Genomic DNA, 241,394 nt, shown 5'->3' on the forward strand with positions numbered 1-241,394 from the left:
CTACAAAACTAATAAAAGCACAGGAACTCTGACTTCTCTTCTCCTCTTGCCACATCCCAGCAACTCAGGTTATTTCAGTAACATTTCAGCTGCTAATGCTCTCGCCACAATTAAATCTAGGTGCATAAGCACAAAGCTTACTTAAACTTTAGACACTAAACATAATAATTTTGGGAGAAAAAAAACTAATATAAATTCCCTCCTACATCATGTACTATCACTGTTTGGCTAAGCGCCTTCCTCCCACCAGCAATAGCAATGAAAAATAAGCAATCAAATATAAAAGATGTTCCAGTGAATGGACCTAAAAAAGAGAGCTGCTGAGAAAAGCAAATCAAGCAAGAAAGCTAAAAGTTCCTCAGCAACAATTATATTTAGAGCTCACTTGTCATAGTGACATGCAGAAAACTAAGCCAGACCCTCACCATAAAGGGCATCTGTAGCAGACCACACAACAATAAGGGATTCTTGAAGTTATGTAATGTACATGCAACAAAGACTCAAGAGAGAGACAACCAGCTTGTTTCGAAAGTGTTCTCCTTTGCTTGCTCCAGTGCTGGTCACCTGCCCATGACTTACGCTACTGCCGCTTAACTATTTCATGTGTGGATGCTGCAGTCAGTGAGGAAGGCCAGCTTGTGCCGCTGCCTCAGATTCATGCATGGAGAAGCCTAGCGACTGGTTCTTCCCGCAAACGTCTCATTCCATGGAAGTAAAAAGTGACCACTAGGGGGCAAACATGCTCTAATCTTGAGTGTCCCATCTCCTCCTCCCCCCCACCCACCCACCCCCACTCCCCCAGCATCAGTACAGCCCACGCTAGGAGAAGTCCTGTTCTTTGGCACAAGGGTTGATTTGCTAGAGAACTCCGACACACCAAACATGAGGGCCAGGACCCCCTTTCATTATATGTGTATATGGTGCCTCACTTGCATCTTGCCTGCAAATATCCTTTTTGGCACTGTCCCCAAATAAATGCTTGTGTGCTTTCTCTCTCTCCCTCTCACTTGTTATCAATGAACTCTGCTTTCTCTCATTATTACTGCGATGTGTCACACAACTCAAGAGTTATTGTCTCACCTGAAAACATGACATTACCGAGGAGCATTACCAGAAAGAATGTGGGATATTAATGGCTGTCAGCAGGGGTAGCCAACCTGCTGCCTTCTGGATGGTGCTAGACTACAGCTCCCATCAGCCCTTGGGCAAGCCAGTGGTCATGGATGAGGGGAGTTGTTGTCTAACAACATGAGAGTCAGTGTGGCATAGTGGGACTGGGACCTGGGAGACCCTTGGGCAGGGGCAAAACTAGGCATTATTTCACCCAGGTTAAAGATCCAGTTTGGCACCCCACCATGCGCATCTGCGCATGCACACCCTCAGGCTGGGAGCCTCAATGGTACCCCTCTGGAGGCTTCACCTGGGACAAAAAAAAACCCTGGCTAGCCCTGCTGTCGCTACAGCTCTGCCTTGGGTCTCTTTCTCTCTGCCACAGGGTTGTTGTGAGGATAAAATGGAGAGGGGAGAAACTTGTGTGATACCTTGGATGAAAGGTGAGGTATAAATATGGTAAACAAACAAACAAACATTAAGAGGCTACCCCAATGGCTACCTCTGGCCTATAGAAGTTGGTATTTTCCATGGGCCCCTGCAGGACAAACTGCCTCAACTTGGCATATCCTATGGCGTTGTTGTTGTTGTTGTTGTTGTTGTTGTTAATAATAATCAAATTTGTTAATCGCTTTATCTTGCCCAGGGCAACCAAAACAGCTTACAACCAAACAGACAGATAACCCCCCCCCCGAGATACATTAAAGCCAAGAGGAAAAAGAAAACATTCCACCTACATCTAAAAGTCCACAGATAGTTAAGTGCCAAAGGTTTGGTTATAAAGGAAAGTTTTTGCCTGATGCCTAAAGATATGTAATGAAGGTGCCAAGCAAGCCTACTTGGGGAGAGCTTTCCACAAGCCGGGGGGGGGGGGGAGGCACCACAGCAAAGGCCCATTCCCATGTTAGCACTCTCCAGGTGTCTCATCAAATGATGATCGCAGGGTCTGGGTCAGTTTATATGGGGAGAAGTGGTCCATGACGTATTGTGGTTCTGAGCCGCTTACGGCTTTATAGGTCAAAACCAGCACTTTGAAGAGGGCTCATAAACTAATTGGCAACCAATGCAGTCGGGCTTGGATTGGCGTTATATGCTCAAACCATCTTGCCCTGGTGAGCAACCTGGCTGCCAAATTCTACACGAGCTGACCTGCGCATGCCCCCAATATCCAGCAATATGTGGTCCGTGCAGTCAAGCCTAAGGAGGACAGTCACTAGTTAATTTTCAAAAAGAGCGGTGCTGAGGCTTAGGGCTGGCTAGAAGCTGCCCTGTCTTTCTTGGAAGCCTGAGTCCTCAATTGCAGAGATATCAAATTGTGAGCTCTGCTCTCTGGTTGCTAGGGAAATGCACTTGGGGCCTACTCACAGGCACTGTCCTTTATTATTATTATTTCTTTACATGCACCAGGCACTGAAAATAGCTTTTAGAATTGATTCCTCATTACACAAGTTAAACCCTACTCTTTATCCTCAACACACACACACACAACCCTCCCTCTCTTCAGTAGGGACCAGGGAGTCAGGAGGTCAGGAATTAAGTGCTCCCCACAAAGTGAACACTGGAAGCCAGATTGCTGGCAAACAAAGAGGTTCTCCAAGGCAAGTTAAAGACCTTCAGGTAGACAAGAGATATTATTTCCTGTCTCCCCCCCCCCAACAAAATGTCCCTAGACTCCCATCAGTCCTCATAACAGCAGCATGGCAGGGTAGAAATTCAACAGGTGCAGCTCCTCTCCTAGGAGTGAGCATGGACAATAAAAACCATAGAAAATCAATAGAATAGACCCAGCAAAACAGCAGCAAAACACATTGATTTTCTATGGTTTTTAATGCTTTTCTGATTTTATATCATGCTTTACAAGTTTTGTAAGTCACTCAGAGACTCTTCATATAGCAAGCGACTAATAAATCAGTGCCTGGTGCATGTAAAGAACAACAACAAAATTTACACATTGCCTTCCAGACTCCATCTCCCAACAACACACTGCGGAAGGCCCCTAGGTGCCCAAAGGGAAGCATCATAGCTCAATGGTAGAGCATCAGTTTTACATACATATGGTCCCTGGTTCCATCCCAGGCTGGACGAGAACGCTGCCTGAAACCCTGGACAGCAGCTGCCAGTCAGTGTAGGCGATATTGAGCTAGATGGACCAGTGGGCTGACTCATGATAAGGCAGCTTCCTGTGTTACACTGTACAGGGCAGGGGCAGTGAGCCTGTGGTCCAGCCGGCACAGCCAACAGTCAGGGGTGATGTAAGCCGAAGGATCCAAGCAGAGACAGCGCAGAGGAGACTGAGGGGAAATGTCCGCCCTCTGTGGAGAGGGAGAATCAGAGTAGTACGCTCTGAGGGGTTTGCCCTAACGAGAGAGCAGCCGCCACGCTGCCCTTCTCTGTGCGCGGCCTACAAAACGTTTGCCCGGGTCCACAGAGCAAAGCGAGGAGGGAGACTTGCTGAGTTGAAGGCGGCAGGCTAAATGCTGGCAAACCGGATTGTCTTCTGTCATCCATGGCTTCTCCCACACACACCCTTAGCCCATTCGCTATGCCAGCTCCTTCACACTGACCCCGATGAGTGAGGCTGGCGCTGTCAGAGTTAATTTGCTGCTGGCCCCTCTCAGATGTGCTAAGGAGTCCCCCCCCCTCCCTTTCAGCCCTTTTCGCTTTGCTTGTCATTTCTGTGTCCCAGCAGTTAGGCTTTTAAGACTCAGCCTCCATTTCAGGCTGTTTCGGCGAACGGGCTGCTGTGCATGAGGAATTCTTTGGCCGTAACCAGTCTGTCTCTTGGGAGGCCAGAGAGGGAAGGACTGTTGATGGAATTCCTATGGGAGAAAAGGCAGAGGCCAAAGGAATCGGTTCCCTAAAGGAGGACAACTGCTCCATGCCAAAACAGGAGACAAAAGGGTGAGGGTAAGTAATAATCAGAAGTTCTGTCAGGCACGAAGCAAAGCTCACTGGTTGAAACACGACATTCAAAACACAGGATGCCTGGGCCTCCTTTGGAGCAAACTAAGAACATATTCATCTGCTGAGAGGCTTCCCACAGTTCTTCCTACGCCATCCATTTCAAGTTACTGCCACTCTTGCCTCACAGACCCCCCCACCTCACACCAGTCCAAGCAGCAGTTCCCGCCCAACGCGATCGCATGAATAGGATGCAGAAATGCAAAGATAGGCCGCCCCCTCCACACAAATTGCACAAAGTCAATGGGACCCTTAGACAGTACAAGAGGGAATCAGGATGATTGATAGAAAGAACAATGCAATAGGCCCTACCCCTCAATTGTCCCAATAAAACTGGGCTGTGTGTTTTTGGGGGCCGCCATCTCAGCACCCAGAAAGTGCTTTTGGAGTAGCCACAATCTTGCGCAGATCATGCGACTCGCTCAGGAGTGCAGCCCTGGAAGATGTGTGGCCTGGTTTTTCACCTCAACATATTGGAGGGAATGCAATATATGACAACAAAAGCACATAAAACCGCTTATGAAATAGACTCATGTTATAACGTACGCAAAATAGACTCAAATCATAGCTTAAAAAACTAAATAGACTGACCCAAAATGATGGCAGTGGAGCGCATGCATGTGTGTGCGCTCTCTCTCTCTCTCTCTCTCTCTCTCTCTCTCTCTCTGCCTAAAATCAGCTGGTTGAAGGGCTGTGACCCTCCAGCTTCTGCCATCATCCCTCACTATTGGCTGTGCCTGATGGGTGTTGTAGTCCAGCAACACCTGGAGGTCCATAGGTTCCCTGTTGCTAACCTAAAACAAAGCATATTTTCTTTTCTGAATGGGCTTTTTATAGCCTTTATAGTAATGATAATAAAAAGGTGTGTGCTGATAGTGGCTGAATGAACTTCTTTTGGGAGGAATTATCTCTCCGTTTGAAGTGAGGGGTGGGCAGCTGGGGGAATAGCAGGACTACTATTAAACTACTTCTAATAGTTGCATAGAAGAGGGGATTTCAGCTGTTGTCAGGTAAGCAATGAACACCAGCTGAAATCCCCTTTCCCTGCCCTCCTCCTCACCTGGCCACCCCTGATTCAGAGGTCCCAGAATTTGTTTTGCTGCCTCTGGCACTTTGTGAGGGGACAGCCTTTGTCCTTGGCTGGCAAGCCTTCCCCCACCCGCCCTGTCCGTAACTATAGTGAGCGAGACTGATTGGATTGTTACTGGGGCAACACCTTCACCTGTTTCCATTACTACAGGTGGAGGCTGCGTGCTGAAGCACTGCATGCTGTGGCCCATCTGGAGGCATTTGGGTTCTCTTGTTTGTGCCTGAGAAACCAATTCCTTGATTATCTATATTGTCCTTGGCTTATGTGTGCATTTGGAAATTGCTTGGAATGTCCTCTTAGGTGTATTGGAGCTCACATGGTTTTGTTACGTGTGATTACTTGCATGGGATCTGAACTGAGGGGTATTTTTTTATTGTTATTAAAAAAATTGCATTGTTTGGGTTGAATAATAACTCAAAATGTTGAATGGTGGACCAATTGTATTGTGACCTGGATTAGCTTGTTTTTGTTTAATGAGACAATTTGCATGTGGTGGTTGGTGCCCCTTGTGGCTGCTGGGGCAGCAGGCAGGCTAGTTAAAAATAGGTGGATCCAGCTATAACAATAGGCAGAGCACTGCTAGAAGAAGGAAGGATCCTAAGGCTATCAATGGCTGCTGTTCATAATGGCTGTGTTCTGCTTCCACTGCTGGAGGCAGTGTGCCTCTAGATTCCAGCTGCTGGGAATTCGAAGTGGTGAAAAATGATACCGCATTAAGGTCCTGCTTTCAGGCTTCCCAAAGGCATGTAGCTGGCCACTGTGAGAACAGGATGCTGAACTATAGGGGCTGCTGGCCTGATCCAGCGGGCTATTCTTCTGCTCTTACGATGGAGCCAGTGTTCAGACTGCAATCCAATTGTACCTGTCCCAGTAAATATCCCAGAAACATTCTTCTGACGCTTTGTTTGACAATGACTGGAATAATTTAATCTAATTTATTGTATGGCAGGGACCTGACTTGATGGTTGGTCAATCCTTAATTCATTTCCCGAATGCTAAAAAAGAAAAATCAAGTGAGCTCTGCAACAGAAACAATATTAATTATCCATGGGTTTTCCCCTTTAGATTAATTGACTATTTTATCCAGGAGTGAGATAGCAATGAGAGGAAGAATGCTTAAAAAAAGAAGAAGAATTAATGTGTCAAAAGAGTGCCCAAAAGTAGGTCTGATTTTAACTAATGTTAGTTACAGGTAGGTAGCCATGTTGGTCTGCCATAGTTGAAACAAAATTTAAAAATTCCTTCCAGTAGCACCTGAAGGAATTTTTCTGGTATGAGAAAGCTCATACCAATAACAAACTTAGTTGGTCTCTAAGGTGCTACTGGAAGGAATTTATTTTTTATTTTGTTTTAACTAATGTTGTTATTCTTTTGTTTTAGCTGTCCTGAATCTTTCAACATTTAGCGTTGAGAGGGAGAAAAACTTTTCTCTATCCACATTTCCCAAAATATGTGTGTGCGTGTGGAATATGCCAAAAGTAGCATATTGCTGTAGAGAAGGGAATAGTCAGGCGAGCGCTTTCAGATACGTGTTTGGCACAGCAACTTGCAGGAAATTTGCTGAACATGTGTTTCAGCTGTGTGCACCATCTGACTATTTGCAAGTGACAAAGGAACATCTTCAAGGCCTTCCTTGCACGCATTCTCAAGAATGCATTTTAACAAAAGTAACTTGAAGAAACGCCATTTTCAGGCCAATTCCAATGCTAGAGCCATCGGCCTTGTTGGCCTCTAGAAATCCTTCCATGCGGAAAAACTCCAGTCATTGCATGGAGAATATTCATTCCTGCGCAAGGAGTGTGCAATAGGAGATATTCCAGGATAATTTGATGTGGGGAACAGTGCTCAAGTATGACCATGTAAGGCATGTTGTGTCGTGTGGCATTGTGGATAGTGTCCTCCCAGTAGCAATGATTTTGTACAGTCCAGTAGTGCTCAACCCTGGACTGTCTGGGAAATTAATAACTGAAGGTATTGTGGGAAATGGGGCAATTTAGGGCTTGTGAGATGGGCATTAACAGGGCTGACTCCAATAACACAGGAAATCTGCCTTCTACCAATTCTATCTAGTACAGTATTGTCAACACTGACTGCCAGAAGTTCTGCAGAAGAAGAGAAGAAGAAGAGTTTGGATTTGATATCCCACTTTATCACTACCCGAAGGTGTCTCAAAGCGGCTCACATTCTCCTTTCCCTTCCTCCCCCACAACAAACACTCTGTGAGGTGAGTGGGGCTGAGAGACTTCAAAGAAGTGTGACTAGCCCAAGGTCACCCAGCAGCTGCAAGTGGAAGAGCGGAGACGCAAACCCGGTTCCCCAGATTACGAGTCTATCGCTCCTAACCACTACACCACACTGGCTCAAGCAGAAGTCTTTGCAGGTTGTGGAGGGTTGGATGGCCTTGGCTAAGTGCAGTCTAGTGGACTCCATCCTCTGTTGGGCTGTCACACCAGCTGCAAGCTTACTTGGTGGCAGCAATCAATGGGTGTCTAGGAAGCTGCCATTGCAAATTTCCCATTAACACTCCAGGGCATTTGGGTAACTTTTTACAATGGTGACAACAACCCCAGGGTAGGTGTCAGTGCTGTTGGGCCCTACTGGGACACTGACATCCCTAGCAGCTGCCTGAAGGCCTGCGGCCACAGAAGACATGGCAACATGCACACCCACGTGCTCCTTCCTCTTCTTTTATCAAAGACTAACAGAATGTAGCTCAAGGAACTCCACTGTGGCTTCTCTCACTTACCCTTTGTGCTAGAATGCTTGTGCAACAGCCATTAAGGCAGCAACCATTTACACCTCCTCCAAAGCCATTAATACTTCATTAACACCACCCGTTTCTGTGGCTTCCTTCAAAGTGCATTAGAGTTTATTGAACAAATTTGAAGTACATTGTCTGGTTACTTTTTTTTAACTGTCAGCAGGTGCAGCTGCTGCTTTTTAGTTCACTCTGCTGTAAGGAATTTGTTGGTTAAAGAAAAGCAATGCTGGCACTTTTCCCTTCTAAAGTTGTAGAGAATTAGCAGAGGACAGGAGGAGAAGCTGAGTCGTTGCTCCATTGTGCCATATGGGCCTAATGGCAAATGTTCTGATGCTTAGTATGGGCACCCTAGCACCCTCTCCTATAGTTACTGATATCCCTATATTCCATAAATGTGTCTAATTTTTCAATTTTTTTAAAAAATACTATTATTCTTCAACAATTCCTACTTCTGGAGGCAAAGGCCCATGAGCACAAAATACATTACTGACTTAAAATCTGTGGCATGTTGGCATAGCCAAGTACCTTCTGGTTCTACCCTTACAACGTCTAAGAGGAACATAAGAGACTGCCTTATAGCAAGTCTGTACTGGCCTATCTAGCTCAGATTTGTCTGCTCGGCCTGGCAGTCTCTCTCTAGGGCTTCAGACAGCGGCCTTTTCTAGCGCTACCTATGGATGCTGGGGGCTGGACCCGGGGGGGGGGGCCTTCATTCTGCACATGCTCTGTCCATGAGATGTGGCTCTCTCTGTTTCAAAACTTGCCTTGATTTACAGAATATGCAAGGCCGTGGCATGAGTGGTGACGAGAGCGCATAGTGTGCAAGTTAGCATAGTGTGCAACTAAATAGGTGTGGGTGATGTTGCGCAGTTGTGATTGAAAGACCAAGCGGTATGGAAAGCAAGCATGACTAGGTATGTGATTTGGGGTGACATGGAACGGTGCTTGCTTAAGAATGTTTTTGAGATTTATGTGTATATAAATGTGGCATCCCACCCCCCACTCCCCGCACCGCATCCCAAGGAATGGTTTCTTTCATTGTGCTCTACTCTTAACTTAACTTATTCCAACATAATGGGATGCTATCCTCACCTTGCTTAACACCAGAAATGGGTGGCATAGCCAGGGTGCTCTTTCATTGCCTATTCCAACCATGCTTCAATTAAAGGCTAAGTTGAGTTAGATGTTAAGTCTTTGTACTTAACTGCATTGCTTAAGTGTCTGCAGTATCTTTGAGGATGGGGAGAGTTCATAAAACTTAGAGCTTCTGGTAGCCTTTTCACCCTGTTGTCCCAAGACTCCAATTGAGTGACTTTCCCCCAATCCGGAGAAATCAGGTAGATGTTGTGCCCTACTCAGAACAGCCAGATCTCCTTTTCTGATTTGCCTTGTGTTTGGGGCATTCTGCCACATGTCCCAGGTTCTCCCCCCTACCACTCATCATAGGCACTGGTCTGTAACAGAAACCAAACTTGGAAAGGTAAGTTCCAATCAAGCCTGCATTATACTGGGACAGGGGAGGCTAGAGGACAAACTGCTGACTTGGCACTTCAAGGGGTTAGAAGTGGTCTTGAGACTCAGAGACGGTGGGAAAGCAATGAGCTCTGCAGCTCAAGGTTACCTCTGGTATGCAGGCACGGACCATTGCTGACACGAGCACTAAGTGCTTGTTTGTTTTGGCTTATTATCATTCATATAAAGTCATAGGCAGGGATTTCAAGTGAGTGGGAACATCATAGCCACTACCTGCTCCACCACAGTTTCATAGCCATGTTTTTTTCAGGGAAGACCACGTGGCTACAGAGAGCCCAACTTTTCTTCTTCTTCTTGAAGAGGCTAGTGTAGGTGAGTAGACACTCTGATTAAATTCCACCACACACATCCTAGGGTTGAAAGATGTGGGTTTGGCTAGCAGAGATACCCCTTAGGGCACTTCCATAATTCCATTAAACTTCTTGCATTAGGAAGAATAGGAGCAAAGGAAGCTGTCTTACATCACAACAGAACATTGATCGGTTAATATAGAGAGCTTAGTATTGTTGACGCTGCGTGACAGCAGATTTTAGAGTTTCAGGCAGTGGCTCTCAGAGCAACCCCACCAAAGTCATAAGAAGAGCCCGCTGGATCAGGCCAGTGGCCCATCCAGTGTAGCATCATGTTCTCACAGTGGCCAACTGGATGCTTGCAGAAAGCTCACAAAAACAGGACCTGAACACAACAGCACCTCCTCACTTGTAGTTCCCAGCAACTGACATTCAGAGGCATACTATTTACAGGTAGGTAGCCGTGTTGGTCTGCCATAGTCAAAACAAAATAAAATAAAAAATTCCTTCCAGTAGCACCTTAGAGACCAACTAAGTTTGTTCTTGGTATGAGCTTTCGTGTGCATGCACACTATCTGAAGAAGTGTGCATGCAAACGAAAGCTCATACCAAGAACAAACTTAGTTGGTCTCTAAGGTGCTACTGAGAGGCATACTATGTATCTCATGGCTACTAGTCAATTCTGCCTGGAGATCCCAAGGGTTGAACCTGAGACCTTCTGCATGCTAGCCCACTGAGCTAAGACCCTTTCCATTATGGACATGGGGTCTATAATGCCCCTTGATGCAGGAATGAGTGAGAACTGGGGCAACAGGGGGTGGGGAGGGAGAAAACCTGTGGTGGTCCCAACCCTCCATGATATCCTTAGGAAGCACAACATTTGAATACTGAATTCCTTCACATTCTCCAAAGCTGCTGCACTTCCAGTACATTACACCAGTCAAGAGCATCCACACAAGACCTCAATTACATGTACCTAAAACTATAAACCTTTCTTCCATCATGGAACCCAAAGCAGCATGTATGCGGTTCCAGGTGGTCTCCCATCCAGACATTGACCAAACCCAGGGCTGCTTAGCTTCAGCAAGGCAGTGGCCTTGTGCGCATTGTAAGGCACCAGCTCCTCCCGTGGGGGACAACATTTGTTCTGTAGCAAGCCAAAGAGTATGTACACGCGCACCCTCCAATCCACACACCAGGAGGCCCCTACAACTCAAGCCTATTCCCATTGTGTTGTGATATCTTTGCCTGCCTGTCCCCAAGGCATGTGGGTGCACAGCAAGCAAGTCGCTTTCAATCGTTTCAGCCATTCCCCATCACACATTGAACATTTGGCTTTAGTACGTTGTAAATGGTTTTTACATCTGTGCTTTATAGAACCACTAAGTGGGAACACTTACTGGCACTGAGGCACCACCGGCTAAAGTGGTGCCACGGTCCTGGGGGTGTAAATGTGACCTTTGCAGCACACATCCCTCCATGGAAATGGAGCTCTTTAAGAACCCAGTAACTGCAGTGATATTGCTGGACTCTGCTTATGTACAAGGGCCAAGGGACGCTGGATGCTACTGAGTAGGTCAGGGCAAGATGTCCTATTTTGCCTGCCCTGGGCGCTCAGTGGCATTCATTTGAGATGCATGAGCTCTGCTCCGTGGAAGCATTCCAGACCTGGGCATGAAAGCTGTTGCTGAACATGCAAGATTATCCAGCTGCAGTTCCAGGCTCAATCTGTTTTGGCCACTGCAGTGCTATGGTGCTTCTTCTAGTCTCTCCCCCCACCCCACCCCCACAACCTGTTCTCAGCCAACAGAGCCAGGGTGTCTTACGCCAGCCTGTTCCCCACATGCTCCACCATGAACTGCAGGATGCAGCGGGTTAGAAGGTCCCATTACAGTGCAGTTCATCAAAATGTAGCTGCTAGGCAGGGTCCCACAGGCCACTGAACATCATATGCCACAGTCTGTGGCTGGCCTGTGCTTAGGTGGGTAGAGGGACTCCGAACTAATGTTTCTGACTTGCTCATCCCCATAAATTTCCCAGCCTGTTTCTGGGGAATAGAAAGTGCTGAGCATGAATGCAGCAGCCCATCCATCTCAGAGCCAACTCCTTGCCTAGCATGGCACAGGTAAGTGGGTTGTAGGGAGGGAGATGAAGGGAAGGGAGCCGAGCAGAGCAAGGAAAGGCATCCACATTCAGGTTTATGCCAAGGCCCCTGCAGAGCTCTTTATGGAATAGAAGCCCACAAAGCAGGGGTGGCAGGATGCTACAAAGCTCCAGCAAAACATTTTCCTCCATTTTCATTTCTGTGCGAAGATTTGCATGCAACGTCGTTTGAGTTTGAGGCACTGGACACAACCACCCATTTTTACACTGCGAGTACCTCACCCTGCAGCTTGTCTCGGGGAGACTGCAGTCTGCTGTGGCTGTGAGTGTGGGTGGCTACGCATGTTGAGCATAGAGACCCTGCACAAAGGAGGCCTTGAAGAAAGGAGAGTCAAGGGATGAACATGGCACTCTTACCTCTTTGGTCCTTGGACTAAAGGGCTGGTAGGCACAGTGAAGGCAGGTCCAATAGGCCAAATGGGGCACTGTCCCACCAGCCTTAGCCTTCCCTCAGCCAGCCCCCACCTGCCTGCCTTCTTACTTACAACCAGTCCAGGGGGTAGCCAGCTCCATCCTCTTGCTTGTCTCAGTGTTGCCATTGTAGAACTCAGCTGGGGAGAAATCTAGAATGGGTTGGCTCTCCCTTTCATTGGCTCTGGCTCCACCTGTTGTCTGTCTCCATGCTTTCCACCCTACCCGTCCCACTGGGCACCGGATGCTACTAGAAGTGGGATGCTAGTGCCATTTCTAGACCATTGGCCATTAAGTTCTGCAATGGCTTCTGCTGCAGCCGGGACCATTTACTCCTTAAGACTTCCATGCAGCATGCAGGACCACACACACACATACACCCAATCTGCCTAGCTGCCTCCCCCCACGCCACCCTGCAGGCTCAGATGGTGAGGGGCCCTGCATCGTTGCCTGGAGTTGGTGAAGTCCTGCTGCCGCACAGGCTGCAGAGATTCAGTCTTGTCAATAACAACAATAATGAAGATCTTCTCCTAATGAAAGAGCGAAGCAGATGGTGTCGCGTGTGGCTAGCCTGGCACAGGAAGTCAGTGGTGCGGGTGGGCGCTTTGCGCGGCAGGCAATGTGCCGAGACCAGACCACACTGCATGCACCTACTGGGAAGGGAGTTATTGGCATCTTGAAGAAAAAGAACAGGCAGCAAATGGTGGGGAGGGGGGCACCCCCCCTTTGCTGGAGTTGTCCTTCCCCGTTCTGGCATCGGAGGACACAAACTTTGTCGGGCTTTGCAGAGTTCTTCCACTGAGGTTTGTGTGGGCACAACAGCCCTAGCCCCAAGCAAAAGTGAATGGGAAATGGGGAGTACCACTGAACAGAAGCTGGGCAGTGCAAGGGGCCGAGCAACAGGAGCCCCCAGCACAAGTGAGCAATGGGGCTTAGCAGCTGGAGACAGATCCCACTTCTCTTGGAGCTGTCTTATCACAAAGGCAGGTCAGCCCCTCACAGCAGCCCTTTGAGGGGTGTGGGCAGAGCTAGCCTGTCAAATGGTAAGACTACCATTGTGGCTACGATGAATAGAGCCCTGCCACTGTCCGTGGTGCTGAATTGACAGACTCTGCCCCCAGAAGCTTACAAATTGATAGTTTGGCTGCAGCAGAGAAATCGGAGAGCGTGGGGAGGCAAAGATAACAAGAAATTGATGTCATGAAGTGCAGTTACATGTATTTATGTTTATTGCTGTTTGCTGTACCTGCAGACAACACCAACACACACACACACACACACACACACACACACACACTCCAGCTCTACAGTGTTCACAGGGTGGGAGTGAAGTGCCTTGCGAGAGGAATTTGAAGGAAAAGAGGGGAGGGGAGGGGAGGGGAGGGGAGGGGAGGGAAGGGAAGGGAAGGGAAGGGAAGGGAAGGGAAGGGATGTTGTCATCTAGGCTCTTTTTGGCACATTATTCCTTAAGGACGAAGCACCCTCTGCAATGAGTTGGGGGTTCAGCGGATTCCCACCTGAATGCAAATATGGGCTGGCAATAATGTGCGTGCATGCCTATCGACATCTCACAGCAGCAGTCAGCGCAGGTCCATTTTGCCAACCCTGTCAAGCGGCTGCTGTCAGCATCCACGCTAAAAGGACTGGTCAGTTGTCAGCATTAAGCTAAGGTGTAGGACTGCACAGGCGAGACTGACAAGAATTTGAAGGGTCTTTTCTCAGTAATCCCGACCAGGTGGTCTGTAGCCAGTGCTTGGCTGACCGCATCAGCCATTGCCTTTCCTTCTTCTCCTCGCCCCCGCCCTGATGGGGGGTCACCTTGGTTGGTTGCCGGCAGCCAGTGAGAAGCTGGCTCATGGCCAAGACTGGGAATGCTTCTCTGGCCTCCCCCCACCCTGCGTTGCTGCCTCCTTGCTTGCCTGTTCATTAGGAACACTGCCAGTGCACCCTCCCACAGCCTTATCCCTGGCTGCATGCTCTTTCTTGCTGCCTGTGATTGATGGGTGGAGGAGCTGCAGAAAGGACATCCCCCAACCCCCCACCCCACATAGCTCCATGAGAATCACACACAGAGTGAGGAAAGGCACACTGTTTGTGGACTGGGCTTCACCCCGGTCATGCAGTTGATGGCATGGTATGCTCTGTGCATGGGACCAGGCTGGGGATTTTATGGTGCAGTGGTGGCTAAGCATGAGGTTATAGCAGAGGTGTTGGGGAAGGGCATATGGAACACAGCAATGGGTTTAGTGGCAAAACCATAGCAACTGGTGACTACTAACAGTAGTGTCTCTGCACAGGACCAGGTTGGAAAAGAGTGTGGTCCTTTGTTATTTGAGCAGTATTGGGACTGTCTGATATCTATGCTGCTTTTGTACATGCCTGGGCTTGGCTTCACCCCAGAGGCACACTGCATTGTCTCTTGAGACAAATGGTTGCCAACAATACATACATGAAGTGCTTTTTTTCTATTAAAAAATAATGTTTGGGGGTACTCTCATTTTGACTCAAGAAAACCACCATTTTATAGTTCAAATTGGGAAAAATAAAAACAGTAAACGGACAAAGATTTGCAAAATGTTTAGGGGTATGCGTACCCCTGTGTCCCCTCAGGAAAAAAAGCATTGCACACATGCAGGCATAAATGGAAGGGTGCTGCGCTCCAGGTTTCAGATTGACCCTGCTCTTCTTGTGGAGCATTTCTTGCATGAGATGTATTACTTTGCAAAGCTAGAACAAGAGGTTGGTGGGAAGCTAAGCTCAGTGGCACAGTGCGTGAACACAGCGCACATAATATGCCCCAGGTTCAGAATCTGGCACGTCCAATCAAAAGACTGGTCTGGAGAAGCCCTCTGTCAGACACCTTGGAAAGCTGCTGCCAGTCCCTTCCCCAAATTGGTGCCTTCAAGAAGTTTGGGACTACAAGGCCCATCAGCCCCAGCCCAGCATAGTCAGTGGCCTGGGGTGAAAAGAATTGCAGTCCAACAACATCCAGAGGGCACCAGTTTGAAGAAGGTTGCTATAGGTGGTGTTGGCCAAGACAGGCCAAAGAAATTCCTTTTTCCCTGCAAACAGGAACGGCAGGTGCAGATTTTAATACTGCAGGACAGAAGAGCGCTGCAGAAGTTGTCCTCCTTTTGGAGCCAGCATGGGCGTTGTCAGTCGGGTGTGCTGTGATCCTGGAGATGATCTGGGGAAGCAGCCAGCTTAGTGTGAAAAGATGAAAGACAAACATTTGGATGTAGCTTGATCTTTCTGAGCTGAGGTCTGTGCTAGGTCTGCTGCTCCTCCAGTCCTAGTCCCCAGTCTCAGCAGCATGAGCCGTACGCACCTGGTCCGGGAGGGCCGTGCAGGGCTGCTGCGGCTATGCTTCATGCTAAACCCTTTGGCAGCTGCAATGCTGTAGAAAGCTTTGGTACAGTTAAGTGCTCTGGATATCTGCTCCCCCTTGTGCTGCAGAGGGAGGGGGCAATACCAGCCTCTCCTGCCTGCCCAGTTACTGACATCCTCCCCGCTTGTCTCGCCCCTGCCTATGGCCATGCAGCTTTCCCCAACCTAGGCTGGCATGCATGAGCAGCTGGTTGATTTTGCCTGCGCCAAATCGATGGCTAAGCTGCGGCAATCGTTTACAAACATCTATTGACAAAATATGAGCAAATCCATTAAAGCAGCGTCTCTGTAACAAGCGCCCACCTGATAATTTGATTCTCCCCTCCCTCCCTTCTCCCCAAAGCTGGAGTGACACAATCAATCCTGCCGTTTGCAGGCTGCCTCATTACAGCTAAGCCCAGTTTTGCTGTAGCCCCTGATGGCTCCAATCAACACACTCAGCGAGGGAGCTGGTACTGGCCTAAAGAAGGCCACATGCCAGCAGGAACCCTCTCGCGGGCTGGTTTATCCAGAGGCACGAAATCTGACTACCAAAACCTGCGTGTAAAACCTGTGTGCAGTGGTACACATGGATACATCAGAGTGCATGCATGCATGTGCATCCCACACCTGTGCTCCCAAGAGGCAACCCTAATCAAAGGTGTGGGGGGGCAGTAAAGTTCAATTAAAGCTCCACCTCTGTTTGTAGGCCACCATGCTTGGACTGAGTCTGACCTAGATGCTGTGCCTGTGAGAAAGATCCTGGCTTGGTGACTGTAATGACCCAACTTCCCCATACTATCCAGAACTAGGGGAGAAATCCTATAAAATCTTCAAAACCTGTGAAGCCATCTATAACTAGTGTTACCTATTGTCTAGTTGAAAGATTTACACCGATGTTATTGTCACGTTGTGGGAAGTAGACTCTGTTCCAAATTGAAGAGTTCTGTATAATTAGTTGTTGCAATTAGTTGGTGTTTATCAAATAGACATGTCTGGCAAAGGAACTCTGCCCCCCTCGGCTGCCCTCCCCTCCTCATCAACTGGTTATTTGTAGTCGTTAGCTGTTGTTATCAAGCAGAAAGAGCCTCTTTTAATTAATGAAATACCTAATCTCTTTTCTCCATCTGCATGCCTTGGGGAGTCCTGACGCAGCTTCCTAGGTGTGGCAGCCCATTTGGGGGCTTCCAGGAGGGAGCCTGATACTTGGAATATTTCTGAAAAACAATACCTAGCCCGTTCAGAGGGCTTAATGTGTAGTGTCACTGCAATCCTTACAGTTGTAAGGTAAGTCGGTGTCATTGAGTATGGCAGGGCTGAGGAACTTTTTTGGCCCAATGGGTCAGATCATTAATTCCACCCACTGCATGGATGGGCCACGCTGACTGGTGGAGGGTCCTGCTCCTGCCTCTCTCCACCTAGGGCAGGGCATGACAGCCTACAAAAGGACTGCTGCTGCCCAGCAGAGAGTACTGTTTACATTCTTTTAAACTGCTTTTTATTGTGTTTTTCATTTTTTAAAAATTGTAATTGTTTTTAACAGTTTTTATGTTTTATTGGGGGGGGGTGTTATTTGGCTATTTCTGTTTATATTTAGGTTCTGTATTTTGTGTTCTTATATTGTAATTTTATCTTGTTAACCACCCTGCAATCTGCGGGTATAGGGCAGTATATACATTTAATAAATAATAATAACTTTGACGGGTGGGCGGGATCACCCACCTGTGTAGTCATTTGACATCATAATGACACCATGTGACTGACAGGTGGGTTGCCCCACCCACCAATCAGTTGGCCTGAGGGAGTGGAGGGAGATAGCCATAAAGCAGGACTGAGCTCGTCATGCATCAGCTGATGTGTGGGAAGTTCGGTCTTGCTTGCTGCAGGATTTGGGTGTGCCAGCAAGCTCTTTGGAAGTCATCTAGTCCAGCCCCCTGCTCAATGCAAGAATCTTGCACATCCAGCATCCTTGAGAGAGAGCTGCCCGGCCTCTGCTTAATTACCTCTAGCAAAGAAGAGACCCCACCCCAGCCCCCAAGGCAGAGGCAACCAGAAACTTCTGCCTGTTTGACAGCTGCTGGAGCATAGAGGCAATGTTGCTCATTTCCCTTAGTAAACATGTTCTTAAACAAACAAGACGCAGCACCCGGTGTGAATCTCAATGTGCTCCCTCTTTTTGTTTCTGGCCACCTGAACGACTTGATGATTGCTGCTGTGATGCATGATGCAAGACTAGCATTAATGAATGACACCTTCTATAAATAAAGTTAACCTGGAGGCTTCTAAAAAGCTAGTGTATGTGTGTGTGTGCGTGCACACACACACACACACACACACACACACACACACACACCACCTGGTGGAGTAATGGTTTCTCGAACTTCTGAATTGCAAAAAAAGGGTGGTGGGTGTCCCTTTGAAGGACCATCTCTTTTCAGGCCAAGAAACACAAAAGTTCATAGTTAGCCATTACTGAAGCTCTGGGTTTGGGGATGTGAATGGTCAGGGGGGGGAGAGACTCTGCGTATGCCTTCAGGGGGTGGCTGTTTCCACCTGCCCCTTTCCCCACCTTCATAAGGGAGCTGCTGCTGGAGGAAATGTGAGGGGGCTTCCTGACCTCTTGCATCTAAAAGTTGGGCGGAGGTTGCCACCAGCTTTGGCTCCGCTTTGGAATGTGGATCTTCTGAACGGGCCCGTGGGTAACCTTGATGCTCACTTACATTTTCTGGTATATTTTAACTGAACTGTTCCTTATTCCACTGCCTCCCTTTCAGGGTACTGATATTATGATAGTTATTTGTGTACTGTGATTATTGTATTTGGCTGTTCATTTTCTGTGAGCCCGTGCGCGCGCAAATGCTATTTGCAGACCATGCGGCATATAAATAATCTGACTTCTATGATCAAGAGATGCGCTGAATCTGCCAAGGGCTGGTTGAGTGCACTGGTTTCAGGTGCCTTTTTGCCTCCTGCGTTGTTCCCAGTCCCCCCCTCCCCACCCACCCCTCTTTGGCTGCGGAAAGTAAAGGGGACAGAGATAGCACTAAGCCCTAGGCACCTGCTCTGGCATTTTGAAATGTTAAGATTTGCTTGTGAATGCCATGTTACACACCGTCTCTGGTATGTTATTGAAAGATGTCCTTTAAGACCCACTGAAGTAGGCAGGCATTGCCTTGTAATTACAGGGTTTATTCTAGCATGCTGGAGTAGAGAAAGACACTGCTCTGTTATTGTATGGCTGCTTCGGGGATAGCAGCTGCTATATTACTCTAGGTCTCTTCAGGGAAATGGATGCTGCCCTCTTTCAATAGGGCTTGCTCCAAAGTGCTGGAGTAGGCATGGCTCCATTATTGTTTGTGCTGCAGGTGAAGGGGCGGGAGGGGGTGATAATCTGTAATTATATGTGCGATCAGGGAGGGGTAGTGCCTGGCAATGCCTTCTCTTTGCAGTCTGCTCCGACAGCTACTAGAGGGGATGGAGGAGTGGGGGGCTTGCATGCTCTGCTACCATACAATAGCTTTTTGGGTGGGCAGCACCACGACCAGCATTGCTACTGCTAAGTGGGCAAATGGATGTGTTTGTGTGGAGTGGAAGGAACAGGGTGTAGGAGGAAGAGGATGGGTGTGAGGAAGATATAGCTGGAGTGATAGCTGGAATGACAAGAGTGGTCAGCCTTGAAGTGGGGCAAGGAGAAGTCTGGACATGATGCAAGAAGTGACTAGGAGCCGCCACCGCCACCGCCATTGCACCTTCACAACCAGACTGCCGGTTTGTAACTCATCAATACTAGATGGGCCAATGGTCTGACTCAGAATAGGGCCACTTCCCGTATTCATATGGCGCTGTGCCTTCCTGCTCCCTGCCTACTTGACCTGCATCTTTGCACATAGGCTGATTTGCAAAACACCATCCAAGTCTCTGGAGCTCTTTCCTCCAGCAGAAACAAAAAAAAACCCTGCCACCCTGCAGCCTCTTACAGAAATGCAGGACTCCCCCTGGCATAGGAACATAGAACACTGCATGGGGAAGGGCCATAGCTCAGTGGCAGTGCATCTGCTTGGCATGCAGAAAGTCCCATGTCCAATCCCTGGCATCTCCAGGTAGGGCTGGGAATGTCTACCTCCTCCTCCTCCTCCTCCTCCTCCTCCTCCTCCTCCTCCTCCTAATAACAATAATTCTATTATTTGCACACTGCCCATCTGACTGGGTTGCCCCAGCCACTCTGGGCAGCTTCCAACATATATAAAAACACAATAAAACTTCAACCATTAAAAACTCCCCTGAACAGGCCTGCCTTCAGATGTATTCTAAAAGATAGGTGGTGTAGTGGTTAAGAGTGGTAGTCTCGTAATCTGGGGAACCGGGTTTGCGTCTCTGCTCCTCCACATGCAGTTGCTGGGTGACCTTGGGCTAGTCACACTTCTTTGAAGTCTCTCAGCCCCACTCACCTCACAGAGTGTTTGTTGTGGGGGAGGAAGGGAAAGGAGAATGTTAGCCGCTTTGAGACTCCTTCGGGTAGTGATAAAGCGGGATATCAAATCCAAACTCTTCTTCTTCATCATCTCCTTGACATCTGATGGGAGGGCATTCCACAGAGTGGGTGCTACTACTGAAAAGGCCCTCCATCTGCTCCCCTGTAACTTCTCACAGTGAGAGATCCGCCACAAGGCCCTCGGAGCTGGACCTCAGTGTGCAGGCTGGACAATGGAGGTGGAGACGCTCCTTCAGGTATACAGGGCTGAGGCTGTTTAGGCTTTAAAGGTCAGCACCAACACCTGGAATTGTGCTTTAAAAAGGTAGCTTAAAGCACTACCTTGGAGAGCTCCTGCTGTCCAGGCCCGGCAATATTCAGCTGGATGTCCTCAGAATAAGACAGCTTCCCTAGGTTCCAATAGTGCTGCCTTGCACCAAGCCCATATAGCCCAATACTGATAACAGCAGCACCACCAGTCTTTTGAGCAGCAGCCCTTTCCCAGTCCTTCTTGGAGATGCCAGGGAACTGAACCCAAGACCTCTTGCACGCAAAGCACTAGCTCTGCCCCTGAGTTTGGATCCTACCTCATCATCCCATGACGAGCCGCGAGCTGCCGCCCCTGCCAAACTGATGGGCACAGCCAACAGAAGCAAGGAAGGGGCTGAAGGCTGCTCTGCAAACATTGTACTTTGTTGGGGAGTTAATAGCTCTGGATGGATGATGCTGGCTGCCTGGCAAGCAGGCTGCCTCCCTCCCCCCTCCACCCCATCTGGGACAGAACAGGTGGCAAGGCACACACAGAGCAGGGGAGGGGAGGGGAACGGGGCTGCAGCGCTGACGACTGTGCAGTGGTACCCATTCATCAGCCAAGCTATTTATAGGCAATATAACTCCACATGTGCTACCTGGCCCAGCACGGCAGCTGCAACAGAGAAGCAGCCATGAGAACGGGGGAGAGCGGGGAGCTGAGCAAAGCTAGCAGCCACCTCTCTCTCCCCCCCCCCTTTCTCCTGTGGCTTTCCACTATGCAGAACAATGAGTTGAAACCTCTTCTTACCCCACTGCCTCTCATTTCCTGCATTTGCTCCCAAGGAAATAAGGAGACTGGGCTTATCTGTGTGCTCCACTGAAAGTCTTCAGCTGAAGGGATTCCTTTTGGTGGCATTATCGGCATCGCCAGAGCTACCGCACAGTTGCATGTTGAGTTGGAGTCTTAGAGGGCTCTCTGGCCCTTGCCAGCAGGTTCCATGTAGGCGAGAAGGACAGAGCATGGCTTTACATGCTCCCAGTTCAATCCCCAGCAACTTGAGGGGTTGCCTGGAACCCTGGAGAGCTACTGCCAGTCAGAGTAGACAATACTCAGCTGGGTGGAGCAATGGTCTGACTCGGTATAAGGCAGCTTCCCCTGTTCCTGGCTGTAGGATTTATGAGCTTTCCCTTCTGCCCAGGTTTCTCTCAAATCCTTTAGTAATGCCAGTTACATGTAGGAAGGGAGCAATATTGCTGATTCTGTTTAATGTGCTGAATTTTTAAATTGCTCATTGCCTAGCCAGGCAGAACTGTGCATGTTGCAACACATTGCTCCCACCCGAAACGGCATCCCTGTGCCAAGTTCTTGGCCCTTTTCCTGAAACATTTGGCCACATGTACCCATGCAGTGATGTCATCATGCTGTGCATTCCCACATTTCACTGGCTGACTTATCGATCTTTTAAGTTGTTCCCCAGCCCCTTAAAAAGGAATTCCTTCCCTGAACCCAGCTGCAAAGAACAAACCCTGGACAGGACAGTTTTAATGTGGCGCTGGAAAGGTTTTTCATTTTCACCATAGAGGGGAAATGACAGTTCTGGGGGTATCTCAAGCACACCATATGCATTGCAAAACTTGGTAGTTTATTCCCTCCTGCTAAATATATTTATTTATGAACTTATAAGCTGCACTTTCATAAAAGATAATAACAGCAGCAAGGCAGAGTACAACATATAAACACAAAATCAACAGCGATATCCATAAAAAATGTCATTAAAAACATCAATAGATACTGGCCGGACTAAAAAGAAAATTCACATTGCAAAGGCCTGTCCAAACAAGAATCTGAAAGATGGGATGGATGATTCCTGCTGAAGTTCTACTGGCAGGGAGTTCCACAGGGCAGGGCCTGCCAACTAGACCTCAGGGGCATTGGGAACCACCAGAAGTGCCCCATCAGAGCATCTCAGTGATCAAGGTGGAGCATAAAGAATTTTGGGCCTGAGTAGTTTAGGGCTTTGTACCTTGAACCTGACCTGGAAGCAAACTGGCAACCAATGCAGCTCTTTCAGCAATGAGGTAACATGTTGCCAGTAATGTTCCTGTGAGTGGTCTGGCTGCTGCAACATGAAGCTTGAAGAGCAGCCCTACATAAAGCATGTTGCAAGAAGCAAGCCCTGAGGAAATAGATGAGACCTTGCTCCAAAACTCCTAATGACCACTCCCAACGGCTTCATATAGATGTTGAATACCACTGGGGACAAAATGGTGCATTGAGACAGTCTCTGGACACAACCGTGCAGGTAGGAATGGAGCCATGCAGCATGGGGCCATCAACACCCATCCTGCAGAGTCAATCCAGAAGGTATCAAAAGTCGATGAGAGATCAAGCAGGGTTGCACCTTCCATCCTTCTATCTATAAAGGTCATCCACCAGGGCAACCAAGGCTGACTCAGTCCTGAACCCAGACTGGAATGGATCCAGATGAACAGTCTCACCCAGGAATGTCTGTGCTTGTTCCACCACAACCCTCTCAATCACCTTCCCCAGAAATTAAGTGTTTCAACTGACCAATAGCTGTTCCAATTCATTGGGTCCAGGACTATCCCCCCCCTGTAGTGGTTGCACCACTGTCTCCTTTAAGATGGCAAGTCCTTCCACCCCACTAACGCAAGACATATTTACTTCTCCCTGGACCCACCTGATCAACCCCCCTCCTGGCTCGATTTCACCTGTCATAATGGGCAGGGATCAAGAGGGCATTTAGTTGGACGTGTCCTTGTGAGCACCCAGTCCATATCCTCAGGCCCCATAAACAGAATTTGTTCCCACAGCCACAAAGGCATAGCACTGGAGTGTGGCTAGAACAGTAGCATCTAAATTGCTGTGGAGTCAAGTGTCTCAACCCTCAAATTAACCACAAGCCTTTTTTTTAAAAAAAAGCAATGATGACACACTATAAAATGGGGATCTGGGGACTAGGGTGAGTGTGTACCCGTGGCTCCACTGCAGGCGCTTCCTCTGCTCCCCCCATCCCACTCACAACATCTCCCCCCCCAACTCCACAAACACACATTTTCTTAGTTCCTTCCAGGATAGCACTCTGTTCGGTCACTGCAGATGCTGCTGCTGGAGCTGTCAATAAAAGAGGCACATCCCTGCAAACGGCACAATTGTCTGCGACGTTAATTAACTTCAGAGTCAGTCCTTCGTCTCCAGAGACACAGGTGAAGAGCTGGGATTTAGGTCACCCGTGAGACGAGTTTGGTGGCCTCTGCTGCTTTTTCTTTTTCAAATGTGGCTGTTAGAGGGTTTCCCCCTAGAATTTAACATCGCAAGGCATCCTGATGCAGGACTGTAGTCAGTGGTAAGCTCTTCGCTGGCACCAGAATAAGCACAGACACAGAGAGAGAGGGAGGGAGAGGGAGAGGGAGAGGGAGAGGGAGAGGGAGAGAGAGAGAGAGAGAGAGAGAGAGAGAGAGAGACTGGGTTCAAGAAGCAAGGGCAGCCCTTGATGTGGTGAATAATAATAATAATAATAATTTTTTATTTATACCCCGCCCTTCCCCGCCAAACCGGGCTCAGGGCGCCTAACACCAATAAAACCACAACAAAAACAAGAAACAATTCATTAAAATACAGATTAAAATACAATTTAAAATTAAATCTAAACTGCAGCCTCATTTTTAAGTAGCCCACCAATCACACCAAAAAAAACGAAACATCAGGGTTAAACTGAAACCAACCCAAAGGCTAGGTGGAAGAGCTCTGTCTTGCAGGCCCTGCGGAAAGATTCCAAATCCCGCAGGGCCCTGGTCTCTTGTGACAGACTGTTCCACCAAGTCGGGGCCAGTACTGAGAAGGCCCTGGCCCTAGTTGAAGCCAACCTAGCATCCTTGTGGCTCGGGACCTCCAACAAATTATTATTTGAGGACCTTAAGGTCCTACCCGGGACATACCAGGAGAGGCGGTCCCTTAGGTATGAGGGTCCTAAGCCGCATAGGGCTTTAAAGGTCAAAACCAGCACCTTAAACCTGACCCTGTACTCCACCGGAAGCCAGTGCAGCTGGTAAAGCATTGGATGAATGTGGTCCCGCGGCAAAGACCCCGTGAGGAGCCTCCCCGCGGCATTCTGCACCCGCTGGAGTTTCTGGGTCAGCTTCAGGGGCAGCCCCGCGTAGAGCGAGTTACAATAATCAAGTCTGGAGGTGACCATCGCATGGATCACTGTGGCCAGATCCGGGCGAGAGAGGTAGGGGGCCAACTGCCTAATACGGCAGAGATGGAAAAATGCCACCTTTGCTGTGGCTGTAACCTGCGCCTCCATAGAAAGTGAGGCATCAAAGGTTATACCCAAAACTCCTGACAGAAGGTGCTGGCACTAATTGAACCCCCGCAATTGATGGGAGTTGGCCCCCCGACCCCATGTCGTGAGAGGAACATCAGAACTGGGACAGGCATGGCCCATAGGCGCTGAGCCACTAGTGGAAGGTGTCAGCAGTGCAGCCCTGCAAGGGGAGAGAGCCTGAGGGTAAGGGGGTGCGAAGCATTGGCACTGAGCTCAAGATGAAGCAGCTTAGCTTTGGGTGCTCTCACACTAGAATAGATAAAAAAATTACAAGCAGGGCTGCCATCTGCATTTGAAAAATACACCATTGGTACTGGGCACAGAAGTCAGGACCCAAAGAAGCTAAGCTTTTTATTTTTTAAAAAAAGCCAGTTTTTTTAGTACTGAAGGCTGTGAAATTAGGCTGGAAAGCCTAACAACATTTCAGAAGGGGGAGAGGAACATTTCCAGAAACCAAAGAACAGGACCTCAGTCTCTCTACAGCCCCTTGTCCTTCCCCCTTGATGTGCAGAAGCAGAATCAATGTTACAAAATGCCTGCAGATTGGCTTAACTTGCCTCATTTATTGAAGTCCCAGAACTCACATTCTCCCCCCCCCCCGCACCTTATTATTTTTTAAGATCAAAATATGCAAAGCCCAGGAGTGCGGGAATCAGAAAGGAGAAGAAAAATGACCCAACGGGGTGAATATTGAGCATAGTACCTGAATCTGCCTGTTGGTCATTGGCTGAAATGAGCACCTGGGGGAAGCCACGTCTGGGGCAGCTGAAGAGAAGAGGCCAGGAAAGGGCTGGGGGGTGGTCACTGGGGGTGCAAGCGTGTGATCCTAGCAGGGGTGATGGAAGAGGCACAGCAAGCCGGGATTGATGTGCTGAAGCAGAGCCGTTTCTGTATGTTTGGAGATGGCAAGACTGGAATAGTAAAAAGTGCTGCATTGAGAAGTGCATTGGCAAAGCTGCTTTAGGGAGGGGCTGGAGTGTGACAAGGTGTAGTAGCAGCAGCAGGTCATGGTGCAGATGGAGCCGTGTGTGGGCTGCAGCTGCCAGGGTCCTGCCCCCAGGAATGTTCAGCCTCCTGCCCTCCTGGATGCTTTTGCTTGGAGCTGGGAGTCTGCTCAAAAGCGGCCTCTTTCTCCATCTCTTCCCCACTCCCAGCCTTTCTCTTTTGCATACCACCCTGTTATCAATAGGGTTGCCCTCGGAAGGTGCCAGGCAGCGAGTACCACTTTGTGTTTGTCAAAAAATAAAGCTTCTACACAGCGCAGAGGGAAGCAGTTAAGGCTGCTGGGGAGCCAGGAGGGGGATAGTTGAGGTAGCTACCTCTGATGAAGGAGGCACCAAATGCTCTAGGTGTTGTTGGACTACAACTCCCATTAGTGCCAGGCAGCATGGCCAGTTGTCGAGGATGATGGGAGTCGTAGTCCCGTGACACCTGTGGGAGGCAGGCACACAGGGTCCCTTGTCCCTGCTGTAGGGGATACCGCCCTCCATTGATCTCACAAGTGACTGAGCCAGTGACTCCTGAATCTTTCCTCAAAGCATGCTGCCCGTGCACTCACCAGGTTATTTAGGCCTCTTTAAAGAGTGTGTTTAAGGGGAGAGCCATCACAAGGCAGTTTACATAAAATGTGTGGTACAATATAATCACAAAATGCTATATTGCGTTACAGTAAAGCAACCACTTCAAGCAGCAGTAAAAACCAACAACAAGCTTGCAAAATACTGCTGTAGATCAGCTAAAAATGCTTAAAAACCATTTCAAAGCAGCAACGTTCTGAAACATTTAAGAGAAAGCAACCTGAAAGAAACAGGTTTTTAAAACTTTTTTTAAAAGTCTGTATTGATGAGGCCATATGTACACTGATTGAGAGGGAGGGTTCCACAAATGTAAGGCCACCACTGAAAAGCACCTGTCTCTAGACCTTGCCCAGCTTATTGATCTGATGGGCAGGCTTACAAGCAGGACCTCTGAACTTGATCTTCAAGCACAGGTAGGTTCATACATGTGAAGGTGACCCTTTGGGTAAACTGGCCTTACAGCACTTTGAACCAGTCAGAAAATGCATTGGTAATCACAGACCAGCCAGCCTCATTCCTTTCTCTTGTGTGAGAAACTTACAGTCAGGGAACCGCCAGAAGGTCCTCAGAGCTAGACCTGTGTCTGGGCTGAATGACGGGGATGGAGACGCTTCTTCAGGTATACTGGGCCGAGACTGTTTAGGGCTTTAAAGGTCAGCACCAACACTTTGAATTGTGCTTGGAAACATACTGGGAGCCAGCGAAGATCCTTTAGGACCAGTGTTATATGGTCCTGGCAGCCACTCCCAGTCACCAGTCTGGCTGCCACATTCTGGATTAGTTGTAGCCACTGAGTCACCTTCAAAGGTAGCCCCGCCCACATAAGAGTGCAGATAGCCAGAGCATGTACCACTCTGGCGAGATGGTGTGTGGGTAGGCAGAGTCTCAGCCAGAGTACCAAATGGAGATGGTAGGCAGCTGCCCTAAACTTCCTGACAGTACAAGCTATTCAACACCAGAGCAGACCTGCTTTGGAAGATGGATTCTCTTTTGCTAGGTTTTCAAGCAGGGGCTGGGCAGCCACTTATCATCAGGGATGCTATAACAGTGGATCTCCCGCATCAGCCGGCAGAGTGGGACTGGACTTTGAAGTCTCTCCCAAGAGCAAGATTGGAGAGAATGTCCAGCAGGATTGAAATGTGCCAGGTGAGCGCTACGTATCAATAAAGCACCAAGACTCCAAAGTGAACAGATCCAACTGGGGAGAGATGGAGGGCAGCACACCCAACAAGTTCCCCTAGTAGGCATTGAGCCACTTATTGTGCCTGGGAGCTGTCTGTCATGGCAACAGCAGTTTCCCCGCTAAGCCCACCCCCTCTTTCGTATGCACGCCCCACCACTTCAAGATCGAGATCATCACCCTTGATGGGCACTTGCCTCGCCTCACTGTTAGGGGAGTGAAGCAAGCTGCACTCTGCCCCGGGGTGTGTACTTTTCCTGATGTTCATTTGAACTCAGAGCCTCTGGGCGCTCCTCTGATTTCCTGAGTGATTCAAGCCAGCTTTGTTAATCACTTTGCATTCAAGTTTAAGTGGGGTAGTATGCCATGTTCCCATGGCAACCTCCCCAAGCCATATGAGAGATGAGGAGCTGAGTGGTTTTGCAGAGAGTGTGTGAGAGAGAATTATGCCAAGCCTGCAACAAGGAAGTCTAGGGAGAGTGTGGGGAGGGCCAGGACAAAAGCATAACACTCTGTAGAGAGGTTGGGACCAGAATGCGCAGGGACTTCAGTTTCTTCTGTTCACATCTGGCATCTTCATTGAGCAGGGAGGGAGGGAAGAGCCTGCAATCCAAAACAGGAGTGGTGTGGTTAGGGATGCAGGAGAGGATATATTGTTTATTATATCCTATTCCAACTTGTGTTAACAAGTCCCAGAACTTAGCAGAGTTTTCATTCCCCTTTTAAACACACACAGCGGATAGCTTGCTCAGGTTTGCTAGAACCTCTATAATAATACTGTCCTGCTATTTTCCCCTTCTAATTCCCTCCTAAAATAAGACACGACATAGCCTTCTATAAAAGCATAAAGAGTTTACCTACAAGTATCATCTGTTCACAGTCAGATCCCAGAAGGCAGACTTTTAGCTTAGAAAATATAATATACATTAGGAGACTATTCCTTAAGGGCGATAGCTCCTTCTCCTCTCTTGGCTGGAGGCCAGGAGAGCATCTTACCTAAGCACATGTTGCTCTGTTGAAAGCGAGTTGAAAAGAGAGAGAAATGGTGGCTAGCCTGTGGTTTTGTTTTACCTGCACAGGTGAAGCCACACCCATCTCTAGTTACGCAGAGGAAGTCTGTTTCAGCCCAGGAGAAACAGGAAGTTCCGAATGGCTGACTCAGAGATCCCCTTTCATGTCCACTCTAGGGATGTTGTATTTGACTGCTCCCATGTTTCACATCCCACAAGTGGAGTACGGGGCAAAGTAGGTAATAGAGAACATGCGGGTCCCATATCAGGACCATGGACAGTGTATTGCATGACCCAGAGAGAAGAGAGTCTTCTCGGATCACTCCTAGCAGAGTAAGATTGTCTTCCATGAACATGGTTTTAACAGTGAGTCCCGTAAGTGACTGGAAGCCAATTCTGGATCCTCATGGCCTTCCACAGTGGGGGCATAGGTTTCCAGGCAGGAGTTGATCACGGTGAGGGCTTGCCAAACATGCCTTCCTCTTAGCTTGTTTCTCCTCTCCACTGAATGATTTCAGCCAGTTTACTTGGCTGTGAGTTTTAGGAGCAGTGTTTGCAGGCAGATGAAAAATTCAAAGCAACTTGCCATGCAGAGGTGGTAGGTTTGAAGGATGCCCTCCCTGAAATACTTAAGTGGAGCAATGATACTGAAGTTGGAATGAGCTCAGGAGTCAAGCCTGTGGTCAAAGACTCTTCCTGGCTCACTTCATTTTCACTCATGGGAAAAAAGAGGCAAGATTGTTTCCTTCAGTTGATGAGAGTACAGTGTACAGTTCCATGGAGAAACACAATGGCTTGTGAGTGACCAGAAAGCGTTAGCAAGAGTTATGGGTTGAACCCCCTGAAATTCCTTCTTTCTATTGACAGGGTTTGTTATCCAAGGCTAACAACCCTGGGAGAGTAAATCTAAGATAGCAAGCTCTATATCTTTGTAGAGTAAACAAGCCCCTCCCAAGTCAATTCTTTCTCTTTGCAAGCCCTCATGAAAGCAATTGTGTGTGTGTGTGTGTGTGTGTGTGTGCGCACACACACACACACACACACACACACACACACACACACACAAAACAATTCCACAGGGATCATAGACAGTATGCCTGGCATGGATATATTATCAAGCTGAATTTCTGGGATCTCTTTGTGTGTGTGTGCATATTTATTTCCAACCTTCCCACATCTACATGCCAGACAACTCACACACAGAATTTCAGACATATATTGTTTTTATTTTTAAAAAATTATAATGTAGAAACATTTACCTCCTGTTAGAACCCTGTTCAGTTCCTAAACGCCTTCCTAAAAAGACATCCGTGTTGTGCTCTTGCTGTGGTCAATCTAACCTCACACAATGGGGGTAACTCAAAGCAGGGTGCCCAAACTAGAATTTCATTGGTGGTGAGTGGATAAATAGGGGGAGACGATAACTCTGGGGTATTCAGAATTTTGACACCAAAACCATAGCATACAGATTTGGGCCTGGAAACTAACCAGCAGCCAGTGCAGTTGCCACAAAACTAGTTGCATATACTCCCTGTTCTCAAGAGCATGGGCCTCTGCTCACTTTTCCATGCCACCTTCAGCCTGAGTGGCATTCAAAAGCCAAGTGGCAGCCCTCCTGCCATAGCATCCCACATGTATGGAACTCTCAAATTGCTGCATCATCCATACATGACACCCCCATCTTCCTTTTCCACCTTTTCTTCCTTGTATGCAGGCCCCAAGTCTCCAATCCTTGGCTCAGCATTAGGTATGGCAAATCGCCATTTCCCTTAAGAAGGTAGGAGATTTATCCAAAGGACATTTCCCAGCTTGCGACCGTGAATCCATCAGCTGCCTTCGCTGGCCCACTCAATCTTTCATAACTCCCAGTTAAGGACGTGGCATGACAGGTGGATAAAGGATGAAATAAGAGGATGATAAGTGGGATTTACAGGGATCTCTGCGTGTGTGGCTGGGGCAAAGTTGCTTTTATGCATTGAGGAAATGTACTACACCCACAACATACTTTTCCATGGGCAGAATCACAGCAGGTGGGTTGACCTGGATTAAATATGGAACCAGGGCCTTCCTCATTTAGCCCTCTCCACAGGTTCTACTCACCTGTCCCAAATCTCAGTGGGGAGGCTCCAACCCCTCTTTCCCAGCCCTATAAGGAACATGGCCAAATACCCCCTGTCTAGGGGCCACCAGCCCTTTGGAATGCTGAGCCTGAAACCATTTCCTTTGACACAAACCCAAATGAGGCTTTTGTTTGTTTGTTTGTTTTTAGCAGGAAGAACAGGGCAGGCCTAGAGTTGAACACCTCATGCACTGCACAGGTGTCTTACCTCTGCCCTCCCTGCAGAAAGGGCAAATCCTTGGGCAGTGTGGAAACCAGGGAGTCTGACTGTTCTACCCAACTGCCTTTTCTGGCTCCCACTCAGATCATGACAACAGAGGCTCTTACTTGAGAGAAAGGAAGAGATATTTACCGAAGCTTGGGAGAGACACTTATCTACAATCCTGGAGAGCCACTCTCAGTCACTGTAGATAATACAGTGGTGCCCCGCTAGACGAATGCCTCGCTAGATGAAAAACTCGCTAGACGAAAGGCATTTGCTAGCGGAAGGCTGCCTCGCAAGACGAAAATGTCAATGGGCTTGCCTCGCAAGACGGAAAAAAAAATTTCCCCGTCAAAACCGCTATTCTCCGTTGGTGCTTCGCAAGACGAAAAATTCGCTATATGAAGACACTCGCAGAACGAATTATTTTCGTCTTGCGAGGCACCACTGTACTGAGCTGCTATGATGATGATGATTTATTAATTAAAATTTCTATACCACCCTTCACCCAAGGATCACAGGGTGGTTTTCAATGTAAAAACACAAAAATACATACATACCATAGTAACAAACAAAAATACCCCCCACATACACACAGTTTCATTGCCCTGACAGTTATATGAATGCAGCCCAAGGGAAGCAAATTTAAATTCCTAACTTTCAACATGGAGAGTTGCCATTGACAACTTCAATCTCCCCTGTTTTTGTGATGCTTCTTTGAAATCACATGGTCAGCAATAAATCCTGCATCAGTGAATTCCATAGGTTATGTGTTGTGTGAATAAGTTATTTTGTCTGAATTGATTACTGCCAGTCAATTTCATTGGATTACCCTAAGTTCAAGGGGGGGGGGGGGAGAGAGAGAGACAGAGAGAGACAGAGAGAGACAGAGAGAGAGAGATCTCCCTGTCCAGTAAAGTCGAGACCCCACCTTTGCGGTCCCATTCTTTTTATCCACTCTTCATATCCAGCTGCATGATGTGGTGTAGCCTTTGGCTGCCTCCGATGTTTCTCTTCCTTCCCTCAGGATCAGGCACAATCCTTCCCCCCCTTCCCTTTCAATGTGAAATCTTGTACAATCACTGATAGCATCTCCTGGCTTCCTCATACATGGGACATTGTGGCAGACAATGCCTCTGTGTTTCAATCTCCTCTCAGTCACGCTGATTGCACAGCCTCTTCTCTCTGGGTATGCTCTGTGTCTGCGCTGTCTGGCTTCTGTCAATGGATTGCATTCCGAGTCTGTTAAGCATTTATCCTGTGTTTCCAGAATGTCTGTCTAAAGGACCTTCAGGTATGTGGCACACTCACAGGGTTCCCCAACTCTTCTGTGAATTGTGTGTGAATAATCTTTCCTACTGTATTCCCTTCTTAGCAAAACAGCTTGGGTTTCACATTTCACAGGAGTGCACTTCCAGAACCCGGATCAATTTCCTCTGTAAGATCCAGTGCATGGCATTCTTAATTAAATCTCCATTTTATTAGACAGCTGGCCCTCTCTTTATTAACAGCTTGGCTCTATGCAGTTTTATTTAGAAGGAAGTCCTACTGAGGTCAGCAGGGCTGACTCCTCAGCAAGTCTGCATGGTGCAGCCTAAAGCAAGTGCGATGATATATCAAGACCTATAGAGATGAAGGGAAGGGTTTGAGTGTGGAAAGTGCCAATGACCACAGTGGAGGAAAAAACCAACAACCCTGAAAATGAATAGACTTGTTCAGGGATGGAGTTGCTCCACCAAATATGCACAGCACAGGTTGGGTGGTGGTGTTAGGCCTTGGTGCTCCACAGACCTGCAAAATAAGTGTGTATTGTATTTTTGTTCCCTTGGCCAGCTCGTATCTTGGTCCCATGCAGGTAAGACCAAATAGTATGGAATAATACACTAAAAACCAAGCAACACAAATTAGGAGACAGATGTTATTTACCCATTGCTATTCTGTATTACTTCAAACTGCAGGTGCAAGTCTGCTGTTTCTCCCACCCTGAATGCGGTGGCTCAAAGATGACTTGATCTTGCTGTGCACACACACCCCCCACCAACAAGTAATGACTGTTTTGGTGAGCTACAAGGGCTCACTCTCTCCCAAGCAGCACCAGCGCTGCCTGTACCTTTGAGATAGCATCCATTGCTCCCGCCAGATCCAATGGGGTTGGCCACATTGGGGTGTCACCAAGAGACACCACCCACAATTGAACATCAGGCAGTAGGGTGCTTTCTCACATGCCTGCCTGCTGGGCAAGTACAGTCTCAGCTGGTGATTATGGGCTTGATGAAGGGGGAGGAAGCTGGATTAAGCAGCCCTGAGTTAATCAGGAAGGGGGAGAGCTGAGTCTAACATAGCCTAAAACTAGTGGCTGAACTCCCTCCAGGAGAGAAAGCCATCCTTCAAGACAAGCCCTCAGCTCATAGACCTCCCCAGAGAAGACTGAAGGCAGGCACCCTCCCTATCCAGAGGGATCTGGTCTATTCCCTCCAGCGCTCCCACGGCCACACCTGGACTTCCGGCACAACAAGAGGCAGTGCTGGATCTCTCCCTGAGGAAACCCTGGGATCAGTGTTGCCCTGCCTCTGGCTGAGGTGGAAAGGGACACCCAGGCACCATCACTCACAGCTAGGGGAAAACCAGCCTCACCTCCCCAAATCCCAAAGAGGATTCTGAGATGCAGACTTTAAAAACCTCCAGCTGGTGGGCTTTAGAACCAGGTGCGAACTGGGAAGGAAACTGTGTGATGGAAGCAGGGCTAGAATTGACTCAAAAGCATTGGTGGACCTACATTTGGGGGCCCTGAAGCTTGAACTCTTAGGGGGGGTCCCTTTGCAATGAGGTCTGGGTAACCACAGTTATCTTCTTCAATGGGGTTGTTCCATGACAGATCACCACACCTTTACAACATCTATGCTACTGGCTCTCAAACTTTGGGATTGTTGAAATATATACAACAAAAAATTAATCAATTTGAGCCGTGTGACTCAAATTGGGCCTACTAGACCCAACATTTTTAAGTACAGTGATACCCTGGGTTGCGTATGTAATTGGTTCTGGGTTACAGTTCGTAACCCGAAAAGTACACAACCCGAACAAGCGTGTAAAAAACCCGGAAGTAGTGGTTTGCGCATGCGCAAATGCGCCTGCGCATGCGTGAACTGCACAGATCGCTTATGTGCATCCATGCGTCATGCGTGCTCCGGGTTGCACTTCCGGGTTACTGGAGTTCATAACCTGAAAAGTATGTAATCCGGAGCGTACGTAACCCGAGGTACGACTGTAATGTAGACTTAAGTCACTTCTGGGGCCCCTCCAGGATTAGGGGCCCAGAAGTTTAAGCTTCATTAGTTTCATAGTAGATCTGCCCCTGCTGAAATGGAGCTATCATCTAAAATTACCTGGCTGCTATGGACCTTTGACTCACCCAGGCTTCTATTCCAAGCACAGAGAATGATTTTATGGAGATCTGGGGCTTATGTACAAGGAACACAGGAAGCTGCCTTGTACACTGGTCTATTTTGCTCAGTATTGTCTACCTCAACAAGCAGTGGCTCTTCAGTGTAACCTAACCCTAACAAAAGAGGCTTTCTTTGAGCAAGCCTGGTCTTCCAACCACTCTTGCTATGGATCTGAAGAAGTGGGCAATGGAACCGAAGGGTCAAGGGGCGTATCCAAAAACTGCAGGTGGAACAGCTGTCTGGAGAAACCTTAAGCTGAAATCCTGAACCCACGTACTAGCAGGGAAGTCCCATTAAACACCGTGGGGCTTAGCCCTGAGTAAACATGACTCTGGTGGTTCTGTCTGGCTCCTAACGATCGCTTCCCCTGTGCACACTCCATCCCCAACTCCTTGTGGAACGAAAACAGCTGCTGCTGCAGAGTGGCATAATTAAATGCTGCCATTAATCCTGGCTCCGGGCTGGAGATTGCTGCTGTTCTTTTCTGCTAAGACAAGGTGGGGGAGCTCAAACATGTGGGGTGCATGACAACCATTGCTTTTGTTCGCAGAGCAAAACAAGCGCCTGCTTTCCCTCGGCTTGTAAGGCTCTTGCTGCAGACAAGTGTGTTTAATGGCACTCCATACTGCGGCAAGAGTGTCCAGCCTCTGTTGTTTTCCCCAGCAGAAAGCGCCATGGGGGCACTCATCCACACCACAGCAGAGTGCGTCTGCTTCAAAGGATGAGTTTGCCCCCCAACGGGAGCCAAGTGTCTTGCTAGCCCAGTATTTCCGTGGTCCTTGCTCAGGCTTTCCCATATTGAGATACCCAATTCTGGCGACAACTGGGGTGTCTTTTAAAACCTCCAATTTACAGAGCTGCCTGACCTTCTAGAGGCAGCTGCCTCGATTGTAGCAGAGAGCTGAAACCAATATGCTCCCTACAAAGAATGAATATCACAGGTTTGGTTGCAAAGGGTAGAGTTTTCTGTGGAGGCTAGCGCTACACATGCAGGGGCTGATGTAGGAAGGATGCTGTTGGAATGCTAAGTACCGCTTCGGATTGCAGGGGGCAGAATGCCAATCTGAATGCTCCCCAATTTGAAAAAAAAGCCTTTGCTGCAAGTAGGAAACTAGCATGTAAAGGAGGAAGTTTCTAGTCAAGGCTCAAGCCTGTTGTGCTGGTTTCTGTTTCAAGGGAAGACTGGAAAAATGGGGTCACTCACCTTCTGTCTACAGTGATCCAATTCATTCTTTTTCTTCTGCAGCATCTCACATCTGAATTTGGATAAATACCTCTTCGGGTTCTCTCCATCATTTCCTGTTGCATGTTTCTTGCATCCACGTAAGCCCCACTGCTAAGCTTCAGATCGTTCACCCAATTCATTCCACTGCATGCGTAAGCCAGGCCTCGGCGGACTGGAATTTGAAGAACAACTTTAAAACAACAAAAATAATTTGTCAGCTTTTACAGAAAATAAAAGGGGAAAAACTCACATGGCCTTCAGGACATATCGCTCCTCAGTCCCACTCTCCACACACTCTGGAAGTGCTCTTGCCTGTCTGGAATATGTAATGATGATGATGATGATGATGATGATGATGATGATGATTGATAATATATTACTTGTACCCTGCCCATCTGATTGGGTTGCCCCAGCCACTCTGGGCAGCTTGAATTGAATTACGCTAAGGGCACAGTCCCTCCTCAGAGTGGCTGCATCCCACAGTTTTGACCAACAGCAACTGCCTACTCTTGGCAAACAAGCCCCGTGACTCACCTGCCTTGAGCAGAAGTTGCGATGTTGCATGGCACAGATCAAATGCTCATGCTGAGGTTTGCTGTCATGCTGCCACAACCACAAGCTGCTTGTCACAAGTGGGAAGCCACTTTGAGGAAAGGAGGGGGGAAAGGTTGCTGTGCGAGCAAGGCCACAGTGTATTTGTTGGCCTTGTATGTTGTATGTTTTCCCTATCGCTTTTGGCACAAAGTGTTGAGCAGGGAGCCCATTTTTCTATCACCCAAACTCAGGTAAAGAGAACAAGGGGGAGCTAAGCCAGCTGCCTCTGAAGCCCATAATAAGATGTCTGCAAAACCAAAGAGGAGTTTCCAAGCACACGCTCGTTCGAAGTTAGAGTGGACCCTTCTCCCACAAGCAGGACACAAGTGCAACGGCATTCCCTAGCTCGTGATCACCAGTGTGTTCCTCAGGCACCTTCTGTCACTGAGCTATAGTTCCTCCTGTTCAAATGGTTGCTTCCAGAATGCAATACGCCCATTCCTTGCTTAGACTTAGGTCATCAAGGCTACAGTCCTAAACGCACCTTGTCAAGCTAAGTCACATGCACTTCTGAGAAAACATGGGAATAAAAACTGGGAGCAGGATGGGAGAATCATATACCTAACCATTCTCAAGACTGCTCAAGCATGATACTCTTGGTTTTAATCATATGGTCTGACTTGGCATGAGGCAGTTTCTTATGTTCCTTCATGGTCAGCCATGACAGTGCCAAGCAGTAAGTCAAATGTATTTTCTTTCTTTCTTTCTTTCTTTCTTTCTTTCTTTCTTTCTTTCTTTCTTTCTTTCTTTCTTTCTTTCTTATTGATATCCCACCTTTTCCTCCAGGGGGATGAAGGTAGCGAACTTGGTTCTCCCCCTCCTTATTTAATTCCCACAACAACCTTGTGAGGTACGTTAGGCAGAGAGACAGTGACAAGCCCAGGGCCACCCAGTGAGCTTCATGGCCAGGTGGGGATTTGAACCCTGGTCTCCCAGGCCCTAGTCTTACACTCCAAGCACTATGCCACTCTGGCTCTCAGTAGAAGGAACAGAAAGACAGGGGAGATGTATTGGTTACACAGTCGCTTTGTAAATAAAATCTGCATAACCCTTGGAGATTCCCTTACCATCGATCAGCTTTCAGATTCCTCACAATAGCTCATGTCCTCCCTGGTGCTAATCAAACACCTTTGTAGGTTACTTTCTCCAACCCGCGTAGCACATTCACAGAGAGGAGCCTTATGGATTTCCTCTCTCTTGCTTTGTCACTTGCAGTCGCATTGTTCTTCCCAAGCTGGGGACTCAGCATTGATTCTTCTTTGTATTTTTAGGCTGAGTAGTTAATGCTCTGTTGGTCCCACAAAAGGAGATGGAAGAACAGCCCAAAATGATCCTTTTTAAATAGGCACACTCTCTGTTATATTCAGATGATTGTTAACAAAGCCCTGACATTTTTTCAAAATGAAAAGCATTCTTGGGAAGCTGCAGTTTTGAGTGGAAGAGCAGCAGCAGGGAGGGGTGCTTAACCACTTCCTGTTAGCCATTTTTCCTTCCAAATTGCCCCACTAAACAGCTTTTCTTCCTATGGCAGAAAAAAAACAGCTTGGGGAGGGAGACGAGCAGAAAAACAGGTGGTGGGGAAAGGGTTAAGTGCCCCTTTCCCCCATTGCTCCTAACCTTAAAATTAATGCCTTCTGGTGTTGCTTTTCATTAAAACAAAAAACAAAAAAAACAGGGCTTTATTATTTGCATTTGCATGTAGTTTCTCTCTAAATTCCCTAATCCAAATGTATTTTATTGTATCTGCACAGTCAAATACCAGTCAGCTTGGTGCGTAGGAGGACTTGGGAGAATTCCTAGACTTATGAGTAAGTTTTGCTAAATTTAACTGTATAATCTTTGCTTGGCCACTATGGACTTTCAAAGGAAACTGGTTGAGCAGTTTGGGAAGCTTTCCATAAAAAGAAAGAACACTTGTCCCCCCCCCCCCCCCGGTATGTGGTTCTGAGTAAGAATCAACTCCTATCATTACAGCAGTGTCCACAGCCTCATTTCCTGTCTAATGATGTCACAGGTGTCTCTATTCTTGCATTTTATAGTTTGACTATGGGCAATTACACACAAACAGCTGCCCTGCAGTGCAAGCGCTAAACTCTGTCGCGTAAGACTGCAGTATAGCAGCTGCCTCGTGGTGGGGAGCCTTTCTTCTGATATAGCCCATGTCCCAGAAAGGCCCACAGTTGCCACCTGTATGCATACCTTTGTGTATCACTTGGGAAGAATGGCTTTCAACGCAGTGATTTAAAGTGGCCACACACGCAGTGTCTGCTCAACATGTGTAGCCATCCAAATGAATAACCAGAGCACACTTGGCAGGGCAGCAGGCCGTAATCTCCACTAAGAGCTCTGCACTGGGTCCTGCTGCATCTCCATCCCTTCCCAGCCCACAACATTGCACACACCATGCACTGGGATATGCACTGGCATGGCTCTGAACGACCCGCCTGCCTGCTCCTCCGGCTTCTGTGGTGTGAAAGTACAGATGAGTAATTGGTATCACTCTGGAAACAGCCATTGCCCTCTGACGCTTCCCTAATGACAATCCTGAGTGGCACTCCATTGTGTGCCAAAGAGGGCTTTTTGTGTCCACATTCGTGCTTGCAAGGGAGCTAAGTGGCACTCTCCACCATGCCAACAATTCATAATCCCATTGGGATTTCTCTTGACATTTGGTAATCCATCCTTGTCATTGCTCATGTGCTCAGACTCCTTGGCGTTCAGTACCCTGCTCCCACCTTCCTCTTTGGGAGTATCTAGGATACGGTAATGCTCTTGGGCATCCTACCCCAAAAGAAGAACCTCTTGCATCTCTCATGAATTTATCCCATCCTATCCCTTCCAAGCAGAGTTTTGTTTCCAGACATTCCCTCACTGCACCAGCATTCAGTCTCATGTGTCGGTGGAATTGCCCTTTCTGTGTGGGGTGGTGGTGGTGGTGGGGAACACTCTGTTACCGATGTAGCTAAACTTACAAGACTGCCCTCCATTCCAGAGCATAGCCCAGCCCAGCCCAGCTCCAGGACAGAGTTCCTACAGCCAGAAGCTGGTCCTGTATCTCTACATAAGGTCCTCCAACCAATAATATCTCCATATAATAACCGACCATCCTGGGGACCCCGCACCAACAATGAGCAACAACATGGCAGAAATCTTGCTAAATTAAACCTGCTCCAGTGGGGTGATCTGGCTGCTCTGAAACAGTCATCTATCAATCTCTCTCCACCAAGCAGGAGCAGAATGCCCCACGGGAATGACACAGATAGTACCTAACTGCGTCATTTCTCAATTTCATCAAACTCAGGTGAGGCAGTGGATGTGCTAGATCAGCGGCAATTGACTGAACAGGACCAACACACTGAAGCTCAATCTGGACAAGATGGGATACTGTGCAGAAGGTGAGGGATTGTCAGTCTGGCCAGGCAGTTTCAATGGTGGTTGCACTCCCCCTAAATTCACAGTTCATGGGTGCTCATTGATCCAGCCCTGGCACTAGAGGCACCAGCTATTTTTATTGTAAGCACCTAGTTGTTGTGCAGCATATAAAGATTGTAAGTAAAATAGATATAGGCCCTGCCTTTGTAGATAACAATCTCCTCTCCCAAGAGGACAGAATCTGTTGCAGGGTCTCCTAAGAGCTTTGCGGTGTCGTTTGAGAGAAGGCTGCATAGGATCAGACTACGCAGGGGTCTAAAGGACAAAAGCAGAATGTTACATTGGGCCTCAAAATGAACTGGCAGCCAGTGCAGATGTTTAAAAAATAGGCGTAATATGTTCTCTCTGACTTTCCCACTTAGCCTTGCATCCAGTCAGAGGCTGAAATGTTTTGTCTGGGCATATACCCCAGCCCTGTTCAGATATTCATCTGGAAGGGAGGTGGGGTAGGGTCTCGGTTGCTGGCCTCTCCCTTATGTGACTGCGCCTTGAAAAAGCCTCCCTGGTCTTTGCCAGCACAATCCTGACCCTGGCTATTTTAGGATCTGAGACTGCACAGGCAGAATGCACATGCGTAGGATCTCTGCTGAACATGAGAAAGGAGGCACTGGATTAGTGGGCAAAGAGGAATGCCTAAACAGGGCTTGCATCTTTTCTGCTTCACAAATAAGCTGCTTACTCTGCTGACTTGCTCTGCACTGATGTTGTCACAGTGACTTTTTGTTAGGGGCAGCGTTGCTGGTTTTCTCTGGCCAGTAGTGAAGAGAGTCTGATCGGCATCCCTCCCCCGTCTTCATCACCACAGCCTGCTCACTTTTTAGAGTTCTTCCTGGATGCATAGAGCCAGCCTGATCAGCCGTCTGCCTCCCAAACCGAGTCCCCTGCTGTGTCTCTGCCTGGCTGCACTCAGTGCTGGAGCCGTGCATATTCCTGCTGGCTCCCTGGTTATGTCGCACAGCTGGCACCTGTCCTCCTTCCCCATTCCATATGCCTGTCATGGTCTGAGATGAGCCTGTGACAAGTGGCTGTGTGTGCAAATGTTTCCCCGCCCACACTCCACAAACACACACAAACAGCCATGCCCTATCATGTGTAGCCTCTGTATTCCTGTATCCATCCTGGGAGCAGCTCATGCCCAAGAGAATTCAGTTCTGATTGGGCTCCTCTCCAGATCACGTCATCTCATCAGGCCAGAGATTTGACCCTGGTTCCTAAACCAGAACAGCTATTTTTACACACACACACACACACACACACACACACACACACACTGTAGGGAGAAACCTTCCCCACATTAATGAAAGCAACCCCACACAATGATATGAGGTGCTGAGATATTTCTACAAACATTAACCAAAGCAACAAACTGGTCCTCTCTATTTCTGTCCATAAATACTCAATGACATGTTCACTAGCTAGACCAAGCGAGGGTTTTCCACGCTTCTGCTTGTCCCCTGCCTAGAAAGCATGGGTCCAAGTAATTCTGCATTTGCCCCACTGCTTTCCCATGGAAAACATACTCTTTTCTGCTGAATTGGAACAAACAGCAATCCATGGAAAACCTGATTGCTGTTTGGTCCTATTCAGTGGTAAATCGTGGGTTTCCCGGGGGGAAAGCATTGAGGCAAACAGAGATTAGACAAAACATGCATCTCTTCACCAGCACAATGATGACCCTACAAATTCATTGGTCTGAGATTGCATGGACATAGTCTACATGTGGACAGTATGAACATGTGCTGGTTTTTCTGCTGAACTGCTCCTCTCTATTTCTTTCCATAGATACTCAATGATAAACGTTCACTGTCTGGACCAAATGAGACAAGACACCAGATTATGTCTTTTTAAAAAGCATCTAGAACAGGGTGGGGGAAATTGGATCAGGGCTCTGGTGTGGTGCTGGAATAAAGGAAGATTTAGCCCTTTCCTCCCCTATCATTGTCTCAATTTAAACCAGCCTCTTAACCTGCTAGATGACTGGAGGGGGAATGTACAGGTACCAAATGAATAGATATGTTTTGTCCTTCTCATGGGGTAAATAGCAAGTCAGGGGGTGGGTATGGAAGAGGGCCAATCCCAGATATGTTGGTGTCTGAAGTGGAGCACAGATGATGCTGTGCCCACACAAGGGCTATCTCTTCATACAGATATGCTGTACCATTCAGAAACCAACCCCAGTCTTTATCTATGACACAAACCTTTGTGCCACCTGAAGCAGGTCATTTCATCCTGCTCCATTGTAGAACTGGCCCTGAACAGTGCATTCTGAATGGGGAACATGGCTAACACCTCCTCCCCCAGCACTATTGTCCCAATCATATGAAGTTGGGGTCAATAGAATCACAGAATTGTAGAGTTGGAAGGGACCACGAGGATCATCTAGTCCAACCCCTGCAATGCAGGAATCATTTTGCCCAACAGGGGCTCAAACCCACAACTCTGAGATTAAGAGTCTCACGCTTTACCAGCTGAGCTAGTTGCTATGAACTTCTTTTGAAGGAAAAAATACAGCAATCGGGAGTCTCCTCACACCCAAAGGATTTCTTATCTGGTTACTAAGTCAGCATTTTGTTATTCAGGTGTGTCATTTTCACTTTATATTAATGAACAAGACAGTCAGGCATGGAGCATAGCTTCCTAAGATCACTAAGTAAATTCCGCTTCAGAAACAGCTAACCATTTTTTTTGCTACTTAGGACCCATTTGTAGAATAAACAAAGAGGAGTTTCAGGTCTTGCTGGACATAAGTGGAACAGACTCCCTCACAAGATGGTAGGGTCTCATTCATTGGAGGTTTTTGGGCAGAGGTTGGATGGCCATCTGTCATGAATGCTTTAGTTGAGATTCCTGTCTTGCAAGGAGCTGGACTTGGGGACCCTCAAGGTTCTATAATTGTATGTTCTCCCTTGGACCGTTCCCTATTGCTGGGGTTGCTAATCCACCACCAGTGTGTGCTATGACACTCTTGAGGACTTATCCTCAGGGGCATGAAGCCTTTGAGCCCCTCTCCTGCTCTCCACACATACACTTCCCCCTTTGTCATGAGATGGCAAGGGTGATTACCACCAGCCCCAGCCCCAAAACTACATAGAGCTGAAGAAAGAAGTCAGAAGAGCAATGCTCTTTCCACACTTCCTCTTTCATCTCAACGTGCTTTTCCCAGGCTCAGATCAGCACCTGGGCTAGCGGAAAAGGGCACAGTGGACTCCAACTCCCTATCAGTCCTAGCCAGCACGACTAGTGGCCAGGGATGGTAGGAGATGGAGTCCAACAAAATATGGAGGGTCACAGGTTCCCCATCCAAAATGTCATGTTTTGCTTACTTCTCTTCCTGTCCTGTCTCACAGTTTCGGCCTATTATCTTTATTCTCAACTCTTTTGCTTGTGTATCTTTTATTCCCTGCACTTTAAACATGTTACGTGTCTCTGTTTCCCTTCACTGACTTCCTCTATTGTTCCATTTTAAATTTAAACTTTTGACCTTTAAGCCTCCTCACGGTCTTGCTCCTTCTTCTTTATCTATCTTCATTGCTTTCTGCCTCTCCTCCTCCTTAGCTGCTCACTCTATCAAATACGCATCTCACTTTATGCCTCCCCACTTCTGCGGCTCAGGTTTTTCTTGGCCCCTTGTGCACTGAATTCTCTCACTTCAGATACTCAGCTGGCCTCTTTGCCTTGCTTTAGGATATTATTAAAACACTCGCCATGCTCTCTCTTGCCTATTTGTGTATTTCCTTCTTTTCTTATTGTTACGATTATTAATTGAATAGTTTTTAACTCTGTCTTGTTTCCTTTTGCTTTCATCCAGCAAAGTTCTTTCTTCCCCGCCTTGCAACTCCCCTCTCCTTTGGTCTCATGTATTTTAAATCCTGAGCCTCAGGGAAGAACCTCTGCTCAGGTACGGTTCTTAGTATATATTAGGCATTTTATAAATAATAAACAATGACGACGCTGTGTGAGCACTCGGAGAACTTCGATGCAAATGGCTGCAATGGTACAAAGTGGGGCTGGGGCAGAGGGGGTGACTTGTTCCAGGATCCCAAAGCCCATATGCACAGACCTCTTTGCTTGAACATGGGGTATTCTGCTAGGTGTGCAATGGAAATGAGGCTGTGTGCCCTCAGAAGTATCAAGATGCAAAGTCCCTAACCCAGTGCAGAGCTCTTTGGTGAGGGTCTTCCAGGTGGAGGCTCCTAGACACAGGGCTACCGACTTAGTGCTGTTACAGGCCTACACTGAGACAGAGGTCCCTGTTTTTCCCTGCTCCAAGGCTAGGCGTTTCCTCTGCACCCCCTTTTCCCTGGCAGGGACTTCTTTCCAAGCCTGTCAGAATTATTTTGTCTGATTGTACCTGCTGCAGAAAATCAACCTGATTACCTTCCTTGATGTAGATCTATCTGAACAGCTGGGGGCGGGGGGACTCCATTATCACCAGCCCAGCTCTCCCAGAGTGCATGTAGCTCCTGACAGGTGAGAAGCTGTGCGCTGCACAGTGCCTGCAATGGCTGGGAGCCAAAGCCCAGCAGTGCATACAGAGAGAGGGAGAGCGAGCTGCATGTGAGGGTTGGAGCCATCAAGGCACGCAAAGGCCAAAATGCTGCTGGAGAGGAGCCCGTCTTGGGAGAGCTTCCACTGGGCACACCGCATGCTGGCATGGACACCACGCAGCCTGCTTTTTGCTCACCATCTCTCTTCTTTTGGCCCCATAGACCATCAGAGGTTCCATGTGGATGGCTACATCTGAGCAAGGGTCCAACACATGCCTGGAGCACCACCTGGCTAACTCTTGACTATTTAGCATCGTTAAATGGTAATGAGCTGGTAGCAAAGCCCCACCATGACAGCCAGTAGTTAATTGTGCTACTTAATACCAAAGCAATGCCATTGAAAGAACCCCCAGCCTCTGAGTGAGTAGAGGAAGGCATCCTGTAGGGTTGGGGGTCTTCTAGTAGGCAGGGCACTTCCAGGGATGGTAGCTGAGTGTGATGTGCTCTATCATGCCTTTGGATGTGGGTCACCAGTGTGGCTGCCCCATGGATGCACATCTGCTTACAGAGGCTTTCCCTGGAGTTCCAGCCTTCCCAGTGTGGAAATTAAATTTTAAAGAAGACTTCATTAGCCAAGAGAATTCTTTTCATGAGCCTAATTGTGGTGCAGGGAGCAATAGGGTGCAGGTGGGGAGGGGAAAGCTGTGGCTCACTTGTGGTGCCCACAACAGTTCCTCCAGGTTGCAGATGCACCCATGGGTCCAAATGGGTTAAAGATGCCAGTTTTGGGGGTAGGAGTGTCCTGTCCCCCCACCTTCTTCCTACCACCAAGAGTCAGGGTTTGCCTTCTCTGGGTCATCTGAAGGGCTTCTGAAAGGTAAGTTGGGGTTTGTTTTGTTTTGTTTTTTGTTTCTGGGCCAGGAGAGCTTACTGTTTGAAGTGGAGCAGGGAGGTATGAGTATTTATCATAGAGCCACAGGCAGGCATTTAATCATGTTACAAGAGCAGACAGCAACACTTTATGGGGTAGGTGTTGCATAGCCAGTTGTCCCCCTGGGAAACAAGCTGCAGTTGGTCTTTATCCCAAGCATGACCTGGTTCTTATCCCAGCCAGAGACAAAAGCCTGGGAGGGAGGGAAGAGAGTGTGTTTGTGGTAGGCAGTGAGGGACAGGGACTGGGGTTAAGCTGGATGGAAATAGGCCAGCTTTGGACTCTGTTAAATGGAAGGGGAGAAAGAGAAGGGAGGAGGAGTGGGGCACAAAGGGGTACTAGCATCCAGCTGAAAGCACAAAGTGGGGGAGGTGGTACGGTTTGGGCTGGAACAACCCTTCCACCAGCCTCATTTGCACTCCTGAAATCCTTCCCTTCTGCTGCTCTGCATCTGTATGTTTCCCTCCACCTCTTCCCTGCCACCTCCTGCAAGATCAGGTGTGCTTGCTTCAGGGATGGAGTCTTTGTGTTGAACTGTAATGAGATTTCTGCTTGGCTGAGTGGAGAGACGATCCAAAGCAGACGTCTTGCACTGTCTCCCCAAGCCATGCTGCAAGCCTGCCCATTGTAACTCTCCCTCACAAGCGTTGGCCCAGCTTCTGTGAGATGAAAAACAATTCTTTCTGATACTGATGTAGGCTGGGGCCAGGAGCAAGCACCATGAGGCTGGCTACCCTAAAAATCTATCAGAAACACTAACATGTTTCGGCCGTGATGCTACACCATAGTTTACCATTACCTGCATGAACCTGCTCCTTCCTCGCACGGCACAGGCACAAGGGGGAATTGTCCATTTCCATTTTTCACTAACCACAGGTTCTTGTCTCATCCACATGCAAACTGCAGAAAGTTTTAACTGGTTTTATTGAACAAACCAGGATCATAAACCAACATTTGAAGGTGGCTTGTTTGAACCAATCACAGTGAAAACTAACTAGCTTGTCCTGGTTCACAGAAAACAGCACAATGGGTGGGATTCATCTAAGTTACTGTCACAGAGCATGCTGGTCAGTAAATCACACAAAGTTCAAAGTTGGAGTTAACTCTTTATTAGCAAAACCATGATCTTGGCAGACTTGGCTGAGCATCACACCTAATGAACACAACAGCTCATTCCCTGTGGGTCTTATTCCATGAAATCAGTTGCCGAGGCCTTCCCACAGCTGTCTGTGTTTCCTCCTCTCCAGGGCTTTTTCCAAGCAGTCAGAGACCGCGCCTTCATGCAGCCTATCATTGTTCTGCTCTTTTCAGTCCTCTTCTTGTTCTGGGAGACAGGGGGGAGGGGGAGCTTCCTACAGCAGGAGGGGGAGACATCTGTGACACTAGCCTGACTCATCTCTTCAACTCTTGGCCTCCCTCCTTCCACTCTCTTGCTTCAGCATCTGCCTCTGATTCTGGACTTCTCTCTGCCACCAACTCCCCAAACTCACTCTCCCAAACCCTGCTACCTCTTCAGCTTCTGACCCCTCCTCTTCCCAGTATTCTCCCTTTTCACCTTCTGACCATTCATCGCTGTCCCACCACCACTCCCAGGGCTCTGAACCTTCTTCCCTTGGGTGTTCCCCAGCTGGCTCCTCTCACCATTCCTCTGTGTCCAACCAGTCCATGACAATTACTGTGTGCACAGATGTCCAGTCATGCAATGGTGCTTCCCCTCCCCCCTCCCACACCCCCTAAATCTGTTCTGGGGGGGGGGGTTGGGGAAACACCAAGAACAGATTTAGGAGGTGCACAGTGGGAGCAAATTTCACTTTGTGAGTGGACTTCATTCTGTGCACCCATATCCCACTGAGCATTAATTACCCTGAATTCCACCCAATGTGGTTAGCTGAAAATGGAAGAACTTGCCTCTGATTTCTTCACATGAACCAGGATTCAGAAGCATATTGCCTCTGATACTGGAGGCAATATATATATATATATAGCCTTTGTGACTAGCAGCCGTTGATAACCTTATCCTTTGTGAATGTGTGTAATCCCTTTTAAACTATGAAATTCATTACCAAAAGATGTAGTGATACATGCCATCAGTATAACTTGTGGTGGCAAATTCCATGATTTAACTATGCATTATGTGAAAAGAGAGCCAGTGTGGTGTAGTGGTTAAGAGCGGTAGACTCGTTATCTGGGGAACCGGGTTCGCGTCTCCACTCCTCCACATGCAGCTGCTGGGTGACCTTGGGCTAGTCACACTTCTCTGAAGTCTCTCAGCCCCACTCACCTCACAGAGTGTTTGTTGTGGGGGAGGAAGGGAAAGGAGAATGTTAGCCGCTTTGAGACTCCTTCGGGTAGTGAAAAGCGGGATATCAAATCCAAACTCTTCTTCTTCTTCTCCCTTAATCAAATTTTGACAATATGCTCTGTCAGGGCCTGCATGTTGCAATGCACACACAAATTCCCATTGCTCAGATGTGGCTGCAAGAACGGGGGTGGGTGGGTGGGTGGGTGGAGGTCCTGGTGAACTCCTGCCTGTAATCAAGCATGACATGCAGACTCCTATGACTACTCAGCAAACTTAATGGCAGAATCAGGATCTGAACTCTGGTCTTCCTTGTTCAAGGTTTAACACTATCCACGCTGGCACAGTTTGTCCTTCACTGGAGGCTGAGCAGGGAAAGCAATGGTCAGGGATATATTAAGTCAATGTGACAGACAGCGGTATATCTCACCTCCATGTAGTGGATTGGACAGATGACCTGGGATCACTTGCAGCCTCACAATGCTTTGATTCTGCTGTGACTCAGTGCTTGTTAAACTAAAGGGCAATTTATATGGCCATGGTTATGGCTTAATTCAATCTGTGCAGCCACTGTTTTCTCCTAGCACGAATGGAACATGCGCATGGCAAACTGGTCATGTGCATCAGACCTCCATAAGCACAAACTGACAGCATGCCATCGATAAGCTGTGGGAGAAAATCCACATAGCTCATTGTGAGCACGCCAGCGATTTGTGCTTGTGCCAGGCCAATGCACATGACCAGTTTGCCACAAGCACATTCATTCAGCTTATGCAGGATTGGGGTGGCAGGGGAGGTGGTCTGCACAGTTTGCAAAACAAGCCCCCAAAGACTTGAGAAAATATGTGTAAAGATTGTTTCTCCCTGCAGAGTGTTCTGCTGAATTTTGTACAGTGATAAGCAACATGGATTCCCTCTGTCACAATATAATTTCTTTTCTGACAGCCCCCAGGGAGGCCCTTCCATCTGCATGCCTGCCCAATAGGCTTAGGGTGTTCTCACAACTGATGCTAAAAATGGCTTCCAGTCTGGAATATGTCATTTGTGAATGTTATTAATGTGGAATACGAGGGGAGAGAACCATTTTAAAAATGAAAGTACATTCTAGCCACTGTAGGCTTTATATTTGTGTTACGGGTGCTTAAACTAAGTGAAGTGAATAGCATCTGTAAAAGAAAAAGAAAAAGAAAATTAGCAAAGAGGATGGATTTTTGCAGATACCAAGGAAGAGATTGTAATCATCACTCTGTGTGAGCATGCATGCGATTTCAATTTAGAGATCTGCTCCAATGTGTTTGTGTACTTGTGCGCACATTTATCATTTTCACCCTTTCACTAATTTCCCTTCAACAGAAGCTAAACCGATTATTCATGAACTGTCAATCCAGCTACTGCATGATCTCCCCCCCCCCCCCGGCTGCTTCCTTCTTCTTTTGGGGTTGGGCAGAAGACATAGGTACATTTGCAAAAATTCATAGAATTGTAGAGATGGTACTGACATTAAACTGACCTGCCAGTAGTGGGTCTTATTTTTTCCACCTCCTTTTTGCCCACCTCACCAGTCTGCAGGGACCTCACCAAGAATATCATCAAAGAATATAGACAGAGGCTTTGAGATTATACCTGCAAGCTCCTTTAGCACCCTTGGATGCAGCTCATCGGGCCCTGGATATTTGAATTCATTTAAAGTAGCTAGATGTTCCCTTACCACCCCTTTTCCTGACTTTGGCTGCAGCTCCCTCTTTGCATTGTTTATGTATATACTTGAGTATAAGCCTAGTTTTTCAGCACATTTTTTGTGCTGAAAAAGCTGCCCTCGGCTTATACTTGAGTGAGGCGGGCGGTGGGGGCGGCGTGAAAGAAGCCCTTTCTCTCCGCTCGTGCCACCACCCGCTCTCCCCAGTCAACCATTCCTTAAGAAGCGTACAAGAACAGCGGTTCTTTACTCTCCCCAGGCACCTTGTTCCATTCCTGAACTGCTCGCATAAATGCAAACTTGGCAAAGGAGGAAGAGGAAGGAGCAGCCCAAAGGGCTGCTTTCGGGCTGCTCGTTCCTCCTCCTCCTCCACAGCGGCAAAGGTGAACCGGCTTATACTCGAGTCAATAAGCTTTCCCAGGTTTTTGTGGGAAAATTAGGTGCCTCGGTTTCTATTCGGGTCGGCTTATATTCAGGTATATACGGTATTCTGTTATCACCAAGTTGGTCACTGCTTTCCTTTTGGGTAAAAACAGAGACAAAGTAGGTGTTGAGCAGTTCTCTTTGTCCCCCAACAGCATTTCTCCATTTTCTCCATGCAGAGGACCGCTTGTTCTTGCTTTTGAACATAGCCAAAGAATCCTTTTAACTTTATTTTTAACCTCTCTTGCAAGCCTGAACTCATTCTCAGCTGTGGCCCACCTGACCTTCTTTCTGAAACTGTTGGCTACTCGTGTATACTCATCCTTCGCGATTTTCCCTTTCTTCCATTTCTTCTACATGCCCCTCTTACATCTGAGCTCATCTGTAAGCTCCTTAAGCAGCCACACCACTTTCTTTAGATGCCTCCCACTTTTGTTTCTTGTTGGAATTGTCTGTATTTGAGCCTTCAACAGTTCACCTTTAAGAAACTCCCATCCATCTTGGACTCCCTTCTCTTTTGAGTATTTCTGAATATAGGATCTCATCCAGTAGTTCCTTAAGCTTTTTGAAATCAGCCTCCTTAAAGTCCAAAGTATAAAGAGAAGATCCAACATCTTTGATTCAGGGAGGAGGCAGATCATAGGAATAGATTGCACTCTATATTACTAAACTGGCATCTGTCGGGGTTCGGGTGCTGGAGCTCCTCGTGCACAAACTTAAGCTGCCCATGCACGAGGTACCAGTAGCGGGGAAAAGCGGCCAGCGTTCCACGTGCTTATGAGCACGGGCGCCGGCCAAGTCTCACAATCTGAAGGAAGCTGAGTAAGGCGGAAAATGACTCCGAAGGTGTGTGAGTTCTTGAATGCCTTCTAACTAAAATAATGCCTCGAAAACTAATGATTGCCTCGAAAACCAAAGGACGCCCTGAATCTGAACCATATAAAGCAAACCAAGGACATTGCGTTGAAATTAAAATTCTTAAAACCTTTACCCCCTTTTCCCCAAATGACGACAGACACTGGATCTTTCTTTTTTGGCTTTGGCAAAACCCGCATAGGCTCGTCTTCTGGCCCTAAGCTAAGTTTCCCTGAGCTCTAAGTCCCTGCGCGCCAATTCTTCCGCGATACTAAATTAATCTAAATCTAAACCGAATATCTTCCGCAATTCTAACCCTAGGCTAAACCTAAGAAACCTAACTAAGGCTAAACCGAATATCTTCCGCGAACTAAACCTAACTAAAAGCAAAAACCCATCCAACCCAACCAGCCCGCTCCCAAAATCCCTTAAACTAAACTTAACCTGAACTGAAAGTAAAAGTTCCCAAAAGAATAAAACGTTAAGAACGATTGACTAACCCAAACTGAACGTGCCTAAGCGGGGAGCCTCAGCCTTTTATTAGGGAACAGATGTGACATCACGATTGACACTTCAACCAATAAAACCACTGTTGCTGCCCTCCAAAAAGGCGGGAAGCATATTTAACGTTCATTGATAACTTCAAATGTTGCCGGAACTACAAATAAAAGGCGGATTAATCTTATTGGTAAACCAACTATTCATTCTTACTTTCACTTTTGCTTTCACGCGTAAAGATACTAAAAGTAGTTCTCCAAAACCCATTAAAGCAAATGAAACAACCGCGGATCTTTTGACGGATCCACGCAGCGTATTCCGACAGGCATCCTTGGTGAATTTTACCTCATTTCTGCAATACCTCTGTATATTCAGTAGCAGAGGGATACAAAACTAAAATGAAGTGAAGGAAGCACTCTTACTAATAGGAGTGCAGTGCTGGCTGCAGACTTGAGTGCAAAATCTGAAGTGGGGAAACAGGGCCTAGAGAAAAGACACCAAAAAAATGCTAGGGGTTGCACAACAAAATCTTGTCTGGACTTTGCCACAAACACGGAACCTGCTAATTGTACCATTGGGACAAGGAAGTCAGTAGCACTGGGGTTGACTTATGTGCTTGGACACCCACATCCAGCCAGCTGGATGTCAGCAAAAGCCATCACCTGGAAATGCCTCCACATCCCAACCCACCCAAAAAGAACTGCAGGCATCGAGTCAGTGGTTCAAGCATTCACGAACATCCTTTAATTACTCACCAGGATGATTTGCAGCTGAAAGTGAGAACCAACTCCATAAAAAAGCAGAGCAACTGATGTGAAAATTCTATGTGGCTCATTCACATGAGCAAGTCCTCACTTGATGCTGCAGTAATGAAGAATAACCATATCTATGTGAACTGGCCCTTAATTTGCATTTTATGGCTTCATTCATCTAATGTTCACCTTCCTGCTATCATTGCAAGGAGCCCCTAACAACAAATAAAAGGGTGTTGCTTCTCGTTGCTCTTTACACTGCTCTCTGGATTCCTCTATACACAATCTCTGACCTCAGCCTTCCACTGCTCGCTCACATTTCGGATGCAACTGAGGCAGGTCCAATGTAGGATTTCCTCCAAAGAGGTCAAAATAGTTTTCAATGTCCCCACTCCACCTCCTTCACCCTTCAAGGTCACCAGCAGATTTTACAACAGTGCTGGGATTTGAACTCAGGTTATCTCTCCAGTACCATCCCTGTGCAAAGCCAAGGGCACTGCGCAAAGCATGAGACACTTAATCTCAGGGTTGTGGGGGTTGGGCAAAAAGTTCCCTGCATTACAAGAGGGTTGGGCTGGATGACCCTCGCGGTCCCTTCCAACTCTGACATTCTATAATGCCAACCCCAGCATCACACATACCAAGCAAGGTATACCAATCCTCTGCAGAAGTACCGGCAGTGGCGCAGTTAGGTACTTTTAAACTCTGGGCGCAATTGGTCTTTTTCAGATGTTGCGTTCCTTCAAGTCGCTTCAGAACGTGACCTACAACGTTTAGGGTCCCCCAGGAGTGAGGCTGTGGACCAGGGCAGGATTTAGCTTTGATGAAGCCCTAAGCTACTGAAGGTAATGGGGCTCTTTATATGTCCTTTATCAATAACAAATTTGTCACTGTTTTTGTGTTGAATATATGCTATACATTAATTTATGGACCTAATAGGTATCTAAAGCCATTTTGCACATAACAAATAGGAGCCTACACAACACAAAACACTGTTGCTCTGTGTAGGTTTTATTTTATTTGTTTTTTATCTTACATTTTGGAAATGTACATCCAGGGTTGTTGTTGTTTTTTTTTTTTTTTGCTTTACATTTTTGGGGGGGGCCCAAGAGAGTGGGACCCTAAGCTATAGCTGTTTAGTTTATACGTAAATCCGGCACTGCTGCGGACTTGTGGCCCCAAAGTCCGGCGCTGACGCTATCCCTAGTTAGCCCAAGTGAACTCAGCGAGACGGGCGGGCTTTTCCATCCCTGTAAATCGTGCCCCGGCCCGCCAGTCCCTGCCAGCGTGCGAGCTTGTCATAGGCGGCGTTTCCTTCCCCCATCGCGGGGAGGCCGGGAGGCTGCTCGGGATAATTGGCTTTGAATCTGTTTACCTCAGCACTCGACGTCTCTCTCGCTCTCTGCTCCCACTTCGCCGCGGCGTCTCGGAAGCCACCTGGAGCTGCGCCCGCGTCCCCTTCTTCGCGTCAGCGGAAGAGGCAGCGAGGGACGCAGGCACGGAGGTGGAGGAGGAGCAGCCGTCGGGCAAAGCCGCCACGGGCAAAGCCGAGCCGAGCGCTTTAATTAGCGGGCGCCCCCCGAAGAGGAGGTAACGGCCGGCCGGCAAGGCGGCGTCACGCAATTGGCGGCGCCGTGTATTTCCGTTATTACGATTGTTTCTACCGTATTAACCCGCCTTGCACCAGAACGCCCCAGGGCGGCCTACAGCAATAGAACGAATGCAAATTAAAACCCAACCCCGCTTGCTCGATCCCCACATATTCATGCTTTGCAGAGGGTGTTGAGCTGCTAGATGATCCTCGGGGTCCCTTACAACTCTACAATTTTATGATTTTAAAAGGGAATAGTTTATCAAGGGTGTTTCCCCCAGCCGTTTGGAACAAAGCAGGCGGTGGGGGAACCCCAGCAAACCACCATGTCAGTTAAATGAACAACGTTCTTACTTGTTGGTTCTATAAATTGCCTTTTTTATTTGCCGCCTACAAGAACAGGCGTTTCGCGTTAAGAGGCTCCTTGCGCCCCCTGCGAGCGCCACGTGCTTCATTAGGGCCTGGAGCGTAGAAGAGAGCGGGGGGAGCGCATCCTGCTGCCAGCGCCGGCCCTCCGCGCGCTCCTAGGTGACCTCCTTTTGAATACCTCGTGGAAACTGGGCCAGATTATATGCTCATCAAACCATCAGTCGCCGCAGGCAGCGAGGGGACAGGGTGGCTTTCTCTTCACCCAGTTTCCCACCAAGCACACAGAGCTTGCCTTGCACCCCCCGCGCACCCCTCAACAGTGTCACCAAGCCTCCAAAAAGCTCTTCCCTTTCCTGGCACTTTCTTACTCCTGCGACGGCATCAGTGCGGCCTGTGCGATTTAGACGGTGTCTTGGCGGGAGGCGGAGAAGAAATGGATGGAGAAATCGCGAAAGCCTATGGCTGGAGCCCATGGATTCCTCCCCCCCTCCCCCAATCCCGAAACGCTGGATCGGCGGCAGCGCCTGGATGGGCGACGGGGTGGCCAACCTGTTGCCGCCGTCGAAGAGCCGTAAAGAGAGCCGAGAGGGCCAATTTCACCCCTGGCACGTCATTTCCCGATGCAAGCCCTCTTCGGCCGCTTTTCTCCCAGCTCGGCGTATTTCTGGACTGGGGGGGGGGGGGCGGACCGCGGCCGGATGGGCGAGGGAGCGCGCACACACACACACACAGGCCCTTGCAGAGCCAGGCAGAGGCCCGGGCCAGGTAGATAATGTGCCCCCCCCTTTTTTACCCCGGGGATCTCCGAAGTCTTATAAATAAGTAAGTATATAAATAATTTTCACATTTTCATATACAATAGTGTTTTTTAAAAATACATAGGGGAAAGGATTATTTTTAAGTATTTACATTTAAATAATGGTGAGCGATTGTGAATATGCTGACCCAGGCCCCCTTTGGAATTGGAGGCCCGGGCCAAGTGGCCCATATGACACCCCCCCCCCCCCGTTTGGGCCTGCACACACTCTTTATTGTGCTAGTAGACAATGGATTGGGGGCATCTCTGCGTGCTCGTGAGGAAAATGCTGCTGCAGCTGCTTGGCCCTCGCACAAAACCCACGCGCTTCAAAGCGATGTGTTGCACGGCAGACTGCTGTGACCATGTTGCTGGAAGCCAAGGAGGCGTCCTTAATGGAGCCCCTCGCTGTGTGGCAGGTGCATGGCAGGAACAGGATGATCGGTTGCCTATCTGGGCGTAAGGAAGGGAATGAGACTGCGCCTGAAATTCTGTAAACACACTTACCTGGGAGTATGTGCCATAGAACACCACAACACACAAGTCAGCATCACTCTCTGGGTACCGGTAATACTTCACAAAACAGGAAGCTCCTTTCACCTGAAAGGGGGCGGGGAGAGGGAAAGATCAGTCAAAAGAGCATGAGACTTGATCTCAGGGTCATGGGTTTGAGCCCCAAATTGGGCAAAATATTCCTGCATTGCAGGGGTTGGACTAGATGATTCTTATGGTCCCAACTCTACAATTCTGTGAAACCCAAAGGAAAATGAGAAGAGTTTCCACTTCTCCCTTTGGGAACTTTCCCCCACATTGGTTCGTTGGGTCAGTTTCCGTTCATGAACCAAGAGTTTGCCCTGGAATGTGCCCACCTAACCTGCCTCACACACATTGCAGGGAAGGATGAGTTACAGACTAGCTTTCCAGAAGCTTGTCTGCTGTGCTGAATGTTAAGTCCAGAGCCGGAGCTGGTCAGCAATAAAACACTCGGTGTCCATGAAGTTAACCTCCTTATTCAAAGAAATCAAAACAGCTCAGTCCTAGTGATCACAGCAACTCTTCCCAGTAGGTCTTGCCCCAATGAGGCGGTTGCGAGGATTGAAGGACCCCTGCCTCCCACAGCTCTCCGAGTTTCCTCCTCCCCCAGGTCCTTCCTCAGCAACCTGAGGCTCCTTCGTCTTGTTTCTCTTTGCTCTGCCTTCTTCATTTCCCCTAATTCTAGGAGACAGAAGGGAGGGGAGCTGGTCACAGCAGGAGCAGGAGACTCCCTGGCTTCTTCAGCAGCCTGCCTCCACTCTACCTCTTGCCTTCCCTTCCTCTCCAGCTCTGCTTCTGCCTCTGCTTCTGGACCTCTCTCTGCCACAGCCTCTTCCTGCTCACTAACCCCTGTTGCCTTTTCAGCTTCTGACACCTTCCAGTCTGCTCCCACTTCACCCTCTGACCACTCTTCTTCATCCCACCACCAATCCCTGGCTCTCAGTTCCCCCCAAATGGGGGTTCCCTCACCACCATTCCTCTGCATCTGGCCAGTCCAAGACACATTCCCTGAGAAGCTTCCAAGGGACCCTAGGGAGGAAGAATCCACTATCCTTCCCCTCCCCTAGGAGCCAGAGGAGTACCCAAGCGAGATTTCCTGCAAGAGTTGGTTTTTGGAGACCCAGTTATCACCGGAGGTTATTCAGCAGTCCAGGCTGTGCTCAAAATGGATTCCTGTCTTTAGGAAGTCCCTGGACCTCACTTCCACAGATTGACTTGCCCATTAGTTTTCTCATAGACGGCTTCCCCCACCCTTTTTACCCTTTCATGGCTCCCCCAGCTCTTGGAAAGCCTGGACTGGCCACATGGGCTCACAGCTGTCAGAGCCAGCAAGAAATTTCAGGCCTGATTGATTTAATAAGGAAAAATCCCTACCATGTTGACGAGTGACACAGCATCGATCGCAATGGAGGGAAAGTGGCCCATCAATCACCAAGCTGCCTGCCTACTGTGGGCAGTGGGGGGGGGGGGGAGGACAGAAGGAGCCTCCTCCTCTTAAGGATGATGCTAAGAGAAGGAAACCAACAGCAGAAAAGGAAGCACACTGGTGTTACCGAAGATAAGCAAAGCTTGGCATAACGGGGGCAGTTCTGTGTGCTTCGACCCAGAACTGTCCCACTTGCTTAGAAAGAGGAGGAGTGGTATTTCCAATAAAACCAAAACAAGAGGGGTGTGCAGGTGAGGAAGTGGACTGTGGAAACTATTCTCCATATGTTTTTCACAGCCAAATGCCAGGTCCTGGAATGGCTGGGAGAAAAGTGCGGAGAGATGCCGGGGCAGAGAATGGAATCAGAGTCCGAGGCCACAGTCTGAGATGGACCAGGAGCTATGGGGTGAAGAGTAGGTCACAACTGAAGGCAGAGCCATTGGGGGGTGGGTGCCAAACTGGGTCTTTGACCCGGGGGAAATAAAACCTAGTTTCACCCCTGCTGAAGGTCAAATACAGGGTACAGCCAGGAACAAACCAAAGGCCAACCACAGGATACAGGCATTCTCCAATTGTGTGTGGGGAAAAGAGTGGGAGGACCTACTGGATCACCACCTCGTGTCTATGCTGGATCTTCCCATGCTGAGGGATGACAGGATCATCCACATGTCTGGAGGAGGAAACCTATATAGACTGTGAAACACAGACACACACACACCCCACATGCATGAAATAGGGCCATCAGCATATTACCTCACAGGTCATCAGTCAATGTGAAGCACACAGGTCAAGAGTTGAGCCCAGCAAATGCACAACAAAGTCTGGTGCGGTCTGCTAAAGTCTGTTTAATGGTGTGTGTATATAATCTTTTGATAAATAAAAGTAAAAAAATCTGAAAGTTTACATTCCTAAATATCACTGTTGTTTTCTGTTAACCCAAGTAAAAAGATAAACAATGAGACCTGAATTCTGCACCAGCTGAAGTTTCCGAACTGTCTTCAGAGGCAGCCCTACATATAACACATTGCAGTAATCTAGATAGGCCAGTTGCGCCTTTTAAAAATAAGTAGGCAGGCCAAGGATGGACCTGAACTCCCCCACTGTGAATACAGTGGAGTAGAGAACACCTGTAGGAGGCTCTTGTTGCTCAAACAAGGCTTTATTGGGACAGGAAACCCCCTTTATGTCCAGGGGTGTGTGTGTCCTATGATCAGCATGGGTGTGTGGGATCAGGCCAGGACCTGAGGATACAAAGCTGCGTAAGGAAATACTATCATTCAGTGGCTCACTACATGGAACAGCTGCATACAGATCCAAAAGTTCTTAGCTTGAGCCCCACCCAGAACTTCCTGACAGATGTGCACGTGCACACACACACTTTTTTCTGGCATGATGGAAGTCATGTAACATTTAATGTACCTCCACACACCTAGTTTGGTTCTTTCCTCAGGGCTCCCATAAATTCCTCAAACAATGCCAACCCCCATATTGCCAGCCAGTGGGGGCTGGTGTCCTTTGGGGCTGCCTGGGCAGAAGGAAGGGAGGTCAACAAAAGGCAGAGCCATAGACATGGGTTCTAGTTTTGCCCCCATCCTCCTCCCTGCTGAGCCCCTACAAGAGGCTGAAGTGGAGGAAGCTGACAGGTGGTGCACCACCTGAGCTGTTCATAAGGTGGGGTGGTACAGCTGGCTGAAGGCAGGCTGAGCTTGGTGGGGCAGTGCCCCCATTTGCCCAAATGGGCCAGCCTCCACTGCCTGCAGCTTTTGCTTGTGGGCTACATGGGCACCAATGCATGCGGTTCCCTTTATGCTGCCTCTCTTCTGCAAGATGTGCCCTGCTATGCTGCTTTAAGCTGCCTGGTGCAGATGGGGCTGTGATGGGAGAAGGGACCGCTTTCATGCAAAGCTTCTTGGTGCTCTGAACACAGCCTTGATGAGGAGCTTCCAAAGATGGCTGGTGTCTCTGAAAGGGCAGATCCCTCAACCCCTCAGGCCGTAACTGGGGCCTCCCATTCCCCTTAGCTAGCAAAGCCCAATCCCGTACTACAGCTTCCTCGCTCTGTGATTCTCAAAGATCAGTTGCTGCCCTACGCTTCATCGTCCTTTAAAGAAGTCCTTTGGCATCCTATCTCACATGGTGAACTGAGGGCAATTCTGGGCCCTTGCCAGCAGCTGGCTTGTTTACCAGCAAGACAACAGTAAATTAGTGTCCTCAACCAGCACTGTACACCGAGCCAACAGTGTGTGCAGAGGGCAAAACGACTGGGCCACATGGAACGGCTGCAGCGGCATTTGCTGCATATTTTGATAGCTGCTTTCCACCCCCAACGTTAAACGTATTTAATCTGCTCTTGCAAATGGCTAATTTTGAAAATCCTCTTATCAGCATTAGCTCCTCAGCACTGGTATTTATTTACTGTTCATTTTCATAATCTCCACCCCACCCCCTCTATGTTTGTATGACTGAGTGCTCTACTCAAATGGCTGGCTCCATTTCGGAGAATCCTGGTGGAGGAGAGAGGTGGGAGAGGAAGACGGGCTGGTCATGGACTGTGATGTCATCCCAGAGATGCAAAGAAAATGAGGACAATGGACATAAAAGAAGAGACCGGCTTCTTTTGTGCTGGATCAAGCAAGAAATACAATGTGTAATGGCAACCTTGAATGCACTTGGGTTTTTGGAAGGGTGGAAATGCAACATGTTCTTCATGAACAACTGCATTCCATTCTAAACTTTCCCGCCCTGTGAGTTTTCTGCTATAGAAATATAATGTGATTCAAGGACAAGAACACTGGCCTTCAGTCTATACATTTCTTCCAGCAGTGGGGTTTCGGTGTATGGCTTCAGTGGAAGAAAAGTGGAATGCCTTCAACCAGTTCTCCACGGCAATGGCATTCTTTCCTTCTGTCTTTAAAAAACCCCAATCGTTCCTTTCTTTTGAATGAGCTAATCTGGACCAAAGATTGCTACCAAGTTTGCAGTAGTACCATTTTTAAACCATCCTTTGACAATTGGGATGCTTGAAGGTACAGCACTGCTGTTTCCTCACATGTTTCTGGGAGCACTCTCACAAAGCACACTATTCTCAGATTTTGGTTCACTTCATCAGGAGAGTCCTAAAGGCTGCTTTCATGGAATACAGTAGGCAAGTCCACCTACACCACAGGGCAACACTCTTCATTCAGCCATTTTTTAACTACTTTAACCACTGCGTGGATAAAGATACTGATTGTTGTTGGGGGCAGTAGACAAATGTGGCACAATCCTATGCATGTTTAGGCAGAAGCAAGTCCCACTGTACTGAATGGGATTTACTCCCCTGTATGTGTTATAGAAGTCCTAGAATCAGAGTTGGAAGGGACCCCGAGGGTCATCGAGTCTAACCCCCTGCAATACAGGAATCCTGTCTACAGCCATCCCTGGGAGTGGACACAAACCACCTGTCTTCTGCTTAACAGCCAGATGCACTGACCCACTGCACCACCTGACAAACAAGACTGCAGCCCAAAGGGATCTTCCAAATGCTTCCTGTGTCTCTGTCCTAGCCAGTTCAGTCCATTCTGGTTGAGTCTTGGGTTCTGAGTGATTATAACAAGGTATTCGCCCATATGCATAGCTGTCAACCCTCCCTGCTGTTTCCCAATGCTATAATAAGGAAATTTCCTGCCAAAAAAGGGGAAAGGTTGACAGCTATGCCCATATGCAATCTGCTCTTGTATTTCCTTCCTGGGTAAGTAACCTGGCTTGCTGAAGTTCCTCTAGCCCCTATTCAACTGTTTCTGCTCAAAGAAGGAGAAGAAAACTACACATGGCCTCCTCGACTGGTAAGTGGCAGGTATACTTAGCTCTTCTCCCCGCTGTCTTGCTGGAGCCCTGCTATTCTGTCTGTGGAATTCAAATGAATGGAAGCACCCATTATTTATTAACTCTCACCCCATGTAGCTTCCTCTCCACTCCTGCCTTGGGTTAAAAAAAAAAAGGGAGAAGATACACCTTGTATTTCCTGCTCTATTCTCAGTCAGCTTGAAAGAATCAGCCAGTTCCCTGAGCAGCAGAGTGGAGTCTGAAATATTAACACATAATCCGGCAGATCACAAAGTGGTCAGTCAAGTCACAACCAGGCAAAGCAACAACAGCCAAGAGTCTGGGGTGTGGGGTGGGGAGAGAGACACTTCTAAAACATTCCTTGTTCCTTATCTTTCGCTTGCACGATCCCTATCCTAAAATATGCATTTCAGTCAATGAACAAATGCTGCTACTGCCTGCTTTGGGAGGCAGGAAGATGAGACCGGGGATCAGGAGGCACAAGCCTTACCAAAGCTCCCTAGCTAAGCCATTGGTAATGAGCAACGGTGTGAGAAACACTCTGGCTAGGCAAGTGGTTTAGGAAGGAGCACAAATGATTATTCCACTGCTGAATATTATCTCACATTTTCTGCCCCCATCCATGGTATAATTTTTTTGAATTTCAGCTGTGGGCCTAACAATGAGGCCAGGGGCTTCTGGAGGTGGATCTGGAGTCGCATTAAAAAGTAGCAGACTGGGAGTCAGATCTGACCCAAGAGGCACAATATAAAAGGGTTTTCTCCTGCACATGCTACATACGTACGTCATAGTGCAATTGCTGTTCATTTCAGTTAGGCTTGTGCAGGAGAACTTCCATAAGAATATAACAACCACCTTTTGGATCAGGCCAAAGGCCAGCTTCTTGTCCTCACAGAGGCCAATCTGGGAAACCCATAAGCAGAACCAGGGTGCAATGGGTCTCTCCCCATGTATTGTGACCATTGTTGATTTGTGTGTATGTGTTTTGTGGGTGGGTGGGGCTGCCGTTTGGATTTCCACTTCAGGAACTGTGTAAACTTCTGTTATTGACAAAATGCACAGACAGACAGACAGACAAACAGAAGCAATTCAAAAGCATTGTCTTTCATTATTACTCAAGGGTTTTAACAACCTCACGTAACAGAATGACTGTTTCCTCACCTTCCTGATGCCTTCAGTGCAAAACAGATTATTGCTTCAAAAAAAAAACCAAAACAAAAAAAACCCGTGTTCCTTCTTTGCAGCTACCATCAATTCTCTTACAAAAACACACAGCTCTTAGATGTGTCTATAATAAAGCCACGTAGAGGCTTATTTAACAAGGTCTTTGATAAAGATTCAAATAGCAGTAAGCAGAAGGATTGGAAACAGATGGTTACAGAGAAAGGAAAAGGGAGGGAAAGCACCATAAAATGCACTTCAGAGCCCCTGCTTATTAACAAGATTCTTTCCTGACTAATAAGGTATGTCTCATCCAAATGGTCAACTCATACAGAGCTTACTCAGCCAAGTGAACTGCAATCCAGTTCCCCCCAAGTCACGCATGCTGGCAGCCACAACAAGTCAAAACATGTTGTCATCCCACCAGCAAGTGAAATCAGATATCTGCAGGCCTGATCCTGCCCACGGCGTCCAACTGAATTCAATGGAATTTCCTCCCTGTGAAATGTGCACAGAAATTCAGCCTCCGTCTTTTATGAAACAAGAGTGTTTTGTTAAATTTAAATAATCTGCAGTGTGGCTTCACCTGCTGCAGACTCATTTCAGCTTTATAGCTAGGACAGATCCAGCCCTGTTTTGAACGTAACAGAAAGTAAGAATGTGAGCTAGGAAAACTCAAGGTGGAAAACCCAAGTGAATGGAAAGGGCAGATCCATAATAAATTTATCAGGGCTTAAGGCAGGGGAAAGGTATTGCTCCATCCACAGTTTGCCTAGAGTAGAGCACCTGAGTTGAAGTGATTTGGCTGCCCTATGCTGGAAGACAAAAACTTCTTACTCTACTTTTTACTAGGTGTCGCACATGACTATCTTCAATTGCAACACAATTGTAGATGACTCATCTTTTAAAGAATTTTCATATAATACCCTCATATTATCTATGTCAAAGTGTTATTGATCTTTAGCAGGAGGGGGGAACCTCAGGCCCAGGGGCTACAAGTCGCCTTCCAAGCCTTTATATTTGGCCCTCAAAACTTTCCAAGGCTTCTCACTCTCAATGCCACATCCATTGCCAGCCGAGCTCTCCGCTCTCCTTGAGTACTTTTGCCTGGTTGGAATGTGTCCTTGCACTGTGATAATGACTCTTGCTTACCTGGAGGGAAGACAGACAGATGCAGGTGGCTGGGAGTGTAGAAACCTCTCAGAGATTTTTTTGCAGTTGAAATGTAGCAATGAAAACGAGGTTCTTAAATTGCTCCAACGGGCAATTGGGTGGTGACCAGACATGATTAGAGAGGCTAAAAGCTGTTTAGAAACATTTATTTTAAATACATTATAGCAGAAGACCAGTGAAGAAAGTTCAGTTTATGAAAGATATAAGCATAATAGTATTGAGGAGAAATCAACAGCACAGTATACATGAATGAATCTTGGGGAAGGGAGAAATAAGAAACAGAAGAACATAGCTGTCAATCCAGAATGAAATTATAGGTAACAGGCTCCCATGGATGCATGTTACCAGACACCAGTGGTGTTTAGGATATGGGATCCAGCAAAATCAAAACAGAAACTGTCCAGGTAAAAATTAAAGAAAAATGTTTTAAAATAAAATAGTGAAGTCTGAACTGCACCGGGGGGGGGAGGGGAGGGAATATCAGAGCTGTACAAAAAGTATGTGGGAAAGTCATCAGAAAAACATTTTCTTGTGCGCTGATTGGTTCCTTTTAATTTCCCCGTTGTTTGCAACTAAAATTGGTTTTGTACTGGTAAATGACAGGTCACAGGACAAACATCAGCAGAAGCAGTCTTCCATTGCTTTAAGGGTTAACATGACTCCAAGCCTTTTTGAGGTTCAGGGAGACTCATGAAGGTCACCCAGCACTGGTAATCACATGGAGTAACACATCTTGTACCTTCTTCACACTGGTGCATTGCCTTAGCTCGACTAAGGCCTTGTGCACATTTCTGCTTCTCACACACTGCAGACAGAAAACAGTTCCACCCTCACGACAGGCATTCAGGCCTTTTCATCACAAACCAGAGTCAGTCTAGACCAAAGTTTTATTCTGTTCCATTCCATACCTTCTGGGGTAATCACCTTCACCATGAACACAGATATACCCCCCCCAAGCAGAGCTCATTAACATAGTGCTGTACCATTGCTGTGCCCCCCCATTTGCTTTTTGGCTTCAATTTCCTGATAAGTCCTGCTCCAAGGAAAAGTGAGAGCATACCTTTATTGTGAAGGATCATCGCTTAGTGCTAGAGTGTGTGGTCTGCTAGACCACTGGGTTCAATCCTCACCATCTCAAACGAGAAAAGGTTCACAACTAGCAGGTGGTGGAAGGATCTCTTCTGCAGCGAATTCTGCCTGTCAGATAAAACAACACTGGGCTATGTGGACCAGTGATATGATAGGTAAGACAGCTTCTTGTATTACCTTTGGTTCTCATCAATACATAATTCAGTGAGAGAGGTTTTAAGATTCACAGAACTCTTCCTCGGAGCTTAATGTCCATTACAAGAAAAAGCTCTGTGGAACTCAAAAGCTTGCTCAACTTCTAATACTCATTCTCTCTAACAATGTTTCATTTTTCATAACCTAAGCCCTTTGCAGTACAGGACATTACATACTGCTAAAGCACAACCTCCTTTGGCTGAATAAACCCACCTCAGAAACTCCAGGAAGATTATTATATACAATATTCATTTATACCCTGCCTTTTTCCCTGTTGGAATGCAAGATGCACTTGATAGTTTGCAGACCGCCCTCCACAACCAGGCCCAGGATAGAATCACAGAATGGTAGACTAGGGAGGACCCAACGGGTCACCTAGTATAACTCCCTGCAATGGACGGTGTCTGGTTCCAGCACTGCTTGATTTGCAAATAGAAACTCTCCCCTACTGCCATGCTGGCCTGGCCGGATGAGCTGAGTGTAATTTAATTGGGGAGAAGTTTCAGCAGGTGTTGTTGTGTGTCAGTGGTTCAGTCGTGTCCGACTCTTTGTGACCCATGGACCAGAGCACGACAGGCACCCCTATCCTCCACTGCCTCCCGCAGTTTGGCCAAACTCATGCTAGTCGCTTCGAGAACACTGTCCAACCATCTCGTCCTCTGTCGTCCCCTTCTCCTTGTGCCCGCCATCTTTTCCCAAACATCAGGGTCTTTTCCAGGGAGTCTTCTCTTCTCATGAGGTGGCCAAAGTACTGGAGCCTCAACTTCAGGATCTGTCCTTCCAGCGAGCACAGTCATTCCTTGCCTTTCCTTGATCAAGGGGATTCTTCCCTCGCCTCGCCTGCCCGCTCGCAAAGCTGCAGCAGAAGCCGGCGGCCTGTCTACCCGCATAATGCGTTGTTTATTAGCCCGCGCGCCCTTCTCCGCTTATAACTCCGTCGGGCCGCCTGCAGCAGCTCGGCTAATACAATGGCGTTTAATAACAATATTCCACTTCCTTAAACAGTGAGTGAGCGAGCGGGCAAACAGGTAGGCTGGCTGGCCGGCAGGCGCGGGACCGAGTTATTCATTATACATGAGCGCAGATACCTAGTTAAATATTTGATAGGAGTTTAGAAAAACCTCGGCGCTCCGCGGCCCCTTTCTGACCGCCGCCGCCCGAGGGGAGGTAACAGAGAGAAGTCAGGGGGGCTGAGGACTTTTCATGCGCGCACAAGATGCTGAAGTTTGAGCCCCGGCGAAGCCCTGAAGGCCGACATGCGCCTGGGACTTCTGGCTCTCGGTAGCTGCCGAGCGGCGTGCTGCACAGCCAACCTCCTTCCCTTGAATCCGGTGCTTTGCTGAGAATGAGGAGGCTTCGCGCCATCTGGGCAGCATTTCCAGTTAAGCGAAAGGGGCAATGACTGGCTGGGCCTTGGGACCCGGGTCGCCGTCCGCCCCACAGGCTGTGCCCCACACAGTTCTGGGGTCTCTGGGGCTGGCTACTCCTTCTCTCGGAATCGGCTCTCTCTCTGCCTGCGTGCTGCTGTGGGAATGATAATGGCCTCCTTCCTCAGGGATGAGCGCCACACTTTGCAAATGAGGAGTTCCACATGCATGATTAATAGAGGCTAAACTAGTCAAAGTAAGGCCAGGAGGAAGGGGCCGCGCAAGACGCGCTAATGAAGGGGCGACCTTCCAGGTTAAGGAATCAAAGGCAAATATTGCTGTAGACTTAAATCTCGCCCGTAGCCTATAGACTAAACCCAAACGGAGGCATATGTAAATACTCGGCCGCCGTTTCGAAATCAAAAGGCCCAGAGGTGTTCTGCGGGAAGTGGCGCCGGTTCAGTGGGACTGGAGGGAGATGTTATGTTCTGGGGGTAAGTGGACATTTCACCAATATACTCAAGACTCCCAATCAATTGGAGGGAGGGCCGTGGGCAGTGAGGGTACCTGGGAGTCTCCAGTATGAGGTAGGCATTCATCTTCATTTAAAAATCCCAGCACATATTTATGTATATATATATTTAATCTACCCTTCCTCCAAGGAGTTCAGGGTGACAGGTGTACATTGCTCTCTACCCACTCTCTTCAGTGGTTTCACATAGATGTCAGACTGGGTGTGGAACAGGATCCTGTCCCAGTTTCTCTACACAGCAGGTTGCTAGCGCTTACCAAGAAGAGAGGGGAAAGGCCTAGGGAGCTTGGCACTGTGTGGTCCGTAATGTTGGCATCACTCTGATGGTCTCGGAACCAAATGCTGCACTGCGTCAAACTCCTTGTGCCCCTCTCCTCCCCCTCTTGGTAAGCACTAGCAACCCACTGTGTGGAGATGCCGGGAGTGCCCCACTGGCCATTAGAATAATAGAATTCTAGTGTTGGAAGGAACCCTGAGGATCGTCTAGTCCAACCCCCTGCAATGCAGGAATGTGAAACTTGTCCCATAGGGGGATTGAACTAGCAACCTTGGTGTTATCAGCACCACATTCTATCCAACTGAGCTATTAGTGGTTGGGGGCTTCATTAGTGGTTGTTGCCTATCTCCCATTATGTCTGCATATTATGTCCCCAGAATATGATTTACCTGAGGCCTCCCTCTTATGTTCATTAATTTGGTCCCATGAATAAGTGTGACATTTACATTTAATACTGCCTGGCTACTCTATTAAAGCTACAAAATCAACCCAAATACCTGCCACTCTAATCTGCAGCACTGCATGGCATCCCAGCATCACATGTGGAGCTGCATTTGAGTTGCTGGCTGCATCTGATCAAGTCATTCTCTGTGAAGATATGCCTGTAGATGCATGCAGACCCAAGAGGGGAATTCAGCCTGGAAATCCAGGTTCCAGTTGGAGCAACAGTGGTTTCTGGAACCAACTCCAAAACCTACAACATTTTTGGCAAACTCTGTTTCCAATAATAATAATACTAATAATAATAATAATACTAATAATTTATTTATTTATACCCCACCAATCTGGCTGGGTTTCCCCAGGACACTCGGGTGGCTTCCAGCAAAATATTAAAATACAATAATTCATCAAATATTAAAAGCTTCCCTAAACAGGGCTGCCTTCAGATGTTTCTAAAAGTCAGATAATTGTTCATTTCTTTGACATCTGGTGGGAGGGCATTCCACAGGGCGGGTGCCACGACTGAGAAGGCCCTCTGCCTGGTTCCCTCCCTGTAACTTTGCTTCTCGCAGTGAGGGAACCGCCAGAAGGCCCTTGGCGCTGTACCTCAGTATCTGGGCTGAACGATGGGGGTGGAGAAGCTCCTTCAGGTATACTGGGCAGAGGCCGTTTAGGGAGGATCATGGGAGGAGGAGGATGGCCTTTGGCGATGCTTGCTAGGTCTTGCTTTGCAATCCAGGTGGCTTGATAATGTCACTGACTCCTTGTCATCTTCATAGTCTCAGAGTGTGAGCTGAGAGGACTTGTGCAAACTGAGGAATGTCCCTCAAGTACATGATGCTACTGCACGTCCCTGGCTGGAGTAGATTGCTGATTGCATTCTAGATTCCATATTGCATCCCACTCCAGAGAATGAATCCATTCTCAACTCCACAAAGCTTTTTACAGCAGAGCTACAAGTGGTGGCGCTCATCTCTTATGTAGATGAATAATCATTGCAGCATATATTTAAAAAAAAAAAAAAAACCATCAAAATCTGGGCCAAGAAAGCTGCATCCTGCAACCTGTATGTATTATGCAAATCAGCACAATTGCAAGGATTTGCTTTGGCAAGATTTATTTGGCCTTCTGTTTATCATAGAGAGAGTAAAGAGCTATGTGGGGCACTGCAGATGTGCTCGCTGATGGACTGAAAATCCTATTCAGATTTGTCAGATGATTGCTGAAACGATGACACAGGACTTCTTTTCTACACACGGTGCCTGGCTATGGCACTAGTTGGTGCCTGGCTGCAATAATGGACTGGACTTGGGTGAACATACTGAGGCTCAATCCAGAAAAAAGATGAAGGCATTTGGGTGCAGTTTGGAAGATTCAGGGCGTACAAAAGAAAGCACTTCTCTTCAAGACAGACAAAAGAAAGTAGATTGGTGGTTGCCAACTTGGATGGCTTTAAAAGAGGATTCGTCAAATTCATGGAGGATAAGGATATTCGTGGCTACTACTAGCCATGTTGGGCTGTGCTCTGCCTTCACCCTTGGAGGCAGTATGCTGACTATCTTAAGGTTGCCAGGTTTTTTTCCAATGAATCTGGGGACACTTTTCAACTTCAGTTGAATTCAGTGGAATTTTTTCAGGGGACTGATTTGTAAATCCGGGGACTGTCCCTGCCTGGGAAATGGGGATATACCTGGTACACAACATTGCTAGAGTGGACATAGAAAGGGAACTCTAGGCCAGCCAGTCGGAACTCGCTGTTTCCCCTGGGCTGGATGACTTCCTCTGTGTAACTGGAGATGGTGTGGTCTCACCTGGGCAGGTTAACACAAAACCACAGGGGCGAGACTCCATCTTCTATTTTTTTTTTTTTGGACCACACTCTCAAAGAAGCTGCTTTGCTAAAATGCTCTCACCACAAAGGAACTGTTTTCCCTTATGGAACAGTCTCCTGAGTAAATGTTACTTTTACTAAGTTTAAGTCTGCCGTCTGGAATCCAATTGTGAACAGATGATTTCCCGTGAGTAAATGTTTTATGCTTTTATAGAAGACTGTGTAGTGTCTTATTTTGAGAGGGATTAATGGGGAAAAATACCAGGACATTTATTACAGAGGTTTTAAACAAACCTGAGCAAGCTTTCCGCTGTGTGTGTGTTTAAAAAGGGGAATGAGAACTCTGCTAATTTCTGGGACTTGTAAACACAAGTTGGAATAGGATATCTTAAACAATATATCCTCTCCTGCATCCCAAAACATTCCCACAGCCTCAGGGTTCCGTCCTCTCCCCCATGGTTTTTAACATTTGTATGAAGCCGCTGGGAGAGATCATCAGGGGGTTTGGGCTGGGTGTTCATCAATATGCAGATGATACCCCGCTCTACCTCTCTCTCAAATCAGAACCAGTGAGGGCAGTGAAGGTCCTGTGTGAGTGTCTGGAGGCGGTTAGAGGATGGATGGCAGCTAACAGATTGAGGTTGAATCCTGACAAGACAGAAGTACTGTTCTTGGGGGACAGGAGGCGGGCTGGTGTGGAGGACTCCCTGGTCCTGAATTGGGTAACTGTGCCCCTGAAGGACCAGGTGCGCAGCTTGGGAGTCATTTTGGACTCACCGCTGTCCATGGAGGTGCAGGTCAATTCTGTGTCCAGGGCAGCTGTCTACCAGCTCCATCTGATACGCAGGCTGAGACCCTACCTGCCTGTGCACTGTCTCACCAGAGTGGTGCATGCTCTAGTTATTTCCCACTTGGACTACTGCAATGCACTCTACTTGGGGCTACCTTTGAAGATGACCCGGAAACTGCAATTAATCCAGAATGTGGCAGCTACACTGGTGACTGGGAGTGGCCGCTGAGACCATATAACACCGGTCCTGAAAGACCTACATTGGCTCCCTGTATGTTTCCAAGCACAATTCAAAGTGTTGGTGCTAACCTTTAAAGCCCTAAACAGCCTCAGCCCTGTTGGGAAAACGCCCTGGGGTGCCTTCAAGCCCCCAGATCTCTGAGCGTCCTCTGGTATGCGCAGCTCTGGAAAAGGCATCTCCTTTCTCTTCCATTGCACTTCTAGCGACATACATCATATTGATATATGCACACTAATCTTCTGGCATAATACAGCAAGAAGAGTGAGACATGATATAGCTAATTTACTATTTATTTACACACTATGTACAGACAAAATGGCGTCCGTTCTCTCCAGCTCCGAGAGAACAAACAGAAATAAATAAAAGTGAAAGTACAGTGTAATAGTACCCGCAGTGGAAGAGATAAGACTGTCTTCCTTTCCCAGAGTCATCCCAGATAGGCATGTGATTTACAACAATCTCATCTGCAGCATCAGAGGAGTGAAATTGCTAACACCCCCTGTGTATCTGAAGAAGCATCTCCATCCCCACCGTTCAGCCTGGTCCACTGAGGTCCAGTGCCGAGGGCCTTCTGGCAGTTCCTTCACTGCAAGAAGTGAGGTTACAGGGAACCAGGCAGAGGGGCTTCTTGGTAGTGGCTCCTGCCCTGTGGACAGTGGTGTAGCTAGCCTCTGCGCTGCTGGGGGCGGCGGCAGCGTAGAGGCACCCCCTGGGGGGAGGGGCACGATGCGTGTGTCGTGACGTCATCATGACGTCACGATGCACGTGTGTGCAGAAAGGGGGAATTTCCCCCTTTCTGAGGCTTTTTTTTGGCGGGGGTGGTGGCCAGCTAGGAGGGGGTGACAAGCGTGACACCCCCTCCTCACTGGTCGGCCCCCCCCCCCCGCCGAAAAAAAGCGGCGGAAAGGGCAAAAAGAAGCAGAGCAAGCACTTGAATGCGCTGCTCTGCTTCCTTTTCCCCGCCCCCCCCAGCGTTTTTTTTCGGCGGGGGGGGTGGCCAGCGAGGAAGGGATGACAGGTTTGGCACCCCCCCACTGGTCGCCCCCCCCCCGCCGAAAAAAAGCGGTGGAAAGGGCAAAAAGAAGCAGAGCAAGCGCTTGAATGCGCCTGCTCTGCTTCCTTTTCCCCGCCCCCCCAGCGGTTTTTTGGGGGCGGGGGGTGGTGGCCAGCGAGGAGGGGGTGACAAGTTTGACACCCCCCATCGCTGGTTGGCCCCCCCCCCCGCCGAAAAATAGCCGCTGGAAGGGGGAAAAGGCGACATGCCCTCCATTCGGGTCCGCCAGGCGGGGCGGGGTGGGAGGGGCCGGCCAAAGTGTCACCCCCCCTCCCCTTGACCTAGGGGCAGCCCGCCCCCCCTTGCGACGCCCCTGCCTGTGGAACGCCCTCCCATCAGATGTCAAGGAAATAAGCAACTATCTTACTTTTAGAAGACCTCTGAAGGCAGCCCTGTTTAGGGAAGTTTTTAATGTTTAATGCTGTATCATGTTTTTAATATTTGGTTGGGAGCCGCCCAGAGATGGGTGGGGTATAAATAAATTATTATTATTATTATTATTATTATTATTATTATTATTATTATTATTATTTTATTCCCAAATCAAAGTGCTGGTTTTGGCCTTCAAAGCCCTTCACAGTTTGGGACCACTGATGTATTTGAAGGAACACCTCTTCTCTCGTGTAGCTCCTTGAGACTGTCATCCGACAACCTTCTCTAAGTGCCCCTGCCAAGTGGGGTAAAAACCATGAGAGAAAGGGTCTTTTCAGTAGTGGCCCCTCAGTTGTGGAACACTCTCCCATGAGACTCCCATCTGACACCTTATTAATGTCCTTCAAAGTGCCATGCAAAGACTTCTTAATTTTCTCGGGCTTTGTAAATTATGTTTACAGTTTCATACTACTTTAAATCTCTGGATTTTTATTTTTCTTCTTGGAAGCATAGAATCATGGAGTTGGAAGGGATCCTGAAGGTCATCTAGTCCAACCCCCTGCAATGCAGGAATCTCAACACATGGTCCCCCATCCAATTTGAAACCATACCGGACTCAGTTTAGCTTTGTAAATGTGCTAGCAGTTTTAGTGCTTCACCCTTGTTTTAATTGAGTTCTGCAAATTCTCTCTTAGCGTTGCTCTAAGTTTTGAAGAATTTTAAAATAGCTATACAGTATTGTATTAGCTGTGTTTTGATGTAATTTTGTTTGTTTCAATCCCTGTAAGCCTCCCAGAGAACCTTTTTATAGGATGGTCTATAAATCGTTTGAATGAATAAGTGTTTCTTTCGTCATTGGTATTGGATTGCTGCTCTTAGGAAGAACTTGGAGCCCTGAAGCTCTAGTTTTGCCTCATAAAGGCTGATAGGATATGCTATAGTAGATAACGTCCCGCTTGGGCCAAGAAGGGATGACTACACCACAAAGCCCAGACAAGGAAAGGATGGTTGCTAGCCAAACAAAGAGAGGCCCCCGCTGAGTATCTCATCAGACCAAGACATCTCAGTCCATGCTCATTCTCATGCAAGTCGTTTAACAGGCGGTTAATCCCCGTCCAATCTCCCCGCCCGACACAATCCAATTTAATTTAGAGGAAAAATCACACAAAGGCTGTAACATCCAGCTTATCCCTTGAAATGCAATCGCTCTGTAGAAAAGAATTAATTTTTAATTCCATCTTAATTACTCGGAGTAATAATCCATTTACACAGACCAGTGCGGTCAGCCACATGCATTCCATCGCTCCGGAGAGCTGGAGTCATGTGACTAATGCCCTTGTCAGCTGACCAGCTGAACTAATCAATCAGAGGCGATTATTATGCCAGGTACCCTGAGAGAGTCTGGAGCCTTCGATTAGTCCCTTCGGATTGTGTGGCTGCCTCTTCCCCATTGCTCACATTTAATTAGTAATTATTTTGGCACTAAGCAGCCCTGTGAAACTGCCTTTGCTGTGATGACCCAAGCCTTAGCTTTGGACAAATAAACCTCCCTTTAATAGGAACCAGAATTGGGACAATACTATTTCTCCTCATCTATAGCATCTCTCTACATTGCTCTTTAAACTTGACCACCAGCCTGCCTTTGCCATTCTGTTTTTGGATCCTTCAACTGACCACCTCTGTGAATGTTCTCCCAGGTTCCCTCTCATTCTGCTCTCTTGCTTCTTTGACATGTCGTATTTTGGTTCCTCCATTTCTCTGCTGCTCGCAGGCAGGCTGGTAGCTGTGAATGTGATGCAGGCTGATGTTTAGGGTCTAAACCAGAACTTTCCAAACTTTTCATGTTAGTGACACACTTTTTAGACTTGCATCATTTTGTGAAACAGTGATTCAGTTTTACTAGCAAACCAAACTATCCCCCTTCCAGCCCCTGGAGGAGCGTGGGGAGCATTCACATGACACACCTACACACTACAGCCGACACACTAACGTGTCACAACACACAGTTTGGAAAGCTCTGGCCTAACTGAGCTGGAACTTGTTGCTATAGTTCACACCGGCAGGCCTTCGCTCTGGCAAGCAGCCCTTACCTAAATTAATTGTTGGTGGGCCAGGTTCTGACAGCCATAACTACATCACAAACAATCAGCCGTGGTGTTTTTAAAATATAGATGGAAATGCAGAAGGTGTCAGTGCAGCAACCAGTATGGAAGATGTAGGTTTGCCCATTTTTACTTTCTGCCAAGACTGCTACAAGCATCTCAACTGTGATCCAATCAGTGCAGACTGGAAGTCTCCAGCCCCAATACAGGGGGGTTGGTTTAGTTCTTCTGACCCCATTCTTCAATTAGTCTTGCCCCATGCTTTCCTGATTCCACTGTTTGCCAAGGGAGATAAACCACATACAAAATGTGTTCGCGCCTTGATCCCACATCCCCATGCATGCTGACAATAACAGTGAAGGGTACCTTGTTAAGGGAGCAAGGGGGCTTGTTCACTGCTCCCTTACCTGGCCTTGCCTGCTCGATTGCCCTGTTTGACACTCTTGGGTATAGTCCTTGGAGCCAAAGATGAAAAGCAGACCTACATAGGGTAAAAGATTAGAGGCGGACACAAATCTGTTTCTGTGACTGTAATTTATTTTCAAAGTTCTAAATGCTGAATTTTAAATTCCTCCGACGTGCCCTATGACATGATAGTGAAGGGTGGGTAATCAATTGAATCATCACTATCACCTGTGACTAGTCTTTCCAACAACACCCCTCCCTTCAAAGCAAGCTGAGGTGGGGAGGTGGGGTAGTTCAGGGCTGTGGTGGTGGGAGGAGATTTAACCCTTTCTTCACCCAGCTTTCCAGTTCCAAATTTTCCCCTAAAGCTACTTTTCTCATTGGGGCAAACGTAACCAATAGCTGAATGTGGCTTTGGATAGGGTGAATTAGATCAGGAAAGTACACTGTGCAGCATTCTCCATTTCTCCCAGGGGTGATAAGTTCAGTGGCAGTGTTACAGGGTTTACTTTCCTTTGGATGAGAGACAGAGCCCTGGAGAGTAGTGGTGTCTTTGTAATACTTCTGTTATTTACAGGAGTACAAGCTGCACACATTGTGGAAACAAATAGCCTCCTACAGCACCAGAGCTACAGCTGTACATACACCAGTTGATCTAAATAACAGAGTGGATCTCTGCACTCCCACCAGTCTGTTTCCAGGCCAGCTAAACCCACATCTCTCTCTCCTACCTGATTGAGACTTTCATAGAACTCAGGAGCTTGCTCATTACATTGTGAGGTTTTGGTTGTTGTTGTTGTTTTTTAAAGACTACTGTCCTAGTAGGTTGATTTTGGATTTTCTAATAGACCAAGCAGCTCTGCAGCTTTTCTCTCTGCATCTCTCATATGTCTTCTTCTTTCCTTTCTTTCCATGCCTGAGCACTGATCTCAGACCTCCTTGCCATGCAGATAAATTGCCCATTAAGGAAAACATGTCCAATCATTAGCTCTCATTGAGGAAACATTAACCAATCATCCCTGACTAGCAACAAGCAATCAGGTTAACAAAGGATGGACACCCAGAGGCCACAACAACACTAATCCCAGGTACTGGTCTATGGCTGGAAGCACTTTTTCCTATTGAATTAAAACGTGCTCTGCACTTGCTATGGGTATGTGCATGCAGGAGCAGAGCTGATAAGGGCCAGGAAGCTGTCACCTTGGGTGGCACTGCAAGCATGTCCTTCCCTTCATCCCCACTCCAGGCTGCTGCACAAAACAACTACCTGGGCTTCCATGCATCCCACTGATAAGCCCTCTGAATGCTCTCTGTAAACAGGCAGGCCTTGCTACCAAGGGGGAAGGAAGGTGGGGAGCAGCAAAGGGAGGCTCAGAATGGGCAATAAAATAAGACCAACCCCTGAGAATATACAGCCACCATGTGACACTTTCTGCCTCAGGATAGGGCTTTTGGCCCCAGACTGAAAGTTCCTAAAGTTGTTTGGGGCTGGCGAGGAGCACTCATCTCCTCTGAATTGAAGAAGTGTGCATGCACACGAAAGCTCATACCAAGAACAAACTCAGTTGGTCTCTAAGGTGCTACTGGAAAGAATTTCCTATTTTGTTTCGACTATGGCAGACGACTATGGCAGACCAACACGGCTACCCAACTGTAACTCCTCTGAACTGTATTTGAGCCAGGCTGCCATAGATCCTCAGAGTGCAGTAAGGCTGGCACCGGAGGCCAAGGAAAGAAGATTAAGCATCATTGTCCTCCCCAGCACATCCCTCTTATATGAACAGTCAGAAGAGCCTTGGTGGTTCAGGCCAAAGTGCTATCTATTCCCCACACTCTTTTCAGTGGCCAACTAGATGCCTCTAGGAAGTGCCCAAGCAGAACCTGAGCACAACAGCGCTCCCTCTACCTGTGATTCCCAGGCTAGGAGCCACCATAGTCTTATCCTCCATGAATTTGTCTAATCCTCTAGTTTGTCTAATCCCTCCTTTTTGCTTGTGTCTGTGTCTTCCAAAGGAGAGATGGAATGTGGGGGAAGCCAGCTGTGACTCATCTGGCCTGGTCAGAAGACCCCAGTCTGAGCACATGTTGCGGAGGCACTCTTTCCCTTAATTCTAAGACTATGTTGTCCCACCCACCCCTGTTTTGCACCTGGCTGTGGTAGGTGTACCTAGGGCTTCTCGTTCGAAACAGATCCCACAAGCCTGAAACCTGCCCGCCTCTTGTAAGAAGCCAGAGGAGGAGAGACAGGCTTCTCTGTGTTTGGCACAATGCACAGATCAACAAGTGACAAGAGTCCTGGGCATTGACTGCCATAATGCTAATAAAGAGAATAAAATAACCATGGCGAGAGTTCGGGTAGGATTCCCAAAGAAGCCACCAATTACAGTTTATGGCTGCAGTGGGGCTGGGGGAGTCAGCTGCAACGGAAAAGATAAAAGCCTTCTGCCTCGGTGGATCAGTCTGAGTTGAATTGGTGGACCCAGAGGGAGCTACCAGAAGTGGCCACTCAGGACTTTTCCCACATTGCATGATGGGACGCTGGATGAAACACTCCAGCCCTGATTACTTCTGAGCTATGTGAGGAGGGGGTGGTGTTGGTAGCTGAGTAGTAGTTAATGCTAAACTTTTGCGTAGATCAGCCATTCTGCAGTTTCCATGGTCATGCGCAATATCTGATCAAAATGGATGGCTGCAATGGAGCTCTGCCATCTAGCAAGGTCCATCTGGTTCCTGGCACACTAGATGCAAAGAAGTCTCTCTCCAAGGTTCCCCCCTCCCCCTCCCCTCCTCCTTCTGCTCACAACAGGGGAGGCAACTGCAATCTGCGAATCTTAGACAAGGATGTTGTTGTTAGGAAAAGGAGCAGAGAAAGGAAACAAATTGGAGTTTAATGATGATGACCTTCTTCGTCATCAAAGTGCCTTCTAGGAACTGTGGAAAAACAGAAGAATTTAAGCAGCCTTTTCACTAAAGGTTTTTTCCCCACACACACAATCTAACACAGGCCCATGGGTCAATTATAGCTCCCTCCTTGCCTAATTGCACCTCACTATGGGAATTCATTGTTTGTGGCCCTTTCCTACAGCTCTTGGCTGGAAAAATAGAAGCTTCTCAAAGGGGGAAAGTGGCTGCACCACTATGTCTGCATTGATTCAAAGGCACATGGAGAATTGGCACCAGTTTATCCAACCTATGGCAGTGTGTGTGTGTGTGTCTGTGTGTGTGTCTGTGTGTGTGTGTGTGTGTGTGTGTGTTGGGGGAATGGAAATCTTGTGGGCCGTTGCTGCCAGTGAAGTGAAAGTGAGGAGGAAAAGGAGAGATAAGGGGCAGAGGTAAGAAATAGGACCCAAAAAAGCTGAGATAATGCGGTGCAGAGAGACTGAAGGCGAGGGAGACAGCACTATTCATCTGTTTGTTGGTTTCATAAAATTTATATGCCACTTGATTGTAAAAAAGAAAAGAAAAAAGAAAACCTCAAAGTGGTTTACAAAAACGGGATGCAGTGGGGAAAGAGAGTATTTATTGTGCAGAGACTTTTTTTGTTTTTTTGTTTTGCTGAGCTCCTCCAAATAAACCACAATGTGAAGTTGACATTTGTTCTTGGCGTGCCAGAGGATGTGCAAAACCAGAGTGATCTCCACGTTTGTGGTAAAATGTGCCCTCTGAACTCAAGTTGAAGAGATTTTCACTGAAATGTGCAATTTTTTAATTTGTGCATTCCCAAAATCTCAAAGAGTTTTAATTTCCAAATGAATTTACTCTTTTGGAAGAATGAGCTTCTGTACCAGCACACAAAGTAGGTTTTAAAGGTTTGTGCATCAAAGTTTTTGCACTCAAAACATCCTAAACATGCTTAGTAGTAGATCAGCTATGAAGAGCTGTCACTGACTTATTTGGTGAAATTTGCCTGTCACTTTAATATTCTCATGAAGAATTAAAAAATGTTAAAAGAAATTCTCAGACTTTTAGTACATAATTTACTCATGTAAGGTGTTTGGAATATTTTTGTAGTAGATGAAAAATAAGCATAAAAGGAAGTGTGGAATCTGCCTTATACTGAATAGACTATTCGTTGGCTCCGTATCGGTCTACCCTGGGTGGCAGTGACTCTCCACGATTTGAGACCGGAGATTTGGACCTCAGACCTCCTGCATGCAAAGTAGATAATCTACCACTGAGCTAGAAAAACCCTCAAAGGGAAAGCTTTGGAGAAGGAGGGATTCTTCAGGAACTGCATCATGGTAATATTCTAATCTTCATAGCTCTGTGTATGCCTGCCTATTGTTTAGCCTTCAACATTTTAGCTATGACAGATTATTAGTGAGAATGCATATTTGTTTCCTTTCACTCCTGAATTTGTGTCCTGTTTTCAGTAAATAAACCTCTTTTGTCATGCACGATTATCCACTTTGCCCCCTGGGAAATTCACAAACTCTGTCCTAAATCCACATAAGCTGTAAACTCTTTGGTTTTCCCTAACTTCAGTAACAGTGTTTGTGAAAGGGTGGGTGGTGCAACAGAGATCCCTCTAGGTTAAGGGAGAATGAAATACTTAGACATCAGATCAATTCGGCTCCAGTTTTTACAGGGAAGGGCTGTATTATTATTATTATTATTATTATTATTATTATTATTATTTATTAAATTCAACAAATCAGTGGTGGAGCATTTGTCTCCAGCATTTCTAAATAGGGCTAGGGAAGACTCCTCAGTGAAATTCAACCTCCCATCCCATGTATGTAGGAGAAATACAAAAGTAAGCAGGCTGTGAAGCGTTTCTAGCAGAGTAAAAACACTTATGCATTTTGCACCTTACAAAAGCTAAGGAATTAGGCAGTTATACTTTTTTATCCCCTTTTATTTGTGGTCTGCTGACCTTCCCCCCTTCATCCCCCGTTGCACAGAATAAACCACACCTTTTTAAGTAAGATAAACAAAAAGGTTTACTTGCATTTCAATGCAGACAGCAAATACAACAAAGTAGTGTGTAGAAAAATGCTTCTAAGTTACAGTAAAATAGAAGTTGGTAGTCTTAGCTAACATGGCTGAAAGCATGAACTTTAGCCATGCCCATCTGGTCAGCTTGGAAGCATGGTGGAAAGAGAGAGTCTCCTCACAGATGGAAGGACATATAAAGGATTGTCTTACTTGTTACATCAGTGATGGCCAAACTTGGCTGTTCTTGGACTACAACTCCCATCATCCCTAGCTAACAGGACCATTGGTCAGGGGTGATGGGAATTGTAGTCCCAAAACAGCTGGAGGGCCATGTTTGGCCATCACTGTGTTACATAATTCCGACCCAGAGGAAGCAAAGGAAGTGGCCATGCACAGAGGGTCCTCTCTAGGAAGTTTAAGAACTCTGTGTACTAGCCCTGTGCTTGTCTAGCAAAACATGCATTTGTGATTTGGCTGCAAACCCCACAAATTGGACTCCAGTGCCCATCCTCCCTCACTACTGGCCATGCTGACTGGGACTGATTCAGGTCTGGAGGGCCTGGATAGCTCAGTTAGTTGAAGTGTGGTGCTGATAACACCACGGTTGCAGGTTCAATCTCCATATGGGACAGCTGCATGTTCCTGCATTGCAGGGGACTAGATGATCCTCAAAGTCCCTTCCAACTCTGCAGTTCTTTGATTCTATGAAGTCCCTGTCCCCTGATTTAGATGCTTTTATTCTGTTTCTCCAGCTAAAAGCCATTAAAGTCAGCTTACAGTTCAGTTAATATTTGTTTACCACTCCTGGAAGTGAAAGTTCATTGAGCGACGCCAAATGAGGTGCCAGTGTAAAAACTCCATACTCCTATTGTTTTAAAAGTCACCCTTGGGCTGGATCAGCTGCTGGATCAATGAGAGCTACGTTTCCAATATTTGCCTAATTTCTGTTTGCGTCTGATTTCTAGATGACTGCACCAAAAGAGGGGAGAAGCTCCAACTTAGCAAGGACAGAATGAAGAGATGCACCACATCTAAGGGCCTCAATTTTAGAATGGCTAGGGAACCTGTGGCCCTCCAGACATTTTTGAATTATGGCTCCTATCATCCCTGACCACTGGTCATGCTGGCTACAGCTGCTGGGAGCTGAAGTCCTGCAGCATCAGGAGGTCTGCAGGCTCCCTAGCCTGGTTCTGGAGAGAAAATCTTTCCCCTTCCTGTCTTGGATGCAGAAGAGGCTCCATGCAGCTCTTTCCCCATAGCCTGGCATTCCACCTGACAGTTTCATAAACCAGACTTCCATGCACTTGATGTCCAGTCTCTTGGCAAGAGCAAGTGACACAGATGCCAGTGATGTGCAGGACACCTGACCTTCTCACACAACCTTGGGCAGACAGACCTCTTCTGTGGCCCTTGTGAAAGCCAAGAATGCAAGACTAGGCTGAGTGAAGAGGGAGGCCTAGTTATGCATTGAAGCCTCTGCAGACACTCCAGCCAGCATCCTCTGCGGCTCTTCAGTAAGAGGGAGAGCTGGGGAAATTGAAAGTGATCTCCCCAATCTGTATTAATTAGAGTCTATTAACTCATCAGAGCGCACACAGGCGGCTGCACGGGCCGCTTCTCCCATGAAGGGAGCTGCCACCACCATCTATTGGCAGAGGGGGGAGCTGAACTGGAAGGAGAGCGCTTGTGGTCATGTTCAGGACTGGACCTTGCTCTCAGGTAGAGGCAACCTGGACATAAAGCCCCTAGGGGGTGGAGAGGAGCCTGACAGGTTTCACTGCCATATTGCTATCCACCTCCTGCCATTTGGCTGGTGGGAAATATGAATGATGAAAGCAATCTGTGTGTGCATGTGTATATATACTATGTGTGTGTGAAAGAGAGAGAGAGAGAGAGAGAGAAAGGAGAAAAGGAAAGAGATGTGCAGAAGGATAGTAGGGTGGGAATGACCTCAAGGTGTGTTGGTCCTCCAAACGCCACCTAGCTTTGCCCAGATGAGGGCAATACCTGAGGCATGAGAGAACATGGTAGGATTGGCACACATTTGGCCCTGGAGGAGTGGATGCAATGGAAATGTATTGGACAAAAGTATGAGGCAGGTAGCTGGGGGTGGGGTGGGGTTCTAGATTGTGAGTCTGGCCTTGAGGAGAAGATTATGGTGTAAATCCACCGAGCATTTTACCAAGTAAGCACATACATAGAGACCTGCTGGGTCATGCCAATGGCCCGTCTAGTCCAGCATCCTAATGTCACAGTGGCCAGCAAGATGCCTGTGGGAAGCCTGTAAGCTGGGCAGGAGCAAAACAGCAACCCTCTCCCAGTTGTGATTCCCAGCTACTGCTGTTCAGAGCCCATGTCCAGTTTTATGTAGCCCTTGGATTTTTTTTTAAATGAAGGATTTCAGGAACTGACACACAGCCAGAGTTATCCATCCTCCAACTTCTTTGCTTCTCTTCCTAGGCTTATTTCCTTGCCTCTCCTCAGCCACTTTAAATTGAGGGTGGGAAAGGAAGCCGCCCCCATTGTTTCCTCTCCTGTAGCTTCCTAGTGCCTCCACAAGTAGAGAGAGAGAGAGAGAGAGCCCTTCCCCATAGAGCTGAGCGCCTCACAGAAGGTACAGAACGCAATGCCTCTTGAGCAGTTCAGGCCCTCCTTCCTCCTCCAGGCACAATGGCCCTTGAGAGCTGCTCACAAGGAGTTGGCAAAAAAGGAGAAGCCTCCCTGTAGGCCTGGTTCAGGCCCCTTACAGGTGCTGTGGTGCCTATGGAGGAGCAGTTAGGGATTCAATTTGCCCACAAGTAACCTCCAGGCAATAATAATCCAGCAGGGCTAAGCCTCCCATTAAGTAGAGTAAGATAGCTGCCCTGCAGGATGCTGCTTTTGGGTGTTGCAAAAGGGCAGCAAATTATTAGTTATTTAATTGATTATTGCTGTATTTTTACTGGCAAGGAGCAAGGGGAAAGGCGTTTGTGAGATTTCCTGTTTCAGGGTCCTCAAGCTCCTCTGCTGGCCTTGCTTACAATGCAACCTAACTGTGATTTTGCTGCTCTGCTTCAGGCAGAAAAAAAAAAAATCTTGGGCTGGCCCTGGTGGTAAGGAGAGCAGGAAGTCATTTGGGAAGCCACAAATGCAAGCCTTTCTAGAACCTGCCACCTAAAACAGAACCAACCTGCTCAAAAATTGGGTAACAAAGCAGTCAGTCAGCTGATCACATATATTAGACTATTTTCTAATGGGAGAGGGGAGTCTTCAGCTCAGATCCTCCTACAGCTTTTGTGTCATGCACTAAGGAACAATTCTGTGCCACTCAAGAAGCTTGCATATGCTTGTCCACAGAAATTGGGAGTGAGAACATCATAGCTGCCATGCTGATTTAGACCAAAGGACCACCTAGGCCACTGGTGCTGCCACTAGGCCCTAGGGGATAGCAAGATGGCCCTGGCAAAATGACAAGGAGGGCGTGAAGGACACATTTAGTGCCAACCACTGGTCATCAGGCACATTGCATCTTAACCCTGGAGTTCTGTTTTTATTGCTCGTAGCTAAAAACCATGGCTGGGGCCCATGGATTTGTCTAGCTCCCTTGAAACCGACATATCAAGTTGCGATCACCATATCTTGTCTTGGCCCAGTATACCTGAAGGAGCGTCTCCACCCCCATCGTTCTGCCCAGACACTGAGGTCCAATGCCGAGGGCCTTCTGGCTGTTCCCTCACTGCGAGAAGCAAAGCTACAGGGAACCAGGCAGAAGGCCTTCTTGGTAGTGGCGCCCGCCCTGTGGAACGCCCTCCCATCTCATGTCAAAGAGATAAACAGCTACCTTACATTCAGAAGACATCTGAAGGCAGCCCTGTTCAGGGAAATTTTTAATGTGTGTGATATTTTCATGTATTTTAATCTTTGTTGGAAGCCGCCCAGAGTGGCTGGGGAGGCCCAGCCAGATGGGTGGGGTACAAATAATATATTATTATTATTATTATTATTATTATTATTATCATCATCATCATCATCATCATCATCATCATCATCATCATGGATTCCACAAGTTAATTGTGTGCTGCATGAAGCTTGCACCTATTTAAACGGCAGCTCCCTTTCTCTCTACCCTCCGCCCCTTGAGCCAGTCAGGACTTCTTGGGGGGGGGGGGCGTCTCCTTATCCCAAGTGTTCATGGCCAGTGAGATTGTGCTGCTTTCCAGCAGACCGAGCACAAAGGTTTGGTAATGGAGCTGTCAGCCTCCAGTGTTGTGTGTGGTAGTGAAGGAGAGCAGGCATGCGGCCCCATTAAAGGCGGTGGTAATTATGGTAACGAGGGGAGCATAAGTGTTCAATTTTCTCGATCAGACACTGTGCTGTCAGCACATAAAGGCCTGCTTTGCTGCCCATGCATTCTGTCCTCCTTTCGCTCTTTCTCTCCCCCCCCCACCTCCCCCCCCCCACTTTCAACGCTTTAAATGCTGGCCCCTTGTCTCCCGGGTTGCCTGTTCAATATGTGGGGGATGAGGCTGGGCATTCAGAGTCATCATATCAGAGGGGCGTTCCAACTTGGCATGTGGAAAGTCTCAGGCCAGAGGGACGCAGCAGGTTGGCAGTGTTGTGGTGCAGTGTGCACCTTTCAGAGAGCAAGCTTCAGTTGCCAGCCCTGTGCCCAACAGTGTTGGGGACAGAAAGCCTTGGCTTTCAGAGTTGCCAAGGTAACAAGGATGGGTTCAGACCAGAATCGGGAAAGGCTATGAGGAATTGACTAGTTTCTTAGCTGGCTGGGCTTTTTCTACCCCTGCCATTCTTGATTCAGAGAGATTAGCTCTGTGAGTGTTGCTTCTCTCCAAGGTAAATATATATATATATTAAAAAAAATTAAAAGCAGAAATAGAGCATGGTTGGTTGGTTTTTTTCTTTAAAAACAAACAAACCATACATGTGTTCCAGTTCCCACATAAAAATCTCTCTCTCTCTGAAAGTTCCGAACTAGATCTACAGAAACCGCCTGCACAGAATCCAGAGTTTCCTCGGAAAGTCCCGTTTTTTTAGCTCAAAGACAGATTTCTTGTCTAAAAACTCAAGTTTTATTGCCTAGAAAGCAACGGTTTGCACCCAAAACCTAGGATTCTGTGAAAGTTGTGATCATTTGCAAGCGCTCAAAATTGAATTATATGCTTGCAAATAAGGGGGAATTCGCTCAATTTCCCGTCCTTTGCGATGTTTTGTTCTAGCGCTAATATAAAAAGCCACACACTTTATCAGTTGTAGGCAAGACGCTGTTCCCGGCGCCCCTCCCCTCATCCCCGCGTGGGGGCGTTTGGCCAGCTCTACACTTTGCTGGGTGTGTTTTTCTTGGCATCGGATTGGTAGCACCAGAAGCCAGAGCTGGAGATCATCCTGAACGGGGGGCGGCGTCGTGCGGGGCGGGGCGGGGGGGCGGCGGGGAGACAGAGAATAATAACAGAGGGGGGAACAGATGGAGTGCTTGAGCGCTGGCCGCTTTGGCAAAGAAGAAACATACCACAGCGCTTTGCCCCAACCAACATAGCCCCATTCTGCAGTTTGCGTGTCTGTGTTGGGGTGAGGAGGGGGGGTATTATGTATGTCGGCTTGGGTGCCCGATGTTTGCATGCAGAGTGCGGACTTTGGGCACGTGTGTGTAAAAAAAAAAAGCTTTGATGAGTGTATCTACATGCAAAGCCTGTTTCTGTTTATCCTTTTATGTCTGCATTTGATGTGTATGCATTTGCGGGGAAATCTATCCCTTGCCGTGTTCCTTGGCGCCCCCTAGTGGGCGAAAGAAAGCAATGGGATTCCGCTTGCCCTCTTCCAAGGGCGTCCGGGGGTGTGTGTATGTGTTTGGCTCGGATTGCTGTCGCAGGACACACACGTGGGGTTCCCTCGGAAGAGGAAGCCCACTGGCTCCTCTGGGCTGGCTGCACCCTAAAAAGCACCTAGCGCAGGCCAACCCGACCGACTCTGTCTCTGCAGCCACCTGTTGGCTGAGTACAGGAGCTGGAATGCTGAACAGCTGCCTGCCTCCCTCCCGCCCTTCCTCAGCTCCGTCGCCTTTGATGGTGCTTTTTCAAAGGCCAGGCTCAGCTGCGCTCAGCAGGACCAAGCCCGGAGGCCAGCTGCCTCCCCCTGTGCACCTTCTGTGCTCGAAGATAGCGATGGGCTCAGTCTTCGTGCTACGCAGCGTCTTCGAATGTGGCTCCCATCTTCCCTAGTGCTTGCTGCAAGAGCTTGGCACTAGGACTGGTGAGATAGGCAAGCCAGGGTGCTGGTGAAGCTGGGAGGAAGGTGGTGCCCACCTGGCAACGAAGAGTAATGGCAGGGAACTGTGGCAGTCTGCGACTGTGAAGGAGAGAGCTCTGACGCTGGCTTGCAGGTGGGAAAGAGGAGGGTGAAGTGAGTGAGCAATGGACAAAGAAAGGGCAAAGTATATTTTGAGGGTTCTGACTCACATGCATGATGAGCTGGAAGGGAAATGGCACTTTGCAAGGAGAGCAAGGGAGGATTTTTTTTTTTTAAAAGAAAAAGATGGGGATGGAGCTTGCCTGTTGTAACCACCTGCTGTAACCGCCTTTGCCTTCCACTGTGGGAATGTTTAGGGATGCAGGAGAGGATATATTGTTTAAGATATCCTATTCCAACTTGTGTTTAGAAGTTCAACAATATCAGCAGAGTTAACATTCCCCTTTTTAAACACACACAGCGGATAGCTTGCTCAGGTTCGCTAAAACCTCTGTAATAAATGTCCTGGTATTTCCCCCTTTTAATCCCTCTCAAAATAAGACACTACACAGTCTTCTATAAAAGCATAAAAAGAGTTTACTTACACATCTGTTCACAAAAGGATCCCAGAAGGCAGACTTAAAACTTAGTAAATAGTATACATGTGGAGACTATCTCCATATGGGAGGAATCCCCTTTGTCCTCTCTTGGCGCAAGAGAGCATCTTTGCCCTTCCTTGTTGCTCCCACATCCACTACAACTCCCATTGGACCCAGGCATTCCCAGGAGCAGGAACAGCTCCTACAGTCACCTCTTTCACTCTCGCTCTGGTCAAGTGCAAAGGAATGATCTGGCGTGCAATGAGGCCTGAACAGAAACCTGGAAGCTGCCTGCGTGGCAGATTGCACCATGACCTTTTGCTTGCTTTTTCATATCACATAAAAGAAAGGTCAAGGTGAGCTTCCCTGGGGAGAGAGTTCCATGACTCTGGTGCTACCAGTGAGAAGGCCCTGTGCCTCATCACCACAATGTTGACATTTTTTGAGCTTTGAACTATAATTTATAATGAAGGGCAGAGAGTGGCAAAATACAGCAGCCATTTTGTCATGTTCCAGTCTACATGAGCATTGGTGTTCTAAGTTGGCTCAGTTGGCTCTGGCCAGGTGTGTCTACTAACTCCCCCTTCCTGGTCCAAAGCTGCACATGTGAGATCACAATTGTCACCATGGCAACCTGCCATGAGCTCATGCGCAGGGGCTATGACTTCAGCAGGAGCAGATGGAACAGAGCGCTGCAAAATATCCTGTTTTTATGCAAATGCTGTTAGTAATTTTTTTTCAAAATGGAGAGAGGAGTGTGCCAGGAGAGGCTGTTTTTCCCTGTATGCATGGCATCTGTGTGGATGCACGCTGCTTGTCACAGATTCCCAAAACTGCACAGGCAGATACTTGAAATCTTCCATGTAGTTGGATCTCAGCATCCATATCATGATGCTCTCTGCCTATCACTTATCCAGATCAGCACCCTTCTTGCTCTACATCATTCTCTGGCAGCCACCTCCATCCCACGTCCCACCTTCTAAGAGGGGATTGTTATCATTCGCCATCTCTTCTTCCAGCTTCCTCCAGCAGTATTGTGATTGACTATGCACCTGTTGCCAGTGGGTTGGTGCTGAAGCTGGAGGGATGCTTGTGTAGGGGCATCTTATTGCTCCTCCTCTTCTTCCCAAGGTGATCTCTGGGCAATCCATCCAGGTGGTGACTAGCATGCCTTCCCTTGCAGAAAGATGGCACAACTTTGACCTGCTAATCATATTTGCCTTGGAATCTAGGAGCACTTCATTATATCCTTTCTTGGGGGGGGGGGGAGAGGCACATGAGTTTCTGTCTGCCCTAATCCCCCACACACAACACACAACACATCTCCTTGAGCATGGCACAGGCTTAATTGACGTTCCATCCTGATAGGTTGTTAGTGATCAGGTAATTTTAGGAGAAACTCCTGCTTATTAAAATCAGACACATTAAAATCAAAGTCTGTTGCAGCCAACCTGGTGTCAGAGATGCTATCCCGTCCTCTCAGAGACTGCATTGCTTTCTGGCTGCTCTCACCTAATTGCTAACACCTTGCCTGGTTTTCTAGTGGTTTCTTCCCATTTTGTTCAAAGCGGGATGCTTGTTGTTGGGATCTTGGTGATAGTTTGAGCCAGCCGCTGCGTGTTTCCACATAGCTGTGAGAATGGCAAGAAAAGCTGGTTGCTTTACTAGTAAAGGCCAAGTGAGCGGAGGCTGGAGATGAACTAAAGTTGTGGATTGATGGATTCCCCCTGTGAGGCCAGAGAGCGTGAGGAGAGCCAACCCCCCCCCCCAGTTGCTGCATGGATCACTGTGACTGTAGTGCCCTTGTGCCTTGTTGTCTAGAGCGGAAATGAAACTTTGTGCAACTACGAAGTGTCAGTTTGCAGAGGTGGGCCTGGAGATTTTGAAGTGGTAATTTCTGCATGGAAATTAAAAGAGACTTTGGAGCTTCTTTGTTTCAACTCTGATCTGCATAATATGGAAGTGCCAAGCAGATCACAAGCAAAAAGAGACACGCTCAAAGAAGGTCAGAACTATGATAAAGATGGGCTTTCTGGGAACATTTGATACTTAATGGCAGAGTAAGTGAATATCCCTACTGCTGATACCACTTCACACACACACACGTAAGTAAATCCTTTAAGAAATGTCAGATTTTGGCCTTGAAGTGTGAGCTACAGATAATCATTACAATCTCAACATTTGGGAATGTGAACGAACATCCCCTCCATTCCAAGTGGATTTATTTCAGCTCTGCCCTCCACTACTACTGAACTCAAGCAGTAGGGAGAGACAAATTGTCCTCATTGGCCTTGCTAAGGCTAGACACTACAGAGTTTCTGCCTTCCTTTTCTGGTGAATAGCATGCAGGAGATTGTTCTCAGCCATCAGTGGACAGTGTTCTTACTGGTGGGGGAGCCTGTAGAGCAGGGGTAGACAACCTAAGTCCCATGGGCCGGATGCGGCCCAATCGCCTTCTCAATCCGGCCCACGAACGGCCCGCACGTTTTTACGTGAGTAGAATGTGTCATTTTATTTAAAATGCATCTCTGGGTTATTGTGGGGCATAGGAATTCGTTCGTTTCCCCCCCCCCCAAAAAAAAATATAGTTCTGCCCACCACATGGTCTGAGGGATGGTGGACCGGCCCACGGCTGAAAAAGGTTGCTGACCCCTGCTTCAGAGGCAATGTCATGGCTGTTTCTTTCCACCATATCCTCAACCTGCTGAATCAGGCTAAGGAAGGTCAAGTGCTGATGGCTTTTGTAGTCCCCCAGGCTCCTAAATATTTCCTTGCTTCTTCCCAAAACATGAAGGGGCTCCCCATTCACTTCACAGTGGCTGGACTAAATTGGCCTTCCTCCTAAGCCACCTGGACAGGGTTCTTTTTAATTAAAGAAAACTTTTAAAAACAATGTCTGTGGGAAAAAACAGAAGGTGAAACTTGAATGGAATTACTAATATTTAAATTGTTGGTCTCCGTCTGCCTCAAGAGACAGTGCCTGGAGTGTGCCTGGGGGTGAAGGCAAACCACTGCAGCACTGAAGTGACCACCACAGGGTGCAAACCTGGGCAGTCTGTATGGAGGGAGGTCCTGGGCTGCCCAGATGACTTGCCCAGATGCGTTGCTGATGTGGTCCAAAGGAAAGCAGAGTAATACATTTGGCACCACTTGGCTGCAGGAGTTGCTGGAAGGAGGCATACAAGGTGCCTCCCACTATCTTATGGACTCCACTCCTTAGCTTTTTCTTCTCCCAAAGATGTCCTGCAGGCGGCAGAGGTTTAGGGTCAGAGTTTTCCTTCTAGATGAGCTACCTTCCTAGGTGGATGAGCCCTATCTGCCACTCGCTTCCCTCTATAGCGCACACAGAAACTGCCTTCTTGGCCATTGGACCCACTATTGGTCTTGTCCTCTCAATCCACTGGAGCCTGCCTTCGCATGCAGGGAAAGGGTTTGAGACCCCTCGGCTACCCTCGCCAGCCAGTCGAAGTCATTCCCAGGGTGTGGCTGCTGTCACATGATGACCGTTTCAAGGAGCCACAGGTGGGGACCAAAGGTGGACAAGCTACTTCAGAAGGAGCATGACATGTCCCCCACCAGAGGAACTACCCCTGAGCTAGCACCCCATACACCCTGATTTAAATATACCCCTCTGTTTTCATGGGAAATAGCTGTGTGCATGCAAAGGGTATGTGAGTGTCGGAGGCGGGGCAGGTCCAGCCCATACCAGTACCTCTGGTTACGAACGGGATCCGTTCCAGAGCCCTGTTTGGAACCCATGACGTGCATAACCTGAAGCGCCACATCTGCACATGTGCGCGATGAGATTCGGCGCTTCTGCGCATGCGCGTGGCGTCATTTGACGTGTCTGTGCATGCGCGAACCGCTGAACCCGGAAGTAATGCGTTCCGTTATTTCCGGGTTCGGCGCGTTCGTAACCCGTGTTGTAGGCATCCTGAAGCATTCTTAACAAGAGGTACGACTGTACTGGTATATGGCCCAGTCCTGGCATGATGCCTCTGGCAACTTTCCACTGGAGTTGGGTGTGTGTGTGTGTGTGTGGAATCTGGCCCTTAGCCTGATAAAGCTTCCTGCCCCAGCTGCATTAGCTAATCCTCAACAAAACCAGTTGGTTTCGCCCTGCAGTGTTTTGAGAGGAGCTGCCTCTGGGACAAACTGCTTTGGAGAAGGAAGAGCTGGCAGTGGTTTTCTCCCCCTCCAAGAAGCAGGCAGAGGGAATAACTGCATGAACAAAGCCAGTGGGGAGTAGCTTGGAAGTTTGGTCTTCAAAGCAAGTCAGAGAAGTGTGGTCTTTTCATCTGGAATAGTTGCTGGGCTGCCACCTTTGTCATGAAAGAAGAATCCCATCTCCTCCCCTCAGGTAACTACTATATTCTTTGCCGAGTCTGGAAAAATCATGTGCTGGCTGAAATGGCATTCACATTCATTTTTCTACAACCTTGCCATTCCCTCCCACACTTATTCAACTGTTTTCCCTACAGTATTGATTTAATTTTTTATTATTGCAACTTGCACTCTCCCTTTTTAATTTTTTACAAGGAGCCCTGGCTGGTGAATATGGAGCTTTATCCTCACAACAAGCCTGTGAGGTAGGTTAAGCTGAGAAGTGCTGACTAGTCAGAGTGCTTTATAGCTGAGCAGGAATTTGAACCTCCTTGGACCACATTGAGCATGTTTAGCTGTCCATTTGGCTTACCTGTCATTGGATGTGAAACGCTGAGTGGGAACTGAGGTACGGCAGTAAATGCAGAAGAAGCTGACTTTAAGGAGACATGTCAGTCGTTCTCTAATTCTTCTTAAGCCCCCTGAAAGGCTCTGGACTTACAGGCAGGCAGGCAGGCAGGCAGGGGATATGATAGCCACCTTCAAACATCTCAAGGTCTGTCACATGGAGGTGGAGCAAGCTTGTTTTCTCCTGTTCTTAAGGGTAGGACCTGAACCAATGGCTGCAAGTTACAAGAAAGGAGATACCAGGAAGAACTTTATGATGGTAAGACCTGTTCGACAGACTCCCAGGAGACGTGGTGAACTCTTCTTCCTTGGAGCTTTTTAAGCAGAGGTTGGATGGTCAACTGTCATGTATGATTTAATTAAGATTCCTGCATCACAGGGGGTGGAGCTATATGACCCTCAGAATCCCTTCCAGCTCTACAGTTCTCTGATTCACGAAGATCAGATGAGAGGGGAAACAAATTTTCAGAGAAGTGTCTATTGAAGATACTAACAATTTCAATATGCAAAGAAGCAAAAACGCTTTGTCAATAACTCCACAGTAAGACTGTTCTGGAATTGGGCAGTCTGTGTGTTTCACATCGGCATCAGTGGGAGCTTTCCTCTCAAGGCAAATTGCAGCGACATACCTATGCACATACCCAATCTGGATAGAGGTCCTCTCATCCCCACATGCTACAGCTCCAGTCCAGCTCGCGTCCCTTGCAACTGCTATTTCAGAGAACAAAAACAGGCATGATTGGCCAGTGACATGATTTACATCCTCTCTAGCCTGGCCCTTAGTTTTGCCATTTTAGCTGTGTGCCAAAGCTTTAACATCCAATTGTCTGTGGCTTCAAGCTAAGTCTAGTCTGAAGTTTTAAAAAGAGTTTCCAGCCTGAAGCTTGAAACAACTGGGGTCAGGATGCTGATACTCGAAAGAGAGGAAACGCAGAAGCTTTTTCATGCTGGTTTTGGAAGAGCAGCAGCTAGGCTGACCTGGAGATGGAGTACCATCCAGACAGACCTGTGATGGCACCAGATCCTCCGAGGGAAGGTCTAAGGTCCTCTGCTGGCAATGGAGGGGACCTGTATGGAGCATGTGTTATGATAGGGTGAAGGAAGGCAGCAGCTGGCCCAGGCCTTTTTTCGCCCACTTCAGCTTTTAAAGGCATCAGAGCATCTTGTTAATTGTTCATTTCCTGGAGCTACAAATGAAATTAGCTCTGCAGAGCATGCTGGCACATGCAAGGAGGAGATCACGTCCCATCACAGGCTGCAAAGCCTGCCTTTTCTCCTCCGCTGTCACCTGCTTCTCCTTAACCCTCTCAACTCACTGTTTCCCCCTTTGGCTGGCTTCTTGGCTTCCACCTGGCCCATACTGAACCAACAGTATGACAACTGGTCATGCTAGCTAGGGATGATGGGAGTTGTAGTCCAAAAACAGCTGGAGACCCAAGTTGGGAAAACCCTGGTCTAGTCCCAACACTTTAACCACTGTGCCACAGTGGCCCTTTCTCCTACAGTATGAAGTGTTGTCCAGCACTTGTGGCCCCAAGTAGACTCTGTTGCCCTAAATGAGCAAGAGAGAGCTTCACTTGCCCTCCAACACACCAACAATTCTAGACAGCAAGCAGATTCCTCTTGAGCTACCTCAGCCTTACTTCCGTTTCCCCAGGAATCAGAGAAGCTGTTACATATTGAGTCCTTTTGGATCCAACTTCTTAGGACTCAGTTCTCTTGCTTGAGGTTTGAGACTTAATGCTATCATGGAGTCACTGCACCGAGAGTCGGCTGGTCTGCCACACTGCACTTCAAATAGAATTTATAGTGCAACATCAATACGTTTATTAAGGGAAGACATGAGGTAATCTGAGGTGGGAATGAGGTTTGTGCAAAGCAAAATGGCTGTGCAGAAATAAAGTGCCAAACAATTTCTAATTTAAGATTGAGATTCCTAATTAATATTAATTTCTCAGAGATGCTCTAAGATTTCCTTGGGCACCTCCTTGAGTTGCCTGCTGAAAGACCAACTCCTCATACTGCATGCAGTTCAGAGCTCGTTTTTGGTCCTTTGAGAATGCTCCATAAAATTCTTTGTTCTTTGCTAAGATTTGATAGGAAATCCCCCAAACGGGTTATGTCTTCATTCCATGGTCAACCACATCAGGCAGATGTGGTGAGAAACTGGTTGTACCTTAGAAGCTCTTTGAGAAGAGGAGATGCTCACTGCACAGGACCATGAGCAAGTCCCATGGTCACAGCTGCTGCATCCACACACTCCCATTTGCCGACTGATGGAAGCCCTTAGGGTCCACTGTTGGCCCACAAAGCCACTTGTTGCTGAATCCCATCTTAGACCCTCCATCAAAATCCTTCTTCCCCCCCACAAGAAATTGACAATCAGAGCCTATTCTGACTGCATATTAAAACAAACCATTGCCCCCCTCCCTCCCTGAAGCTAAGGAGGGGATGGGAGACCATCTGTACACTGCCCTGGGTTCTATGGTGGAATAAAAGTGGGATTTAAATATATGGAAATTTCAGTAATAAGAGGAACATAACAGAGCTTCTTTCATGGACACTAAATGAGCTACTATAGCAAGATCATTTTGATCAGAGAAAGGAAAACATAAAAACTCCAGTTTCTAAAGAGCCAGGCTGATACACCTCCCCTGCGGTGCATTGTGAAAACCCGATAAAGTTTTTGACTGTGAGCTGTCTGATGAATTGCCTTCACCTATACCACCCTGGAATATTATGTCGTTATCAGAGTTCTGAGTCAGTTTTTATTTTTGTGATTCTGTTTCATTATTGACTTTGTATGGCGATGGAGGGGTGATATACTTGTAGCTTTCATTGTTATAAACTACTTTGGATAGGCTTGCCTGGAAAAGTGGCATATAACTATTTTAAAAGAAAAAAATATTTTGAAAGAAGAAGGAGAGAGAGAGAGAGAGAGAGAGAGAGAACGAGAGAGAGAGAACGAGAGAGAGAGAATGAGGCTATAAGTTTATGGGATGGTGATGATTAACAAGCACTATCTTGCATATGACATCTTTGTGGGAACGGGTCCCACATTGGGCAAAAAGCCTCCTGCCTCACAGTCCCTTCCAATTCTACAATTCTACGATTCTATTATTTTGACTGTCAAGTTGTTGCGATGGTATTCTGCACTGAATAAGTCCTTTTAACAGAGCTGAGAATGGCAGGCAACATGGAACTGCCTCTTACATCTGCAGAAGCATTTCTACTGGGTCATCTGTTCTTCTGGTTCCCTCTCTGTTCTGGCAGCCAAGGCCTAAAACACAGCAAGTAGGGGAGAGGATAGTGTCATTGCTAATAGGGCACCTTGACTGCAATGTTAACTGTGTCCAGCAACTGGCTGGGACCACTCTGTACTCCTGGGAAAGAGCTTGCCTAGGCAGCTGCATGACTGATAATAAGCCGAGCCAAGAAGGAGCAAGTGCTGCTGGGAAAGACAAGCCCAGATGTGGCACGAGCATCTCCTTTAGGACTATTTATCGGCTTCATGCAAATAGAAGAGGCTAATGAGTCTCCAACTTCGCGCTGCCAAGTGGATGTAAATAAATATCCAAGGGACAGGACTAGTAAGTGGGAGCAAGTATGGCTTTGTCTCATTCTCTTGCTCTCTTGCCAACCACCAAAGTGTTCCAGAACAGCAAGGTCTGTGCCATGGCTGGGGCCTGCCACATTATTTGCAGGAGTTGATTCCTGGCAGGTATATGGCAAGGTCCCCGAGAAAGGCTTGGCAATTGTACGTAATGTTGGAGGACAGGAGTGAATGGGCAGAGGAAGGGGGTTCTGGGCATAGCTAACGGACACCCAGAGGGAAGACTCTGCAGCAGTTGTTGGCTAGGGAAACCCTAAGTTCTGGGGAAGAAGAGGGACTGTGGGTCCATCTGATGGTGTGTAAAGGTGTCATCCCAGTGCCCAGGATTACATGGAGACAAAGTAGCACAGGAGAGGCCTATCTCTGCAACCACGTTCTTTGCCAGCCGACCTCATGAAAGCCACTCTTGATCAGTTGTGCCCTTGCAGCACACAGTTCCACTTTTCAACTGGTGACATAAGTACTTACTCCAACAGTAAGCAACCCTCAGCCTAAGCTAAAAGATGTGTTTCCCCTAACCCTAGCCACACTCACCTGACACCAGGCCTGTTCTGCCCAGTTGCCAGCTCAGCAGAACAGTGAATGCCTGCTTCCCAAGTCTGTCTGTCTGTCTCTCTCTCTCTCTCTCTCTCTCTCTCTCTCTCTCTCTCTCTCTCTGTGTGTGTGTGTGTCTCATCCTATATTTCCTAAACTGCCTCTAACATTATCAGAATGTGTTTGTGTGGGGGGTGTGGGTGGGTGTTATCTGTCACTCTTGGGGCCATTTGCTGTCACCTTTCACTGACATCAGAAGAGCAGCCAAGTAACCAGAACATGACCACAAGCAGGGATCAGTTATGCATTCACATTTACTTGATACTGCTCAGTACCTGAAATTCCTCTCCCCGTCAAAACCATTCAGGGGATGATGAACACCTGCTGGCTCATGGCCAGATCTTCCCCTCAGCCTCCCATCAGCTCTGGTCAATGTGTGTTGAAAAGAGGGGGGTGTTTCTATGGAAACCCCAGTGCTGGGCAGTGATGTCACTACCGAGGCAGTGCCTCGTGCAAGGGGGGGCTGTGGCTGCCAGGATGGGCATCCCCTCAGAGAGCATCACCCCCTTTTTTCCCTCTGACATTTAAAGTGTGCCTGCGCTGCTGCATGCTCTTTGTAGGATGCTGAGACCTGCGGTGGCAGAGGTCAAGCAGTGCTGTCAAGCAAACCAGGCTCAGGCCTGGGATCTCTGGTGGGGAAAGCACCCTCCAGCGAGACTCTGGGGGGTAGGGCATGGGCCTCACAAAAAAGCTCTCAAGATAAGCATATATACACGAACACAGAGCACAAGAGCATTCTGTAGGAGGCTGCAGCAGGAGCAGATTTATTCAAAGTTCTACTGTATAACAGACAATTCCATTCAAAAAGCCCAATGCATTCTGGGCCACAGGGGAGTTGTGTGTGTGTGTTAAGAAAATACAAGCTTTAAATAAGCAGAAGAAGTGTGTGTGTGTCTGTGTGTGTGTGTGTGTATTTAAAGGTTGTGAACTTATTAACTTTGGCTAGATCTGCTCCTGCAGCTACTTCCAAATTGCTCTTAGGCAGCCCACTCTGCTTAAGGAGCAGTCGAAGGGTGAGGAATTGGGGGTGGGGAAGGGGTTACCCTCAGCCATGTGTTTTGCTTATTCCTTGGAGTGATGGGATGAATGTATTACTGGCAGCAATGCCTGGCTGGCACTTCCTGCTGCAGAGAAGCTCACTGTGGCCAGCAGTTTCCCTCTCCACAAAGTCAGGGTAAAAGATGGAAGCCCTTATGCAGCTGTCAAAGAGATTCCCGGAGGCTGGATCTGGCCCCACTTCCCAGCACCCACAAAAAAACACAGCAGTGCGTGTCTTGCAGATGAGCATGGGAGACTCAGGCAGAAACCTCACTCGTGACCTTGGGCCAGTCCTTGCCCTTCAGTCTGACCTACCTCGCGGGGTTGTTGTGAGGACGGAATGGGGATGGGGAGAACCATGCAAAACACTTTGAGCTTGGAGAAAGTGTGGAGCATAACCAAAGGGTGGTATTCAGCTCCGCCCTACTCAGAGTAGACCCATAATGAATCTGAGAGTTCGGTCCAATTCATTCCAGTGAGACAACTCTGAGTAAAACTTAGTTGCAGGCGCCACCCTAAATAAACAAAGTGTAAGGGGGAGGCTCCTGCGTCCTGCCCTCCTAGTACCGTGTGGTTAACGTGGGACCTTGTGTGTTGAGTTACGAGCACCGCTCTATACAAAGAGGCAGCGCTGTCTGTGAGGGTTGTCGCCCTTGCATCGCGTGTGCGAGATAGTGCCCGGGGTCTGATCATGTTCCATTTGGTCTTTCTGCGCGAATTGTCTGTTGTTCTTTGTGTTGCTTTGTGTCTCCGCCTCCCTCCCGCTCCCTTCCTTCTTCGGCGCGTCTCCGTTCGCCGTGTACATATCCTGCGTTGTGTTGACATGCGATGTGCATGCATGCATGTGGCTTGCGGTGCAACTCTCCCCGCGATCCCATGTGCCCGCCGCCCTCCGTACGTGCGCCGGAGTCTGCCCGTATTGTTCCGCGCCTGTTTTGTCCCGTCTTTTGTGTCTCTTCCTGCGAGAGCGGCTTCTCTCTCCTCCCCCCCCCCCCTGTCCCTGTGCCTCTCCTTCATCCCTCCCTGCTGTTCCTTACTGCTATATGTGTTGCAAGAGGCGCGGGCTTCTTCCTCGCCAGCCGCCGCCGCGGCGACCAGCCCCCTCGCCTGACCCTGGCGCCCTCCTTCCCCGCCCCCTCGCCGGGCAGGGTTGCCCCGCGGGCTCCTTCACACCCTGCGCCCTTCTTTCTTCCGCCCACCTCTGCTCCCCGCCCTGCTGCGGCAGAGACGGCACCGGGAGAGCGCGGGGGTCCCAGGCAGCTCCTCAGGGGACGTTTGTCCAGAACATAAATGCCGGTGATTGGCAGTCCCTGCTCCCGACAAGCCCAGGACTGGAGTCCGGACGAGGCGGCAGCCGGACGGGACTCTGGACCCCTTGGGAATGATGCCTTGCGCCCTCAGAGACGTTGTGGCCGCAGGGGGCCGGGGGGGGCGGGAGACTGGAGCCCTTTATGAGGGGAAAGGTCCACTCTCCTGGAGCTGGGGGGGGGGGGTTTCTTCCTCCCTCCCTCCCTCCTCCCCGACCCACCTCCCTCCCTTCCTCCCTCAGCCCTTCTCCCGCTCTTTCCCTTCTTCTGAGATGTGTGAATGCTGCTCGCTCGCCTCTCAGGAGTGCAGTGGAGGTGTGATGATGTCTCCCAGAAACAGCAGAGATGGCTAAGGGGGGCGGCGGCGGCGGGGTCGCTGCGAGGCGGGGGCCGCTGCGGGGCTGAGAGACCTTTGGCCCCGTCCTGTGTGAAGAGTGGGCTGGCGGGCAGTGGGCGGAACTGGGGGCTTCCTTCGAGGAAGCCTGCTCGCCTCGCCTCGCACTGCTTCTACTGCTGCTGCTGCCGCCTGTTGCTCCTCCGGGGGCGGGTAGGGAAGCCGTGGGCCCGTAGGGAGGGAAAGTGCTGCTGTGAGGCCGGGCAGTCGAGAGGATTCCTCGCGGAGCCAGCCTCCTGCCCACCCAACGTCCCTATCACGCCATATAAAAATAACAGAATACCAAGCGCCGGGCGCCGTTGGCCCCCAAGCCCACCTCCCTCTCCGAGCCGGCGGCGGGCTTTCCCTCCCTACCCGGCGTTGCCGAGCAAGCCCGGCGCGGGAGGTAGGTGTGCTGGGCTCCGCCTGGCGGCTACGGCTCCCTCTCCTCCCAGAGGAGGGCTTGTTTGCGTCTCCGGAGCTTGTCAGTCTGGAACCAGCTGTTGCTCCGTCCCTTCCCGTGGCGGATTCCAGTCCGGGTTTTGCAGCCCCTTGCTGGCTCTTTCTTCTTTCTCTTCTGCATTGCCGCGGACAAGGTGCTTGCAGCCAGCCCGGCGCTGCCTGGCAGTGAGTAGGAACGAGGGTGAGAGAGGGAGAGAGACACACACACAGAGAGAGAGGCGCGCGCACACACACACACACACGCAAGACGCACCGTCGCGCCGCCGCCACCGGCCGGCGAGGGGGTCTCTCCCGGCACGGAGCTCCAGTGCTGGCTGCCGGATCGAGCCCCCTTCTCCTGCCGCCGCTCCCCGCCAGCTGCCCCTCGAAGCCCTGGCGGCGGGTCCGTCCGGCCATGAGCAGCAGATGGAGCGCGCAGGGAGCCCGCGGCGGGCTGGGGTACTAAGTGCCCCCGAGGTGCCTTGAGGAGTTGTTGCGGCGGCGGCAGCGCGGAGCAGACTCCAGCTGGGACACCCCCCCCCTCTCCAGTGCTCCCTGGGCCGTCCCCATCCCCTCCCCCCCTTCCTCCCTCCCTGGGCCGGATCCTGCCCCGTCCTCACACGACGACCCTCTAACCTAACGAAGGATGACTTTATGGCAGCAGCTGGGAGCCGGTGCCCGCCTGGGCACAAGGCTATGGCATGTCCTACTGGCTGGCACGATCCTCACTAGCCACATTCATCCCAACGGTGAGTCAGAGCGCTTTTTACGCGCGGTGGCGTCGGTCTGGTTGTAGCAGAGTGAGCGGCTCTCGCGCTCTGCTCGGGTGCCTTCCTTGACGGGTGGCATCCTCGGGGACGGCGGGGGGGGGCGTCGGCGGCGTGAGGGGGGGGGGCTGGAGCGGAAGATGCATCTGAGTTCGGTTCGACGGGGAGTACGGTGGGCACTGGCGGAGGATACGGCGCCGTGGCTTCAGCCAGGGGGGAATGGAGCCGCCAGGTGGCATCGTCGTAGGAGTGTGCACGAGATGTGTGTTATGGAAGCCAGGGGCTCAGCAAGCGGGAGTGGGCGCGGGTCGTCGTCGTCGAGGTGCGCGGGGAACCCTGGACTCGAAAGGGAGCCACTTGGCATCACCAAGTGTAATCTCAAACTTTCCAGCCCGACTGCACCCCCTGCTCTAAAGCAGCCACTGGGCTCGGTGCCATGTGCAACGCTGCCACCCGCTGCCCTGGCACTACCGAAGTGTGTCTTGCGTCTGCAGCAGAAGCACCCTCTTTTCCGGGGCTCCGTCTTGATCTCTCAATGCTTGCGTTTCTGCCCATTGCTCCTGCCCTTTGAGTTTAAGGCAAGAGCTGGGGAGCGTGGGGGTGTCTGGCTGCATCTCTGCCCCATCCCCACCCACCCTCTTGCCACTCCTCTTGGCTTCAGTGGAGCTCACCGTCTTATTTGTCTTGCTTCTCAGATCTGGCAGGCAGTTCTCTTTTTTTGCAAGGTGACCGAAGGGTTTTGTAGGAAGGATGTGAAACAGAGACGTCTTGACTGCTTTGGCCTCAGCAGGATAACTGGGACCTCTCTGTACAGGAGGAATACTGGAAGTGGGACTTCCAACAACTATGGGGGCAGCTGTTCCTAGAGGTTGGCAGGGGAAGTTTGTGGTTGGGGGAAGGAGAGAAGATTGTGGTACATATATTTAACCTGAAAAGCCCTGGGTCTGTGATGGGGACCCCAAGCTGAGGATTTGACGAAAGGTGGGAGCATGGGGCCTAGTGGTGCAGCTGCGTTCAGTTTGCCCTGTGCCAAAGAGAGGAATATTAATGTAGGAAGGTGTGTGTGTGTGTGTGTGTGTGTGTGTGTGTTATTAGGATGACAGAGGGTGTCTTCAGAGGGTTGGCTAATTGTTTTACATTCCTCACCAACAAAGACACCCATCTGCTCACCCAGAGTTCACTGTCCGGCTGGGCTCAGAGGCAGTTAGTTTACTGATCAGAGCAGCATCTAAGGCTTGAGCAAAAAACAGTGCAGCCCTCCAGCCTCCATGAGGCCTGGCAGGGCTTTGATTCCCAAACTAAACTGTGGCGAACTGAGGCCCAGAGTCTTAGGGACATTGCCAAGGTCAGCCAGCAGGTCAGTAGCAGAGCATGGAACCAAAGGAGGACAGCCATTCTCATTCCTACCACCCTCTTTCTCTAAGCGGAGTCTTGGGGAAGCTAACCTGGCATGCACAGGTGTGTCTCTGGAATTGCTTCTGGAGCCTCATCAGCAGAAGGATTTCCAAGCTTCAACTCCAGCCACTCCGTCATAATGCACCAAAGAAACACACACACACACACACACACACACACACACACACATGCACTCATGGATGCACACTTTGCAGGATCTCTTGAGGATTAGAAGGGTCCTTTTCAAATTGTTTGCAGCTCCCACCGACCCCATACAGCAAGAGGTTCAAACATATGCTAGGCACTCGTGTGCACGCACGACAAACACACACACAGACACATTCACAAATGCAAAAGATAATGTGCACATACACAAACACACATGCACAGACAGGGTGATTGCATTGCCAGCAAACATTCACACAACTGCACACATGTTATGCTGCCTTTGATCATAACAACTCCTCTCTAGGCAACACGCCTCCTGGCCACACACTTGTATGCCACAGAGCCCTTCAGTTACGCACCTAGCCAGAACACCTGGCAATGAGGAATACATGCCCTCTACAGAGCAGCCACTACCAACTGCACAAACAAGCTGCCTATTGTAGAGCTGCACAGTGATTCTTTGAAAACCCGCACATGCCACAGGCTGCTTTGAAGGATGAGGACCTGGACCTGGCAGCAGAGAGGAGCATGAGTGGATACTGTTTTGTCTTTTCACTCCGCTCTTCCCACTGATCTCAGTGCCAGCCTGTAGGGAGACAGCCAACTTTCAAGCCAAGCAGGGGGTAAGTCTTCCCGTCTAGAGGCACAGTCACAAAAGGGGCCCACATAGAGGGGGGCCTCTTCCCTGCTGAAGATGGTGGGCGTTCCACCTGCCTGGAGGCTGTGGCTCATCCTGGCAGCGTAGGAAGCCTTTCGCCTATGGATGAGGGCAATTTGACCCCTTTGCACAGAGCGGGCAGGCAATTCCAGAATGCAGACAGTTTGTTCTGTGCTCTTCCAAATCTACAAGAGCCCAAGCCAATTGCATCATCCCACATGCCCCAAGTTATTGTGCTGTTCTGAGGACTCAGGGAGCCATGGCGGTATCAGCTGTAGCCAGGCACAGTGTCAGAGCTGAAACAAGCATTGAAAAACTGCTGGACTAATTGTCTCCCCCCCACCACCACCACCAATGCTCCATAATCCTGACTTTCTCAGCCTGCTCCCTTAGGATCACACAACTACCTTTTTGTCTCAGATTGTCTTTGTCCCTTAGCTCTCTTTTTGCTCCCATGCATTTCCCCCAAAGTTGTGTCTCTTGGTTTTCCTCACTGGCTTCTTAAGACTAATGGCCCTCAGTTCAGCTCTATGATCCTACACTGCCTTGATGGCAATTTCCCTCCACAGTTCTGTTTGTGGGGAGTGAGCAAGGAGATCATATGGAGTGAGGTGACCCAATCACTATCAACACATAATACAATTACACCCCACCTTATACATGAATCCAGCATAACTGCTAGCCTATGGTTGGGTGCATTCCCTGCACAACACCAAAGTGGATTAAAATCCCATTTTCCTCCATTTCATTTCCTCCAGAACATGGAAGGGGTCCACCCATTGACTGTCTTGGGCTGCCCTGATAGCTTGATGGTTTGGTTAAAAAAAAAAGGAGTAAGGGGTAACTGATCTCTATTGAAATTGATATTGTGACCTCAGGTGAAGGGTGCATGTGCTCCAATGGAGGGTTGATTGGAAACCTCACGGTGGACTAAGATGTCGGAAATCAACAGCTGAAGATGAAGGATGCCTCTGAGCTGTGCCTGGGGTGGGACATAAGGGGCCAGTGGATGTAAGTGGGAGGGATCTGAAGCCTGCAATTTAGTTGGTGTATTACTGGACTGCCTCTCCATTAGGCAGCCACGTCTGTGATTTGCCCTGCCAGTAGTGAGATAAGAGAAGGCATCATCTGTTTATTTTCACAACACATGGTGCCCCCAGAGTGCCCCTTGCCTAAGTTAAGGTACAAGTTAAGGAAGCATACAACCCCACTTCCTTTTGATAAGCAAAAGGAAAGGACAGGGTTGTCAGATCAAAATAAAAACAAAGGACACCCCGGAGATGTGCCTTGTGCCCCACAGAGTTATGCAGAGGTGAAATGTTCTTATATAAAAGGGTTGACCTGTCTGCTTGGTGTTCTTGATTTGCTCAGATGTGAGGTGCAACCCTTTATGAAGCATGAGATTTGGAACAAGTGAGCTAGTGACAAAAGACAACCCATGGGAGAATCCCATGGCAAATGTCATACATACGCTAGCGGGTCTGGCATATCCTATTCCAACTTGTGTTAACAAGTTCAACAATATAACATTCCCTTTTAAACTTACACAGTGGATACATTGCTCAGGTTCGCTAAAATCTCTATAATAATATTGTCCTGGTTTTCCCCCCTTTATTCCCTCCTAAAAGATAAGACACAACACAGTCTTCTATAAAAGTATAAAAAGTTTACTTACATTACACATCTGTTCACAATAGGATCCCAGAAGGCAGACTTAGCTTTAAAAAGTTACATGCACTTGGATAAGGGAGATAGTTCCTTGTCCTCTCCAAGAGAGCATCTTTGGCTAAGCATATGATGCTTCCTCATCAAAGTGTAGTCAAAAAAGAGAGAGATGGCGGCCAGTCCTATGCCTTTCGTTACCTGCACAGGTGAGGCCACACCCACCTCTAGTCACATGTAGAGGAAGTCTGTCCCAGCCCAGGAGAAACAGGAAGTTCCGACTGGCTGATCCAGACATCCCCTTCTATGTCCACTCTAGGGATGTTGTACTTGACTGCTCCCGTGTTTCACATCCCACAATGAGAAGGTGTTTTCTCTCATTCACTCACTAGAAGATGCTGTCTTCATAAGGACCTTTGAGTCTGGACTCTGCAAAGGCAGAGAGAAGGACGTAGGAGGGGGCATTCTCTTGGCAGAACTAGAAAGGTGAAGGATTGGAGAGGTGAAAGAAAAGACTGTGGTGGCAGGCGCCAGGTCCCTATGTTCCCATAGTTACATAATTAAATACTAATGCAGGAATGTGGAACCTGTGGACCTCCAGATGTTACTGTACTACAATACTCAAAACATCTGCAGGGAACCGGATTGTGGATGCCAGAGCTGTTGTGCCCATGAATACCAGTTGCAGGCATGCTCCAGAAGGGCTGATTGCAGCCAAGAGACATTTCTAACCACTACGGTGGTTTCCACAGTTTTGGAAGCCTTGGTTTTGATAATGTCAGTATGGCTTAGGTAGGATGGGGCAGCTATTGCAACATGAGAATTGTCAAATTTGCACCTTTCTGGAGCGGGAGGGAGGCAGCAGTTCAAAACCAGGGTGGGCTTTGAGAAGCCTTTCCTATGCTGATTCCCTCCCATTGCCTCTATGGGTTTTTGTCACCTCCATCCCCTCTTCCAGCAGTCTTGGTGGATCACCAGCATATAACCTTTCTGCCCCCACAGCTCCAAATCAAAACCAGCCAGCCTACTCAGACTGACAGCTGAATGTCACCTTTCCCAGAGATGAAACTTGCTTGAGAGTTCTCTATGAGTCTCTCTGAGAAATACATATACAGTAACGATAATTTAGGGGAGCTATCATAAAGTAACACATTTTTATTCCCGATTAATCACAGTCACCAATGTGGTTTAGCATCACCACTCTAGCTTTTAATGCAGACATGAGGAAACCACCTCTGTCCAATGGCCACATTCCTTCCAAAGGGCCACATGCCAGTGGTGGGCGGGGCCAGGGGCAAAAGTGGGAGGAGCAAGGGATGTAAATTTTGCCTTTGCAGACCTGGACAATTTCTAGACACACTCACACACCCAGGCACCCAAGAAGCATGATCAAAGCTCAAGGACACATTCCAGCCAGGCAAAAACATTCAAGGAGGGTATGGAGCAGGGGAGAATGCTGAGGGCCAGACAGAGGGGTTTGAAGGGCCTGAGGTTGCCCACCTCTGTTTTATTGTGTGTTCTCAAGATTACTTAATGTGTGTTTAGTCATCCTTTTGCTTTGCATAATTGCAGGAGCTAAAGCATAGTAAATTGATGGACTCCCACCTCCTCTTTCAGTGCATCTTCCTGGGAGTGTACTCCCAATTCTGTGCTAATCTGTGCTTTTTATTCTGGGCTAATTAACACAGAGTGCTCCTTTATAATCCTCAACAGGTAGTACAATCACCTTTCCATTCTTGGAACACTCTTTGGAAGAGAAAAGAGGGGTGGTCCACCTTTTACTAGTCTTCAAGCATTCTGGTTATACCTGTAGAGTGGTTTTTCATGCGTTTTAAAGTGTGTGGAAGGTTGGCCTTATATTATCTTGTAAACAACCCCTTAAATAAGCAGGGGTCATTGCAGCAGGAATGGGAAGACGGTGACGTTACCTTTGTGTGAATCGTGAAGACGAACGTTGCTAAAACCTGCATCCTGAGCCCTGCTTATATTGCAGTTTTTTATTTTTTATTTTAAAAGTGTCAGTAAAAATGTGTTCATAAATCAGAGGAAGTCAGGGAGAAGCAGTAAGAATGACTGGAGGGCAGGGAGCCCTGCCTTACCAAAGCAGTTCGATCTGTTTAGTCTCTCCAAGAGAAGGGTAAAGGGTGACTTGATCACAATCTCTAAGTACCTACATGGTACGGAAGGAGATTTCTGACGGCAGGCGGCTCTTTAATGCAGCAGACAAAGGCAGAAGGAGAGCCCCCAGCTGAAAGCTGAAGGCAGACAAATTCAGACAAGAAATTAGGTGCAGATAAGCTGCACCCTCTTAGCATGTGGAAGAAAGAAAGTAACCATTGGAACAATCTAGCTAGGCAATTGCCAGACTCGCCTTGCTGCTGCTGCTGCTTTTTTTGGGGGGGGGGGAGCCCTCCTTCACAATAGCCCCTTATGGCAGAACGAGGTATGTGCAATATCTTTCATTATCTCTGCGTTCCAAGCAGTGTGAACACCAAACGCTTCCTGGTGACCTTTGGGTGACATCAGCTGGGCAACTTGCACTGAGCTGTTTCATTTTGTTTCTTACCAGCTCATGCTGGGGTCAGGTGCGTTCAGCCCCTTCCTTCAATATCGCAGGAGAAGGAGACGCAAGGGGCACTTCCTTCTCTTCTTGAACCAGAGAGGCGTTCGTGTGAAGTGAGGCTAAATGCCACCCAACCTTTCCAGAAGCTGTTTGCCAAAGTCCCTTTGAGTGTTTGGGCTAGAATCTCCAGCCCAGCAGGTGCAGAAACTCACAATGGACACTTCCAGTGTTCTGATATTGGGGTCAGAGCTCCGTGGTAGAGCTCATACTTTGCATACAGAAAGCCCTGGGTTCAACTCCTGGTATCTCTATGCAGGACTAGGAAAGACTCTGGGAAGCCACAGTAAGGGTTTTCACAATACTGAGTTAGCTGGACCAATTGTGTGGCTTGGAATAAGGCAGCTTCTAAGCTTATACCTATGTCCCTACAGTTTTCTCATCTACAGTTCACACCAAGGATAGCTACATTGGCTTTCCCAAAATTGTTGGACTACAGCTCCTATAATCTTTAAGTATTGGTCATGCTGGCTGGGGCTTATGGGAAGAAGAAGAGTTTGGATTTGATATCCCGCGTTTCACTACCCGAAGGAGTCTCAAAGCAGCTAACATTCTCCTTTCCCTTCCTTCCCCACAACAAACACTCTGTGAGGTGAGTGGGGCTGAGAGACCTCAGAGAAGGGTGTCTAGCCCAAGGTCACCCAGCAGCTGCATGTGGAGGAGTGGAGACACGAACTCGGTTCCCCAGATTACGAGACTACTGCGCTTAACCACTACACCACACTGGCTCTCTGGGAGTTGGGAGTCCAAAAATATCTGGTGTGTTACAGTCTCCACCTTTGGTCTACCCCTGACTGGCAGGAGATCTTCAGTGTTTCAGGCAGATATATCTGGAGAGATTGCAAATTGAACTTATGGAAGGGCTTTGCTTGTTTCACACCAGGTTTTCCTTGTCCAGGTAGATAGAGGGAAACAATACTGAGTGAACTACTCCTGAAACAACTGCAGGCACTCATGTTAATATAATCACACCAATATAAGAATAACAGAAATCCTGAAGTGCCTCTAGATATGAGAATTTTGGCAGTGGTGTGACCTTCAGTCCCTGCCAGCATCTGCTAGTATCTCAATTTAAGATTCTGCCTATGCAGGCCTTTCTTGTACTGCCACCCCAAGTCTGACCCCTCCAGGGTTGTTCTGATTATGCACCCCTCCAATAGCCTACTACTGTAATTAATTATCCATAATTGTAGCTCCCCCACTTCCGCTGTACCCGAACTGAGCTTCAAATGTGACCATAAGAACATAAGCAAAGACCCACTGTCCCTAATGCTGGAAACTCAAATGACCTTTGGATGATCACAGGCAGGTCATAATGAAGATTTGTTTGTCCCCAGCATGTGTTAATTAGAAGTAAACCGTTTCTGAATATAGAATTCCTTTATTCATTCTCATGGCTAAGACACATTGATCAAACTATCCACCATTATTTTGACTGATCCTCATGGCCTCCACCACATCTTGTGGCAATAAATTCCACATGCTAATGATGTATTGCATGGCTATACTCTTAAGTATCCTGAGTCTGCTGCCAATCAATTTTATTTGGATGATCCAGAGGTCCAGTATTTTGAGAGAGAAATCTCTCTATTCATTCTATTCACACCATTCAAAATTTTATAAACCTCTATTATGTTCTTTCTAAGTCATCATTTTTCCTAAACTAAGAAGGATCTCCTTTTTTAGCATTTCCTTTTAGGGAAGATTCTCCAACTTCCTGATTTGTTCAGTTGACTTTTGCTGCGTCTCCTCCAGCTGTGCTGAGGATGTCCCTCATCAAGTCCTCCCTATTCAGACCAAGTAGGCTGTCAGAAATTAGGGCATGTTTTTCCCCCTTGTAAGCAAATATTGATTAAGGATTTTTTTCACTCATGACTTAACAGTACATGTGTGTTCATATACATCGGGTTTTCCCAAACTTGGGTCCCCAGCTGTTTTTGGACTACAGTTCCCATCATCCCTGACCCCTGGTACTGCTAGTTAGGGATGATGAGAATTGAAGTCCAAAAACAGCTAGAGACCCAAGTTTGGGAAACCCTGATATACACAGACACACAATGTATTCAAATGGGGGGAAGGCTCTTTCTGCACAGTTAATTCTACCTCATACCCCATCATAAGAACAGCTCTGCTGGATCAGATCAAGGACCATCAGGTCCAGCATCCTGTCTTCACAGTGGCCGACCTGATGTCTATGGGAAGCCCACAATCAAGACCTCGTACCTATTGATAGCCTCATCCTCCATGAATTTGTCTAAGTCTCTTTTAAAGCCATCCAGGTTGGTGGCTGTCGCTACCTGTTGTGGGAGAAAATTCCCAGGTTTGCCTCTGTGCACTTTTCCCTGTCCTGAACCTTCTAACATAATTATTTGTATTTGTTTATTGCATTTATATCCCACCTTTTTCTCCAAGGAGATCTAAGCGGCATGTATGTGAGGTAGGTTAGGATGAGAGGCCGTGAATGGCCCAAGGTCACCCAGTGAGCTTTAGGGCCAGGTGGGGATTTGAACTCTGGTCTCCAAGATTCTAGTCTGACCCCTCTTAACCACTACACCACACTGGTTCTCCATTAGGGACAGGTTGCCTTATACTGAGTCAGTCAATTAGCTCAGTGTTGCCCACACAGGTTGGCCACAGTTCTCTAGGGTTTCAGATGAGTCTTTGTCCTACTGTCCCAGCCCTACCATGAAGATGTCAAGGACTGGATCTGGAGCCTTTGCCATGGGCCAGGGGTCAGCTTTGCCTGCTGAACAGCAGCCTGAAGGGGGAGAAAGGGGAGTGACTCCACCTGCAGCTGATCAACCTTCAAGGAAACAGAGGAGAGGGAACTGATGAGAACCAGCTGGCTTCAGCCTTCTTAAGCAGAGCTTCAAGCTGTAGGCGGGTACTGGTAGCAATGCTAGTAGTTCCTGGCCCTACCTTGCTTCTTCTTGCTTGTTGTGACCCTGGACCCTGTGATCATCGGGTTCCCGGACCCCTGAACCATCTGACCCCATAGATTGCTGTTTGCCCGCCGGCCCTAGGACTGGACCTGACTTTGGATGCTGCCTCTGTCTCCAGGCATGTACACCTCAGAGACTCTTCTAGTTGGCTGATGTCCCACTCCACTGAGCTCAGCAACAAGACCAGGACAACCTTCTGTATGCAATGCAGATACTCCGTGGTGGAGCAAGGGCCATAACCTAAACATTCAGCTTCACTGATAGCCAGGGTTCTGCTGTTATGAGAAAGGGAGAAAAGCTCTCTATCTGCTTCCTCCACACCTTGCATGATTTTTTTTGTGCCTCTATTATGCCTCCCCTCACTTACTTGCTCTCTACTCAAGTTTTGGAACAGAGGCAAATCTTTCCACAAATACAAATCACTTGGGACTGAACCACCACTTCAGAATGCAGGACAATATTGTGTTTCAATGTCCCGTCCCCACCGTCCCCCACATGCAATCAATTCTTGCACATAGAAAATGAGGAACATAAGCACATGCAGAATTTAAATGGTGTTCTAACAGCAGCCAACCTTTGGGAAAGACACAAGCAGAGTGTAAAAGCAGCAGCCCATTTTGTACCCCCCCCCACAAGGAGTATTCAGGGGCTTCTGATCTGTACCATTCAGAAACTGAGGGGAAAGCTTGCGAGAATCCTCTCTGGCATCCCTTTTTTTCCCTCCACAGGCAAGAGATGCATGGTGTGTTTTGTTTTGTTTTGATGATGTGGAGCATTCACTCCTGTGAGCCCCTCGCCTGCATTCCAAAGTGGTGGACTCCTAGGACGGCAGCACCATGTGTAGTTCAGCTTGGAACACTTTCCCAGTCTTTCTTAGGCTGGATCGATCTTGCTGCCTGAGGGCCCTTTCAAGTGCTAATCCTGTCCGAGTCTTGGATTTTCCTTCATTTGTCCCTGTATTACAAAACTAGTCCCATGGGTTGTGGGGCTTTGCATAATAGGCGGCTATGGGGGTTCTCTATAGGAGAATACAGGAAGTCAGACCATTGGTACACCTCACTCAGCATTGTCCCTGCTGACTGGCAGCAGATCTCCAGGGTTTCAGGCAGGGTTGCAAGGTGGTAAACAGTTATCTAAATCTTCCTAGGGGTGTCCTGGGAGCAGCAGAACTCCCTTCTCAGACAACCTGGCCATCGATCCTCATATAGACATGGCAAGCCCAGCTCCAGGTCAGACTGGGCTCCCAGGAGGGATCTCCTAGGCAGCTTGCCCTCTGATTTCTGGCTTCCATATGAAAAACCACAAGTGTGCTTGCCGGCCCAAATGTGTTGAACAAGGCAAGTTGGTGTGTTTTGATGTGCATCGGAATAAGGTGTGTGTATGGGGGGGGGGAAATCTGTGTTGGTATGGTGCCTGGGGGTCTCTAGCAGTTTGTGCTTGTATCTCTGAACTGGACTATGGATTATCTTGCGGTGCTGAACGTCAGCCCAGGAGCAGGGACTGAAAAATGGATACTGCTCCAGAAGGGGGACTTCTATAATTTCCAGAAGATACACCTCCCTCAGTAGCTGACCCACATGGTAGCAACCTAGATGCTCCACAGCCACTAGAGTAAACCTAAGGGGCCGTGAGAAAGTCCCACATCCATAGCTGTTCTCTGGACAAGGTGGTTGGTTGTGCGCGCGTGTTTTTGAACCCCAGCTTGCGTCAGCCAACAGGGCCAACGGTCAGGGGTGATGAGCACTGTCATCTGGCAGCAGGGTGGCTCATTCCCCACCCCACCCCCCATCCCGGCTATGTGTGCATGCATGGTGGAAGCAAGGGCCAGGGAGGAAGGATCAGTGACGTTTGAGAAAGTCTCCTGCGGCTGTAATTATGTGCTTGGGTCATCAGACAAGCGCTGGAGCCAACCCAGCCATTTCGTGGAATGAAGCAAGGAGACCCCCTACTGGGCAACTGTAGACTAACTGGCCTGGAGCTCCCTCCACTCACCCTTTAGGAGTTTTCCCCAAATGTCACTCAAAGCCATTACGCTGCTATTTGTGTGCACATGCGGGCACTGTTTATGCAGGCTTGAAAGCGGAAAAAGGAGCATTAACACCCCCCAACAACAACTAAGTAGAAATTGCATTTGAATTGCAGAAGAGATAAATAGGTACACATCAGATGTGTGAGAAGGCCATAGAAGAGGCTGGCTGGCTGGCTTTTGCCCTGGAATGGAAAAGGAATTGTATGTTAGGTCCGTGGCTGGCCATGCCCGTGTCAGGGATCTATCAGAGCTTGACAAGCCCCAGCCACACATAATAGATCTATATGGTTTTGCGTTTTTGTTACTGTGACAATCACTATGGCTCACAGAACCGGCAGGGCTGGAGCAGACCACAGAGACAGAACAGCTGAGGAAGGTGCTAATTGTGCAAGGCCTTACCTGCCAACATTTCCCTACTTCACAAGTCTGCTTGCTAAATAATTGCCCCATCTCCACATGGATGCATTTTGTGAAGGAGGCCAGGAGACAGGAAATGTGTGAGGAGCTGGAAGTCTCCCTATCTTGTGGGGACACACAAGAGGCTGAACTGGGAGAGAGATTGCAGCGGGGATGGGTTTGTGATGGTGGTGTGGGGGCACCACCACCTCTCAAAATTACACCCCCCCTTCCAGGCCGGGCAAGTTGCATTGCACCAAACACAATTTGCCTCCAGGGAGGAATAGGCAGAGGCAATCTGTGCAGGGCGGGAAGAGCCGAAAGCCCTCTTCCCTCATTGCATGTTCCTTCTAATGTGGGGCAAGCTTGGGATCCCATTGCTGTGTGTATGTGGGGAGTCTACAGTGGCTGCCTCTGCCTGCTGCATCCCCCCTTCCTCCTCAAGGCCTCTGTCTCCTCCTCCACTCTGCAGCTGGAGGGACCAGGGCTCAGGGTGACCTTGAGGCTCCAGCAGGAACGTTATTGAATCCAAGCGTTTGATCCTCAGTTGCAATTAAAGGAGAGGCAAAGAATTTGTTTGGCCTTCTGGAGCCACCTTGACACTCCTTGCTGGAGCAGCTGCTATATGTAGTCTTGCCCCAGAGGGTTGAGAGGAAGAGAGAGAAGGGGTTCACAGGAATTTTCAGTAGTGTGGTCCCTTCCTACCCAGAACCTCAGTTTCTTCTCCTCCCCCAGCCCGACAAATGCCCCACAGACCCCACCAGGCACACCCCCATGGCCTCTCTTCTTGCACAAAGTCTTGCTTTCATCCTTCTGTCTGAAGCTGGCCCTCTCCTGCTCTGCCACCACGGTGATTTCGACTCCGAGCTCCATCCCCCTCCCCATCTCCAACTCTGCAGCGGCCCCTAAATCTGGGACAGGTGGAAGTGGCTGTGGCAAGCGGTTGCTGAGGTGAGTGGTTGCTACGGCAGCACGGCTGATGCCTGACGACCGGGAAGCATCTGCCATTAATCAGGGCAATAAGTGGGTCTCTCAAGGCAGGATGCTTGGTGCAGATCAGCAATTAGCAAGGGCAGCCTCCCCGTAATGAGCAATTGTGGTAACAAGGGGGTGGGTGGGGAGAGGCAGGAGAGAGGCAGCAGAACGGGAGTACCTGGCAGCCCCTTTCCCTCCCCCTCCACCACCCCATGAAATGCCTCTGTGCAAGGGAGCTGTTAGCGGCTTCTGTGCTGAGCTTGTTGGAGCCCAGCTGCCTCTGCCCCAATTAGCCCAGTGCCCTTTCCGCTATAAGTCAATGTTACCAATGTTGGGTTTGTAGTCTGGCCTTTTAAAGAAGGCGCTTTAATGTATTCAGTGACAACTGGGGAGCTGTGTTAAGATATTGCTGTCAGAGCAGGAACGCAAGCTCTGGATCTTTGTTGACCTAGACACCGTCTTGCACCCCTGGCAAAATAGCAGAGAGGTGAGCTGGTGTGTGAGCGAGGCTGGCAGGCTTATAGATGCTCTTATCTGTTCATCCTTCCTTATGGCCAGGCTCCTCTGCTTTCTGCTGCTATTCTTGATGCACACTCCCTCCAACGTATGCTCTGCCCCAGGATTCAACAATGAGTTGGTCCAACTATTGAAGTGCTGTCCACGTCCGAAATACTGCCAGGCTTCTGGTCCTAATTTGACATGACGTGTTAATTCTTGGACCTGATTCTCCTCCTCACTCAGGTGGTACCGTAAATTTGTGTGTACTTCAGACTTCCTCAACCTTGGCCCTCCAGATGTTTTGAGACTACAATTCCCATCATCCCTGATCACTGGTCCTGCTAGCTAGGGATCATGGGAGTTGTAGGCCAAAAATATCTGGACCAAGCTTGAGAAAGCCTGGTCTACTTTAAACCGCAGGCGGGAACTTGTGCAACTGAGTGCCATTATTCCGTACAAAATACTCCCTGCACATAGAAAACAAGCTGTCAAGTAGAGAAGTGTTCTAGCCTAGACTTTTCAGCCTGGCTTCCAGTCCCCCCCCCCAAAAAAAATATGCAGGCAACGTTAGGAAAACACTCCACAATTTAAGTTCCCCCCTGCAATTTGAAGTGGTACAGTCACATGTTCACCATCTTGGTGAGAATTAGGCCTAAGAAAGGTTAGTAGAAAAAAAGCAACAGAAAATGGAGTATGGCTGTTCCTTGGGCACAAGCACAGGAAGGAATGATGGGTTAAAAATGGGAAATGACGGCCTCTACTATCACAGCTGTGTCGCTTCAAAGCGTAGACCAGGGCTCCCGCAATGAAATGCTCTTCCACACAAACAAAAACTCCCTGTGTATAAAATGGTCGTATGTAAGGGAGGTTCCTGTCGTTAGTAGACCTGTTCCCTCTGACAAGCTGGCTGGCCCCAGCTGTGTGGTTGGTTTTTTCATTTGATAGCTTTTCTATGATCCAGTTACTAGACCCACACCACTTGGGGTGATCATATGGGACTTGGCTTCCCAAGATGCAGAACCAACTCAGTAATTCCTATAAGACAGGAGCTCAGTCATCGTCACCATCACATTCCATAATGATGCAGATGCATTTTCCTGTATCAGGAATGAAGAAACTGTGCCCCCCCCCAAAAAAAATTTGTTGGGCCCTAACTCTGGTTAGTGTCAACCAGCATATCCAGTGCTCAGGGATGATGGAAGTTGTTGTCTTGGTCAAGATAGCAAATTTAATTTAAAAAAAAATTAAAAACAACATTTGGAGGGCCACAGGTTTGCTACCCTTACACCATACATACCCCCTACAATGCATGTTCTCCTATTTTGCCCTGGTATTGAGGAATGGGGTGGGATCTGATTATGCTACAACACAAGCGTCAAGGATTTCTGAGCAATACGCCCTCCATTTTGGGATTCTGGGTGGTCTTTTTAGCCCAGCCCTAGCCCTGGGGATGTGCTTGTTGGCTGGAGGGGCGGCAGCAGAGATCTTTGCAGCCTCTAGTGCTTTGCTAATTGCATGTAATGGGAGAAGTGTTATCAGCTGAAATACTTAATTAGCTAAATTCCATTGTGATGCAAAACCGCCACTGACAAATTCATTTATAACAATCACTGACTTAATCAGCACTTGGCCCTACCGTTTATTGCGAGTACAACATGAGGCTGGGAACTGGGAACCAACTTCAGTCTCATGAGCGCAACTCCGTTTGGCTTTCCAGCCGAGAGCCTGGCGGCAGGGAGTGTGCTAGGAGCTGTGTGTGAGAGAGGCACTGGCTGAGGAAGGAGCTCCTAACCTCCTCAGGTGGCATGGCAAACATTATACCTTTGAAGCACATCCTTTCCCTCAGAGAATTCTGGGCACTGTAGTTTACCCTGCACAGAACCACAATTCCTGGCAACCCTTAATGAACTCCAGTGCCCAGAATCCTTTGAGGGAAAGAACATCCTTTGAATGTGCTTCAAGAGGCATAGAATGTGCAGAGCCAAAGTTGCAGCATCCCAAATTATGACAGTTGGGTCTGAAAAATAAAACAAAAGGGTGGTGGTAAGACAGAATCAGATACACAGTTCTGTGATGCTGGGTATGCCAAGAACTGCTGGGTTTTTAACTATGGTTTTAAGGCAGTTTCCCCCAGCCTGGTGCCCTCCAGATGTATTTCGACTCCCAACTCACATCAACTTCAGTTAGTATAGATAGGTGTGATAGAAGCTAGAGTTTAATAACATCTGGAGGACACTAGGCATTGGGAAAGTAGATTTACATGGGCACTTTGTGCCCATTGAGACTGATAGGGTGGAAGGCAGGGAGGCCAACAGCAGGTGGCGCTAGAGTCAATGAGAGGCAGAGCCAACTAATTCCGGTAACTTCATCTTCCCTGCTGAATTCTATAATAGCAACACTAAAGGTTTACCCACACTTACCTCTTACCCTACTCTTTTCAGACACAGGGACACTCTTTAATGCTACATGCATTTAAGCATTTTCTTTTTTGCCCCAAGCTTTCCCTGCAAAAACACACTCTTTAAAGCTGAATCGGAGCAAAAGTCAGTTCAGGTTTTCCACAGATTGATGTTTGCTCCGATTGAGCTTTAAAGAGTGGGGTTTTGGCAGGAAACACTCTGGAGCAAACAAAAGGGTGCTTTGACACAGAGCTTTAAACCATGGACTACACCTGGAAAGAGCAGAGGAAAGGCAAGTATGGATAAGTCCTGAGTCTAAGGAGGAAGCTGATAGCCAAGGGTGCCCCCTGGATTGGATGCAAGAAACGCATAAGACTTCCCCAATCTGGGTTCCTTTAGGATAGGCATGGCCAAACTTGGCCCTCCAGCTGTTCTGGGACTACAACTCCCACCATCCCTAGTTAACAGGACCAGTGGTCAGGGATGATGGGAATTGTAGTCCCAAAACAGCTGGAGGGCCAAGTTTGGCCATGCCTGCTTTGGGAGGAAGCTAAGGACATAAAATTAGTAACAACAGCAGCAACAATAATTATTTAAAAGGCAGGCAAGTGGAGGCTGCTTAGGGCGGATTGAGGTTGCTGGGGTTAAACCAGCCTCCATTGCTGATTTATGATATGACTCCCAAATATAGGTTCTAGCCGGGGTTAATTTATGTCAGGACCCAGCCCTCCCTCTCAATATATGTTCAGCATCATGGTTGAGTAATAAGCATTTCTTGAGCATGTGCAGAGTGCCGCCTCCCCATCTCTCTCACCCACCCCAAGGAGTAAAAGATAAGGAGCTGCTTCAGCCCCGACCTCTCTGTTTCCAGAAATGAAGCACCTGCTCTTGCCTGGTTCCATCCTGGGTGGGCCGTGCTCACTCTTGACAAGCCCCCTCATGGGGAGCTATATTTTGGAAATGGCACATCTTATCCTGTCAGTGATATTTCTGGCTTGATTTTGATAAGAGTGGGAACTCTGGCTTGTTTTGCATCCGACCTCTGCTGTATGGCTGCTGCAAAGCCCCTTCTCTGTGGCTGCTTCTTACGAAGCATAGGTTACATGTCCCAAGTGCCACTCAGTCGGACTCGCCCAGGCCCCATAGGCACCGTACATGCCAGGGATCACCCCCTGATTGGGGCTGCAGGTGCCTGGGACTTTTACATATTTCTGAAAGATTGCAAGGACCAGCCACAAGGAAGCTGCTTTGTGGTGGCAATCACACTTCAGAGGGACTTCCTGATGACAGTGACAGCAGCAGTAGGTCTTGGGTAACTCAGACACTGTCAATTTTGGAGTTGTTTGGCACTGGGATTCTCAGGGATTCCTCCAGGCAGGAAAGAGGCGAAGGTGGGTGAGGGAGAGAGCAGCTCTCTGTAAACCTCTTCATGGCTGACATGTCCTCCCACCCCTTTGATGCTCCTGGCTTCAGTCTGGCTGGTGGACACAGTTCCAGTTCCGCCAGCCAGGACCTCCTGCCAGATCAGCTTGGCCCAGGTGTGGTGGATGTGAGCTTGCTGCTCATGCAGAGCCAGTGGCATAAGCAGTGCATGGATCTTGCAGAATGAGGTTCAGCCTGCCCAGTGCTCAGTGCGTAAAAGGACTTGGGGGAACCCAAAGGAGACCAGGAAGAGGCCCACAGAAGTAGAAAGATTTTAGATCTTTCTCATTTTTTTCAAAGGAAGACCTGTGTGTTTGTGTGTAACAGAAGCAGGGAACCTGTTGGGAGGTGCTCACGTGGGCAGCTGGGTAAGCCTGTAAGCAATGTCTTGCACCTCTCTGTTCTGTTTTTTTAATGTCCAATTTTGCACAGTGCCGATCACCTAAGCAAAAGTCTTTAAAAAAAAATAGTAATACCGTAGTCCAGATATTGTTTTTCAATCTCACCCAGTTATGACTTCCCAACCTACCTCTACTCATTGGGGTGGGGGCTTCAGGTTGATGAAATCTTATGTAGAGAAGAGCCACTTTTGCAAAGAGCATGACTGCAACACTGTTTACAAAGAATTAGGAAATTAGTTATCAAGTTCCTCTTTTCTTTTTGCAAAGGCATATAATAGCTTTTGCAAATAGCATTAGAGAAACCAACTGTCCCAGAGGCTACCAGTTACCAACTAGTGCAAGTGCTCATCCCACTTCTAGTTTATGGGACTGGAATATCCAGAAACCACCTTGCCCTAATACTACCCCGATATATCCCAATAGTGTCATCAGGTGTAGTCTCTTCAGCTCTAGTACATAAGGAACCGAGGACCTACGATCAACATCCTCTGTGGAATGAAAGCCTTGGAGATAGCAGAAATGTTGCCCATGGACTGGTTCATGCAGAGTCAGGTCCCCTCCTGGGTTCTCTCCTAGTTGTGGGAGTGTTTGTTCTGCAGAGATCAGTAACCTGGCTTTTGTTTGCTTCGTAAACCATCTAATGCCTTTCTCATTGATGTACAAACAAGAAATCAGTCTAGAGGTCAGCGCAGTGGGGACTAGATGTCAGGACTCCTGGGTTCTTTCTCTGGACATGGATGGATGAAAATAAAGAGGGGGAGGTCCCTTTGGCCATTTTCTGTTATGTGGCTTATTTTCTTTACTTAGGTTGGGAACGGGTTGTGCACTGGATCTAACTGTGTGTGTTTGTGTGTGGCTTCTGACTCATTGTGGGGAGAGCATACATGTTTCTGGAGTTTTATAAAGCTGAACTTCTTGCTTTGGGGCACTTAATTTCTCTCATGTATCTGACTAATAAATATCACTTGCCCAATGATTGGCTAAGATTTGTCTTGGCCAACAGGGAGGTTAATATTATTTTCATTGGTTATGCCACAAAATGCTGAGATTTAGATATTAGTTTTAGGTCCTGTGGCTCCTGGCCAACTGGTGTCCTCTGATACTGCTCCTTCCCATGAGCAGACACCTACTTCCATCTCAACCTCCTTCCCCAACTTGAGTTTCCTTCTCTGAAGGAGCACAGGTGATCCCACAAAGGTACCTCATTTCGAATAAATTTGTCCAGAGCCAACATGTCTCGGCAACGAAAAGTGCCAGTCCTTGTTGGCTGGCCCAGCTAGCCTTTCCTAACCTCACTTCCCAGTGGTCTAGAGACACCAGCCACAGCTTGCCAGGCCTAGCCTGTCTTTGGCTGCTAACTCACTGGAGCTCAGCCCAGGTAGAATTGGTGCTTGACAACTCCAGCTGGCATATCCCAGTTTTCTAGTATTTGCCCAGCTGGATAGCCATCAATATTGCATTCCAGTGTCATTAGCAATAATGAATCGGACTTCCTTCCTGACAGTATGTATCTCAGGATATATCTTCTCAACTGTCGTGCAGATTTCACTCCAGGTGCTCTACAAATGATCTGTCTTGGGGTTGGTATTATTGTGGGGCAGTGTGGAATTGGCTGCATGAATGTGGAAAGGCATATATTGGCTAGTGACCATGTCATCATTAATGATTAGCAACACCACTCCATTCCTCATGCCATGCATTAGTTGTAAGTACATTTAAACACACCCTTTACTATACAATTGTATAGTAGCAGTGAAAAGCCCTCACTCTGGGCCTGTGAAGTGGCAAAGACCAGCATGGCAAAAACCAACAACAACCTAATTCTACATATACATTCAGAGAGTCTGAACAGGAACGAGAACCAGGTTGTAGTGAATAGCTCAATGGCGATATTAACCCAGTGTGCATCAGCTGTGGAAAAAGTGAATTCTATGCTAAGGGACTGCAAACACCCATACCCACACCTGCCAATATCATAATGCCTTTATACAAATCTCTTGTGTTATTGCACTTGTAATACTGTGTACAGTTCTATTTGCCTAACCTCAAAAGGGATATTGTAGAACTGGAAAAGGTTCAGAAGAGAGCAACCAAAATCATCAAAGGGATGGAGCAGCTCCCCTTTGTAGAAAGGTAGATTTGGATCTTTTTACTTTAGAGTAAGAGGCGACATGATAGAGGAATGTAGAATCATGCGTGGTGTGGACAAAGTGGACGGGGAGAAAGGAGACGTTTTTTGCCATCGCTCCCAATACTATGACTTGGTGCCATCCAATGAAACTCAGTGTATTGGAAGATTCAGGACAGACAAAAGAAAGTACAAATTCTCAAGAGTGCTATGAAATTCTGACCCACAAGAGAGCAATGGCCATAGACCTGGATGGTTTTAAAAGAGGATTAGGCAGATTCATAGAGGACATCAAAAACGACTAGCCACAATGGCTCTGTTCCACCTCCACTGTCAGAGGCAGCATGTCTCTGAGTACTAATTGTTGAGAATCACTAGTGGAGAGAACCCTGCTGCACTCGGGTCCTGCTTGTGAGTTTCTCATAGGCACCTGGTTGTGCACTGTGGGAACAGGATGCTGCTCTACTAGGTGGGTCCTTCTCTTGATTCAGCAGGGCTGTTCTTATGATCCAGATGGTACTACTCTTTCTTTCTGCACTCCAGTGATTCAGTTATTTGTTCTTTAGTAAGGTTCCCTACCCACCCACCCCCACCATCTCCTCGATTGTGCTAGAAAAGGATATGATGCGGTTGATTCTGAATTTTAACAAGCCACAAACGTCCGCTCAAAATGCAAAACATTTAATTCTCTAGGTTTACAGGTTGTTCACAAGAAAGCTCAAGGTATCCTTGTGTGCTGTTCTATGTTTCTTACATACCATATTCTAGATTTTGTGGGTAAGCCTTTAGGAGGTGGGAAATCAAGTGCGGATTTCTACCTCTATTAAAGGTAGGAAATGGGTGGATTTCTTGCCTCTTCCAGTGCTAGAATGCTATGCTTAATATAAATTATGCAAAGCAGTAATATGTATGCAATAATATGTATGCAAATACCTTTAATTAACATAACTTGCTCAATTGGCATATTTTCTTCTTAACCAAATATTTGAGTATTAGGAGAATTTACAGTTCTTTTGGCAGAGAATGGTGGAATGGCTGGATGAAATGCATGCATGGGTGGCAATAGGAGAACAAAGAGGAAGGGCACAAAGGTGGACCAGGAGGCTAGGAAGAGCCACCCAAACTTGCTCCCCTAAGAAGTGCAGCATTCTGGAGATAAGTGCTCCAATGCAGAAATTTATTGTGGGTGCAGAAGCCCTGGCGCTCCCATGGGTTAGCATGTTCTTTTGAGCACATTGATCTTTTCTCTCTACTGAAATTAGTGGAGCACCCTTTGCTTATTCGAATTCTCTGTGTGCATCACATCTCCAGGCTGTGGCTCAGTGGCAAAGCATCTGTTTTGCATGCAGAAGGTCCCAGGTTCAATCCCCAGGATCCCTAGATAGGACTGGGAGAGACTTCCCACCTGAAATCCTGCAGAAGAGCCACTGCCAATCGGTGTAAACAATACTGAGCTAGATTGACAACCGTCTGACTATGTCTAAGGCAGCTTCTTGTGGTCTGGGTGGGTATTTTTGGATATTCTCTATGAGAACTAGACACATGTTTTAGAAAAAAAATCTAAATTATGCAACTGATGCCATACATACTTCTGTCCATGCATAACTAATGATGTTGGTGATGATGGAGTCATATTTATAGTGGATCACAAACTGCATGTGCCAGAAAGTGTCATGTGCGATTGCACTGACTACTAGAGCACCAAGCCTTAGATACTATCACTTCACTTGGCACCAGATAGGTTGCAGCTGGAGCATGGTATGTCCAGTTTCAGTCACCGGATTTTAAGAATGCTGCAAAGAAACTGGAGGGAGTTCAAAGGAGGGTAGCTAAGATGATAAATGGTTTGGAATGCGAGACGTATGGGGAAAAGTTGAAGGAATTGGGGATGTTCAGCTTAGAGAAAAGAAGATTAAGAACATGATAACAGTCTTCAAATATTTAAAAGCCTGCTACAAAGAAAATGGGAAACAGTTGTTTTCCCTCACGACAGAGCAGGACAGCAGAAAATGGCTTTAAGATGCAGGGAGGTAGATTTGAGTCAAATAGTAGGGGAAATGTCTAAGTTGGGCAATTGAGTACTCCCGAGGAAATAACAGAACATTAAGTCCCTATGTAGGGAAGTCATGGAACTGCTTTCATTTGTGATTTATAGAAAGTGGCTAGATAAACACCAATCAAATATGATATATTGGATTTAGATTGCCAAATGTGGCTGATTCCCCCCCAAGAATAACAACTAACACCCTTATTCTGAAAGATCACAGCTCCATTAAGCTTAATGGATGTGCCGTAAGTTATTCCAGAACACCCCTATGCATCTCTTAGGAAAGAAACCCAGAACTCCACATGCCTCCTCCTTTTTTAGACTCGCATCTGGCAAGTGTAAAATGCGCTCTCCTTCGTTGTGACAGGTGGAGCGTAGACTGAGTCAAACCGTAGGCTGATCCTTGAGGTTCTTTGCAGCCCATTGAGTCTGTGTAGCTGTATGTAGGAGCCCACTTCTCCCCAAAAGTGTTTGTGAAGCTGGTGGGGAGAAGGGAATCTCCAAGGCCTTCTTTCCTTGTCAGATCAGTTGTAGGGAAGGGGAAGAATAACACTTTCCATCGGGTATTGAAGCTGGTGCTGCAGTTTAGAGGGAGGGAGGCTGGTAAGAGGTAATTTGTGTATTTAAGAGGAAAAGAAGGTTGGTCCATGTGTATTGCCCGAAACCTCAAAAAGCTGGTGCTATTTGTAACAGGCTGTGCAAGACCTGCCTCAAAATAAGGCCGCCTCATATGCCCAATATTCATCATCTTTTCTAAAACATCTCCCAAGGTGCTTATACTTGAATTCCTCTAAGGTTACCAGCTGATTAGAAAAATGTTTGCTCTTGTACCTTTAAGAGCAGCTTGATCTGTATAAATCGGGAGAAGGTGCTTTTTGATGGTACAGAAATAAGCACCATCACCCTCTAATGCCTGTAGATGAAGCTGATGTTAAAGGCAGAGGAGCACAGGATGATAAAAAAGTTGATAACCTTATTCCCCCACTTTGCCTAATGCCTATTCTACCTGCCACAGCAGGTGGGCACATCTCAAGACAAGGCTATTTCCCAGCCTTGGAAGTTTGCTTTGCTTCTTGGTCCCTGCAGAAATATGTAAATCTGCAATATGTGCAAATATGGTGCCTCCATATAGCATTTTAATCACATCTAAGAAGACAATTGGGGATGGGGAAGAAAAGTGCAAAACACAGAGTTGCCTTTTTTGGCAGGGGATAACCTGCTGCAGCGTAAACACTGGATGCATCTTTAATTTGGCAGCAGTTAAACCTCATGTCCAACTATGTGCTTTAGGAAAGTAAGATGAATACATTTCCTAAGCATCCTCTTGGGCAGGGGTCAACAAACTTTTTCAGCCATGGGCCGATCCACTGTCCCTCAGACCTTGTGGGGGGCCGGACTATATTTTGAAAAAAAATAATAAAAATGAATGAATTCCTATGCCCCACAAATAACCCAGAGATGCATTTTAAATAAAAGCACACATTCTACTCATGTAAAAACACCAGGCAGGCCCCACAAAAAACCCAGAGATGCATTTTAAATAAAAGGACACATTCTACTCATGTAAAAACACGCTGATTCCCGGCTGGATTTAGAAGGTGATTGGGCCGCATGCAGCCCCCGGGCCTTAGTTTGGGGACTGCTGATCTTGGGGCTTCAGTGCTGAGGGATGGCAGGGGAAAAAGGTAAAGCATATGAACTTGCTGGGTGAAGCCACTGAGTGACTGAAGCTTATGGGGTCTCCTTGGGCCAATCTGTATTCCTTCTCAGCCCAGCCTACCTCAAAAGGTTGCTATGTGGATACAAAGAGAGAAACTACCAGGCCACCTTGGAGAAAGAGGTAGCTCAAAATGGAGTACATAAATAAATAGAACAATAGAGCAACTTTTGTTGTTGTTTAATCGTTTAGTTGTGTCCGACTCTTCGTGGCTCTGGTCCAGGAGAGTAACTTTAGTTAAGTCAAATTACCCGTCAGGAGTGGGGGCAAAGGGAGAAACCACCAGGCCACCTGGTGGGGGGGGGCAGCAGGGCTTTCTTGTGATAGTCAAAATTCTGCACTTACTGTATTTTTAAAATATAATGTCACTTGCACATTCATCTTACACATTCATTTTAAACGCAGTGTTTACAAAGGCAAGCTTTGGGCGGCGGCGGCGGGGGGGGGTGTTGCATCCAGCTCCACTTTGTCTCACATATAAAATAAAACGTATGCTATAATAACACATACGTTGCTCAGACATCACTGTCACTCAAAATAGAACGGTTTTCGCGTAGATGGAAGAACACACACACATTGCACTTTTAAAAAATATAATCCTAGGGACTCGCGCGCAAGGTTATGATCCCGCGGGGCCACCGTGGGGGCGGAGCCCTCGCATTTCCAACCTCCTCCCCTCCCGGGGTGACTTGGCCAACCCCTCCCCCCCACCCACAGCCTTTTCGCTCTGCAGGGTTAACACCAAAGTTTCCTCGTTTAGGAAGCGCCATCAGAAGCAATTATTGCTTTAATTACCTGCTGTCGGCGCGGGCCGGGGAGGTTGTAAAGTGCGCTAAAATCTTTCATTGTAATGGAGTGCCAGCCCCGCGGCGGGAACTCGATTTATAAGGCTCCAGATGGTATCTTTAACTCCGCCGTGAAAACCCGCAGATTCTTAAAGGGGCCCCTGGGAGTGGGCGGGCCCGATCCGGGGGGTGAGGACGGAGGGAAGGTGGCGGTTCCGGCAGAGTTAGCCAGAGGCGTAGCTCGGGGGGGGGGGGAAGGCAAGGGGTACTTAGCGCGGGGCCTGCAGCGCGCCCGAGCCACGCGTCTCTCCTGGGAGTGACACGGTGGCTCGAGCGCCTGTAGGCTCCGCGCTGCCCGAAAAAGCAACGAGGGCCTGCAAGGCAGGGCGCCGGAGCGGAGCACGGCTCGGGTGCTGGGATTCTGGCGCGCCTTGGCTTGCCCCATCCCGTCCCGCGGGCACCTTGCCCCACATCCTGTGTGCGCCGAAGCAGCTACCTACGCCGCTGGAGTTAGAGGCATTGGGGTAAGAAGAGCCAGGCTGGGGGTTGGGGCCCGGGGGTGAGGAGAGGAAAGCGGGAGGGAATCCCGTTACAATACGCTGACCAGTGCTTTTAACTTCCTAACCTAGAGGGAAGGCTGATTCAAAGCCTTTCTCCGCAACCCCTAATGAAAGCCTGCAGTCTGGTAAGGTAAATAAACGCTCCACAAGTTTTCAGAGTTGATTCCCCTGATTTATTCTTTCACCGGTATCCATCCAAATAAGAGTTTATAAACGCTTGGCGCAGCCTGATGTCAAAAGTAGGAAGGTGGGGTGCAGACCCCAAAATGGTCACACCAAGAGTGTGTGGAAACGGCAGAGAGAGATTTCTAGAAGCCAGCCGGCAGGGAGGGAGCTTCTGCTGCCCAGAAATGGAAAGGAAGGGAACTGATCAAGGTCATACACCCCTCCTTTAAAGCAGGAGGGGTGCCAGAGAGAAGGAAGTTTGGGGTATTTGGCGAGGAAGAGGAGCACAAGCCCTATAAGTAAGTGTTGCTGTGAGGTGAGGAGGTGCACCTCCCCATCAAGAAGATCTGAAGAAGTGTGCATGCACACGAAAGCTCATACCAAGAACAAACTTAGTTGGTCTCTAAGGTGCTACTGGAAGGAATTTTTTATTTTGTTTACACTGGGTGTAAAAGGGTGCAAGGAAACCAGTAGTACTTCCTATTCACAAAGAGGCCACTAGAGGTGGCAGTGAGGGGGACTGCTGAGGAGGAAGCCGATCAGGCCTCCAAGGAGTGCTGCTGCAGTTGCCACTGCCACCTTGACAGCAGGAGCAGGCAATGCCTTCCATGGAGGCCAGATCATCTGCCCCTGTGGATCCTGCTGCCTGAGGCAGTTGCCTCATACTGACTTATGGGTGGGCAAGCCCTGGGTATAGCATCCGAGGTTCAGTCCCATGCATCTTCAGGTGGGGCTGAGAGATCCATCTGATATTTTGTGGAGAGCTGCTGCCAATCAGAATAGACACTGCTGAGCTAGATGGACCAATGGACTGATTCATTAAAGGCAGAACCTATGCTCCTAATGTAGTTTATAGCTCACTGAAGGCTCAAAAGGCACTCTCTGGGCTACTATTTCTGTGCTGGGAAATGCAAAAAAGGAAGCCTTTGTTCCTCCTAGGAGGTGGTAGGGTGTGAGTGGAGTAGGACATAGAGACACCCCAACAAGGAAACCTGTTACATTCCCTGCTTTCCATCCTTGGGCATAGCCAGGATTTTTGTAGGGGGCGGGCCTTTTGTTGGGGGGGAGTAGAACCTCAGTTAGCTATGGATTTACAGTGGTACCTCGGGTTACATACACTTCAGGTTACATGCTTGGCTAACCCAGAAATAACGCTTCAGGTTAAGAACTTTGCTTCAGGATAAGAACGGAAATCGTGCTCTGGCGGCGCAGCGGCAGGCCCCATTCAGGTTAAGAACAGTTTCAGGTTAAGAACGGACCTCCCGAACGAATTAAGTATGTAACCAGAGGTACCACTCTATATGGATTTCTATTGATTTAGAGGGGGCAGCTGCCCCCCTGGCTACGCCCATATTTCCATCCCCAGAGAGTCTCCCCACACCCATAGGGGTTTCCTATCCGGTTACTGAGCGATGTGAGGTTGGAGGGGTGTGTGTGTGAAAAAGCCTGCCTACCACTTAAGGCCTTGGTGTGCTGCAAGGAAAGTCAGTGTTTTGTTACTCAGGTGGATCGGTCTCACTTTATATTAATGAACAAGACAGTTGGGCATTGGGCATAGCTTCCTAAGATCACTAGGTAAATTGCACTAAAGAAACAGCTAACAATCCCCCCCCCCAATCTATGGCCTTTTGTAGAATAAACGAAGGGGGGTTTCAGGCCATTGCTGGACATGAAAATAACCTTTGCAAATCTGGAAATGAGAACAGCTGAAATGCATTGTTTAAACTATGTGTCCAACTACAGGGCACTCTTATATTCTATGCTTTCTTGAACCAAAGCCATGAAACAGATGAAATGACACCTATTTGTAGTCCAACATCTAATCCAACACATCCTTTTTGAAGGACACACAATTCTTCCTCAAGCAGCTCCTTTACTTTCTCATCTGAGTTTTGTGGTTGAATATTCTTACACTAATGAAACTTGATATGAACTGGATCTACTGGAAGAAAGGTACTGTATAGCTCAGCAGCTTCCATATTGCCACATCAACATACTGTAGAGTATTTTATGTGGCATCTATTCTGCATCTTATTCTCTTGATTCTCTGAGACTAACAGAGCAACCAGCAACAATACCAGTCATAGTATTATGTCACCAGTAGCATAAGCAACCACCTTGCATCATATTGTCAAGTTGTGAGTTGCACAGTTCAGGCTCTACGCTGCCTCTCCTGCCACCACATTTGGAGGCTGGCCCAGTACCTATCTGGAATCTCGGCCATGGATCTTGGATTCTTTGGTGCATTCCATTGGAGGGACTATTGATTTATTGCTTGTGAATCACTATTGTCAAAGAACAATGGCATCTTATCTTATCCATTCTTTATAAACAGGTGTCCACAGATCTTTCTAGCTGTAAACTGCACTTACTGAGAAATCTTGGACTGTACTTCAAAGTCAGAGGCAATGTTATTTGTCTACCTTTAGATTTTAATTAATAACAAGCTGAACCCCTCAGGGCTGTTTCAAGACTTATTTTTGCCAGCAGAAAAGGACTTTGTGATGGAGGTGGAGGAGGTGGATGCTGAGAACATAAGTCTTCATAATGCCAGAGTGGTAAGGCACGCATCTGAAAAAACGGATGTTTATGCGATGTGCAGGTTTTCTTTTTGTTTTTTAGTCATATGAATTTATTCTCTCTGCTGGAATTTTTTATTGCAAGTTGTTCTTTTATTATATTGGTATTTTATGACATTGTATTTTAATTGTATTTTCTCACTTTATGTTTGTGAGATACCCAGGGAACAATGTTATTGGGTGGTCTCTTATACATACAGTAAATAAATCAAATCAATTAAGCTGCAAGCAAGATCTGGAGTGCTTCTGTTCGTAGACCTACCTTACAGTGTTGTTGTGGAAGCAAGCAGGATGAAGACAGTATAGTGCTTGTGCAAATTAGAAGTCCTTAAATGGGAGCAATGGCAGTGGTATAGGTCATTTGTTCGAACCACAGATTATATCTAGAGCAACAAGTTAATCTCCAGGAAACAATCATAATGTGTAATAACTAAAACTGCAGTTCCTTCCTTAAAGCTATTATACATCATAATGCTGAAACAATAAAAATGATAACCACAAATACAGTCAACAAAATTTAAACTGAAAGGCACCAAGTTACACTTTTCCACATACTGTGCCTTTGCTTTAGGTGCAGCAGCAAATGCCACCCAATAAACAATTTTCTGATCCACAGCAATAAGCAGCTATTTGATTATTTGAATTCCTGCCAGATGCTGCTTGTCTTTAAAAAACAACAACCCAACAACACAGCCTCCCAAATAAAACAGGAGTAGCTGGCTTTGTAAGATCTGCTAGTTCTATGTCAGTTTGACATTTAACTGCTTGAACATTACAAAATCTCATGCCCACTTTTTCCCATGCTCTATGTCCAGATAAGAGTGGGAAAAGCTACTAGCTGGAGAAATTGATATAGAAGTCCACATACCTGGTTGTTGTTTTTTGAAATTAAAAAGGTAGCAGCAGGGTATGACTGTACAATGCCTTACTCTAATAATAGATTGGCCTCAAGGCTTAATTTGTGCCAAGGCCAGAATCTATTTCTAATCCTAGGATCCAAGAATACACAAAACAATTAGAAAGCAGTATGATTCTGAGCACATGCAGTGCACCAAACCCTAATCTGTCCTCACATTTTTAGGCTTGAGGACCAAGGTGGGGACTTTCTTTCCAGAAAGTAAGCACCCACACCATAAGAGCCCAGGATAATTTTAAAATAAACCCACGTTTAAAGCGAGGGAAGGCCTGGAAGACACTGGGATGGGGAGGACATCTTCCTACATTTTGCTTCGGTGTAGAGACACTTCCTGGCATTGAGAGAGGCACTTGGCCTCCAAAACCATACCACACCAATGGACGTAATTACTCGAAGTACACTTGAAAGCGTTCACACAGCCTTCCAAATCCAAAACCCTGCTCCAGTTTCCACGGAACGAAGCGCGGTAGGAAGCAGGTCAGGCCAGGCCCGGCAGGCCCTGTTCCCGGGCAGGGCGCCCTTGCTCGCTTCCCGCCCGGAACAGGGCCGCGTTTTCCTGCCACTCCATCACTCTTCCACAGCTCAACACTCCGGCGCGCTAATAGATTCCCGCGCGCTTGTTAGGGGGCAATTAATTAAAAGCGTCTCGCCCGCGGGGCTGTCCCCGCGAGGGCGCTGGCGGGAGAGGAAGAAAGCAACCGAGGGAGGCGGGAGGGGTCGGCGCTGCGTGTCAGCTCCCCGCTTCTGGTCCCGCGGGAGGCTGCTGCTGCGCTAATGGGCTTCCCAGCTCCAATGTCTACGTTTCCTTCTACCTGTCTGTACGCATCGCATCAGCCCGTCTCCCCAGGTCACGGGGGTGGGGAGCGGAGGAGCGGCTGTTTTTCTCCTCTTCCCCCCTCGCTTTCTGCAGGTGGCATCGGGATCTTGCTCAGCCTGCAGTTCCCGGCGTGACTCCACGTCTCGAATGTTTTGGGAATGGACCCTGGCCAGAAGGGGCGACCATCTCAGTAGGCTAATTCAGCAAAAGGGGCAGCCGGCAGAGAAGTCCCAGAAGCGTCTGAGGAGCGAGTTTCTTCTCAGTTCACGGCGTCCCCCACCCCCGTTCAGCGGCCACGGCCTGCAAGGGGAGGGGGCGTCTTAGGGGTGACCCGGGTGTCAGGATGCGCGCGAGCGGCCCCAGAGGAACCGAATGGATCCGCCTGGGCAGGAGGCGAGAGAAAAGGAAAGAGAGTGAAAGGCAGGCGGGCAGAAGCGCCTTCGCTTCTCATCTCCCGAGCGGCAGGCTTTTCTCTCCGAAGCCGGGCGGCGGCGGCGGAGCTTAAAGTCTACGAACTGCAGGGGCTGAGGAAGAGGCAGGCAGCTGCAGCGCGCGGCGGCTCCGGGGCCTCCCTCGTGGCTCTCGCCGGAGAAAGCCACGTGCCAACATGGCGCTGAGCGGCCACGTGCGCGTCTAGACGGAGGGCCATTTGTTATCGGTGGTACAGAGGGAGGAAGAGCGAGTTAGGAAAGTGCGCCTGGTGGAAATCATTTGAACTAGATTCGGGCTCATCCTCCAATGAAGGACGACTCTCCGTTTAAACGCAAGACAGGCTTGAGAGGGGAAGCGGGGCGATTCAAGGACGCCAGACAGGGCGAGCCTCAGGAGGACGCATCCAGGCAATTGCTTCCACCTCAGAGGGGAGAAAATAACTTATCTTCGGCCTTGTCACCATGCTCACCTTAGTTACCCAATTAAGCTGTGCTGAATATTGGGCCCAGGCAAAGCTGGGTGAACAGGAAAGGGTCAAGCAGCATACTTGTGCCCTCCAGCCAGAATTTTGTGACCCACAGGGGCGGACTTTGGGAATATGGAGCCCTGAGCGAGGACAAAAATTGACGCCTTCCCAAAAATATGCCTTATTTTTGCAATAATTCCTTTTTTATTTTATTGTTTTGCGCTGCTCTAAATCCAGTGTTTGTGGCTGTGGGGGGCTAGGTAGAAGTCTAGGGCAGCTTTTTCATTGTTGGGGAGCAAGTGCAAAGAGCTTTGCCAGTCCACTAGTATGGAGCAAAGAATCTGAGAGAGAGCCTGATGGGAGATGGAGCTGAGGAAACATTGGCAGACAGGAACAGAAAGGGATGATGTGTCAGGAAAACAATCGTATTTGGGGGAGTAGGGGCACCAAAGATTATCTATCATTTATATCCCCATTTTATCCTCACTACAATTTTATAATATATAGTCCTTAAGCCACATCACCAAAACGACAAATTCTTACCATATGGGATGGAAAATACTGGATGTAATTTTGGTAAGGAAATAAGTAGTAGACTTAATCACAAATTATATACATCCATCCCATTTCCCCCCAGTATAAAAAGAAAGGTTAATGCTGTAGACGCAAGTCAGTGACAGGAGAAGGAAATGGGAGGAATTCAGTAATCTGGGATTGAAACCTCAAGCACCTCTCACTAAGTCATGGGAACAGGAGCAAACTAGTCTCTGGCAGGGAACGACTGTCTGAGTATGGCTGTGGGAACATCATCAGGGCTCACAGAGCCTGGTGAGGTGCCCCAAGGAGTCCAGTGGTTCCAGGAAGTAGTACACAGAATAGATTTTAACATTTCAGCGTGGTGAAGAAAATACTTAAGACTGGTGCCAACCTCAAACCTTGCATAACGATCAAGTTTCCTCTAGTGCTGAGATCCTGTCTGTATTCCACAGAATAAGAATAAGAGTTTTTGTTTGTTCAGACACGCTAGTACATGCTTTAGTACTTTCCAAGTAGACAGCAGGAGTCAAGATTTATCTTGCCTGAGGTGCCTATAGGACAAAGAATATGATTGTAACCACCACTCTATGTAAGACTTAAGTGGCTAATGCACTTGCCTACTTGATAATGTTTTGTGTTATGACAGCCATGTGTGTAATTCATGCTTCACTTGGCAGTTAGTTGGAATTTGTTTACCTGTTCCCTGTCTCCCAGAATCTTTTTATCACACACCCATATATTCTTGGTCTCCCCTAGCTCTCATTGTGTCCTCTCTGTTCCCCTATTAATATCTAACTTGGTGGTCTTTTATGCTGTTCTACATCCTTCTGAGACATCCTTGTGGATTTTCCAATTCTCCCTCTCAAACATTAGGTGTACTAGTATTGAGGGGACTCTAGTCAAGATCTCTGTAACAGAATACTCTACAGCCCATTTATTAGTTTCCTTCTCATTACAGAAGCACGGCTTTGGATTGGAGTGGTTACACAAGAATGTAGCGAGTGGCTATGCTGAATCAGACCATTGTCCATCTAGCTCAGTATTGCCTACACAGAATGGCAGCAGCTCCCCAGGGTATCAAGCTGAGAATATCTACCTGGAGATGTTGGGGATTTATTCTGGGACCTTCAGCATACAAATCAAATGCTCTGCCACTGAGCTATGGCAGTTTTTTTTCCAACAGCCAGCTTGTTTCATCAAATTTTTTCGGAGTTTTTCAGACAGTTTAGATGCCATACATCATTGCTTCACGGTCTTGCTTCCTTCCACTTCACCTGCTCTCTGGTTTGGCCAGGCAATGTGCAGTCCACCAGGGGAACCCATTTCAGGAAGATCAACACAGATGGTGAACCTCACCTGTGGACAGCTCACTTCATCCATCCACTGTTGGCTGTTAGTAACTAGTGTTTGCTTGGTTCTGTGTTTTAGTGATGAACTGCAAACAGCTTGAACCAAGCTCCATAGAGGCATGGCTTGGAAGCCTCTTTTTCTGGTGCTCAGCCAGCATGCCTGAGCCATAACCTAGAGGGACATCCCCTCTGTGTGTTCTTGGCTGGGCTTACTGTGTATGTCCAGTTGGCTGCTTCCTTTGTCACTGGAGCTGTCATGTGCTGGGGATCTAGAGGTCTCAGCAAGCCACTTAGAGGACAATGGCCCAATCACATAGATACAGTGTGGAGCCTGCACACTGCCAGACCATATGTGCCTGTTGGGGACAATAGCCCTCCAGTTAATATCCCTGCCAGACGGGCCTCTCCTTTCAGAGAAAATGTTTCCTCTCCCTTTATCAACAAATTCAGAGCATAACTGAAAGGGCTGGAGTCTAAAATAAAGATTGCACCAAAGAGAGCACACTTGGAACATGGAGGCTGAATTCTCCGCCAGCTGAGACTTCACTTATGTGGGCAGAGGCCAAAAGAGCTCCAGTTAAATGCACCATGGCCCAGCAACCCATAGCTAGAGTAATGAGAACCATATCAGCACCATGGACAGGTCAGTATGCAATTCCTAGTATGCAATTAACGTAAAGCAGCTTTCCATGAACAAGAGTCTGGGTATGCAAAATCCCTAGGCCAGGGGAAGGCAGAAGGCAAATCGAAATGGACTAGTAGGACTGGATGGTCTGAAGTAGATTGACAATGCTTTCAAACTCCCTATTTGTTACACTGCTTAAATTAAGGAAGCTTGGGAAGGGGTTTGCCACAAGTGGAATTTTTGTGTGTGGAAGGACCATGAGCTCAGTTCAATTCTGGGATTCAAAACCAATCACTTCGGCTCAGATTTGATTTTTTCTAAGTGATGTATCTCTGGTTGGTGGATCTGGAGTTTGTAGAACACAGCAAAATAGATCTTCCTCTTTTCTAGGCTGAATAGGTGGCATCCTAGGAAAATACAAGGACTCGGCGCTGAGTGCAGTCAGAGTTCAAAGCCAGTGTAGCTAGCCTGAAATTCATTGAAAACTAGAGGATGGGCAGTAAGGCACCCTAGAAACCTTATTGAGCTCTTCAAAAGGAACTGTACTCTGTGAACGCTTTCACACTCCACTGCCCATGGCAATAGAGTGCCAAAAACCCTTCCCCCTGACTGGGGAAATCATAATCTTAAGCAGTCAGGGGTGGTTTTGAGAGAGAGAACCAAGTGTTGCAGGATGTGTCATGAATGAAGTGTGAGAGTGAGCTGCTTCAAGCAAGGATTCCGGAAATGGTTTTTGGAAAGGAAGTCCAGTGGCCCAGGACTCTTTTCTGTTCTGCATCTGCATGACCCCACTTTACATGGGCAGAAATTTGGTGATTGGTACACTAAACAGCATCCAGAGAATCTGTTTATATTTTAAAAGCACGTTTCTAGTCCTTAACAGACGAGAGATTTGCAAGTGTGGGAGTTATTTCGGAACCCTCAGAAATGAAACAAGGGCTTTGTAGAATTCCCAGTCATCAGAAAGCAAGGCCTTTCCATAGCTCCTTGGGATGAATAGAAACAAATAAATTATGCAAAGTAAGCAAATTGGTGCAGATTTGCTCAGCTTGCAAAATTGATATAGGATGCAAAAGTCAGCTTTTCTTGACACAGATTTGGGGGCAATTTGGCACTGAATGTTGAACCCTTCTCATATACACAACCTTACCTATGATATGGTAGAATGATGAACCTTTTCTCCGTTTTGGCTGCAGTGTGTCACTACTTGGAAAACCTCTCCTGGGAAATTAAGAATAGCTACTGCTTTGCTTAGATGGCCTTGTGACACGGGCAATGTCCTTTCTTCCTGGGCTTGAGTGATGTCAGCTTGGGCACAAGAGAATAATAGGTTCCATTTGAGGGTTGAAGCTTTTCTCCACCCCCTCCATTCAGCTCCTCCAACCCATCCCAAAACAGGCTCCCAAGGCAGGGCTTCCTAGCATCTCCTTTTACCCAGCACATCAAATGTGGCGTAAGAGGAGCTGTCTGCCCATTCATAAATGGAACATTCCCGCAGTGCTTAATTAGGCTCAGCAGCCGAGGCAAGCAGTGTGTTCCAGGCCTGATCTTTTGTTAACAAAGTCTGAGGGGACAGTAACTGTGGAGTGAGTGATGGCCACATGCCTTCAGACAGCAGAATTTAGAGACGCTGCAACTGCTGTCTACATCAGGGACAGGCTTCGGAGGGGCTAGAGAGGCAATTTGCTTTGGAACAGGTAAAGCGCCAGATTTGTAATTTTGCCTTCCTTTTAATGTCTCTGACTCTTCCTCCATGGGACACACACACAGAGATAAATAGTCCTTAGCAAGCATGGTAACTGCAAACTGACTTGGGAAGGGGGTAGGATTGGCTTCATAAATCTCTTCTGCCGATGATGCTATAAAAGGATGCATCACATGTTCAGGTCCCGTCCCGTCCCCCCCCTCACACACATGCATGCCAGTAGCTCCACAGCACTGGCAGAAGAAGCAAAACACCCCTCTGCTGTCTCGGCCACATCATAGTCCCATACTGAGCAAAATTACCAGGGTCTTGCTTGCAGCAGAAAGGGCTTGATAAATGGTCTGTGTCAGAGTCGCTCAGCTCTGTGCGCTAACATTGTCACTGGAGTGGACACGTTGGGCTCGGATGCTGATCTAACCCATCAGAGTAAAGCCCAACATGGTGTCAAGGCCTGTCTGCTCCCAGAAGCCTCACATGGCAAGATCCTCCCTCCCTGCTGGAGAAGTAGGAAGCTTGTTAGACCATTGCTTAAGTGAAATCCCAGGAAGCTTGTTCTTGGTGAACTCTGGCCACACATACGAAAACCCCTTTTGTGTTCTCAGACCAGGGGTAACAAGTTTGTTCACATTTTGCTGGGTTTATGACTCTCTTTGGAGTTTCATTTCTGGCTTCCCCCTGGATGAACACTACTTGAGTTCTGGACTCGTGTGGAGAGTGAAGGATTGAGGGAAACATTCTGCTTGTTACAAGTTCCTTGCAGATGAACTGGGACAGTCTTTTGATTCTCTACTACTGCTCCCCCTTAGATGAGAGGACAGGGCAGTGCACTCTCCTGCTCTTTCTCAGATCAGTGGGAGAGTTGCTGCCTTGACTCCTCATGGCTGTTTTCTTTCTCTTGGTGCTGGGCCCCTAGCTGAATAGTGTCCTGTAGCCCATGAGCATTATGCAGGTGGAACATACCTTTTGGGGCAAATCATAGTTCTTGCTGTGCCTATCACAGTGGTCTTTGGCATGTAAAGAGAACAACAGCTAGATTTTCAGTGCAGACTTTTATCAGGAGAGATCTGTTGACAACACTGGATGATGGATGGTGGGCTTATAGTAGTAAGGGAGGGAACCCTCCCAGAATTCCACTTCTCAGGCACTCAGATGTGCCTCTGGAGTAACGGTATGTGTGCAGTATTTCAACCCTTGTTGCTAAAGATTATTTTCAGATCTGGAGCACATGTGAACATAATAGCCCTGCTGGATGAGGTCAGTGATTCATCCAGTCCAGCATCCTTTTCTCAGTGGCCAACCGGAAGCACAAGCAGGACCCAAGCGCATATCCTGCCCTCTTGCAGTTTTTATCCACTGGAATTCAGAAGTATCCTCCCTCTGACTGTAGGAGCAGAGTATAGCCATCATGGGTAGCAGCCTTATCCACCATGAATTTGTCTAATCAATGGGATCTGGAGAAGGGGGTAGAGCGGTTGTAGTATCCTGGTTAAGAGCCTGAGCTGTGAACCAGAAAATCTCACCTATGGCAAACCACTCTAGCCCTTTTCAAGCACGGAGCCTAGGGCTTGCTGATCAGAAGGTCGGTGGTTCGAATCCCCGCGACAGAGTGAGCTCCCGTTGCTTGGTCCCTGCTCCTGCCAACCTAGCAGTTCGAAAGCACGAAGTGCAAGTAGATAAATAGGTGCCGCTCCAGCGGGAAGGTAAATGGCGTTTCCGTGTGCTGCTCTGGTTCGCCAGAAGCGGCTTAGTCATGCTGGCCACATGACCCGGAAGCTGTGCGCCGGCTCCCTCAGCCAGTAAAGCGAGATGGGCACCGCAACCCCAGAGTCGTCCACGACTGGACCTAATGGTCAGGGGTCCCTTTACCTTTACCTAGGGCATTACCATGATTACTCTAGAGTGGGGCTGTGCTTTTAGCCCTCCCTTGGTCAAGGCATCTGCTTCCTAAAAGCAGCCACATGTTGCCCATGGTTGTGAAAGTCTACCATGTGAGATCTTGCTCAAGTATGGGGCTATGTTGATGTAAGGGTTGCTGAGGCAAATATATCCAAAGTGCTTTGGACTCTCCCAAGCACAAGCTGGTTGGTGCAGAGGAACTTTGTGGTGCCACTGTTGAAAAGGTCCAACCACACAGGGGCAGCTGTGACACAAATGGGTATATGAAGAGTGAGTTGTAGATGGTTCTATTCTGCCTTATGCTGATAGCAGAAGGTCCTATGTTGAAAAGGCTTGCCTTCTCCAGGGATCAATGGGCTGCCCATCTTTTTTAAGGGGTAGAGGACATTGTTCTGGGCTGTAGTGACTACTGTGTCAGGTTAATGTGCTTCTGGTTTGTTAAATCTCATGAGTACAGCTTGGTGGGATCCAGCTGGTGTAGAGTAATAAGCCAAAGCAGCCGCTGGGTCTGGAGCACACACATTTATCACCCTTATCCATCCTCCCCCCCCCTCCCCGCCAACCCCTGGTCTCTTCCAAATGCTCAGCAGCTCTTTGAAAATTGGCTGCTGCACTGGCTGCAAGCGGGATGTTTCTGAGGATCTGTGGCATTGTGCCTCTTGTCTGAACTGTTGCTACGCGCTACCTTGATTCTGTCAGATCCCTCATTATTGTGACTGACAGCAAGCGATTGGCCTCTCCTGTCTTTCATTTGCCCCACTGCAGGGGGAGACATACACATGCCTACAAAAGCAGCAGCCACTCACCTGAAGGAGGGGTTAGTTCCAGAGGGTCTCAGTCTCTTTCTGCCATGATAGCCGAGAGTTCTTTTGCTTTGCTAGCCAAAGCCTCTACGTTTCTATCAGATTAAGAATGTCTGTGTGTGTGTGTGTGCACATGTGTGCGTAAATGTTTGCTTAAGTGTGTGTGTGCCTGGCAGGACCCTCCCGCAGTGTGTAGCTGCAGATAATATTTGTGCCTCTCTCACAATGCATCCATTTCCCTAAATGAGCTCACACTCTGGATGGCAGTTCTCTCCCCCTGTCAGGGCTGTAATAATAACTAACCGGGCTGGGAAGAGGTGAGCTTTTTGATGCTTGTCTCCTTTGCTCAGATACATACATTACCATAGCCAGAAATAGCCACGTTAAGCAGCCCCTGAAATGGCAGGATCTCTAGCAGTCTCTGGGGGTTCAATTCCTGAGACATCAGGAGGGCACAGCAGAGGCCTGTTGAACCCAGATGTGTTCTTATAACCTCTTGGACAGCGCCTCTCCTGATTCTGAGACTGAAGTTGCATCTTAGATGAGCATTACTGCTACTCCTATTACTACTACCTTATTATTATTATTTTCACTCATGAATCATTTCCCATGAGGCAACCTGAAGCAATCTGATATATCTGTTAAAGCAACTGCATATATAAATACAATTTTAAAAGACATATATAAACAACAACATATACATAAAATCAATTCAAATCCGAAACAGATACCAATTGGGATAAATATCTCCATTCAGAAGGCTGGTTGAAAGAGAAACGTCCTTAGCAGTTGAGAAAGGCACCTGTCTGATTTATAATGGGAAGGACACACTAAAGGCTTGATTCTGACATCACGTGGGACAGAACTGAAAGGATGGGTCATAGCCTCAGCGCAGGGCCACAATGCCCGTGGCTTGTTCTTTTCCTCCTAGAATTGGTGTGTTTGTGTGTGTTGGAGCAGCTTTATTGGCACCATGGCATTAGGCTGTCAAACTCGAGATGATCTGTTTCAGATCCAAGCTAGGTTTAAACTGTAGCATGAGAGAAGCAAACAAGCCGGTCCTTTCCATGCCCCTGCAATGCAGCCGCCTACTTTCCAAAGTATCTCAGAGAGGCTGGCGCAGACGCCTTGTCTTTCCCATTATGCAATTGTGTGCAAGGAGAGGGGGTGATGGATGGTGCAAGAGGCACTCTGGGATGGCAAGGATGGCAGAAGGCGGTGCATGCCTGCTTGGATCCTGCCACCATTAATCCAGATTTTGTTCTGGAACTAACCAATGGGTCACCAGGCTGCTAGCCTAAGAATAGGCACCAGGTCAACTGGTCTCTAAATACAGTGGTACCTTGGTTCACGAACTTAATCTGTTCCGGAAGTCCGTTCTTAAACCAAAGCGTTCTTAAACCAAGGTGTGCTTTCCCATAGCAGCAGGGGACTCAATTTACAAATGGAACACACTCAACATGTTCTGCTTCCAAGGCAAAATTCACAAACCAAAACACCTACTTTCGGGTTTGCAGCGTTCTTTAATCCAAGTTGTTCATAAACTAAGCTGCTCTTAAACCAAGGCACCACTGTATCTCTACCACCAGAGCACCTGCATATAAGAAAGAGTCCCCGCCACCGCCACCACAAAGCTTCCTATCTGCACTATGCATTTAAAGTATCGTACCACTTTAAATAGTCATGACTTCCCCCCAAGAATGCTGGGAACTGTGTTAAGGGTGCTGAGAGTTCTTAGGAGATGCCTTTCCCCCTCAGAGTTACAATCCGCAGAGCTCCCCATAAAGAGGGATTGTCTATTAAACCATAGTTGTAGCTCTGTGAGGGGAATCGGGGTACCAAGTACGAAGGCAGATAATGTACCAGAAGGGTCGGCAGCAGAGAGCACTCTTTGAGGATGCAGAGCTGCAGTGAGCACTCTCTTCACTCATGATTTAAAAACAACAACATGATAATTAATGTTTCCTTGGACTTGAAGTCTGGTGGGGAGGCATATAATTAAGCGACACACACACACCGGTTTTGTCCCAAACAGTGAGGGCCAGAAACAACCTCTTTTCTGCTGGAAGTGATGAGCACATTCAGGGGATGCCAAGAGCTGGCATCCTACAAATAACAAATGCCAGTCAGCATCTCCTTGAAGTTGCCAGAAGAGGCAGCTGTGAGACTCTCAGACACCCACCCACTTCACTGGGCTCAGCACCCTGGAACCATCAGCAGTAAATGCATTTTGGCCATGCTGTTCCCCGTTACTCACAGCTACAGAATGCATAAATGAAACGGGCTGAATACAGAGCAAACAGCCATGTTGACGCCATACTTCTGGTGCTCATCAAAGTGAAATAAGTGGAATCATGTGCTTTCCTAGGAAAGGTTTGTTTGGGGGAAATGAGTTATTTAAGAGCAGGGATAGTCAACGAGGTGCCCTTGAGATGTTATTGAACTCCAGTTCCTATCAGCCCCAGCCAACAGCAAATCGTCAAAGGTGTTGTAGTCCAGAAACCAGTGGTGGTGGGACCGTATTGGCTGCCTCTGAATTAAGGCAACTGGTAGCCATTTGCAAGGTGTTTTTGTACTAAGGTACAAATACCTGAGAGCAAAATAGATTCATATCTGCATGTTCTGTTTATTGTTTTCATACTGTATACTGCTTAGAATTTTTTGAAATATTAAGTGGTTTATAAATGCTTTTAAGTTAAATAAAATATGTTTTTTATGGCCATCCCAAGCATTTTTGGCACTTTCAAAGGACCCAACCTTTCTGTAGCTCATAATTCACAATCCTTTATGGTGCCTCAGATTATTGCCAAAGGTGTATGGGCTTGTGCTGTATTGGATCTGTTGTGCTGTGTTGGTTGCTTGTGTGGGAATGTTTTGGGATGCAGGATAGGATACCGGTATTGTTTAAGATATCCTATTCCAACTTGTGTTTACAAGTCCCAGAAATTAGCAGAGGTCTCATTCCCCTTTAAACACACACACAGCGGAAAGCTTGCTCAGGTTCGTTAAAACCTCCGTAATAAATGTCCTGGTATTTTCCCCATTAATCCCTCTCAAGATAAGACATTACACAGTCTTCTATAAAAGCATAAAAAGAGTTTACTCACGAGAAATCATCTGTTCACAATTGGATCCCAGACGGCAGACTTAAACTTAGTAAAAGTTACATTTACTCGGGAGACTGTTCCATAAGGGAAAACAGCTCCTTTGTGTTCTCTTGGCTGGAAGCCAAGAAAGCATCCTTGCAATCTCGCTTCTTTGAGAGCGTGGTCCAAAAGAGAGGAAGATGGAGTCTGGTCCCTGTGGTTTGTGTTAACTTGCCCAAGTGAGACCACACCCATCTCCAGTTACACAGAGGACGTCCATCCCAGCTCAGGAGAAACAGCAAGTTCCGACTGGCTGGCCTAGAGTTCCCCTTCTATGTCCACTCTAGCAATGTTGTGTTTGACTGCTCCTGTGCTTTACATCCCACAGCTTGCTGAAGGTAGGCCCTGCTATTGCATCCTGGCTTGCATTGTAGGCCCCGTGGCTTGCTTTTGAGATGATGCAGATTAAACTAAATTGGCCAAAGCAGATATCAAAATGGAAGATTGCTCAAAATGGCTGATTGTGGGAGCTCTGTGAGAGAGAAACCCCGATCAGAGGCAATTCTGAAGGGTGACGCAAGCAAGAGAGAGATAAAGGAAGGACAGACACCTGCTTAAGCTGGGAATTTTGCCCAGTTAGTTGTGGTTAGATTGTGGTAAAATGTTCTGAACTTTGCTATTTGGAGAGATTGCAAAATATATTAGTGGTTTGGCTGTAAAACAAAGGCCCTCTATGAGGACGCTTTGAGATGGTGTGGACTTTGACGGGAATAAGGGTGGCCCCTCTCTTGGCAGAAGGACCTCCTGAAGATAAGGTAGCATAATGTTGGTTTGGCCTATGTGAGTGTTTCTGTGTTTTATTCTCATCTTTTGGCTGTTGTTTTTTCTTTCCAGCCTAAAAGACCGTATATTTGTATAGCTGCTCTCAAACCACACTGTTATCTGGTAACCAGAGCAACTTCAAGAGGTGATGAACTTGTACTAAGGAAGTAGAGATGGGGAGATGTGCTTACCCAAAATTTGCATGTTAATTGAGACTTACTTCAGTGAGATTTGTAAGAACCAGTGTCATCAATTATGGAGGAAGGAGCTATCAAGTGCTCCAAGCCCTAATGAGGGATCTTTACACTCAAAAGGCTGTCTGAGAGGACCCTTAATGGGAAAGTTAGCCCCTCTCCACCCTTCCTGCCCCCTCCTCAACACCCCGCCTCTAATGTCTACTTATACAAAAGAAGCAGCACGTTAAGCAGATGTGCTTACGTAAAATTTGCATATTAATTTGAGTTGTGGTTCTTGAGGTAATTAGTTTTAATATCCACCTGACCCCGTGCCAAGATTAGCTCAGGAAGGAAGACACCTTATACTGAGTCGGGCAATTGGTTCCTCTAGCTCAGAATTGTCGCCGGGCAGCGGCTCTCCAGCCAGTCCCGCCAGCCCCACCTGGAGATTCTGGGGAGTGAACCTGGGACCTTCTGCATGCGGAACACGTATTCTACAACTGAGAAGCACAGCTTATGGAGCCACCGCCATAAGCTCTGCATGCACTGCCTTTAAATAGAAATGGTTTTCATAATATTGTAGTATGAGTTTGTCAGTGATCTTTGAACTATGTGAGCGTGTGTGTGTGTGTGTATATATACATATATATGTCTAATCCTGTTCCTAACACAACTAAGCACGTCTGCTGCACTTGGCATAGCAGCCCAAATCTAGCTAGGGTATGTTTCATCAGTAGAAATATTTTGTTTGTTTGTTTTCTTCTCATCCTAGTATATATGTGTAGTGAACTGCTCTCTATTGTGCCTGCATCTGGAAAAATTCGAACATTCTGACCTTCTCTGAAATCTCATTTAATTGCTGGCTTCTGCAATAGGCAGGAAGCTCCAAACCCCCTGGTGGCTATGGCTAGTGGTGCAACAATAAAACTGCTAGCATGTTTGCAAAGTTAAGCAGCGTCCGGTATGCTTTCAAATTGGATGGGGAACGGTGTGTTGAGATTCTTGCATTGCAGGAGGTTGGACCAGATGACCCTTGGGGTCCCTTCCAACTCTACAATTCTAAGATGAGCTTCTCTTGATATGCCCACATCCCCAGCTCTCTTTTGCAGGTCTCTTAACCAGCCAATGTACGGTATTTGTAATAATAATAAAAACTGTTGTACCATAAACATTAATCAAAATTATGATGCAACAATAATATTTATTACAATCGAACCTCGGGTTACGTATGCTTTGGGTTGCGTACTCTTCGGGTTACGAACTCTGCTAACCTGGAAGCACAACCTGAAGTGTGCACGATTCGTGCATGCGCAGACATGTTTTCGCGGTCTGCGCATGTGCAGAAGCGGTGCTTTTTGTGCATGCGCAAACCGAATTTTTTGGGTTACGTACTTTTTGGGTTACGTACAGCGACCCAGAACCAATTAAGTACGTAACCCGAGGTACCACTGTATTTATAATCATTATGATTTGCATTTGTTTGCCACTTTGAAGCAACTTAACAAAAAGAAGAAATACAAAACAGGTAAAATCAATTAAAAACTTAGCAAGAAAAAGAAAACAATGTACAATACAAAATTCCTAAAATGCCCATCTGACAATACAGTATGAAGGAAATGTCCCACCCCATGCATTCTGCAATGGCATGCCTGATTTTGCCACTGTGGGAAACAGAATGCTAGACCAGATGAAGCTTTGACACTGGGCCTCAAATGTTAGCTGGCCATAATTTTGGTTGGTTCAAGGAAGAATAGGTATAAAATTAGGAAATCCTGGGTACCAAGATCCAGGTTTGGAGCAAGTACTCCTTGGTGAGAGAACCCAATCAGAGATTTAAAATCACAAAACATGCAGTAAAGTAGTGTGTGGAAATATAGCCTGTTAGACCTTTAAAATATGCCCTTCTGAGTTTCTTCCAAAGTTTCCCTCTTCCCTCAGCACAGGAAAAGACCACACATTTGGTAAATTAATTTCCTTACAAACTCTTCAAAGGTCTGGTTCATGTGCTTTTCCATATATCTGCACAGAAAGGTTGCACAGGCAGTAAAAGTTTGGTTCCAGAATGGCAAAAGTTCCTAAATTATTGTTATAGGAACTTGAGTGGTTTGTGAGGGCCATGTGGCTAAGCCGAAGCAACCAGCTTTAGCCTCTCCACACTCTGAGCTTCTGGAGGGAAATAATGGCTTGATGACCTAGTAGTCACTCCCAAGGTGAGCTAAGCCTGGCAGGACAGCTTAATAGAGTCTATAGTATTACCGTAACCCAGGCGTAGGCAAACTTGGCCCTCCAGATGTTTTGGGACTACAACTCCCATCATCCCTGACCGCTTGTCCTGTTAGCTAGGGATGATGGGAGTTGTAGTCCCAAAACATCTGGAGGGCCGAGTTTGCCTATGCCTGTATTAACCCCTTCATGTATTAATTAGACTTTAAGTGTATTGGTAAGCGCACAGTCTTTTTCTCACCACTGACTCTGACCCTTGTGGCATAATTTCTGAGCACCTCCAGGCCCTGGAGCAGGGGTGTTTCCTATGGGCATCTGGTTAGCCACTGAGCGAACGGGATGCAGGACTAGATGGAACTTTGGCCTGACCCAACAAAGCTTTGGCCCTGTGCCCGATGTTATGCCACTTTTATGGCTTACTTTCAAAGTCCCTTTGCAAACCACCAGTTTCAGTCTTAGGCAAGAGCATTCTGTTCCTCCCTTGGCAGCCCACTAAGCAGGTGTGGGGGGAACCTCTGGCCCTCCAAATGTTGCTGAGCTACAACTCCCATCACTCCTAGCTATTGGCCATGCTTGCTAAGTCCGGTGGGAGTTTTGGTTCCATAACATCCGGAAGGTCAAAAAGGTTCCCCCCACACCTGTACCAGAGGAAAAGAGAGGGGAAGAGAAAGAAGGGAAGGAGGTGTCAGGAAGAGAAAGGGCAGGGAGAGAGAGGGAAGGGGTGGCTGGCTTTGGACCTGAACACAGTTGATATGCAGCCACCAACGGGGTACCCCCAAGGGAATGGGGCCGTTGACAGAAAAAAGAGAAAAGGTTGGTCTAGTGCAATTGAGAGGGCAAGCTCTGGTTCTCCTTACCCCACAAATCCAAGCTGGGTAGGTAGGAGCATCAGGGACCCTTCCTGCTGCACTGAGAGAGTTGCACAAAGCAGTAAAATGCCTCACTGCTTTCTGGGTGGCTCACTGTGTCAGATGAGGGAGACTTCCCCATTCTCCTTCTGAGCCTGGAGGAAGGCAGCAGAGTATATTGAAGCCCATGCTGGGTTTGGGAAGGCTCCAAAAGGGCTGAGACCCCTGGCTGCTTTCCTGTCCATTCTCATACCAGCACTAGGTCCGTGAGGTCCATTATTTTTCTCCAGGCTTGAGAGAAGGGGCAAGGAAAAATATGCTCACCAGCAGTGGCAGGTGAGTGAGCTCATTTGTGGGGTGCTTGACTTTCGATCTAAGAGGACTCTATTCAGGTTCTTACATTGGTATGGATCAGAGTGCGATGGGTAAGAATCCTGCCTAGTAAGCTGAGGCAAAATGATACATTTCCCAGGTGATTGTGTGTCTTGGGTTTTTTTCTTTTCTTTTAGAAATAGCTGTGGGGGCTTGATCCAGATCACTAAAATAGTACCTCAGGAGAAGGGATTTACCCCTGAAGGTGACATTTCCTTCAATAGCACCTTTGAGCCAAATTATAGTTTCAGGGGGATTATTTTTTTGGGGGGGGGGGAGCTGCATTTACTGCAGCTCCAATCCATTCCCCCCCTCCTGCCCATGGCTATTTCTGAAAGAAAAACAAGCCTGGAATAAATGATCTCATGCCAAGCGTATTGTCTAGTCCAGGACTTAAATTTCCCTGTGGGTTGAAAAGATTTTAATCTTTCTCTCTCTCGTACAGATTTGCTCACTGATAATTTTTGAATTATAACACACCTGTCTTCCATATCAATATATCTGTACGCTTGCTATCTTTGGAGATAATTAGTTGGATCCAAACTCAGGTAGGTAGCCAAACTGAGGCCCAGTTGAAATCCGTGTGGAAAGTTAATAATGATTCATTATGCCCAATGGACTTCAGTGAGATCTAACTAACTTAGTCTCGATCCAACCCAATATCTCTTCCTGATTGTGAAACCTTCATAATAAGTGATTCCCATTCCAGAGCTGGTCTTCTACCAGAACACAGCTGTAGGAACAACAGCAAATGAGAGAAAATCTATGCATTACTGTTGTTTTTGTTAAGGGAGGTGTCCTCTGGAACCACTAGTTTTATCACCAGGGCCTCCATGACCAGTTGTGATAGTGAGTTTGTCGGACAGCATTTCTTCACACAAATGATTCTAGTTGTGCACAGCCCCTCTTCTCCCTTCATTCACCAGACAAGGATGTACAAGTTGCAAATGCTGGAGCATCCTGGGAGATAATGGAAGCCAATGTTGGGCAGGTGGCAATAAATTACCATCTGGCAGAGTGGAGTCATATATGTGAGTTACACAGTCAATATCCTAGGAGAGTAATAGTCTACACCAGGCATGGCCAAACTTGGCCCTCCAGTTGTTTGGGGACTACAACTCCCATCATCCCTAGCTAACATGACCAGTGGTCAAGGATGATGGGACTTGTAGTCTCAAAACAGCTGGAGGGCCAAGTTTGGCCATGCCTGGTCTACACAGACTCCTTGTATAAGAAGGGCTAACTTTGAGAATTCCCAGCTTGCTGGGCTGATGGGAGTTGTAGTCCAAACTAGCGCCATTCAGATAACCATTCCTGTCTCTGCCTCCCTCCCTCACCCTGGAACATAGGTCTCTCTCAGAACTACAGAAGCATAGATGAAACGTTTGAGAATTGATGTGTCATGGTTAAAGCAGTAGAGTTGGACTTGAGAGACCAGGGTTCAAATCCCCACACAATCATGAATCTCAGTTAGGTACTTCATGGGTCATTGACTGAACCTCAGCCTATCCTATCATGCAGGATTGGATTTGAGGATAAAATGGGGAGTGGGGTGCCTGCCCTGAACTCCTTGGAGGAAAGGACAGATACACATGTAAAATGAAAATAGCTTGCATGCACCATGGTGATTAAAACAATTAATTGGAAAGTCCAAGAGGACATGGGGGTGGTGCCCTAATGTAAAGCAAGACAGCAGGGCATGGGTTTTGCTAACAACTTCCTCCCATCTGGGAAGAGAGTCAGAATGAGTGCAGTGGACATCAATATCGTGAAGGTGAGGAGATAGAACAATTGGTGTTGCTTTATGGATTAGTGTCTGGTGACTACTGGGGATAAGCTTGGTCCTAGTGCAGAGAGACCCAGCAAACCTAAACTCAGTCATATAGTGTCTCATCTGCACAATATATGCAGCTTCTATGAGGACTGGGTGCTATCCATTTATGGCATGCTGAGCAGAGCCTGATATCAAAATGGAAAGGCTGGAGCCCAGCTGGAAGTTACACCAGCTGACCTTGAAACCTCTCCATCTCTGTGCAGGGGCTGATTATGGACTTGTTCAGTGGTGAGAGGAAGGCTCTCTATACATGCTCAGAAGCACACTCTCATTTCAGCAGTTTCCATCTTCCTGGCTCTAGAGGCAAGCAGTATATTGGACTACTAAAATAAGCAACCCAGTGTATTTCCACCTCCTTCCGCTCCTCACAGCCTGATCAAGTGGCCGGTCTGCCACTAAGGCTGCTCCCCAGCTTTTACCACCACCCCTGCCCTTGAATGCCTGCCTCACTGGCAATATCCCTGTTCCCATGTTCCTGGGGAAAGTTCTTGCCCTTGGGCTGCTCCTTCCCTCTTTCCACCTGAGGCTTGGGGCAAGAACAGCCAGAACTCTCTCCCCCACACCCCACCCTGCAACACTTAAAGGCATCACTTTCTCTATTCAACACTGCTGGGAGGGATAATTGATACTAAAGCCCTAGTTAATGCACTGGCTTTGCTGGGGGATTTATCGCTGCCGATAGCGTCTCCTGCTCCCAATTACCCATTTAGCTGCTGAGATAACAGGCTGCTCAATCAGCCCCATCCCCATGGTTATATACTGCAGCTCGATGCTCATAAATACTGTCCAAGCACAGCTGCAGGCACCTCCTTGCAGGGTCATGGTAGGAGCTGCTGGCATCCATTCTGCAGAGTCTTGCCTCCCTTCCACCTGGCTCAGCCCTTGCCCTCCCCCAAGGCCCCCCACCTCCCTTTTCTGCTCCTTGTCTGGGAAATGTAGCTCAGATCCATCACCTAGGTGACTTCAAAAGCATTGAGCCTGTTTCCATGACAATCCTGATGCAGGTGAGCAGGGCAGCAAAGGCAAGAGGGCAATCTGAGCCTGCCTCCCATTGCTCCCAGGTGTGCATGCCTCCCTTGAGGGTGCCAACCCTCTGTCCTGGGAAGTCTGGGGCATTGTTTCAACTTGGCAGAGGCTGCGGTGCTGGAGCAAGTCTGCCATAATGCCACTTTTATGTTGCAAGGTTCCCTCCCTGTTTAACACCCCCCTGAACACCACTGTCTCTCTGGCACAGTCTCAACCCCATCATCTGTAAAATGGGGATAATTGTACTGATCCCCCCCATAAAGGATCTAATAAACAAATACAAAGGTTTTTTAAACACCACAGGAAATGCTACACAAAAGCAAGGGCATAAATGTCTCATCGCTGAAACACTCCCTGCCCCGAATTCAAACAGGAGGTACCCTTCAATCTTACAGCCAAAAATATTTATTTTTAAAATGTGGAAGTGGAAGTGGAAGTGTTGCTCACCTCCTGAAGCCTACATCTCATGTAGGAAACTACCTTCAACCAGGTCTAGCTCAGTATTGTCTCCTCCTCCGATTAGCAGCTGATCTCCAGAGTCTCGAGGCAGAGGCTTTTGCCCCATTGCATGCTCCTGGTTGTTGTTTTCAAACTGAAAATGTCAAGGGAAGAACCCGGGGCCTCCAGCACACAAATGTGGGATCTGCTATGGAACGGTGGTCCCCTTCCTCTCTCTGTTCCTGCATGGGTCACTACGATGAGAGCGACTCCTGGTGGGAAGAAAGCACAGGAGCTGAGGGCAGTCACTCATACAGGCACAGAGCAGGCAGCCTCTTCTGAGAGCAGGTAACTGCTGAGTCTCTGCGTCAGGAGCGATTGGATGAACCAGTCACACCTGCCCTGCCAGCAGAGAATGATCGAAAGCAGGCATGACTGGAGCAGTAAAATGTTGCCAGATGTGGCAGGTAACCTCTATGAATGAAGGCTTTGGGCTTTGGGCTCACAAGTGACTGTATTTCCCATGGTACATTGTTTGGGGATCGCAGTGCTAAGGATAGTGGGTTATATCCAATGCCAGTCCTACTCAGAGTAGACCCATTGAAATGAATGGGCCTATTCATTTCAACTGGTCTGTTTTTAGTAGAACTTGGCTGGATGCTACCCAGCGATGACAGCTATACCTGCTACCCAGGCCCTTGCAGCATGTTGCCCCACAGAGCTAATTCAGGGGCCCTTTCCCCTCATGGCAACGAGTCTTTCCCTGCTGCCCCAGCAAATGCCAGCTCACCCAAAATGGCAGGCTCCTCTGCAGCAGAAGGGCTTGGATTTTGCATGTTTCCCCGCCATGTGTTCGTCGCTGTGTCGAGTGGTACAAAAGGAGGAGTTCACTATTACAACCATTAGTGTAATGAAAGGTGGCAGCCCCTTGATGTTGCAGCAGCCTGGCATAAGGAAGGGATTCGCTGAGCTCCCACTCTCTGCCTCCACAATCTGTGCCCCCAACAACACACAGCCACACACACATACACACACAGCCACACGGCCACATCCCCAGCTATTAAAGGGGCCGGGAAGATAATGAGCTGACAGGGAAACACAAAATCAAGGCAGCCCCCAAGCTCCTGTTGTGCTCATAGAAAGAAACAAGATTGTAATTACAGGGACAGCGGGCAATTAAGTGGGTTGAGGGCTAATTAGTACCATCAGGTGGAGGCCTGCCACAAGGGACTTTCCCCACCAGCTCTGCAGGGATAGCTGTGATTGGGGCAGTTTGCTAGGAGCAGGAGGGGAGGCAGGGGGCAGCACTCTGGCTTGCGCTGAAGAGCCAGCCCCAGAGAGGTCCCTATCCCAGCCCTATTGCTGCAAGAATAAGCCATGGTCATAGCATCTTTGAATTTGTAGAGTTGGATAGGGTCACAAGGATCATCTAGTCTAACCCCTTGCAATGCAGGAATATTTTGCCCAATGTGGGGGCTTGAACCCATGACCCTGGAATTAAGAGTTTCATGCTCTACCGACTGAGTCATGCAAATCTTTTGCCAAGTTAATATCAGGGTGTTGGTATGGACCCAGTCATTAGTGCTCCCATATGCAGGTGTACCCTAGGGGTGTGTGTGTGTGTGTGTGCACTAGATCCACATTTGTTGTCAATGAGGATTCTGTTTCCATGCTGGGGTCAAGCTATTCATTTGAGGCACAACCTTTATGAATTCAAACCTTCAGGATGAATGTAAAGTTACTACATTTGAATTCTGCCTTCTTTCCCTTAAATAAATAAATAATATTTAAATTATACCCCACCTTTCCCAGTTCAGAAACCCGGGCTCAGGGCGGCTAACACCAAATTTAAAACAGAAATACAACATAAAAGCAGCATAAAATACAGTATAAAAGCATGAATAACAATAAAATTCAAAACAAAATAAAATAAAAAATTCTTTCCAGTAGCACCTTAGAGACCAACTAAGTTTGTTCTTGGTATGAACTTTCGTGTGCATGCACACTTCTTCAGATACACTGAGACGGAAGTCACCAAACCCTTAAATACAGAGACGGAGTGGGGAGGGGTATTATTCAGAAGGGTGGTGGGAATGGGTGATCAGCTGATAGGTGTGGAAAACCTGTTAACAGACTCTTAACAGCTGCAATTAGTCTTGCAGGGAAGGCAAGGGGTGAGATGGCTAAAGATAGCTTTGTCATGTATAATGAGATAAGAATCCAATGTCTTTGTTCAGACCAGGTTTCTCCATGGTTTTAAGTTTGGTGATTAGTTGTAATTCAACCACTTCTCTTTCCAGTCTATTTCTGAAATTTCTTTGTATTAAGACAGCTACTTTGAGATCTTTTATAGAATGTCCTGGGAGATTGAAGTGTTCTCCTACTGGTTTCTCTGTCCTGTGATTCCTGATATCAGATTTATGTCCATTTATCCTTTGGCGTAGGGTTTGGCCTGTTTGTCCAATATAGAGAGCTGAAGGGCACTGTTGGCATTTGATTGCATACACAATGTTGGAAGATGAGCAATTAAATAGTCCCGAGATGGTATGTTTGATGTTGTTGGGGCCAGTAATGGTGTTGTCCGGGTGTATGTGGCAGCAAAGTTGGCATCTGGGTTTATTGCAGGCTCTGGTACCAGTGTCCATGTTGAGTCCTGTATTATTGTGGGTGAGGAGCTGTTTGAGATTGGGTGGCTGTCTGTAGGCGATGAAGGGTCTTCCTCCCACACCTATCAGCTGATCACCCATTCCCACCACCCTTCTGAGTAATACCCCTCCCCACTCCCTCTCTGTATTTAAGGGTTTGGTGACTTCCGTCTCAGTGTATCTGAAGAAGTGTGCATGCACACGAAAGCTCATACCAAGAACAAACTTAGTTGGTCTCTAAGGTGCTACTGGAAAGAATTTTTTATTTTATTTTGTTTTGACTATGGCAGACCAACACGGCTACCCACCTGTAAATAAAATTCAAAGTTCAAAAATCAACTGGGGAAATCCAATAAACATAGTCACCAGGGCTAGCTGGCTAAATTAGTTCTACTTGGGCCAGCGAGGAGGCCGGGGGAGAATTAGCTGTGGGGTCCCAGAGCGGGTAATCATAAAAAGGGGAGGGGGGAAAGAGAAGGGAAATAAAAGATCAAGCTGAGTTCACATTAAAGGCCAGGCGGAATAGCTCTGTCTTACAGGCTCGGCGGAAGGAGGTTAAGTTCTGTAGGGCCCTAGTCTCATGGGACAGAGCATTCCACCAGGTCGGAGTGATCACTGAAAAGGCCTTGGCCCTGGTGGAGGATAGTCTGACTTCCTTAGGGCCTGGGACCTCTAAACTATGGTTATTCATGGACCTTAAGGTCCTCTGCGGGGCATACCAGGAGAGGCGGTCCCGTAAATACGAGGGCCCTAGGCCACAAAGGGCTTTAAAGGTCAAAACCAGCACCTTAAACCTGACCCGGTACTCCACCGGGAGCCAGTGCAGCTGGTAAAGCACTGGGTGAATATGCTCCCCTGGCAGGGACCCCGTGAGGAGCCTCGCTGCAGCATTCTGCACCCGCTGGAGTTTCTGGGACAGTTTACAGGGCAGCCCCGCGTAGAGCGAATTACAGTAATCACTAAAGACTTCAGTGCAGCAGCAGCAACACCCCTCCCCATTTTATCCTCACAACAACCATGCAGGATAGATCAGGTTGAATGCTATGACCTGCCCAAATCCATGCAGTAAGCTTCGTGGCTCAGTGGAGATTTAAACCTGGGTCTCCCTGGTCCTAGTCTGGCGCTCACACTCTGCTGCATTGACTATCAATGATCTGAACCCAGACCTCCCCATTCTTAATCTGCCACTCAAACTAGTACACTGCAGGTAGCCTAAACATTGTCCTGATTCCTGCCTAAAGAGATTGGGAATGGGCCCAGAAGGACACAACTTGTTCCAAGCCAACACCCCAGTCTTACATCTATGTTGGTATTGTGGGTTTGGCATGGATTCCTACCAGGGAATGGTTGAGGAACAAAAGAAGATCCTCAGAGTTAACATGAGAAGGTGTGATGGGTGCTTGTGGAAACCTGCCGTTCTGCTCATTAATAGTTTGGGGGCATGTCACTGAAATCAGAAATCTGACAGGTGTTTATACTGCAGTATGAGGTGCAAAAGTTCTAGTGGTTACAGTCCAGCTCTGCTAAAGTGAAGGGTTATGAACAACCAGTGTACGGTAGCATTGTCACTTGTAGTAGGATGTCCCTAATTTCTGTACTGAAATCCTGAATTCTGCAATTGAAATGAAATCTGTTAATCCAGATCCATTTATGCATATGCATGTGCATATCTGATTTTAGGCTGCTGTCATAATCCCACTTACCTGGGAGTAAGCCCCATTGAATTCAATAGGACTTACTTTTGAGCAGGCATAGTATCGTGTTGTTAGTCATCGAGCTACTCTAAAAACAAACAAACTATGGCTATGCAGTGTATAGTTCCTCTCCACCCAAGCAGAAGTATGCCATAAGATCTATTTAGCTGACCAAGGGTTTCTGTGAAAAAATTTCCCGGTCTCAAAGTCCATCTGCACTGTTTTGCTGCTCCGTACCTCCTACATTAAAACTTTACTGTTGCTGCTGTCTTGTTACATTTATACCCCACCTTTCCCCCAAGGAGCTCTATGGTTTTGCCTTTCCCCATTTTATCTTCACAACGGCCCTGTGAGGTAGGTTAGGCAGAGAAACAGTGTCGGGCCCAAGGTCACCCAGAGAGCTCCATCTCTGGCCCAAGGTCACCCCTTCTCCCAGTCCAGCACTCAGGGTGGTCACACACAGTCTCGCTTTCAATACTATTTGCACATGCAAAGTTTTGGGAGTGACCACATTGCTTCATTTCCAGTCAGTGCATTTCCTGTAGCTTCTTGCAGAAATCCCATAACTTTTTATACCACAAATGTTCTGGTTTATTTTTGTCCAGCTTTTGGTGCGCTATAGCCCCTCTGGACAGCAATAATGTGGTTGAGTTGGGGAAGCACTGCAGAACCAACCCAAGTAGAATAAATCCACTACTATGCATTATTATTGTGTCCAGGGCTTTTTTCTGGGGGTACACAGGGGTACACATGCCCCTAGCAACCTTTTTCAGCCATGGGCTGGTCCACTGTCCCTTAGACCATGTGGGGGGGGGGCGGACTATATTTTTTTGGAGGGGAAATGAACGAATTCCTATGCCCCACAAATAACCCAGAGATGCATTTTAAATAAAAGCACACATTCTACTCATGTAAAAACACCAGGCAGGCCCCACAAATAACCCAGAGATGCATTTTCAATAAAAGGACACATTCTACTCATGTAAAAACACCAGGCAGGCCCCACAAATAACCCAGAGATGCATTTTAAATAAAAGGACACAATCTACTCATGTAAAAACACGCTGATTCCCGGACCGCCCACAGGCCGGATTGAGAAGGCGATAGGGCCGCATCTGGCCCATGGGCCTTAGGTTGCCTACCCCTGCCCTAAACACTTTGTGAATCTAACAGGAAAAGAAATTAAGTTTCTTCTCTAGCACGATGAATCGTCAGTTTTGTTTTTACCACCTCTGATGGCAGCTTCATTTCCTTTCCCGGTGATTTTCAAGAGTCAAAATGAGAGTACCCCTAAACATTTTTAAGAAAAAAAGTACTGATTGTGTCTATAACATGTTGCAGAGGACACCTGCAATGAAACATCTGTCGGGGGGGCAAGTCCCTCTCCAGGCCATGCCCCCCACTCTCCTTAAGAACTTTCCCTTGACTCCTACTAGCCTGGATGTGCAGAGGGGTGTAGGGGGTGTGGGTGTACAAACCGTTGACTTTATTATTATTATTATTAGTAGTAGTAGTAGTAGTAGTAGTAGTAGTATATGACAGAAGTGCAGACTATATAATTGTAAGAATCACCTCCCTTGCTATGCCCTCTTTGGTTTCTTGCCCTGCACATCATTGGCATGTGGCACCTGCAGGGGTGCCAACTTGAATGGCAACACCCATTAACTTTGGGGGCCTCCGGCTCCCTCAAATATTTTATTGGGGGGGACCAAAGGGACCTTGGCCCCTAGGAGTTGGCTCCTATGGGTGCCTGGGAAGTCCACCACAAGAGGATGCTCCCCTTGGGCTGGGAAAAGGTTTGCCACACCTGACGTAGCCCGTCGTATGTGGGAATGGTTAGCGAATTAGTCACCGAAGTACTCATCCTAGAAATTGACTAATATGTTTGAAAACATTTGATACTCTGTTTCTGTAACAGCTCAGGAGGTTGGATCTAGGATATTATCATCTTGTTAATGAAAAGGAATGGGGTGGGAACACTTCTATTATGCTTAAGAATCTCAGAGCCTTTTCAAATCATAAAAATATGGAGGTTTACCTGTAGTGCTCTCTTTGCAATAGTCCTGATCCGGTGCCACTTGCACAATCATTCACCCCCACATAATAGAGGAGGGCAGTCGTTTTGCGGCTGTTTGCCATTTGTTTTTGCTAAGTAGAAGGCTGGGCGAGCACTCCAGGGCTGGCTTTGCACAGCAGGGGAGCACACAGGCAGCAAGAAAATGGGGGGGAAATAGCTTCCACGCAAAGGTTCCTGAAATGGCAGTGAAAGGAGGGGGCCATAGGGGCAGATGTCAGCTTTTGGGATGTTAAAAACCAAGTGAGTGCTGGATGAGCTGTTACACCAGGGCTTACGTTGTGCATCAGGGAAACACGTAGCCATCAGCAAGATAAATTATTATCTATTAAAATAAGAAGTGCCTAAAATAGAAGTTGGCAGAAGGATCCAATCACGAGGCAGAGGAGTAGGGCATTTATTGTTCAGCACTGGCACTGGCAGAGACAGGACAACAGAAGGCAGGTTTGTAAGTAGCCACTCACCTGGTTGACTGTAGTGAAGGCCAAAATGGATTTGCACACTTCCTGGTGGTGGTGGTGGTGGTGGTTGTCGTTTTAAAGCAAGGTGCATGTAGCTATCTGCACACATGCCCTACTAGTACTTAATTGGCATAACAGAATCAAGAAATTAGAAGGTAGCGACACACACAAAATGGAGTGCCTACTGGTATGAACAGCAAAGACAAATCAAATATATGCAATATACAAATTCATGCAGGTGCAAACTACTCTTTTCTAGTTCAAATGGAGAAGCCTATAGTTGTATAGCTCAGCCCTACTATTTGTCCCTCGTTTGCCGCTCAAGATTGCTTGGGAGATCACAATGCTGCAGAGACCATTGAAGCCATGACTGTCAGAGTACCCTGTTAGGGTTTAGAATCCACATCTAGTACCCTGAAGCTCAGGTGTGAGAAACCTATGGACCTCCAGATGCTGCTGAACTATAGCTCTCATAATCCTTGGCCACCAGCCATGCTTTCTGTGACTGATGGGGCTGATCTGGAGGGCCAAAAGTCCCACACATCTGTTGTCCTCTCCTGGGCTCCTTGGTCCAGAGTCCCCAAATCTCCCACCTGCTTCCTTAACACAAACAGTGTTCAGTCCCAGTCCTGCTTTCTCCTTCCTTCTACTTGCTTGTCTTCAGCACCCTGTGGCGCCCAATGTCTATGTTCGCCTTCCTTGTCTTTTCAAACTGCTGCCTAGTCAGCCCCTTGGTTCTGCTTTCGCTGCTTAGGGGCTCCCTGCACCTTAGCTTTCTGATATCTTTTCTTGTACCTCTTGATTCCCAGCCAAAGTGACGACTTTCCTTTCCTTTGTAGAAAATGGATTGCAAATTGTTTAGTTCCCCAAGCAGGTAAGCAAACATTCCGAGTAATCTCACCCGCTCAACCAATGAGCGCCAGGTGCTTCTCCATCACAAGTGCAATTCAGTATCGATGTGTTAGTTGAAGGGGAAATTCCGTTTTCCTACAGGCAAAATGCATGCTCCGCAGTTTGGCTAGAGCAATTCTGTTTTCTGGAGCGCCGCCATTCCTAACTTGTGCGGCGCATTGTTATCCCGACTTCCTCTCCCTGCCGCCTTCACCTCTGCTAACACCAGACCCATTGCTGATCTTTCTGCACCTCTTCCTAATCCCAGGTCTGTGTTCCCATATGCACAGCACTGCAGATATTCCCCACCTTCACCCCATCTCGCAGTGCTTCCAGATAAGGATATATGGGCAATGTTCAGTGCTGCCAATGCACCAGCTACCAGCCAGCAGCAAACTGGTGGCTTGTATCTGGGCTCCCTCTCATTCTGCCTCACCTGCTTCCCTCCTTCTGCACTCTCCCCCCTTCCACCATCAGCTTCTGTTAGCACCCTCAATCTTCTACCTCCACACCTCTAAACCTCCCATTTAGAGCTCTCTCTCAACAGGGACCGTTGCTTGCGCTACTGTGCTAGATTGTGTGCATTAGTTTTTGTGACAAAGCTGAATGCCCAATTTTAGAGGCTGCTAAATTCACTTCACCTGGTGGGATTAAAAGCGCAGGGCTCTGCAGCAGCAGCAGCAGCAGCAGCAGCAGCAGCAGCAGCAGCAGCCCTCTTGCATTGCCAGGTGCTCTTTCCCTGTGCCAGGCCCAAGAGGCCTTTGGCTGGGGACGGAGAGGAGAAGAAAAGGGCACATTGCACTTTATTGCCATAATGTGGCTTAATGAGGAGTAAATGGAATAAATAAAGTGGTTTCCAATAAGATGATGTTTCTGGCCCTAGGTGGCTTGCCTGGCAATAGATGAATTGGGCAGATGCACAGGATATGTTTGTGTAAGACCATAGGAGGCTGCATAATCCAGGATTACAACCAGAGTATTTGATATGTGAGTGGAGTGGCTGTCTGGCAAACTGATGTGTATATTTTAAGACACATTTTTGATGCATCACATGTGCATCTTGCAGAGCAGTTGCATGGCAATTGCATTTTATTTCACAAGCCTCTCACTGGCATGTATATACAGTGCTGTGTTTCTACGTGCATAGATTCTGGGTACCATTTTTCGAGTTTGCTGCAGCTAAACGGGTATGAAGGAAGGATGCAATGTGTACTTGATGGATTTTCTGAGTTTGTGCCTCTACAGGTGCATTTCCCCGCAGGTACAGCGGCATGCTTGCTGCATGTGTACATTTTATGGCACATCTACCTGACAGGATTAAGTGTGCACAGTTACTTGCACGTGCAAACATACCTGTGCTAGTGTTTGTTGGACCCAGATGCCCCCCTGCTTGAGCTCCAGGCAGCTAGGCTAGGGAGTAGGGTGGGGGGGTTGAGAGTTGTTAAATCAGTGAGTTATGAAATGCCTTTATATCCAGGACAGGGGTTTTAATTAAATTAATTGCCAGCAACGCTGTAAAAGTGCTGAGGGGTAATAACCGGAGCGTTATGGCGCCGTTTATCTTCCCCACGTAAATTAGCTGCAGCACCTTACTACTCTCGGCAGCCAGACGTGAGCAGGGTGCAATGCCTGGCAGGTTGAGTCTCTGGGAGCTGCCAAGGGCAGGGAGGGGGGGAGTTCTCCTGCCCCAGGCTTCTCTTTCCCAGCTGCAGTAAGTGGTCTGTGCCATCGCACATCTGGCTGACATGGGGCCAGTTGTGGCGGGGGGGGGCGTGTTTGACTCAGCAAAGGCATTCTCTCTGCACCAGTCCATACTGCCCTCTTCTGGCTTGCTGGGAGGCTGCAGGGCACAGAGCATCCTTCTGACCGATGGGAGAAGTGGGTGAAAGGAATGCCTGTTCAGTGGCTGCTATGCCTGGGATGGGGCTTGTAGGGCTTGGTGCAGGAGCAGGTGGAAAGGGCCTTGGGACACTTTGCTCCGTATCAACAGGGGCAAGGGAGGAAAGAGGTCTCCCCAGTGTTGCAGGCAGGACAGGAGGCCAGGGACCTCAAAGACAGGGAGCCAAGATCCAGGGGGCATGAATGAGGCTGCCAATTGGCCTAAGACTGGACTTGGTAAAAAAAATATGGTAGTACACCATCATTTTCAGGGCTGGTAGCTGCATTCCCTTGGGTGGGGAGTACCGGTAATCTAGGGCTGCATACTGGCAGTGGGCAGAGCCAAATCCAAAAACAAGCAGGGACAGCTCTTTTCTGTCTTGCCTTATCTGTCTGTCTCCTGCATTCATGTATCATCTTATGTATTCTCTCTCTCTCTCTCTCTCATATACTCACACTGTTAACTTGCACCCATTTTTACACGGATAGACACAGGCTCCCCTCACCCTGCAAGCCTGGCTCCCTCCTTCTGGGACCCTCAGCTTTCACTCACTCCCAGCCTCTCACCCATTCATTCATTCATTCATTCATTCTCCATCCATCCATCCATCCATCCATCCATCCTTCCATCCTCTCTCCACCCCGCCTCACACACACAGGTTCCCCCCTGCCCACCAGCCTCCATCCCTGCCAGGTAGGAGGAAGAAAGTAATGTTGGGCACTTTTTTTGCCATAGAAAACTGTTGCTACTGAAACTCGCTAGCTTGCTGGCCCCAGATCTCAGAGGCTGGATCATTCCCAACTGCCAAGGCACCTCTAGGCTCGAACTACACAAGGGAGGTTGATGGGGAAAGTGCAGAGCTGCTGCTCTGACTGCCTTCCCTGTGGGCAAGAGGGTTTCCTCATTGCCCTGCCCTCCATTTTGGGCATAGCAGCTCTGATACACAGCTGAGAAATCTCAGGTTAAATGCGGCCCTCAGGCCTCTTTATCTGACCCTGGGGTTTCTCTGAAGCCAACAGCCTTTCCCCAAGACATGCCCCTTACAGTAGCCCTGTTTTCCACCCCCTCGGACTGTTTTTGCCTATCTGGTTTTGCTCTGCTAATGCCTCCTGTCTGACTGGATGAAGGACAGGCAGGCACCATCCACCACCAACATGTGGCCCCCAGAAGGTTGCTCAATGGGGAATGTGGCTCCTAGACTGAAAATGATTCTCCACTCCTGCTGTAAAAGCATTATTTACAACAGTGTGTGAGGGCACCACAGAGGTGGAAGCTGAGGCAGCTCTGCTCTTGTGGGAGCTGGTCAGAAGGGGAAGGCCTGGGCCCTGCCCTGCCCATGTCCCGGCCCTTCGCCTTGTCCTCCATTGTGTTCTGGGCCTGATGAAGCACTGGTGGCAGCAGGGGGCTGCGGTGGTGGGGCTGCATGCAGCTCCCTGCCATGGAAAACAAAGCCAGCGCTTGATTTGAGATGGAATTTGCCCCTTGTATATTATTCCAGCAGTTCAGAAATAATTTCCACTTACTCACAGATGATGATTCTATATTTAATCTCTCCTCTCTCGGATGAACATAAAATGCCAGTTTCTACATCTCTGCAATTTCTCACTGTTTAGTCAGCCAGTCTTTCAGTGGCAGCGAAAGAGACTTCCTTGCCTTAGCCATGATGGTTTTTTCTGCTGTCAAAAGGTTTAATAAACAATTCTTACCCTCTTGGCATGCATCACTCAAATAAGCCAGAGCTTCTTATCTGCACATTTGACGGAAGGTTTTGTTGTTATATTTCCATTGTGAGTCAGACCCTCCCCCTCCAAAGCTCTAACATTTAGCTCTTCCTCCAATGGATGGGGTTCTCTGTCTTCTTTCTTGCCCACGCTAGACTAGGGGGTTGCAAGACTTTCTCTCATTCCCTCTAGCTGTAATTCTAGGGGTTGCCAGAAGATTCTGGAAAATCTCTTCCCTTTGCAGAGCCCAGGTGAGAGTGAGTTTGAGGTGACAGCTCAGTGGGATCCATGGGGCTGAGCTGTGGAGTAGAAGCTTATTTCTAGACAATGAGATTCTTTCCTTCCCTCCAAGGGAATAACTGTTTGCTGGGGGCCACAGTTATAACTGTGTGCTACTTGCAAAATCACCATCCTCTGGATTCAGTCTCACAAAACCATCTCTTCTTCTTCTTCTTCTTCTTCTGCCGCCAGAAGAACTGTTGGCATATGTCAGTGGATCTGCTAATTTTGACATCATTTAGATATGGATTTTCGAAGTCTACATAGAGGTTTGGCTTTGAATGCAATGCAATGGAATGGAATGGGTGATGGACACAAAATGGTTGCAGAGGCAAGGGCTAATGAACCATGCAAAATGGAGATGGGGCCCATCTTTGGGGGGGCTTTAGTATGGCCTGGTCACTGATGGTGGACAAATGGGAAGTAACATCAGTTTGTCTCAAAGCCCTTTGTTCCAAGCACCTGAAATGTACCTGGAGTTAGATCTTCAGCAGAAACTAGTTTTTACCTGGCAGTGTGTGTGTGAAGGAAGACCTGGCGGGGTCATCTTGTGTTTTAAGAATGACTTTGCTTTCGCTTTGGGACTGGTACTACTTGCACTGTGGACTTGCTTCTGTGGCCCTGTAATACCCATTCAGCCTTTACAGATTAGTAAGTAAAAAATAATGATTACAACATCACAAGTCTCTAGGGCTCTTTTCTTCAAAGGAAGCTGCCTATGTAAAAGCTGCTCTGAGCATTTTTAGACAAAGAATGCTGGACTAGATAGACCTCAGTCTGATATAACAGGCTGGTTAAGAACCCGAGGACAAGTACAAATATTATATTTTTGTGGCGGCTTCCCTCTTTATAGCTGTCTTCAGATTGTTTATAGCTCTCTTCAGTCTCATCATTATGCTTGGGGTAGATTCCCATTTACATCTAGTTAGTTGCTTCTAGCAACAGTTTAGCTGCCTATTAATTTTTTTATATCCTACCTTTCCTCCAAAGAGCTCCAGGTGACATATTTGGTTCTCTTCCCCTCCACCACCCGCCCCTGAGGCTAAGCTGAGCAAGAGATTACCCTGCGACCTGCCTGGCAAATGAGGATGTGTGAGCCAGGGTCTTCCCAGTCCTAGCCCAACCTTTTAGCCCAGGGGTACTGAAGGAGATACCGGTATCTCCCCAAACCCTCTCTGGCCAAGTTGGACAGACGGGAAGAATCACCTATCAGTGATGGCAGGTAACCTTTTTTGCCTACGGGGGTCTTCAGAAGTCCCTATCAAAGGACTCTCTCAAGCTGCACTTTGAAAGAGCTTCAGGACATCTGACAACCAGCTGATTGTTGAGTCTCCAGAAGCTGCTTTTGAAAGGACGGGCACTTTGAAACGGACTTCTGAAGAACTGAGAAGTCAATCCAGTCTAGCACATATTTTAGTGCAGAAGCCCCAAGGAATAGCCACATGATCATTAAGGGGGTCCAGCAAATTCAAGAAGTACAGTGATGCCTGCAAGGTATTCAAGAGCTGGAGGTGTCTTGGTGGGGCATGGGGGGTGTCATATGAAGGCATATAGTGAATGTGTGCACATTCTGAAATTTGCAGGTGAGAACAGGACATAAAAGAAATGCAAGCACAACAGTTGTGTATGCGAAGGATGCACTGGTTTATTTTGCATTTATGTCCCACCTTCCTTCCGTTCCATGATGGAAACCAAGGTGGCATACTTTGGGTTCCCAGAGGAGTCTCCCTTCCAGGCACTGATCAAAGCCAGAACTGCTTGGCTGCAGCAAGGTGCTCACCTCATGTGCTTTTAGGCCGAATGCCAGGAGTCCGAGAGGTGCTTGGGGCGGAGCGTGAAGGGAGCTCAGGAAGTCATGAGCCACTGGGAGACAGGCAAGTGAGTCCAGGGATATTTGCATTGAACATGCGAAAAGTCTGGCAAGGAGAACCTGTAGGAAGCATGTAGGTGGATCGAAAATCTTGGAAGCCTGACAGGAGTGTGAGGGAAATCACTCCACTATCAGGCTTCCAATCCCTTCTGGCGCAAGTGGGAATTTTGGCATGAGGGGTGCATGTGGGAAGCCCACAGACGAGGACTGGATATGTGGGGGGCTTTGTGGGAGGCAAACGGGTGGGTGTGGAGCATGTGGGGAAGGGGGTATATGTGGGGAGCAGGTGGAAAGTGTGCAGGTGGGCGGGGAGCGGGCGGGGAGCAGGCTCGGCGTTAATTCCCCTGCATTCCATTCTGTTTAATTGCTTATTAAATTCTAAGCAGCCAATTATCAGCAGCAATTACAGCTCCGCGCAGTGACACAATCGCCGCTTTAGCATTTGTTAATCAAATGCTTATTTAGGAGTCCGCTTTATTAGCTGTTGTTGGAAGGAGAGCCCAGTCCCTGAGGCTGGGGGAAGGGAGCTTCAGGGTTCCCCCCCTCCCCACATTCTCTTGCCTTCCATGATGTGCCTTAACTCTTCTCTCCCTCTGGGTTTCAAATGCCTCTTCTCCTGAGATGCGCCAGATAGGCAGCCCAATCATCCAGAGTGTGTAGAAGCCAAAGCAGCCGCCGCCATTTGGTGCCTCTCCATGATGGCATCGGTTCAGGACACTGGGAATGAAGTGTTCATGCACCCATCACTGGGGGCCGTGACTCAGTGGCAGAGCCCATGTTTTGTACATAGAAGATCCCAGTTTCAATCCAGGTGGAAGAATCCGCCATGCAGCAGACTGAAGCAAGCTGATTCTGGAGGCCAAGCAGGGAGTGGGGGGAATAAATGAGGCAGGAATTTAATGTCTGCATAGCAAGACTTTTAAAAAGTGATGGCTAGGGCATCCTTTGGGATCTGCTTCAGCTAAAGTCTTAGTCCAGTGGTGAAGATCCGGTAGCAGGTGATGGGGAAAGCCATTCCTTGGAAAGCTGATGCCAGTCAATGAACAAAGAGTCTGACCTGGTATAATCCTGTTTCCTATATTCCTATGATCTGGAGTAACGCACCTGTGAAACTCTGCTTTATACAGCCGGAAGAAAGGGCCTCGGGGATCCTGACAGAAAACAACAACCCCTGCCCCCAGTCTAGCCAATGGCATTATTGAACATTCACTTTGAGTGCTGTAGCTGCATTGCCTTGGGGAAGGGCCCTGTCTCATTTCAGTCACATCCAGGTAGCCGCAACCAATCGGGGACAAGGAGATTGCCCAGTCAAGAGGCAGGAGGATGAGATAGGCAGCTACTGGCAACTAATTGGCTCTCTTTTTGCAATAACGGTACATGTTTTATGCATCTGGGCATGAAAATAACCATTCCAGATATGAACAGAGAGATGGGCAAAATGTACAAAGAGATCGTCCTTGTAAGTGTGTGGTGTAGAAATTGAGTGCATGATTTGATGGTATGTCTGTTCCAGGTCAGCACTGAAACGTGTGTGTGTACCCGTGTGATTCATTGGCTTACAATCAGAGTGATTAAATAGACTCTCACATAAACAAAATGTCAATCTAGGACCCTCTTAAGGGCAAGTGAAGGAAGGATGTTGTTTCTTTTAAACATGCAAGAAATTTCAGTTCAATAAACAAAACTACTGCTATGTATAATTAGAGGGGGAAATGTATTTCTCTTCAGTTTCGCTTGTCTACCAAGTAATCCCTAAGACAGCAACACCCTACAGCCAACGTGGCTTTGGAGGGGGAATTCAAATCTCATCCATGCTAAAGACCCAAATTATAGGAATGCATTGGCACTGATATTAGCTGTGCACTATCATTTTTTGTGATTACAATGGTACCTTCGTTCTCGAACTTAATCCTTTCCAGGAGTCCATTTGACTCCCGAAACCATTTGAAAACCAAGGCATGGCTTCTGATTGGCTGCAGGAGCCTCCTGCACTCAAGTGGAAGCCGCGACGGACGTTTGGTTTCCGAAAAGCGTTCGCAAACCGGAACACTTACTTCTGAGTTTGCGGCGTTCAAGAGCCAATTTTTTCAACAACAAAACCATTTGAGAACCAAGGTACCACTGTACTATTAGCAGTAGGTAGAAAGGCTTAGCTATGGAGGTTTTACCCTGAAATGCTCGTTTTGGATATGGACTGGAAGAATTTTATTTATAAAACTTATACCCCACCATAGGAAATCAAGTCAGCTAATGAAATCAAGCAAACAAATATCATATACACACTCATTCAAAACAGCAAGAATAATAAACCCCGTGTTAATATAATAAGCCAAAAATAATGACTGTCATTATGAGACCGATGAATAACATAGAATAAAAAAAAAAATTCTGGGAACAGCAGTCAAACTGCAAGTAGCAATATCAATTAAATCACATAGTATTTATGAAGATCCAAGTTTCACCAACTGCTGAAAACATTATTATAGCACCTTGGGGGCCTTGGCAGAAAGGTGGTAAATAATTGCAAAAAAAACAAACAAATAAGAGTGCCAGGGCCTGACTGATCTCAGCTGGCAGGGCGTTCCACAGGGTGAGTGTCACTGAAGAAAAAGCCCCATGTGCGGCAGCTAAGCTGTTTGCTTCACAGAGTCAATGAATCTGGAGCAGTGTGTCAGGTGATGACCAGAGCATGCAGGGAGAACCATATGGAAGGAGGTTGGTCCTTCAGAAAAAAAAAACATATTGAAGGTTCTTTTTAATCAGCTTTGCTGCAGGGAGAAAGGAGCTAGTATGCTGATGCGGCTGTGTATTGCATGTGCACTTTGCAGGTCTTCATTCAGAGATGAAAACTGTCCTTTGAAACTATCCACACGGCAAGAGGGGGTGCAGCAATTGAGCCAGCATCATTCCTGTTCCACTACTCCCTTTGCACCTCCCTCTCTTCTGCTGGAGGGAGGGCAGAAAGATCCCTGCTTCCATGTCAGTAGGAAAGGAGAATGCATATCTCAGCCCCACCAATTAATGCTAATCTTCAATTAAAGCTTTTGTTTATTGATCAATTGATCATATTGATTTAAGCTTGCAGTGTATAGTGTATTGGACTGAGAGACCTGAGCTGTCTTAGGGTCCCACTCAGCTGCAGATTCTCTTTCTCTCTCTCCAGTCATAAGCAAGTTGTTATTCCTTGGCCTCAGTTCATGATCTGCCCAATGGAAATTTTAAAAATGACTACCTCACAAGATTCTTGGATGCATAATGACCAAATAGATTCTTGTTATTTTTGCTTATTATAGATTTATCCCAAAATGGTCAAAGGCCTGGAAACGATGCCTTATGAGGAACGGCTTAGGGAGCTGGGTATGTTTAGCCTGGAGAAGAGGTTAAGGGGTGATATGATAGCCATGTTCAAATATATCAAAGGATGTCATATAGAGGAGGGAGAAAGGTTGTTTTCTGCTGCTCCAGAGAAGCGGACACGGAGCAATGGATTCAAACTACAAGAAAGAAGATTCCACCTAAACATTAGGAATAACTTCCTGACAGTAAGAGCTGTTCGACAGTGGAATTTGCTGCCAAGGAGTGTGGTGGAGTCTCCTTCTTTGGAGGTCTTTAAGTGGAGGCTTGACAGCCATCTGTCAGGAATGCTTTGATGGTGTTTCCTGCTTGGCAGGGGGTTGGACTGGATGGCCCTTGTGGTCTCTTCCAACTCTATGATTCTATGATTCTTTTCACCCAGGAGTTCAGGGTGTCATACGCAGGTTCTCACAACAACCCTGTGAGGTAGGTTAGGCCAAGAGATAACAACTTGTCCAGGTCAGCCAGTAACTTAGTGTCATACATAGGGATTTGAACCTGGGCTTCTCTGGTCTAAGGGTCAAAGAAGATGTGATAGCAGAAAGACTTTGATCAGATTTCTAGCAGTCCCGTCCCCCGTTTAAGGGGGACCGATTCTGAAAAGATGGTCCTCTCTTGGAATTGCTACTCTCCTTATGGGGCAAAACATAAAAAGTAACATACAGTGATCAGGTGTATGTGCAAAGAGTTGGGAATAATATTGCTTTATTATTTTGTTTGCTAGTTGACTAATGCCAAATGATCTTTAGGTGACACACAACAATTCTAAAACTTGCAAAATTTTAGAACAACAAAGATAAAACAACGTTATAACATTTCACCGACCACCCCACCCCAAAACCAACAGCTCAAATTTGAAATAATTAAGGCGCAGGAACTGGCACATCACATGCCTGCGAAAAGAGCAGAGTGGGAGCACAATGCACTGAAACTGCTCCTATCCAATTTGGTGTGTGGATGAGAGGTAGCAAAGGGTAGGTCAATTAAGGCATGGGAACTACCTGCATATTACAAATAAATCTAGATACACCAGGAAGCTTAGGAGGTACGGTAGTGGTGGTGATGGTAGTTGTTGATCATGCCGCTGCAGATCCTTAAGGCACGAGTTGGACCAGGGGAGGAGGAAAGCAGCAGACTGGCCTGGGGCCATGGAGTAAAGAAGCAAGTGGGGAAGAGGGTGAATCTAAGGGCGGATCCACAACATACATTTGTTTGCAAAGTTTTAAAGTAATTATTTCATTTTATAATGTATATAAAACGAGAGAGAACGGTTATAACAGCAGACGGAAATTAAAAGATGAAAAACAAAACTATAAAAAGGCACGTAGAAGATGACCAGTTGCACGTGGGTTAAAATCACGAAGTCCAAGTAAAGACTATCGGTAATCATAGTTTGTTAAGGTTGCTTGGAACGGTAGCTCGGTGAGGAGGGAAACTACCGTTCTTAGGCTTCTTTGGGGGAAGTCATGTGCTGTAAATGTGCACTGCAACGGGTGGGACGGAAAGATGAGTAAAGGAAGAAGTCAGGTGCCGAGGAGGACAGGACACCCCTGTAGCAGTCTTCAGTGGTGGTGTGCAGTACAAGACGGCACTTGGGCGGCTGCCGCTTATCTCATCATTGTAATGCTGCAGGAGTGAAAATCCCATCTTCTTGCGCGCAACCCTAAGAGGTGCGGAAGCCTGCGCTGCGCTAAACCGGCCCTTCCTGCTGAGGAGGAAGGGAGCAGCAGCAGCAGCAATGGCAGAGCTTCCGAGGGGGCTCTTGAAATGGGATGCAGAAGGGCCCGGCGAGGAGAAGCGCCAGCTGCTAGGAAGGGGGCCCGTCCGAAAGGGGCTAGAGAAGCGGCCACGGGAAGTCCCCGCGTGTTTTGCTCAGGCTCGCCGAAATCCTGCTCCTGCTGCCTGCCAGAGGAGCAGCGCGGGGCCTCCATTTCGCCGCGGCCTGTTTGCCTCCGCGAGCAGGCCTTCGCCGCCCTCCCCGCACGGGCCACGGGGCCGGAGCTGGAGGAGGCCTCGGGGTTGCCTGCGGTGGCGCTGCCCTTGCGGAAAGAGGCGCCTCGAGGCCCGGCGAAAGCGCGGCTGGGAGGCGGAGGGGAGGGAGCGGGATCAGCTCAGCGTGGCATGACGAGACGAGGCCCCCGGAGAAGTGAGCTATGTCCCTTATTGGTCACACTACATTTCTTTTTCATTAGCAGTTAAATGCAGACATGAGGGATCGGCGCAGGTTCACTGGGCGCGCGCCGTGCGGCATTTCCGGCCGTGATGGATTAGCCCCGGTGGAGGCGGCGGCGGGGACGAGGGCGGGAAGGGGGGGGAGAGCCTGCTGTCAGCAGCCCCAGCTGTGGACGCCTGTCATGGCGGGAGGTTGGGGGGGGAAGACGACACCGTGACACAAATCTCAGCAAATAGGAAGGACCGGGAGAAGAACCAGGGCCTCGCATTAGGGTCCAGGGATAAGGGCTCAGTGGCACATGAGATGGGACAGGCTGTTTGGGGAGTAATTTGGTTGTATATATCACAGGCAACCAAGGGACCCAGGTGGCGCTGTGGGTTAAACCACTGAGCCTAGGGCTTGCCGATCAGAAGGTCGGCAGTTCGAATCCCTGCCACGGGGTGAGCTCCCGTTGCTTGGTCCCAGCTCCTGCCCACCTAGCAGTTCGAAAGCACGTCAAAGTGCAAGTAGATAAATAGGGACCGCTCCAGCGGGAAGGTAAACGGCGTTTCCGTGCGCTGCCCTGGTTCGCCAGAAGCAGCTTTGTCATGCTGGCCACATGACCCGGAAGCTGTCTACGGACAAACGCCGGCTCCCTCGGCCTATAGAGCGAGATGAGCGCCGCAACCCCAGAGTCGGACACGACTGGACCTGATGGTCAGGGGTCCCTTTACCTTTTACTATCACAGGCAAGTGTACCTATTGGCATTTCCCCGTTGTGTCTGCTAGTTGCCGCCACATTCTCCCCATGTATGTGTTTGGCTGGTGAGCACTACTGGCTTTCATGTTTTGTGAATGAGTCTGGAACCATCCTCAGCAAACACTTGTGCTTCAGAAATTCTGGAATTGTAGCATCCAGGCATGTGGGCGAAGCAGAAGAAAATGTAGTGTTTTAAGCATTTGCATATACATTTTAGATGATAGGGCAATTGACATTTTGAAGGGAAAGGTTCCAGAATCCTTAAGTGTCAGACAAACTGTGTGCTGACCCCCCCCCCCCACTGAAGTGGCTTGTAATCTCTATGTTAGCATTTATGTATTTTTTTTTAAAAAAGTGTTATCAGCGTCATTCTAGCCCACCCCATTCCCAGGACAGCCAGCAATGTGATATTTTACTGCAAAATCGCATCGCTTTAACCTCATTTGTGCTATCCCAGCTCAACACAGGCCAGTGACAAATGGGAAGCAAGTGCAAACATTGTGAAGATTTTTACCTAACACATATTGGAGGCTATGTGGGTTGGCTCTAGTGAGACAGAAGGCGGAGGGTTCTAGCTCTCCATATCTGGAGCAATGTGAGCTACATCTAATAATTGGTTTTATCTGAGCTGATCACCAGATTGGGCTTCCCGTTCCTCAGGTGTAGGAAGCTGAATTTAAGGCATAGAGGAGGGAGTTTAAACCTGAGCACTGTTTCTGTCCATACATCACGGGCTGCCCACTTGTCCCAGTAAGAAACTAAAAGGGTGTTTTTAGACTCAAGTTTAAATTTAAGAAGGAACCCCAAGTTCATCCAGGAACAGTATTAACAAAGCAATGAGATGAGATGGGGGGTGATTGTAGGTTAAAGCCAAAGGGCATTGCTAGTATTTTGCTTGGGAACATGCACACAGCCAAGTATCACAATTGTTAGTAGCGTCAGGCATAACCAAAAGTTATTCCATATTGTGAACAGTCAGGAAGTAAAACAAACCTACACACAATCAATCAGCACCTGCTTCACATGCAGAAGGCCCTGGGTTAAGTCACTGGCATCTCTACCTGGGGCTGGGAGAGTGTAGGCAGTTTTGAACTAGATGACCTAGTGGTCTGACTCAGTATAAGGCAGCTTCCAACTACCACACCATCTGTAAGTGTGCATTCCTGTTGAAGTCAGTATCTAGAACTATCGCCTCTGATTATCCCTGTTAATACACAAGCGTGGGATGATGTATCATGTGGCATTGTAATGCTCTTAACTTACTCCTCTGAAAGTGTTTTCTGACATCTCCCACCGGCCTCTTAAACTCTTAAAAGAGTTACTGGTAAATGTCAAATGGTGGTGAGCTTTTGACACTTGCCGGAGCATACACTTGTCCAATAAAGAGAAAGTACCTGGGGGGGGGGCGCATTCTGTTGGCCCTTACCCCCAGTGATGTTTGGTTGGATGCAGCAGGACTGAGAACATGGCCATCTGAGTTGGCTGTGGGGACAGCAGCATGGCTGAGAGCTCTTGCTGCAGTTGCTTTCATTAATGTTACAGACCAATTAACTGTGTAATTAGCCGAGATCCCCAAAGAGCTGCTGCTGCTCTGATTACAGTGAAGGAGAGTTGAAGCCTTGCCCTTTAACTGAAGAAGTTTGATCTTAGAGGACTGCGGGGTTTGGTGGCCAGCAGAGCAAAGGCGTTTTGCATGTACTGATTTAACCTTGAGGTTTGGAATGAAATCCACCTACGCAAAGCCCATTGTGGAAGCCTGACTCCTCATGGCCTCTGTGAATGTTGTGGTTGCTAGTTGTGCCAGTTTCTAACCCCCTCTCCTCTCTGCCCAGGTGCCCAGCAGAGTGCCACGGTGCCCATCCCTTTGCCTGGCTCTTCCTCTGACCTGCTCCCTCACTTCCTGCTGGAACCGGAGGATGTTTACATTGTCAAAAACAAACCGGTGACGTTGGCCTGCAAGGCCACGCCTGCCACCCAGATCTACTTCAAGTGCAATGGCGAGTGGGTGCACCAGGGCGACCACATCATACAGCGCAGCATGAACAAAACCACGGGTGAGTGCTGGAAGGGGTGGGGCATCAAAGGGCAGCAGAGGAATCTTGTTTTTATGGCTGCAGGGCCGACGCTCGGCTCCTGTCCCACTGCTGACCTGGAGTTAGGAGGCCTCCTATTTACACTGTTAGCATGGCTTTTGTGTTTCTTTGGCTGCTGTGGTCTCCTGAGATTTCACTAGAGATTTCTCACACGCTTCTGAGCATATATTTGCAACATTCAGAGCCAGAGACATATTTGGGTCCCCCCCCCCATTTTCTCATGATACTTGAGGTTCTCTGGAAACTGAACACAGCAGCGTTCTGCACACTTACTGCACTTCCACAGAATTGTGACACCCATGCATGTAGAGCTCCTCCACCCACTGATCTCTCCCCCCCTTCCCTGCTTTCCACCTTTGCCTCTTTGCCCCCTGGTGTTTTGGCAGGCCTGCCCCTCATGGAAGTGCGGATCGACATCTCACGGCAACAGGTGGAGAAGATCTTTGGCTTGGAAGAGTACTGGTGCCAGTGTGTCGCCTGGAGCACGTCTGGCACCACCAAGAGTCAAAAGGCCTACGTGCGCATTGCTTGTGAGTGGCGCCCTGCTTACCATCCTGTCTGCTCAGGGGACCCCTCTAGGACTTCAAGCCACCCATCGTCCCTCTCCTAGAGCCTCATTGTCATTCCCCCCACCTACAGCTGAAAATCAGAGCCTGTTCTTTCATGTCTGAATCTACTACGATCAATTGGCCGCTCATGTTGGCAGGGAGCAGACAAGGCTGTGGCCTAGTATGACCGGGGGGGGGGGGGTCTTCGATGTCATCTTGACAGCGCTCTAAGCCTCTCTTCTTTCTAGATCTGCGGAAGAATTTCGAGCAGGAGCCCCTGGCCAAAGAGGTCTCCATTGAGCAGGGAATTGTGTTGCCTTGCCGCCCTCCAGAGGGGATCCCACCAGCTGAAGTGAGTACTGGCCCTGCATGCTTAATCCTGGGCAGTACTGAGGGAGCCATTGGGGAGAACGGTTGAGGAAGCCCACCAGTAGCACAAAACCAAACCAAACCACTTCATGGGGACCACCCGACGTTGGAACCCGCATCTCACCAGTGTTGGCTTTGCCACCCTGCAGTTCCTGCAGACGATCTAGGTTGTGTTCGTGGCAGCCCATTCGCCCTCACCCTCATTGCAGCCACTTGATTGACACCGGCCTGTCTCTCTGCAGAGCTCATTAACGCACATTTCGGAGCCTCCCTGGGCTGCACTGGTGCTGAGTGGCCTGTCAATCTCTGTCCCTCACTAGGTCAGTGCCAGAATGTGTTTTCTTCTGAGACGCGTTGCAGTCACAGTGTCCTTAAAGGCTACGCGGCCTGACCCAATCCTCCTGCCCCATGTGTGGCTTGTGTCTCCCCAAGGTTGAGTGGCTGCACAACGAAGACCTTGTGGACCCAGCACTGGACCCCAACTTCTACATCACGCTGGAGCACAGCCTGGTGGTGAAACAGGCCCGCCTGGCGGACACGGGCAACTATACCTGCGTGGCCAAAAACATTGTGGCCCGTCGCCGCAGCTCCCCTGCTGCTGTCACTGTCTATGGTAGGGCCCCACCAGATGATGGGATGGGTGGTCCCCAGTAAAGGGGAACCAATGGGCGAACATCAGGTCTCTCCATAAGTCTTATGGGTTGGGGGCAAGGGCAGGAATCTGGTTTCTTTGGAGGCTTGGCTGTAGCTCAAAGGGGAAGATGGAGCAGTGACAGGGCCGGCTCTACCATTAGGCAGAATGAGGGAGCTGTCTCAGGCAGCAGATGCTGGTGCAGAGGTGGGGAGTGGCTGCCTGGTGTTAGGGAACAAAGCTGGGTGTGCATCTAAGATCACTTGCTGCCCTCAGATGGGGTGGGGGATGCTAGCCCACTGCCAGCACTGAAGGAAGATTTGAACTGCCGGAGCCAGCCAGTTTTCGTAAAAGCAAACGGGAAGAGTTTTGTGTGGAGGCCAGCTTGTCCTTCCCTTTGGGCAGCACCGTTTCTTGGGCTGGCCCAACTGTTTTGGGGTGTGATGAAGAGGGGACTTTGCTAAGAACATGCACCTCAAAATGGAGGAAAAATCCATCCTGGAGGGAGAGGGGGGGTGGGTGGGGCAGCCAGGATGTGTCAACATGACGTCGAGAAAGCGATGCTCCTGCAGAATCCCACAGGAGAAAGACCCCCACCCCACCCCCTCCTCCAAGTGTCCGCCCCTCTGCTTGTGACTCCTCCTGCATCCCCCCATGTTTTCCTGTGTATTCTCCCCAAGCTGCACACACATACCAAAAGCAAGAGGGAAGCTCGCACCCCAGAGCCGTCCGTTTTGCCCCAGGAGAACCCTGGAAGCGCTCGGCTCCTTCTCCGGGCCCAGAGAGAGAGCCCCACCTCCCTCCCTCCCTGCTGCCAACGACTGGCCCTCCCAGGGCGCACCGTCTTTGGGAGCTCTAGCTGATGCTGTCCCTTCCCCCCAGTGAATGGCGGCTGGTCGACGTGGACGGACTGGTCAGCCTGCAGCACCAGCTGTGGACGGGGCTGGCAGAAGCGGAGCCGGACCTGCACCAACCCAACACCACTCAACGGGGGGGCCTTCTGTGAGGGCCAGAATGTGCAGAAAAGTTCTTGCGCCACCCTGTGCCCAGGTACTGCCCTGCCACTGCTGCGCACCTGCTCCGGCGGCTCTGTTTTGCTGTGCTCACTCGCACCCTTGGCCCCCGCCCCACCACCCACAGCAGCGGGGGAAGACTCCGAAATCTAACACACCTGAAGCCCAGAGCAGGCTGAGCCACACAAGTCTCCCACTCTCATTCCACTCCAAGCCCCCTTTTTCTGTTTCAGCCCGGAGTTCGCTGCTCACACAGCTTTGCCTGTGCACTATCCCATCACTGTTTGGATGCCCCTTCCTTTCCCCAAAGCAACCTCGAGCCCAGAATGGTGTTCCTGTGTGTTCCTGGGACTTGCTTTTTTCAGTGTCTTCAGCTCTGTTTGAGCTACCGGTCCCAAGAGAGCAGCTGGCCTTTGCCTCGCCTTCCCCTCTTCGCTCTACCTGTCTTCCCCAACCCACCCATGTGTCTGTGTTTGTCCCTTCCCATCTCCGAGCCCCTTCCAAGGCATGTTACAAATATGGGAGGGGCCCCCTTGCCCCATTAGGAGTGGCTTCTGCGGTGGCCAGCAATGGGTCAGCCCTGAGCTACTACTTCAGCCCGGTCCCTCTTCTCTGTACCTGATGTAGCCCAAGAGTGTCTTCTCGACCCACCAAGCTGCTGCAAGCATCCGGCTAGTGAGATACCTGCTTGGGCAAGGCGGGGGGTGGGGAGATAGAATTTATGCTGAGGATGAGGAAACCGTTTGAGATTTGGGATTTTGGCCCCTAAGCCTCTGTACTGCCTCCTCCTGTCTGGCAGTGCCTGGCGGTTGGTCAACCTGGAGCATGTGGTCAGTGTGCGGTGCAGACTGTACACACTGGCGAAGCCGTGAATGCTCTGATCCGGTGCCCCGGAACGGCGGGGACGAGTGCCAGGGGCCTGAACTGGAGACCCGCAACTGCACCAGCGAGTTATGCACTCACGGTGAGTTCCTGCTGCTTTGGGGAAAATATAAGACTCATGTTGCGGGTGGAGATGGAGGGGAGAGGTGCAGGTGGTGGCATGAATTTGACGAGCATCTTCTCTCCGGGGTGGTGGTGGACATAGGCAACTGGTGCTGCCTCCTGTTGCGTAGCTTTTTTTGAGCGACCTTCCGTTGCAGGCTGATTGAGATGTAAGGGCATTGAGGCCTGTCAGTTCTGGTCTGCCTATCTGTCCACGTAGGAACTAGCAGCCGTCTGCCCAGCACAGATGGAATCTCTGCTGCCTGGTTTAGCGTTGCCTCATAGCCACAGGCAAGAAGGCAGAAACCCACCTTGGCAGCAGCACCCCCTGGCCCATGCATCCCGCCACAGGCTCCGTCCCTTAATGAGGAGGCCCCAGAGCTCTCTCCTGAAAGATCACAACTGGTGCGCACTGGCCCAGCAAGCGGGCTGTGTGCCACCCCCACCCCAAGGCAGGAGAGCTCTGTGCTGGCCCTGCCAGGGTGGAAGAGTGAGTGACAGGCCCCATCCTGGCTCATTAACTATCCTAGCTTGTTAGGCCTCCTAGGGGTTTTCTCTTCCTTTTACATCAAATTAACCATTCTCACAGCTGAAATGAAGCAATGGCCCCCTGCCCTCCCCAGGGGGACTCAGGCTGACGGTTTGACCCAGCTGGCAGTGGGGGTGGGGGAGGGATTCAGAGGGACAGCATGGCAAAGTGCTGGTTCACAACACACACACACACACACACACACACACTCAAACTGGTTCATTTGTTCATTCTTCCTCCCTTACATACAATTCCCTGTACATATGTTGCCTCATAAACCAGACTAATGTGTGTGTGTGTTTGCTTCTGTTAACACAGAGGCCTTGTTTGTTCTCTCTGTCGCACCCACATCAGGCCTGCATTCTTTCTTTCCCCCCTTCCCCCTTCGACCCCCACCAACCTGCCTTCTGCTGTACAGAGGCTTCACACAAAGGACAACACACACTCACGCACTCCTGCACAGCTGGGATTTTGGCCATGGAGCTTTGAAGGTTTCTACTTACTCAACCTTCAGAGATCATAAGCAAGATCCCAATTCTCCCAATTAAAGACTGTCTGCCTTTACTTAAGAAATTATGAGATGGGAGCAGAAGGGCTCCCTGTAACCCAAGCTGCAGCCTTACTAACCCTGCCCAAACCAACCTCTGCCACAGAACTTTTCCGACAGAAGCACCCTTTGTGGAAGGCTGCATCTAGTTCTCCCCTACACCACATTTCAGATCCCCTTCCAAATTATTACTTCTAGGAACATAAAGATTTTTTAGCTAACACGCTGGTTCGACAGACAGGGTTATTGTTCTTATGAACAATTAAATGGGCTTGTGTCCCAGGCACGATCTCACACTTACGAGACCCCTTTTCTGTTTCAGTCCTGGGTTCACCATTCACACAGCTTTGCCTGTGCCTCAGCACCCACTGTTCCCCAAAGCAGCTCTTTTCTTTGATAACATGCTGATAACATGGCTGTAGTTATTATAAAAGGGAACCACAACAGATGCTCATAAAATACGCTGCTTGTTTTGAATGTCATCTTGCATTTATCTAAAAAGAGAATCTTATCCTGCCACCACCACCCCGCCTAATTCAGACCCCTGATTCCCAAAGGTATCGCTCATACTTTCCACCCATTCTTCTCCAGTATGGATTTTGCATCATTTTTTAGACAAGAACTTGAAGAAGACTGTGAGTTTAATACTCTGCTCAAAAAGGAGGGGGTTGGATATGTGCCTTTGCACTGAAAGACAGGGAAAGGGCAGAGGTTTGGGGTTGGGTTTTTTTTTTAAGGGATCACAGGTTTTGGTTATCAATTCCTTGATGACCCTCAATGCAAGAAGGCCAAGGGCGTTTCATTCAGTGTCTCTTCCTTGCCTAGAGACGTTGGCGGACTTCCATAGATAATTGCACGCCATGCAGATGAGCGGTGCACTCCTTCTCCAGAAGGAGATGCCGTTATTTTGTACAGGGCAACAACTGCCTCAGAATTGCAAACCTCTCTGTTCTCTCCTGCTTCCCCTTTTAGGAACGAGTGGCTCTGAGGATGTGGCTCTCTATGTGGGCCTGATCGCTGTTGCTGTCTGCCTGGTGCTGCTGCTCCTAGTGGTAACCCTTGTCTACTGCCGCAAGAAGGAAGGGCTGGATTCTGACGTGGCTGATTCTTCTATTCTCACTGCTGGCTTCCAGCCGGTCAGCATCAAGCCAACCAAAGCAGGTGAGCATCACCCCAGTCTTGGGGCATCCCGGGGATTTTTGGAGTCCTGTGCGCACAGCAACCTTCCTGGAGCCACAGTCAGCTGCCAGGTCTCGATGTGGAGACGGTGCTTGTCTCTTCCACGACTGCAGAACGGTTAGGCAAGATACAGCCACAGTGTGTCTTACCTTGTAGCAAAATAGGATGCTGTCCGCCGTTTTAAGAGTCCTGTGACTACTGTGCCAACTCTTAAGGTGCTCTTCAGTTTTCCTCCCCTACTCTGGTTCTCCTTCCTGCTGTCACAAGTGCTACAAAAATAAATAAATACGAAATGGTAGAATTCAACAAACTTCACGTACTAGCTCAAGGGGATTTCCCACCCCTCTATTCCATCTGCACTATTCTCAAATTTATTCCAGAGGGTTGGGGGAAACCCCAGAACAGATGGTTAGAGCTTGGTGCTAATAACGCCAAGATTGCAGGTTCCGTCCCCGTAAGAGACAACTGCATATTCCTGCATTGCAGGAGGTTGGACTATATATGATCCTCAGGGTCCATCCCAACTCTATGATTCAATTCAAGTCAAGTGAGCAAATGGGAAAATTTCTGATAACAGAAGACTAAAACTGTTTAAACACCTACAGTAGGCAGCGTAAGCAGAGGATATCTGCAGAGGGCTACGTAGGAAAAACCACAGACACAAAAAAACCCACCAAAAATCTCTTACAAAATAATTATAGCCAGAGAGTCACCTCTACCCATGCATTTCAACACTACTAAGCATTGCCTTTGCTAAAGAAAGATGCAACACCAGAGGGTTGGAAACATGCCATCTGCATATTTTGTGAGAACCTGATAAATTACCCTTTCCAGTTGCTTCCTGCCAGCCCTCACTGGACTACAGGACACCAACCAGTAAGGGCAGCCCAGCACTGGTCAGAACAGGAGACTGTAACAGGAAGGGTTTTCTAATCACCCCACCCCTGCCCCCAGCTCATCTGCCAGGCATTCTTAACATATTTCTGAACTAGTTAATTAAAGTTGGTTCCCCACTAATCAAGAAACATGAACTTCTAGAGGAAAAGTAGTTGCTGGAATGGAAGATGCAAGACCTTGCTGGCACATCTCTGTCACAATGACTGTCACACCCCCAGGAAGTTAAAAATGTAGGGAACCTATTATGTAATGTAGAAGAAGTCAGTAAAATCAAATGGCCTTGAAGTCATCATAGGTAGTTGTATAGTAAAATGACACTTGTGGATAAGCACATCTTTCATCCTAACCACTCAATTTCTGTCATTTTGGAACTGGTTTATAAAAAACCCACTAGCCTGGTTGGCAAAGCCATGGTCCAAAGGTTTTAGGCCCTAAAACAGACCATGGTTTATTTTGAACACAGAGCTATGGTCTAAAATGGCTGATCATGAATGAGCAGAGTGCTAGAGTGTGCTGCTCTTCCTGCTTGCCTGCTTCCTTCCATGTGTTGCTTAGGAGCTGAAAGAAACCAGATCCCTGGCCTCATATTGCATGCAAACCAGCACTTGTGGTTTTGTTTTTCTCCAAACAAACTATGAGCAGTAACCAAGGTTTTTCCTTAGCTTACTGTTTGTGGTTTGTTGGGAGGGAAACAAACCACAACTGTTAATTTGCATGTAAGACTAAGCCAGTGCTCTGGTTTATTTCCACTGCAAGGCAGCCCAGGAAGGAGAAAGGCAGGCACAAAGAGCAAGGGCTGGTCTGTTTTAAACCATAGCTTCACATACACGTGGACTGGGTCATTTATGAGCATCTAGGTGTAGGTGGAAGAAGTATCCTACCCTCAATCCATCAGCTACTTAACTGTCTCATCACCTCATGATGCGACCTTTGGCCTTTGAAGGTCACCTCTTTGCACCCTGACAAGTGGTGGGGCGTTAAAACGACAACTGTGTCATGCAGCCAGCTCCTTTAGCCATTCGGCGTTTGGATATCCTGCCCAGATGGGTTGTGTGAATTAGCCCAGATTCCTGGGCTCTGCAAGGGAGACTGTACTGCATCTTTAGGAAGCTGTCTCTGGGAAATAAAATACATAACCTTATTAATACAAAAAGTGACGGTTTGAACAGGGATCTTTGTTTCTCGGGTCATTGCAACAGTCTGTTACCCCTGCTGGTTAATGTATTTTGTGCAACATTGTCTGATGAGATGATGTTTTGTGATTAGGCTGCTATCTACCTGAGGTGACTGAAAATACCTGCATTTGCACCTGTAAGCAATATAGGTCTGTATATAGTGCTAAGAATGAACTCTCTTTTCCATTCTGCCTAGAGAAGATCTTTCAATACGTTCAAACAGCACATGTACTTTGACTGGCCCAGTTTGTTGGCTTATTGACATAAATCTCTCTCCTTCTTTGCAGATAACTCCCACTTGCTTACTATCCAGCCTGACCTGAGCACCACCACCATGACCTACCAGGGCTCGCTCTGCCCACGCCAGGATGGACCCAGCAAGTTCCAGATTGGCAATGGGCACCTGCTGAGCCCCCTGGGCAGTGGGCGCCACACCTTGCACCATAGCTCACCCAGTGCGGACCCTGTGGACTTTGTCTCTCGGTTCTCCACCCAGAGTTTCTTCCGCTCCTTGCCCAGGGGTGGTGCCAACATGGCTTATGGAACCTTCAACTTCCTGGGTGGACGTTTAATGATCCCCAACACAGGTGAGATGGGCTGGGGATTTGGGAGGCTGAGCTAGGTAGGGAAATGTGTAGATGCTTTTGATGCTCATAGTTCTCTTCTGGACCAGCACTCAAGCACACACATGCAAGGGACAGAGGCTTCCTGTGTGGCCTGTACAGGAATACAATAAGAGATCATTTTGTGGATAAATTCCAAATATAAAACACATACTGCATAGCTGTCAACTTTTCCCTTTTCTTGTGAGGAATCTTATTTGGAATAAGGGAAAAGTTGACAGCTATGATACTGTATACCATTACCCCACTTTACGGGGAAATTGTCCCGATCTTGAGCAGCCCCTTATTGATACCCAAGGGTCAGCTTGCAAAAGAGAACATGGAATGTTTCTTTCAAGCCTGGACTCATAGGAAGGTCTGCCAAGGGCTAGTCCACCCATGAGGCGACTGCCCCTGGTGTCAGGATTCACAGGGGGAGCAGATCCTGATGTTGATCTTCTCCCCTCGTTATTGGAGCTGACTCTTCCCTCACATCTTCTATGTTGGGGAGCGGGACATCATTTTGGGGTGTGCCTAGGGTGCAGAAATGTCTTGGGCCACCCACAGGCACTGTATGTTGCATCCCCTTGAGCAATAATGTCTGTGTCCTTTAGGTGTCAGCTTGCTCATCCCACCTGATGCCATCCCACGAGGAAAGATCTATGAAATCTACCTGACGCTGCACAAGCAGGAAGATGTGAGGTACCCCTCTTACCCCTGAAATCCTTCAACTATTCCATTAGTGGCCAGTGGGACCCCTAATTTCTCATATACCAATTTGACTCCAGTCCACTGTATGCCTGCCTCGTATGCCCCAGACCAAACCTGTGGCACATAAGTACTCTCCTACAGGTACCTGCAGAATCCACAGGGAGTTCTTGGACAACTGCATCCCGGTAGTCCTTGTCATGCAGATGGGCTGCAAAAATTTGCCTCCACTCATGAGGTGGAGGGAGCAGCATGAATTGAATGCCACTGTGGAAGGTCAGCTACAGCATCCAGAAAGGAAACAAAAGTCTTGACATACGCATTACTCCTCTTGCTGGAAAATTCTCAGTGTAACTCTATCCCTTCAAGATACACAACTCCAGATTATGCCATATGGCATTTCAATCTCTTACCAGGCACACACTTGCCTGAAGGAAACAAAACTGATTGGAAATAGGCAATAGGACTCATCTACTTGTTCTACATGTACAGAGGCTACAGGGCCAGCAGCACCCCAATCCTGAGCATTTTACATCAAAGCTCTAGTAATATAAGTGAAGCACTTCCCACATCATGCCCATAAGACTGAACTATATAATCAACAGAGATCACCCGCCATTTCTAGGCAGATTTCTCTGTCGCAATCTTAACTACATCCTAAAATGCTACCAAGCATGTTTCTGATTTAATGTTTTTGTGCTGGCCCTTGACAACCCACTCTTGCCTGCATCCCTCTGCTCACAGCTGCATCAACAGCAAATGGAGAAAGCATGCTTCTGTCATGGCACATTTAGTGTCAAGAATCCCTTTGGTGCTGGTTGAGGATTGAGGTGGGAGATTTGATTAGGACATCTAAAGCAACCTGGCCTGGAGCATGAAGGATAAGTCATGTTAGCTAAGCGGGTGAGATCTGCCAGCCAGAAAGGACCTTGCCAGGCTGCTCAATGGAGCATCACCCTCTGGCTAGTCATCCTCTAAGGAACTTGACTGCTGCACACTTGTACAATTCCCGCCCCCGCCCTATCCCTGCTCCCTTCCAAAGAAGGATACCTAATGCAACTTATTCGTCTTGGATGTATTCTCAGAAACGTTTTTGGAATTTCCACTTTGCAGATAGCTCCAATAACAGCTGTCTGCCATAAGTGAGGCATTTCCACTTTTTCCATGAGCCTTATGCCAATTCACACAGAGTCCCATCTAGCTCTGCACTGACTACACTGATGGGCAGCAGTTCTCCAGGATCTTCCTGGATTACCCAGAGACGCTGGTGCTTGAACCTGGGACTTTTCTGCAAGTGGATGCTGTGCTACTGAGCCATGATCCTTCCCCATTCCCTTATGTCAGCATCCATTTCTGATGCACTTACTGAAGACTGCCACCTCCAATTCTCTGCTTGAATTGCCAGTGGTACATGCTGACTATAACCCCACCCAGTTTCTCCACTCTGCTTCCACCGCGCAGTGGTGAGAATGCAGATCCTGTTTGCTTTCTGTGCCCATTGGCATGATAACCAAGGGAAACCAGCTAATGGCAATAGTCAGGTGCGTCCATGCTTGACTTTGTATGCCCCTTCTCTTTCCAACTCATGGTTTTCTCTCCCCCCCCCCTTTTTTTTAGGCTGCCCCTGGCTGGCTGTCAGACCCTGCTGAGTCCCATTGTCAGCTGTGGGCCGCCAGGGGTGCTGCTCACCAGACCTGTCATCCTAGCTATGGACCACTGTGTGGAGCCAAACCCAGAGACCTGGAGTCTCCGCCTCAAGAAGCAGTCGTGTGAGGGCACATGGGAGGTGAGTGCTTGGCATCAGGCAGTTGCAAACCAATCTGAAGGCTTTAGGCAAGGCTGTATTGTACTTTTTGCTTTACAAAACAAACAACCTTCTGGGCCAAAGTAACCTAAATTATGAAACCTGCTTAAATTATGCAAATCAGTCATATTGTTCATTATAATTTTTTTGCTTGCTTTGCAAACTCTATACTGTTCCTGCTACCTCTGAGAAAGAGGAGGAACTATGCGTGATGCTGAAGTCTCATCCTTGGGGGGAAACGGAAGTCTTATTCAGCTATCCCTGTGGCTTTCTCAGGACTTGGCCATACACTCTCAAGCATATCTTTGCATCCAGATGTTATAGAAACATGCTTTGTAAAAAGAAAAAATGAAAGCTGGATTCTGCCTCCAGTATTACAACCTTACATTTTTCTCCAGAATTGTAGAATATACACTGCCCTATTTTCAACATTAGCAGAATCCGATGGAGTGTTTACTGCCCAGCACTGGCACATCTGATTCTGATTTGTGTTCTACAATAGAGGCTGTGATGGATCCCTCAGACTAGCTGAGGAGCATAAGACTCTCAATCTCAGGGTTGTGGGCAAACGATTCCTGCATTGCAGGGGGTTGGACTAGATGGCCCTTGTGGTTCCTTCGAACTCTACCATTCTACGATTCCAGCTTGAATGTAGTGCAAGTGTTCCTATATGTGCCTAAAGAGCAATCTTCCTACCCTCTCAAACTCAGTACTTCATCCCTGGTCCTATATACTAGCTGTTTCCTGCTGATACCCCACCCATACAGATTCATGCTCCCTGTGTGTTGGCCAGCTATCCTTGCTTTACAGTGGTACCCCGCTAGACGAATGCTTCGCTAGACGAAAAACTCGCTAGACGAAAGCATTCGTCTAGCGGGAGGCTGCCCCGCTAGACGAAAAAGTCTATGGGGCTGCCTCGCAAGACGAAAAAATTTCGTCTTTTTTTTTTTTCGTTTTTGCGGAGCGCGGCTCCCATTGCCGCTCCGCAAGACGAAAACCCCGCTAGACGAAAATTTTCGCGGGACGAATTATTTTCGTCTAGCGGGGCACCACTGTATTTTTATTTCAGAATTCATAAACTGCTTCAGATTCAAGGAAATACCCAAGCACTATATTTCTAGCATATTAGTCAGCCTTCTTCTTCTGACACCTGTTTGTTTGCCAACAGACCTTTGCAGCTGCTTAATTTTTGATTAGCTGGTCACCTTAATGATTATTTGTTCTTTTAAAATGCAATTTAATTTTTTTAATTGATGCTTTTGCAGTGTACGCCACCTTGTACGGTACAGAAATGCTTCTAAAAATAAGCCATAATCTGCACTGTCTCCTTCATGCAGCTTCTGTGCTCATTGTGCCAATAAGTGTTGATCAGGGTGGTTTTTATCTCTCTGCCCACCCCTCTACCGCCTTTCCCGTTTCCTCAGGATGTGCTGCACCTGGGTGAGCCCGTGCCCTCGGAATTCTTCCACTGCCAGCTGGAGCCCCAGGCTTGCTACATCTTCACAGAACAACTAGGCCGCTTTGCTTTGGTGGGGGAATCGCTCAGCATGGCGGCTTCAAAGCGCCTCAAATTGGTCCTCTTCGCACCCACTACCTGTACTGGGCTGGAATATGATGTCCGTGTGTATTGCCTCAGCGACACGCGTGATGCACTCAAGGTATTGCCCCACAAGGCCAAAATACTGCCCTGGAAATGTCCCAAACATACACACCTTGAGCCTCTTTCCCACAAATTTCACACCTGCTCCAGTCTCAATAGCCCATTATTTGCTCAAGAATCACGGTTGACCAGCCTTAATGCTCTAGTAGTACAGACTATGTCAACACTGACCACATGCCCAGTATGTTGCTCTATAGTTGCAGGGTGTCCGGCCTCACCCAGGCCTCTCCCCTTCCCCACCATCCAGTGATTTTTCACAACAACCCAGATCAGTCCCTTGCAACTCCATGCTGTGCCTCCACAGAAGGCGGGAGGCACCAGGAAATGGGTGTTAATGGTTCTAGTCACTCAGCCTCTGCTTTGTCCATGCAATTCCAGGAAGTGGTGCAAGTAGAGAAGCAGATGGGGGGGCAGCTGATTGGCGTGCCGCGGATCCTGCACTTCAAGGACAGTTACCACAACCTGCGCCTCTCCATCCATGATGTGCCCAGCTCCCTGTGGAAGAGCAAGCTTCTTGTCAGCTATCAGGCAAGTGTGCCCATGGGCTCTGGGAGCATTCTGTATTCAGAGTAGGTGCCCTCTTCTCCTGCCTGCTGTCATCGCGCTATGTCACCTCCCTTTTCCTTCTCTTATTTACTGGGATTCAGTGCAAAGCCCCATATCCTCAGGACCAGGAATACCCCACTTGAAAGATGCTAAGCTCTTATGAAGCTCCATCCCCTAGCTGTAGTTGTGGGGGTGGGCAGGTATTTATCAGTCTGCTTCTATAGTTTGCCTAGTTCCTAATTGTACTGGCAGTTGCTGACATCTTAGGCCTGATCGTTGTGCAGGAGCCTCATTATTTACCACTGAGGAAATCCATGCACCCCCAACCCAAGCCTGCTCCCTTTCTCTCTCTACAGGAGATTCCCTTCTATCACCTTTGGAGTGGTCTGCAGCCTTACCTGCACTGCACCTTCACGTTGGAGCGACTTAGCACCAGCACTTGCCAGTTGGCTTGCAAAATCTGGATCTGGCAGGTGGAGGGTGATGGGCAGAGCTTCAATATTGACTTCAACATTGCCAAGGTGAGGGCAAGGAGATGGCCATGGGAGGGTTGGTCCAATGACTTCTGCGGTACCCTTCTGGGTGGGCACCCATCTAGCTTTTGAACGGGTTTTAAATACTTTATGCGCACTTGCGGTTGTTGTGTCGAGGACTGTTTCATATAATTCCCATGGAACAGAGTCAGAAGTGCAAATGCAAGGTAGGGCGGCATCAATAGGTCTTTCCATCCTAACATGAGGATAGAAAACTATCGCAGGCTGGAATTGTGTGCATGTTCAGAAAAAGCATAGAATGGGCCAGTTCAGACATAGCTTTGTAACAAACCATAGCTTATGAAGCCAGGTGGAGTGTTGGCTCTGCATGTCCCCATCCCACTCGCCCTTCCTTCCCTTGCACACAAGCTTTGGGGCGGGGATTCTGGAACTAGGGCTGCCCATTCCATTTGAAATTGGGGTTTTACAATTGTCCTTTTTTATTCTCATTGCACCCTGTCTTGGGACTTTTTGTGAAGGGCAGGTAACAGGTATTATTAATTAATTAATTAATTAATTAATTAATTAGTTAATTAGTGGGGACTTCTAGTACAGTGTCAGTTTACTAACTAGAATATTAACCAGGGTCAGAGCTTGCTTTAATTATCCTGGTTAACAAACCAACACTGGTCCACCTCCCCATCTGAGATATTAGGGAACTTTTAAGTTCCAAGTTCTGTGCATCAACACCAACATGCAATGGGAAGAGGAGAGTGGCAAGGAAGAAGCATGTGGGCCCATTGCTCCACCATGGCTTATGAGGCTGGGAAGACTACATGTGAAGTAGCCCATTGTTATGTGAGGTGTGAAATTTAACATCTTAAGAACCTTCTTTCATAAAAGCAGGGTTTTTTTAGTTCTTTTAGGGCTGTGAAAGTGTGGCCAGTGATTACTGGGATCTCAGAAGCCAGAGGCGTGGCTAACTAGCAATTATGCTCAATTTCCATAATCTGTAGAAGTCACAGGATCCCATTTTTTCTTGGTGCAAAATACACCCGGCCCTGCGCATCGCTGCTCTTTATGTCAACAAAAGCCTCCTTTCCCCCGCAGCACTGAGCCTACCCTTTAACTTTTCGTTCCCCTTCACTCCTCCTTTCCCAGTCAAGCGGGAGATATTCTTTGTGATCTTTAGGTATCCTCCTTCGCTAAACCTGTCAAGTAGACAGAATTACCCTTCTGGGGAATATCTGAGAGAAAATCATATTGTGTCAGGGAGGCCTCTCCACCTTACTTAAAGCAGCATCAAACTGAGAGAGAATATAAAGCAGAAACAGCCTTGTCTTCACGGGCACTCTCTCCTCCATTCCCTCTTCTCACCATGAAGACTTTGTTTGCCCTATAGGTCCTAATAGCTGCTCTCCTTTTCCCAGGATGCACGGTTCTCTGACTGGCTGCCCCCAGACAATGAGGTTGGCTCCCCTGCCCTCGTGGGCCCCAGTGCCTTCAAGATCCCCTTCCTCATCCGCCAGAAGATCATAAGCAGCCTGGATGCACCAGGGGCCCGTGGGGCTGACTGGAGAGCATTAGCCCAGAAACTGCACCTCGACAGGTAAACTCTATACCAGGAGAAACAAGCTGCAGCTAGCATAGACCCTACCAGGTGGATGAAACTTGTTTTAGCAGGAACAGGTGAATAGGGTGGGAGAAGGGGTTTCTGTATGGAGGGCCAGCAGGAACAGATGCAGTCACATTATTTTTTCCTGTGACATAGTGGGGGCAAGGAAGGAGAGGAAACAGGGGGCTCATCTGGACTTATTTTTGTGCTCCATTTCTATAAATGTGTCCCTGTGAAAACCCGCTCTTTACTGCTGAATTGGAGCAAACAGCAATCTGCAGAAATCCCAAATTGCAATTTGTTCCAATTCAGCATTAAAGAGCAGGGTTTTTGCTGGGGCAAAACAAAAATGCTCAGACACAGAATTTTAAAGAGCAGGCCTGTGCCTAGAAAGCATGGGGCAAAAGGTGTGTGTGAATAAGTGCTGCCTTGGGGCTTTTTCACCTGGGTAATAATGGCCTCTCCTCTTTCCACAGCCATCTAAGCTTCTTTGCTTCAAAACCCAGCCCAACGGCCATGATGTTGAACTTATGGGAAGCCCGTCACTTCCCCAACGGGAACCTCAACCAGCTGGCAGCTGCTGTGGCGGAGGTGGGCAAGCAGGACAGCTCCCTCTTCATGGTGTCGGAGGCTGAGTGCTAAGGCACTTGGTAGGGGCAGCACAGGCCTTTGCTGGGGGATGGCAGAGGGCATCTCCCCTTGAAGGAGGCAGTGTTCCCACACTTGTCCTGCTTTGAATACGCCTGCGTGCTCCGTCAGAGGCATCCTAGCCTCACGCCCTCTGTTCCTTGTGCCAAATACAACTAGAAGGCAAGCACACCGGGCTCAGTCTCTAGTAGCCATTGGGTGGTGGGGGAAACTACTGAATGCCTGCCCTGCCACTGCCATGGAAGTTCTGGGACTGGCCGAGGGAGGCTTGCCCCATATACTGGAGTAGGCGGGCAATGGATATGGATTCTGATGTACTTCTGTTGGGCTTAGTCATATACCCAGGGCCCTCTTCTTCCCCAGCATGGGAAGAAAGGGGAAGGGAGATGGCTGGCTTGGTGCTTGTGGGGAGTGACCAGGACAAAAAGGTAAGCTTGGTCCTGGAGCTGAGAAGCCTGTGCCTCTCCCACTGCAGCCCCCGGAGATGAAGCAGAGCCGGGAGGGGGGGGATCCGACAGGTTGTTTCCAGAGCCATCTCTGTATATTTTTGCTCCAGCCCAAGATATACCTGTGACTTGGTCATAGTGGGCCGCCCAGGGGTTGGTGGTTTGCTGACACTGGGGACCCCGAGGGAATAAGGAGAGGAGATGGTCAAGGGCAGCCCAGGGAGGTGGGCCATGCTGTGCTGGATGACAGGATCTGTGCCTCCTTAGTTCTTGCCCAGTGTATATGCAAAGGGAATTGTGCGTGTGCGTGGCAGTCCAATCCGTGCAGTGAACGTGTGCTGGGCCAGGCGGGCCCATGCCGTATTGTGTAAAGATCGTTTTTTATTCTGTATTCAAGTGCATTCAAGTATTTACACTTGGCCTTATGTACATATAAGCGTCCCGCACAGGGTTTTAGCGGGCAAGAATGTAAATAAATTATATATATATATTGCTACACGGGACTTCTTGTGTCTGTACTCAACACTAAGCCAATGGAAGCATTGCCAGATCTGGAGAAAAGCAGAGAGATTCCAAAGTCACAGCAGAGCTTCCCTGACAGCTTTGTAGGTGTCCAGCGTTATTAAGAAGGCACCTCCATTTTAGCCCTCTCAGTCAGTGTTAACTTTGGGCTTCGCTTGTTGGGAGAAAATATATATAACCTGGAAAACCAAGTGGCAGCAGGAATTTGTTTTATTGTTTTCCTCGCTTGAACATGAATCAGAGATGGTAAAGAGAGCTATAAAGATGGAACACCACTGCTGACACAACTTGCCTTTCCTGCAGTTTGGCCACAGAGGAGGGTGAAACACATTGCTGTGGGTCAAGGTCTGGACATTGTAGAGAATGCCTTGGTGTCCTGGTTACTGGGACATCTTTATTCAAGTCAAGTGGATGGTTTGGTTACTTATGGGTGGCCACAGCAGCAATCAGTGCAGCCCCCTTCCCTGAACCATCCTCTGACAGCAAGAACTTGACGTTGCAGTTTGGAGCTATCATAGCCACCGTCTTATGAAGCTTTGTTGCAAAGCTGAGAACAGAAAGGGAGAGTGTCTGTGAGCAAGAGAAAGCAATGTTCAGCCAGCATCACCCCCTCCTCTGGTTACATGGTACTTGGACGCATGTTATTGCGGCTTTCTCCTCTTTCCCTCACCCAAAACAGGGGCAGCGTTCAGATTTTCTAGGCAGGTGCTGCAGAACCCCATACTCCAAAGAAAAACAGGTACTGCCCATACAGCAGTTTAGGAAGAACCACCCTTTACCATGCACTGTGTCTCCCAATAAGTACTAAGGTCCTCCAGCCTAGCATGGATCAGTAATGGCTGAGTTTCTCCCCATGCATCAAAACACAATTGTTGTCATGTCTGCACAACCTGGTCTTGCCATCCACTGGGCAACCAAAGTTTCCATCCCCCTCTTTGCACTCTGTTGGGTTGAGGCCTTGCTTGCCCCACAGCTTAATGAAGCAAAACTGACTCACTAAGGATGCATCTTGTAGAGTGTCCCATCCACGCCAACTGTTATATCCAGCTTTGACACGCGCCGGTTCTCTCGGATCTTCTCCACAACTGCAGATATTCCCACTGCACACATCTTAGCAGCACGTGACGACACAGCACGGCACACATCCTTTACCACCAAGGCATCCTCCGTAGATACACTCAACCCATATTCTTCCAGAATGTTACACACGAAATGGTGACCAGGAGTGCTGCTTACAGAACATCATAATCAGTGGTGGAACTGCTTGAGGCACCTATTATATTCAACAAGAGCTGTTGCGCTCTTAGAAGCTAAGCATTTCTAGTCTCTCAGTATTTGCAGGTGGGATTCAATCACAAATGGGCAAATTCAGGCTGCACAATTTAAGTTGATTTGGTGCTCTTGCACAACAAACCAGCTTCAATCCCAAATCAGTTTTGTTTTTGCAATATGGAAAGTGGGAGATTGTCTGGTGCAATGTTTTATAACTTCCCCACAAATAAAAACGGATGCTTAAGAGCTGATGTCATCTAACCTCCCCCCAAACTTTGTGCAAACAAATCATTATGGATGCTGTATAAACAGGTGGTCTGGAAGCAACCACATTCATCCTGAAAGAACCCATTGTTCCCCAAAGGGTTCATGCGGCAGATCATGAAGGTTTTCACATTCCACAAAGCAGGGAGGGGAATCCAGGCAATGCCAAATTACTGAGAATTCTGCATCATAAAGACTAAAACTTGGTGCTCAGAATTAAAATAAATACAAAATATATAAATTGGCTTACTTTCCATAAAAAATTTAAGTTTGCATGCTTGAAATATAATCTGGGACAAGCGGTACTTGCTTGTCAGAAAGTGATGCAAGACTAGGTAAGGTGAAGTTAAGGAACTTAATCAAAGAATGAGGGGTGAACAGATAATCAAGTAGGGCTAAAAGACACCTTGAACAACAGAGTCTTTTACAGGTAAAGACCAAAAGTAGCCTCAGGAATTTGATTTCTGCACCAAACCTAAATTCTATATGAAATGGGAATGTTACGGATACACACTTACTCCTCAACATTTGTTAGGAATTTGGTGGGGAAGATGTTTTTGGTCTTGAGTACTTCTGTTGGTCGACCCCTGAAGATGACCTTGCGCATTGTTAGCTCCAGCAGAATATAGCGCACAATCTCGCCCAAGTACATGCCACTGATGAGCTTTTCATACCTTTAGGGGAGATGGAAATGAGTGTCACACAAGGAGACCCTGGAGGCAGCCATCACCCCAGATCACTCCCAGGTACCCAGACTCACCTTTGCTGGCCAGCATTGATGGATTCTGCATCCACTTTCTCATCAAACTGTGTTATGTAGTGCTCGAGGCAGCCATTGTCTCCAAACGCCCCCCATTCCATATTGATACACATTCTGCCCTCGTCCCCCTCCACAGTGCCCACATTCCTCATCTCCTCCATGTAGCAGGCATTGGTACCCGTACCTGAGAGAAAGGGATGGAAATGAATCACTGATGAAAATGGACTGTCATACTTCCCCCTGCTCTGAGCAAGGGAAGTCTTGGGATCAAGCCTGGAGGAAGAATCTTCAGCCCACTTGACGGTCCATTCCAAATGTCAAAATTACAGAGAAAGGCTTACCTGTCAGGGAGCAACCCAGGTTCTGGTTATAGATCCCCCAAAGAAGGTAATGGTTTCAAGGAGAAGAGTGGAGGAGGGCATCCGCCGTTGGAAATATATTCCCTTGGAAAGCACCACCCTTGCCCCTAAAAGACGGATCCCGCTCGCCTATTCCCAACCACCCTAGGAATTTTATCGAAGGGCAGAGCTGTATACATTTGTAGAAAATAATAATAAAAACCACCTTACCGACGATGAGGCCAATCTCACAGTTGGGGTCCACATAGGCACATGCCATCATGGTTCCTACAGTGTCATTCACTATGGCAACCACATCTATATCAAAGTCCTGGGAAGAGAAAGGGAGGGAGAGACAGAGAGCAGCAAGATGTGTTACCAGGCAACACGATTCCCTATTACCACAGTAACCAGCAGAGACCCATAGGCCCTGTCGCTTGGGAAATTGGCCCCCAGCCCCCCCACCTTCTGAAGGCCCCTGGGGGCATCAACCCGAAGGGAGCTCTCAAACTCGGTCACTGCTATCCAGCTGGCTTACCGAATGGCTGCTGTTACGCCTTCCATTTTCTCAATGGGCTATGTAGCAAGTGACCCATCATCACAGAGTAGACCTAGGGGTGGGGGTGGGGGCTGAGAATATGGAGCACCGTGATGCTTAGAACACACAACACAAACTTCTCGGGCCTCCTTGACATACAAGTTGGTTCGCCTCAGAGTCGTGAGGGGCTCCTTACGCCATATCCAAACTGAGTGAACTCTGCCAGACACGTACCCCATTTCCCAGGTCTGACAAGGAATAGAGATGAGGCCCTTTTCTACCTGATGCACGCTGTTACTCGCTCACCGATAAACATGGGAGACCTGTTGTCAGACTAGAGGTACTCATCACACATATGCAAGGGAAATACACATGAGATGGCTGCTTTTCCTTGGGACTGGGGAAAGCAAATGTCTGGAGGCATGCTTGACCATTTGCCTGCTGCTTCTCTGCTTCAAATCGCTGCCTGCAAAGCCATTCCTTCCCAGGGTTCCACAGAAGGCAAACCCAGATTTGGTGAGGGAGGCATTTGGAGGTGAGAATTAAGAAGCAAGAATGCGATTAAGCACCCATTCCTCCTCTCCAAAATCACACCCTTTTGAAGCTGGATTTCCCTAAGAAAAACAGGTGCCAGGTCTGCCTTGCATGGATATGCATGGTTAGTACCTACAGTATATGTATAGTATATGCATGGTTAGTACCTAGAGTTAAGGTGAATAAAAAAAAAGAGGTTCTATCATTATCAGCTTCAGAATTCTACAGCTTAATAAATATGGTATCTGTTTGACTAATAACTTCATGATTTGCCTGATGAGGTACGCAAAAGTGCCAACTTCCACATCAATCTGATAAAAATTGCCAGCATACAGCAAGTTTAAAGGGTAGGAAACTGACACTTTGGCCCCCTATCCCCCAGTTAAGAAAGCATATAATATAGTTCTTCCTAATTTTCGCAAAAACTACTGAGAGCGGTTATTCTCTTCCAGTATTTAATACCACAATGACCCTATAAGGTAGGCCATGTTGTGGGGGGTGGGGGGTGGGGTGGATTAGCAATGCATCCCAATGAGATGCATGCCATGTGTTTAACCAGTCAAACCACTAGAAGAGACTGCACCCCACATATACGCTGTGCTGAAAACCTCTGCTCCCACCCCATGCTGCAAGCCTCCAAATGCCCAGATGAACCCCACACAACCCCTCCACACCCAAAGGCGCTTGTACACATTCTGCCCTAAGCTTGCCACACACTCCACCCAACACAAAAACCCAAGACTCACCTTACCCCCTGCACCGAACCCCCCTCAACCCCCCCTCCCGGTTACATACGCACCACCTCACACTGAAACCCACCCTATATCGAACCTGCTCCCCCACACCCTGCTCCACAGTGAACCCGCCCAGGAGGATTACAAAGAAGAGAGCAGTGGTTCTCTTCCATTATTTAACCTCACAGTGACCCAGGGAGATAGATTATGTGTCGAGATAGCAACAGTGGCCATGTGTTTAACAAGGCTCCTGTCCAAAACAGAGATATGGGGTGGTGGTTGGACTATTGGACTGGGTGAAAACAAAGAACGCATTTCACAGGGATATATCATCACAGCCACTATCTCTGGGACAGAAAGGGTACACTTGTCTATACGCAGGTGGAAGCGGTCAGAGTGCTGGCAGAGGGGAAATGGATGCATTGAGAGTTAATTAAGCTGGAATTGATTGGAGGGTGTCCCTTATTTTGTGACTGGAAAGGTCCGGCTCTGGCAGCCATTTTGTGCTGTTGTCTATGAGCTTTTCAGATGTCCAGATGTTCCCATGGGTCCAGAACGGCTAGTTTTTGCCAAGGTCTAGGGGCCAGGAGACAGATGTTAGAGAGCTGGGAATGTTTTTTTTTTAGTGTGAGCCAGCCAGTAAATTGCCTAAATGTCATTGTGATTAGGTCACAGGTTATTTTTCCCCTGTGGCCCCATCCCTTCAGATCAATGGAACAGATCTAGAGCTGGCATTTTTAGGAGTGACAGTACTACTGCCAGTTCAAGGCAGCAAGCACCCCCCCCCCCATTGTGCAATGAAGTATTATGGCATACGACTTAGGCCCAAGTCATCTGAAAGACCATATTCCCTCAGACGAACCTGCCCAGGTTATGAGAGCTTTGGGGGAGGCCCTTTTCTTGGTCCCACCACCCTCACAGGTATGCTTGGTGGGGATGCAGGAGAAGGCCTTCTTGGTGGCTGCTCCCAGACTTTGGAACTCCCTCCCTAGAGAAGTTACTGTAGACTAGCTCTCTCCTTGCTGTCCTACTAGCAAGTGAAGAACCTATTCCAACAGGCTTTAAGGAACTGACTGCTTTTAATTAATTGGGTTGTGTGTGTTTTTTAATGATGGGAGGCATTTATTTTCTATGTTTTAAGCTGTTCTTATTTTATCTGTAAGCCGCCTTGAGTCCCTGATAGTAGGTTTAATAAACCAAGAGGAACAGGGACCAAAGGGGCACACGATCAAGCATATCGCTGCACACACCTTATTCATATTATCAGTTGCATTAAACAAAAGGGATCCCACAAGGCAGCACTGGACACTTGAGTTGGAAGGACTGCAACTGCTGAACCAAGGTCTCTTTGAAGTAGTTTTGAAAATAATCCACCTGTTTCATAGATTTTAAAGAGGCAACAATAAAAGCTGCATTTTGGCAGTGTGGAGGTGGTGAATGTACTGATTCTGAGTAGGAATGAATTGTTTTCATTCATTTCATGTTATTTCAGTGCATTTGTAGGCCACTGCCTTTTTCACTAAAAAGAAAAAAAGAAAAAAAAAAGCCTCCAACAGGGACTTATATAGGACATCATTAGACAATTGAGCTTACAAATCTTAGCCCACACATCTTTTCTATTACAAACTGGTGTTGGGAGGGTGCAATCAGAAGCAAAGTGGTGTGTTGGAAGACGGTGCTTAACCCTTCCCAGGCACTGGTCCAGGCATAAAAGCTCTGTGTCTGAGCATTGTTGTTGTTTGCCCTGGAGATTTCCCAAGGAAAACCCACTCTTCAGCACTCAATCAGAGCAAATGTCAGTTTGGGTTTCCTGCAGATTGCTGTGTGCTCTGATTGAGCTCTAAAAGATGGGTTTTCGTGGGGAAGGCACTGGAGCAAAAGAAGAAGAAGAAGAAGATGCATGAACACAGAGCATTAAAGTGTGGAACATGCCTGGAAAGAGTAGAGGAACGGTAAGTGTGGATATGCCCTTATTGTAGCGACAATTTTCTTGTAAAATGCTTAGAGATTTTACTACTTTGACATGGTATATAATTTTTGATAAATAATTTTAAAATAGAATTAAAAAAACCCTCCTCCCCATCAGGATTTGGGCTTGAAAGACCAAGGAGAAGTGTGGGTACTTAGGCGGTGAGTTGTACGCAAGCGCAATTTGTGTCCTTGAACAACAACTTTGCTGATTATGGGGCATGTCTGTTAAAGCATTAGCCTCAGCTTCCAGTTTTCTGGCTTTGTGGAGCTTGAGCCAACATAAGATAGCCTTAACTCTGATTTTAAACCAGCAGGTTTTGTGATAATTTAATAGCCTTTCAAAAAAAAACTAACATCAAAAAAACTAAGATCATGGCCACTGGTCCCATCACCTCCTGGCAAATAGAAGGGGAAGAAATGGAGGCAGTGAGAGATTTCACTTTCTTGGGTTCCATGATCACTGCAGATGGTGACAGCAGTCACGAAATTAGAAGACGCCTGCTTCTTGGGAGAAAAGCAATGACAAACCTAGACAGCATCTTAAAAAGCAAAGACATCACCTTGCCAACAAAGGTCCGTATAGTTAAAGCTATGGTTTTCCCAGTAGTAATGTACGGAAGTGAGAGCTGGACCATCAAGAAGGCTGATCGCCGAAGAATTGATGCTTTTGAATTATGGTGCTGGAGGAGACTCTTGAGAGTCCCATGGACTGCAAGAAGATCAAACCTCTCCATTCTCAAGGAAATCAGCCCTGAGTACTCACTAGAAGGACAGATCCTGAAGTTGAGGCTCCAGTACTTTGGCCACCTCATGAGAAGAGAAGACTCCCTAGAAAAGACCCTGATGTTGGGAAAGATGGAGGGCACAAGGAGAAGGGGACGACAGAGGATGAGATGGTTGGACAGTGTTCTCGAAGCTACTAACATGAGTTTGGCCAAACTGCGGGAGGCAGTGAATGATAGGCGTGCCTGGCGTGCTCTGGTCCATGGGGTCACGAAGAGTCGGACACGACTGAACGACTGAACAACAACAAAATAGCCTTTCATTTTGATAAATCAGATTAAGTCTGAATAGTCCAGCCCAAACTAGAATCCCTGGCAAATCTATCCAGAGCTCGTGCCTCAAATCCCACACATACCGTTTGACGCTTTACAGCCTCTCTTAGCAACTCCACAACATCTTCTCCCACACAGCCTGTGGCACTGAACCCCTTGGTCCATCTCAACAAGATGCCCTGTGAAACCAAGAGAAACAAGGAATTGTGATACACATGTAGATGCAGCTGGACTGCTTTCCCTGAGCTGCTTGCCCTTCATATGTTGATGGATGATTCTACTGTAGCTAAGCTGCAACAGAGAGATGGAAGTAGGAGACATGCAGCTAATGCAGGGACCTGCCTCTGCAAAAGTTCTGCAGGTCCTCTAGCTTCTGAGTTTTCTTTAGGCATTGCTCACTCAATCTCAAGTTTATCCTTGCAACTATATGGGCTAGAAACTTGCAAGTGCCAAATTGTGCAGCTTTTCTGCACTTGCACAGAATTGTAGCATGCACACTAGGACAGAGACTGGACCTATTAGAGAGAGGTGCCTAACTAGTGGGGGGAGGGGGTTCAACAGGGGTTTTCCTCAATGGACAGCTGAATTTCACAATTTAGAAATCCTACAAGCTGAGCTTTCATTTCAGTTATTTGTAAATGGTTTGAAAGCTATGTTGTTCTCATAGTGTTTGGGAAATTTTCTCTTTCTATCTTGGGGAACACAAGGTAGTTCAACCCCATTTCTCTCCCTTCCCATCTACCACAAAAATACACTCCCAGCAGGGGGCTCCACCCAGGTAAGGGAGGCAGCAAAGTCCTAATTCCCAGCATCACCACATGAGCAGCAGATCACTTCCATAGATGCTTCATACCTTGTCCAGGCTCGTCTGATTGCAGGGAAACGAAAAAGTGAAGCCGAGTGGCAGTGTTCGTCCCACAATGCTATGCTTGTTACTGAAATCCATAATGCATTGAACAATGTGATCAAAGAGCTGCAGGAAAATGGGAGAAAGCATGAGGCCTTATGAGGCAAAGACAACTTTGGAGAGGAAACGCCATCACTAACAGTATCGCCCATCCCCACAGTTGCCAGTGTCACAGATTTAAGACCCAGCCAGATTGTAACAGAGGCCAGTTCAACCCAGCCATGTCTTCCCTTCTCTTGCACCTACCTCTTTTTCATTACTCTGGGCCACTTGGGGTGGAATTGTGTAAGACTCAGAGACCATGTGTACACCACCCTCTTCTTTGCTTCGCACCTGCACCATAAGCACTCGGAAATTGGTTCCACCCAGATCCAGTGCAAGGAACTCCCCTCTCTCTACAAAATGTATAAGGGACAAGCGCTTGAGTGAAAGAGACTCTCCCCTACAACCCAACACAGTCACCGCAAGGGTCTCTTTCTTTGGCCTCTTTGCCTGAGGCCAACATCATTCCCACCAGTGCTGGCAAATTTAAACTATAAAGCCTTGGGAAAGCATCCCACCAGCCCTCTAGAATACTGGTTGTCAACTGAGGGGTCAAGACCCACTGGCACCATACCAATATTTGCTAATAAAATAAAATGCATATTTGTGCTATAGGTGGTCGCAGGATCTGAAAAGTTTGGAGACTCCTGTTGTTACTAGCACTGGTTATGCTGCACCCTTCTCAGTGAGATGAACATAAGTAACAATAACAGCCCCAGATCAATTAAAAGACTTGGGCCCCCAAAACTCGGAAGGTTTTCTCTGGACCAAACACAACTTCCCTGAGACTTTTAAAAAAGCCCCCTTGAGCTGTCCAAAGCTCTTCCCTCCCAAGATAAAGGCCATTCCCAAGATGTTGTTCTCTGGCTCTCACCGCTGCCGTCAGGCAAATGACGGACGTAAGTGGGCAACATGCGGACAGTGGCTGTACTGTTTGTCTCCTTTGACAGACCCTTCTCCATTTCCTGTCTCATCATGGTCCGCAGTGTGTCCATGTCGGACATAGAAAGTCGGAAAGGCGCCAGGACCTGGGCTACTCCTTCCTCTTGGTGTTTGAGCCTCACTGTCGCAGCTGCCACTCTGGCAGCCCCAAGAACACAGCCATGTTCTGATGTGACAAAGGTGGCAGTGCATTCAGGAGCCAGTGATTTCAATGTTTCTTGCAGTATCTGACTATACCTGGAGGGAGAGGAAATGTCAGCGACCTTGAAGCAGGGTGACTGGAAGTAAGTCATAGTGCTGGCCTTTCTGCACCTTACTATGAAAATTTGCTGGAAGAATGAGTCTTTCTGACAAGACAGAAGTACTGTTTTGGGGGGACAGGGGGCGGGCGGGTGTGGGGGACTCCCTGGTCCTGAACGGGGTAACTGTGCCCCTGAAGGTCCAGGTGCGCAGCCTGGGAGTCATTTTGGACTCACAGCTGTCCATGGAAGCGCAGGTTAATTCTGTGTCCAGGGCGGCTGTCTACCAGCTCCATCTGGTACGCAGGCTGAGAGCCTACCTGCCCGCAGACTGCCTCGCCAGAGTGGTGCATGCTCTGGTTATCTCCCGCTTGGACTACTGCAATGTGCTCTACGTGGGGCTACCTTTGAAGGGGACCCGGAAACTGCAATTAATCCAGAATGCGGCAGCTAGACTGGTGACTGGGAGTGGCCGCCAGGACCACATAACACCGGTCCTGATAGATCTACATTGGCTCCCAGTACGTTTCTGAGCACAATTCAAAGTGTTGGTGCTGACCTTTAAAGCCCTAAATGGCCTCGGTCCTATATACCTGAAGGAGCTTCTCCACCCCCATCGTTCTGCCTGGACACTGAGATCCAGCGCCGAGGGCCTTCTGGCAGTTCCCTTGCTGCGAGAGGCCAAGTTACAGGGAACCAGGCAGAGGGCCTTCTTGGTAGTGGCACCCGCCCTGTGGAACGCCCTCCCATCTCATGTCAAAGAGATAAACAACTACATTCAGAAGACACCTGAAGGCAGCCCTGTTCAGGGAAGTTTTTAATCTGTGACATTTTAATGTATCCTAATATCTGTTGGAAGCCGCCCAGAGTGGCTGGAGAAGCCTAGCCAGATGGGCAGGGAACAAATAAATTATTATTATTATTATTATTATTATTATTATTATTATTATTATTAGGGCCCGTTTACATTATCCACATTTTCTAAAATGGCTGAACTCCCTGTAGTTAACAGCCTCCTAATATGTAACAGACCCCCTAGCATGGGAAACTCCAGTAACCAATTTGGGAGATTCAGATGGGTGGATGGATGGGTGGATGGATGGATGGATGGATGGATGGATCCATTTATCTGAGTAGTACAGATGGGTTACTGTCCTGGAAGGAGCTGTTATGGCAAGAGAGAGGATTAAATATGCTGCCTACTGAGTTGCTGGCAACAATGAATAGCTAAGCTGACTTAATGGTTCTCTGGGTTGAAGGAAAATATTTGGATACCTGGAAGAAGACACTGGAAGAAATGCTTTCTTGGCTAGTGATTTCTTTCCAGGAGCAAGCTTGCTCCAATAACCTGCTCATGAAAGGAAGTCAGGAAAAATTTGATGGTTAGTCCAGTGGTCCATAGGAAAGTGGGACTGGTGGGTCTCTTAGTTTTAATTTAGATGAGGGGCAGCCAATATGATGCTCTACAGGTGTAGCTGGGCTATAGTTCCCATCATCCTTGATCATCGACCATGCTGGTGGCCATTGTAATCCAACAATATCTGGAGTTCACCTTACTGGCTACTCACGACACAAACAAATATTTATATGCCTGGTACAGCTCCTTACTGTGGTCGGCTCTTGTACAGGTCCCCGTCCACAGCCACAGTGATTTTCAGGTGTGGCAGCCCTTGAATGGTCCGGATATGAGTAAGAACGCCAGCCAGTCCAGCAGCACAGAGCTTGGCAGAACGGACATAGACCGCTTGGCATATTTGCTGCACGTTGAAACAGTCTTGGTTGCTTGCCACCATTCCCAGGCGGACAAGGAAGTTCTTGGTATTGGACAGGCCAACTTTTTCACTGCAGTTAAAGCATACATGAGTTAAAGCAGGGTGGCAGCAGCAAGAGGCATGAGAGAGACTCTCTTTAACTGTTAATTGATCTCAACAAAGAATAATATTGATTCCAAATTGAAATCACTGAACTCTCCATCTATAATGAACTGGCACAAGTGTGTGTGTGTGTTTAGTTTTGTTTCTACCCATGCTGACTTTTTAGAGAAGGACACAAGAGCTGTAACAAGATAAATATTTCAGAAAGTGGACTTTATTAACATCTCGTTGATATTTAAGGTTTTGATTTTAACTTTTGTTACTTGATTATGCTTTGTTTTATTTTCTTTTTTTATCTGCACTGCTGTACAGGCCCTTCTTACAGCCAAAAAGCATTATAAAAACTGTTTACAAATAAAATAATATCACAAGGGTCATAGCTCAGTAGTATAGCCCTTGTTTTGTATGCAGAAGGGGGCAGGCAGCATGGGAATGCATCTGTTGGTGCTGAATAACGCAGAGTATTACATGATTGTACTGGGGAAACAAACAGTGACTTGTCACATTTACCAGTTCTGATTCTTAGCCTTGTGACACCTCTACCTACTTGATGAGAGATATACTTAATGAATGGCCCACTATACCTGTAGATGGTTTTCTTTTAAGCCTTCTTCTTTCAAGACAACTTATTTGAACAAATATGGCAGTGTATCTTGGACATCCTACGGTGTATTTAAATGTGCAAGTTGATTCAATCATTCATTCATTCACCTGCTTCAGTGTTGTTTTTTTATGGGCTACAGGTGTAATTAATTTGGTGGGCCCATTCCTCCTGGCTGTTTTTCTAGGGCTAGGCTAACAAGGCCTGCCAAGCCTCACTCTGCTGCTACTGAGGATATCAGGATGACCAGGTCTCCCAAGATGGGTTTGAGGAACTGACTTACTCTATGATGTCCACAACATCTTGGAGCTCCATTTTTCCCTTGGTAAGCAGGGTGGGAGTTAGGACACCACTGAAGATATCACCTTTCTCAGCCAAAGTAGCCAAAGTAGTACGGATAGTATCACACAGATATATGCTACTGATCAACTTCTCAAACCTGCCAGTGAGAAGAAAGAAGTAAATCAGTGCAGAAAGAGAAGGAATTGGAGTGAAAGGGTGGTTGGCAGATAACTGGTCAAGCCATCCTGTCTATAGGAGAAATTTTGGCCATTTCTTACAACATTTGCTGCTAAGTCAGACAATACAATATCATAGGTTGCTTGTTTGTAGACCACCTGTTCATAGGTCATTCATCCTGACTGCACAAAGTTCACGAAAGGTTACACAATGTCAGCATTCATTCAGAACTTTTACAGGAATGACCATTCCCAGTGGCTTCATGTCACCCTAATCTGTGAACAGAGCAGGATTCCAAAGGTACCAAGTTTGCTGATCAGGGTCTGTGTTTCCTTTCACACAGCAAGGCACAGCAGAGACTATGTTTTCTTTATGATACATGGCTTGCTTACACATATATGCAACCTGAGCCTAGGATGGAAGGGCTTCGAGCATTACCCTCCAAGAGGGCTCCATTTCTTCCACGGCTGCCACCTTAGATTCAACCTGTCAACCCACATTGCTCTGACTTCTCCAGCTGGCAAACACAACCATTTTTTCTCCAGTCTACGTCAGGCAAACTGCAATCCTCCAGCAATTGCTTGCCTTCCTTGACTTTGTATTTCTAACTAATTCTGAGTTGAGAGGGAGGGGGCTTCACCCATTTCCCAGCTGGCACAGTCTTAGCTTTGCTGATTGATTTCTTAATGGGTCACCCTTCACCTTGTGCTCTTTCAATGGCCCATCTCTCCACACTGGTGTCCAAACTTTTTTCAAAGAGGGCCAGATTTAATGAACTGAAGGGCTGTGGGGGCTAACCAAAGTGGTTGACCTTTTTTTTAGGATTGAAGATGTTGAGCTTTTTTAGGGTTTGAGTTGTTGAGGTTTTTTTTTTTTTTAGGATTTTACCCCAGGAAATAAACTGCCACAGGGGCCGGATTAAATTGACCAGCAGGCTGGATTAGGCCCCCAAAACGGACTTTGGACATGCCTGCTCCAGGCGATTACTTCATCAGGAAGCCAGCCTGGCTAATATTTTAACATGCTAAATTCAGCGCCTGACACCCAGGAACTAGAAGGGGAGTCTAGGAACCCCACAAACGTATGACAATATGTTAAATAGCATTGGGGATATAACTGTGTCCTGAAGCACCCCAGGGGGCTGAGAAGCACTCTCCCAGTGCTCCTCTCTGCACCCAGTACTGTAAATAGAACTGGAACCAAGGTAGCACAGGGCTCCCAATTCCCATTCCATGGAGCCGGTGGTCAATGGTATCGAAAGCCACAGACAGATTGAGATGCAGGAGCAAGGTGACCCTCTCCTTGACCTGCTCTTTGTGAAGGTGACTGAACAAAGATGGGCACTGAACAATTGCAAACACAGGTTTGGAGTTTCATTATGCAGATTAAATGCATTTTTGGACACCGAGCACAACTAACCTTGATTATTCCACTGAATCCTGGGCACCAGTAACCAATGACTCATTTTTAAAAACAGATTGTTACTTCCTTTACTGTGACTCACTTGTTTTTGCCTCGGTCCATGGACTGCTTATCCATTTGCAGGTCAAACTCTGTCGTTATGTCATTCAACTCGCCCAGCTTCCCAAAAGAGCCCCATTCGATGTTGATACACATGCATCCAGCACCGTGCTCCAAGCCTCCTATATGCTGCGTCTCCTCCACATAACCGCAGTTAGTGCCAGCATCTACCATACGCAGGAAGGCAGGACACAGGGAGAGAAGCTCAAAACAGGAGAAAAAGCATTTTAATAAAGCCTCCAACCACACGGCAATGAGAAAGTGCAACTGTCCTGCAACTGTTATACTGTATAAGACACAAGAGTCCATCTATGCCAGCATCCTAACTCTCACAATGGTTAGGGCCTGCCATTTTGATGAAATGCAACATCTTCCTAGAATGTGTGCTTAGACTCCACCTACCTAATTCTTAATCGCCAGGGATTAGTTTCTAGCCCTGTGATGTGGCTACATACTATGCTGAGATTCTTCCAATCTAAGAAGAATAGCCAGCTTCTTGGCACCTCTGCCTCCCACATCTACTATAAGGCAAATACAAGCCTTCCAGCTCAACAGCATTGCTAGCAAGTCGCCAGCACCATGCACGGTTTTGCTTTGCTTACCTATCACCAGCCCAACCTCACATGGCTCTTTCTCAGAATGGCAGCTCAACAAGGTTCCCACAGCGTCGTTTATTACACCAATGACCTCGATCTTGTAGTTCTGGAGATAAAAAGATTAAAGCGACTCTCTCGTTTTCTCACCAGAAGCACACACACACACAAATGCATGCTTCTGTCACAGCTGACCCAGCCGCTGTCCTCACCTTGCAAGTCTGGTTAAGAGCTGTTTGGAGCAGTTGTGCCACATCATTCCCCTCCACACCTGGCCACCGGCAATCCTTGATCCATCTGATCAGCTTACACTAAGGGAAAACCAAGCAGGAAGGCCACTGAGAAACTTCAACAAACTACTGCGAAACCCAGCCCTGCTTCCTACAAGCAAATTATTCAAGCAAATTATTGGTCAATGGGGTTATTTATGAAAACATGTCCTGTGATCTTTGAGAAGTAGAAGAATCCAAATTGGAGAATGACTTTGACAATTCATTTTCTCTATATATTCATTCAGTAACAAGCTCTATATTGGTTTAATCAGCTGCCACCAGTTTTGTATTTGGATAATGGGTTTGTGTATTTTCTAAAGAGCTGTGTTATGTTTTATTCTTTTTACGTGGGCTGCCTTGGGAGGATTTCCCCTCCGAGGCAGCATACAAGTTCTGAAATAAATGAATAAAACAAATAGTGCAAAATCAGTATGCTGATGACACCCAGCTCTATCTCTCTGTTCCATTTGAATTTGGAGAGGCAGGACAGGTGCTGGGCCAGTTTGGAGTTGGTAGTGAACTGGATGTGGGCCAATAAATTTAAAATGAATCCAGACAAGACCGAGGTGCTGTGTCTTCCAGGTTATTGCGATCCGGATGTGGGAAAACAGCCTGTTCTGGATGGGGATGCACTCTCCCTAAAGGAGCAGGTACTTTGCCTGGAGGTGCTCCTGCATCCAGCACCACCAATGGAGGACCAGGTGGCTTCAGTGGTAAGAACCACCTATTTTCAGCTCTGGCTTGTTTGCCAGCTAGTCCTTCCTGGACGAGGAAAATGTGGCCACAGTGAAGTGTATTCTGGTAATTTCCACCCACCCAGGGGCGTCGCTGGGGAGGGGCGGTAGGGGCGGTACGCCCCCAGTGACAGGGGAGGGTGGGGGTGACAAGCCGCGGGTGGGGGTGACAAGTGGCGGCCCCTCCCGCCACTCCCACGCGCCGCCGCTCCCTCCGTCACCCGGGGAGCAGCAGCGCTGCACAGACGGGGTGCTCGCTCGGCCAAGCGAGCACCCCGTCCGTGCAGCGCTGCTCCTCCCGGGGTGACCGGTGGTGCGTGGGGAGTGGTGGGAGGGGCCGCCGCTTGTCACCCCCACGCACCGCCACTCGCTCCGCCGCCGTGGGAGCAGCAGCGCACAGTGTGACACTTGGGCCAGCCCCACCCCACAGGCGGGCCCCGAGCAAGCCGCGGAGCGAAGTCGCTACATCCCGCGGCCCGACCGGGGTCCGCCCGCCGGCACCGCTATGGGGCTGCCCCACGCGATTGGCAGCTCGTAGGGCTGCCCGGTCAGTGCGGCTTTAAAGCAGCACAGACGGGGAAGCCCCAGGAGCTGACGGGTCACCGCTGGAGCAGCAGCGCTGGCGGGATGGACTGCACACGCCTGGATTTCTGGCCATGTGCAGTCTGTCCTGACGCATGCGTCAGGACGCCCCGCCCCCCAGGGGGTGCCTCCATGCGGCAACGCCGCCCTGGGCGCCCAAGAGGCTTCCTACACCTCTGGCTGTGCATGTGGCTTCCCCTGAAGGTGGCCCAGAAGCTGAAACTGCTGGAGAATGTGGAGAATCTCTGGAATGTGGAGAATCACTGGCCAGATGCACATTTTATCATTTTGAAAGATCTGCAGTGATAGCCAGTTTGCTTCTGGGCCCAATTCAATGTGCTTCTGTTAACACAGAAAACCCTAAATTACTTGGTCTCAGATATCTGATGGAGTGCTTCTTCCAATGTCAATCTGCATGAGCATTAAGATTTGCAGGGGAGACTCTAGTCATGCTGCTATTAGGGAATGTGGTTTGAGAATAAGTGGTGAGCAGAAGGACCTTTTCAGTGGCAGCCCCTAGGCTTTAAGAATGTGTACCCTTCAGAGGTGCATATTGCACAGATATTGTACAGCAGCAGTGAACTCAATATGGCTCATGAGTCAGTTTTCTCCAAACCCAGTGCTGGATTTACGTATAAGCTAAACAATATATAGCTTAAAGGTAAAGGTAAAGGGACCCCTGACCATCAGGTCCAGTCGTGTCCAACTCTGGGGTTGCAGTGCTCATCTCACTCTATAGGCCGAGGGAGCCGGCGTTTGTCCACAGACAGCTTCCAGGTCATGTGGCCAGCATGACTAAGCCGCTTCTGGCGAACCAGAGCAGTGCACGGAAACACTGCTTACCTTCCCACTGGAGTGGTCCCTATTTATCTACTTGCACTTTGATGTGCTTTCGAACTGCTAGGTGGGCAGAAGCTGGGACCGAGCAACGGGAGCTTACCCCGTGGCAGGGATTCGAACTGCCAACCTTCTGATCAGCAAGCCCTAGACTCTGTGGTTTAACCCACAGCACCACCTGGGTCCCAATAATATATAGCTTGGGTCCCCCCCCCCAAAAAAAAAATTTAAAGAGAAAAAAATGTACATTTCCAAAATATAAGATAAAAAGCAAATAAAATAAAACCTACATACAGCAATAGTGTTTTGTGTTGTATAGGCTCCTATCATGTAAGTAATGGACCCCGCCTACTAGCCTGCTCCCTAAAATATCACATATAAAGGGCCCCATTACTTTCAGTAGCTTAGGGCCGCATCAAACCTAAATCTGGCCCTGCCCAAACCACACCCATATGCTGTACCCTTGACATCATGTTATGTCAGGTGTGTGGCACATAAATACACGACTGCAAAGGGGAAATGGGGAGTCTTAAAGTGCACTCCTGACCATTACTTGGCAAACAAAGCTTGTTCTCACTGCCGGCCAGCTGAGTGAAGTGGGGCAAGGGAAGTGGGTACAAGATCATAGCTTTAACGTTTCGTTTGTATTTCCTTCCTATCTCCAGTCTTCCGTACAGCCTGCTGCTGGGCCAACAAAGTATTCACCTGGTTCAGCGCGATATGTTCACAAGGAAAGGGAAAGCAGAAGCACAGCGGGAAATTTTGGGTGTTGAGGCTAAGTCCGTCCAAAAACGTGCCCACACATTTTGCAAAGAATTCAAAAAGCTGGAAAAGAAAGCACAGTATTTATGAGTACATTCCACGATACCAATAAATGACGACAGCAAATACTTGCTAGCAGTGTAGAACCTGAAATTTCACTATATCACCCAGTAGGGTTTTGTTTTTTTACATCAACCTCTACTACTATATTATTAATTATTAATTAAAAACCAAATGTACACAAGATAGAAACAAATCTTTTAAAAAGGGAATGGCTCTGACGATGCTTAAGCAGTATAACTGAAACCAGCACCAAGACAGGTTCTGCCAGGTACACCCAGAATATGACTCAGTATAAGGCAGGTTCCGATGTACGTGGCAGAATCTTCCAGAGAAGGCAGCCTCAACCTGCCCCAGGAATGCCCAAATCAAATCAATGAAGAGGCAATGGGGCAAGGGGTATTTCTTTCTCCCATGTAATTCTCCCAGTCTAAATGACACACACACACACACAAACACACACACACACGGGGGTGGGGGGTGGGGACACATAGGTTTGTATTTTACCTACGGGGACAAATAGCTGTTTTGGGTAGGGAATTTAATTCAGAAAAAATATTTTTGCAGGGGAGAGGGTTAATCTGCCCATTACCCAGCATCACAGTCACAATATGATGGGGGGGGGGGGCTTGTAGCTACTTTCCGCATTTAAATGCAGGAGATACTGTTAACTGTCAAGGTTAGGAAAAGTGTAGGGAAAATTAATAAGGTAAAGGATGTAGAACAGGAAGACTAAGGAAGAGCAGGAGGAAAAATAGAGAAGAGGAATCAGAATACATGTTAGCCCCTCAGTGTATTCATTGGGGCTGATTCCTGTGTGTGTGTTAGATGGCAGCTGATGTGCCCCTGGAAGAGTAAGTCAATTTTAAGGAGCCAAACAGCTGATAGGCTACAGGGAGCAAAGGTGCTCTCAGGGCACTGGGCAGAAAAGAGTGCCAGAAGAGTAGAATGATCAAGGATGGACAGGGTTAGATGAAAGAGCGGCTAAGTGGGAACATGATGAAAATCAATACAATAATTTTAAATTCAAGACAAAAGAAGCAGCTTGTGAAAGGAGCAGAAGGTGCATTCATGATTATTTGTGCTCATGATGGTAACTGGTTGGATATACTGCTTCATTTCCAATCAGTGCATGTCCCATAGCTTTCTGTTGTCATCCTGTAATTCGTCATACCACAAATGTTTCAGTTCTGGTTTGTCTTGCTTTTGTTATGTTACAGCCCTTCCAGGTGGCAATAATGCAGTAACAGTGCAGAAGCACTGCAGAGCAACTAATAAAGTGGAATGGTGTGCAGACGGTCCAGTATCAATCCAGCACTAATGCATTGCTATTCCAACCCATAATAAGAAGGGAAATGGATTAAGTAAGCTGAAGAACTCAAGACAGAGGAATTATACCTGCTCCCCACTGCCATTGACAATATTCTCAGTAATTGGAAAGTTCTTTTTCTTCATCACCACAGGCTCATCCTTGTTATCTGATAGTTGCAAGAGCATGATGTTCACAAGATCCTTCTTCATTTCTAAACCCAAAAAATCCCCCGTCTCTGAAAAATAGATGTGAACATTAGGATATATAGTGATCAAGACTACCCATGTCTCATTCATATGGTTGCCATTTAACTTCTTTTTAAATTGCTATGGGGGGGGGAGCGGAAACTGAGGTGTGGGGAGGTGTCTGTCACCAGGACCGTTTGTTTGTTTGTTTGTTTGTTTGTTTGTTTGTTTGGCCCAGCTTTGCTGCTAATAAATGGGCAATCTTAAAATAGAATATGAATTATTATATAGTCCAGGGATCAGCAAACTTTTTCAGGAGTGGGCCGGTCCACTGTCCCTCAGACCTTGTGGGGGGCCAGACTATATTTTTTGGGGGGTGGAATGAACCAATTCCTGTGCCCCACAAATAACCCAGAGATGCATGTTAAATAAAAGGACACATGTTTTTACTCATGTAAAAACACGCTGATTCCCGGACCATCCGCAGGCCGCATTTAGAAGGCGATTGGGCTGGATCCGACCCCCGGGCCTAAGTTTGCCTACCCATGATATAGTCAATAAACATTGATAGATTATTTTCCATGAGGGAGAGGAAGCAACTGTCTAGGGTTTCAGTGGCACACAATAACAAATACAAAATGCAGTAGGCCAATCATCACTTAGGTTCATCATCATCATCATCATCATCATCATCATCATATGTGACTAGATGCTGAATGGTAATAGTAATTACTAAGTCACCAGGCTCCATGTATAGGTTTATAAACTAAAACCAGCTCAGTTGGTTAGAATGTGGTGTTACTGGTGCTAATAATACCAAGGTTGCAGGTTCAATCCATGTATGGTACAGCTGCACATTCCTGCATTGCAGGGGGTTGGACTAGATGAATCTCAGGGTCGCTTCCAACTCTGCAATTCTATGATTCTATATAATTCCGTTGAAGCAGACTAGTCTCTTGGCTAGTCTGTGGAAGTGATTTCAACCTAGCTGCTTCTGCTGTTGATGCAAAGGCAGGAGCTGTCACTGCGCACACATTATTATGATTATTATGATTATTGTTACTATTTATATCTCGTCTTTCCTCCCAAAGGGCTGGTAGTAGCATCTGTACTTTAGAGGGCATATGTGTTTTTAAGGATTCTACTGAGCTTCTTCTACAACACAGTTCTGCCCCTTAACAAGAAAGGTCATAGCTTAGTGGAAGAGCAACTGTGTTGCATGCAGGAGGTCTCAGGTTCAATTCCCGGTATTTGCAGGTAGGGCTGGGAGAGTTGGTTCCTTGTCTGAAGCCCTGGACAGCTGCTGCCAAAAAATGTAGACAATACTGAGCTAGATGGACCAACGGGTCTGACTCAATGGTCCAAGAAATGTACAAAGGTGGCAGGTGCAGTTGTATGTATTAGCCTACCAAGCCACACAACCCTAAGCAGAGCCCAAGCCCTTCATCCTCACTCAGATGACTGCCTGCTGTCTCATTCCACAGGCCACCTCTCAGCCAACACCAGCATTGTTACCACTAAGCTAGACAGGCGAACTGTGGACAGATGCAGATTACCAGATTCTGGGTCATTCTTGCACATGCTGGACAAACCAGGAAATCGCTCCTTCACAAGACTCTGTGCATGATTTAATAGCATTTCATCTTTCTCTTTGTCCCCCCCCTCCCAAAAATGTGCATCCCTGTGTGTGCTCAGAGATTCACAAGCCAGTACTTGGAAGTTTTGAAGCCAAATGTGGCAATTGGGAAGCCAGGGTGTTGTGGGAAATAATGTGGAGTAGGAACAAAAGTGTGGAAAGGAATGGTATTCAAAGTACAGCTACATGGGTTGTTTAAAAAAACTGGCAAGCTGTAAAGGAGTCTGGAGTCAGCCATTGGTTTTCAACTGGTGGGTCAACTCAGGACCCATTCAGGACCCCTAATCCAAGGTGAACCACAACAGCAGCACTATCACCAAACAGATATATTGGGCGGAAATTAAGGAATGGGGCCCTCAAATGCATGTCTGGGTTAAAAGTAAGTCCTAGGTCTGAAAGGTTGAAGACTATGGGTCTAGACTAGGTCTCCAGCTGTTTTTGGATTACAACTCCCATCATCCCTAGCTAGCAGGATGGTGGGAATTGTATTCCTAAAACAACTGGAGACCCAAGTTTGGGAAACACTGGTCTAGACAACAGTTCGGGCAAACTGCCAAAAAGAAAGCACACTTACCAGTGCCATCAGTCAAGGTACAAACATAAGAAGGTAGCATGGGTAAAGCAAGGCCATCTTTAACCTTCTCCTTGAGGCCATCCTGCATGGCTGAATACACAGAATCCCTCACATGTTCAAGCTGCTCCTTGGGTAGATGAAAGGCCTGTACATGTTTCTGGATTTGGTCAGAAACAGGAGCATTTTTAGAGTCAGCACGGTGGGGAAGCAGTTTGTGATCTTCCCTGCCCTCAGTACTGGACGTGCCCACACACGAACTTCTCTTTAACCTGGGAACAAAATTCATCTCCCTGGAGCTTTGTGGTGAAGGTGAAGGTGTATGTGTACCGGTATGTGTTTGTGAAAAGGCGACAGCTAAAAAAGACGACTCGCTGGCATCAGAGTTTTGCTTGGGAAGAGGAGAAAAGCTTGAATTACGTCTGGAGGCTGAGGTGAAGGAACTAGGTCCCGAATTAAGAGCGAAAAAAGTGTTGGAGCCCGAGCTGGATTCCTGTGAGCTATTTACCATTAAGGAAAACCTACGCTGGTCCTCGGAAGCTGGATTGGGACCTGACATGGAATTTAGCAGAAAGGAAACTTTAGAACGCAGATCATCGTCACTATCTCTCCGACTGGCTCGGCCGCGGTCAGACATGGTGTCATCGGTCACAAAAAGCCCTCGTCTGTCAGGTCAGCAAAGGGTGGAAAGCATGAAGGGAGAGCGGGGGCGAGGCAGGCCAGCATGTGGGGCTGGGAGTTGAGCCCAGTTCAGGGTGGGGCGCAGAGTGAGGCCGAATGTGAGCGGGCCAGTTTTGAAGCTGCGCGAGCGAAGCATGAACAGAGGCAGGGTGCAGGAGGCAGAAGTGAAGTAGAAAGAAAGCAGAGAGGGAAGGGGGGTGGCAGAGGAGGAAAGGAGAGAGAGGAGGGCTTGGAGCAGGAGGCAGTTGGAAGAGCCTCAAGAGAGAGAGTGGAATGGAAGGCGGGGGGGGGGGAGTAGAATGTGGGGCCACAGAGTTATAAAAAGGGCAGAGGAGACCATATAATTGTCTGCATAGGCAGTTTCATGGTTCATACTGGAAAGCCATTTTTTAAAAATAGCCTCAGCACCTGAGGGCTGGGGAGGAGAGTCCCCTGAGGAGATTTTAACCTTGCTGTGACTAGACCCCAGCAGTCCCCACCTCCAAATAAAAGATACTGGTAGTTGTGGAGTTCACACACTTTCTAATTCAGGTCTTATCTTGTACGAAGATGTTTTTCTTTCTTTCATTTGTTTTCCCCACCATTGGAAAAAGTAGCCTTGCCAATGGAAATTCCAACGCAAGTGCAGGCTTTTGTCCCAATTGGTTGGTGGGGCAGAGAGGCCCATGACTAGGAACAGGGGAGCAATTTTCAGTTTGGATTTAAAGCCAGATTTATCAAAGTCGCGCTTTCCAAAGCAATATGAGGACTGAAACATAGCTATCCTTCAAGCTTCACACTCATCTGAATTTTGTGATGTAGTTCTCCAGTCAAAAACATTCACAAAAATGCATGTGTTGGGGGAATGGAGTTTATGATTTGGAAAACAAGAAACAGAGAGAACCAAAGCTGACAGATTCTTCCATTCGAAACTATGTCAGCCTTTCATTGAGGTTCACTTTGGATATCACAGGTTGAGGATCAAGAATGAGACTAAGCCTGCTTCCAGACTGTCACCATTTTGTTCCAGTGCATTCCAAAACTTTAGGCTTGCAGTATCAAAGCAGATTAAATATTTCTGTCACAGACCACTTTTAACAACCCCTGCTTCCCCTTTGTGCAGCCCGCTCTACCATTACAGTACCAACATCCTAAGTGCAGACCTTACTGAGCGTGAAACAGTTGCCTCAGGAGGCAGTGGGCTTTTCACCACTGGAGGCCTATAAGCAGACGGTTTCCCATCCCTCAGGTGAAATTTGACTTAGCATCAAGTGGGGAATGTGCTTACTGAATGAGGTCTGATTGTGCAACAAAATTTTCGCCTCCTCTCCTCTCTCTGCACACCCCCTAAACCTGCCCTGGGGTGTTCTTCAAACCCACCAGAACAGATTTAGGAGGCACAGGGAGGAGGAATGGGGGGAAGTCATGTTGCACAAGAAAACCTTGTACCAGAGTGTGCAACAACTTAGTTGAACACTGCCCAAAGCAACAAGCCCAAATTTATGGCAAGCTTTGAGGACAAGGATAGAACAGCTAACCAAACAGGTCCATGCTTTTATTACCAATTGATTGGCAGCTAGAGAGAAGTGCTCTTACCTTAGACTCATTGCACTGGCTTCGCACAAGAGCTGCTTCCAGGAGCTTTTTCTGCTCAGAGTTCATTAGAATTGAGCACCTGGCAGGACACCCTGTAAGGAGACAATGGACTGGGTTGAATTCAGCATATGCTTTGCATACAGACAATCTCAGATTCAATCTCCAGGTAGGAATGGGAAAGGTTGAAGCCTTGCGTGGTCTAGACCTGTTCTTGGCTTCCTGCTTGTGGTTCATCTGTCCATGAATCCAGGTTTGCCTGTCATGACCAGCCAAACTCTGATTTTTTCCCAAGTTTGTTTCCTCTCCCATGGGGGGTGAGCAAAATGTGCTTTAAAGAAACCACGGTTTAATGTTGTGTGCACAAGGACCACCTTGTTGCCAGTGTAGTAGACAATACTGCTAGATGGACCAATGTCTGATTAACCCAGCAGATGGCAGATTCTTCTGTGTTTCCTAGTCATCCTACTAGTTCTAGATGCTGGTATCCATTTCGAACAGCTCGACAAAAGCCTTGTAAATGAGTGATTGCATCATATCCCACTCACAAGACTCTGTGTTGGTTTTGCTGCAATTGGATAATAGCATGACTACCTCTGGAAGTTATTCCAGTTCCTTGAGTCAAGGGGCTGGTTGCTTTAATAACATTTTTAATCTTTAGAGATGCAAGTTAAGGCCAATTGTCCAAGTTCTGGTCACAACAGAGCCATGGCAAGTCTGTGGAGCTGTGCCATTTTGATATATGTTCACCCTTATCCATATAGGATGCCTGATGGTAGCCAATAATACCCTAGCTGAGATCATTTTCAAGGATGGCCACTGGTGTCAGCCAAGATCTCATCCCTATGACTTGCACTCAGCAGGAGTGCAAAACTTCACACCTGAATGAAGCACATGGTAGTTGCAATTATCTGCTGCTCCACCAACACACTGCAATTAGAAGCAAATGCAAAACACAGCTAGACAGAGTCACGCTGCTATGCATACCTTAGGATATAGATAATGCATAGTGAGGCAGAATTATCCAGCCACACTATTGCTGGGTGATCTAGCTCATTAAAGACAGTTATGAGGTGGCTTTCTACCATAACCGGCCAATTATTAGAAGGGATGAGATGTAAAACGAGTTGCAAGGACGTGAGTCTCTCCATGACCCAGTTCACACATAATGTTAAGCAAAACCATGGCTAAGCATGAATGCACAAATGTTTCCCAACCAAAAATTGCTGAAGTGGGACCCATCAGGCAACAAGCAACAGCACACTGTTCTTTCCTGATGAAACACAATAATCCAGAAAGCTGAGCGTATCATTGGTTGCCAATGCAGCGATAGTGAAGACTGAGAAACTCATGAACAGTGGCCAGTATCCAACTAAACCTTTACATGAGTGCAAGGACTTTCAGGTGTATAATGGAACTTTCTCACCGTCTCTTCTCCCCTACTCAAACCCTAAATCTTTTCCGGGGAGTCCCCCAACCCTCAGGAGCATATTTTTGGATCACATGGGAAGAAGAGAAAGTAGGGAAGTCCCATTGTGCAGCTAAAGGTCACTGTGCCAGCATAATAACCTAAGAATAGCTTGCTGGGTCAGGCTAATGGCCCATCTAATCCAACATCCTGTTCTCGGCCATCCAGATGAATGTGGGAAACCCGAAAGCAAGAGCCAGAGCCACATACAAGAGCCCTCTCCCCTCCTGCGGTTTACAGCAACTGGTATTCAGAAGCATTAGTGCCTCCTACCATGGAGGGAGAGCATAGCCATCGTGGCTAGTAGCCTCACCCTCCACAAATTTGTCCGATCCTCATTTAAAGCCATCCAAGTTGGTGGCCATTACTGCCTCCTGTGGGAGGGAGTTCCATTATTCAACTGCACACTACAAGAAGAAGTGCTTAAAAATAAAAATAAAAATCTGTCTTGAATCTTCCAACATTCAGCTTCCTTGGGTGGCCATGACTTCCAGTGTTATGGAAGAGGGAGAAAACTTTTCTCTATCCACTTCCCCCCTGCCATGCATAATTTTATAAGCTTTCATCATGTCACCTCTTACTTAAATTTTCCCTAAACTAAAAGGTCCCAAATGCTGCAAACTTCATAGGGGAGTTGTTCCATCCCCTTGGTCATTTTGGTAACCCTTTTGGGTGCTTTTTCCAATACTACAATATTCTTTTCGAGGTGAAGCAACCAGAACTGTATACAGTACTCCAAATGCGGTTGCACCATTGATTTGTATAACCAAACAGTTGCATACCAACCAGAAATGTGAGAGCTCATTTATATTGGAATGGATTTAGACACTAGGAAAGGATATATAGTTTAGTTATTATCCTTCCTTGCTCATGACTGAGAGTACCATCCTTTGCAGCTTTAAACTTGGAAGCTAAGACAAGGTTGATTTAACCTCTTAGAAACAATAATCCCAGCTGTTTCAAGGCAGACCGGATTTTCCCTGATGTTACACCTTTTCTCCCTCTTAAGAAACAACAATCAAACATACATTGTTTTGTGAATAAATAAAAGTATTATTTACTTACATAATCTATGTCTTGAAGCAGCAATAACAGTAGCAAAATGAAGGCAGGTTTATAACTACTATCTAAGTTACAAAATGTAAATTCAAAAATAGTGTCTGAGATGCAGAGCTCAGACACGCAACTGCGGTCAGCTTGGAAGCATAATGAAGAAAGTGAAGGCTGCCCAGACAGGAAGTATGTAGTGTTGCAGCTCCCTGCCAAGGCAGACAAAAGAAGTGATCTCACAGAGTTCTCTCTATCAAATTTTAAAGAAAAGGTCTGTGAGCCTCAGCCCCTTCATGTGCCTATCTAGCAAAGCATGAATTGTTGATTTGACTGTAATAATGTCCCACAATTTAGGCTAGTGACTGAGTGAACCCTGAGTTGGGAAGTTAATGGTTTGTTTAGTCCTCAGATGAGCTACATCCTCACTAGGCAAACAACTGCATTATGGGGGGAAATAACATTTGGCCTCCTTTACATGCTGTTGCAATGATTACCAAGATACTGTATGTGAAATACTATTGACACTGAAATATATTGTTGTAGTCATGCTACACTTTAAAGGTTATTTTATATTCTCTCCATGAAGAAAAGGAAAGAACCAGCCAGCAATGAATGATGCAAAATGAAGGCCTCTGAAATCTATAAGAAAGGAAGGTGATCCTAAGAGAGACATTAGCAAAAAGGCATCCTGATGGAGGAAATGTGAGACTGAGACGGGGACAAGATACAGGGTGGGCACCTCCAGCTGGAGACAGGATACTTTTTTCAGAGGCTGAGAGGTAATTTATAAGAGAGATTGTGTATACCCATCCTATCTTTGCCTCTGGTAAACAAATTTTGCAGCTTTATGTTTTTCCAAAAACTGAGAAAAGGCTATAATGAACAATGTTTGATTTAGTCATGTTTTTTAAACTGGGTATTGGCATCATTAAGCATTTGTTTTATTTGTTCCAAAGTACTGGAACCAGTGCTATTTTGTGTGGGGTCTTTTTTTTCAAAAAGAAGTGTCAGTACTCAAATCTTTATAAAAGTGCAGTGGGAGCCAGCACAAAATAGTTGCCATGGGAAGCAAAAAGAGAGGTGACAGCACTCTGCACCAGTGAGTACTATCACAAAAAAGCTCTGATTGCAAAGTCTGGAAATTTTAGTTTACAACTGAAATTATATCTTTGCGGTAAAGGACAAAGTGAAGATCAGAGGAGGGGCTGCACCTCAGTAACAGAGCCTATGCTTTGTCCCAGGTTCAATTCCTGGAAGAGACTGCAGAAATTAATTACCTTTAGGGTCCCTTCCCCTCCTATGATTCAGTGAGGAGCAGAGGGTCTTGATGGGTGCCAAGGTGGCGTTTGAAGAGAGGGTGGTGCCCATGCTTGCCACAGTGAGGCCTCCTGTTGTAGTCAGGTCATTGAAAGTGCTTGACCAGAAAATAGCAAGCAACGTAACAATTAGATGAGGACTGTTATGTATTGAAGTTCTCACCTTGGCCACCAGGGGTGTGTGTATATAGTTTATTCTGCTGCGGTTTTCACTCAGGTCAGCTTATGCAAATGAAGGATTATAAACTGACACTCAGGGATTGGATAGCTGCAGAATATTGTTACTGTTGCGTTGTAGCTGAGTTCTATATAAGCAGGTGGCTGAGGCCTTCAGCTCAGTTCTGTTCCAGCCTGCAAATAAACAAGAGCTGTTTGGAAATCGCTGTGTCGTCTGCTGTGTCCACCCACAACTTTACAAGGACTTTATGATTGCTACCTTTATATCTGACTATTCTTTTAACTGCATCTGGATTACAAATGAACCCTGTTTAGACAGCATTAGACTACCCTGCGTCAAGAGAGCTGTTCCCAGCTTTGGCAGAGTAATTTTCTTCCTTCATCCAGTTAGCAATGGTTTGACTTGTTGTCACCTCTGTAGAGCATCACATTTACATTATTATTATTATTATTTTTAAAAAAATAGTCTAATGGAGAAGAGCGCATTTACAACAAAAGAAAACAAAATAAAAACATGGATAAATCTGACACGCAATTGCAGAAATCACCTTCTGCTGAAAAACCCAAGCGAACAACAAAAACACTCACCAGATGGAAACAAGTCTTGTGGAGTAAACAAAGACAGCAGAAGAGAAAAAGAAAGGAAGACTGACAACACATGAAAAACTTGATTGATGGTCAAGTACCATGGAGTCCACTTCCACACACTTTTGTACCTTGGGAAGAACAATAGCTTTTTACGAGGCATTTGCCCTTTTGCCAAAGTGTAGTTTGAACTGTTACATGCTGAGAGACTTCAAAGAAGTGTGACTAGCCCAAGGTCACCCAGCAGCTGCATGTGGAGGAGCGGAGACGCGAACCCGGTTCCCCAGATTATGAGTCTACCGCTCTTAACCACACCACCACACTGGCTCTGTTTATAAAATGTTTGCAGCCATATTGATCTATTAAACATATAAAATAAAAATATTGATGGGATAATATCTATATTATGAACAATCAAATAGAGGTTTGGTAGACAAGACCCAGTATTGACTTGGATGTCATGTCAGAAATGTAAAGAAAGTAATTTCAGAATTAAAATATAAATTTTTCTTTCATTATTTATGAGACTATATTTATGGTATCATGGCATGTGTGTAGGAAGGGGTGCATGTTAAAATTTTTTACAATGCTGGGGGGCCCTGCTTAAATCACAAAACCCCTGCTCCAGAACTTGAGATGCTCAGTGGACCAGTGGTCTGAATCACTTTATAAGGCGGCTTCAGACTGACTTTAAATCAGCAAAGAGCCACAGTAGGGTTGTAATCATATTGCAAATAAGTCCCAAGGTAGCAAAAGCTAAAACACAATCCCCCCCCCCCAATACAACAATAATGATGAGTTTAATTGTCCTCGTATGGATTAGGCAGGTGATGCTAGAGAGAGAAAACTTCCCGAACTCGTGGAAAAAAATAAGATTCCCAGAACTCCTAGTTCTGGGACACATGCAAGGAACATTAGTTCTTGATTTAGTCTTATGTGAAGCACAGAGATTGGATCAATAAATAAATATAGCTGAGCTGCTAGGAAACAGCAATCATAACATTGTCAAATTCAACAACTTGGTGTGGGGGGGGAGATAAATGCCTCTTCAAAATGAAAGAACTGGAAACTAAGCAGGAATTAGAGCCTTTAATAAGGCAAAGAACGCTCTGGTGCTATTTAAAAACACTGGATCAGAGGCACCCATATAAATATGAATAAATGTGCCAAATCAAAAGGGATTAAGGCTGAAATGAGGTGTTGATGATTTCTCACTGAGGAGACAGGTAAACAGCTGGGTATTCTAGTTATCTGTTTTGGGCCCTGTTCCTTCCAACATATTCATTCCTGACCTGGCAAAGGGAGTGAGTATGTGGTAAAATAGGTAGGTGCATATGATGCCACGATGTCAAATCAAAATTGGAGATTTCATAACACTGTGAGAATGGTCCTGCTTTTGCCACGCTACTTGGACTAAGGCAATAATAGGTTGGCTTAGCATTATGGCCAAACCCAGGCTCATGGTTTGTCCCTCCTGAGACAAATCACAGGTGGTAAACCAGCAACTCTTGGTTTATCTGGAACAGGACAATTGTAGAAAGGCAAAGACCTCAGATTGGTGTAGAGTTATGTGGACTTACGGTCCACTGATTTAAATGGCACATAAGCAGGCCAGCCATGGCTCTTTGCTGCACCATTGCTAAAGAGGTGGCTAAAAGAAAACCCCAACTGTTCCTTGAAGCTTGTGGGGAACTGGTTTATGTTTCAGCCACACACCCCACACAAGACAAAAGCATGTATGTACACCTAGGAGAAAAATGTACCTCTCTAGAATACTATTTTCAGCTGTCTTTTAAACAGCTGTCCCTCAGACACTCTCCTGTTTTTAGCGTGCACAATGATGTCCACCTCTATCCAGTGGAAGGTGGTCTATTCAGGTGAAAGGAGCTGACTTGCCTGCTTCCTTACTTACAAACAGTCCCGGTGGTGGCACAGCCTGTCGTTTTCCTCCTCCTTAGCCTCAGTGCTGCAATTCTAGAACTCAGCAGGGAGGAGGAGGAGGGAGACAAAACTATAATTAGTTGGCTTTCACTTACTCTGGCTCCACCTACTGTTGGCCTCCTGCCTTCCACCCTACCCGCCGCGAAGGGGCACCAGCCACCGCTGCCTCTGTTGTACTGTTTCCAGCTCTCTTAAAAACAATTGTGGGAGCCCAACCACAGACAGTCTCCTGCTCTTTTCAAAGAAGTTGCAAACTGAGACGCTGCTTCTGACTTCCACCTTCAGCATTGCCTGCCCAGTTGACTTATGGTAGGTTGTTTAACTTTCTAGGAAACGTGATCCAGACTTTAGGAACACAGGAGCCTTCTCTTGTTTATTTGGTCTTTCTGCTTCAGGAGACCAAACTGCTTCTTAATGCTGCTATTCCTCATGTCACAGGCACTTAATCCAACCTCATGCAAAACTCAGAACAGCAGTTAACTGGAATGGGCCAGCTCTGTCCTTGCTGTCCCTTGCTGTTGGCACAACTGCCTCTGGACACGTACATAACTTTCCCAATCTCTGCTACACACTGTGGTTTTTAACAATTTGCTTAGCACCCACAGTGCACTAGGCTAACTTACCAGCAACCTACTAGTAATACAGAGGGATGAGAAAATGTCACAGTACTTCTGGGGTCAGGTAAGTTACCTCTCATGCTGCTTCACACTGTTGGAGATTGCAGATAGCGCAGGTTGTTCTTTCAGGATGAACTTTGCATTCTAGACAACCTACCGGTAATTTCCTTTCTGACATGCAGAAGGCAAGGTGGGAGACAGTTGCTGCATCTCCATTTGCATAGATTTGGCTTTGGGGGGCAGAATACAAAAAACCTCCGTTACTACCCAGAGTGTGGGAACCATGAGAATTTAGGGCCAGATCCCATTTATAAGATAATATACATGATCTTAGGGACACGGGTGGTGTTGTGAGTTAAACCACAGAGCCTAGGGCTTGCTGATCAGGTCGGTGGTTCGAATCCCCGCAATGGGGTGAGCTCCCGTTGCTCGGTCCCAGCTCCTGCCCACCTAGCAGTTCGAAAGCATGTCAAAGTGCAAGTAGATAAATAGGTACCGCTCCGGTGGGAAGGTAAACGGCATTTCCGTGCACTGCCCTGGTTCGCCAGAAGCGGCTTAGTCATGCTAGCCACATGACCCGGAAGCTGTACGCCGGCTCCCTCGACCAGTAACGTGAGATGAGCGCCGCAACCCCAGAGTCGGACACGACTGGACCTAATGGTTAGAGGTCCCTTTACCTTTACACATGATCTTAGCCAAAAGGCTGAGAAGCAATCCAGTTCCCAGTTATAAGAAAGAATGATGATGTAGGTGTCACACCTGCTTTCGAATAGATGTAAGATTAAAGTGCAAGAAAAGCAATGTATTTAGAGAATATTTGTTTGGCTACTTTTTATACCTCATAATAACTACTGATATAGTTGCTTCAGATACCACTAGTCAGAAGCACAGGTGAAGCAACAGTCCCCTTTTCCTCCCTAAAAGGAGACAAATGCCACAATACCTTGGTGTCATGAGGGCAGGATGTTGGGGCAGAGGTCCAAGGCATCACTCTGCAGAATGACCCACAGGGTTCCCAAACACAGAAGAGCTGGCTTGTCACATTTTAGCTGTGTGCATATTATACATTTAAAGCACATGAGTGTCTCCAAAAAATCCTGAAAATTGTAACTCGTTAAGTATGCTGGAAATCGTAACTCTGTGAGTGGTAAATTATAGTTCCCAGGATTCTTTGGCTCGGTTGGTTAGAGTATGGTGCTGATCGATCCCCATATTGGACAGCTGCACATTTCTGCATTGCAGGGGGTTGGACTAGATGATCCTCAGGGTCCCTTCCAACGCTACAATTCTATGATTCTTCGTTATGTGCTTTAAGTGTGCTTTAAATATATGGTGTGTATACAGCCTCCAAGACGAGTAAGTGATGCACATTACCATCAAAAGGGGGTCCCCTATAAAATCAAAGAGGGGATAACCCATAAGACTAATAAACATTTCCATCTTAAAAGCCCCGCCCCACCCCAGTAAGTCCAGTGTGTAAAATTCAAGGCAGAGTCTAAAATTTAGGGCTGGCCCCACAGTTGCATAGGTTGTAGAAACAAATTATCACTCCACATCTTAAAGTCCAGTTTACAGAAATGGACAGTGCAACTGACTGACTTGATGTTACAGAAAATGAAGGTGTTAAACACAAAAGAGCATCTTACACAATTTTCCTTACACTTTTGATATCTTTATACAGGAATCATATGCTAATTTGATTTAGACTGTTATCTCAATTAGCTTCATCTCAGAGTCGATTATTCTTTTCCTCACATAGATATCGGATGTCATAAACATGTCTTTCCCATTGGCAAAATCAGCCTAGAAACCCTTAACATCTCTCCAGTGGAATAGTGTATTTGAGAACCCTTGTACCTCTCACTTGAGCACTGACTATGCAAGCTTATGCACGCCTAAGAACATAAGAAAAGCCTGCTGGATCAGGCCAATGGCCCATCTAGTCCAGCATCCTGTTCTCACAGTGGCCAACCAGATGCATGTGAGAAGCCCCAAAGAAGGACTTGAGTGCAACAGCACTTTCCCCTCGTGTGGCTTCCAGCTACTGGCATTCAAAAGCATTGCTGCCTCCAACTGTGGAGGTAGAACAGAGCCATCAATAGCCATGAATTTATCCAATCCTCTTTTAAAGCCATCCAAGATGGTGACCATCACTGCCTCCAGGGGAGCAAGTTCCAGGTTTATTTTATTTTATTTTATTTTATTTTATTTTATTTATTAGCTGAAGGTCAGTTCCAGCACCTCTTGGGTGGGCGCCATTGCCATTCTAAGAGAACAAGGGAGAAGTCTGTGGTCAACTCTGGCACCTCTTTTTCTAGAAAAATAGCACTGGTTTCAGTGCCTCTGAGGAAGATTTTTCTTTCACTCCCAAAGAGGTCAGGCCTTAGTAAACTGCTTTCTTGTACTGTACAGAAATTATTCTAACCATTGCTGTGTGAGCTTTCATAGGTAAGGGCCTACTACATCAGATTCATCATGATTGTCCTTCACTATCCACTTCAACACTTCTCATCAAGTGAGTGTTTGCCAAGAAAATATCTCCTTATATGAAGGATTCATCTGACAATCACAATGTGCACTCTGCTAAAAATCACCAAGCACAACAATGATATCATGGTTGGTCCATTAAGAACGCAAGTGCTATATTATCATTTTAGGGATGTTCCCATCACCATCATCATCATCATCATCATCAGTGAATCCATAACAGCAGCAATTCCAGTTCTTCATGCCTGGCTAAAGTCTTTACTGGGAAGTTGGGAACATAATTATATTAGCTAGGCATGTAGAACTGGAATTGTTGTTATTGTGGACATTTAAATACAGAGGGCCCAGACCATAGGCAGCCATTTTAGAAGGGCTGTAGCTGATTCTGTTTCCCAGACATTGCTAGGGAGCAGGTGGCTCTTCTATAACATTAACCCTCAAATAGCAAGACACTTCTGCATATACTTTCCTACCTCAGGAAAGATAGGAGCTGAATGCTCTCTGGATCTTGTTGGACTACAATTCTTATCAGCCCTAGCCAGCAGGTCAGGGATGATGGGAGTTGTAGTCCAGCAACATAATCCATAAACCAGCTTCTAGCTGTGACCAGCCACATACCTCCAGGAAGCTCAGAAGGACATGAAGGCAACGGCTCTTCCCCATTGTTTGTCCTGGGCATCACTGCTGAATGAACCACTAATTAATGACCAATGCCTTAGGGCTACCTCCTCCACCCACCCATCCCACTCCCTTCCCAACCTTACTGTGGGGTCTTTTCCAACAGGCAAACAGCTTTGGGAAACAACTTGGGCATCCATGACTCATCATGAGGCTTTAGATTTTCACCTGGCTCTCAGAAGAAAATTTTCCTGGGTATGGGGACAGAGTTAGATAAAAATTGTTGTGGTGAAGCTTTCAGAAATGGTCTCCACTTCCTTTGTAGCCCAGCAGTGTTGTTTCTGTAGCTGATGCTCAGTTGGCACAGCTTCTTGACTCGGGTTTCTTATATTCAACAGGCTGCTGGGAAATAGGGAAATATTCTTCATGTCCCTCAGTTATGTCAAGATTGGATTTGAGCGCTGGAGATGGAAGAAGGTGATAAGCTACATTACAAGAATTGGATTTAGTTAAGTGTGTGATTGTGTCTTTAAAGGGGACATTGTGTGTGTGTGTGTGTGTGTGTGTGTGTGTGTGTGTGTGTTTTAGTTGGTTGGTTCGCATAATTTATATACTTCTCCATATTTCAAAGAAATCTCTGAGCCATTTGCTATTATTATTATTATTATCATCATCATCATCATCATCATCATCAAATAAAACAAAGTCTGTATGATTACAAACAGCTTTTAGAAAGATTTTCCAAGATCAGTTTTGATAATACATACATTAATCACAATGGCATAGTGAATCTGATCTATATTTAGGAAAGTGCTTTGTCTGTTCATTCTCTATATCGCCACCAAATGGCACAAAGCTTCCCAAGGTGGGGATAGTGGTCTTCATACACATTGGGATGCCATGCGCCATTTTGAATCAAGATGGCTGCAGCAATATAGGGAAACCAAATGAAGCTGGTAGGGCTGTCTGCTGGATCCAAACCTTTGAAATCAGCTGACAAGAAAGGACTGTTTCACATTAACTTATTCAGCCCACTCCCTGGTTACATACATATATTCTTTAATTCAACCATCAGTCAGAAAAAATACATTTGTACAGAATTAAAAAAAAAAAAACATCTGAAAGAACTTTGAAGGGGGGAAAAGGAAAACATAACCCACAATGGAATGGAGCTAAACAGATAGCCCCATATCAATACAATCAACGATTGTATTGCTTGCGACGCTTAAAAGCTAAAAAAAGAAATTTAGCCACCTGGGAGGCTGTTTTTCTAGTGACATTGTTCAGTAAGTATAAAACCTGTCTTTCTCTGAATAGAAAGCTAAATTGACGTAAAAGTGGAGCTATAAGGTTTTGCCTGAGTTCTACATAAAGAGGACAAGTCAGAAGAATATGTTCGGTAGACTCAACCACGCCCATAGTACAATGACAGGTTCTCTGGGTGTATGGAACTCCCTTGTACCTTCCCCACAATACCGCAGAATCAAGGGCGTTTAGTCTAGCCGCTGTAAGGAGTATTCCACGTAGTGGATTTCCGCAAGATAAGGGGCTGGTGTCAGTTGATATATCTGGTCCCCTAGGAACATCCCTGGTTTCACTTGGGCTATGTCCTCTTGTCTGGCAATATCGCTCAGTCTCCAGGAGATTGCAGTTCTAGCTTGATTGTATGTATGTCATAGACTCCAGGTAGAGGTGTGACAATCCACAGGACTGAACCTCTTTTATGACCTCCCTTTCCCACAATGACTGGAAATCATCCCTCAATGTCAAGGGGGCGATGCCCACTGGCTTAAAACAAAGCTCAGCCATAGCCAAAGCTTCGTCTTCAAGGCCACATATCATAGAGCTTGCCAGCTTGCCAGCCAAACTCAAGTCTCATAACCGCACCCGCCACCGAGGGGGGGGGATCCTAAGGATGGTTCTAAGAAAGTGTGTTTGGACAGAGTCCAGTTTCAGGAAATCCCTACGGGAGCCTAAGAAGATGCCCACCAAAAGTGGTGCCTGCAAAAGGCAAGGAGTGTGGTGGAGTCTCCTTCTTTGGAGGTCTTTAAGCGGAGGCTTGACAGCCATCTGTCAGGAATGCTTTGATGGTGTTTCCTGCTTGGCAGGGGGTTGGACTGGATGGCCATTGTGGTCTGTTCCAACTCTATGATTCTATGATTCTAAGTGGGAGGACTTTCATTTGGAAAAGTCTCAAGGCAACTTTCACTGATTGAGCCTGGTTCTTAGCATATAGAGATCTAATCTGTGTAGCGGCTTTAGATGCATTAGCAGTTATATAGTCTCTATGGGCCAGAAAAGATCTGTTTGATCGAATTATTTGTCCCAGATATTTAAAGCAGTTAACCTGCTCTAGGGAAATCTTTTTAAGGGGTTAAGAGTCCACCGATGGCAGAGCACAAGAAGCACTGTGCAGGGGGCTTGGCTATTGCTGATCAGTGGTGCCTGCAAAAGCCCTTTTCGTTCAAGCTTTGCCTTTACCTGAACCTCACCTGATGTCAGGCAAAGAGCAGATGGGCGTGGCTTGACCAAATCCACCTTGTGGGCAAAATGGGGAGGCCTGGTGGGTCACCAACCCTAAGGAGCAGCTTGGGGAAAGCACAGAGGGGTGAAGTTGGGGCAAGGGAAGCAGGAGCCAGAAAATCCCCCACTGCATGAGCAGACTTCTGATGGATCTTCTGTGGATCTGGTCCAAACTGTCCAAATCCAATTTCCCCCTCTCTTGGCACACAACTTCCCAGGCAGAACACTGCTTTCAGCCCCACTCTTGCTAGTAGGTGGGACCTGTACTCCTAGCCAGTCTTGATGACCCCATAGTTAGTTTTCATGTTTTGTGGCCTGGCCAAGCCGAAGCTGAAATGTAGGCTTCTGCTGTGTTATTTAGCTCCTTTTCAGCTGAAATCATTTGTTCAAAAAAGAGAGAAATTTATTAGGGTGTATGTGTGAGTGTGTGTAAAATCCAAATAATTTCTCCCATTAGAGTTCATTCTGTGCCTAAAAATAACTAAGCAACAGCTCTTGGAAGCAACTGCACAGAGCATCTCTCTCAAAGAGGGGAAGCTCCTAGCTGGGGTACTATACAATTAAACATTCACACACACACAACTAGCACTTATACAGACACAAAGAAGGTGGGCATAGGCTCTGCCTACACATCCCTTTTATTACAACAGAAATTATAACAAAAATGTCACAGCATCCTTTTTTTTAATTAAAGTTCTTTAGAAACAAAAGCATATGTGTGTTTCAAACATGCTTTTATTTTCTTTACAGCTTTCATCTTGCTTGCCCCCACAACCACCCTGCAAGGTAGGCCAAGACAGCGCTGTTCTACTATGTTGACGAGATATTGAGAGAACAAGATTTGTTCTAAGTTCCCCAGTGAGTTCAAGGCTGGGCTGGGATTTGAACCTGAGATCAAAGTCAACATTCAAGGACTGCAGATGTAAACAACCTTTTCTCCACATCTGCAAATATACCGTATATACCCGAATATAAGCCGACCCAAATATAAACCAAGGCACCTAATTTTCCCACAAAAACCTGGGAAAGCTTATTGACTCGAGTATAAGCCGGTTCACCTTTGCCGCTGTGGAGGAGGAGGAGGAACGAGCAGCCCGAAAGCAGCCCTTTGGGCTGCTCCTTCCTCTTCCTCCTTTGCCCAGTTTGCATTTATGCAAGCAGGTCAGGAATGGAACAAGCTGCCTGGGGAGAGTAAAGAACTGCTGTTCTTGTACACTTCTTAAGGAATGGTTGACTGGGGAGAGCGGGTGGCGGCACGAGCGGAGAGAAAGGGCTTCTTTCTCGCCGCCCCCCACCGCCCACCTCACTCAAGTATAAACCGAGGGCAGCTTTTTCAGCACAAAAAATGTGCTGAAAAACTAGGCTTATACTCAAGTATATAAGTACTCTAGTACCCTCTTTTAACTTTAGATTGGAACAGCTCATCTGAGACCCCACATACTCAGAACAAAGCCATTTTATAGGGTCTACTGAACCTACCTGCCTACTTTGATGTCCAGTCCTTGCCACTGGAGCACCAAAGTTGCAAGAAGCCTTGCCAGTATGATCCTCTAAAATACCTAAGCAAGCAGAGCCTGTGCGTATCTGTGCAGGAAAAACCAAGGTAGACCAGTCAAAGTTGGCAGGGTTGTGGCTGGCTAAATTCCCCCATGACCAATAGTGAAGAAAGCCAAAGGAACTTCACCCAGCCCAGAATACCCTGGACAGGAAGATCAAAGTCAAAAGCAAGCAGAATTGCTACAGGCAATCCTACTGTAGCAAGCTGATCACCTGAAAGGAATGAAATGTGCAAAATTCAAACGGACTCCGTCATGACATTCTTGGTGCTGAAAGTGGAATGCCCCAAGCTCAAGGGTGTATTAGATGATAAGCTACATGTTGAGTTTAAAAAGCATCATCTGTTCCAGTGTTCCCAATATCAAGGAGTGCAACGTATTAGTGACCATACGTGATTCCCCATCAGTGATGCTGAAAAAGAACACAGCAAGTGTCATTCTCCTACAGAGCCACCACCTGCCACTGGGTTATAAATGAACCGTGATGAATCATGAAAAGAAAAGACTCATCCCAACCATGTGATCCAGACCACTATGGACTGCCACTCCCTGCTCCCCGAGTTCCCATGGTCTCGCAGATACTTTAATTACCCATCCTTCCTGTATTCTTTAGCAAGAGCTATATACTTTTCATGCCAATTAAATGTAATTCAAGTGTAGTGGATTTCCTCTTTTCTGGCCCTCCCAAGAGATTGAAATGTCATGCTGGTTCTGCTTACTAATACCTTTGCAGACCCATTCTGTGGCTGCCCTACCCCCCCCCCCATGCAGTAATGTGGCATAGCCTGGAGTTGGGAAACAGGGGGCCTTGCAAGTGTATTTTCCCTCTAGTCAATTTCAGGCAAGGACCACTGGCATTTTTATGAAAGAGCCGGGATAGGGACCCTATAGCCCTCCGCAAGTTATTGGCTTCCAACTCCCATCAAGAGTGACCCAAGTGGAGCGGCACCGCCACAGAACCAGCCTCCTGGCAGCACAGTGGTGAGGTTGGCACAGCATAGGGACGCTACCAGGGTCACCAGATTGGCTCCACCATCCTGCTCTGCCCCACACACAATCCCAGGAAGCAATGCCACAACTGGGTGGCCCAGTACATGCTGCCAACCCACTGCACCAGCTGCTCCTGGCTCCCCATTATTCCTGACCTTGGTCATGGAGGCCAACCACATGCAAAGGCCCACAGATTCTTTACTGTGGCCACGCTGGTCAGAAAGCTGGACAAGCACTTTATTGTCTCTCTTTTAAAAGTACAGAATAGCAATGGAGAGTTCCTGGTTCCACCCAGCTGCAATTAAGACTAATAATCAAATAGAAAGAAAATCTACCCATGTGATGCTGACACGAAAACCCCACACATACACTATGTAAAGGAATTAAAAACCTGTCCAGTAGCACCTTAGAGACCAACTAAGTTTGTTCTGAGTATAAGCTTTCGTGTGTATGCACACTTCTTCAGATACACTGAAGCAGAAGTCACCATATATAGTGGGAGGGTGGGGTGGGGTATTTCTCAGAAGGGTAGTAGGAGATGGGTGATTGGCTCAATGGGTATGGTAAACCTGTTGACGATTGTTAATGACTGCAATTAGTCCTACAGGAAAAAGCAAGGGATGCTATGCAGACGACCAAAAACAGCTTTACAGTAGCATGTGTAATGAGATAAGAATCCAATATCTCTATTCAGACCAGGTCTCTCCATAGTTTTCAGTTTAGTAATAAGTTGTAATTCAGCAACTTCTCTTTTCGAGTCTATTTCTTGAAATATGTAAAAGAATGAAAGTATACTACTCTCCCCTTGTTTTCTCTTCCCTCTATTCTTTCCCAACCTTATACTGCCTATAACATTAGTGTCTCAGATCAAATATAACTGATCTGTAGAAAGGACTCTATGAACTGAAAGCAGAGACACTGTATGTACTTTTGCAACCCAAGAAAATCTTTACTAAAACTTTAAAAAAAAAAAGTCCAGTGCTGCCTAATGACTAAGCTGCAATGACACTATCCACACAGGTATTTTTGAAAAAATGGCTCAGCTGCACTGGGCAAGTACATCACAAATGCCACTTTGCTAGATCAACACAACTATTTGGTGAGTCTCTTTGATGAGAACAGAGGCAAGGCCACAGAATGCCGGTCAACTATCAGTTGAATGCAACATTAGAAGTAAGACCTTTTCTTCGTATTTCTGAGGCAGTCAGTGACATGAGTAAGAAGGTTGGTTCAGAAAAGGAACAATTACACAGTGTGTGGTACACAACACCCCCATCCAACTAGCGCAAGGGATGTTGCACTATCAGAATGGAACTTTCCCTTCATATCCTCTGCAGCCCCCTGTACCTCCTCAAAATCAACTCTGGAGGGTTGAGGGAGCCTCTGGAGAAGATCTTGGGCATGTGCACAGAGAGGAGAGAAAACAGAAGTGCTGCTGTGCCAGAAAAACTGTGTTGGTGCTACTCTGGATACAACCCAGAGTGAATAAAATAGTTCTTGTGGGCGATATCCAGTTAGTCATGCTCAGAATTTAACTTAGTTGGATATAAGTCTATGACTTGTAAAACACATCTATGTTTATGAACTGTGAGGATAAGCACGTGGCTTATGGTAGATTTCAAATTAATTATTAACTATATTAGTTATATAATTATACACTATTATTAACTATATACAGTAGCATAATTTGCAAAGCCTTTTAAGTCATTCACAATTTATGGAACTACTGAAATTAACTTGAGTGTTGAGTTTCATGGGATTTATTATTCAAGTCAATTTGAATTAATTTACCTTGTGCACAGACTTCACTTTATGAAAAAAAAATCATTGAGTAATCAGCAATTTTAGATGACATCCTGAATGAAATTCAGCATATGATCTGTGGTAGAATTTCTAAAATTGTACTTCATAAGCAGTTCAAGTTGTAATTTATATAACAGAGAATTTCAGTGAATTTAGGAGCACAACAAGTATACGTTTTCTGACTAATTAATACTTTTTGTATCAACTGGAATGACTATGATTGGATTTAGGCATGTGTTTGATGTGAAAGTCTAGTTATCTGAGACTAACTGAATATATTGCACACAATGAGTAGAGAGCAAGAAGGTGTAATGTTCTAGAACATGGGTAATTCTTTACAGAATTGATATTACAATTGGAATTACTTACGAGTAAACGTATGCTTTTTGGTTAAAACTTTAGGCCAGAGTTCTTATTTGGATTCTAGAACATGGGTAGGCAAGCTAAGGCGGTCCGGGAATCAGAGCGTTTTTTACATGCGTAGAATGTGTGCTTTTATTTAAAATGCAATATTGGCTCCCAGTACATTTTCAGGCAGAATTCCAAGTGTTGGTGCTGACCTTTAAAACCCTAAACAGCCTCGGCCCAGTATACCCAGTGTCTCCATCCCCGTTGTTCAGCCCGGACACTGAGGTCCAGCTCCAAGGGCATTCTGGTGGTTCTCTCCCTGCAAGATGTGAATCAGGCAGAAGGCATTCTCGGTAGTGGCGCCCGCCTTGTGGAATACCCTCCCATCGGATGTCAAGGAAATAAACAACTATCTGACTTTTAGAAGACATCTGTACAGGCAGCCCTGTTTAGGGAAGTTTTTAATGTTTGATTTTTTATCATGTTTTTAATATTCTGTTGAGAGCTGCTCAGAGTGACTGGGGAAAACTAGCCAGATGGACGGGGTATAAATTTATCATCATCATCATTCTGTTTCGCTCCTCACCTCTGGTGGAACACTGTTGGTGGGACATTCACAACCACAAGGTTTTCCATGGGTGTTCTAAGGGACGTCCAGAATCCTAAGTGCTGCCCCCACCATCAGGCTTCCCTCTATCCTAGCTGAGTGGTACACATGCCACACTGAAGGGTCCCTCAGCCACCCTTTGGGGGATTTTAGGTTTGGGCCCTAAACCTCCTGCTACAAATGTTTAACAAATTAGGTTAGAAAAGTCAGTTTAAGAGCTTTACCGCAGTTACTATAATATTTTCTATGAACAAAAAAGGAGAGATTGAGTTAAAACATATCATACTGCAAGTTGATAAAAGGAAAGGAAGCTTGGGGGTACTTGGACCTGAATTACACCATCATGCACATGGTTTACCGTGATATTCAGAAAGGTTGTATGAACCACGGAAAGCTGAAGGTAGAGTGGAGCAAACACATTGCTCTGTCAATTTGCAAGCTGTGTAACAGACTAATAATAGATAATGATAAAATGCTGTTAACAAACTCATACAATTACTAATTTGTTAAGAAACTAGGACATATTCAATTAGATAATTAGTTCAGCTAGGTTTCCCATAGCCACCATTATATACTGTTGCACGCCACCCGAATCTCCGAGAGTTGCGAGATTCCAGGGGTTCCAGGCGCTTAACCAGGGTTCATGTTTCCTTTTGGGAATGAGGCGCAATGGAAACTGGTGTCTTTATGCTATACAGTTTATTTACAACCTGAGCCTACAAAGGAGAGGTTCACAGCATTAATACCTCTGTGACTACAGTAGAAACAAGGGTCTTGTTTCTCCCAGAGCCACAGCCTTGGAGTCCAACAAACATCCAACATTGCTCTGTGTGTGTCTCTCTCTCTCCCCCCCCCCTTTGCTGCTTTACTCTCTAGCTCACACCACTGCAACTCAGCTGTAAACTCTGGCTTCATCCCTCTAACCTTGAGCTGCGGGGGGGGGGGGGGGAGGCACCCATTTGCCTTCTCACACAGACCTCCTTTCCTTTGTTTCCCTTAATGGCCCATCACCCAGGCAATCACCTCAGCACAGGAAGCTAGCTTGGCATACGTTTTAACACTTGTTGGATCCAAGGGTTAGAAAGATCTCACATACATCCTACCATACTATATTAATTTTAACAGAAATGGAAATTTGGGCCTCTTTTAATCTGCAGAGGAAATATAATTCATTCAGCCAAATTCAGTTACAGAGATAGGATGATATCAAGCATCACATAAATAATCAATCACTTCCATGGTTTCAATATTTACAACATAGGAAATGTATTAAGAAATTAAATGAGGAGGCTAACATGTAAGACATCTAGCTATATTTGAAAGTGTTGCAGCATCTGAAGATTATGATAAAGAGAATTGTATTTCCCAAATGTAAGAAGTCCTTTTAGACTACTGTTGCAAAGTGGGTAAACTATATAAGCAATTAGGGGCAGAGTTTTGGAAGGTCTATACAGTTTGGTATATGGGATTATACTTGTAAATATGGAAATAATTTCTTGTTATGTGCCAACATGAGATGAGATGGTTTTAAATCTGGCACAACATACAATATATTATCTAAACAACAACAACAACAACCCCACAACCCCCTATATGATAATAGGTATTAATGTGTTGAAAATCTAAAAAAGAAAGAGGGAAACTGTTTCCATTAATGGTGGACATGCTTGGTGGCTAGGAAAATTTTGAATTAGATAAATAAAGACATAAGGCTAACATTAGACCACCAATTTTCACTAACTAAAGAGATGCCAGTTCATTTTTGTAAACATATTTTTATATTATAAAGTACCTGGTAAGTTGCAGGTAGGATATGCAATGCAAAGCACTGGAGAATCTGACCTCTCTGGTACAATTAGAAAAATAAGTTACATTGATATGCCCTCATGTCAAAATGTACAAATTATATTTGGGTGAAGGCAGGGAGGCAGCTCAGGAATTACTTTGCTCAAAACTGGAATAGTTTAATTGCTTACTGGCAACAGAACAAGTAGGGCTCTAAAACAGTGGCCACACATTTCATTTGTTGCAGGAAGTTAGACAGACAATAAGTGCATTGTAAAGTAGTCTTCAGCTCATATTCTGTCATTTATAGTTGTATGTTTCCCTGTCTTGATGAAATTAACTTCTACAAACGCTTAAAAATAAAAACAAACATGAAGCTGAGTGTGAAAAAATACTATGCCCATATGGCGTTCCATGCTCCCAGTGTCACATTTAACGTGACTACCTCACCTGCGTATACCATTCCTGCATGCCAGAAATCTGTGGCAGTAGTGGGCACCCTGCGGACATGCTAACATAAACAAACTGACTGACAGCCCGGGTTAAATATGAAGCCAGGCTTGTGGAAACACAACATAGGTAAGTTTTTCGTGCAGACCCAAAATCTCTTTCCCCCCCCCCGCCCCCACCTTTAAAAAAATTGAGCCTGATGCGCCTGTGTGAAATGCCAGCAAATCCTTCAGCTCTTGCATGAGAGGATCTGGCTAAGCCAGATGGGCGCATCCCAGATCCAGCACTCTCTCCGACCAATTTGCATTTATCTTTCTCTCTCCCAATTAGCACATGTAGGCTTTAATTAGTTCAGAGACAGCATGTGCCATTAATTAGGCACCCGCATTAATAAGCCCTTCTACCTCCTTAGGAGGAGTTTTGGCACCACAGAGGTAGTGGGGCTCATGCTCCCCTGAATGTTGCTATGACGAGGAGGGAATGTACGGATTCTCTGAGCCGACCTCAGTCACATTATACAGCTCAGAGTCACTGAGGTCACATGGGTAGGTTTGGTGCTAAGGAAGACCCAGAACTATAGTCAGAGAGGGCTTAGCACAGGGATGAGAATAGAGCCCTTGTGTGTGCGTGTGAGAGAGAAGCTGTTACTTTTCCTGAGTTAGCTGTCTGTCTCACACATTGTGAGTGAAACTTGCCCAAGGATGCTTTTTCCTCCAGCCACTTTATGGCTCTCTTACCAGCCTGAGGATAAAAATTCCTTATGATTTAAGAACACAGACTCAAAAGTGCAAATTCAAAGCTTTTCTTACTTACACAGAGCAAAGTACAATAAAACATGGCATACATGAAAAGTAAGTCCTAATTTGTTTGTAACTTCCGTCTGGCACTAAACAAGAAAACAAATAATTCTGTGTTGATGTTGGGAGACAATGGAAGAGTGCGCCTTTGGGGGTGGAGTCAAATCATTGGAGAGTTACAGCAGCTGGGACAGATGAAGGTGTCGGTTGTGCTGCTGCAGATTCACCATGCCATTTCTTTTCTCTGCGTTCCTCCCAGTGGTCATTCCTCCTCTGGTCATTGCTGTGGATACATGACCTAACCGCCTGTCTCCAGGCACTGTGGTCATTTGCAAGGGATTCCCACACGGCAGGGTTGATGTTTCCAGCCTTCAAGTCTCATTTGCAGACATCTTTGTAACACAGCCAACAGGCCTGATGCCTGAAGTCAGCTCCCCTTAGAGCACATCCTTGGGGATCCTGCCATCTTCCATTCAGTGGAAATGACCAAGCCGGCACAGGTGTCACTGAGACAGGCGAGCAGACATGCTGGGAATGTGGGCTTGAGACAGCACAACTTTGCGTGAGACTCTGTCCTGGAATGTGATGCCCCCAATCTTCACGCAGCGCATGTGGAAGGCATCGAGGCCTTGTGGGTGCAAGTTGCCCACGTCTCACTACCACAAAGCAGCATGCTCATCACACAAGCCTGGCAGACCTTCATCTTGGTATCGGTTGTTGGCATCGGATTTATCTCTGCAGAGCTTCCTTGGCGTGCATTGTTAAGGCTGCATCTTCTGCAAACAACACACTTTTGTCTTGGCATGGAGATGTGCTAGGTTGAACAGACCCCTGTTGCTCCTTGAATGAAAGTACACATTGCCTTCAGTCAAGCTGAAAGCATATGAGAGAACCAGGAACAAGAATGTGCCTAGGAGAGTTGGGGCGAGAACACAGCACTGTTTTGTACTACTCTTTATGGGCAAGACATCTGAATATAAGGTGTCATACTGGGAGGTGCTGTGCATGTTCTCTTGGAAGGACATGATCATCTTGGGAAGCTTAGGTGGGCATCCTTTCTAGCTGAACAGGGTGAAGAGGCCTTTTCAGCTGACAAGCAAAAAGGCCTTCATCTGGTCTATAAAGGCAATGCAGCAACTCTGCTCTCAGCATTTCCCCTGCTGCTGAGGCAATGAGAAAAATCATGTCAACTGTTGACCTCTGAGTTCTAAAGCTGCACTGTTACGCAGGATAGACCCTGCCAGCGAGTCACTGTAATCCGTTGATTACAAAGGCTTGCCCCACAGTATTCAGTAGGGAGATTGCATGGTAATTCTTACAGTCATTGCAGTCACCTTTGTTCTTCTGGAGGGTTGCAATGCTGGAGTTACACATGTCTTGTGGCACAGATCCTTGTTCCCAACACTGCAAGAGGAGGCGGCAGAGTTGTGTCGTGAGGGATTCTGTCCTGTCCTGGGGCTTTACCACATCCCTGAGAGTTGATGTTCATCAGCTCGTCAAGAGAGGGAGGGACATCCAGCTCTTCCAAGACGGGCAGCGTATGAACACTGTCAAACAATCTCAACTGAACTGCCCCAGGGATAGCAACAAAGCAAGGAGGAAACTACATCAAAGAGGCAACCTGCAACACAGCTATGTCCTCCTTTGGCAAAAGAGAGTAACAGATCCCTGTCTGGTTTGCGACTGGCATAAAGGACATAGAGCCTTTTATCGCTGCAAAGCACAAGGCTCTTGCGAACTACAAGCATGAGCCTTGCTGAAATATACTCGGAATCAAGTGTGAATTTCATGCTCTTTATTCAGCTCATAGTAGGGAGAATGCAGTCCCCCCAAAATGTCTGCTTTATATACACTATTTACACAATGGGCCCCACGTGATTGGCTAATTCCAGGATACTCCTGTATGCCAATCGGGAAGCAGATTCACTTCCACCTGGAGCTGGATTGGGTGGCTCTTGCGGACCAATCTGACTGCTGCATTCTGGATCCTGTTGTTCTAGGACCAATCAGACTGCTGCATTCTGAATCCTATTGTTCTAGGACCAATCAGACTGCTGCATTTTGGATCCTATTCAACTCAGTACATAACACTTGCAAAAAGACTCTTGCTACACTGAGAAAGGCAAGGAGCGATGCTCAGCAGATGGCCAATGACTACTAACAAAAGCTGTGTCAGAACATTCAGCTCACTGTTGACACCTGCAACACTCACAAAATGTATGAGGGCATGAAGAAAGCCTTTGGATCAACAGTCAGGAAAACTGTACCACTGAATACTTTGTCTACAAAGCTGCTGTGTTAGGAGCTCTTTTTTCTCTAGACTGGCTTCTGTATTGAGTACCATTCTATCAGAGCCAGACTGATATACCCATCTGTGATATGCATGGTTTTTCCAAACAGTTTAATTTTCCTTTTTTATGAATAGTGGTATGCAAATATTTTTCTATATAAAGAATAAATGAACGTTGTTATATTCCAATAACCCATGTAATAAAATCTTCTTTTGAAACAGTAAAAAAGAAGAAGTTTGCTCTCTTCAGAATATGGCAACATCCTGGCTCAGTTCGCACGTCACATAGAATTATAGAGTTGGAAGGGACCCCAAGGGCCATCTAGTTCAACCCCCTGCAATGAACCACCAACCTTCTGGTTAACAGAAGGTTAGCTGATAACCTGTGCCACTGGGGAGGATTAAACCCTATGGTTTAACGGGCTGGCACGTGCTGCTTAAAAGTTTCAAAGGTGCTGCTGCCGCCACTGTACCATAAGTGAAATAAGCCAGAGTTTGGTTTGTGTTGTTTGCCCTCCCCACCCCAGGTTCATAGCTTGTTTCTCTCCAAACCAGCCATGTTCTTTGCTTGCTGCTTGGAGTCTGTTTTGGGATCAACGTGGTGAGACACTTGCCATCAACAAAAAACCCATGGGGGCCCCAGGACTGCCTCCCAGAAATCGCTGACCCAGCTTCTCTTCTTTGGCGTTGCTGCAAGCAAATGGACTGGACGTTGGTGACAGTGGCAAGCAGGTGAATGCTCAAGGCATTTGTCCCAAAGTCCCACAAAACCTGGAGCTGATGTGTGCTACCTCGTCTCATACCCAAATCTCTGTTCCATTGTATTTTACATGTTAGGTATACACCGAAGTTGTGATAAGGGAATACCAAAGAATTAAATGTGCAACTATGAAAACAGAAATAGAATAGAAATACTTTATTGTCACTGTACCACATGTTTACAGTGAGATTAAATGAGCCCCCTGCCCCCCACAATCTCTTAGTCCTTGTTACACTCTATGTGCTGTCGAACGACCACCAACCCTGAATGTCAGCTGCAATGTTGGTGTCTTCCATTCAGCAGCCTCACGGCCCACAGGTAGAATCTGTTCTTTAACCTGTTGGTGCGGCATATCATGCTTCTATATCTCCTGTCTGAGGGCAGGAGATTAAAATGGTTACTGTATGTGTAAATTGACTGGAGATGGTGGTTTAGAAGGCAATTAATAAATCAGCTGTAATAATAATAATTCCTTTCAGATACAGCTATACTCAACAACCATCATATAATGTGTGAATTGGCTCACAGCGGTTCCTTGCGGGTGCTGGTTTGCTGGAGAACATTTGAAATATGGCCCATAGCTTCAGTGCAAGGAAAGAACATCCCAATGGAAATGAAGTTGTTTCTATAAAGGAACTGCAGGAACATGAGGCCAACTATTCAAGATTAATTCTCTTGTGAGCCCCATGACTGCACCCCTCTCTCATCCAGCATAGAGCTGGCATATTCAAGGAGGTGGAGCTCACCCTCCCCTCTCTAGCATATTTACTGCTTCCCAGAGTCTCACCAAGCCCTGGCTCTTGCTTTTGCTCTGCTTTTTTATAGCTGACAGCAAGCCCTCTGTGGTGATTGATACTCGCTTGTTGTATAATGGACATCAAAAGACTGCAGGGAGTCCCTAGGAAAAATGAATCCGTCAAACACAATAGCCCACATGGGACATCCCCTGGAATGTGCCCTGATGTCTCTGGGTTTGTACTGGTTTCCTTGAGGTCAAATAAACTGAAGTCCAGCACTTGAATGTGTTGCTCTGTGTCTGTTTTTGGGACTGGAGGCAGCGCTCAGAGAAAAATGTTACAAGTGCTGTGCAACCAATGCATTCCGGCAGCTGATCCAATGCTCCTCTAAGGTGCAGAACAGCAAGCTAAATTAGGAAAAGAGGGCCCTACCCATAGAGGCCCCATCACTGACCCACCCACCCCAGCTTCAGGGTGGGGAAAGGAGGAGAGTATTAGCTTCCCCCATCTACCACCATTTCTACCTGGCCTTATTAGTTTCAACTGTTTTTTAAAGAAACCTAAAGGCATCTAGCATCTCTGGGTATTGTCCCAATCCACAATGAGCAGAAGGGCTGTGTCTCTGTGGTAGAGCATCTGCTTCGAGTGCAGAAGGTCCCAGGTTCAATCCTTGGCATCTCCAGGTAGGAGATTCCTGTCTGAAATCCTGGAGAGCTGCTGCCAGTCAGTGTAGACAACACTGAGCTAGATTGACCAATGGTCTGACTTGGTATAAGGCAGCTTCCTATGTTCCTAATGGTGGTGGCTCCATTATTCAACTGGACAAGGCACTTTGATTATCTCAACATTTGGAGCAGGGGGCTTTAAAAATCTAGTATTTGGGCACAAGAGTTTTCCCATTTATCACATCCCTGTTCTGCTTCAAACAATTTTTGCCAGCAAGACTAGACACATTTCAGATGGCTGAAGGTCTGGAGTTACACAGGGTCAGTTTTCAGCTCTCTGAAAACACTCTGACCCAACTCCTTGTCTGTACCCTTCCATGAAATAGCACATTTTCTTGTTTTATGGAAGAGGGAATGCCTTTTTCAAACTATTAAAAAAATAATAGTATGGATTTGAGCTATGAGCAACAGAAGTAATTAGTGGTTATGATTTGATAGAAGATGCAGCAGAAGGAGATAAAAAAAACTCCATGGAAAAGGGGATGGGAAGTAAAAAATAAAAGACAAAACTATGTTATGACTGTATATGTTAAAAATGTTGAAACTTAATATAATTTTTTAAAAAGAAAGAAATCGCACATGTGCTTATTGCTTTCAGTCCATGGAATCTTTCCTTCCTCCTCACTCTTCTCCGCCCCCTGCATCCCTGGAAAAAGTCAGAAATGTCCCATGATAGGAGACAAGATTCATAGGCCAATTCTGCCTTGCCTCCCTCCTCTGCTTCAGCTTATCGTTCAATGATGGAATGGCTCTGTTGCCCCCCACCAAAACATAGGAAGCTGCACCATACCGAGTCTGGTCCATGTAGCTCAGAACTGACAGCAGCTCTCCAGGGATTCAGGGAGGTTTGTCTCCTGGCCCTCCCTCGAGGTGCTGGGAAATGAACCCAGGATCTTCTGCATACGAAGCAGCAGCTCTACCACAGAACTACAGTTGTTCCATGCCTCATCCACCCACCAGACCCTGGGAGATGCAGAGTAGGACCCTGGTAGGCTTTCTCTCTTGACATCAGCTGCCTGATGCTGTTGCCACCAACAGCCGCACACACTGCCCTGAACAGGTGCCGTAGGTTGGGCTGTGTGTTAGCGATATAAGCAGTGTCTTGGCCACAGTTCCATACTCCCTGGCATGGTTGCAATCTGGCAGAGAGGCTTATCTGACAGCACAGAAGCTGATACAACCAGGGAAATGCCACTTACCAGGGATGAAGTGGGCACTAACATGCGGCTGCTCCTGGCTGAGCTGGGCAGGTGTGTCCTGTTCTCCTGAATTCACTGGTTGCTGGAGAGAAGGCTGTTGGGGAGCCCACACAGATGGGACACTAAAAATGAAAGTAGCTCACAGTCAAGTTATAATGTAAGGCTTCCCTGCGCTCCACCCTCTTCCGGGCCACCTGCCAACAAGCAGCTGTCCAAGGGAGAGAAGAACCACTGTCCTCAGCTTCCCTTCCTAGAGAGCAAGAGATCCACGCTTGTCGCAAGGGTTAGGACAGGAGGCATCTCCACCCGCAAACGAGATGGGAAGCCACAGTTTTCACATTTAATCAAATAACTGGGATCATGCAATCTTTATGCAGTAAGAAACGGCAGGGCCCTTCCAGATTGACGTTTTATTGCGGGCATATCCTGCAACATGTTTTTTTTGCCACAACAGTAGTGCATCAACGGTAGGTTCATTTTGCTTTATTAGTTGCTCTGTGGTGTTTCCCCAATGCTACCACATTACTGCTGTCCGGAGGGGCAACAAAAGCTGGAAAACCTCCCCCTCCTAATATTGTGGTATGAAAAGTGACAAGATTTCAGCAGGTATAGGATATGCACTGATTAGAAATGGAGCAGCATCCCAAAAACTTTTGCAGCCACAAATATTATTGAAGATTGGATCGCATAGGACTGCCCCGATAAGATCACGATTATGCAAGGGAAAGAGTGTGGGCGTCTTAAGGTTCCACAAGACTGTTGTTTCTCCTTACACAGACTTGCAAAGCTATCCAAACATTTTCCACATCTGATGAAGTAGCCTCCAGTCCACAAAAGCTTGTGCCATTAAAAAAAAAATTAAGTCTTTAGGCTCACTTGGTAGAACATGAGCTTCTTAATCTCAGGGTTGTGAATTCGATTTCCATATTGGACAAGAGACCTGCATTGCAGGGAGTTGGGCTAGATGATCCTTGTGATCCCTTCCAACTCTACAATTCTATGAATCTATATGGTACAGCAGGATTCTTGTTGCTTTTGGAATCACTGGACATCCCAGGTTTCGTTTTTCCTGGTGCTTCTCACTTTCCCCCTGTCCTGTGCATTCTCCCCTCAAGGCTACTTGTAAAGAATTTAGCAGAGTTTTACTGCACAACACCTGAGACAACACTACCTTCTTCTCACTCTGCAGATAATTAAATGCACTTGCACTCAGCCCCAGACGACATCTCTCTCTGCTGCACGTACTGCGGTAGATGGGAGGCATGTGTACCTTTGCAAAACTGAGCACAGCTCAGCCACTCCACATTCATCCCTCTGGAAATCACACTCTAGTAAAACAACTACTATTTATCTTTTATACAGCGCCATCAATGTGCTTTACGGAACAAAGTAAGAGGGGCTCCCCTGTTGAAAAGCGCTTACAAGCGAAAAGGGGGCAAAGAGACAGGAGGGAGAAGGGGAAGTGGATCTATGTAGCAGTGCACTCACAGGCGCACAGAGATGGAGCTGTAGGCATAAGTTGGAATAGGAAAAATGAAGGCGTTCAGAGAAGGGCTTTGCTAAAGAAGTGGGCTTTGAGGGTACAAAAAAGAGATGTCAAAGTACCAGTACCTTATCATGACTGTCCTTACAAGATGCTCAGGTTTGTACGTCAGTGAATCTCCAAAAGGTTCGCTGCTTTCTGGACGTAGTGGAACATAGGAAATCATCTAATAACAAGAACAAACTTAGTTGGTCTCCAAGGTGCTAATGGAAGGATTTTTTTTGTTTTTTATTTTGTTTTGTCTAATATTGAGTTGGACCAATGTCCCCTGTAGCTCACCATTGTCCACATTGCCTGGCAGCTGCCGCCTAGGGTTTCAGGCAGCAGAGAAACTAGATTCACATTGCATTTTAAAGGCACATCTGTCAAAGCCACCCTTTCCGAAAACGACTTGCAAACCGAAAGACTAGGAAAATAAAGAGAAACTGAGAGAACCGAAATGGACAGATTATTCTATCCCTAGGGCAGCCATCTCCCCCAGCACTAGGTGGAGATACCAGGGATTGAACTTGGGGCCTTCTGCATGCAAACATTTGCTCTGCCACTGAGCCCCGGCCCTTTCTCCTTGTGCCATAATGCTAAGATAGTAATATTAAGAGTGTTTCCCTGAACGGAATTAATGGATTCTAACGGGCAACAGGGGAGGAATTTTGTGGCGAGGTGACAGTGGGGACTGGGAATCAGAGTTGGAAGGGACCACAAGTCATCTAGTCCAACCCCCTGCAATGCAGAATGATTTTGCCCAATGTGAGACTCGAACTCATGACCCTGAGATTAAGAGTCATGCTCTACCAATTGATCTAACCCAGTAACTCCATGAAGAGTACACAGTTTAATGCATACCCCATCCCCTTAACAAAGAGGAATTGTAGCTCTGCGAGGGATAAACTACAATTCCCAGATTTTTTGTGTTGGGAGTGCAGTTTAAATGGATGGTGCATGTGCAGGCTCCATGAGAACAGATATTTTTCTCTCCCCCTTGGAAGGAGAGGCTGTGGGAGGATGCAGCTTGGTCCCCGGTTGACCTGTAGCAAGTAAGGTAAATATAGGGAGATAACTGATAACTGCCTGATGCTCATCTGTTGCTGCCCAATAAATCTGAAGCCATTTCCTACTGGGCGCTGCTGTTCCTGTCAGCAGAAACATTTGATAAGAGCCTCTCGACTGAGACTGAAGTCAATGCATTTCAGATTAGCATGTGCTTCTCCGCTCTCGTCTTCTGGGGATCAGCAGCTACCAGTTCTTGAGATCGGTTTCTCTCATTACCACCCTGCTACTGCAGAGAGCATCCAGGCAAAGGGAAGATGGCTATGCTAAGCAGTTATTCCTGCCGATGGGGAGAGAGTGTCTAGTAGGAAATGCCTATGGCTTCCTGTACAGCTACAGATGGGAATCAGGCAGCTCCCAGATTCCTACAGTATTTCGACCAGGTTCCCCTCTGGATTCAGATCATGGGAGGACGTGGTACATCCTTTGCTGAGAAAAGGGATTTTTCATACATGAGCAGGCTGAGGAGAGGTCAGCCTCATCTCTGCTCCCTCATACGGATGCCTCAGCTTATTGCGAGCTCCCTTTCTGCGAAGGACAATCCTGCCAGCGGGCTGAGGGGTGGGGGAGGACAGGCTGTCTGTGCAAATGCGCTATGTGCTGAAGAATGGGGAAAGGGAGATAGTTTAATGAATAATAAAACATATTTGAGGCCTCCGTGACAGCTGGGCAGAGGTTCAACAGCAGAGACCGCCACAAGCTGTCTTTGGGCAGCAGCCTCTCCGTGACCAACAAGGGCGAGCACAGGACCTGACAGCAGCTTTTCTGGAAAACGCACTTGCTTTCAGCCTCTGTTTCGAACAGAGCTGGTGAGTGAAAGGTTGAGGCTCTGCCATCTCCCAGTCCCTCCCTGTCCGGTCAGCCCCAGGAAACGCATTTTCTCCTACCCTGTCAGCTCTTTGCCATTTCAGCAGCCAAGGGGCAGGCCTGAGGCCTGCATAGTCTTTAGTCTGATGTCATGCAGGTGGGTAAGGAGTTGGGGGTGGAAGCCGGGGGGAAAGGGGGTGGTAGAAAAAGAGTGTGGGGGGGTTCTGCTTACTTTTGGCTCTGATTCCAGACACTTTGGGCCCTTGCCCTTGTAAGAAATGGAAAATGTCACTTTTTCATAAAAGGCCGAAGGCCTCAGACAGTTGCACCATCTGATCAGAAGGTTGCAACAGCTAAGGAACCACAGACTCGCTTTGGGGCTTATCTTTACTGGCTTGTGGCTACAACGCCCGAAAACAGGGCGGCTTGCTGCTAAACGCCTGAAAACAGGGCGGCTTGCTGCTAGAATGTGGTTTATCTAGACGCTTCAACACGCTTCAGCAGGGGTGAAACTTGTGTATGCCTAAGGGGTGGTCAGGAAATGGCTTTATCGCTTGGGTAAATGTGTAAGACCATAGGAACATGCTTCCTTATAAGGACAAGTGTAATTAAGGGTGATGGTCTCTGAATTCAGAGGAATGGGAGGTGTCAACAGAGGTGGAGAATTTAGTATTTTAATTAGGCACACACACCCCAACCAATGGGGAAGCAGGGGAGGGAATTTCCACTCGGTTGAAGGGAATACAGTAAAACCTCCGTTCTCGAACAGCTCTGTTTTCGAATGTTTCAGCTCCCGAACGCCAAAACCCGGAAGTAAATGTTCCAGTTTTTGAACGTCCGATGCGGTTTCCGCTTGAGTGCAAGAAGCTCTTGCAACCAATCAGAAGCCGCGCCTTGGTTGTTGAATGGTTCGGAAGTTGAAAGGTCCTCCAGAACGGATTACATTCAACAACCGAGGTTTGACTGTATATGCTTGTGTTTTACTGAACTTGGGTGTGCCTGCTTTTGGGACACCCTGCTTCTTGCAAGAAACGTGTAATCAATAAAACTTTTTGCTGCTTCACCAATTTTGCTCAGACTTTATTTCAAGGGTCTCAGGACCCAGTCTCGAGACCGGCGTTTTTATATCTCACAGCCCTACCCACCATTGGATCTAGCCCTGCCTTCCTCCCCCCTGCAGTTGTCCTGAACCCCTGGCCTACCTGGCAGCAAGTCAGTGCACCAAGTCCAAAGTCCAAAGTCTAAGGGTCGATCCATACAAGTAAAGTCCAAAATTCAAAGTCCAAAGGTCAGGAAACGAGTCAGGGTCAATTCAAGCAGCCAAGTCCAAAGTCCAGCAGGCAGGATACAGTCCAGAGTCAAACCCAAACCATGGAGGTCCAGGAGCCTCCAAGTCAAGGTCCCTCAACATGGGCAGTTGAGCAGACACAGCCCCTCAGCTCTGCTTCCCCTTTGTCCTTTGCATGCTTATTGCAGCATCTGGCTTGATGAGGCATGTGACACTCACCTGTCCTGAGCCTACTCCAGCTGAGGAATCACAACGCTCCTCCCAGAGCTAGCGAGCTGCACCTGGCCAGCTAGGGAGCTGGGCTGTGGGCCCTTGCCTGCCTCAGCCACCCCTCCCCTGCTCCCTATGCTTCAGAGCCCTCCATGTTCAGGGAGACAACTTGCTCTGGTGTAGCTAGACACCCTTTGTCGGGATCCTCTTCTTCCGTTGTCCTGCCCGTTCATGACACCAGGCTGGACAGGGTTGGCAGTCCAACATGAGATTGACAGCAAGTGTTGAGAAAAGTGACCAAACGATTGAGAATGTTAATTTGAACTCTGGGGATTTCAAAACACCAATTTCATTCTGGAAGTTAACATTTAAAGTTTAACAAACGTAACCATTATTAATATTATTAATATTATTAATATTATTAATATTATTATTATTATTATTATTATTATTATTATTACTGTTATTTTACTACTACTACTACTATTTATATACTGCCCTTCATCGAAAGATCTCAGGGTGGTTCACAAGAACCTTAAGGCAATAATGTTAAATTGCTTACTCCAGTGTTTTACACCTTCACAAAAGCAAAGCAGTATCTGTAACGGGGAATGTCTGGGCTTTCCACAGCCATATTGCTACCACCAAAACTGCAATTCCTCCCCCAACTGCACTTGGGAGGGAGGGCACCTGGGAGTGATCTGGGGAATGGTCTCAGGGAATAATCTTGAGTTCTAAGTATACATGGGAGGTGATCCTTTAGGTGGTCTGCCTTCTCTTCATATGATTGCTTAAATGACATATTACGTGTTGCGTGATCTGCTCTCAGATCCCAGTTTCTCTACCGCTATTGCCACATATTCCCTGATTTCACTTAACACTATCATGCTCTAAAATATTCCTTAAGGAATTTGTGTCTGAGTCCAGAAAAGTACCCAGCTAACAAATAAAAGTGTTGCATAAACCACCATATAAGCCCTATACTACTTGGTGATTTCTCTATTGGCATGGAATAGAAAATAAAATAGAACTGATGGCTGGTTGCACCTTAGTAGCTCCTTGTGGAGATCCGTGTTGACACCGAAGAACTTCGCCCAATGCTGGTTTTGTATAAAGTACACGCCCAGTACCATGCCAGAGTGTGGTCACCACCCTAGTTCTGCGACACCTGGGATCAGGATGCTCAGAACATCATCTCCCTCTTAGCTTTTTTGAAGCCAGTCTGCCACACAAAAGGAGACAGACACGGCTACAGAAAAAGGTGCAGCCAGGCTTGCAAAGCAGAGATTATTGCTGCCCAGACTACAGAGCCAAGCTTTCCTTTGTTTGCTCACTGCTATCAAGTACCCCGAGTGAAAGTGCTCCAATTGAGCGGCGGTACAGGCTGACAGTTTCCATGAGACGTCCGCTAGACACCGTGCAGAGAGACGAGTGGCTCTGTCCCAAGGTGACACCGTCCGCC

At 47.4% G+C, this 241,394-nt stretch overlaps 2 protein-coding genes across 4 annotated transcripts; one reads left to right on the forward strand and one right to left on the reverse strand.

Annotated features, from left to right (window-relative positions):
- The first annotated feature begins 97,523 nt into the window (after positions 1-97,523).
- On the forward strand, positions 97,524-183,872 carry UNC5A (unc-5 netrin receptor A). Of its 3 annotated transcripts, none has more exons than XM_033140426.1 (16): positions 97,524-97,656; positions 167,204-167,425; positions 167,851-167,994; positions 168,261-168,364; positions 168,814-168,994; positions 169,895-170,062; positions 170,825-170,989; positions 173,058-173,246; positions 175,624-175,923; positions 176,553-176,640; positions 178,264-178,432; positions 179,875-180,108; positions 180,489-180,638; positions 181,013-181,177; positions 182,560-182,738; positions 183,221-183,872. In XM_033140426.1, the coding sequence occupies exons 1-16, from the start codon at positions 97,554-97,556 to the stop codon at positions 183,384-183,386; spliced, it is 2,727 nt and encodes a 908-aa protein (XP_032996317.1). In that variant the 5' UTR covers positions 97,524-97,553; the 3' UTR covers positions 183,387-183,872. The 3 variants fall into 3 exon arrangements, with proteins under 3 accessions (XP_032996317.1, XP_032996319.1, XP_032996318.1); XM_033140427.1 differs by lacking the exon at positions 97,524-97,656 and adding an exon at positions 164,473-164,605; XM_033140428.1 differs by lacking the exon at positions 169,895-170,062.
- Positions 183,873-184,552: 680 nt separating this feature from the next.
- Positions 184,553-206,284, reverse strand: HK3 (hexokinase 3). The gene is made up of 17 exons (XM_033140425.1): positions 205,959-206,284; positions 203,650-203,798; positions 202,135-202,254; positions 199,217-199,315; positions 199,014-199,113; positions 198,395-198,578; positions 196,715-196,870; positions 195,565-195,798; positions 193,650-193,954; positions 192,980-193,128; positions 192,680-192,799; positions 191,910-192,005; positions 187,226-187,325; positions 186,657-186,840; positions 186,415-186,570; positions 185,358-185,588; positions 184,553-184,907 (listed from the first exon to the last, which is right to left on the reverse strand). The coding sequence occupies exons 1-17, from the start codon at positions 206,242-206,244 to the stop codon at positions 184,781-184,783; spliced, it is 2,796 nt and encodes a 931-aa protein (XP_032996316.1). The 5' UTR covers positions 206,245-206,284; the 3' UTR covers positions 184,553-184,780.
- Positions 206,285-241,394: the final 35,110 nt, after the last annotated feature.

The sequence above is a fragment of the Lacerta agilis genome, chromosome 2, assembly GCF_009819535.1.
Source record: "Lacerta agilis isolate rLacAgi1 chromosome 2, rLacAgi1.pri, whole genome shotgun sequence".
In the NCBI taxonomy this organism is placed as follows: domain Eukaryota; kingdom Metazoa; phylum Chordata; class Lepidosauria; order Squamata; family Lacertidae; genus Lacerta; species Lacerta agilis.

Excerpts from the sequence above, each read along its gene's own strand:
- UNC5A (XM_033140426.1), top strand. The coding sequence starts at position 97,554 with ATGACTTTATGGCAGCAGCTGGGAGCCGGTGCCCGCCTGGGCACAAGG. Across the intron at positions 167,995-168,260 it reads GGCCTACGTGCGCATTGCTT|ATCTGCGGAAGAATTTCGAG; the intron begins GTGAGTGGCGCC and ends TCTTCTTTCTAG. Across the intron at positions 170,990-173,057 it reads CAGCGAGTTATGCACTCACG|GAACGAGTGGCTCTGAGGAT; the intron begins GTGAGTTCCTGC and ends TTCCCCTTTTAG.
- HK3 (XM_033140425.1), bottom strand. The coding sequence starts at position 206,244 with ATGAATTTTGTTCCCAGGTTAAAGAGAAGTTCGTGTGTGGGCACGTCC. Across the intron at positions 202,255-203,649 it reads TCAATGGCAGTGGGGAGCAG|CTTTTTGAATTCTTTGCAAA; the intron begins GTATAATTCCTC and ends TTTCTTTTCCAG. Across the intron at positions 196,871-198,394 it reads ATGGACCGAGGCAAAAACAA|GTTTGAGAAGTTGATCAGTA; the intron begins GTGAGTCACAGT and ends TCTCACTGGCAG.